The sequence below is a fragment of the Ursus americanus genome, chromosome X (assembly GCF_024610735.1).
Source record: "Ursus americanus isolate L20-20 chromosome X, mUrsAme1.1.p, whole genome shotgun sequence".
NCBI lineage: Eukaryota > Metazoa > Chordata > Mammalia > Carnivora > Ursidae > Ursus > Ursus americanus.
Genome location: NC_142164.1, coordinates 86,974,848 through 87,263,205, shown reverse-complemented (window position 1 = coordinate 87,263,205; position 288,358 = coordinate 86,974,848).

The window sequence follows — 288,358 nt, the reverse complement described above, 5'->3', positions numbered from 1 at the left end:
GTGACCAGCACGGGGTAGAGCAATCCTGGAAGGCTTCCGGGAGGAGCTGACATTTGAGCTGAGATCAGAAGGGAGCTAGCCATTTTGAAGAGCTGAGGGAACAGTAACGAGCATGCGCTTGCTGCGTTTAAAGACAAGAAGGCCAGTGTGGCTCAAGTGTAATGAACTAGTTGGGGGAAGGGTGGGAGGAGATCAGTGGGGAAAGTGGCCAAGGGGCAACCTGTATGGAAACTTGTAGAACAAGGGTATTACTCTTACTGCAGTGAAAATCTGAGTAAGGTTCTAAGCAGAGGAAGGACATGGTCTGTTTTAAATTTCTGTAAGATCTTCTATCTGCTGGGTGGAGAATGGATCGGGAAGGGACAGAACCAGAAACAAGGACATCATTTCCAGGGCTATTGCCATAATTTAGGTGGGAGAAGATAATGCCTCATGAGCCGGGAGATTGGCGGGGTGGGGGGGGATGTGGATAGATGTGAGATCTATGTTGGAAGCCGAGTAATAGGACTTGCTAGTGGCTTGTACATGGGGGTTGGTGAGGGAATGAAAGGAATTACGCATGGCCACTTGGTTTTAGGCTGAACTGACTGGCAGGAACGGGAGAGTTTTTTCTGATAATGGGAAGATGGGGGTGGGGAGAAGCACTCGGAATGGAGGGTGGTGGCTGGCAGTCAGAGGCTCTGATTTGGAAATGTTAGATCTGAGCTGCCCGGCAGACATCTACACCTTAAAAGTCTACTTTGAAGTAGGGGCTTTACAAAGGAGGCCTCTTAGGAATGCAACGGTTAAACACAGAAGCAAAAAGAGTAATTTTTAGCAAACCCTCGCTAACAGTCTCTACAATGCTGTGCCTCCTGCAGCCTCTCTTCTGAAGCAGACAGGGATAACTCTTCCACTGTAATCTCCCTGATCAAGAAAAGAATTGAGAACACATATGTTTAAGACCTTCAGTATGGGCTTCCCTAATCCCCTCTTCACCTTTTCGATTCAGTCCAAGTGCTTACATCGGCAGAAAAATCTAAGCAAATAGAGGCAACTTTGTAGAGAAGTGAATTGTGGAGAAGTCTGCTAGGATTACCAAGATTAATGGAAAAGAAAAGAACTGTCCTCAAATAAGCACACGATGAAATACCAGAATGATGCAGGAAAAAAACAAAAGAAAAAAATCCAAACCCTAGGGTTATATTTTTATTTTAATAAAGCGGAAATGTGTAGGCAGAAAAATATTTAAACTTTTTTTTTTTTTTACTTGGTGGAGCTGTTAAAAAGAATCTACAATCTTTTAAATTCTAAATTAAACCGAAAGGTCTTTAGGTGTCTCTGAATTGGGGATCTGAGTTTTATGCCGTTGATGTAAGTAAAGTTGTGAGTGTTAGAATCTGTCAGGTTTGGGACCTCACAGGCCCCCACAAGGTGTCTTGAGGTGGTGTTCAGGCAAAGTGAATTCGATACTGGTCTACCCATGATACGCTAGTCCTAGCATCTTAGAATTCTTGGAATTTTTCTGAGAATCTCTTGGTCTCTGGATACGTTGCTAAGAATTCTGTTATGGCACACTTCATTCAGGCAAATGGATGGCCTCTCTTTTCTCCCACCCTCTTTAGAGCCAGGCTCTGGAATGCACTCTTGTGTAGGGGCTGTCTGCTGGGTGACTCACTTGGGCTCTTAGCTTTCTCTTCCTCCTTCCTCTGGCAGGTGAAGGGCTGCAGAGTGGGTGAATGATCAGACTGGCAGGCACTTGACTTTGATGGGCAGGCCTACAGAGATCTTGAAAGTTTCTCTAGGGAGTCTCATCTCAATGAGACGTATACAGGTTTTATGTATAGGAGTGTTTTCCTTTTTCAATTTAAGAATTGTTAAGCTTATTTTTCATTTTTATTTGTTGGCTTCACTTGTTAAATTTTTATTTTAAAAACTCTAATAACTCGGTGGACACATTTATATGTGTTACACGCCGAAAGTGTTAGAGCCCACTGATGTATAGTTGACCCTTTAACAATGTGGGTTTGGACGGCATGGGTCTGCTTATACGCAGATATTTTTTTTTCAATAAATACAGTACTGTCCTGTAAATGTCCTTTCTCTCCCTTCCGAGTTTCTCAATAACGTTTTCTCTTTTGTAGCTTACTTTGTTCTGAGAATACAGTATATAAAGCATATGACATACAAAATGTGTTAATCGGCTGTTTATATTATTGATAAGGTTTCCGGTCAACGGTAGGCTCATAGTAGCGTTTTTTTTTTTTTTTAAATTGTGAGTGGTGACCCACTAATACGTCACGAAATGGATTTAGTGGTATTGACCACGATATTAAAGAGTAAAATAAGATTAATAGAACAAAAGTATCAGTGTGCTTTGTGCATAGGAAGGGCATGGTTTTATGGAACTTCATTTATAGATAGACCTAAATGGGTCACTATGTACTATTGTATTTTTTGTATTTGTGTATGTTGTATATACAAATTTGTGTATTTATATATATTGTGTGTATTTTTTACTCCAGGTTGTGGTTAAAAAGAAAGTTGGAGAAATACTGCCCTAGAAAATAGGGACAGAGAATATGGCGTCTGCGAAGAATGTCAGCTCCATAGTTATCAGCTGCCTGACTGTGGGTAAGTTTCATAACCCCTTTGGGCTTCGGATTCCTCGTCTGTAAAGTGAAGATAAAGCTACATCCTGCCTCAAAGGGTTATGTTTGTTGAGAGGATTAAAGCCTTGACTACAATGCCTAACGCACAGCCACTGTAAAAATAAATAGCAACTACCATGGTTATCTACGGAAATTGGTTATTAATTTCTTGTGGGTGTGTGTGGCGGGAGAGGTGTAATGAAAATGAAGCATGCGGGCCTGTTTCCAGTGTAGACAATAGGTATGGGCCTGTTGGGTTCTCCCCAATAGTCACTGTGGGTCTTCTCTCTGGAATGACGCCTGATACCTTATTTTGAAGCACTTGTTTGAAGATCAAGCCTCCCTCAAGGGCACACAACTGCTAAGATTTTCAGGGTAGCATAAATTGTACTTTGATCTCTATTGCCCTTTCCCAAAGGAGAAAGATTCGGAGTAGCGGATACAGCGATTGGCATGGGGTATGCTGGGCTGTGCCCCTCTTGCTCGGGGTGGGGAGTCTTCCATGGGTTGAAGTCAACCTTCTGGCTCTAAGAGTTCACGTCTCTCCTTCAGGTTGTTCTCCTAGTGTACTTGTCCGCGCTAGGCTGTCTTATGGGTGCTTAACATGACTATGAGTAGTTTATTTAGAGAATAAGTAAATAAATAAGTTTATTTAGTTTATTTATTCGCAAAGACATAATTTACATACCATAAGTTCACCCATTTGAAGTGTACAATTCAATGATTCTTGAATGAATGATTCAATGAATCTTGAATTTCTGGGGTGACTACCCATCACCACAATCCAGTTTTAGAACATTTCCATCATCCCCAAAAGATTCCTTTTGCCCATTTGTAAACTGTCCCATCCCCAGCCCCAGGCAACCATGAATCTATTCTTTGCTTCATAGATTCACCTTTTCTGGACATTTCATCAGAACGAAATCAGACAGTGTTTCAGCTTTTGGCTCTGGCTTCTTTCACTTAGCACATTTTTGAGGTTCAATCTCATGGGAGCATATATCAGTACTTCATTCTTTTTTATTGCCTGGTAGATTTCTTCATATAGATATACATTTGTTTCTCCATTCCCACCGATGGATATGTGATTGTTTCTACCTTTTGGCTGTTATGAACAATGGTGCTATGAGCGTTCACGTGAAGTCTTTGTATGGATGTATGTTTTTATTTCTCTTGGGAGGTAACTAGGAGTGGAATTGATGGGTCGTATGCTCAAGGTATGTTCACATTTTTTTTCATTTTTTAAACAATATTTATTGAGTACCTGTGACATACCCAGCACTAATGTAGGCTGTAATAGAATCATTCACTAATGCCTTCTGAGCTTATGGAGTACTCTGAATATGGATCCTCATTTTTCCCTTGGGTTCACATTTTTAAAGAATTTGCCAAACTGTCTTCCAAAGTAGTTGCAACATTTTACATTCACACCAGCAAAGTATAAGGGTTTAGTTTCTCTACATCATTGTCAACACTTATTACTGTCTGTTTTTTGACGATAGCTATTCCGGTGGGTGTGGAGTGGTATTTATGCTATGTTCACCACAAGTGCCTTTAGAAGAACAAAGTTTTACATTTTTATAAAGTGTAATTTATCAAGGTAGTTTTTTCACTCAAGCTCATAAAGATTTTCTCCTATATTTTCTTCTGGAAGCTTTATACTTTTAGCTCTTAAATTTAGGTCTATGATATATTGTGAGTTAATTTTGGTGGATAGTATGAGGGAAGTATGTAAATTAATCTTTGTTCATGTGGATATCCAATCCTCCCAGTGCCATCTATGGAGAAGATTTTTGTTTCTCTATCAAACTGCCTTAATACCTTTGTAAAGAATCAATTGACTGTCAAGGTAAACGTTTTATTTTTAGACTCTAAATTCTGTTCCATTAATCTAATCTATATGTCTATCCTCATGCCAGTATCACACTGTCTTCGTTACTGTCATTTTGTGGTGAGTTTTGAAATCAGAAGGTGTAAAGTCCTCTGACTTTGTTCTTCTTTTTCAAGATTATTTTGGCTATTCTGGGTCCCCTGCATTTTCATATAAGTTTTAGGATCAGCCCTCACAATTTCTACAAAAAAGGCAGCTGGGATTTTTGACGGGAGCTGCACTGGATGTGTAGTCCAATTTGGGGAGAATTGTCATGTTATTGAATTGAGTCTTCCGATCTGTGAATGTAGAATGCCTCTCCATTTATTCATCTTTTCTTTAATTTCTTGCCACAATGTTTTATAGTTATTAGTGTACAGATCACAGATTTCTCTTGTTTCATTGATTCCTAAGTATGTTCTTTTTAAATACTATTCTGTTTCTTAATTTCGTTTTCTAATTGTTCATTATTAGTCCCTGGAAATAAATCGATTATTGTATATTGATCTTGTATTATGCAATCTTGATCTCATTTATTAGTGCTAATAGTTTTTTAGCGGAGTCCTTGGTATTTTCTATATGTTTGATCATGTTATCTGAGAGTAGATAGTGACATCAGTGGAAATGGAACTCCAAGAAGTCTTCCCCTTCATAAAAGCAATGGAAAACGTGGCAAAAACTGGCAGAATCAACTTTCTCAGAACTCCGGAAACCAACCAAAAGCTTGCAGCAACCCAGGGAGTGTTTATTCAAGAAAAACAACGGAGAGGCACCTGGGTGGCTCAGTAGGTTAAGCGTCTACCTTTGGCTCAGTTCATGATCCTAGGGTCCTGGGACCGAGCCCTGCACTGGGCTCCCTGCTCAGCAGGGAGTCTGCTTCTCCCTCGCCCACTGCCCCTCCCCCTTGCTCATTCTCTCTCACTCAAATAAATAAAATATTTTAAAAAAGAAAGAAAGAAAAGCGACTGGATATCGGCAAGAGTTTTGTGGCATTTCGGCTTACCCTAGTTTCATCCACCAGTCTCCAAATCGTGACGGCCCATCTGGCAGTGGGGCTCATGGCCTGTCTTGCTCTGGTAGAAGTACCTGAGCCTCGGAACTGGGGGCTGGGGCATGGAACAGCCTTGGCCCAAAACACAGTAAACGCTCCCCATTCTTATTGAGACTCACAAGTTTTGTAGGGGAATAAATGCTTATCAGTTTGGTTTTTTTTTTTTTTTTTTTTTGCCTTTGGTCAATTTCCAGATTCTAGAAATTGTTGTTTTGGACAATTTTGTCCAGTTTTATTGTGGCTCTGGGGGAGGAGGACTTACCGAACTCCTCACTCTGGGATTCTGGAAGTCCTGTAATGGTCTTCTGCAGTTATGCTTGTCACAGACTCCACTCAGATTGGAAAGCTTCTCAGAACATAGCGGATTCCTATTCGGAGCAGTGTCTGTATGTCTTGGATGGGGCAGGGGTGGAGCAAGTTCCATCGAGATGGCTCTTTGATGTCTCATCAGCTTTCAGAAGGAGACTTAAGAGGGGATGGAGTATCCTTGTATTCAGAGAGACGATGAGCAATTAACGCCCCAGAAGTCAGCCACGCCACGTGGCAGTGAACATCAAGGCTGGTATGGATGGGACCTCCACACACCATTTGAGGAATAGTCTTCAGGATGGAGAATCTGGAAGTGAGGGGGGAGGGGAATGTCTTCCTTCATAAGACAGTAATTGTGGGAAATGAGAGGATGGAAAACCACTTTTGGAGGAAACTTCCCTGTTGAAAAAAATTCCTAAGGGATATGTTTCTCTTCCTCTTGACATATTTATATATCTGTAAGTTGTTCTGTGTCTGTGTGTCCATGGTTTGACTCAGTGGTCCCTGAGTCAAACACCCACGAAGCTAGACTTCCTTAGTTGGAGAGAGTGATGGCTCTTGTAGTGTTGGGGTGTCTCTGTGTGTCTGTGTGTGTGCCACAGGGAACCCCCTTCCCACACAAAGCTTCTTGGGGGTACCAGAGCTGCGATATGCAAATGAAGCTTTTTTTAAAAAGATTTTATTTATTTATTTTTGTGTGAGAGAGGTTGAGAGAGAGAGAGCGGCAATGAGCGGGGCTGGGGGTAGGGGGGTGGGGCGGGGAGAGGCAGAGGGAGCAGCAGACTCCCCACTGAGCAGGGAGCCTGACCCAGGGCTTGATCCCAGGACCCTTGGATCATGACCTGAGCCGAAGGCAGACGTTTAATGGACTGAACCACCCCGGCGGCCGTGCGAATGAAGCTTTTTGGTGTGTATTTTCAATTAATCAATGACTCTTGCATAGAATAAATGAAATTCGTTTTCTTCCTTACCGGTCTGAATTCATAGGTTATAATGTTAACAAAGGTTGGGTTTTTTTTTCTGGTGTTGCTTCTACTTTCGTGCACCACCTTTTGCTTCTTTTACTAATTGCCTGTGCAATAAGATGGTGTCTAAATCGGTCTGCAGGCATCATCTGAAATTTAAGAACAACCTTGAGGAGCAGTGATGCCCACACGTGTGTGTCTTGTGAATGAGGGCGAACATTTATGCAATTATGGTGCAGTAATGACGTGCCTACTGCAGAACAAATACCCCAGGGCAACGGCAACTCACAGAACCCCATTTTGAAAAAGTAGATCTGTTTTTATTTTCTCTTTCTCCCTTTTGGCTGGTGTTCTAAAGAGAGATGGGATTTTTGCAGCTTTGGGGAGCCCTCATCTATTTCGGGCAGTTATCAGATCTGAGAACTGGAGGAATTCATGAAGAGGGCTCCAACCCTCTTTTCTACAAAATAGCATAAAAGCAGCGAGTTTTCGGTTCTTAATGGCCCAGCTCTGTCCATGTTGTGAGCAAATGCCATACTAAAAGACAGAAATAAAGCTGAGAGACTAGCTTCAGAGGACAAATGGCAGGGGAGGTCCAAGCAGCTATAACTTAGTGCTTTAGTCATCTTTAATAGAAATGGAGTCTCTAGCCAAGCCTAATATATAATGTATCATAAAACATATGTCTGTCAGTCTCCCAGGTACGATAAATAGGGAAAACACAGACCTCAAAGGGAGGCTATGGCAAGTCTTGCGGAGGGGCTCAAATTACTTGGCTGGTGGTGGGGGTTGAAGGCTGTGGGGGAGGCATGATGTCATGTGTATTTTTAGTATTTCTAAGAAGTGACTGTCTCCAGCCCTGTTCCGGTGGGTCGTGGAAAGGGAGGGGCTGGATTTATAGATCCGCCTGGGACAACTGGGGTGGGTGCCTGTCTTCCAGATGATTGAGCTTTTGCTTTTTTTCTTTGGAGGGGAGGACGGCAGGGAAGAGATGGGCTGCACCTAGCTCCTGGCATTTCACAGAATGTCCACCCCCTTCGGATCTCGGTGTTGCTTCATTCTTTTCTGCTGGGGAATGGTGGCCCAGGGCTCCCTAGTAAGAATGGCTGTCTCTGTGCCCACACTCAAGAGCCTGAGTTACCCTCTCTCTCAGGGTGCCCTCAGCCACCATCTGAGGTTCCTGCTGTCCCAGAGGGTTCTGTCCTCGGCTAGACAATTGCGCTTGCAAGATTCTTGTCCTTTCCCATTACTGAGCCTACTTCTCTGAGGGCTAGTTCCACCTATGAGCTGAAAGTCCTCGGGTGTCACCTCTATGACTCTGTTTCCTAATCTGTCGAATGGGAAGCATAAGCTATCTCTTTGGTATGCCAATACAGGTCTGTTGACTTCAACTCTAAGGCATGATCTGTGGCTCACCTCGGGGTCCCTATACTCAAAATGTCATCTCTGCTTGTATTTCTCTAAACCATGCCCTGCCTTTCTCTAGAAAGCCCACTGAAATAGTTCCCTACATCAAGTCCTTTCAAAATACATCGACCTGCTCCATTCACTCCATTTATGCTAGGAATTCTCTATATTTCTGGAACTTTCTATCATTCTGCTTCTCCCGTGTCTCAGCGCACAGGTGAGCATGCAGTCCAGCATACATGTGTGCACACTCATACTCACATGCAGCACCACGGAGCATCCAGAGAGTGGCTCTTCATGTGATACATGATATGATTTGAAGTTGTACTGAGACCAGAGTCTTTGTCCTACATGCGAGGAAAGCAGCCCTTTATCCAACTTGAACACACTCATTCTTCTGAGTCACGATGGTTTTTCCATGCATGTTCTGCTAGGAACTACTAAATTATCCTTTCATATTCGGCAAGCACAGCCGCAGGTGAGTTAGCTGGAGACTGGAGGTGGGCAGCTGGCAGGGGGTGAATGAACACCCAGGTCCAACCTGATTCATGTGCCCATGTTTCTCCAGATCAGCCCCTTCTACGTGGCTGCATCTAGTTTCTCCATATTTGATATTATGAATAATTATGCAAATTCACACTTGCCCAGTTTCTCAATGATTTCAAACCCCCCTTCAGGGCCTGAGCCCCGCTGTGTCTTTTCGCTGTCTCTTCTAATATTGTCCATAGGGATCTTTCTTTGGTAGAATGACCCAGTGTAAGAAGTACATTTTATACCTCCACCCAGTGCATACATACATGTATACAAATATATAAGTGACGGAAACAAGGCTTTTCCAGAACTTTACTAATCGTCCCCATACGCAAGGTCAAACGTATTTTGATCTATTCTACTCTATCCCGTTTTATTTATTTATTTATTTATTTATTTATTAAAAGATTTTATTTATTTATTTGACAGAGAGAGAAAGACAGCCAGCAAGAGAGGGAACACAAGCAGGGGGAGTGGGAGAGGAAGAAGCAGGCTCATAGCGGAGGAGCCTGATGTGGGGCTCGATCCCATAATGCCGGGATCACGCCCTGAGCCGAAGGCAGACGCTTAACCACTATGCCACCCAGGCGCCCCATCTATCCCGTTTTAAAATGATCCTCTTGACCCACCATGGCAAAATCCTTTACTGAACCCATTTCCTCTTCTGGGGACACTGCTAGTCTACATTTTTAAGCTTGTTTGTGGTTTGATGTGGCCAAGGCACTGAGTTCTAGCTAATAAAATATGGTCAGGAATGATGTGTGCCTCTTTCAGGTCTGACCCATAAAAACCTTCCATGTGGGATCCACCAAGACTTTTCCCAGCCCACTGGCTTGATGCAGGCAAGTGTGGCAACCTTGGAAGCCACGTGTTCAAGATAGCGATGCCTCAGGATGGAGTGAGTCGGAGACCCAGCCCCTGAGTCTCTGGTTAGAACACCTAGCTTGAACTTTATGTGAGCGGTAAGTAAGCTTCTGTTGTTTTGAACCACTCTACATTTTGGGTTGGTTTATCATAGTAGCCCGCATTATCCGAACTAACATAGCCCCAGTAAACTCATCAGTTGACTCTGTTTTCACCAACTACATATATCAATTTTAAGTTTTCTCAGATACAGGGATGCCTGGGTGGCTTAGTCTGTTTAGCGTCTGCCTTTGGCTCAGGTCATGATCCCAGAGTCCTGGGCTCGTGCCCCGCATAGGGTTCCTTGCTCAGTGGGGAGTCTGCTTCTCCCTCTCCCTCTGCCTCTCTCTCTCTTTCTCTCTGACAAATAAATAAAATCTTCAAAAAAAAGTTTTCCAGGTAGAGACTTTCTATGGCACTCAACACCTCTTTGTTTCCCCTGAACCCACCAGACCCACAAAGCAGCATTTCATAATTGGAGAAACCAAGGGACAAGAAACTGATAAGCAGATTGTTGGATACAGTTGTCAGAATATATCTCTGACAAGTATTTGGGTCCACATTTGTAGGCCACTGGTACTTAACCTAATCGTCTTTTTGCTCACAGTAGAGCGTTTCTAAAAATGGCAACCGTAGGCTGGGATAGTGAGAGGTAACTTGATTAGCATGGGGATTTCTTACTGTAGGATCCGGAATTGGGCGAAATTTCCAGGCTGGGATGCAGAACCAGGAAAGGGATTTTGTGAGGGTTGGTTAAAGCACTGCCTGTCCTTCTTCTTACTTGCACTTTCTGAGACCTTTGGGGTTTTACAGCCCCTGATTATTGCTCTGCAACTCTGGATAAATTCATGGACCAAAATTAGCGTGAACAGGGGACAGGCATCCTGGCTAGACGCAAAGTCCTTCATCCCGCCTGGGAGAAAATAATCAAAAAAAAGAATCTACAGGCTTGTCATTCTTTGATTTCCTTCCTATAGCCCTTCAGCTTCCCTTTCCTGTCTCCTTTCCTAGAAGCCAAACTGAAAAAGCCTGGTATTGCAAACCCCCTTTGCTGGGCTTCGCACACAGTCCTGACTTGAGAAGAGCGGCTTATGTTTTCCACCTGTCACCTGCTTTCCCATCCTGCTATGACGGATACTAAAAATGCCCGATCTCTGTAAGCTCTAAAACTTCTTACGTGCAACCAGGGTGGGAGAACCACCTGGAAGCCTGCAGCCAGATTAGTGCTTCTCGAACTCTCGGTGCATGTCAGTCATCAAGAGATCTTGTTGAAAAGTACATTCTCTTCCACTAGCTCTGGGCTGGGCCTGAGGTTCTGCACATATAACATGCTCCCAGAGGATAACTTTGCTGCTGGTCCTTGGACCACACTTTGGGGAGCCAGGAACCAGGGGGCTTGGTCAGATTGCACTTGAGCATCGGACCCTGCAGGCTGTCATCCGGCAGAGTAAGGGGAGACAGGAGTCATTTTCCACGTCTCTCATATTTGTCAGGTGATCTAACTCTGTTCTGCAAGAGCAGACACCAGGAGGATTCACAACCATCTCCAGACAGGGTAGGACGCTTTTGAGAGACTCAGACTCATAATTGCGGGATAAAGTAATCCCCCGTTATCTGAGGGGTCTCAGTTCCATGACCTCCAGTCGATGCCTGAAACTCTGCCCTCCGCGTGTCCTCCATGGACAGTCCCCAACTTATGATGGTTTGACTTAAACGATTTCTTGACTTTCAGAGGGTGCGAAAATGATACGTATTCAGTAGACACCGTACTTTAAGTTTTGGTCCTTTTCCAGGCTAGTGGCATGTGGTATGATCCTCTCTCATGATGCCGGGTGGAGATAGCGAGCTGTAGCTCCCAGTCAGCCCCGCGATCACAAGGATAAATGACTGATACACTTACAACCCTTCTGCTTTTCATGTTCAGCAGAGTATTCGATAAATTACATGCGACACACAACACTTTATTATAAAATAGGCTTTGTGTTAGATGATTTTGCCCAACTGGAGGCTGATGTGGGTGTTCCGAGCAGGTGTAAGGTAGGCTGGGCTAAGCTGTGGTGTTTGGTGCGTTAAGCATATTAAGTGTATTTTTGACTTATATTTTCAATTCTTGATGGATTCATTGGGGGCACAACCCTATTGTAAATGGAGGAAGATCTGCACAGACACACCTGTGATAAAGCGAATTTATAAATTCGGCACAGACAGAGCCGGAACCAGCACCAGGCTCCCAGTACTTCCCTGCTCTTGGCAGAACAGCAAAGGCATCACTTTGGGCAGCTGTTTTTAAGTATTTCTCTCCCAAGACAATGATATCAGATGACAGCCACATGTGTGACACAGTGCCCTGGGCTTGCCCAGGGTTCTATGGGGGCTCGAACACCACCGGTTTTTCTCTCACAAGAAAAAGTATGAGTAGCGGTGTGACCTTGATGTCATTATGGGGGGTATGTGTGTGTCCATAGATCCTCTTTTTACTTAAGAAACTATTACACGTTGCTACTTAACCCTGTTACTAGAAAAAATGAATTTTCTCATGGCTCGCATCAAAAGTGACTTCAACGTATTAGCATGGCCCGGCATGGCTTGAGAAACAGGGATTTATGAAAGCAAAGCTCCAACGTGTTTTGGAAAAATCCTATACTGCCCTGATTGCATTTGTTTCTGTTTCTTTGCATCTTGCCCAGCTTTGTGCTGTAGAATCTCAAATTCTCTGTACTTGGCCTGACTGCACGAAGTGCTGGGACTTAGGGACTTCGGGACACCTCGAGCCATCCATAACCATTTGCAGCCCAGCAATCACAGCGCCGTGGTCACTAGGGACATGAGATGAGCTTCTAGTTCCTCACGGGGTGCCTGTCAAGCTTGTATCTCAACTCTCCAGTGGGGATGAGGATGCAGCTTTCAAACCCTCTGCATCCCATGGCTCGGTGGTTTCCCTCTGCTGAGATGATGCACATTTGGGCTCACGGTGATTTCAGGATCGCGGTGAGCACCCTTTTCTTGGGCATGGCCTTCCCTGCACTCTGCAACCTCATCCCGCTGGCCATGGCTGATGGGGAGGTAGAAACCCAACCGCGCTGGGGACAGGGGAAGCTCTCTCTCTCTTGGAAATTTGGACCTTGAAATAGAGACAGCGCTGGAAAGGTGTTAATACCGCGTACCCGTTCATCATAGCTTTTTAGCGAGAAACTTCGTTAACGCCTTCTCCCAAGGGCCCTCGGTCTACCTCATCCGGGTGGCTCACACTTCATTTGATTCTGTAAGATATGTTAGGAATTTTTCTATTACATTTCCCTCCACCTTTTGCTGTTAATTTTAGCTAAATTGGTTTCAGTTACTTTAAAGTGAGAACACTGCCACTTAATAGAGTCCTCCCCGACGTAATGAGGTAGATGGAGGCTGAACTGGTTGGGTGGGTGAAGAGGCTCTGGTTGCAGCCTTAGCTCTGCCACTCATTTGGTGTGAATAAGCCATGTCAATACGCTGAACCTCGATTTTCTCTCCCACAACTAAAGGTGGTAGACTAGAAGAGTCTTAAGGTCCTGAGGTAGTTTAAGAAGTTGAGCCACACCATGGGGGCCTTACTTGTGAGGAAGCCTAAGCCGCATCCAGGGGTCATGAGGAGGTGTTACACTTGAGTCTCAAGATCTCCCTTCCAACAGCCAGTATCGACTGTCAACCATGTGAGCGGCCATCTTGGATGTCCAGCCCAGGGGAGCCTTCAGATGACTGCAGCCCCAGCTGGCATCTGCCTGCAACCATGTGGCAGACACCAGATGAGAACTGTCCAGCCAAGCCCTTCCCCAATTCCTGACTCAAATTCCCCTTCGACATTACTGAATGCAACAGGGTTCCCTAAAGAGCCATCCAAGATCCCCTCCTCTTTCTCCTCTGGGTTTCTTTGTCTTTTCTCCTTGCTTCTCTCTGTGGCTCTGCAGCATTTTTCTCCCGCTTGGGTTGAATGGCTCTTTCTATGTCTCTGAGCACATGGGCCAAACATGGCACCCCCAAATGGTGTCCTCGGCCCAAAGTTTGTATCACCTAACATGTCCATCACCCCTAGCTAGTACTGAACCAGCTGAGACCCACTTCCAAGTTTTGGTCAAAGACCATAGCCCAGCTTGGATCCGAGTCTCCCCTAGCACACTGAGCTGGAAGAAGTCTTGGTCAATGAGGAAAGATTGCTAGCAGGTTATCTCTGAGCAGAGCCTTGCATGGAGAGGAGACAGTGGTCATCTCTCTTTCAGTAGAGGTGAGCTTTTGGGTGGAGGACACCCCAGGATGCAGATTCTATCTAATATCTGATTACATAAAGACCAGATTGGTCCTCAGTAACCATTCTGGAGACTCTTGGCAGCTATTGCTGGGAATGTCCTCCCCTTAGCTCCACTGTTTCAAAAGGAGATGAAAAGAATCAGTGACAGCTGGTGGTTTGTTTTTATTCTCTTAAGTCTTGGATGACTGTAGTTTTCTGCTAATTAGCCTCCAGGAAAGCCTTCCTTTACACGGCTTCCTGTGATGGACCGATGGGCATTTAAGCCTAGACATGGCGGCACCTCCACTGCAATTTTTCTTGCCCTGTTTTCCCAGAAGTTAAGGTCCCCTGTTGACTCAGTTGCTGCCATAAAGAAGAGAGTCTGGGACTTCTGAGAAAATCCTGCCCGCTCAAACCCCAGAGAGGGGCAGGCACTAGCCCGCCTTGAGCTCTTATTAAGTGTCAGGCACTGTGCTAGGAACACTTCTGATGCACTCCTCCGAGGATCTCATAGTGATGACGTGACACCCAGCAGAGACAAGTCCCATGTGGGGCGTGGATTTGTAGCCACATGACCTCTTATTTATATATCACCTTTTTTTTCTCCTGTCCATGAAATCATCACAGTTCCCCTTATTTCTTGGAGCACGAAGTGAAGGCATAGGGGTCTTGGATGCCTTTTTTTTTTTTTTTTTGAAGTAACACAGCACAACTGTATTAGAGAAGAACCCACCCCTAGAATCCTTTGGTACTTCTCAGCAGGGATGTTGTGCGTGTACGGGAGCTTTGCCCTGGGGAGGGGGGTATTCTCTCGCGAAGGCTGAGGGACCACGAGAAGAGGAACCTCAAATGAAACATTGAAACTTCTTCTGTTTGAACTTAAGTATGCTTCTCAAGAGCTTTCACGTTTTAGTGGCTTGGCTCTTGGAATGGAAGGATTCCTTCAACTGGCTTCAAACAGCAAATTGCATGGACACTCTCAGGTAGACTAAACATTGGTTAGTCTCTATCATGGAATTCCCAGTCACTTTAGAACCCGCTGGGATTGATCCCTAGTTTCCTACAATGGGGAGCCTGCCAGAAGAACGGTGGGCAGGAAGTACTGATGTTGGTATTGGATCCAAACACTGTAAATGGCTGGAAATTCTGTGGCCATAACACTAGACTGCTGAAATTTATTGACCACATCAATGACACAAGGCGCCTTACTTGGTTTTTTGCAGCGACCCTAAAATATAAGCAGTGTTACTCCAGCTTTAGGAAGAAGGGCAGTCTGGATTCAGAAGTTAAGTAACATGATGTGGAGGAGCATTAAAATGCAGAGCTTAAAGGATCTGGCTTCAAATCCTGGCATCTGGCTTCTTAGGTGTGGGATCTTAGCCTGAGGTTTCTCGTTTAATTGTATTAGTGCAAAAAGAATGGTGATGGTCGAAGCCATCTATGCCACTATGTTTGGGTGAGGATGATGTAAGATCTTGTGTTTGGCTCCTGCTCTGACTGCTCCATAGGGCTGAAGGCTCACAGGTGGCAGGCCTGGGACTTGCCCCCAGGGCTTTTGGACTCACCACTTGTAACATTCTACATTGTGGGGCATCTAAGTGGCTCAGTCAGTGGAGTGTCTGACTCCTGATTTCGGCTCAGGTCGTGATCTTGGGGTCATGATCTCGGGGTTGTGAGATTGAGCCCCGAGATGGCCTCCGCACTTAGCTGGGAGTCTGCTTCTCTCTCTCCCCCTCTGCCCCTCCCCCGCTTGCACTCTCTCTCTCTCAAATAAATAAATAAATCTTCAAAAAGAAACAACAACAACAAAAACAAACAAAAAAACACCCCAGAACAAACGAAGACCCTATTCTACACTGCCTTCCATAGGGGGATTTTGATTCCAAGATGAAGATAGACTAGGCTCAAGGGAAAAGTTTGGGGTTCAGAGTCAGCTAAGCTTGACTGATGGTTAACAGTCCCCCCCATACATCCACACATACCTATTTATTTGAGAAGATGTGTGTATAGATTTAAGGAGAATTCTATCAAGATAGAGCAAGAGAAATCGTACCATGATGTGGAATATATATTTATCGACAGATGTTAGTTCTGCTAGGCGATCCTTTTGTTCTTATTGTTTTTCTTCATAAATCAACTTCATTGAAGCATAATTTCCATATAATGAAATGCACCCATTTTAAGTTTGATGAGTTTTGACAAACGTATACATCTGTGAAACCACCACGATAATCAAACTATGAAGCATTCTCATCATCCCAGAAAGTTCTCTCGCGCTTCTTTGTGGCCAATTCCCCCCACTCCCAACCCTAAGGAACCACTGACCTGCTTTCTTTCTCTATGGAATCTGACTGTTCTAGAATTTCACGTAAATGAAGTCATATAGTTGCACTCCTTTGTTTCTGGTTTCTTTTGCTTAGCATAGCGTCAGAGATTCATCCGTGTTGTTTTGTGTATCAGTAGTTTATCCCTTTTTCTGGCCACGCAGTATATCCTCGTGTGCATACGCGTACATGCTTATCCACTCATCCTGACGGGCAATCATTCGGCAAAAGTTATGGCCATACAGGACCTCCCGAGCCCCGGGCAACTAGGACCTCTCCCTGGGCCCTGGACTTGAGAGGACCTTCCTTTGGACTTTCTCCTGACATGTCCTTCCCCATGAGGGGAAATGGCTTTGGGGCCAAGGACACATGACCACTTGGAACCTTGTCTAGGTACCCGGAACCAGACAATCCCCTGCTCAAATGGCCCTGAGTCCACTGCCAAGCCTGAGTGAGCCTTCCCCTGGATCCGTCCCCCTGTGGGTGGACAGTTGCTATAGACTAAATGTTTGTGTCCCCCCCCCCCCCAGTTCATATGTGGAAACTTAATCCTCAATGAATTTGGAGCTCAGGCTTTTGGGCAGTGATTAGGTCCTGAGAATGGAGCCCTCATGAAAGGGATTAGTGCCTCTAAAAGAGGCCTCAGTGAGCGCCCTGGTCCTTTCCTCCATGTGAGGATACTGAAAAGATGGCTGTCTGTGAACCAGGAAGCAGGCTTTCAACAGACACCAAATCTGTCAGCGCCTAGATCTTGGACTTCCCAGCCTTCAGAACTGTGAGAAAAAATTCATGTTGTTTATAAGCCACCCAGTCTATAGTATTCTGTTATAGCCAACCGAATGGACTAAGACAGCAGGGCTATACCCCCAAGCCTGAGGGTGGTAGCCGGCGGGTGTGGGGACAGCGCAGGGACCTTGGATGTGCAGGCTGAGCTGCCTGTGTTCATGCCTGCATGTCTCCTCAGGGGTGGAGAAGAAGGGGCCTGCTGCAGGCTGGGAGCCTTGATTTGTATTCATGCCCCAGTCCACAAGGGCTAGGGGTGGGCCTGTGGCCATAGAAGCAGGAGAAAAAGGAAGGAAGAGATTCTCAAGAAGTAAAAATGTAAAGAGACAGAAAACCAATGTTTGAGGTCACAGAGCAGAGGGTTGTAGAATTGGAAGTGATTTTAGATTTCATGTTCTCTCATTCTTTCATTTCACAGATGAGACAACTGAGGCCCAGAGAGGTAAAGTGAGCTTTCCAAGGTCACACAGCTAGTCAGAGGCAAAGCCAAGATAAGAAGTAAGATTTTCTAGTTCCTAGGCCAGAGTCTTTTAATATATACAAGAGCAGTGGTCTTCAAACACTTTTGTTTGAGTATCCCCTAAATTATTATTATTATTATTATTTTAATAATAATATTTTTTATTATATTATGTTAGTCACCATACAGTACATCCCTGGTTTTTGATGTAAAGTTCCACGATTCATTAGTTGCGTATAACACCCAGTGCACCATGCAATATGTGCCCTCCTTACTACCCATCACCAGTCTATCCCATTCCCCCACCCACCTCCCCTCTGAAGCCCTCGGTTTGTTAACCAAACATTTAAAGAGTTGCAAAGGATTTAATTTCCAGCATAGTGCAAATATTGTCATTTAAAAATCAAATTGTTATGTCACACTTGGAAGTGGAATCTAAATACCATAGCCATTTGCTGCTTATGAATATCCATTAAAAAAATACATGAACAAGCTCTTCCTTAATAGAGAGAAATTTCATATCATTCCTTTTTCTCTTTGAACTTGAATTTTCTTTCTCTTCTCCTCAAGAAACTGTCTTAATATACTTCATGCTTGAAAGATTTTTATTTCCCACTCTATTACATCCCCCCGCCCATGCATGCACAGAAATTACATGTCGCTTTTTCTGTGTCCTTTCGTTCATTTATTAAACAAATATTTGTTGAGTGCTCATTATGTGCCAGACATTGTTCTAGATGCTGTTCTAGCAAACAAAACACGAAAATCTCTGCTCTCGTGGAACTTACTTTATGGCAAGAAGAGAAACTGAGCAAGGCAAGGAGATATCTAATGTCAGGTGGGAGGCGGTGCTGGCATTTTTTACAGAGCGGTCTCCCCGAAAAGGTGACTTTTGCACAAGATCCGAAGGAAGGAAGTAAAGGCCCCAGCTATGTGAATATGAGTGAAGGAGCATGTTAGACAGAGGGAATAGCTGATGCAAATACCCTAAGGCTGGACCGTGCCTGTTACCTTCGGAGAAGGGCAAGAGGGCCAGCGTGGCCGGAGCCAGGAGATGGAAAAGTGGGAGCCCCTGGAGATGAGCTCTCCTCATTATGACAGGCTTTGATTTTCTTCCACAGTAAGATTATGTAGGGCCTTGTATGGTATTTTAAGGACTTTTCAGTTTGACTAACTTTGGAGGATTTTGAACAATGAAGTTATGTCATCTGACTTATTTTAACAAGACTCTTGGCTGCCATCTTGAAAATAGCCTGCCAGGGGGTATGGGCCAAAGCAGGGACAGCTGTTATGTAGGGTGCTGGGTATCTTTTATTTGCTCTTTAGATCTACTCTCCACTTTTCTCCACCCTGCGTTGCACCCTGGGAGGCTGACCCCTACGGATTACACCAGTGGGTTGTTTGCTCTCTGGCTTCTGGTAGGTTCAGCTAATGGGGACCAGTGGGAGATGAGAGGGAGAGAGGGGAATGAGATGGGGGCATTTATTCCATTTGTTCCACTGGTTCCCTCTATACTGAGTCGCTGCAGGTTGGCTGTGACCCTCTACCTAGGGCCTTAACTCCTGTCAGGTAGTAGTGTTCCCCCTATAGCTACCCTTTTGGGATTCTGGTAACTGTCCTCTTCTATTGCTCCTTTAGGGCTAGAGGTGGACAGGGCATCCCCTTCATGTGAGTCCTCAGTGCTTCATCAACCCTTAACCCTGGCCACACCTTTGCAAACAGCCCCTTAATTAAACTCTCTTTAGCCAGCCTCAGCGCGCCATCTATTTCCACTTGGGGCACTGGCTCTTTCAGTTATTTATCGCTGTGTCAAAAACCACCCTAAAACGTAATGGCTTAAAACAACTATAATCATTTATTTGCTCGTGATTTTATAATTAGGCAAGGCTTGGCAGGCATAGCTCATCTTCACCCCATGTGGCATCAGCTAGGGTAGCCGGGGCTAGAGGATTCACTTCCAAGATGGCTCACTCATATGGCTGGCAACTTGGTGCTAGCTGTTGTCTCGGCGCTCAGCTGGGGCTGTCGGCTGGGGGCTTTGATTCTCTTCCAAGTGGGCTGTTAGGGCTTCCACAGAGCATGGAGGCCGGGTTCCAAGAGACAGGAAGCAGAAGCTGCCAGTCCTCTTAAAGCCTAGGTCTGGAACTGGCAGAGCATCGCTTCTTCTATGTGCAATTGGCTAAAACAGTCAGAGGCCAACGCCAGATTCGAGGTGGTAGAAAGGAGCACAATGAATTTATGGCCATTTTTAACGCACCATGCCAATGGAGACAGGAGGCTGCTGCCATAATCCGAGAGAGAGAGACAATGATGACTTGAACCAGGGTAAAAGAGGCTGGACCCTGCTTATAGTTTGAAGAGAGCTGACAGAGTTTGCTGAGTGGATGTGAGGTGTGTGAGAAAGAGAAGAGTTGTGCTAATCTGTGTCTTCTGAGAAGTGGATGCCCAGATGGAATTAAACATGGAAGAATTGTATTTGTATTACTTCCGGTGTGAAAGGAAATTGGAAAGAAGCCAAGGAAAGCTGGGCCAGCCATCAGACCATGATGGAAGTCTGACCCTGGATGGAGGGAAGAGGGAGAGAAGGTTGGATGGAGGTCCAAGACCACCATGCAGTCTAAGTAAGGTTTGGCAAAGTCCTTGGAGAGTTTTTGAGCCAAAATTGGCCAACAAAGGAGTCTCGCGTCTCCCAGGAATGCATCTGACTCAGGATCCCTGCCACACTCCATGATTGGGGGGAGCAGTCTGTGGAGGGCGTGGCCTCAATGCAAATACAATCATGGATTCAAGCACAGCATGTGGGGCTCTCAATTACACTCCCTGTATAGGAGGTCTGTGAGGCACATTCTCATGGCTGCCTCAGAGGTCAAGGACAACCTAAGGTTTTGACCTGAGCAGTGAAAAGTGTAAGAGCGCCTTAACTTGGCTGTGGAAGAGCTGGTTTGAGGAAGAATATCAGAAGTATGATTTTGGACATGTTAAGTTTGAGATATCTATTACACACCCAGTAGAAGTATTAAATAGGCAACTGGATAAAGATGCCTAGATCTGGGGGGAGATGTTCATGTTATAGAGAATAAATTATGGTCGGGAAGACTCTAAGTGTTAATATCTCTTCTCAGTGAAGTTAGCATTACAATATGATTGGCATCAAATTGACCAAAATAGCATAAATAGATATCAAATTTTGATAAGTAAAATGTAAATTACTAAGCATAAAAGTGAAATTTTATTGGAAACACATCTCTCTCTCTCTCTCTCTCTCTTTTTAGAGGGAAAGTGCTTGCAAGTGTGTGAGCAAGAGGAGGGGGAGAGAGAATCCCAAGCAGGTTCCACACTCAGTGTAGAGCCTGACATGGGGCTCGATTCCCATGACCCTTAGATCATGACCTGAGCTGAAACCAGGAGTCGGACGCTCAGCTGACTGAGCCACCCTGGTGTCCTGGAAACACATCTCTTTCCAAGATATATCTGTGAATGAATATTACTTATTGACAGGAAAAGCCAGAGTTCACAATCAACTGTGTCCCCACTGAAGGGCCCAGAAACCTTGTTCAAAGAAATACGCAGATCAGGGTAGAAAGAATTTTATTTACAGTAACGCTGTTCGGTTGTCCTGTAGCAGTAAACTACACTCAAAAATCACTTCTGATTATGAGTTGACAACTCTAGTAGGTCTTCCTGCAGCTTTGGTGAAAGCAGACAATTGGACACCACCTGGATTGCAACAAGATTCGTTACTGAATCCTTAGAGTTATTTACTCTGTCAACAATAGCCCCAAATTTGAAATTGACCCTCTGTTTGATGCCTAAGACATTTTTACTGCCTGGGGCAGTGCATCTGTAGAAGGTTCTGGAAGGATGAGGGTTGAGCCTTTTTTCAGCAGAGTGTAGAAGGGCAGTTGCGAAAAGGGAGATAGAAAATGTGGGTCTGCGTTTCCTTAGGCAGATTTTAGTCTGAAAATCGAGTCCCTTGAAACCCTCTTGCATGCGGGAGGGAAAATCTTCTTCTCATATTTTACTTTGCACACTCTACGAAGTAGAGTGGTTGGGCAGGCCCTTGGATGAGGTGCCAGGGTTTATTTAGAAGGCAATTGGAGCGGCCCTCCAAGGCGTATCAACATAAGGATTCTTTGGGAAGCTGATCTGAGAAGTCCTGAATTGGTACAAGGAGAGATCTGTCCCTCAGCCTGGAGGAAAGAGATTCTGCTTTTTTGGTGTCTCTCTACTGCAGAATAACAACCCAGGCTTAGGCGAGGGCCAGAGTCAGGCGGGAGCACTGAAGAAAGCAAACTGATATTGGTGTTAAGGGGTGGCCCAATGTAGAAGATGGGGTCTTTTAAGAACCTGAGCAATGAATTAGGCCACTTCAAGCCAGTTTCAAAGAGTGAGGCTGGGTGTATGGGATGGGGATAAATCTGGGTTTGGAACCAGCCTTGAAAGGTTGTATGAGGAGAAAGGATAGTTAGGATGGGAGCTGGAGAAAATACTTAATCTCAAGAGCTCTGGCTCCTTAGGAGATCCCTTCCCATTTCCTTGGATGACATCAAGTCTCCCCACAGTGAAGGTGGCCGGGCACCTGCTGTGGGGCTGTCCAGTCCCATCCCCTTTTCTTGGTGTTGTGGAGGCATCATTGCATTCAAGTCAGAAGACCAAGGTTAGACCTGCAGCTATGCCCCACTGGCTGTGTGGTCTTTGGAAAACTCCATTCTGAGCCTCAGTTTCCTTGTCTCTAGAATGGGAACAAAAATATTTACTTCTGTTGCCTTAAAAATAATTTTAATGGCCCTTTTATTATTTTATTATTTAATGTCTTAAAAATCAAAGGTAAATATCTGTGAATGTGCTCTCTAAATCGAAATATTCTGTAAAATCGAATTGCATGAGCAACTCAATTCAGTATCAGTGTGTACTCCCTACGTGCCAGGCACTACCGGATGGGACAAGTTAGACACAGAGGACAGTGGGAGGGCAGAAACTGCCTAGGGCGAGAGCCAGGCACCGATAAAACTCCTAAGAAGGAAGAATGAGAGATGCCGGCTGCACGGGCAAAGCAATGTGGACCTACAGGGGGAAGTGGAACAAAGACATTGCAGGTTGATTAGCACCAGCAAGGTGCTACTGTGGAGGTATGGAAGTGTCTGGAACATGCAGAGGACTGTGAACATTTAGGTTAATTTAGGTTAGAAACTGTATTCCCTCACTACTTGAAATTTTGTGGCTATGAGCAATCATACACATATGTGCTTATAAATTTCTCCAATTATTTTCTGAATATAAATAATATGAGATCAATGAACCAAAAAGCTCTTTCTCAGCCTTTGAATTTATAATACTATATTATCCTCCAAAAAGTTGAGTCACCGTCTCCTGTAAGAGTATCAGCTTTACCACACTGTCCCCCTGAATTGACAATGACTTTTTATGCAAACATAACAAGATAACAATTTCTGATGATGGCGTTTGATCCATGATCCATGATTTGACTCCAAACCCTCTTGTGAATCTTGTTTCCATCTCAGAGGTGGTATCGCGTCATGGGTAGGGACGCAGCTCTAGAGAAGGCCTCTTCGGATTGAATCTTGGATCTACCGCTTCGTAGATGGGCTGAGCAATCCTGCAAAGGCGATTGAGCCTTTCCATGCTTTGGTTCCTTTATCTCTGTGGGGAGAGGTCCTATGAAAAATTTGGGGGTGTTCACGTTTGGTTTATCCAATTTTTCTATGATGATTATACCTTAGGTGTGTTATTTATAAAACTCTTATAAAATGTGACTGGTTTTTGTGATTAGTGTCTTTTGGAAGGTCAATGTCTGCCATTAGGATAATGAATCTGAGTAGTCAGAGGTGGGAGACCCGCAGAGTGGCCTGGACAGAGGAGTTCCAGGGTGGGAAGGCAAGATGGGAAGGGCTAAGATGCTGGTGGTGACAGTGAGAAGGGAGGGTGTCAAGATAAGAAAGAGTGGCGGATGAAATTGGTCAGGAGGTACAAATGTCCAGTTACAAGACAGATGAGGCCTGGGGAGTTAACGTACAACATGATCACTATAGTTAACAACACTGTGTTGTATACTTGGAAGTGGTTATGAGTATAAGTCTTAAAAGCTCTTATCACAAGAAAAAAGTTTGTAGCCATGTGAGGTGATGGCTGTTAGCTAAACTTATTGTGGTAATCATTTAGCAATATATACATATACCAAATCATGGTGGTGTATGCCTTAAGCCAGTACAATGTTATACGTCAATGATATCTCAATAAAAGTGGAAAAAATTTATACAATCTAGCTTAAGGGATGTATACTATTTATGTGTTAAATTTTAAAATTAAGTGGAATGTATGTTGGAAAGAAAATTTAATTGCCAAGGAAATGTTGAAAAAGAAAAACAAAGCTAGGGGCATCACATTTCCTGATTTCAAGCTATATCACAAAGCTGTGATCACCAAGACAGCATGGTACTGGCACAAAAACAGACACATAGATCAGTGGAACAGAACAGAGAGTCCAGATAAGGACCCTCAACTCTATGGTCAACTAATCTTCGACAAAGCAGGAAAAAATATCCAATGGAAAAAAGACAGTCTCTTCAATAAATGGTGCCGGGAAAATTGGACAGCTATATACAGAAGAATGAAACTGAACCATTCTTTTGCACCATGCACAAAGATAAATTCTAAATGGGTGAAAGACCTCGATGTGAGACAGAAATCCAACAAAATCCTAAAGGAGAGCATAGACAGTAACCTCTACGACATCAACCACAGCAACTTCTTTCAAGACACGCCTCCAAGGGAGGCATGGGGAAGGCAAGGGAAACAAAAGAGAAAATGAACTACTGGGACTTCATCAAGATAAAAAGCTTCTGCACAGCAAAGGAAACAATCAACAAAACAAAGAGGCAACCCACAGAATGGGAGAAGATATTTGCAAATGACACTACAGATAAAGGGCTGGTATCCAAGATCTACAAAGAACTTCTCAAACTCAATACACGAGAAACAAATAAACAAATCAAAAAATGGGCAGAAGATATGAACAGACACTTTTCCAATGAAGACATACAAATGGCTAACAGACACATGAAAAAATGTTCAAAATCATTAGCCATCAAGGAAATTCAAATCAAAACCACACTGAGATACCACCTTACGCCAGTTAGAATGGCAAAAATAGACAAGGCAAGAAACAACAATTGTTGGAGAGGATGTGGAGAAAGGGGATCCCTCCTACATTGTTGGTGGGAATGCAAGTTGGTACAGCCACTCTGGAAAACAGTGTGGAGGTCCCTTAAAAAGTTAAAAATTGAGCTACCCTATGATCCAGCCATTGCACTACTGGGTATTTACCCCAAAGATACAGACGTAGTGAACAGAAGGGCCATATGCACCCCAATGTTCATAGCAGCAACGTCCACAATAGCTAAATCGTGGAAGGAGCCGAGATGCCCTTCAACAGATGACTGGATTAAGAAGTTGTGGTCCATATATACAATGGAATATTACTCAGCTATCAGAAAGAACGAGTTCTCAACATTTGCTACAACATGGACGTCACTGGAGGAGATAATGCTAAGTGAAATAAGTCAAGCAGAGAAAGACAACTATCATATGATTTCTCTCATCTATGGAACATAAGAACTAGGATGATCAGTAGGGGAAGAAAGGGATAAAGAAAGAGGGGGTAATCAGAAGGGGGAATGAAACATGAGAGACTATGGACTATGAGAAACAAACTGAGGGCCTCAGAGGGGAGGGGGTGGGGGAATGGGATAGACCGGTGATGGGTAGTAAGGAGGGCACGTATTGCATGGTGCACTGGGTGTTATACGCAACTAATGAATCATCGAGCCTTACATCGGAAACCGGGGATGTACTGTATGGTGACTAACATAATATAATAAAAAATCATTAAAAAAAAAAAACCACATTGAGATACCACCTTATGCCAGTTAGAATGGCAAAAATTGACAAGGCAAGAAACAACAAATGTTGGAGAGGATGTGGAGAAGGGAACCCTCCTACACTGTTGGTAGGAATGCAAGCCGGTGCAGCCACTTTGGAAAACAGTATGGAGTTTCCTCAAAAAGTTAAAAATAGAGCTACCCTATGACCCAGCAATTGCACTACTGGGTATTTACCCCAAAGATACAGATATAGTGAAAAGAAGGGGTACATGCGCCTCAATGTTCATAGCAGCAATGTCCACAATAGCTAAATTGTGGAAGGAGCTGAGATGACCTTCAACAGATGAATGGATAAGGAAGATGTGGTCCATATATACGATGGAATATTACTCAGCCATAGGGAAAGATGAATACCCACCATTTGCATCGACATGGATGGAACTGGAGGAGATTATGCTAAGTGAAATAAGTCAAGCAGAGAAAGACAATTATCATATGGTTTCACTTATATGTGGAACATAAGGAATAGCATGGAGGACATTAGGAGAAGGAAGGGAAAAATGAAGGGGGGAAACAGAGGGGGAGATGAATCATGAGAGACTATAGACTCTGGAAAACAAACTGAGAGTTTCAGAGGGGAAGGGGGTGGAGGAACGGGTTAGCCTGGTGATGGGTAGTAAAGAGGGCACGTGTTGCACGGAGCACTGCGTGTTATACTGAGTGCTGAGATGAGAAATAATCTAATGAGAGAGCAGTCTGTTTGAGGGTAGGGTATACAGTATAAAAAATTAAATAAATAAATAAATAAATAAATAAATAAATAAATAAATAAAACAAAACAAAATAAAAGTATGCTCCACGCCCAGCTTGGAGCCCAATGTGGGGATTGAATGCACAACCCTGAGATCAAGACCTGAACTGAGATCAAGAGTCAGACGCCTAACGGACTGAGCCACCCAGGCTCCCTGAAAAAATTTTTTTCAAATGAGAGAGTGGAGAAGGCTAGTAGAGGAAGACCCAGTGGGGCCCCATGAGGGCTTAGACAGGGTGGCAGCGGGTGAGGTCAAGGTTCCCTTGCCAGTATGGTTGAGGCTGCCCTCTGCTCAGTTTCCTTTCCAAGTCTGGGGGATGCTGAACTCCCCCACAGCAACTCTGCCTGTGGGGGAAATGTTGGGCTTGTTCAGAATGCCAGGGAGTGCTGGCTTTTATTGCTAGTTCACCGCACCACTGGTTTTATCCCAGCTTTGAAAATGTTCTTTTAAGAGCAAACGGCATTTTGATGAGACCATCTCTTTCTTGTCCTTCCCCTCTCTTCTCCCCTCACTCTTCTTACCTCCTTTATTACTGTGTCACTGGGTATGTACCATGGGCGGAGCACAATGGCAGGTGCCATGGGGGCATATTAAAGAGACTACACAAACCTTGCTCTTCAAGGGGCACAGAAGGGCACCTCCAGTCCCTCATTGCTTCTTCTCCCAGAAGACTTTGCAAACCACAGCATGACAAAGGAAGGAGGGAAGGAGTCCGCTGGTTGTTGAGGACCTCCTGCCACATGCCAGGTAGGGGGCTTGTCTAGTGCTCTCAACAACTATAGCGGTAAGTATTAGCCTTTCATTTTATAGGTGGGAAAACCGTGGCTCAGAGTTTGGCAACTGGTGCAAGGCCATAAAGCTAGAGATTTGAAGACGAGTCTGTATGGCTGACATTTGGTCCCACTCAGCCTTCAGTATCTTTGCATTCATTGGCCAAGAGACCATGGAGACCCATGTTCGTCCCTCTCCTGCTGTTTTGAGGGCCTCACTTATAATTATTCGCAGAGGGAAGTGAGGGTTATGGAAATGAAGTGATGAACAGAGCAAAGGGCAAAGTTGTCTTTGGACTAGTGGAAATTTAGGAAGGGCTGAGAGCTTTCTCAAGTGACTTCTTCTGTCAGAGTCCTTAGAGCCATACTGGATTACCTGTGGCATGAGGAAAGCCAGACTGGTTCAGCAGGAAACCTAGTGTCCTAGCTTTCTGTGGAAAAACCTGGAAGCCATGTTGCTGCTGCAGCTGTGGCTTCTGACTCAGGGTTTTGGTGATAATGAGAAATGGGTTGATCGGAAGGTGTTGTAACTTAATGGAAGTCAGTGGGTTCTGGGCCCACTCGCTTTTATCCAAGGTGTGGCTTCTTTCAGGTGTCCCGTGATTAGCCCTCTTGAGAATAGTGGAAGCTTGGCTACTCCGCAGCAGCCTGAGCTGTCTCCCAGGACAGCCTGGGCGGCCCCAGTTGCTAGGAGTCCTGAGGTAGTAGCTGCCATGAGAACTGCTTCAGAGAGCCCTGGTCCTACCACCTGATACCCCAGGAAGTTGTGTTTCTTGTTGAGGGAGAGGAGAACATTCCCCTGGCTCTCAGCTCCCCACGGGCTGATAGAGACTTTTAAGGCCATACATCCCTTGGGTCTCTCCCAGAGGGGAGCTCCAGGAAGCTCTCCTGGCAGGGTGGGTAGCAGGCTTCCTCTGGGAGTCCGTAACATCACATCCACACCTTATGCCTGCTTTTATCTCATTAAGTCGAAATGATCTGCCACTGAGATTAAGGAGAGATCGTTAGAGGCAGGAGGGGAGACTGTCCCTAGCATCTAGCATGGCGCCTGGGGCACAAGAGATGCTCTGCCTGTTTGTGGGACTGAGACGACTGCCCTCAGGGACTCAAGTTCTTTCTAGCTCCCAGATCTGCCTGTGTCCTTATGGTTGCAAGATGGCTGATCCATTCCTACACCTCATCTCCACATTATAGGCAGTAAGAAGGAATCATGGAGAAAGAGGAAAGGACAACATTTTATAGGTAAGCAAGGCTTTCCCAGAAATGCCTGGTAGATCAGTATTATATGGCTATCTTTCAGCAGCAAGGGAGTCTGGGAAGGTGTATGTTCTCACCTGGGCTTCTTGTCCTCTTACACAAAACCAGGCTTCTTTTAGTCTGTGTGAGAGCTCATTAGTTTCCTAGGGCTGCCATAACAGAACACCACAAACTTGGTGGCTTAAACCACAGAAATCTATTGTCTTAGAGTTCTGGGGGTCAGTTCTGGGGATCAGTCTCCCCAACAACAGTTGCCAAGTCCAAGATCAAGGTGTTGGCAGGGTGGATTCTTTTTGAGAGCTGTGAGAGGAATCTGCTCAATGCTTCTCTTGTAGCTTCTGGTAGTTTGTTGGCAATCTTTGGATTCCTTGCCTTGTTCTTTGGCATCACTCTGACCTCTGCCTGCATCTTCACATGATGTCTTCCCTGTGTGCGTGTCTATGTCCAAATTTCCCGTTTTCATAAGAACACCAGTCATACTGGATTAGGCCCACTCTAATGACCCCATTTTAACTTGATCATCTGCAAAAACCCTACTTCTTTTTTTTTTTTAAAGATTTTATTTTATTTTATTCGACAGAGATAGAGACAGCCAGCGAGAGAGGGAACACAAGCAGGGGGAGTGGGAGAGGAAGAAGCAGGCTCCTAGTGGAGGAGCCTGATGTGGAGCTCGATCCCATAACGCTGGGATCACGCCCTGAGCCGAAGGCAGACGCCTAACCGCTGTGCCACCCAGGCGCCCCGCAAAAACCCTACTTCTAAATCAAGTCACATTCACAGGTACTGGGGGTTAGGATCTCAACATCCTTCTGGGGAACACAATTGAACCTATAATAGGCAGTTTTAAAATATGGCCTCCAAATTCTTCAACACTACTCCTGTCAAGAGGTGAGGTCTATGCTCCTCTCCTTGAATCTGATAGCTCATGATTGTCAATTCATAGAGTATGGTAGAAGTGACTTCAAAACTAGGTCATAGAAGGCCTTGCAGCCCCCCTGTTGGCTCTCTTGGGACACTCTAGAAGAAGCCAGCCACCATGGTAGAAGTCTGGCCATCCTGAGATTGCCATTCTGGAGAGGCTGCATGTGAGAGCTCCAGTCTTTGGTCCCAGCTGAGCTCCCAGCCAACAGCTGGCATCAATGAGTGCCCTATGCATGTGCCATCTTGGACATCCAGCCCATTCGAGCCTTCGGATGACTGCAAACTCAGCTGGCATCTGACTGCAACCACGTAAGAGACTCCAAACAAGAACTGCTGAGACAAGCCCTTCCTGGATTACTGACCCACAAAATCATGAACAAAGTCAAACTGTTGTTTTTTTAAGCCCCCAAAGTTGGTAAGTTGTTGCACAGTGGTAGAAAACTACAAAAATAAACAAGAAGAAAATGAATGTTGGTTAGCCGATAATAGCAGTGGGAGCTCTGAGACTCAGGGAGAATCATCATTGCCAGGAGGATGGCCTTTATGGAGCCATCAGAAGTTCTGTGTTTCCAGGTTTCCATGGAAAGTGGGTGACACTCCTTCATGCTGAGACACTTGGTTGAGACAAACCTACATTTGAGTGTCCCAAATGGTGGTATCATTGGAATGTTCAAGTAATCATTTTCTTGGGAGAATTTCTACCAGGGATTATCACCGTTAACTGTTGTAATGAAGCCGGTGACAGTCAACAGGCTGCTTTCCTGACCTGGGGGTGAGTCATCATTGGAGAACACAGTGCTTGCTTGTTTGACTTCTGTTTCACCAAGAAGTAGGTACCTCCCTTCCCCCATTTTATAGGCAAAGGCTCCATGGGTAGCGTGTTTCTGGTAGACCCCAAATTCTACAACCCCATTTTTAGTTTCCTAGTTTACTCTGGGGATCCCAGAGCCAGACTCTAGCTCTCAAATGATGGGTAAAAATAGGAGCTTGTCCTGTGATAGAATTTTCAGAACATGCTGAAGGTCATTCTGTGCTGACCAGCTCATCTATGGGCATGGACACCACCTCTGGCGTCCAAGTCCTACCGCGTTTCTGTCGACGTGGCTCTGTGTCTGTGTGCTTTCCCAGGTCTCAGAATTCATCATTTCTCTTTTATCTCTTATTCATACTGTGTCTTAGCTAAATCCTTGCTTTGCTTGACCTTTATTCTGTTTTTCTTGACTTCTTCATATTTAAGTTCATGCTTTGATCAATCTCCCCAACAGCAGTTGCCAAGCAACTTCCTTTTCCTTCTATAGGTTCCTCCTAAAATTCCATCTGTTTCATCAAGCTCTTTGCTCAGCCGATCTCAAGTTTTTGTTTGCACTGTGTTGAAATCATAGATTATAAACCAAAGGGATGCTCCATGAGCAGGATGCAGAGTGGTTAGGGCACAGGCTTTGGTGTCAGAGAAGCCTGGGTTCAAATTCTGGCTCTGCTCCATATTAATTGGGTGACACTGACTAAGTTATTTAACTTTCTCCACCTCCGTTTCCTCATCTGTGAAACGAGTGTCACAGATCACACTTTCTAAAGATGGCCGCAACAATTTCTCCCACCCCACATTCTTCTCTCAGCAGGTGGGTTCTACATCCCTTGCCCCTGAATCTGGATAGGTCTGTGACTCACTGGTAACCAACTGAATGCAGTGTAAATAATGCCACATGACTTCAGAGGGTAGATTGGAGAAGGTGAGGCAGCTTTTGCCTTGCTTGCTGGAACTCACACGGGAGCCACGAGCTGCCACGTCAGCTGCCTGGCTGCCTGGAACCCACCATGCTGTGAGGAAGCTGACATGAGCTCATTGAGAAACCATATTGAGAAGCTCTGAAAGAACCATCGATCCTCGCCATTTGTGAAATTCGCCTTGGTGAATCTCCTCTATTGTCAAAGTTTATGTGTAATCCCATATCAATACTTACAGCGCTTCCATGGTCACTTGGGGACATGTGCAGAGTGGCGAATAATTTGAGTCTCACAGTGCACGTTTGTTCCCAGCTGGGATCCAACAAGGTGATGCTCTGCTTTCCTGTTTCAGCTCTCATACTGTAAGCAAGTGTCATTTTGCGGTCTATTTAGTGCCAAGGGCTTTGTGTGTGTGTGTGTGGCATTTTTGTGCTTTTGGTTGGTGATTTGCTGTTTCAAACGGCCTTCAAGTGTAACGCTGAAGGGCTGTCTAGCGTTCCTAAGTGCAAGAGGGCTGCGCTGCGCCTTATGGAGAAAATACATGTGCGAGATAAGCGTCCATCAGGCATGAGTTACAGAGCTGTTGGCTGTGAGTTCAATGTTAATGAACCAACAATATATATCAAATAAGGTGTCCTTAAGCAGAAACACACATAAAACAAGGTTCCGTATTGATCAGTTGTTGAAAACATTGTGACCAAGAGGCTTGCAAGAACCTAACCCTGCATTTCCCTCAGGAGCAATGGTTCAGCTCTTGCTAATTTAGTGTTCACAGGGACTTTATAGAACATAACTGCCTCCAATAATGAGAATCGACTGTACGTGAACAGAGCGGATGCTCAGTCAACCCCCAGCTGTTCCAGCCTCCTACAGTTCCAGCTTCAATCAGTGTCTGACTACCGCTGCATGAAAAACCCCACACCAGACAGCCCAGGGGAGCCCCCCAAATTCCGGACCCTGAGAAACGCAGATACGATCATTTTGGTTTTAACCACCAACATCTTTGATATCTTATTATCATTTTATATTGAGAATACTTCTAATATTATTTGTTAATATTAAAAAATGTTGTTTTATGCCTCGGTGGTCACCAGAATAATGGGGTAAACAATGCCTTCTTCACACGGTCGGTGAGAGGAGTAAATGAGATGGTGCACCTCATGTCGAAGGGATTACATGTTTTTATTAAGTGCAGAGCGCTGTGCCACCGTTAATATTATGAGTCCTCTGCGTTAGCCTTTATTTTATAGAAACGCAGATTATTAGGTTGGAAAGGGACTTAAGATCACCCAGGCTAATCCCTGTATTTTCAGGTGTGAAATCAGAGGCCCAGAGAGGGGAAATTGTCTGCATCGCACAGAAAGTTGATGATGGCAGAGTATAAATGAGACGTAAGGTCCTATCCCAATGCTGAAGAGAAAACCCTTGTAACTGTTTCCTTGCATGTTTCAATTACAGACGTGCCTTCGTTATTGAAAAAGCAAAGCAGAATATGACTCAAGGATATGGAGGCTTTGAATTTTAACTCATCATTTTAGTCTTGGAATCAAAGGTGGGAAGATGTTTTATTATCGATCTTCACAAAAGAGGGCTGTTTGGAGGGGTGGGAGTTGTGCCCTGGGAGGTGCCTCCGTAGATGTCAATGTTATTATCGGTTTTTGATTGAGTACCTTAACGAGGGCTTGGTTCTTGCGTGGTGGCTTCTAGCATATAGTGACAGGCTCGGGCATCGGCTGTTGGGAGGGTAAGGGGGTGAGGGTGGTGATAGCGTCTGTAGCCATGGCCTTAAAAACTCTTGATTGAAGATCCTGTTGACAGTAGCCAGGCGGTGGTCTTAGTTCCTGCTATATGCCAGAAAACAAGACATTTCTAGGCTGGTCCAGAAGGCAATTTTTTGTTCTGTATTTTCTGGGTACTAAAGTGTCATCTTGGAAACCAGAAGCTCAGGGTCAGCAGAGGTGAGGGTTCATCCGTCCTTGCAAATTATTTACAAAAGGTCTGTCCTTTTAGCAGCCCTTTGGCCAATAAATGTATGCCTCACCTGTTGCATTTACTAATGAATTTTCTCTCCTTCTGTACATAACTGGCATAATCTATCATTTTTAGAAGAATATGCTAACAGACTATAATTTCGAAGTGATGGAATGCCATTTTGGGTGAACTTCAAAAGCACCAAAGCCAAATGCAGAATCAAACCAGTAACTTGCCCTATATTTTTTCGATCTCTAATGACTCCGATGGCCCTCCAAAGGACTTTAGGATGGCCCTCCGAGAGTTCCGGCATCTGCCTCCAGCCACACAGCCACGGGGCCCACCTAGAGAACAGTGGCTGCCTTTGCCCCTCTTCCTTGCCCTCTGCCAACAATTTTCTTTTCCTTCTGTGTCTTGGGTGTGGGGACCTCACCACTGTTGTATGCCAGAAATTCAATTTGCTCCCTAACAATGAATGGAAAGACAGATCACATCTCTTTCCTCTGATCCTTTATGTGATGATGTTATAGTTTAAATCTCAGAAAGAAAATCCCCTTGAAGAGACAAGATGAGCTCAGGTCTGTAAGCCACACCATAATAAATCCAGAGCGAAGGGCTTCCATCATTACAAGGTAATTAATAACTCAGCACATATTTATTTTGCAACTCCAAAAGAGGGAATGTATCCACCAGAGGACAAATTGGTTCCCTCAGGGGCCGCAGGCAAGCTCATGTCACTTGGGCTGACAATAGTTTTCCTCCAAGCGTTGGCTAGGGCAGAGGCTGCCCTGTCCCATTGGGTCCTGGGGGCAAGTAGATCCTGATTGTGTAGATAGGTGCAGCAGACACTCTTGACCTCATGGCACCCACCAGTGATTCCTCCACCCAAAGCCCTTGCCTGAATTTATGTCCAGTCTGCAAACTGTTGATTATAGTCTGATTCCCATGCAGATTTCTTCTATGGAGAGAACGCAGTAGTGCAAGTGTCCAGCCCCACCTGTGGACAGATATTTCGTTGCAAATCAGTAATCCGGCATTCCTATTTTACTATTAGTCTCACTGGCAAATGTCTGTCCTGGAGAGACAAAATCCACAGACTCTTCTTGGAGGGTTTGGGTCAGACAAATGGAGGTGAAGTCAAGAAATTTGTCAGGACCGAATTTTTGGGAGTTTGTATACACTGAAAAAAGACCCGGTGGTGTTAGACAGGAAGCTCAACAAATGCCTGACTAGCGTGTGTGTGTGTGCGTGCGTGTGTGTGTGTGTGTGTATGTGAGCGCACATGCATGAACCTGTGTGGGGGGGGGTGGGGACAGACATACGGGCCTATCTTTGTAAGCCCCGGCTCAGTTTTTCAAAGTATCCTGATCTATTGAATCAAAGTCTTCGGGTGTGGGGGCCCCAGGATCTATGTTTTCAACAAGCTTCCAGGTGATTCTGATGCTCACTCAAGTTTGAAAACCATTACTCTGGTCCATGTTATCTTTAGACAATTCTCTCTGCCTCCATATCAGTAGCAAAAATAATTAGTGAAAGAATGACACTAGGTGCCTAAATCTAGTTCAACACCTTGAACTTCCTCTCGTTTCTGTAGCCAAGAGAAACAGAGCTCCCCCAAGGAATGAACTTCCCATGAACTCACCCCCCCAATAATATTGGAGGACAACCAATAAATGTGAGGTTTGAAAAGGCATTCGAGTATTTTATTTTATTCTCAAAAATAGGATAATCGTGTTCTTAAATAATTGTAAATTAAATAAGCATTTACTTAGTACATACTGTATTCCAATCTGTCAAATCAGGTAGAATGCATGTCTAATGGCGGAGTCCAAGGTATCACAAAAGGAAAGAGGGAGGAAAATATTTGGGCGGACAGACCTTCTTGGGATTCCTAAAATTGTACCATGGAATAAACTATTCTTATTAATTTTAAGGACGGTTTCGCTCAAAGCTGAGGTTTGAAGGGATAGTATAAAGGTATTCAATAGAACCAAAGATCTGAAGCCGAGTATAATAGGTGATAAAAACTCCCATGTTCCAAAGAACATACACAAGAGTCATTAAAATTTAATGAAAGCCATCCAGAGACTATAACCCCAAGCAGCATACTTAAGATGAGACTAGAAATTCAAGAAGGGGATTTAAGAGAACGGCAGGTGCTTGGCTTTTCTCCAGCCCTCCTAGTGTTGCCTTGCGATGGAGCAGAGCACTGTGAAGCAGCTCTTGGGGGAAATTTACGTGCCTCCCTTGGAATTTAGGGGTGCTCAGGATCAAAGAGACTGATGCCTGCTTCTCACCTGGAGAAGTCTGAAGGGACAGGCTGGCTGAAGCTTCTGCAAGAGCAGTCCAAGGGTAAGGGGAGTGGGAAGGCGGTATGCCTACCATTTAGCAGACCAGGATGCAGTTCCCACTCCCCTTGCATCTGCAGCCCATAGAAGAGCTCGCACTTTGGCGGCCGCCATGACAGAGGCACGCTAAAACAGCACCGTTGACGTGGGACGTTGCCTCTTTCCTATAATCTCCTCTCTATCCCAGAGAAGCGAGCAGAAGCGTGCAAGAAGTGGGAGCATATCAGCCTGGGTGCAATGAGAGGAGTAGAGTTACTACAAATGATAGAGTGTAATAGATTTATTACAAGGATTAGACCTTGCTTCCTATGGAAGCCGATGGAGAAATCCACGCGAGACTGTTGGCTCTCTGTCTGGTACTGGGGCCAGTGACTGTATAGATCAGCCAGGCAGCTAGTCAGGAAGGGAAACTGGGTGTGAAGTGAGGAAGAGTGAGGCTGAACTGAAACACACAAGGACAAACTGGAACTCAGGGGCAGGGACGGCTTGTGGGAGAAGCTGGCACGGTCGGCTACAGAGCGGCCATGCCTGATTCAGGCCCTTGAGAGGCAGAAGATGGAGACCTAGTGGGGGCTGAAGGAGCTTTGGGCCTGGGTGCTGCCCACACCAACAAGGTGAACCCGCAATGGATGTGAGTTGCTGCAGGATCTGGCCCCCTACTCCCACTTTCAGAGCATAAGAATGACGGCCCTCTCATTTCCCTCTTGTGCAGATTTCTCTTGCACTCCACCCTAACCCAGACCGCTACGTGGAAAGGAATTCTGGGAAACACAGTGCCAGCCTAGCCAAGTGGCTGCACCATGGAAGACTGGAAAGAACTATTATGACTTCTTACCCAATATTTTGGTTCTCTGAGCCTGGTTGGTCAAGCCTGGGCCAGGGGGAGGGGAGAGAAGCTTTGGACTGGATATGGGATGAAGTATTGACCTAGATTGGGTTTTTAAATACCAAAATAGGGCTTGTTCTTAAATGGCCTAAAAGGCAGGAGATTTATCTAAGTTGTTTTCAAGAGGCAGGGAAACTGGTTTGATGTAACAAGGCTGAAGGCAGTAATGAAGAAAAATCCATCCAACCTGTTTATACTCAGTCAGGTTCAGCCTGTTTAATAAACCAGATCCATAGGCATTTAACTTGTGTGAGCTCAACTGTATGCATTGCTACATTCTTCCATGTTAGGCCGTCTGTTTATCTCATACAATTTAAAATACTTAAAATTTGATTGTATGTCTACTCTTTATTAAGTATTCTCCACCACTGTATATATGCCCATATAGAAATTTATATTACTATGTGGGACTGCAGTGTATATACAAAAATCACCTACACTGTTCATCGTGGACAATTGAAAGTGCTTTTTTAAAAAAAGGATGTTTTATTTATTCATTTGAGAGAGAGAGAGAGAGCACGAGCGGGTGGAGGGAGGGGGAGAGGGAGAGGGAGAAGCAGACTCCCCTCTGATCAGGGAGCCCGACTCAGGGTTCGATCCCAGGACCCCGGGGTCCTGACCTGAGCCGAAGGCAGACGCTTCACCGACTGAGCCCCCCAGATGCCCTCAGAGTGCTTTCCAAGGGTTATTTTCACAATATGGCATTTTTGCTTTACGTGTTGATTACAGAAGCTAACAATGTCTATAGAATGAAGGAATGGCTCTTCTGTACCCCAAAACTCATGAGCCAGGGAGGGTAGGCTGAAGCAAGCATTTGGTTTTAAAACTCATCGATGTGCTCAGTACCTCTAGTTCATCCAATCCCTTCTAGAGAAGGTTAGGTTTCCACATTTTCCCTCTCTAAAACAAAAATATGTTAGGGACGAAAGGAACCTAAATGGTCATCAGTCACCCTCATTCTAGAAAAGGGTGATGTAACGTGTCCAGCATCACATATGTTGAGGCAGGTCCAGAACCAGAACCCGGCACTCCCATATCAAAATCGACTTTCCCTTCCATCTGCCGCACTGCTGTTCATCTTGTGCGTATTTCTAGCAGGTGCCGGGAGCCTGACACAGTCAAGCCATCTAGGGACTGGTGGTCCCCACCGCTTAGAGCCAGGGTGCTGCCCTTGGTTCATCCTGGGGCAGACAGGGCTGCAGAACACATCTCCCGAATGACAAGAGCTTGTCTGTTTCAGAGCTGGTTTCTGCTTCGGTGCTGGATTCCCAGGGTGGATGGGATGTTTTGTCCTTCCGTTTGGCCCCTGGGCATGCACACTGCCCACTACCCTGCTGTAGGCCAGGCCCGGGGGCTGAGGCTGGTCTGATGACCCCTGCTAAGACCTGTGGCTGTGGGCAGATTGACCCTGACCCTGTAGACCCAGCCATGCGTGGTCTCTTTAAAACAGGGTTAGACAAGCATTCTGATCTCAACGGTTTGAGCTCACTCTTGGAATTAGCTTTCCCCAAGGCTCCCCTGGGAGTCCCTTCTCAGTGCTGGCCTCTGAAAAGGGTTGTAGTCCCTTCAGAGTTCATTGTGAACAGGGATGGTCGTGTTCATCCGCTCCCTGCCTGGCCCATCTGATTGCAGAGCAAATAGCATTTCTAATTCTCCTCGGTCCCTTTGGGACACCACATACTGAATCCTCATCTTCCCCCATCAGATGTTTGTCTTGATTTTGTAGCTTTTCCTTCTCCAGTTTCAAAGCAGGTAAAACGAAGCCTTCCCATGACATTTGGAAACTCTCCTGCTCAGCCCTTTTTTCTGTACCTCAACTGGCAGAGCGAGTGAGATCTCCTGATAGTTCCCAGTCTCTAAGCATCTTGGTTTTAGACAACCACGCAAAATCCAGCCCTCTATTCTGTTTGTTTACACCTGCTGTTCAGTGCTGCTCCCCCACCAGTCTTTCCCAGCCTGGAAGAATTCATTTGCATCCTGCACTTTCCCTAAAGACAACATAAAGCATAACAAAGCCCATACAAAGAGCAGCAATGCCTAGGAGTAGGGGGATTTCTTTTTCTACTTCAAATCAGTATTGCATCTTTCCTGTTAAGTTGTTTTTGGCAGCTGACCACATTGAAGTCTCTCAAATAATCTGTTAATTGTAACGAGCTGAAGGTCTCTCTCCGGGAACACACATCGGATTCAAGCCTTCTCTTTCCTGTGCAGCCCTGACACCGTGGTGATGATGCGGCTGGCATATAAATCTTCTCACTCACACTGGAGCAGGGAATGAACGCAGTGTGTGTGTGTGCCAGGCCACCAGGTACCTTGGGATAAAAGGAGGCAGCCACAGAGCCTGAAAAGGAGTCGATGCTGTGTTCCACCAGGGGTATTTCCCAAGTGTGTGTGTGGAGGAAAATACCCGAACTCTGGACACTTGCCCTCTTTGTGCGTTCTGGAATGTTCTCTTGAGGGCTTGGGAGGAGGCCAGGGATGGTGCTGAATCCATTTCAACGGATACATGTTTTTAAGATGTTTTCCTAAGGGTGTTGGGGGAATTTAGAAGATGGGGGGGGGTCACGTTTCAGCCTTTGATCATAACATTGTATCAACAAGGGCTCAGACATTAATTTAATAAAATAGTTGGAAACAAAAGTCTTTTCCTGCCTCCGGCTGGGCAAGTCCTAACAAAATGGTGATCAGGAAATGTCGGTCTTCAGAGGGCTTTGCCTTCTTTTTCTGGCCTAGGCCACTCTGGCCAAGGGTACTCGCCATGTGCCAAACCCTTGCGTGTGTGTTGGGGGAGGGAGGCTGGGTGCTGAGAAAACAGTACAGAACAAGACGGGCAGACACGTTAAGGAGATCTGAACACATGTAGGAAGTTAAAGGAAGAAAGATGTGACAACCCTAGCCTCTTCTGGAGTGGATCCTTTAGCATATATATTAAAATATGCACATATATATTAGGCCTTATATAGATTCTTGTCCAACCAGATTTTTTTTTTCACCATACAACGCCATTACAAGACCATATTCCCTATGCTGTGACTGATTCATTCCCTAACTGGAAGCCTGGACCTCCCACACCCCTCCACCCATTTTGCCCGATTCCCCCTCCTGCTCCCCTCCAGCACCCGCCATTTTGTTCTCTGCATGCATGGGTCTGTTTCTCATCCAGCGAGCTTCCACGTCCAGACGGCTGGGTATTATAAAGCACCGCTTGGTATTTCAGAGTTTCTGTCTTGAGGCGAGTGCCTCTCCAAGCGGGGTCCAACAGCAGCAGCATCACCAGAAACTTAGGAGAAATGCAGATGGTTAAGCCTCACCCCAGACTTACTAAGCTAGAAACTCTGGGCTGAGACCCAGCACTCTGTTTTCACCAGCCCTCCAGGGGACCCCAAGGCCCGCTGGAGCTTGAGAAGCACTCACTGCTTTAGGAGGACAAACTGCTTCTGGTTTGTCCTTTTCTTTCCTCCCAGTTGAGACCGACGTGGTCCCATAAAAATCAGATAGAACACTCCAGCTGAGAACACGGCGTAATTGTTGCCTGTGTTTACTTGCTAAGATTGCCCTGATCTCCTCCAGCACCGGATGGGGAAAGTGGGTGGCGGAGGAAAAATGCCAACCGTGGGCACGGTGACCTAAGAGAATTTTAATAACTCTAATGATGGTGAGCTTTTGTTCCATCAACAGCTCACCTTCTCCTTAGCTTTGGGGAGTTTCTTTCTTCATCAGAAAACAATTTGAGTTGCAAAGGGGCTTCATATTCGATTTCTGGTACAGATAAAAGGGACACGGAATGGATTGCCTTATGAGATGTAATGCTGTATTGGAGTGAATGTCAAGTTAATGATCTATTTTCTTTGAAATTAAGGTTATGGAAGATCTGGAATCAAAACGATGTAATGAGGCAGAGAGACAGCAAATTCCTTTTAGTGATTTACTTGGTAACTTGGAATAATTTCCGTGCTGTCAGGCTCATCTACTTCCCCTACTTTAACGACAGACCTGTACAGACTGCGTGTGGGATTGACGGTGGCTCACGGATCTGACATCCCTTAAACACGACATGGTTGGCGTCAAGAATTCCTATGTATAAGTGGGTAGATAAAAGCTGTCATACCGTGGAAAGAGGGGCTTGGATGACCTTCTGCCCAAAGAGAGAGAATTTGCCATTGGAGCCAATGGGTGAACACTGGAGCTATGCCAACTGTATGCCTAATTGGACCCATTAATCTCGGCTGATAAGTTAACAGTGTACAACCTTGCCCAGGTGACTGCAGTGAGGGAATCCATAAACATCTGTCGAGGACCAACTGGGTGTGGAAGACGCTGAAACGTTAGGGTGCAGGAAGAAAAGAGATGCATTCTTTGTTTCCAAGGAACTTAAACTCTGAACAAATGCACCTTTTGAAGAAAATCCTAACAGAATGACCAAGTGTGGGCATGGGCAGCATTGTTAAGATGTGAATTGGAGCGTGTCACTGTGCTACACAAAGCTCTTCTAAACTTCCTACGTCACACAGCATTAACACCCCATCCCGACTAGGCCTTCCATGTCCCAGTCCTCTGAGACCGTGCGGATGTCATCCTCCTCCTACTCTCCCCTCACTCACTTGCTGGTTGGGAACCCTGCCAAGCACGATCCCAACACCCTGCTTTTGGACTTCCTGTTCTCTCTGTCTAGAAATGCTTTCCCCCTCATGGCGGTCTTCCCCACATTCCACCACCCCCAGCACTTGTCACCATTTTTTTTTCTTACCATCCTTAGCATTGGTCACCATTTCACACACTCTGTACTTTTTTTGTCGATCTTACTGTCTCCCAAGAGAATGCAAAGTTTGGTGGGCAGGGTTCTTTGTTTTATTCAGACAATGAAAGAATGAATGAAGGCATTTGGATAGGCCAATGGAGAGAGGACAGTGTTAAGGGTACTTCCTATCACCTCTCCTTCTCTAGAGCACAGCAGCCGAAGACAGGAGTTGGGACCAATATTTACACTTGTGCTCTGCAAGCACGATCTTGCCTAAAGCCATTATATTTTGCTTCTTTAAAGTTCATGATCGAAATTCTCAGGCAAGCAAATAAATTAACCCCAAATGATGACCCAATTTGCATGTTATACTTTAAATTGTATTTCAAGATCAAGTAAATTCTGGGACATGCTCCTCGGCCCTAAAACGTGTACATTTCCTTTTGCTGTATTAAATGTCATTATCCCAGACTCATCCGTTCATTCTTTGAATCAATTAACACAATTTTTGATTTATTGAGTACGTACCATGTGCCAGATACTCCTTTCGCTGCTGCTCAGCTCAGAAATGAACAGAGAAGACAAAAACCTCTGCCCTCGTGCATCTTGTCTTCAAGTTGGGGGGCGGGGGGCAGATCATTGTCAATACAAACATATACTATGTTGGGAGGTGATGAGTACTATGGAGAAAAAAAAACGTTATGGAGAATGGAGAAGGGCTGTTATTTTCGATTGAGTGGTCAGGGAAGGTCTAATGATTAGGCAATTTGGGGCAGAGCCATGGCAGAGAGCTGAGTGAATGAGCTATGTGGCTATCTGAGGAAGAGCTTTCTATGCAGGGGGAATAGCCTTTGCAAAGGCTCTGAGGTGGGACCATGCCTGGCATGTTTGAGGAATAGTGAGGAGGCCAGTCAGGGTGGCTGAGGCAGAGTAAGCAGAGGAGGGGGTAGTTTGGGAGGAGATTGGAGGGCAGGCCATGGGAGATCTTAAAAGCTATTTGGGGGACTTTGGCTTCTCCTCTGAGTGAGGTGGGAGGCCATTGGAGCTGGAGGACTTTGAGCAGAGGGTTCCTATGAGCTGACTTGTGTTTGTAAAATGTCTTACCATCTGCTTGGAGAACGTACTGGGTTGGGGTGGGGGTGGATGGACACAGGGAGACCGTAGGAGGCTATTTGAGTATTTCTGGGGAGAGAGGATGGTAGCTCGGACCAGGGTGGTAGAAGTAGAAGCGTGGAGAAGTAGCTGAATCCCCATTTTTAAAAAGAGAGAACCGACAGGTTTTGCAGGTTAAGCAATTACATGTGCAGTGTGAGTGAATGAGGCGAATCAGGCACAACACCTAGGTCTTGACCTCAACCTTTGGAAGAGCGGAGTTGCGGTTGACTGGGAAGAAGACTGGGGAGGAGGTGGTTTCGAGTGGGCGTTGGACTCTGGAATGGAGTTTGGGCCATGGCAAGCTTAAGATGCTTATTGGCTATCCACATGGAGGACCGTAGTGGGCAGGGGGACGGAAAACACCAACATAACTAAGGGAGCCGGTGCATGGCAGAGAAACATCACTTTCTGGCTTAAGAGGGAAACTGGGCCATAACTCATCTTTTAGGCTGACCGTCTTGAACGTCCTTCTCCTCTAGAGCTGGGAGGGCCTTGGTGGTGTCTGTAAAGCTGTACTGCTTCAATTTTTTAAGAAGCCACGTTCTTATCACCTCCTGTATTAAGTTCATGACATTTCTTATTGGGTATCAGACCTACATGAATTTAAGTTAACTGTTTGTTTAGCACCCAGGGACAGTAGCTCATATGCTTCTGGCTTTTCCTTCTCTACCCATTGGTTATGTGTGTTTTCCTTTCTACATCATCAGTGAGAGTAATGAGATGATCGTCACAATTCGAGACATTTGAAAGCACTTGTTAATGTGGGATGCCAGAAGGGCCTTCCGACTCCTTGTGGGTGAGCGGGTGACAGGGTGGGAAACACCTGGAATGCAAGCTGACCACTGGTCACCATCTTGGCCTCGGCGGCAGGTGGGTGAGACGTGGGGGCACCAACACTTCTCACGCCCGCTTTGCACGCTTGTCATAGGTTGTCAAGCGGTAGGTTAGAGGTTAGAAAACGTACAAAGTAGTTAACAAAGCTCTAGGCATCAAGACTATTTTTAAAAAAGCAGCAACTAGCATCATGGGAGACAGAATAATGTCTCCCCAAAGATGTCCACATCCTCATCCCCAGAACCTGTGCGTATGTTACCTTTCGTGGGAAACCAAACTGCAGATATGATTCATAAGGCTTTTATGAGATGGGAGATTATCCTGGATTATCTAGGTGGGCCCAATGTAATCACATAAGGGACCGTATAAGAGGGGGACAGAAGAACCGGAGTCACAGAAGGAGGTATGAGCTTGGCGTCATGGGGCCACCAGCCAAGGAAGGCAAGTAGAGTCTAGAAGCAATAGGAAAATAACGCAACACTTAGTATTTATGACACCTGCGCTAAGCCTTTATAGTTATTATTTTACTTCCAAACATCACTCTGATTAGTTCTTGGTATAATCGTCCATTTTAAAGATGGTAAAACTGAGGCTCAGAGTAATTATGCTTAGTGAGACTAGCTGTAGTCACATACTAAGTAAATGACAAAGCCAGGTTTTGATCCAAGGTCCTTCTTATTCCTAAATTGGAGTTCCAAAATAATACATTATACCTTATGAATATGTAAATATATAATGTAATTAGAATGTGTATTATATAACATGTTCTATAATATATATTATACAATTATATAACATATATTATATATGTCATATATAATAACATATATATCATATCATATATATCATGTCACATATATGTATCACATATATGACAACATATATATCATATGATACATAATTATATAACATATTATATAATATATATTAAGTAACATAATATATAAGAATATACAATATGTATAATATAATATATATTATATATATAATTTAAAATATATACTATATATAATACCTACAAGAATATATATAAAATATATATTATAGTGTATATATTATATATGTAGTATATATGAGAGGTTGGCTTTAAACATCAGAAGCAGTAAACAGAATGGAGTTTTTTAAAGACGAAGGGCAAAATTTACTAAAACGAAGTCCCCTTGAGGTTAGGCAACCTCCATTTATCTGGCGGGTCCTGCGTCTAGCACCTGGTAGACACTTGAGAAGTATTTGTGGAATGGTCAAACCGGCAAGCCAGCATGCTAGTGGGACTGCACAGAATATACGCTTTATCTTTTATTTATGCAGTGGCTTCTAAATTTATCTAGCTGCATATTTGCAGTCAGGTGCGGGTGGGAAAGCCCCTGCAAGGTGCTCGACCCTTCCCACGGATATGCATCTCTTGGAGGAGCTGCTTTCGTCCAGAGTCACTTCCTGAACCACCATGCAGATGGAGGAGACCTGTGAGCCCGAATAATTAAAAAGACTCAGAATCATCAGAAATCGTTTCTCTGGGGCTTTTGCATGCCCATGAATTCCTTTATCTCCTCATCACATTTGTCCTAACATGGCTTTGCATGTCCTGAATGTATATCAGCCCACGTTTGCGGAAGTCACCAGGTAGAGGGTGGAGATGACAGGAGAACCCAGCTACTGATGGCCGGTCCACCAGCTAGAAGACCCACACGAGGATAACTAAGAGGGGGTGGACTGTTTTCAAGTTGCCTTGCCTTGCGTTGACTTGTGCAGGTATTTATGTGGGTTCTAGCCTTTCTGCAGACCAGCTCTAGCTATGCACAGGTCCCTTTGTACCTTGCACGCGAGAGCTCTGCCCCCTTCTTGGCTCTTGCTTGACATTTCTTGGCATTCTTGCCCATTCCTGCCTGTGGTTACGGGTTTGTCTTCGGTGGGAATTTCCTGGCGTTACAGGGCGACCCCAGGTAAGTTGGGGGCTCTTTCTCGAACAGGAACTGAATTAATTAAGTAATCAAACAATGCGTTTTAAGTGGGGAGTCTGAAGACACTATCAAAAGATTTCACACGTGGGTGGGGTTCCAAAATGATTAGTGTCCAGAGGCTGAGAGAGATTCCCAAGAGAGAAGAAGGGGTCTGTCTCAGGATGGGGTCCTCAGGAAGGCGACTCTGAGAGCCTGTTGAGGTCGGAACCCCAGGAAGCACCACGGGGGAGTGGAAGACGGGAGCGGGAAGGGAAGACAGACAATAACAGGAGTGCCTCCAAGCCTCTTCCCACGTGGGTGCCTGGAAATCTGAGAGACGCGGGGCGGGGGGGGGGGGGATACGCCTTAGTTTGATCCCACTGGCGGTGCAAAGGCAGCCGGGCTGTGTGCCCCCCCCCCCATTCCAGTCTGCCATTGGTTGAGCGTTGCCTTGGGGGACACTAACTGGCCAGCATTTCCAGCCTGCCAGTGCTCAGGGGAAACATGTTCTCTGAGCCAGAAAAAGCCCCCAGGCAGAGTCGCAGATGTTTGCAGCAAGAGGTTCTTGGCATGGATGGCGCGCAGCGATGTGCCGAGAAGCCATGGGCGGGACCGACAGCAGCTCGTACAACAGCAGCGTCCCGAGGGCCGTTTCAGACACGAAATGTCCTCCTTCACTATGCCTTTTAAGCTCGGTCCAGTTGGGTCCTCAAATGACCCAGCCCCCGTCAAGGGCTTTGCAGGCAGCGCCTTAGTCCGGCCGGACGACTATACCAGAAATACCATAGGCTGGACGGCTTATAAACAAATCCAAGATCAAGGCCAGGGAAGATCCGGTGTCTGGTGAGAGCCCGCTTCCTCGGAGATGGCCCCTTCTTGCTGTGTCCTTACGTGGTGGCTGGGACCAGGGAGCCCCTGTGGCATCTCTTTTATGGGGGCACTAATCCCATTCATGAAGGCTCCCTTCTTGACCTAATCACCTTTCCAAGGCCCCAGCTCCTCAGACCATCCCCTTGGGTATTAGCTTTTCAACAGATGAATTTTCGGGGGACACAAACATTCACTCCATCGCAAGCAGCAAGCACGCAGTACATCCGAGGGGCTGGATCAAATAAGCCAGAGCCCGGTGGCAGAGGTTGGAACCCTCACCCCAGGCATGCCCACCGCTCGTGCCTAAGAACTATTTCCTTTGGTCCGGGCGTGCACCTCCTCCAAACGCATCTTCTAGAATGTGCACTCTCTGAGAACAGAGACTTTTCCTGTTGCTGCCGCAGCTTAGCCCCTAGTTTGCAGGTAATATATTTCGGTAACATTTAGAAAAATTTACTGCACAGCTTGAACTACACACAAAAGCTAAATGTTAATGCAGTGTTTTACTAACTGTGCTAAAATCAGCTAGCCAGCTGGTGAATTACCCAGAGGCCCTTTACTGTTGAGACTCACATGGGGTTTTGCAGTCAGCCTGAAAGTCATTTATGTAAAACCGTGGTGGTGATTTCGGGCGGCTGCTGTTCAGCTTTATAGCTGGACTGGGCAGATTAGACCTTTACGTGGGGTTTTTCCTGAACCCCTGCCATGCCCCCTTTGTCTCAATCCCGCCAGGTGGATGAGCTTGCCATGGGGAGGGTCCCGGGCGCAGCAGAGCCACACCAGGGTGCCAGCCGGGAAGCGTTCCTGTTCAGTGGGTTCAGCAGCAGCATAAGGAGCCGCAGATGCAAAGGGAGAGTGAGAGGCCCAGCTCCGCCGCTCAGTCTGTCTGGCTGCCGGTTAGAAGGCAGAGCAGCGCCAGGGTCCTGCTGGTGTGTGGCCGCCAGCACCAGGGACTCAGACTCTCTGTCTGGGGGACTCACGCACTGCACTGGTCTCCGGGTTGGGGTTTCGGCCTCCCAGGTTATTTCCTGCCGCGGTCTGCCCCATGCTTATTTGAGCGAGCCATTTTATTCTCTCGGAGCTCTAGTTTGCTCTAGATAGGTGGTGAGTGTATTTTACTTTCTAGCCTATGTTGGGGCTTTGGATACACACGAACGCACATTCATTCATTCATTCAATATTCCTTGAGCGCCCGCTATTGTAGACGTTGGAAATGGAGCTTGCCACGGAAAGAGTTCTGGCTAATTCTTCCAGCGACGCCCTGATCCGGATGGGAGGCATGTGGAGGCTGTGCTTCTAGCAACTTCCCTAGTGTTCTAGCGACTTCACTAGTGATGGCTGGATCAGGGGAAGCCAGTTTGGTCCTGTTGCCAGGTGGTGGTCTGTTTCAAGACTGCAAACTCACCATCGCTTCCTTGAGGAACTGGGGAGTCTTTATCTCTGGGAAGGTGGTACCTTTACAGCTGCTATCCAGGTGGTTCTTGTTCCTTTGTGTTCTTTGTCCCACGTTAAGATCCGGAGTTTGATCTGTTCGTTGAAACGCTATTCTTACAATGACAAAGCTGACTTATAATCCAAATTATTCTGTCTAACATGCTCACTGACCTCATTTCAGGAGTTGCACCTTCTGGCTCATATTCCGTGCTGGCTTCCCGAGCTCTCTACCAATGGGAGTGAGTACGAGTGGACTGTAAACAGGAAGGAGATTGCAGTATGTATCCCGTGACGCTGAGTGGGTGTAAGCTTCATACAGTGAAAAGGAAGACAACACTCTATAGAACACGCTTCTTTGCATTTGGAAGCTACCTAATTTCATACTCACTTGTCTTAATAGCAGGCTGGCGATTCCATTCGGCTTCTACCTGCCTAGAGGGGAACAATGTAAACAACGCATTTCTTTCTAGTATTTGTGTCATCGGAATGAAACTTTTTCCCTGGCAGCTTAGCAGCGGGGAAACTGCTAGAGTTTGCCCATTGTTTGCTCCCCTCTCTCACACTTCTCCCTCTTTGATTTGGAAAGTTTGGCTTATTCAAACAACATAGCTGGAAGTAAAATCAGCCTTTGTGGGTGGTGGTTAGGGAAGGCTGAGGTGGGGGAAGAGAGGCAGAAAGAGGGGTTTAGGGTACAAGTGGAAATGCCTACTGTATCCCCGGGTGAGGGGCCAGTCGGACTGTACTGTGATGAGGGGCTAGATCCGAATCGGTTTATTGGAGGAGTCTTAGAGTAATAACGGGCTATTATTATTATTATTATTATTATTATTATTATTGAAACTCATGAAATTACCAGGAGAAGTCCACAGACATATCTAAAACAACCCAGGCCTGAGGAGGCGCTGAGAGAAGGTGCTATAATATCTGTCAGACGACTACGTGTGTGTGTGTGTGTGTGTGTGCGTGCATGTGTGTGTGTGCGTGTGTGTAAAACATGAGGTGGAGGAGGAATGAGAGCTGTTATTCTAATATTGGTAAAGTGGTTAGATGATCTGTAATCAATAAATATTAGAGAGGAACGTGACTGAGAACAAGAGGAAATGAAAGAAAATACTTTGGTATAAGTTAAGTACCTTTTCTTTTCTTTCTCGGTCCATTGCAATGCCATCTTTTACGGTGGGTCTAACTAGTCTTCCTGTGTCATATGAACCAGCCAGCCTCCCGGCATTTCTCAGGGAATCACTAGCCATCTCGAAAGAAATGAATTAATCCCTGCCGCAGCGCATCGTGGAGCGTCTTCTTGGACTTGTCCGAGGGAGAAATCTCCCAATTGCAAATCAATGCTTGTGGATCACAGAACCCAATTAAGGACTCCGAGTTGAAATCCGTCTCTTTCACGCATCTCTCTTCTCATCGAAAGGCCCTCGGCTATCTTGTCGTACCTCAGTTTTGCCTTCTCTAGAGACTGACTACTTCTCTCACAGAGAAGGAGCTCTGACGGGCAACTCACTATGTATTTCCCACTCGCCATGCAACATATGTTTAATCAGGCCATCCAAAACAGATCTTCCGAATCTGATGGAAATCCATTCAATCACTTCCATGTGATGCGGCCACAGTCAGAAACGTGATTTTATTTATTTAGATGGGAAACGTTGGGTTTTTACCCCATGCTTTGTGTCCGGGGCTTTCTAACAGTGGCTTATAGCTGAAACTGCAGGAGTGATGGGTATCTTGGGAGCCAGCCAGTGGTTCTCAGCGTTCAGAGCAACAAGATCTTTACTTTTTTTTTTAAAGGTTTTATTTACTTGAGAGACAGCAAGGGGGGGAGGGGCAGAGGCAGAGGGAGAAGCCAGCTCCCCGGGGAGCATGGAGCCCGACTTGGGGCTCAATCCCAGGACCTTGGGATCATGACCTGAGCCGAAGGCAGACGCTTCACCGACTGAGCCACCCGGGCACCCCGTTAATGCTGAGATCTTTTTAATACAGCCCTAAGGATCAGTTGTGAAGATGTTTCCAGAGGTCAAGAGCTCCTTGACGCTTCTACTGCAATTTGGGCAGCCATCAGTTTGTGTGTCCTGCAGCCAAGAACCCATCCTTTACATCCTGGCTGAGGGATGCAGAAGGGAGGAGGGTCAAATATTGTGTCAGATCGCTCTGAAGCATCTTTGAGTGAAAAGGTGGTTATGGTGTGTGGACAACTAGATTTCAGATGGGGTGGTTGTGAGGTGTGGAAGTGGACAACCACACCTGGTTCTCTTTCCTTTAGAAAGCATGGTGGGAAAATCCATTGAGGTACTAAAGAGGGCTTTGTCCTCTCGATATTTTTGCCTCTTGGATTCCAAGAAAGCTTGCTAGCCAGATCATTTCCCCTGTCTTGGGGAGATTTATGTCACAGGGCTAAGTACCCCACTGTGCTCCACTTCCCTTCCTGGCTTTTGTTTTCAAAAGCCACAGCATGGAGTATTAGGGATTGAGGAGAGAGTTGCATTTTCTTCCACTGCTGATTATGAAAAATTTCAAACATATGGCCAAATTGAAAGAATTTTACAGTGAATACCCATTACCCACCATCTCTATTTTACCACAAACATTCTATTATGCTTGCTTTATCACATTCATCCAGCCTTCTATCCACGTGGAGAGCTGTGGGGTTTTGAAACAGATACTACGAGAGCAGAAAGAAAAGACTGGAAGGAAAGGGTGATGGTTTTGGGTAATGGAGGCCCTGGCCTGTAAGTGTCTGAGGGGTGGAAAAACCCGAGAGGGGCATGGCTAGCTAGGAGGCGAGCAAGGGAAGGAGGTCCCCAGGCACTGAGGTGCTCAAGTAGGAGCACAGACATGGCGGATCTCCATTCTGGAAACTGTGGAGGCGCCGACGTTGGTGGCCGTGGGATTGGATTAAAGACCAGCGGGCCTTCCCTGACCTTGGACTTCTGCATCAAGTCCATGGGCGCATTTGAACAACTTTCAGGAACTCCCTCATGACTGAGACAGATTTTCTTCGGTCCTGTGGGAATGGGAGCTTGGTGTTAAATTCGATTATATTTCTGAAGAATATGTACTTTTATTTGCACACCTGGGTTTGTAGAGTCCAATTTCCTCCTGTTGTAAATCTACTTGTACACGGGAACGTTACCTGGGGCCAGGTTTTGAACGGCTATATGGTACAGGGGAGAGAAAGAGCCTTCAAAGTGTTTTCTCCATCGTTCTGGTGAGCGGTGCTTGGAACTTCTCAAGAAGAGAAAAGGAAGGGTCGTGGAGCACGTTGCCTGTTTCTGCTTGCTTAACTCACAGCTACAGTCACTTAAATTCTGTCTCCCGTTTAATGTTCCCTGTTAACCAGGGCAATTATTTTTTTTTCATTATCTACCTGCAACCTCCCACTTTAAGGGGGGGGGAGGTGGAATTCAAAGCGTAGCCGTGGGAGGGGTGCATCAAAGCAAGAAATGGTAACGAGCAACGATTAGTACCCAGAATTCCCCCGGATAAAAGATGTCAAATTAAACGTTTCTTCACAAAGAGTGGGAAATTACATCAATTTTCATTCTTTGGTCCTGCTCTCCTATTTAGGAAACAATTTTATTCAGAGGGACCGTCTCTTTAGAATAAAGCATTTTAGGCTCCATTTTGTCCAAAGCCCCCAATACATGTTTGACTGCAAGATGGGGTGGGGAGGCTGTATGGATCAATGAATCTTTTCACAACCAGGGACGTTATTTGAATCATATTGTTACAAAGCCAGCGGAGATAAAGTCTTCGGTGGCTCAGCTAAGCATCTCTGGTCTATGTTCTATAATAAATCACACGTTGGGGGGCCTGATGCTTTAGCTCAAGGCCCTGGATTTCAATCTGTGCTTGCTTCCCAGTTCCTTTCCCAGCCCCTGTTTTTCCATAAGTGGCTGTGTGGGGCTGCTCTGTTGTGTTTGAGCAGAGTTTTGAGGCGTGCTTTAGAAGATAAGGAAGAATCGGGCAAGAAGCTGCAGAGACCTCAAGATGAAACTCAACCCCCCCAATGACAGAAGCAGGGAGTCTGAAACAGGCTCATTGCCACCCTAGATGGGATCTTGTGCCGGCGGGGGTACGGGGGTACGGGGGCGGGCCCTCTAGCCATGGGGCACCCCCTGCCTTCTGGTCCTTGCGTTTTAGGATATAGCCATAAGCAGGAACTGTATGCTGCCTGACGAATACAAAAACGGGTTCAAGAGAGATTAGCCAGGCTTTGGTATTATAAAATAGATAAGATCACTAGAGAACTTAGTCTAGAAAGTGCCCCCTTTAAATTGCCCTTAGTCTGGCCTATGCCTTTTCGTTCACCATGAGTTGACAAGATGGTAGCACAGTGCCTGGCACATCACAATGCCTCCATAAATGTTTGAATGAATGAGTGAATGAATCAGTACTCAAACCAAGCCAAGACCTCCAAGACCTCTCTAGATACCCAACACTCCTCTCTGATTAGAAGCCTTATGTTTTCATCCCTTTTTTTGTTTGGCTAGACTGAAAAGAATGTCTAGAGAATTATGCTTTGTTCAGACCCTTTTTCTTTGGACTTGTCAGGCAAAAGTCAAGCTAACTTACCACATGTGTATTGGTCTGTACTTCACCAGCCAACTGGAATACGGCAAGGAGCTCCTTATAGTGCTTCAAGCCCAGGAAATTGTACTGATTTCTCTGGAACCCTGGGTAGAGGGCAGAAGGACTTCAAACAGCCAGAGACGCCTTGTCATGTGAGTTTTGGTTTAGTGCTACTCCAATGGTCAAGGAGTAGTGTGGCCAATGTATTGACGCTCAACGTAGGGCATGGTAGACAAGTGGAGAGTTGGAGTCGAGCGGAATAGAAGACCGTAGTATCTTAAAACATGTTTAATTGATATAAATGGTTATTGATTAAAAATAAATAAATGTGTTAGTTGTGTTGGGTATGGATTCCTAGAGGGGGCCAAGAAAGGGTCTGTTTCATTGACCACATAATCCATCATGGTGACTGAGCAGCTACCATGATAGTATACCCCCCATTGTGCCACATGTTTCTGTGTACAGAGAAGAATATGAGGCATACTTGGAACTTCAAGGAGACAACAGTGGCTTTTGTCTTCCTGATCAGAACCTTAAAGTGTCATTCGGTTGTCTGCAGTAGAGGAAGATAACATGGAAGAAGGTGGCCACGAGCTGTTGTAGAACCACTAGGACAGTAACTTCTGTCGACAGTTTAATGGGTATCCTTCAATCTTTTTCTGTGCTTAAAAACAAGCAAATGCCTTGTATACCGTAACAAATGCCCTTGACACTTAACGATTCTATACATGCTGGTTGGACTTCTAGCAGCAGGTGTGGGCCTGTATTTAAGGATTTTCTCCAACTATGGGAGTGTCTTCTGTCTGCACGTGAGAAAAGCTGGCAGCACTGGAGACTCAACACGCCCCAGAAGCAGCACCTCAACTGATAACCGATGATCATTGGCATTTAATCTCCCCACTTCCTCACCTCCCAGTTGGAGTAACTCTCAAGTGTGTTCTTCAGGGTCCCCCGTGGTCCCCAGAGTAATTAGGCTCCAGTTGCTCATGGTGTTAGCCTGCTTGATAACACATTTTCTTATTGGCTCTCTTCCCTTCCCTGTCTTACATCTTCGCTCTTCTGTTGATGTCTCCCGGGATCATCTCCTGAATAAACCTATTTGTACTTGTATCCTTATCTCAGGGTTTGCACACTAGAATACATATTACATATTCTATATAACGTATATCTAAAATAGGTGTTGAAGATCTCATGTCAGTACAAGCAGATTTATCTCATTATTTTTAGCATTTCACAGTACGGAGTATGGATACATCCTATTTTATTGACCATTTCTCTACTGATGGAAATTTATTTCTATTTTTCCTGGCTTTTCTTTTCTTTTCTTTCTTTTTTTTTTTTAATATTTTTATTTATTTATTTGACAGAGAGAGAGAGACAGCCAGCGAGAGAGGGAACACAAGCAGGGGGAGTGGGAGAGGAAGAAGCAGGCTCCCAGCGAAGAAGCCTGACGTGGAGCTCGATCCCAGAACTCCGGGATCATGCCCTGAGCTGAAGGCAGATGCTTAACGACTGAGCCACCCAGGCGCCCCTATTCCTGGCTTTTCCCTCCCTCCTTCACTAACAACAAACTCCTGTTAAGACTCAGTTTGCATCTTGTCTATTACAATGCTGGTACCAAAAAAAAAATAAATGCTTAAGAAATCCTTCTGAAAGGTTATGGTAATAAACTTTAGCATACTATGTGCCTGAGGATCAGGAATGGTTATGGGGATAATAGGATCATTTTCAGGGGGTGACTATGGTGTCTGCATAACTTATGCCTCTGAGTTCCATGGGAGGAGTCCTTCATTCATTAGGTGTCTGCGGGTCTCAAATTCAGGTTCTGAAGGGAAGTGAAAGGTCTACCATAATTATTTTGGGAATCTAAGGAAGACAAAGGGAGTGGGGTAGAGATTAAGAAACCTACAACCAGGGTGAGCATCTCACGTTTTGGAAGAGCCCATGGGTGTGAGGTTATGTAGGCTTTCCTCTCCTATCTTCATCTTTGAAAGAGTCTCTGTCTTTGAAAATTTTTGAATTTCAGGGCACTGGATTTGGAGCCAGGTTTTAGTTCTTGCTCCACTTCCAAACATATGAATTTTGGGGGGGACACCATTTAGCCCATAATGGGTTGTGATAGTAACTGCTTGGGGTGGGGAGGGTCAAGGCAGGAGGGAGGGTAGAAAGCCCAGAAGCTGGAGGACGGAAGACAAGGACTTGAGGTGTTCTCAAAGGATGGGACAAGGAGAGGAGGAGAGAGAAGATGGTAGACATGTAGAAGGAGTGAAGGTGAGGGGCGCCTGGGTGGCGCAGTCGCAAAGCGTCTGCCTTCGGCTCAGGGCATGATCCCGGCGTTCCGGGATCGAGTCCCACATAGGGCTCCTCTGCTGGGAACCTGCTTCTTCCTCTCCCACTCCCCCTGCTGTGTTCCCTCTCTCGCTGGCTGTCTCTCTGTCACATAAATAAATAAAATCTTTTTTAAAAAAAAAAGAAGGAGTCAAGGTGGAAATTGAATGATTAAAGGTCACAGGTGGCCGTGGAGGGCATGAACTCGGGGGACGGACACACAGTGGAAGCCAGTTCATCCAGTATTAGGGGAGTAGCAAAAGGAAGGTTGGAAAGGGAGCTGTAGCCTTTATTCTGGAAAGCCGTGAACGCAGGCTAAGTGGGAACACTGATGCTATGACTTCTGAGTCTCTTCCAGTTTGGTTATTGCTACCCTTCCCTCTTCTGTCTACCTGAACTAACCAGCTTGGGAAGATTTAAGAACCGAAGGCTCATTCTTGTTTTGAAGGCTGTTGGTTTGTGTTGAGCTTATTGAAGCTTATTGAAAATGATCGAGGCTCCAAAGTATTGGAAAAAAAGAGTTGGCCTATTTCTGATAACCTTGAAATATTAATTAGTCTCTGTGTGTTATTACTTCATGGGTCTATATTATTATACTAAGGGCATGGCAAGAGAGCAAAGAAAACCATAGTCTGTCTCAGCTTTCAAATAAAACTCAGTCTCTTTGGAAAAACATCTGGGACTAATGTGGATACTAAAACTGTTACCTCACACACACCAGCTTCGTTTGCTCTTTCATGAGGAAAATTTTCCCCTATGGTTGCCCAGATCCACACGTCTATTATTCAGGATCTGATGTAGCATGGGCACCATTTGTGGCCACATCCTCTGAAAACCACTTTAAGTGGGTTTCCAGAGTCTTTAAAATTAGGCTGCGCTCTGGCAGAACTTGCAAGCATAGGAGGGAAAAATGCAACAACTTAGCTTTTTGAAAATAGTTTTTTTTTTTTTTAAAGATTTTATTCATTTGACAGAGAGAGAGACAGCCAGCGAGAGAGGGAACACAGGCAGGGGGAGTGGGAGAGGAAGAAGCAGGCTCACAGCGGAAGAGCCTGATGTGGGGCTCGATCCCACAACGCCAGGATCACGCCCTGAGCCGAAGGCAGACGCTTAACCTCTGTGCCACCCAGGCGCCCCTGAAAATAGTTTTAATCTCAGCCCTTCTCTTCCTACTTTTACGCCCTTACAGATCTCAGGATATTAGTGGAGCTAATATTCTGAATTTGTATTTAAAAAAAAATAGACTCAAACTGACCATCTGATGTAAAGTCTCCGGCGACAAAAAGCCCGTCTTCTGTATTGTTCTGGTCTCCTAAAAGCACTTAGCTCTGTGTTTTCTCGGCAAACCAGTCTGTGGTGCTGATTGACTCTCCCCACAGGGTGACTGGACCGCTCCTTAATTATTTCAATTGTGACTCCTGGGACACCTCTGAGCAGTAGTGTGTTTCCCATCCAGTGGTGACAATAGAGCAAGTTGCTTCTAAATGGCTGTCAAGCACGTTGCCATGGCAATGGAGCCCCGCTGGTCATCTGGAATGGAAGTTCTTCAAGTTCTGCCAGTAGTGATTCTCAGAATTGGTGTGCTGCAGGAAGACTCATCTGGGTGCTCGTTAGAGAAATACTCACTCCCAGACCCCACCCGCAAGCATTCTGATTCAGGAAGTTTGGGGGTGACATGGTATTTATAACTGTCTCTCCAGGTGATGACCATTCAGGTGGCCCACAACCTCATTGTCAGAAAGACTGTGCACAGCACCCAGCTACGGCTCAAGCCGTGTCCCTTAGACAGGGATGATCTTCATCCTTGTTGGGTCAATGTCCAGGACCGCCCCCTCTTTCAGGTCGTTGAAACATCTGCATTCTGCCTGTTGCTGGATCATTATATGTGAGTGTCTGCCACGCATATGCTTTGTGTTTACTTTCTGCCTTTTCTGGGTAAGATTCCCCAGCTCCACAAGCAAGGTCAGCTGTTAGTAATTCTCCGCTTCAATTGGCAAATGACCTACCAAGGACATGCGATTGAAATTAGCATATGCATTCTGAGACATTTACAATTTCCTTCTGCCTAGGACTTCCTGGATAGCTTATTACGGTGTGTGTATGGGGAGGGGAGGTAAATGGAGGAGCTTATGAAACCCCTTTGAAAAGACCAGCACATCATCTGCATGAGAAAGCAGCTCTTGGGGACTGGATTAGAAGGGTACTCAGGAATTGGAGAGTTTTGAACCTTAGATTTGTTTTCGAGGGGTGAGGATCAAGCGTGTTGATTTATGGGAATGGAAAGAACGAATTCTTTGTTGAAAATAGTGATCAGTATCTTTGCAGTGCATGCCATCCACCCTGGTGTCTGGGTGCTTTATCTCTATTTGGTTACTTTGTAAACTTCTGGGGGGAAATAATTAGCTAACTACCAAGGAGGTGAAGCGAGCCGGTGTGTTAGCATTAACTTGGTGAGAAAGTGAAGCTTCTCAGCCCCTACCATTGCAGAAAGCCTAGCAGAGTCAGCTCAGATTTACCAATGAACTTGTTAACCTCTCGGCTTCTCAAAGGATATCCCAGATGACCCTTTCTTCCATTTAACAATTGCTAATAAATTCAACTGTATTTATTCAACATGCAAATATTGAAAGCACCAACCAACCACATCTTGGGCATTGTGCTAGGTGTTGCTTTCTGAAATAGAGATTAAAAAAAAACTTTTCTTGGAAGTGTTTGAACCCCACTTTCTTTTTTCTTTTCTTTTCTTTGCTTTTTTTAAAAAAAAAAAGATTTTATTTATTTATTTGACAGAAAGAGACAGCGAGAGAGAGAACACAAGCAAGGGGAGTGTGACAGGGAGAAGCAGGCTTCCTGCCAAACAGGGAGCCTGATATGGGGCTCGATCCCAGGACCCTGGGATCATGACCTGAGCTGAAGGCAGACGCTTAACGGCTGAGCCACCCAGGCGCCCCTGAACCCCACTTTCTTCCCCAAATGAGGTGGTTCAGACAAGACTTCACAGGGCATATACCAAATATGCTTACTTTGGAAACTAAAACCCACACAGGACAGCTCGGGGCCGGTACTTTGTAAGTTCCCGGTGAGGATAGAGAATCACTGATTCTATCTTCCATTTTATGAAGTGGAATGATCTTTTTAGAACCACAAAAACTCTCATTAAAGTGCTCTCCATCTTAAATCTCTCTTGCAGGCTGAAGACATTCAGATGCCTTTCCTTTCTCCCGTTTAGGCTGGGGTTTTTAATTTTTTCAAAACTTATCGTTTCCAAGCAAGTCAAGTTTGCTGTCAACGGAGGCAATTTTTGCACGGAAAACACATTGCTACTTGGAAATGCAACAGCCGCAAAACGCAAGCTGATAGTATGGAGAGGAGATGATAGCAGTGCGGGCTTTGGTGCCAGACTTAGGTTCAAATCTCATCTTGGCCACTTAGGAGTTGTTGGAAACTGGGCATGTTTCTTACTATCTGAGGCTCAGTTTCTCCCTCTGTGAGAGGGACTAGCTCCTTGAGGAGGAGGCTGAGCTGATTAAATGGGCCACTCAGTATAAAGCACCTGGACCATAAATGTCCATTTTCCTTTCTTCGCTTTCCTGCTACCCCAAATAAGAACACTTAAAGATGGAAATGCATTAAGGGCCGGCTGTGCATCCAAAGGAAAAGATGAGGGAGTTTTGGTCTTAAACGACCTTGATCTTTGGTTATTTGTGAGTTATCTCTTGGTTCTGAGAAGGTTTCAAATTAGGCTTCGAAAATGTATTGGCTCTGATAAGTAGAAGCAAAGCCGATCTCCTGGCTATTTTCTTCCATCAGTCTGTCCATCCGTCACCCAGCCCTCCCAACTCTTTCTTTGAAATAAAACACTGTGGAAACAAGGTTGTTGGCCAAATGCATTCTTTAAACTGTAATGGGTGACCACATGGTAATTGTTATTTAGGACTGAGTCTTAAGAATCACTAGGGAGCTTTTTTTTTTTTAAGACTTTATTTATTTATTTATTTATTTGACAGAGAGAGAGACAGCCAGCGAGAGAGGGAACACAAGCAGGGGGAGTGGGAGAGGAAGAAGCAGGCTCCCAGCAGAGCAGGGAGTCCAATGCGGGGCTTGATCCCAGAACCCCGGGATCATGTCCTGAGCGGAAGGCAGATGCTTAACGACTGAGCCACCCAGGCCCCCCAACTAGGGAGCTTTTTAAAACTCTACGCTCTGGCATAGACCTAGTAAATCTCAGCATCACAGACCTAGTAAATCCCATTCTCTGGGCATGGGGAGCTGGGATGGGAAAGGTCCCCAGGTGATCCCAGTAGTAACCATCTCTTTAGGGCGGTGTTTGCAAACTTAAGCGTGCGTCAGAATCACCTAGAGGGCTTGGCTCTTCCCATTCTCCACCTCATTCCCAGACTCAGATTCGGTAGATCCAGGGGGGTGGGGCCCCAGAATTTGCATTTATTACAAGGTGATGCTGATGCTGCAGATCTGGGGATCACCCTTGAGGACCACTGATGTAAAGCTTCCTTTATATTAATACAGTGGGAGCTCAGTTTCAACTTCAGCAGCTCTAAGCCCCAAGTCTAGGGAAGTAGATACAAATAAATGAAGAAATAAGCCCTTTTAAGTCAAGCTGAAAGAAAACAATTGTCAAAGGCCACAGATGGCAAGGTTAAGAAGTGAGAATGACTGTCTTCAATAATGTGGATATTTTCTTTTGTTATTTTAATGAGTCTGATTCCACCGGTTTGCAGAGATAGTGGACTTTGGACCTTACTAGTGAAGGTGGGCTGTGAACAAGACGTCGGCCACTTCTGGAAAGGTAGGCAACCTCTTGGGGACTCTATCCCTGACCTTCTGATGGGCTGTGGAGAGATTAGGCACTGAGTGTGACAGTAAAACCACAGGCCCAGATGCCTTCTTATGCTGGTAGTGTAGGATGAGGTGCCCCTCTGACCTGTGCATGGTTTGTTTTTTTTTAAGACTTTATTCTTATTTATTTATTTATTTATTTATTTATTTATTTGAGAGAGAGCACAAGAGAGAGCATGAACAGGGGGAGGGGCAGAGGCAGAGGGAGAAGCAGACTCCCCGCTGAGCAGGGAGCCCGATGTGACTCCATCCCAGGACCCCGGGATCACGATCCAAGCTGAGGACAGACGCTTAACCGACTGAGCCACCCAGGCACCCCAAGACTTTATCTTCTAGAACAGTTTTGGCTTTACAGCAAAACTGAAGGAAAGGTACAGAGACTTCCCATATACCTCTGTTTCCCCACAGGCATAACTTCCACCGTTAGCAACATCCCCCATCAGGGCGCTACATCTGTTACATTCGATGACCTGACGTTGACACACCATCACTCAGAGTCCAGCGTTTACCTTAGGGTGCCCTCTTGGTGCTGCACAGTCTGTGAATTCTGACAAACGCATAATGGCCTGTATCCACCATTTTAGGGTACGTGGGTTATACATACAGAGTATTCTGACCGCCCCCAAATCCCCGTGCTTTGCCTACTCATCCCTCCGTGGGGTTTTTAAGAGTAAAAATAAAAAACAATTTCAGAGCTCAGCAAACAAAAGCAACAGATTTTCTTTCCTGCTTCCAAAAAGAAAAAAAAATCAGAAACGAGGATAGGAAGCAATATTTTGAATTATGGGGAGCAAAAGAGGGAAACTGTATAGTTTTTATTTTTCGATGTTGTAGTCAGATCAAGCATCAGTCGGGTGGAAATGTGATTCCCAGGGTTGTCGTGTCCACAGAAGGGTTAGGCTTCTTTGTGTAAAATATTACCTTACTCCTTGGGAGAGATCTTCAAACAATTCCTCAAAATATGGATTTTTAATGGAGCTTGAAAGACAAAGCCATAATTTTCACAGAGACCACGGAGTTTTCAGAACACATTTAAAAAAGTGGATGCAATGTTGAGTGCCTTAAAAAGAAAAGTATAAAAGAATCTGGGGGCCGGTGGCTACTATCTCACAGGAAATATATGGAAGACGAGCAGAGTCCCAAAATTACATAGTTCGGTCAATTTGATTATGAGTGGGTGGATTATTTGGTTTGTTGATTATCTGCAACAAAATTCTAATCCCAGTATGCCTTCTTGGGCTTGCTTTGTCTGCAATTAGTTAGCATGTGCTTGGGGAATGCCAACACGCTCTAACATTAGCTCCAGGAAAATACAATCACCGAGGTAAATCTGCAGCCACCGCAAGAATGAATGTGTCCAAAAGCCAGATGCCACCAGGTTTTATTTTGGACGTGGTTTGGATTATTCAGGCTATAAAAATGCAGATAATCAGAAGGGGAGTGAACTCTTCCCTCCCAGCATGCGGGACTTCGTTTTGGTCCCCTTCCCATAGCCCTGCTTTCAACGGGCTCCCTTCCTGCTCAAAAACTGACCCGAGCCTCATCCTGGGCTGGGAGGTGGAGCGCTGGCTTTTCAGTGCAGGTGCAGGGCAAACACCAGGAACCGCACTGGGCTTCTCCCACGACACTGATTTGTAAATCGCTACTGGCAATTTTAGGTGAGGTCTCCAAATGCCCCTTATGGGTCACAGGCAAAGATTACTCTGTCCCCTAGGAAACTGCGTACAGTGAGCAAAAGGTAGGAATGGAGGGCTGTCCAGAGTTGACGTTTAGCTATACATAGAAATGCATTTTTCAGAGAAACCCCTGTAAATTTACATGGAAACTCCCCAGCAAAATAACTCAAACTTTCCCCAGGGCTCCTCCCTCCATCAGTTGGGATTACGTTCAGCTGCACGAGACAGAACACCCAAACTAAAAGAGCGGAAACAAATTGAGTAAAAAAATAAACATAAACATTCAAGGTCCGTTTCTCTCTTACGCAGAAGGCGGCTTTATGAAGTTATCACAGTCAGGGGCTCCTGCCAGCTTGAGGCTCAGCTAGACTCAACAGGTGGTGTTCACCAAGATGGCTGCCGAAGCTCCAGTCATCACGTTTATCTTTTAGCTGCCAGAAAAGCAGAAGGGTCAAGGAAGGGCATGTCCTTTCCCTATAAGGACCAATCTTGGAAGTTTCCCAGAACTCTTCAACTCACATCCCACTGGCCAGAAGACTTAGTCATGTGGACACATCAGTGAGTCTGAGAAGTGTTGTCTTTATTCTGGATGGCTCTGTGCCCAGCTTAAAGAAAAAATGGTGGATTCTGTTACTAAGAAAGAAAAGCAGAATGGATATCAAGAGATAATTCTCTGTCACACACTGCTTGTCTTTTATTAAGGGCAAAGCAAAGAGACCTCCAGCAGGGCTGGTCTTCTATTACAGGTCGTCCTTATGTTTCAGAGGAAGAGAAAACCTGTTCTCTTTCTTTGTCTGCCTCCGTATTCTCTCGAAGTCCCCCTCACCTCCCTGCCCGGCTTTCCCCGGGCCCTGACCTCAAGGAGCCGATGTGCCAGACCACTTTGGACGACTTATCAGGAAAAATTGTGCAAGTCTTTGAAATAGAAAAGAGGATTACTAAGTGTTTCGTCTAGTGTACCTTTCATGGTTTTCCCCACTGTTCACTGTTGTTGAGCTCTTTTTGTACAACTCTGTGCAAGTTGTTGACAACTGATAAGAATGCAAACTATTTTTTTCCCACAGGAACGCCAATTCGTTGTGTCTGGTGGAATGCAATTGGTTTTTGACTCATTTTGCACATATCTGTAATTTTATTTCAGGATTCCTTATCTGCCTATGTATGTGTGGTGCTTTGAATTCTTTTTGGAATAGGTTGTAAGATCTTACTGGTTCCCTTATTAACTAACGAGTTCAATCAAACCTTTGACAGGTGTTCATTTCGTAGGTGTAAGAGAGTCACAATCATACCTTCGTTTCAAAATTATCCTTTAAGAGATTCTTGGGCTTGGTTCTGTGCCTGGTGTTCTGGTATACTCTGATGTTCTTGGTCCTCTCTGCCTGCCCCCCCAAACCTATTCCCTGTGGGTCTTTCATGCACCCTGTCATATTAAAAAAAAAAAAACACCTTAAAAGGCAGCATCGTCAATAACATAGTAATGGCAACACCATTTACTGAGTGAGGATTAGCCAGATGCCACACACACCTTCTTCACCCCACCCTGGGGAAATGAGGATGATTATACCCATTTCACAGGTGTGAAAACTGAGGTCTGGGGCAGCTCAACACCTTTCCCAAATTCACACAGCTGCATAGTGGCAGAGACTGGATCTGAGCTCAGCTCCAACTCCAAGGCCAGTATCTATTTCCCAGTTCTGTGAGCTCCAACGTCAAAGGGCAGAAGTGACCACTGTTCGGTCCCTTTCAGGGATATTTACACGTGAGCGGAGAATCGTGAGACCCAATTTTTAACCCAAAGGGATGGCTTTCTACTAGTGGGATTTCAGACTTTGTTGGTGCTGAGATACTTCCTCGAGGACATTTCAATCACTCCATAAATTGTTCCCTGCCTATTGAGCTTCTGAGTGTAACTAGCTCTGCTGGGAGCGGTGACTGTTGGAGACTATCGAGTCTCAACTCTCTTAGCTCTGGGGCATACAAAAGTAGGAGGGGCTCTGTTGCTCACTATTCATCTCACAGATGAAGAAACCGAGGGCCAGAGAACCATCTCTGACTTTTGGTGAGGGGGGGATCTGCCTGCTAAAACAGTACGTGGCAGGGAAAGGATTTAGAGTGTGGGACGCAGTGATGAGGATGTGAGGGGAGACAGCCCAGGAAGTGGAAAGGGTCTGAGATGTGGATTGGAAACACTGAGGTTTCAGGGCTGATTCTGCTGTGTGATTGTGGATAAGTCATTTTGGCTCTTTTCTCCCAAGGGCTCTTACCTTGAAAATCAGGGATCTAAGGTTTCTGGGATCTTTGTAGCTTTAAAAATCTTTGACTCTGTGAAACAAACGCATTGCATTTGTTGATTACTGTTGACTCTAAGTCTTATCGCCTGTGAAGGAAAGACAAATATCTCTTTCGTTCCACCACCGTACTTGGAGTGTTCACATAATTACTTTCTTTGATCCTTTCAATAATTTCTGGAGGAGGTCAGGAGAGTGTTCCCATTTTAGAGATGAAAAACTGAGGTCAAGAGGTTTGGGAATCTACCCCAAAGGCCATGTTTGACTTCCAGGTCAATTCCTACAGGTGAATTTTTGGAGGGGTTACTCCTGAACGTGTTGGTGTGTCAGAGGATTGGGGGCTTTAAAAAAAAAAGATTGGGGGCTTTAAAAAAAAAAGATTTTATTTATTTATTTGCGAGAGAGTGAGAGAGCAAGCACGAGCAGGGGGAAGGGCGGAAGAAGAGGGAGAGGGAGAAGCAGACTTCCCACTGAGCAGGAAGATCAACATGGAGCTCTCAATCCCGGGACCCTGAGATCATGACCTGAGCCAAAGGCAGACGCTTCACTGACTGAGCCACCCAAGTGCCCCGGATTTGGGTCCTTTAAGAAAGTGCCAAGTCCTCAGTGCTATGATGACAACTGAGCATGCTTTCTACATGTGGTTTTGGTAACTTGCAAGTTTGAACATTTCAAGAAATGATTTGAAAGAATTCTCTAGCTAGAATGGTAAGAGTTGGTTTCATCTCGAAAACGGCATTAAGAATACCTGCCTTGCAAGTGTGTTGTGAAGATTAAATGAGATAATGCAGGTGAGACCCCCTAGGACCTGGCTGGGCATACGCGGGGCGCACCCAAAGATTAGCTGACATTACTCATAATACTATTGTGTTGGAAGTACTACTGTTCAGACGTCTGGAAAGATATTTGCTCATGATACCTATCAATGAGGCTTCCTTTGCCAATAGGCATTCAATTCCAGCACTCCGCATCAATACAATAGCCCTATGAGTATAACTCACTTATCTCTAATTTAAAATCAAATAAAATTCCTCCGGAGCAAAACAGTCACCTAATAGCATACATAATACAAACACAGTCATTGAGTTGGGGAAGAGGCACATCTGTCTCTTTAATTTAAGCTGTTGGATTTGATGGAGTGTTTTCAGCCTGCAGGACTTCACAGAACCATAGAGAGCTTTTTTTAAAAAACTACTTTTCTTTTTTAGCATAAAATGAATACATTCACAAAGTAAATATTTCAAACAGAATAGGACTTTAGAAAACAAAAATTGCTGTGTAGACTATTTTTTCCCCTCTAACCCACACCCCGACCTTCAGAAATAACCCTGTTAGTCCTTTCTGGAATCTTCCTAAAAATCTTTGGTGCACATCTAGGTGTACTCATCTCTACATCTTCTTTGGAAAAAAGCTCGCAAGACTGTGTTGTTCTGCACCTTGGTGTTTGGTTTTTTTTCTTAATGCATCGTGGAGATTATTCTCTAACTGTGCACCTTTACACTTTTTGTTCAAAAGAACATGACGCAGTATTCCAGGTGTTAATATATCATGACTTATTTAATGTGTCCCTTCCTGATGGTTACTTAGGTTATTTTCCTTTTTCCTTTTGCTACAAACCATGCCGCAGTGAACAGCCCTGTCATGCGTTTGCATAGTGCTGTGAGAATCACTAGGGCTGTGTGTGGGCTCAGCACTGGGCTGCCAATCATTATGAGATGCACTGGGTGCTAGAATTTCCCCAAAAGAACCAACTGTGACCAACACAATGTTTATACTTTGACCAAAAGCAGTGACTGCTGAAGAGAATGTGGACGATCGCTTCATTCCTCTTATTCACATGCAAATATTTATCAGGATCTTCCCCGAATGGATTGTCTCCCTAAGCCAGTATGGGTCACAATGTTATCGTAAAACAGAAGAAGGGATTTGAAAGGGCTCTTGTAAAGTCAAAAGTGCTGCACAGTTGACCAGTCCTATTCTGAGCAGCACTGTTTACTGGTTACTAGCATGTTCTATTGGGGTGGGGCTCACTGAGCCCCAAAGCCAAGTGCTCTGCTCCATCCCTCTCCGTCAACCTTCTCATCAATCATTTACTGAATAATATTCAATTTTTTCTTCACAGTGGGTCCAGCTCCTTCCAATCCCTTCTCTTCCCCACTGCTTTCTTTCAATATGCCATCCCATCTGGCAATAGGGAAGTCCTTACTATGTGCTAGGCACCGTTAGCAGTATAATACGTATACTTTAATATACTTTCTTATGTAATCCTTTTAACAGTCCTGCGAGGCACATAGCATACTCCCCCTTTTACAGGATGAGCATGGAGAAATTGAGGATCAGAGGGGTTAAGTGACATGCCCAAGGATTACACAGCCTGTATTTCGTGACCTGGGATTGAAACCTGGATATAATGAACCCCAAAGGCCATGTGTTTACCTCTGTATCAGCTGCTTGCTACCTGGTCTCTGTTAAGACTCACTTCTCCCCCTCCAGTTAATTTTGCTAGATTAGGCTCTGTAAAATGTCATTTAAAAACAATTTTCTACCCCAAAGCCTACAAAGACCTACTTCCCAAAACTCTGTTGATCTTCTCAATGAAATGAAAATGTTAACCTTTGAACTAAGAATCCTATTGAACGCTCCAGAAAAATTGTCTACATGTCTTTGCCCCCTATTATCGCAGGGGAAAGAGTTTATTCGGGGCAGTCATCCAGAGGAGATCTTTTGAGTCAGACTGACATGACCTTCCATTCTTACTCTACCACTTATTAACTGTGTGTGGATTTGGGCAAGTGAGCTAATCGTTCTCTCTTTTTAAAAAGATTTTATTTATTTATTAGAGAGAGAGAGAGAGAGCCGGAGGAGGAGCAGAGGGAGAGAGACAAACAGACTCCTCACTGAGTGTGGAGCCTGATGAGGGGCTGGATCTCTTGATCCTGAGATCATGACCTGAGCCGAAACCAAGAGCTGGATGCTTAACCGACTGCACCACCCAGGCACCCCCATTTAAACCTCCATTTCCTCATGCGCAAAATGAGGTAACCATACTTCTATTATCTAGAATCCTTACAACCACACTGGTTACATTAAGAGCCAGGGAGCTATTTTTATGACCTATATTCTATATCTAGCTCAGGACTCTGGACTTGGTGGGCGATCCATGACAGCTACTGGAATGAATGGATTGGATGGAAGATTTGTTAGGTGGAAAAAGCTGGGCCAGGGACCTGCTTGAGAACTGGGGGGTGATGTGTGTTTGTCTGCTGGAGGGACTGTGATGAGGAGGAAGATGTGGAAAAGAGGGTAGTCCCTGAGAAAACACTTTTTGAACAGAAAATCCATCGAGGATTGTCTGACCCCCAACAGAGAGGCAGGGAATTCTGAGCAAGAGGAGTTAATATCCATGGCTCTTCCTCTCCATTGGACAGTACTTGGGCTAATTTCTTTGTGTGTATCAGAGAAGTACAGTGAGACATAAGCTACATTCTGCAATCCCCATGACACAGAACGTACACGGCTAAATCTCAACATTACAGAATATTAGAGTTTGACATCCTCAGGAGGGACGATGTAATAAAGGTACGCTACTATTTAAAGGATTTTGATTGATGTTCACTGTGGTTTCTTTACATTCTCTGAAGGCCTTAATTTGCTTACCCCAGAAAGGTAGGGCCCATTAACATTAAGCACACACATTCATCGTAGTTTCAGATTGACCATCTAAAAGTCACCTGGCTGGGGATTTGATGCTTCATGAGAGCAGTGTGGGGGGAGGGAAACAAAACAAAAACAAAGCCAAAAAAACCTCTGGGAAATACAGTCCCACTAATGTGGAATTGAAGATTGTTCTTTGCATTATTATTTCACAGCTGGGTCAGTTCAGTATTTGCAAAAATTGAAGTTTCTCTACATTGCTTTTTTGGAATTTTGTCTGTGAGAGTGTATAAAATGGAGGGAGAGGCAGTGTGGCCTAGGGAAACAAAGTAAAGGAGCAAAACAATCAAAAGTAAGCATGATCATAAAATATATAAACACATTCAAATTTAAACGGTATTTTAGAAATAAGTAGATTTAAGCCTATGAGGAATAAAACAGATTTGTGCAGAAAAGCAAAACAAAAGTACAGGGATGGTGAAGAAATATATCTGTTCACGTAACACCCACTGGTGTAAATGTTTGCTTCTCGGTGTAATTTAGATACAAAAACATAATATGTTTTATTCAGTCTTGGACAAAACCAAATGGCATTAGGCATCTCCCCAAGGAAGGGCTTTAAGGGCATCAAAGGGGTTGTCCTAGGACCTACGTCCACAGGATACCAAGAAAGTCTCACCGTGTGTGTGTGTGTGTGCCTGAGTGTAGTATGACAGGCATATAGAACACTCCAGAAAGGTGATAGTGGAAACCTGGGTGGAGTCAAGGAAAGGAAGAAAAAAGGATGGGGGGTTGGCGTTGGTTATATATGCATCTGTAATCGATGCCTGGGTTTTTGAGAACATCTGAGGGTTCTGCAAATGTAGTGTTTCTCTCATTTAGAAATCATCGAACATTGGCAGTTTTGCATTTCCTCCACTCTGTTTATATGCAGTGGTTCTCAACCTTAGTCGCACCTTAGAGTCACGTGGGCAAGTTGCATAAAATAGGGTGCCTTACAACAGACCAGTTAAATCGGAAATTCTGGGAGGTAGAACCGGGGCAGTAATTTTTCTTTTTTAAGTTTCCCAAGTGATCCTGAAGCATGCTGAGGGGTAAGCATTGGCCCAGAAGTATTGCTTTAAGTGCGTGCTTGTAACTACAATTAGGATAGTAGCCAGCAGCCTACTTCTGGAATTTAAGGGTTCTTGGTGGCCATGAAGACCTGAGACGGTCTTTAGATAACAACTGTATATGGGTTTCAGTGATCCAGGTAGGAATCCTGGTTCTACCAACTTACCACAGGTGAGGCCTTGAGCAAGTGGCGTACTTCTCTGAGCCTCAGTTCTTGCACCTGTAAATTGGAAATAACACTCATTTCATGGTATCATTGAGAAGATTAATCAAGAGAACGTACATATTCACAAATTATCTGGTACAAGTCACCATTCGTCCAACACTTTCCACTTGTTCATTAGGCCCTGCCCCACACAAACCAATGAAGATGTGTCAGACATTTATCAAATCTGCAGACACAAAACTGGGAGCTGTAGCCGATACAAGAGATGTTAGAATCAAAATTCAAAAAGGCTTTTGACCGGCTGGAAGGATGGCCAACGCTTGCAAGATAAATGCAGGGACTTGAACTTAAAATTTAATAAAAAATATAGAGCCATGATTTATACCAGGACAGGATATGAGAGTAGTTCCTGTGCACAAGGTCTGGGAGTTTCACTGACAACGAATTTAATAAGAGGCAGCTGTAGAGTGTGACTGCTAAGAAAGCTGATGTGGTTGGAGGTTGAACGAAGAGAAATGTAGGATGCAGGTCTCAGGACTGAATCCGATTTTTAAAAGCTCATCATACCACAACATATATTGAAGACCTACTATGTGCCAGGCTCTGTTCTAGGCTGTGGGGATACGACCTCCTTGCCCCCTTGCAGCTTAATTCTATGAGGAGTAGGGGTATTAGATAGGTATAAGAACTATGGAAAAAATCAGCAGGGAAGGGGGAAAGGCAGTGTTGTAATTATAAAGGGTTATTTGCAATTTTAAATAGGGTGATGGGAGCTGGCTTGATTGACATTTGGATAAAGATTTGAGGGCAGTAAAGAATAAGATGGGGGGAAGAACACTGTAGGAGGAGGGAAACATGAGTGCAAAGATCTGGATGGAGGATGTGCTTATTCAAGAAAAATGAAAGAAACCCTAATTGGAATATTGTGTTCAATCCTGGGCCTAATCTATACTCTTTTTAGTTGAGTACAAAAGTAAAATATTTGGAAACAAAGCATATAAAAAATCCAAAAATATTTGAAGACAGTATAAATCACCCACTATTCAGGTATTCTTGACATTTTGGCATATTTCCTTCCAGCTTGTAAGTAGACCGACATGCAGAAGTAGCAGAAAATAACAAGGTTGAATTGAGATTTAATTTTTAGAGGCTCTTCAGAGCTCCATTTCTAGTTCCAGTGACCCTGTTTGGCACTCCTGGTGCGTGGCATTCAAATTGGGTCTCAGCATACTTTCAAATTACTACAGGTCAAATCTAGCCTTTGAGGTTGCTTTCAAATAGTTGAAATTGCAAATGTTTTTGCTACAGATCCTTTACATACAAAGGTGGATACCTTTTAAAGACTTTGCGACTTGGGCAGATGAGAAGTGTCTTCTGTGAGCTTTCATTACTATTGGCATTGAGCATTTTCCCCTATGTTTACTGACCATTTGGAACTCTTCTTCTGTGATTTTCCTGCTTGCCAGTAACCCGTTATAAAATGGGCCACCTCAACTAGAATGCTTCTACAAGATGCTGAGCTGAAAGGCGAAGACTCTATCTTTTCATTCTAGGTTGTAACCTTCAGTGGTAGGTTGTTCCCAAAAATGACTGCAACAATTCCACCCAGGCTATGTGCTCTTTTGTAATGTGACTTTGCCTCTCCTCCTACCAAGAGGTAGAGACGATTTTCCCTCCATTAAAATTTGGCGGGCCTTGTGACTTGCCAAAAGAACATGGCCGAAGCGAAGATGTGACTTCCTGGCGTAAGACTTACAGGGTTTCACAGCTTCTAATTTTGCCTTTTTGTAAGAGAGTTGCCACAAAATGAAACTCAGGCTGGGTGACTGAATGAGAGACCAAGTGGAGAGAGAGAAGCCATGTGGAAGAGAACCCAAGTGCCCATCCAACAGACAGCACCAAGCATTTATTTTTGAGTGGGACTTCAAAAATAGATGGTTGAGTGGCTCCATCTTCCAACCTCCAGGCCCTGTAGAGTCACATGGAACAATGATGGGCTGTCCTGTTGACCTGTCCAAATTCCTAACCCACAGACTAATGAGTAATAAAAATGGTGGTTATTTTTAGCCACCAAATTTTGGGGTATACAGTCATAGATAATTGACATATGACAAATGCGGGAACATGGAATTTTTACTGTTCCCCTTTGAAGTGCTCCCATTGGGAAGCAGGACTAGAACCTGTTCCAGGGTCGAAGTCACATGGAAGCATGCTCTTAGCTGGATACAAAAACTGACAATAAGTAGGCATCAACAGTGGAATGGGTTATTTTGCCAGGTAGTGAGCTAACTGTCCCTGAAGGTATTCCTAGAGAGCCTGGCCAACCATCGATCGGAGACATCCCTCGTGGGGACCTGTCAAGTCCCTTCAAGTCTTATGACTTCACTAGTGAATGAAGGGGAAGGGAAACTGGACGCTGGGATTTTTAGTTGAATATGATTGCTAAAGTTTACTCAGAGATGAGTTTTCAGTTCGTAGAATATCTTTATTTTCTGTCTTGGGTTCTTTTACTATAAATTTTTAATGAGGAGATCAAAATAAAGGTAATGATCAAGATATTAGGAAGGCTGGGGCGCCTGGGTGGCACAGCGGTTAAGCGTCTGCCTTCGGCTCAGGGCGTGATCCCGGCGATCCGGGATCGAGCCCCACATCAGGCTCTTCCGCTATGAGCCTGCTTCTTCCTCTCCCACTCCCTCTGCTTGTGTTCCCTCTCTTGCTGGCTGTCTCTATCTCTGTCGAATAAATAAATAAAATCTTAAAAAAAAAGATATTAGGAAGACTTAATTGTCACAAACATACGGTTTGGGGTAATACAACGGACCTAGTACGTTATCTCTTTTACATCTCTAGTTTCTTTCTTTCTTTTGAGAATCCAGTGGCAGGAGTTGAGCCCTTCGCCACCCTTTACCTCCACTTTTATATGGAAGACTCCTACGAACTTTGATTTTTTTAGAGAAAGACAAAACATTCTTGAATGATAATATTAATGGGTGTTTGGGTACGTAACAGTCTGGTGAACTATTCATCTACGTTCCAAATGAAAGACCAAATTTTGCTAGCCAGGAAATCATAAGTGCTTTTTCTGGTGCCTTTAGAATTTCCCTGCACTCGTCTTTCCCTTCCCTTCTCATTGCTACAGACCCTTCAGAATATGGAGGGAAGAAAATGCTTAAACAGAGATCCGTAAACAAGGTCTTCATAAGTCATAAGTCAGAGGCTCCCTGTGCCCATAATGGCATGTTAGAAGAAATCTATGACTGTGGTTGAAATAGACAGATGGAAACTATAAACTCTAAAGAGATTTCTTTGGCTCCTACAGTTCTGGGAGTTTGGTTTCTGTGACTCTGGGACACGAAAGGGAGAAAATAAATATCTCTCAATTCTAAGTAATAAAAGAATATCACCCATACTTTGAATTTCCAAGACAATGGCAGTAACATAAAATTTGGAACCTGTCCACAAGGTTAGAAGGAGGTATGAGGAAGCTACCAACTTGACAGTCTTAGTGCATACTGATGGGAAAGTGGGACATATAATTCGTTTCAGGCTGGGGGTAGGTGAAGAGTAACATCCCCATTAGACATATTTAGGTATGAACTCCATAATTTGGACAAGCTGGTTGGTGTTAAATGACCTTATATACCCAATCCAGGTATGGCTGGCCTGGCTCTCTTCAATACTTTTAGCTGTACAGGGCTGTTCTTCCCTTTAATAATAAAAAAAAAGCCCAAGCTTTTATGATACAAGTAACAGAATGATAAAATTTAACTTTGAGTGAGGCCATAGATGCAATGGCTATAAAATTCCAAACTAAAATATAAGACCAAAATGCAATTTGAAAATGAGACTGTTAAGTTTGGCTAAGAATGGATTCCTGGAAGGTCCACCCTCCTCGGTAGTGAATGGGAGATTATTAGAATAGGGGCTTCCTCCCTTAGTCAAGCCTAATGAAGGGCTCTTCTGCGGGATGACTCAGAGGGTTTGACATGTGTTTCATTCAGTTGGGGATATAGTGCCCGGAGCCTGACCTTCACTGGAGAAGGCTGGAGCTGCTCGCAGTGTCAGGATCAAGGTGGCTCTGCTATCCTATTGAGGGTTTAGTGGGGCAAGGGATGGGACAGGATGTCTATGCTAATATTAAAGGAAATTCCACTCTAGTTAGAAGCATGCATTTTCAACATTTATTACAACCATACTTGTGAAGGAAGAGGACCATATGGGCCAATTCAAAGAATTACTCTTGGTAGGGACATTTTATAGGAAAAGAGAATGGCTCAATATTAGTTTTTGGTACAAAATATGACAGACTGGTTTAAGATCACTAGACTCTTGACTTACAGCTGTCAGTCAACTTGGTAGCTAATGCATTTCCTAGAGCCAAGACTTAATCCCACTGAGTTTATTGGAAAATTGTTTAAGCATTTTTCAGGAAGGGGATTGTGAATTATATCCTAAAAAAAATTTATATTCTATAAAAAAATTTTAAAAATCCCAGATTAGGTTTGAAGGAATTTTTCTTTTACTTGCGTTTCTTAGTGACTAAGGAAGTAATCACAAGTGGCCATGGAGTTCAGAGATAGAGTTGCCTGAATGAAAAGACCTGGGTGAGGGGTGCCTGGGTGACTCAGTCGGTTAAGCATCCGACTCGTGATTTCAGCTCAGGTCACGATCTCAGAATCGTGAGATCAAACCTCGCATTGGGCTCTGTGCTGAGCAAGGAGCCTGCTTAGGATTTTCTCTCTCCTTCTCCCTCTGACCCTCCCCCTCAAGGTAAAATAAATAGATTTTTCTAAAAAAAGAAAAGAAGGGAAGGTTGCCTGGTAATTGAACTTTCTGAGGATGATGTGTAAGAAAGAGTCATTTTCGAATGTCTGCCAGGACCAAAGGGTGGATAGCGAGTTGTTTAAGTCAGATTTTCCTACCCCTAACTGGCACCGCCATCACTGTGGTATATAGTGTCCAAATATGGCTGCCAATAATTCCTCCCATCTCTGTACACGCTTCTGGCTCTTCTCACTAAGAGGTGGAGTCTGTCTTTTCTTCCTTTGAATCTGGGCTGGGACTGTGACTTGCTTTGACGAATAGATTGTGGCAGAATTGACTCCTAGCCTTTAAGAGGACTGGTAGCTTGGACTTAATTTTAGAACTCAGAAGCCAGGTAAGAAGTCTGACTATCTGAAGGCCATGGTGCTTTGAGGAAGCCCAAGCTCGCCATGCGGAGTGAGACACATCCCCGGCCAGGCCCCTGCTGTTGCAGCCATCCCAGCTAAGGTGCCATCTTGAATGTTCCAGCCTCAGCAAAAGCAGAACTGCCTAGCTGAACCCAGGCCAGAGGGGGAGGGGTGACGGGGGAAAGAGAGGTAACATGCAAGGTGAGGAAGTGGACCAGAAGTCAACCTCGCACACCTTCCCTTTGTAAGATTCTAATCTGAAGCCCCAGCTGGGAAAGCAAAAAGTTACAAGGCTAAACCAAGTGCAAGGTTTTGCCTCCTGTCGTAGACTGGACATTCTAATTTCACAATTGAGATTCTTTTGGGATGCAAAACGAACCTAGGACTGTCTTTTACCTGAGAGGGAGCAGAAAATTCACGGGCCTGCAGGCATTTTCATTCAGGGGCAGGGGAAGTCATTCCCACTGAAATACCATTAAGAGGGAAGTGTGAGGACAAGCTAACAGTAAAGTTGAACTTTCATTACTTCATGAACTACGCTTGATCAAAGTATACTGATGGCCCTGCACATGGCCAGAAGCCCAACAGCGCGCTTGTCAGGGAGAAGCTTACTTTTCCTGAGTCTAAGACACCGCTCCCGTTTCTTGACAGCCCTGGCCTCCTGACTATCATTCTGAGTTCTCTGGCTGTTGCCCTTTCCGTCCCTTCAATGTTGACCCCAAAGGAAAAGGTCTCTCTTCCCCCGATTTCCCTGAACCATCATCCACCCAAGGAAGACCTGTGTAGCACATTTTGAGGGTGTCAGCCACTCCAGTAAACGACTTGAAATGAACTCTCATAAACCCACATTGTTAGGACTCCTTGGCCAGTGGGAAATGCCCCGTGGCTGCTTCTTTCCTTGGGTGATCTCATCTCTCCTCTGTGGTATCCAGCCTCTGAACACTCACATTTCTTCAAATTTCTAAAGCAGAAGGGTTCAGTTCCTCTCGCCTACCTCAAACTACCTTCCAGCTTAACTGAACGGATCCCCAAACTTGTTAAGGCACCAAATACACACAGCCTTAGGCACACGATAATGGCCATCTAACATGTATTCCTGTTCCCCAGGCGCCAGGCCCACATGTTAAGTCCCATTTTTGTACTCCAGAATATGGCCATCGCAACAACCCCTTCGTCTCCTTTCATAGTGAAAGAAGCTGGGGGATCAAGAGCTTAAGCGAGGTGTTCAGGTCACGCAGTTGTGTAACTGAGTCAGGACTCGAATCCAGGGCTATCTGGTGCAGAGGCCAACAAATTAACTATGGCCTTAGCACCACCTTTAAAATGATAACTCTGTCTTTTAATGATGCCATCCTTAGGTAAGACTTCACTTCCCTGTAGTCATTGTTGAGAAACTATAGGCACATTATTCATTCCCTGTTTAGAGCCAGTACCACAAGGGGCATGGAGTTTTTCCCCTTATTTCATTTTTATGGGTATTTTCCCCCAATGTTGAGAGCTCATCATTTATTTTAATTTTTTAATTTGAATATAGTTGACACACAATATTACACTGGCTTCAGGTGTACGACACAGCGATTCATCAAGTCTATACATTATGCTGTGCTCTCCGCCAGTGTCGCTACCGTCTGTCACCATGCGAGGCTAGTACAATGCCATTGGCTATATTCCTTGTGCTGGATCTTTCCTCCTCAGGGCTTATTTATTGTTGTGTTTAATATAAAAATGTTCAGAGGCAGATGGTTGAAATTATGGTGATGTGGACTGGTATAAGATGGTGTTAGGAATTCGATACTTCGATGCTACCAGGATCTCTTGCTCATACTCCTGAGATGCCTGGAGAAATCATCCTCCCAGGAGAAAGACTGCCAAGGAACAGCAAAACAGTATTTTCTCGTGAGCTGTGGCTTTGTCTCCAAACCTTAACTCTGAACTCTGGTGAACTCCACCAGGCTTTGGGGAGCTAGCTAGGGGTCTAAAGGGTCTTCTTCCAAACTATAGTCTTACCCCTCAAGGGGTGAAGGGCATTCTGACTCCTTCATGCAGTACCAGAAGAAAGATGGAAAATTCTCTTTCCTTCATGTTCCTTTACAAATATGTGCTGAGTGCCATCAACCTGCTAGGCAGTGCGGAACATGTTGAGGACCAAACTCCATGCCTGTTGTCATGGAGTTTATAGCCTGGTGGAGAGACATTCAATAGCACAGTACACCATGATGAGAATAAATTATAACACATGCTCTGAAGAACAAGGACAGGTTGTGTTTTAGACTGGAGGTAGGAGGGAAGGTTGATGGGATGGCCACTCCGAGATCTTGGAGGCGAGCGGGAGCCAGCCAGGTGAAGATCACGATGATGTGTGTCCCAGGCAGAGGAGAAGAGAAGAGTGGAGGTCTGGAGTCAAGAAAGGGTTTGATATATTACAGACACCGGGCCTTAGCAGGGGAAATGGGGCAAGTGGCGTATCAAATGGTTGGGCTATGGGGCAGGGCCTTTGAGACTATGGTAAATATGAGGGTTATTCTGCGCTTTTGATAACCAGTCCCAGACCCAGACTCTTCCCTCATTTTATATGGTCCCTGTGGCCGCGGTGTGAGGACATCACACAAGGTAGGCCAATCAGAGGACACTTCTTGAGGATTGGAATCTTAAACAGAGCAACCAAGGACGGAGAACATTCAGGGCCGTTTTTCTGAGATGAAGAGGTTTTCTATAAATTCCTGAGATTCCGAGAGCCAATGAATCTCTTGCCCTTCCCAAGGCCTGCTTGTTCAGCTCTTCCTTCGATTCTGGTTGAAGTTAGTCAGGTTTGACTGCTGTGACTCGCAACTGAAGAGACCAAACAGGGTGAAATCCTCAATTATTAATAATCAAAGTAGATTAGGAAGCCAGCAATGTTGGCCTTTAGAGGTTAGCATGGGCCAGACAGGATGCAGTGTATTTTAAATAATCACTGTGGTCTCCTTGCTTCCTCTTTTGCCCCCTTCCCTCCTCTCCCATAACCTACTATGAGTGTCTTGGGTAGTCCGGGTGAGTGGTGGTGTGTGTTTGGCCTAGAGCAAGGGCAGAGAAGTCACAGAAAATGAGACACAGATGCGACCCCGCTTACCTCAATGCCCTGCCGTAGGCAGGAGAGAGAACTTGCTGGCCTGCTCTCCCTGCCCTGCTGCCCTCCCACCGGAGTTGATCTTGAGGCACCCCATCTTCTGAGTGGGGTACCAGGAGACCTCTTAAAACACAGTGATTCCACCAGCTAGAAACTATGGTCCATTGAGAGTCTTGCAATTCACCCAAGCACATCAGTACTCACCCTTGTGGGTAGAATGAAATAAAGGCCTTGATTTTGATACATCCTTCCAAGAGGAATGAAGTATGGAAGAGAGATGGAGGCCTTGCCTGTCTTTTGAAGTCAGCAGGGGGTTTCTAGAGAGTTGTGTCCACTCTTCTATTTGTCTGTGCCTGCTGGAAGGCAAATTTCTCCTATGATTCTAGGCTTCTCCAAGCTAGCTGGTCAAAATTTTAAGGCTCCCAGGGAAAGACTACAATAAATACCCATTACCAAAAGGAATCTGCGACTGAGGGTACAGAGGAATTTGTGGTGGAAGAAGAATTCGCCCCTTCAGCAACCCAATTCTGTGAGGGCTGAGTTCTCTGGGCTGAGGTAGGAGCTGTGGGCTTCATTGGTCAACTGGAGAATAGTCCTCATTGGCTTGGGCCACAGCCATGCGCAGAGGAACACATCTCATTCTCGTTGTTGTCCAGAATAGAAATTGGATAGACAGAGGATTTGAGTGGGTTGTTTGCCCAGGAGGATCCCCCTGCTGAGTGTGCCCCGCATTTCTTGATCAGCCCATATATGGTTGCCCTCAGGTCTTATCGGGCCCTGATCCAATTCCCTGTGGACAGAACAGGGACACAGAGCATAGTGCCCAGATGACGATGGTAAGTGGGGATGGAAAATTATGGTTCGGCTGCTTTTCTCTATAGGTGTCTAAAGGACCCATGAGTCCTCAGAGCCCAACTCTCAGAGTCCCTCTTGTCCTTCAGGGGGGCACCCGTTCCTGTCTTCTCTCTGTAATGCATTTCCAGTCAACTTCTTGGCTATGTAGCGACTCCCACTGTCCCATCCCATGCATTATAATCCCATTGTTTTAGTGCAGGACAGGGCCGTGGAAGCCATCTGGATCAGCTGCTCCATTTTGCAGACATGGAGACCAGGAGTATAGCTCAGGACTGCACATCATCCGTTGGGAGGCTGAGGTCACCTTATTTGTCAATAAAATAATTCCATAACCTACATATTTCAGGATGGAAGTGTAATGGCCAAGTCCCAAAGAGGAAAAATGTAATTGTTAAGGTCAATCTGAGATCTTTATATAAATGGAATCATACCATACAGATTGTTTCTGTGTCTGGCTTCTCTAACTACAAATGATGCTTCTGTGATTCACCCATGTTGTGGTGTGCATCGAAGGCACGTTTCTTTTCATTGCTGGGTAGTATTCCACTGTATGGACACAACTGGTTCATCCATTCGCTTGTTCATGTGCCTGTCGATTGGCTCTGGCTTTTGGCTATTTTGAATAAAGCCACCATGAACATTCTTGTACGAGTCTTTGGATGAACACATCTTTTTATTTCTTTTGGGTAAGTATCTAGGATTAGACTTGCTGGCTCAGGAGACTTAAATTTTAATACCAGCTCTGCCACTAATTTGTTGTTGCTTTAAGCAAATTATATACCTTCTCTGGGCTTCAGAGGCCTCATTTGTAAAAAGAAGGGGTTGGACTAGATGGGTCTTTGTGAACTGTGCTCCTTAAAGTCTCCAGATTCTGAATCCGTTGGTGGGGGGAGAGGGGAGTAAAGAGGGAAGGGCTGAGTCTCCCCTCTTACATCGCCTACATAGCCTGACTAAATGCTGAAATGTTGACCTTCCCCCTTGGCGTTTATTTGAAAAGGAAAGTGTTTCATGACTAAGAATGTTTAAAAATCATTGGCCTACATAATCTCTCAGATTCCTTTGACTCTAAAATTGTTGGAGTTGATGAAAGAATTTGCCTTCTTCCAAACTTCCATGAGTAATGTTCTGGGAACAACATCTAAGATCACAGAAGAGCCAGCTTGGGTGAAAATTACCTCTCTTTTCTCTCTCTCTATGGCAGAAGGTGAAACTAAACTGCAACTGAGCTGAAATACAAACTCAAAAGAACATTGCAGACTTCCAGTCCAGACAAGATGGTATATGCACATTTCTCCCTTCTCTTCCTGGCTAAGTGTGATTATAAACCCTGCAACTATAATTCAGAAGGCAACCAAAGGAGAAGTCTTAAATGTGGTAGGAGAATGGTAAACTGGTTTGGGACCCCGAATTAAAACGATAGCACAGCTTCAGGGCATTCTATGTCAGTCACCCCTACTCAACAGCAGATGACCAGGCCTGGGGTTTCCTGACCCCTAACCTAGCAACAGAAGACCACCCAGGCTTGTTTCTCTCCCAGATCAGATGGAAGTCCTGACAACACCAGGAAAGCCCAGAACCAATGGTAAGGGGGGGGGAACCATTGGGGAGCAGCAAGTGGCAGGGGGAAGGGCTCTCCTTCCTTGCCCAGCCTGAGACACCTCTCCTCTCCCAAGAGATACTGAGAGATACCTAAGCAGGCAGCACCAGCTAGAGAGATCCCAACACAAGTGGCCCAGTAGACCAGGAAACCTCTTTGTTCCCATGGGCCTATGACTCCCCTCCCCCCATCCAGAGACACCTGCCCGCCTGGCCTAGGGAAACCCCTCCCCACCCAGGAACCCATAAATTAAAAAAAAACAAACAAACAACAAAACAAAACTGGAAAATCTCTGCAGAAAAATAGACATTTTCAAAGAAGAGGATATACAGATGGTGAATAAACACATGAAAAGATGCTCATATCATTAGCCCTCAGGGAAATGCGGATGAAGCCCACACAGTTAGATATCACTACACACTTATCAGAATGGCTAAAATAAAAAATAGTGATGATACCAAATCATGGCAAGCATGTGGGGATCTAGATGCCTCATGCACTGCCGGTGGGAATGCAAAATGGTACAGTGATTCTGGAAAACAGTTTGGCAGTTTCTTTACCTTTTTTTTTTTAAAGATTTTATTTATTTATTTGACAAAGAGAAAGAGACAGAGCGTCCACAAGCAGAGGGAACGGCAGGGGGAGAGAGAGAAGAGAGAGAGAGGGAAGCCCCCGCCAACGTGGGGCTCGATCCCAGGACCTGGGATCATGACCTGAGTCGAAGGCAGATGCTTAACCAACTGAGCCACCCAGGCGCCCCAGTTTGGCAGTCTCTTAAAGAACTAAATATGCAACTACCATATGACCCAGGGATCGTACCCTCGGGCACTTATCCCAGAGACATGAAAATTAAGGTTCACCCAAAAATCTGCACATGAACGTTCATAGCAGCTTTCTATATAATAGCCCCATATTAGAAACCACCCAGATGTCTTCCGGCTGGCGAAGGGTTACGCAGTCTGTAGCATATATCCGTACCATGGAATTCCACTCAGCAGTCAGCATGAAAAAGGAACGAACTATGGCTACAACTCAACGACTCTCCAGAAAACGATGTTGCATGAAAAAAGCCAATCCCGGAAGGTTACACACTCTGTGATTCTCTGTGCATAGCATTCTTGAAATGACACTGTTTTAGAGAAAGGAGAACAGAGGAGTGGTTTCCAGGTGCCAGGAGTTAAGGACCTGGCTGTGGAAGGAGAGAGCATATATGGTGGAGGGGGCCAGAAGGAGGTGGGTGGGGTCATAAAAGGGCAGCAAGAGGGATCCTTGTGGTGAAGGAATGTTCCGTATCTCCACTGTGGTAGAGGTCACAGGAACCTATGTGTGGGATAAACTCATATTAAAACAAAACACATGCGCGCAGGCACACTCACACGCTAACGAGCACAAGCAAACGTGGGCAACTCGGAAGACGAGGGGTGGATTCTATCCATGTCACTCCCCTGGTTGTGGCATCAGGCTATAGCTTTGCAGTAGCCTCTCGTGGGGGACACTGGTAAAGGCTACAGGGCGTCTTCTCTGTATTACTTCCTAAAATTGCACTTGGCATCTAACAATGATCTCAATGAGAAGTTCAATTAACAGGCGAGGGCTTTTCAGAGACAAGGCAGTAGACGGTGAGGGAACACACACCTCCATTCCAGGAAGGACAGACTCGGGGGAGGCCGGCTCGCTCTTCATTTCCAGAGAGCACAGTGACTGTGGAGGTCTCCTTGCCAGGATGTGGGATGCGGGGCAGCCACGCTTTCTTGCTCCTGAAGACAGTCCTTCAGCACCTAATGCTCTTTATTCAAATTTGAAAAATGAGGCAACCTGCTTTGAGGGGGGAGGGGCTGCCAGTAAACGAGACTGTAATTAGTGAAGTATTTTCAGGAGCACTAGGGCTCTTACCCGTTAGTTATACCGGATCCAGGATGTTTTAATGGCCCCTTTATAACAAGTGCCTTGACAGACACTTTTGTCTTCACTTGATGTGTGGAAAAAAAAAAAAAAAAGTCCACAACCCAAAACACTACGGCTTAGAAGAAAAACCCCTTCTGAGAAAGGATGTTTTGAATATAACATCACATCGTTGATGGGATTTAATTATATACGAGCGCTTAAGCTTAGCACCTTGTAGCCAATTTTTACACTTGTGATTTTAGGTTTCTTTAATATATTTACTTATATTTAACTTATTTTTTTCTAAACACTGATTCTGCAGGGAGGTTCCCCCTCCAAGTCAAGGCTGGCTACAGGAGACACACAGAGATGATTGAACTTGCAGAGCTGTGGAGCGTTGCTGAGAAGGGGTGACAAAGCAATGTTTTGGGAATCCCTTGTGCTTGGCCCAGACCAACACACTCCTACCCAAGCTGCTGGGAGTACGGACTGTGGATGGCTCAGAGGTGTGCACCTCCCTGGAAACCTTCGGGGGACTTCAGGGGACTTCCTCACCCAAGGCGAGGCCACCTCCCAGGAGTGGCCTGGGGCTAATGACCAGCCGAGCCCCCTGCCTCAATCTGCGACAACTCTGAGGGCCCCTCCCAGATTCTGAGAGTCACTTAGGACTGGCTTAGGTTTCGGTTGCAACCACCTTGCCAGGTGGTTTGGCTTTCCTCATTTTCTTAGAGTTGTATCTCCTCAGAATTAGCTTCCAGGGAACCCAACCTGGGACAGGGTCTTTGGGTTCCCAGAAAGCAAGCCTGAGGAGAATTTGGGTTCAGGTATTTTACTAGGGAGGTGACCCTAGGTATCAGGAGTGAGGGAGCAAGAGAGAGAAACAGGAGAGGAAAACAAACCAGTGAGAGGTATGTCGTTGAGCTGGTCACTGCTGCGGACGCCTGGGGAATCAATGCCTCTGGAGATGTCTGAGGAACATGTAGAGTCTGGCTCCAGTTTGTCTCACCAGAAGCTGCGGCATTTTTCCATATACCTCAGCCCCCAATTAAAGGATTGTCCCTAGGGATACTCCTCTCCTGGACTTCTGGTTGTCCTGGGCACACACTGAGCCATTTCTCGGAGTTTCTGAGAGCACTTTACTACAGAAAATCAAAGAGGCCCAGGAGATATTTGAGGTGGGATACTTGGCAACTTGCAAGGATATGATCTGCTACAGTTGAGCCAAAATCAGAGGTGAGTGAGGGTCTGTGGTGGGGGGCACTCAAAGTGTCTGCTCCTCAGGAGAAAGAATACCGCCTCTTCCTCTGACAGGAGTCAGAGGAGCTCCTATTAGACAGGAGGAATTTCCAGGGTGAACTAGATCCTTTCACACTGAGAGTGTGTGTGTGGGGGGGGGGGCACAGAACTGGCAGTGGAAAGAAAGGAAGCAGAAAAGTCAAAAAGAGATCAGTGAAAAGGTCTCTTATTTACTTGCCTGCTGAGCTGGCTGAGCGGCCATTTTATTGACCTCACTTCCCTCTATGTTGAGTTCAAGGTACTGAGATGAAGTCCTAGAACGTCCAAACTGTAAGATGTGTTTACCTTCAGGAACTGAAAAGAGAGAAAATAAGATTGGTTTCTGGAAAAACAAACAACACAAAAGAATACACAAGAGAAAACCCATGAGAAAACGTCCGTGGCTGGTCTGTGTTCACCCTGACACTTCTGGGCCGGTGGATCTCAAAGCCTGGTCCCCAAACTAGCCGCTTCAGCATCACCTGAGGGACTGGTTCGAAACCGAAATTCTCTGGCCCCGCCCCACACCTACAGACTCAGGATCTTGGGGGGTGGGGCCCAGCCCTCTGCTCTAACGAGGTCCCCCAAGGATTCTGATGTGAGCGAGTCTCAGAACTACCTAATTCCAGATGGTTCGCTCATACCTGTGACTTCAGCAACCAAACCCAAGATCGAATTCCCAAGTTTTGCTCCAGGTAAGCCAGGTAGGTATAATCGGGGGCCAAATTTTAAAGATTCTTCAAACCACCTAGAAGGTAAATTTTCATCTCTTATATTCTGCAGTGTGCTGCTGCCTACGTCTGGCCTCCCCACCCAACACTGGTCCTCTGCAATGAGCCCAGCACTCTTGCAGATGCTGAGGATAGAGCAGTGAGGGAAACAGACAACAGCTCTGGTCCTCAGGGAGCTTGACTTCAGGTGTGTGTGTGTGTGTGTGGTGCCAAAGGGGGGCGGACCAGAAAATCGTCAGTAAGCAGGAAATACATTACATGGTACATTACAAGGTAGTAAGTGCTATAGAGAAAAATAAAGCAAGGGAGGTGTGGGGGGGGCTTGAGATTCTAAATAGGGGGCTCAGGGAGGCTTCACTGAAGTGACATCGGAATCAAGTTTGGAAGGAGGTGAGGGAGTGAACAGTGCAGGTAATTAGGAGAATGAAAGTCCCAGGCAGAGTCCCAGCAGGATCAAACGCAGGGCCCGAGGTGGGAGTATGCCTCGGGCGCTGAGCATCTGCTCTAAACCTGCGTGTGGAGAAAATGCTATGTGACTGGGGAGCTCTCTTTGTAACTCTCTGCAATCGAGAGGCAAAATCCTAGCTAATTTTGCAAGTGGCAGAATTTGCATCTGCGTTCCAAGTGATGGCGGTAGCGATTATGGGGCCCATTTTGTTGATAATGTATATTTCTAAGTTTGTCTAGACCTGTATCTGTATATACGTCTCTTGTCACGTGATGTCTTCAGGACAACACTTTCCTTCTCGGTTGTGTCAGGATCTCAGGGTGGATCATGTCAGCCGAGCTAACAAATCAGGCAGGCCCTTACATCCAGGCAAATAGCCGGGGCTGGAGAGCCGGGCTGGTCATAAGGACAGGAGGTCTTCAAGTGTTTATGAAAGGGGCCTGCTGATATGCAGCTTTGGACTTTCCCGTGTCAGCACTAAATGCCTCGATGCAGGTTAAACAAAAACCACCTCTGCTTGGAAGTAGCAGCGCTCAGCACCCTCTTTCATAACCAGTTTGCCAGAAACGATGCTTTATTCAGTGCATTCAGCAGAGGGGCCCCTTTTCTCATCAGTCCAGGGAAGACTTTGGAAGGCAGGCTTGGGTCTCGCCGTCTCGGGTTAGGCTTATTCTTTCCCTACATTTCCAGACACCCCCTTGGACTGTGATCCCCTGGCCACGGGTTTGCAGGAAACCTGGGAAATGTAATTACAGTGGAGTTGGCACCTACTGAATTCTGGGTGTTCCTTCCATACAGTCAGCAATGAAGAGTTCCACGCTGGACGGGGCCCCCGACCGCGGGCCATTCAAGAAAGCCCTGTGTGGGGAGGTTTCAGAGCAGACCTGGCTTAAAAACCAAGGGAGGATTAGACCAGCCATCTTCAGCCTTCTCAGATATGAGAAGGCTTTTTTAAAAAGTCGAAATATTTGGGGCGCCTGGGTGGCTCAGTTGGTTAAACTTCTGGCTCAGGTCAGGATTGCAGAGCCGTGGGATCGAGCCCCGCGTGGGGCTTGTGCTCAGTGGGGAGTCTGCTTGTCCCTCTCCCTCTCCTCTTCCCCCTGCTCGTGCTCTTGCTCTCTAAAAAAAAAAAAAAAAGAAATACATAAAAATTCCAAAAATCTGAATTTTTAGGGAAACTACTGCTCTGGTTATTCTTCTATGACCCATTGCCTAAGAAAATACACAACAGATATGATCATTCAAAAACATTACTTAGTTTACTTATTTAGGCTTTGAATTTTACTCACCACAATGGCGTCTACAAAGGATTTGGAAAGAAAGCAATAGCCCACATATGTGTGAGATATGTTTTTTTTCTTAACCAGTCCTCAGGCGAATCAATGGTTTTCACCCAACTCCCCGCTCCCTCCCACACAGTGCCCACCGCCTAGCTGTTGGGAATTTCGGAATAGAAATTTCCACCTCGTAGCCCTGCAGGTCCGCCTTCAATGACACAGTTAGTCGAATGTCTACACTGGCATTCTGGAGGAGGTGGAAGGATCAGGTAGGAAAAAGATCTTTGAAACCGGACCCTGTCCATCTCTGGTGATAGGGAGAGAGCGTGACCCATCTGCGGTCATTGGGCAAGTTTTTTGGCCTGGCGTCACCATGCTGGCTCCCACCGCATTGCTAGAAAGAGTCCCTGAGCTTTGCTCAGAAGGACTTCCTGCTGTTTTCTCTTCACAGTGGGGATTTAGTCAAGTCTCCAGGTCACTCCATTCCAGTGTCATCATTGATAAGCTCTCCCATGAGGATCTCCTCTTGCCTGTGTCACCCATACATGGAGGGCCCCTCCCCCTCTTCAAGAACAAAAGCTCAGTGTGGATTTAATTCTGAAAGTACCAGGAATTGGAATAGAGAGGCCTCACTGACCCTGGAACTCATGTTGTTGGGAAGACTTGATTTGATTTTATTTTTTAAATGGAATCATTTGCAAACTTGAATATCAAACCAAGAAATTCACTCTTTCTAAAAATGCGAGTGAAATGAGTTTGGATTAGCTCCAGTTGCTTCCCCTACTCCAATGATGAGTGTGGGTGTTTTATATATCCTGCCATGTGTAGGACTCACACAGACCTTTTAAAGTTAATTAAAAAGCCTTCCATGGGCTGCCAGATTTGGGCAGCAGTGCTCCTCTGTAACCTTTTGTATCAGATTAAAAACCTCTGACAATCAGGGATGTTGCCAAATTTCAAATGAACTGTTCCGAGTAAATTCCATCAGCGGGGCAATTCAGTTAGCTTTACAGTGACTCCTGTTTCTGGTTCAGCGAGAGTGGGGGGATTGAGAGGGACCGAACCCCTTCTTTCGAAAACCTGCCTATTTGTCTTGCTCTTTTCAGGAGCAGCCCCCCTTCCCCGCCCCAACACCCACAATGTTTCCAACCATAGGAGAGTGCTGCCCGACGTGCCATGGGTGTGTTTTTGACAAAAAGCATCCCTATTCTATGCAGGAGGGTAACCCTACACACCACATTCGTAATGTACAGCAGCAGAGCAAACCTTCCGAGCATTTCTGCAGAAAACGGGTTCATTTTGTTTCACACAGTGCTTTCCAGATACACTTGACCCTACTGCCTATTTTTCCCTAATAACCTTTAACAGCTTCCCAAAGAGCTTGCAACATCTCACAAAGGACTGGATTGAGGACTCTGGGAAAACGAACCCTCTGACTCATAAGTCTTGTAAAAGGCGTGGTTTCCTGGATAAGTACCAAGGATACATCCCCAGCCGAGCCTTCCAGGAGATACTGGGCTGGGGAGGGATGGTTGGTGAACAGCAGTTTTGAGTTTCCCTGGTTTCTTGCAGGAGACTTGATGTGGCTCATGGTAATAGAACATTCTGTTGCTTCTGAAAGAGATTTCGTCGGGTTATATAGGACTAAGCCCCTCATGCTCCCAAGATAGTTCACCCTAAAACACCCCCACGTATATATGGTTGCAAAAATTGTCTTTAGCAAAGCATGTCACCGTCACCTGTCATCTGGCTATAATTCGACACCGCTGATGCCATCTTGCTCCTTTGCGCATGGTGTGTATAGGAATGAGCGGGCGTCGCGCATGTGCAATGGCAGCACAACTGCATAAGGAAGACCAGTCCGTGCGTGCACCTGCTTAGATCCTTACGAGGTTTAAGTGGCCTTCGGTGCAGCAGGCCTAGCGAGAGTGTATCCTCGAACGAGTGCTCTATGGAGAACATTTTGACCTGTTGTTACTGGCTCCCAAACTCTCCAACTGTCTGGGTCGGTAGAGTTTGGAGAACACTGAACACCACTGGAGTTCTTTAATTAGGGCGGAGTCAGGGTCCCGGCAGGGGACAAGTGGCATTCTCGGGGGGGGGGGGGGGGTTAACTCGAAGAGCGTTTAATGGAGAGCTTATTGATGCAGGCGCTATTGTAGGTAAAGGAAATGATAATTATAAATAATTAACTATAGGCATGCTTAGGCCAGCTCTAGAGAACAGAGAGAACCTTGTGGAGATTTTAACTATGTACTACCTTTTACCCTCCTCCGACTCCATCTTCCTATTGGGCAAGAGGAACAACAAAAGGGGAAAAAGATTTCACAAGAATAGCCCAAGGGTTATAGATAAATTGTGCTAGGAGTCTCCACACATTGGGGCCCTATATTTAATTGTCAGGTTAGAAGCAAGTAACGTGTTACTAATATTTCAAGTGTAAGTGTTTGGAGAACTATTTACTTCTAAATTTGAAAAAGCTTAAGGGCATTCCTTGTATTCTGATATCCTTCCTGAGTGAGAGACAGGATGAATGAGGGCAGCGAGTTCAGGCAAGGAGTGAGTGCCGCGCCCACGTGATCAGAACTCTGTATGGGTACAGCCTCGCACATTTTTTAAATCAAATAACAACAGTGAAGCCCGGATTCTTAGCTATAGAAAAATGTGGATTTTGATATAAATACCAAAGCAGTCTAAAAGGAGTTTAATCAACTTTATTCATACAAATTTATATATTTCTAGGTCAAGTGCTGGTCGTTAATCAATTTCTGAGAAAGTGGATGTGAGTCTTGACATTTTACAGATTGAATAGGACCTACACTTCAGAAGAGCTTAATTAAAGTACTCGCAGATTCATTTGTCACGTTGAGACCGTTGCTCCTTCCCCATCTCTTTTTAGGGTATATTATCCTCTCCTTTTTTCCCTTGGAATCATCTGTTAACCTCCCGTGTACCCTCCTCCCCATTTATTAAAAATCGTAGTCCCCATGTCTCAGGTTTCAGCCTTATCACTCTGGAAGTGAATTAAATGTCCCGTGGAGGACCCTGCCTAACCCCCTAGCCGCTCAGTTCTTTGACCTCTTCATGTTCAATGGCTTTCTCTCCCACCCTCTATCAGCCACTCAATTCCACGGTCACAGTGGACACCATCATCAATGAAAACCGCACCATCACCACGTGTACTCCTTGAACATCTGTCTCACTCTGTTCACAACTCCCGACCTTTCCAGCTTATTGCTCAAATACACTCACATGACAGTTCCTCAAGTCCCTCACTCCCCCTATATACCACCCTCCTCCCGATCTCACTTCCCTCTTTATCCAGTACCGATTTAGGTGGAGCTCGTTGTTAAAATCATTCCCTTGTAAATATCCTTTTTTTTTTTTTAAGATTTTATTTATTTATTTGACAGAGAGAGAGAGAGACAGCCAGCGAAAGAGGGAACACAAGCAGGGGGAGTGGGAGAGGAAGAAGCAGGCTCCCAGCGGAGGAGCCCAATGTGGGGCTCGATCCCATAACGCCGGGATCACACCCTGAGCCGAAGGCAGACGCTTAACCGCTGTGCCACCCAGGCGCCCCCCTTGTAAATATTCTTAACCACTATTTCCCCTTTCCTTCAGCCGGTGTCACCTGGCAAAAACTATTTCCTGGGTGAACCCGATCATTTGTCACCTCCGTAAGGGTGAGTTGTGAAATTCACCATCACTGGAGGAAATCCTCAACTGATGAAATTATCACGATAAGCTTATGAACACCAGTCCCAACCAGCCCTCCCACACAGCCCAGCGAGCCTCATCCTCCACCTTCCGAAATCACTACTTTGCACCTTTTCTATCTTCCTCAACGTCTGACCATCTCTTCCACTCCCACTCTCCTCTCATTCTTAGTAGATAACTACTTCACACTTCATGTAGAACATATGAACACCATTGGAAGGGAACTCCCTTAACCTCTGGCCACTGAATTTCTCAAAATCCACTTGCATCTTAACTCATGGCTCATTGTTCTTCCTTTGACAAGGGGCAAAGTGCCCCTCCTTGTATCAAAGGTCAAACCCTCCGCCGTCCTCTGGATTCCATTATTCCTGCTTTCTGGGGGAACCTCATTTCATTCATTTTCTTTGCTCCCTCATGTCCTTACTCATCACTTTCACTGCTGGATTCTTCCTAAACTTTGAACTTGAATTAGGCAATGCTCTCCAAGCACATACAGACACAAAGACAGACCCACCCCCACCCCCAGGCATCCTATCCCTGTCTGGCTCTCACTCTATTTCTTTACTTTTCTTTCTTTCTTTTTTCTTTAAACTAAGCTTCCTAAAATGGTGGCCTACACTCACTGACTCTGTTTCATTATTTCATATTTGTTGTTGTTGTTGTTGTTGTTGTTGTTGTTGTAGATACTACCAGGGATCATGAGTATCTGGTTCTCTTTTTCCTTGGCACATGGAAAGCTTCATCTTCTGTCTTCTTCGAGGTATGAGACCATGTGAGCAGTCTAGCCAATGGATCTCCAAAGTTTAAGAGTGAGTACACAAGTCTCCATGCTTTCGTCCCCTGCACAACTACTGAGACAGGTGCATACTATAGATGGTCCAACTTTAGGATGATGACACCTCCGTCACTCCAGGTAATCAAGTGACTACAGCAGAAATCCCTGCTGATCTGCACAGTACATATTACACAAGCAAGAAATAAAGTCTTATGTGTTAAACCAGTGAAATTTTGGAGCTTATTTTTACAACAGCAAAACCTACCTTATAGTGACTAGTTCACTCGTCAATCCACCCCCTCTGGCACTTTGCCTGATGACCAGCTACAAAAACTGCTTTTGATCAGATTGCCAGTGTCTTCTATGTTGCTAAACCCAATGAATACTTTTCAGTCCTCTCTTCAGTGACTTTTCAGTAGCATGCAGTATAATCTATCATCTTCCTTCTTGAAATAATCTACACCCTTGGCTTTGAGGGCACCAGATTCTCCTTGGCTGCTCTTTCTTGGTCACTTTTCCTGACTTCTTTATTTCTTTCTCTTTATATTTTGGAGATCCTCAAAACTCAGCCTTACAAGTTTCAGCCATACTGGCCTTCTCTCAGTTCTTTCGGAGAAATCTCTCATGATCTTTGCACTTGTATATGCTTTAGCCAGGAGAAAAGAAGAGAATGGAACAATCTAGGCAGATGGAAGGAGGGAGAAGAGCAAGCCAGACAAATTCCTACTTATACTTTCGATTTCAACTGAACTGCCAGTTCCTCAGAGAGTATGTCTGTCACCTTTCCAGACGAGGTTAGGTCCCCCTAATTATTCTCTCTCATAGTACTCTGTATGTTTCCTTCATAGCATTTACCATCTATGATTATATCTATAATTAAGCAATTATCTGCCTTTTTCATTAATACATAAGCTTCTTAAGACAAAGGTTGTTTCTATTTTGTCTATTATTGAATTTTTAGTGCCTATTACAGTGCTTGGCTCATAGTAGGTGATCAGTAAATTTTTGTTGAATGGATGCACAACTGGTATTTCTCAGCTTTGCTGTTATACTTTTATGAAATATAGTCCATTTTTTAAAAATCATAGGGAGCAAGAGTATGGTCACATGGTCAGAAATTTCAGTTTAATCCTGGAAATCATATTTACCTTCAAATTCTAAGGACTGCGTATCTTTCTAGGGGGCATGGCTCATGTTCAGCCTAAATAGTTCTTCTTGAAATTGAACCACTCTTATGGAAGAGGTTCTTAATAATTCAGATACATTGTGAGGTGTGCCTTTCAAAGAAAACTGTAGAGATTTAAAGTATAATTCAATGCATAAAAGTGTATGAATCTCTTCTGAAATTGCATTTTTTATATCTACCTAGTATGTCCATAATTTTTAAAGTCTGCCAAACTACACTGAACTCAATGGAATCCATACAAAATAAATGAAGTCTTAATGTCAATTTGCTCACTCGGTTTGAATGTGAAAACTTGTACTTCTTTGATTAAACAGCCAAATCAGTCTCCCTCTCACCCCTGTAGAACATTTTGATAAGAAAAAGACTTAATCTGTGAAATTAGTTTGGATGGCTGGATTATATGTATTTGTTGAAGAGATTTGCTGAGTAGCATATTTTCACTTATCTGTCAAATAACTTTTCAATAAGGAGGCCTACATGAATAAATTAACAATTTTTGATAAGTTCCTCTATCTTGTATGCAGTGAACGTTATTTGCAAATTTAATAGCATAAATTCCCCTTACAAATATTGTAGGGGAAGTCATACACAACTGCCTCCTATTTCCACTCAAAAGGAAAAAGACATAAATCTCTAACCATGTGATCATCTCAGTAAATGCAGAAAAAGCATTTGACAAAATCCAACATCCATCGATATTAAAAATTTGCAACAACTCATAAATGGAAGGAAACTTCCTCAGCCAGGTAAAGAGGGTGAATGAACACCCTACAGCTAACATCACACTTAGTGGTTCAAGATCGAGTGCTTTCCCCTAAAGATTGAGAACCAGGCAAGTACTTCTTCTCTTACTACTCCTATTCAACATGAACGTGAAGTCTTAGTGCAATAAAGCAAGAAAAAGAAATAAAAGCCCTTGAGGTTGAAAAGGTAGAAGTAAAACTGTCCTAATGAGCACATGGCATGATTTGATATGTAGAAAATGCTAAGATATGTACAAAAGTTACTGCTATAACTAACAGCTTTAGCAAGCTCACAGGACACACTGTCAATATACAGAAATTAACTGTAAAAGGTGAAAGATTTATATGATCTGAAGAGAAACCAGAATAAACTCAATACATGAGAAACAAATAATCAAATCAAAAAATGAGCAGAAGATATGATCACTTTTCCAATGAAGACATACAAATGGCTAACAGACACATGAAAAAATGTTCAACATCATTAGCCATCAGGGAAATTCAAATCAAAACCACATTGAGATACCACCTTACGCCAGGTAGAATGGCAAAAATGGACAAAGCAAGAAACAACAAATGTTGGAGAGGATGTGGAGAAAGGGGAACCCTCTCACACTGTTGGTGGGAATGCAAGTTGGTACAGCCACTTTGGAAAACAGTGTGGGGGTCCCTCAAAAAGTTAAAAATAGAGGTACCCTATGATCCAGGTACTACTGGGTATTTACCCCAAAGATACAGATGTAGTGAAGAGAAGGGCCATATGCACCCCAATGTTCATAGCAACATTGTCCACAATAGCTACATTGTGGAAGGAGCCGAGATACCCTTCAACAGATGACTGGATAAAGAAGATGTGGTCCATATATACAATGGAATATTACTCAGCCATCAGAAAGACCGATTACCCAACATTTGCAGCAACATGGATGGGACTGGAGGAGATAATGCTAAGTGAAATAAGTCAAGCAGAGAAAGACAATTATCATATGGTTTCACTCATTTATGGAACATAAGAAATAGCAGGGAGATCGGTAGGAGAAGGAAGGGAAGAATGAAGGGGGCGGGTAAACAGAAGGGGGAATGAACCACTAGTGACTATGAACTCTGGGAAACAAACTGAGGGCTTCAGAGGGGAGGGGGGTGGGGGATTGGGAGAGGCTGGTGGTAGGTATTAAGGAGGGCACATATTGCATGGAACACTGGGTGTTGTACGCAAATAATGAATCATGGAACATTACATCAAAAACTAAGGATGTACTGTATGGTGACTAACATAACATAATAAAAAATTATTATTAAAAAAATAATAATAAAGTAAAAATAGAAAAAGGAAAAGGATTGTGGAAGTGTGTCAGGCTATTTGTTAATAAAAATATTTGTATATTTTTCTGTAAAAAAAAAAGAAATTAACTGTATTTCTATTTACAAGCAATGAACATCCCAAAAAATAAAATTATGAAAACAATCCCCTTTCCAGTAGCCTAAAAAAAGGAAAATACTTAGAAATAAATTTAATAAAGGAGCAGGAATTCTACACAGAAAACTACAAAACATTGCTGATAGAAATGAAAGAGGATCTTAATAAATAGAGAGACATTGTGTGTCTGTGGATTGGAAGACTCAATACTATTAAGAGGGCAGTTCTCCCCAAACTGACCTATAAACTCAAGGCAATCCATCCCCAAATTGCAGCTTGCTATTTTTTGCAGATATGGACAAGCTGATCCTAAAATTTATATGGAAATGCAAGGGACTCAGAATAGCCAAAATAGTCTTGAGAAAGAAGAACAAAGTTGGAGAATTTATACTTCATGATGTCAAAACTTAGTGCAAAGCCAATCAAGACAGGGAGGTACTAGAACAAGGACAGAATTATGGATCAAAGGAATGGTACACATGCAAAAGAATGAACTTAGACCCTTACCTCACATCATACACAAAAGTGAACTCAAAATGGATTGTGAACCTACATGTTAGAGGAAAAACTATAAAAGTCTTAAAAGAAAACAGGAGTAAATCTTTACGACCTTAGGATCAGACTTCTTCAAAGTAAAAATGTTTATACTTCAAAAGACATCATGAAGTGGTGCCTGGGTGGCTCAGTCAGTTAAGCATCTCACACTTGGTTTCAGCTCAGCTCATGATCTCAGGGTCGTGGGATCGAGCCCTGCACCAGCTCCTGGCTCAGTGTGGAGTCTGCTTGAGATTCTCTCTCCCTCTCTCTCTGCCCTTCCCCTGCCTGCGCGTGTGCACATGCTCTCTCTCTCAAATAAATAAATAAAATCTTAAAAAAAGACATCGTTAAGAAAATGAAAAGAGAACGGATAGACTGGGGAAATATTTTCAAACCGTATATCTAATACAGGAATTTTATCTAGAATATATTAAGTACTCTTGCAACTCAATAATACAAAATCAAATCTACTTTAAAAAAAAACCAATCTAGGGGCGCCTGGGTGGCTCAGTCAGTTAAGCATCTGCCTTCAGCTCAGGTCATGATCTCAAGGTCCTGGGATCGAGCCCTGCGTCGGGCTCCCTGCTCAGTGGGGAGTCTGCTTCTCTCTCTCTCTCTCCCTCTGCCCCTCCCCACTGTTCATTCTCGCTCTCTCTCAAATAAATAAATAAATAAATAAATAAATAAATAAAACCTTAAAAAAACCCACAATCTAAAAGTGAGCAATGGATATGAGTAGACATTTTCCCAAAGAAGTTATACAAATAGCCAATGAGCATATGAAAAACTGCTCAACATGATTTGACGTCACGGTAACACCGCAATTGTCCATCATCTGATGAATGGATAAGCAAAGTGTGGTATATCCATACAATAGAACACTACGGAGCAATAAAAAGGGACAAAGTACCAATACATGCTCCCTCTTGACAACTTCAAAAACATTATGCTAAATGAAAGAAGCCAGATGTAAAAGATCACATACTGTATGATTCTATTTATGTGAAATGTCCCGAAGAAGCAAATCCGTAGAGACAAAAAGCAGATTAGTGGTTGCCAGTGGGATGGGGAATTGGGAATGACTGCTAATTGGTCTGGGGTTTCTTTGGGGATCATGGAAAATTCCCGAATTAGATCGTGGTGATGACTGCCCAACTCTTTGAATTTACCAAAAACTGTTGAATTGTACACTAAAAGTGAGTGAATTTTATGTTACTTAAATTCAACTTCAGTAAAAGCATTTAAGAAACAAAGATAACATTGTAACAATGCCTTCATTACCACTGCCGTTTCTGTGGCAAGTGAAGTCTGTTTTCCCTATTAGATCAAACTTTTAAAATGCTTTACTTGTTGAATGTTAGTCCCTTGTTTATGTGAGCAAACTGATCAGGGAATGGAGTTCTCTTTCTTTCTTTGTTGGTTATTTTTTTTCCATTAAAAACTCAGGAGGAATCTTTTCCAGGGTCCCCTGGATTGCATTTGTTATATGATGGTTAAACCCTCAGGCTCTGGGACTTGAGGATCCTGCCTTTATCATTTAGCGGTGTTAATTTGTGACACAATCACTTAAACTTCTCAAATTCTCTTTCATCTTTGAAGTGGAGATAACAATAGAAATGACTTCATGTTTATTGAGAAGGATTAAGTAAGCTTTTTGCAATGTCTGGTCCAGAGTAAGCGCGCAAAGTAAATGCAATCTACTCTATGAGCGGAGCGCTGGACACCCTGATAGAGACCAATAAGCCACTTCCTAATTACAAGACTTGCTCAAGTTTGTATAAGGCTGAGCCAGAACGAAGATCTTCTGGCTCTTTGTTCTATTTCAGATTTCAACATTTAGAGTGGCTGCCCTAACTGTTCGGGCCCCATACGCCCAACCTGGTGTTGATTTTGCGTTTCCTGGACTGCTTGTTTGGATAGCCATCTCGGGGCCAGCTATTTAGGCTGGGTGCCCCTCAGAGTGACTTCCTGCCTGTGGGAACGGTTCCAAATCCTCGGAAACTCTGGGGAGAGCCAGAGCGGCTTTGAGGATGGTCTCAGACTTCTGGCGTATATGTAACAGGAAGAGCTTTTGCTTTCTTTTGGAAGCGTCTGTCAAATTGTACTTTCTAGCTCGCCATGATGGGAGTCTTCAAAGCTTCAAAATCAGACAGGAACTGCGGCTAAGGAGAAATTTATAGCCTGGATATAACATGAAGTGGATATCAAAGGGGGCCAAGTGCCCTCTAAAAATAACAAAATCAGAGGACAGGGAGTAATGGTCTTAGAAGTGGTACCTCTGAGAGACATTGACAACAGAATCCAGCTCATAGTTAAATTAGCAGTTTGTAGAGTAAAAAGATCCTGTTCCAGCTACCCAGACTCTCAGCACGTCATAAATTAATGTGAACCAGACTCCAAGTCAAAAGTACACACTGACATCGCAAAGGAGAATTTCTGCTATTTGCACCTCTTCGAAAAAGAGTTGTTTCGAAAAAGCCCTGGACCAAAGTGTTAAGTTGCCTGCTCCGGTCTCGCCAATGTCTTCATTGTTTTTCCTGTGTGCTTCTCCCCACCTCTCCACCTTTTGCTTTGGTGATTTCTACCTGGCTCCCCCACGTGACAAAATAAGAAGGAGAGAAGCGAGTGACTGTGGTGTACACTGCACACTGATTTTCCTCCATCCAAATCTTTCCTTGTCTATTTTAAGGAAAACGTTTCTTCCACAATCCTCCCCATCACCACCCTTTTGATTCTACTTTGAAGTAGCAGCTGATCTTGCTGGAAGAGCGTTTGTCTTTTATGACCCCAAGTGCAGAGAGTTGAATTTATCTCTCTTCCCCGTTCAGGGCATATGCTCAGGTTATTCCTCATTTGCTACCCTGAACTCTTCTCCCAGCCACTCCCCCAGCCCCTGCTAATGGAGAACGTCCACTCTTCTCTGCCTTGGGATGTCAACCACTGCAAACTCCATCACCCAAGCTCCTTTGCTGCGTGGTTCCTCGTTAGGTTTGCCCGATGAGAGGCACTGGCGGGAGAATGGGGGTGGGGCGGGAGAGGTTGGGGTATTTCCCCCCCATACACTTGCTCCCTAGAGCAGTGTCTGGCAACGGTTGCCTCTCTCCTCACCGCAGCACCTTTTGGACAGTTCCTAGGTTCCAGCTCCCCTGGGGATCCCTTAACACTATGTCCTTCCCTTACCCCTTCTGCTCTAGGGATGTTAATGGCTTTCTGCTATTGCTTTCTGGGGTAGGCAGAATTATGGTCTCCCAAATATGTCCACATCCTAATCCCTGGAACCTGGGAGTGTGTTACCTTACATAGTAAGCAGAATTTTACAGATGCAATTGAAGTGACCCTGAGATGAGAGATTATCCTAGATTATCTGGGTGCACCCGATCTAATTACATGGGTCCTTGAAGGCAGCTATGGTCAGAAAGAGGGGAGACAATGGAAGCAGGGTCAGAGAGAGATTAGATGCTGCTGGCTTTAAAGACGGAGAAAGGGGGTCATGAGCCAGGGAATGTGGACAACTTCTAGAAGCTGGAAAAGGCAAGAAAACAAATTCTTCTTCGATGCCTCCAGAAGGAATGTTGGCCTGCTAACACCTTGATTTTAGCCTGTTGAGATTCCATGCCAGTCTTCTGACCTACAAAATCATAAGGTAACAAATTTATGTTGTTTTAAGCCACTAAATCTGTGGCAATTTGTTATACAGCAGCAATAGAAAACCAATACACCTTCCCATCTTTTTTTTTTATTGAAGAATAATTGACATACAATATTATATTAGGTTCAGGTATACAACATAGTGATTTCACAATTATATACGTTACAAAATGCTCACCACAATAAGTCTAGTTACCATCTGTCACCATACAACATTATTACAATATTATTGACTACCTTCCCTATGCTGTACTTTTCACCCCCGGGACTTATTTATTTTATAACAGAAGTTTGTGTCACCTAACCCCTTCCTTTATTTTGCTCACCCCCCTTTCCCCTCCCCTCTGGCAACCACTCGTTTAGGTTTTCTGTATTTATGAGTCTGTTTCTATTTTTTGTTTGATTGTTCATTTGCTTTGTTTTTTAGATTCCACATGCAAATGAAATCATACGGTATTTGTCTTTCTGTGAGGGACTTATTTCACTTAGCACAGTACCCTCTAAGCCCATCCAGGTGGTTGCAAATGGCAAGATTTCATTCTTTGTTTTTTACCTTCACCCTCCCCATGCCACGGTAAGTAGTCCCTTTATTAACCCCCCTTCAGTTAAAACATTTGGAGTGAAATCTGTGTTTGGCCCTTATAAATGTGCGCCCTTGTCTTTCTCTTCTTTCCCTCCCTCCTTCTGCCATTCGTCCTCCATGGGTAGGCTCGTTCTCTTCTCTCATCATCTCAAATGTTTAACAGGTCTTTATATATGGAACTAACCTAAAAGATACATGTGAATGTATACACTTAAATTGACATAAGCTATCTTCTACTATACCTCACATTTTTTTCTTAGTTTTTACTTTTCCTCCAATGCTTTATTTTTCAGAATGATTCGTGTGGTTTTCTACCATCTAGTTTCTTTTGATTGCTGCATCCTTGAAACATGAGAAGCAGTCATCAAAGGAATCAAGTGAAATCAGGAGGGGCCGGGAGGACCCTAGGAAGAGAGCAAGGTCTCCTACCTTAGAGGGTGGGATGAGAGCAGAAAGCAGGGAAGTCGGAAGTGGAAGGAGGTAGAAAGATGTGGAAGGCGAGGAGATGTGGCTGGAGAGATGCCGTCGGGAATCTTTTACTATAAATTTGTAAAATGAGCGTGAGAGAGACAATTTGTCAGTAACAAGTAGCTTACTGGCATTTCCATTTGGTCCAGTGTCCCTAAATTTCTGTGTGTTTTATCAGCTTACCTCAGATATTTTTCTCTGATTCCAGGAAGCAAAGCAAAGCACAGTGTGTCTCTGCCAGGTCTTAAATTTTGGTGCTAACCACGACCTTGTTTACTCTCCTGACACCTGAATATTCATCTCCTTTGTTTAAATTTACTGCCTCTTCAATTTGGAACTATATGTAGATCTAATTCATGCAAATGACTTCTTGTTTGACCCATGATGGTATTTCTTTCTAAATAATTATAGTTTCTTCTTAGTGGAAATAGCTTTTTTTTTTTTTGCTTTTATTCCTGATTATAAAAGCAATTCGTGGTTATTATACAAGAGCATTATTACAATACAGAAAACTATTATTATAATAGAGAAAAGAATGAAGATATAAATGTTACTTATTATCCTATCATCTGATTTTAACAGTTTTGGTATGTGTTATTTAAGCCTTTCTTTCTCATTAATAATAGCCATTCAGTAAATATTTATTATGCAATCTACTGTGTTAGGTGCTGGGACACAATGGAGAGGAAAATAGACACAATTGCTGCCCTCTGGACCTAGTAATCTAGTGCGAGAGAATTATATTTAATTATATGATTATTTAATGTCTGCAACAGTTGGGAAGTTTTTGCAGATGCATCAGCCGGCTATTGCCACAGCAATGCTCCATCATAGGTCACCCCAAAACTCAATGGCATGCGGCAATAAGCACTTATTCTTATGATCACAGTTCTGCAGGTCAACTAGAGGGGCGGTGCTTTAGATGGTGGGTCCGTAAACTGGCAGAAGCAACTCTGCCTTAGGGTGTGGATTACGCTTAGATCCACTTTCTATATATCGAGTCTAGTGCCAGGCTGAAAGGGAAAGCAGCTGCCTGGGAGATGCTTTTCTCATGGTGGATCACCGGAGAGAGCAAGAGAACCAACCAGGGGCGCCTGGGTGGCGCAGTCGTTGGGCGTCTGCCTTCGGCTCAGGGCGTGATCCCGGCGTTCTGGGATCGAGCCCCACATCAGGCTCTTCCGCTGTGAGCCTGCTTCTTCCTCTCCCACTCCCCCTTGCTTGTGTTCCCTCTCTCGCTGGCTGTCTCTCTCTCTGTCAAATAAATAAATAAAATCTTAAAAAAAAAAAAAAAAGAGAACCAACCAAACCACGGAGGTCCCCTTTGAGCCTTTGCTTTCATCAGGTCTGCTAACATCCCATTGGCCAAAACGAGTCACATGAACAAACCCGAAGTCAAGGGGCAAGGGAGATCACCCCTCCTACCATGAGGACACCGGGAGCGTGTGGATGTCTACGACAGAGGAATGAGGGATTGGGATCCGTAGTTCAGCCTACCACATGACCCACAACCAGAAGTGTTACTTAGATTTTCTTCTCACGGTCACAAAGTGGCCGGAATGTTCTTAAGCATCTTATCCTGTTATGATGTCATCCAAAGGCAGGAAGATATGAGTCCTATCTTGTTCTTTCTCAGAAGGCCCACTTCCCATCTCTGCATCCTTGTACTTCTCATTAGAGAGGGTTGCTTCCCATGCCCATTCTGGATCCAGTCACTGGTGGGAGGAATAGAATCGCTGTGATTGACCCATACTCAAACCATTAGCACCCTGGGGCTGAGGAATGGCTTCTGAAACACAGATGCTCAATGTCTGAACAAAAGAAGGGTTACATTAACATGAATGATGAGGTTAAATGGCAGTTAGGAAGACAGCTAACAGCCTCTGCTTTAGTATCTTCTGAAGATTGGCATAAGGGTTCCAAATGATGAGAGACTACAACAGGAGAGCTTTGGTTTGGAGAGGGAAGACAGGGAGATGAGTATTAAGCTGAAATTTGAAAGATGAGTAAGAGTTACCTGTGCAAAAAGGACAGGTAAGAACCTTTCAGATGGAAAAGCATACTTGAAAGTTTTGTAGTAGAGTGAGCTTGGGGGTATGACAGTCTTAAGAAACGTTGAGTGTGGTAGAAAGCATGATGGGAAACAAGGCTGTAGGGGATAAGAACCATACTGTTCAGGGCTTCACAGATCAAGTTAAAGCTTTTATTCTTTATGCTAAGAACAATGGAAAGCCACGGAAGAGTTTTAAGCAAGGGACTGATATAATCAGAATTGAGTTTAAAGGGAGGTCATTACAGTGTGGAGACAAACGGAAGAGTTGCAGGAATGGATGTAAGGAGATCAGTTGGGAATTTATTACATAGTTCAGCTGAAAGTAGATAACAGCTTGACTAGAATGATAGTAGTAGAGATAAAAAGATGTGACTAAATTTGAGAAATATTGAGGAGGCAGAGTTCATACAATTTAATGATGAATTACATCTGGGGATCGTGACAAGTGAAGGTCTCAAAGACTATTCTTAGATTTCAGGATTATATAGCTCGATCAATGTTGGTACCATTCACTGAGACAGGGACTACAAGAAGAGGTCCAGATTTGAGTAGGAAAACCACAAGTACAGATGGTGACCTTTTAAGATAATGAAACAGAAATGTTGGCTTTATGGGTTTGAGATATTATGAGTTATCTGCACTTAAATGGTAATCGATGCCAAAGACATTAATAAGGGAGAATAGGAAGTGGGAGGGAAAAAGGGTCTAGGAATAAGCTTTGAGGAATCCCAGCATTTAATGGGCTTGAGATGACAAAGGAAACTGAGAAGGACCAATCAGAGAGGTCAAAGAAAAACCCAAATGTAAAAAGAAGACCAGAAGCCAAGAGAACAAAGTAGTTCAATAAAGAGGGAGTGGTGAAGAGAACTGAACAAGTTAAGTGGGATTCGGTAACACTGAGGTCATAGCTCATAAGTAAATTAGCAACCACTGTTTTGGTGAAATGATGAAGGTGGATGGATTGGAGTGGATTGAGGAGTAGGAGTTGAGAAAATGGAGATGTTGGGTAGAAGAAACCTTTCTCAAGAGTTTGAATTTGAAGGGGGCAGAATATTGAAGTGGGAAGTGCAGTTAAGGGAAGGTTAACACAAAAGTGAGGAAGAGAACTCAGAGCTGATGGGACGGATCCAGTAGAGAGGTTTTATATCCAAGAGAGAGATGGTATAAGAAAGATTAAGACTCTTCAGAAAACAGGAAGTAATGGGATCTACGTATGTATCTTTATGTATTCACGTAGTTAAAGCCTTTATATATCTTTTTTTACATGAAGTATTAAAACAATATATGTTTGGTTACAAGGAATAAAATGCTCCACCAACAGAGTATTAAACAATAGAGACATTTAATTGATGTGCATAATGCAAAGCTTGGAAGTTGGCAGTTCTGCAGTTGTTTCAGTGGCTCACTCTCTCACCAAACACCTGGCCTAGGTTCGCTCTATCTTTTCTATTCTGCCTCTTCCGTGTGTCCGTGATATAGCTTTTCATGGTCTCCAGGTGGCTGCCGCAGCTCTAAATATCTCATCCTCATACAACAGCATCCCAAGCAGAAAAGATGTGAGTAACTGAATTGCTTTCTGTATCTGCCACTCTTTTTATTAGGAAGAAATCTTAGCCGGAAGCCATCAACAGACTTCCTCTATATCTCATTGGCCAGAACTGGGTTACATGACTACCTCTAGACCAATTGCTAGCAAAGGGAAATGAGATTTCCCTGATTGGTATAGATCCTTCCTTTTTCATCCCTGGGACTGGGCACTTTGCCACCCAAAAACATCAGGCCTGGCAAGAGAGGATGTGCACTAAATCTGAACTGACATCGCCAAGAGTGGCTACCGTCAAGGATGTTTGCCTCGGTAGCTATATTAATTGGTTCACATTTGTGTGTGTATGTGTAATTAAAAAATTAGTTCATAATATTAAAAATTTGCATAATATTGAAAGATGTAATAAAGTTAAAATAAAATAATGTGCAATCCCATTAACCCCAAAATAAGCAACTAAAATTAACATTTTAGCATAGAACCTTAGAGAATTTTTCTATGCTTAAAAAAAGTTCTTTTCCTCTCTCAAAATTGGAATCATACTCTGTGTATGACATAATCTGCTTTTTTTTCACATGAAGCATATTTTTTGAAATGAGATGTTGAAAACTATAAACTAGATCTTCCTAAAGTGTGCGTTTCTTTTATGTTTATGGTTGTTCCATATATGAGCATGGTCATTTCTTCATATCCTTGAAACGGTTGGTGTATCAATCCTTGAAATCTGATAGTACCATAAGATAAAAGTGATAGATCAATATAATTTATACTTTTTTGTTTTAGGTGAGAAAAACATTCCATGAATACATTTGCCATTTGAATTTTTTGTTCTTTTCTTTTGCTCATTTTTCCTGATTAATTTGTGTGAATCCCTGTATATACTTAAGGCCATCGATTCTTTGACATATATGTTTCAGGTTTGGTTTTTTTTTTTTCTTCAGTTCATTGGATTTGGGGGCATATGCAGAAATATTTAATTTTTAGATACATTCATCATGTCTTTCTCTTATGGCTTCTGAGGCAGGATAGCATAGATTTTAATATCTGGGTCTTGGAGTCAGACGGACCTGGACTTGAATCCTGGCTCTTTCCATGATCTGACTGCAAATGAGGAAATGAAGGGGGGGGTAAACCAAAGGGGGAATGAAGCATGAAAGACTATGGACTCTGAGAAACAAACTGAGGGCCTCAGAGGGGAGGGGGATGGGGGAATGGGATAGACTGGTGATGGGTAGTAAGGAGGGCACGTATTGCATGGTGCACTGGGTATTATACGCAACTAATGAATCATCGAACTTTACATCAGAAACCAGGGATGTACTGTATGGTGACTAACATAATATAATAAAAAAAATTATTATTAAAAAAAACAAAAAAAAACCATGATGAGAACACTGAAGCAGTTTCACATAAATGAAAATTTGAATTTGAGTAATATAAATTCAAAGACTATTTTGGGGTATTTTGAAGTCTTATAGAAATATAATCTACTGGAACTTTATTTCTTTTAAGTAGAGGCTTTATTAATGGTTGAAAGTTATTTTCTGGAGTTATTTGTCCTTTATGCAGCCATTCCACCTTTCTCTATTTTCAGTGAGTCAAATGAGTTTTTGACTATGGAAGAAATCAAATAGATATTTTTCATATTCATGTTTGGTCTGAAAGTGTTAATTAAAAGATAACCTTAAAAGGGCATCTGGCTGGCTCAGTCGGTAGAACACATGACTTTGATGTCGGGGTGGTGAGTTTGAGCCCCACGTTGGGTGTAGAGATGACTTAAAAACAAAATCTTTAAAAAAAAGATGAATTTTGAAGATTTCATGAAATCATGAAGAAACCCTAAAGCCCCTTTCAGTGTTCTCCTGCCATTTCAGTTAATATTCGAAGAGATGGCCATGTTCCCAAGGTAGATGACCACAAACCGAGTTATTGATCTTGTCACGGACGACGAAGAGCTTTCTACACATACTTAATTCTAAAGTGATGACTTGTGATGTGATGGTATCAGGAGTCACTGCTTTGAGAATGCTGACTGTAGAATGAGTCTGGATTCTGCTGGATAAAGCTGGGCTTCATGGCGACACAGACAGGCTGGGAGGGTCCCAGAATTCCGTGCTCCTTAGACGGGAAGCGTGGAGTGGGGGTAAGAGCAGGGTTCCCGACGGCCCGCGTGCGCATTCCAGCTGTGCTGCTTAGTAGCCCTGTGACCTTAGGCAAGTTACCTAACTTCTCTCTACCTTGGTTTCTTTGTTTGTACAATCAGGATCAGAGTCGTACCTAGCCCCCCAAAGGTATTGTGAAGAGGCCGTGACTTAACAGCTTTAAAGCACTTAGAACATTCCCTGACATAGTGAGCAGTCAGTAAATATTATTATTATGCTCCTGACCTCCTCTATGCAATTTCTATCTTGCCCTGTGGCATTTACCTTTAAACTATAATGTTGAATACAGCTATAGAAATACCTGGGATTTGTTGACTGTCTTTCGGGAGAGGAAACCCCAGAATCTCTTAAGGTTTCAGGCTCCAGTCTGAGGAAAGAAGCAGGATGCAGATGGAAGGGAAGGAAAGTGGAGAGCATTTGCTATGCATCAAAATGTCAATGCCAGGACCTCTCTCTCTCTCTAATGAAGAAAGGCACTCTTTCATTTAGTATACTAAATACAATCTATTTCAGGCATTCGCAAGATAGCATTAAAATCCATTTATAATAGCCACAGGCTATTGTGTTATGCAGGTATCTGTTGGCATATTTCTCTGTATAACTGAATAATGAAGCACTCAATCAATTTGCAGACTTGCAGGACAGTGTTTTTAGGGATTAGCTTAATGTTTCATCAGTGTTTGTTATGAAAAGATTGCCCCTCTGTCTCATAGCAGAAAACTCTCCTGTGATAGCTGGACGAGGTACCAGCTTATCAGGAAATCCAGGTAATTTTCTTTACCTTTCTTACTTCCCCTTTCCATGAGAATCTCTTCCATTTCTTTCGTGCTAGCTGGGGCAGAGAGGGGCAGGAAGTTATCATTAAGCATGGAATTACGATGTCTGGTCTCAGTGATGGTCTCTCAGAATTAAATACCAGCCCTTGGGGCGCCTGGGTGGTGCAGTCGTTAAGCGTCTGCCTTCGGCTCAGGGCGTGATCCCGGCGTTATGGGATCGAGCCCCACATCAGGCTCCTCCGCTATGAGCCTGCTTCTTCCTCTCCCACTCCCCCTGCTTGTGTTCCCTCTCTCGCTGGCTGTCTCTCTCTCTGTCAAATAAATAAATAAAATCTTTAAAAAAAATAAAATAAATAGCAGCCCTTTAACTAGAGAAGTAGCTACAGCACCAGCCCCAAGAACACTGAGCACTGACACTGTTCCTGTTTTGAAGATGTTTTTTGGTAACACAGTGAAGTTAAAATCTGAAAAGTAATGCGGAGTACTTGCTAGTAACCGCAGTATTGAAGTAAGAGGGAAAAATTCAACAGCAGGCTTCCTTTCTTAGGGAAAATGCCAATTTCTTGGCGACCTGAAAAATAATCCTCAGATTTAATAAAGTACAACATTTTTTTGCTCAACTCATTATGCTTCAGGTAAAATTCTTTTTAAGACTCTGGTTATACAGTGCTTTTAGAATGATTGAAAATAATAACATCCTAGATTCGTGTAGATCCACCTGGTGTCTATTAGCACACGCCACTTGAGGGAATGTAGCCTTATTGGCAAAGGCAGCACTGAATGTTCCAGGGCCCAATTGTGGGTTGAGTGGCACTATGTTCATCTTCATTCCAAGGCAATATGACCTTTTTTACTCAGATGTCAGGGGAAAGAAGTGGGCTTCTGTCTGTGTTTTGGCTAGTCCTTCAAGTGGCCCCTTCAGCATATGGCCTCTTCCTGAATGGAGAATGAATCCTACGCCAACACGGTTGTGAGGGTAAAATGGACCGATGCATGTGTGGGGCTGTTGTTTGCTGTCACACATGCTAACTTGTCTTATTCACATTTTTCTTTTATTGTGGTAAAAATAGACATTCCATAAAATTTTACCATTTTAACCATTTTTATGTGTGTAGTTCGGTGGTGTTGACTACATTCACAGTTTTTTTTTCTTAAAAGATTTTATTTCTTTTATTTTAGAGAGAGAGAGAGAGAAGACATGTGCATGCACGAGTCGGGGGGGAGGGGCAGAGGGAGAGGGAGAGAATCTCAAGCAGACTCCACGGTGAGCATGGAGCCCAACTCAGGGCTTGATCTCATGATCCTGAGATCACGACCTGAGCCAAAACCAAGAGTCAAATGCTTAACTGACTGAGCCACCCAGACGCCCCAACTACACTGACACTGTTGAGCAATCATCACCACTACCCATCTCAAGAACTCTTTCATCTTCCTAAACAGAAATCCGTACCCATTGAACAATAACTCCCCATTCTTGCCTCTATCCAGCCCCTGGCAACCACCCTTTGACTTTCAGTCTCTATGAATTTGCCTATTTTAGGAAACTCATATAATAGGATCATACCATATTTGTCCTTTAGTGTGTAGTTTCTTTGAGTATAATATTTTCAAGGTTCATCCATGTTGTAACATGTATTAGAATTCCTTTCCTTTTTAAGGCTGAATAATATTCCATTGTATGGGCATATTGTATTTTGCTTATCCATTCACCTGTTCATGGATATCTGGGTTACATTCTTAAAAGGTTGCATACAGATGACCAGAAAACTTACATTGGGTCCTCCAGAGTAAAGCCCTCAATCTTGGTATATTGTATTTGCTTATAATTCTTCTTTCTCTCCCCACCATTGTCATGGTCCACTATGAATGGAGTACATTTCACCACCCCATCGATGTTGGGCTTTACCATGTTACTTGCTTTGGCCAAGGAAATATGTGCAGAAGTTTCAGTATGCCTTTCTGAACCGAGGCCTCAAGTGATATTGCATGTTTCTCTTGGCCATCTTGGGCTTCTGCCATTGCTATAAAAAAAAATACAAAACATGACCTATAAAACCACTGATCCCTTAAGCAGGAAACACATGGAACAGACCTGAACCAACTCACAGCCTGGAGCTAAGGCCAGGGAATCCCAGCAAATTCCAACACAACTACAGATAATCCACAGACCTGTGAGTCAGAAGTATATGATTATTCTTTTAAGTCACCGAGTTTGGGATTCTTACATAGATTTATTTCAGCAATAGGTGACTAATTCAGGTCTTGGTGAGAGATGGGGGAAGCTTCTCTCCCATAACTCCAGGGCTTGCTGTAGGTTGTGGGTGGGTAGAATTCTCTCCAGGAAAATTTCTTCCTGGTCCTGACCCAGCACAGGACAACCTGGCTCTTCTCTGCCCTCAGAGGCAAATGTGACACTTTGGGATGAGATGGCTACTGGAATCCCAAGTTCTTTCCTTGTTGTTTTGATAAATGGAGTCCTGTGTGGGGTTTTCTCAATTACAGAGGCTCTGGTGGACATGGTTAGCAGCCTATTTAGATTTCGGGGCAGACCTTTTTATTGGCTTCTACTCTTCCAAGGGTCCTACTCCTCTCCTTATCTTGAGCTGAATATTCATCATATGGGAGGCCCTTTTCAGCTTTCTTCTGGATTCTCCATCCTTCAGCTCATAATCTTTAAGCTTATCTTTTCTTTAAGGTGACATTGCCTTTAAGGCCACTGTTAAGAGGTCTTCCCAGATAGATGTTGGTGGACCAAAGCCACCCAAAGTATCAACCAGGAGGCTATTGCTCCTTGACCGCAGCTGACACTGGGCCGTGTCATGATTCCCAATTATGGATTGAATATGGGGGGACCAAACTCACTGCTTGGAAAATGTTTCAGATGAAATAAACATAGGTAATTCAAAATATGCACTCTGTAGGCTATTGCTTATTTGTTAGTATTACTTTGGGAAAAAATGAGTTGCTAATACTATTACTTTAAAAATTGTCACACACTTTCCTCATTCTTGCCCCAAGGCCTTTTCCTTCCTCCTCTTGCCATCTCTGCTCACTTTTCTAGTCTCATTGTCATGCAAATGTATTGTTCCTGAAATATTGGCCACTGTAGACATGAATTATGAATTGATTTGAGCAGTTGATAGTATGGTCTTGAAAACAGTTCTATATGTTGATAAAAACAGACACTGCTTATAACTAAAGAGTTCAGGGGTAAGGTTTGAGTTTCATCATAAACAAAACTTCCTTTGGATTTTTGCCTAAAAATTTTGATTGGCTCCCTTTAAATAAAGTAAAAGACTATATTTTAGCACTTATGCTAAAAATAATTACTATAGGGGCGCCTGGGTGGCTCAGTTGTTAAGCGTCTGTCTTCGGCCTAGGGCCTGATCCCAGGGTCCTGGGATCGAGCCCTGCATCGGGCTCCCTGCTCCGCTGGGGGCCTGCATCTTCCTCTCCCACTCCCCCTGCTGTGTTCCCTCTCTCACTGGCTATCTCTCTCTCTGTCAAATAAATAAATAAAATCTTTTAAAAAATCACTATAATATTGTCTAAAAGAGTTGAAAATATGCATACTTTTCCATAGGAGTTGGGAAACCCATCCCTGGAAGTTTTGATTTATCCTGGGTTCTGACAAATTTATCTGATAACCTGAGGTTAGCTGACATTATGTTTTTAGAGTTTGCCTGTCTGGGTTGTGTTAAGGGTAAAATAAGTTCAACATTAGTATCCATTTTTCTTGAGACAAGGGAGAGAAAAGAAAGTGACATCACCTTTTGGTGACATCATGCAAAAATCAACTTTCATTTTGAATTGGTTCTTGAAAAAGCCTGCTTTCACTTAGAAGAATCTTAGAAAAAAAACTATGAGTAACATTGTATAAAAAGCAAGTTGAGAAATTCAGGACCAGAATATGGTGTTACTCAATGTGAAAATGTGGTTTGTTTAGCGGACTCTGCTGTTTAGGACACACGCACACACACACGCACACACACGCACACACGCACACATACCACTGAGCTGCAAAGTGTGTGTTACTTTTAGTATTTTGCAGCTTCTGACAGTTGAGGCCTTAATTTTGCTGGAACTTCCGAGGGCTTAGTTTGGGGTAAATAATAATCATTTAGCGCATTAATCTTACATTCTCAAAAAATGCCATTTTGTCTCCTCGGGACAAGACTGTCAAATCAAATTTACTCATGGACCAATTTCCCCTCATGAAAATCCTGGTGGGCTGAACTAATATTTCACCAAAAAAAAAAAAAATACGCCAACTGAAGTAAAGCTGTTTACAACGAGGTTGTGTCATTGAATGATGACCTTCCGCAGGCTAAAGCTGGCCCACAGGCTCAATGTTTGACATTTATACGCTAGAATATTTCAGTTTTACTTCTCTTAATAATCAAGGTAACAGTGTTTCTAGGCTCTTAGGAGTGAAGGGATTTTTGAGAGCCCGTTTATTGATGATGTAGGACTGAATCCTTTTCTCTGCAGTGGGACCTTTTGTACGTATGTGATACAGATGACAATACGGATCCTGTTTGACAACACTTTTGGAGAAATGGCAAAAGGAAATAAGTTTAAAGTGGAGGTTAAGAAATTTAAGTTAGATACAAAGAAGTTGCTGATCAAACAAGCAAAACACACGAGAAATAGCTACCAGTGTTGGCTTGCAAATCTCTCTCTCTCTTGTCGTGGTTGCGTTTTTGTGGATACAGTTTGTTAATGCCTATTACATAATCATAATTGCTGCATTTTCTTTTTCTTTTTATTCAGATTATGTCAATTCATGGTGATGTAGACTGAAGAGGGTATAATGGTGAATAAAAACTTAACCTGAGTGAATGCAACTTAATCCAATGATTGGGTTTGGCCCTTAGTCTTGCCAGACGTGGTTCTAACACCAGGGAGTTGATTGAAAATAAACAAATCACAAGAGACTAATGTGTAAATGGAATGCCAATGTATTACATTCTGGTGGGAAATCTTCTCTGGTGAGCAGAATGATCCTATTCTCCACCCAAGGTACTCACCACCTAGAATCTGAACCAAATGTCATCTTGACATCCACCCTCTCCTTTTCCATTCCTAAATAGAACTCGTTTATCCAGGTGTCATTCACTCCCACATATAGTCCCTATGCCTCAGGGGGAGCTGGTTGAGACCAGAATCTTGGGGTTCTGATTAGTCTAATCTTGTTACTTCTGCCCTAGTTTGCAGAGAGTCTGGCCCAAATCAATTTGGTACAATGAGAAACAAAAAGAACTTTCCAGAAAGTTTTTGGAAATGCAACTGTCTTGTTAGGAAGCATAGCTACAGGAAGCCAGCCTCCTACTGGATTTAAATGAGTAGATATTTAGCCCCTCTAGGGGGGTACCCTAGAACCATGAGGGAATGGGCCTTTAGAATGAAGTTGACAGTGTTGGTGTCAAAATGAAAAGATGGAAGTAATCTGTCTCCTTGATGAGCTTCTTGGTCAGTTGACTCTAAAGCCTCTTCCACAGTTGGAATTGAGTTTTGGTTACCAATATACTTTATTATTTTTACAGATAGTTTGGGTTGAGTTTTCAATTTTATGCAGCTTAAAAACCCTAACCATTACAAGGTTTGTTACCCAAAGTGGGCTCCATCAGGTAGCACATTGTAAGCTATGGAATTGGCAGAGTAGAGGAGGTAAGTCAGAAGGAAGCTTGGGTTTTCTATCATTGACATGCCAGCGTGAAACCTGTGTCATTTTCCAATTAAATAATGTACTTTCCAGAGCTGGAGCATGAAAGGAATTGGTAGAAAAATTTCAGGGTATTGATGACTTCTTGCATCTTCCCATAAGATCTTGTAAGAATTAAATAAGACTCTATGCTCATCTCAGATGTTGCCGTTGGAAGAAAATGGGGTTTCTTCTAGAGAGAAGCACTGTGGGATGTTAGATTGGTTGACTCAAGAATTCCCTTCACTACCAGAATAAGGATCCAACCCATAGTTGGAGCAACTGCCAAGAAATGCCAGCTTATTCCAGCAGAGCCATAGGCAACCCACAGACTGGGAGCAAGAAATAAGCGCGTGCAGTTTTATTGCACTTGGGGCTTGTGTGTTACACAGAGCTATTGTAGCACTAACTGACTTACAGAGAGGGATGGGAGACAGAGGAGAGGAAACTGTTTCTAAGAATCTGAAAAAGTTACAGATTACCCCCACCTTACATTTTTTTAAAAGATTTTATTGATTTATTTGACAGAGAGAGAGGCAGCGAGAGAGGGAACACAAGCAGAGGGAGTGGGAGATGGAGAAGCAGGCTTCCCGCTGACCAGGGAGCCCGATGCGGGGCTTGATCCCAGAATGCTGGGATCCTGACCTGAGCCGAAGGCAGACGCTTAACGACTGAGCCACCCAGGCGCTCCCCCCCCCACTCCCAGCTTACTTTGAAGAACAGGTGCAGCCCAAATGTTTTGGGGCCGTGGTGAGAGGAAGTAAGGTTTAGTTTTAGGGAGCATTTTCCCTTTTGATGAGAAGCAGGGGATATGACTGCCTTGGAGTCCCCTGTCAAGTTCTCTAGCTATCCATTTGGCTGACCAAGCCATGAAATGGAATACAGAGGAAGGAGGAGAGGAAAAAAATGGGAGGGAGGCCTCTGAGCTGTCTCTCTCTTTGCTCACGGTGCCAACAACCAGAACAAGGAGGGGTTGTCTTTAGAAATGACATATGGCTAGGTAGGTTTTGAAAAATTAAAAATGGAAAAGGATTTCTGGTGTCTCCAGCTTATTAAGGCATACAAACAAGAACCAATTTGTAGAGATGTGGGCAGTCGCAGAATGGATAGCGGAGGCTAATTAGGTATGTTCGCTCAAGGCAACTCGTTAAAAGCACCGACTACAGTACTGAAACTGCTATAATTTCCACTGTCTCCCACCATTACCACTTATCAGCTTCAGAGGGAAAGTCAGTCTCTTCTTCAAAAAGGCCCACTCCTGAAGCGTATTGTTCCCTTTTCTTGCTTTGTAGAGACACACCGGGGTCATTCCATTGCTTTTGGATGGGCTGCATAGCAATACCTCTCTTTAGCACTGAGGCAGGAGATTAAAGATGGACGTCACGCTTCTGTTCCTGACACTTCTCGGCCCTCGTCCTTCTTCTAGTCAACAACAAACCATTACAGGTGAGGTAAGACACCATGTGCTCGTCCTCTGCGTGCATTTGAAATGGAGATGCAGCAAGTTCCTCTCTTCACTCTGCTTTGACAATGGGGAAGGGAAGGCGGCTTTGATCTTCGAAAATTGTGACTGTAAATAATGCCTATTCAAATATTGGCTCAAGATGAAAACAGTGATTGCTTTTGAGTTGTTTTTAGAATCTTTCATTTCCAAAGCCCCCTTTTCTGCCTTCGGCTGTGTTAGATGCTGACTGAGTTCAAATTTCCACATTATATCTACGTGTCTGAAGTGTATTTGACGCACAGAGGCTGGGTAAATCTTTTACGTTTTAGGTTTTTTTCTTACCATGAAAGTAGTGCATGCTTATTTTAAAAGGGTAAACAAGGAAAAATTATAGCCAATATAATGAAAAGTACAGCATAGGGAAGGTAGTCAATAATATTGTAATAATGTTGTATGGTGACAGATGGTAACTAGACTTATTTTCTTTTTTTGAATAAGCTATCATCCTGTGAACGGGATGGTGTGCAGTTCAGTGTGTCTGTTGTGCGCATGGTGAGATCTATTATTTTTGCTATGGGTGCTTTGTTTAAAGAGCTTTCTGTAGCCCAGTATTTTTACTCTGGCTTCACAGTGCGTGGGGACATGCTCTCCGGCGTGTGTGAACGAGGATCTTGCATTTGCTTCTCTTGCCAGAGAGAATGACGAGTCTCATTCTGCAGTTTCAGGTTTGACTCCAAGATTGATACGTCTTCAGCCATAAACTTAAATGCTAGGTCGTCAGGCTTCCAACACGTATTAATCCCATGCCACGTGCAGAACACGATGCTTTTGGTGGCCGTAGAAAGACACAGCCCTCAAGGGACCAGCAGTTCATGAAACAGTTGCTAAGGACGGAGTGGGTTATGGTGGTATCTGGCACTGGCTGCTTTTGGGGTGAGGCGAGCAGAGGAGAGTGGCCAAAGCCTAAGGTTCGTCCTCAGAGCAAGAAACGGCTACACTCACAGGCACAGAGGCTGAAACAGTCTTTACGGATGTAAGGGATGGCAAGCAGCTTTGCTTGGCAACAGCAGAAGGGCCACGCAGGGAAGAACAGCCTGGAGGCTGATTGGTTTGGAGGGCCGGGACACAGGGCAGACAACCCCGAATTCGACAACACAGATGGCAAGGGTCCCCAGTAGGTTTCCCAGCAGGGGGGTGCCATGAAGACGCGGACGTTCAAAGGCAGGTTATTTTATTGCCAGGGTATATCTGCTGCTCCCATTAGCCAGTGTGATCACCTAAGAACAGGCTTCTAGGCTTCTTTTTTTTTTTTTTAAGATTTTTAAAATTTATTTATTTAACAGAGAGACAGCCAGCGAGAGAGGGAACACAGCAGGGGGAGTGGGAGAGGAAGAAGCAGGCTCCCAGCGGAGGAGCCCGATGTGGGACTCGATCCCTTAACGCCGGGATCACGCCCTGAGCCGAAGGCAGACGCTTAATGACTGCGCTACCCAGGCGCCCCATCTAGGCTTCTGCTCTGCCGGAGTCTGGCCATTGAAGCTGTGCGCAGCCTGTGCACCCAGTATCACATCCCGTCCCACTGGGAAGGTCCAAGGTGGACCAATTGCGGCCCCTTGAAATAATTCATTCCCACCGCTGTCCGCATACAGCAGCAAAAAGAGCAACGTATTGGCATTATGGATAATTTTCGGAGACTGCCAACAGAAAGCATTAAACTAACTGGATTGTAGGAGAGGACAAGGAGGGATTATTTTCCAACTACAAACCCAACTTGAGAGGGAGCACTTGTCTTAATTTATTCTCTAAAGCTAGCACAAATTTTTACCATACACAATGCATGCTTCTGCTCCCATACATTGCTGGTGGGATGCAATGAGAATTTGGTCATGTCTAACAAAATTACATATGCATTTGCTCTTTGAATTATTAATCCCGCTTCTACGAATCTGCCCCAAAGATATAATGGCAAAAACTATAGGAAGACATATGCCAGGTAATTCGTCACAATACATAGCAGCCAAAGATTGGAAACGACCTTCATTCCATCAAAGGGAGATTGAAAAGTTGTCATACATCTACACAGAGGAGTACTACGTCGCTATAAAAAGGAACGAGTTCTCTCTCTCTATTGCTAGGACTGGTGTCCAGCACATATTTTTATGTGAAAAATGCAAAGTGGAGAAAAGTGCATACGTTTATTAAAGAAAGGGGGTTATGAATATATAAATATTCATATATAATACGTATATTAACTTTTATTAAAAAGAAGGATAAGGGGCGCCTGGGTGGTGCAGTCGTTAAGCGTCTGCCTTCGGCTCAGGGCGTGATCCCGCTGTTCTGGGATCGAGCCCCACATCAGGCTCCTCCACTAGGAGCCTGCTTCTTCCTCTCCCACTCCCCCTGCTTGTGTTCCCTCTCTCGCTGGCTGTCTCTCTCTGTCAAATAAATAAAATCTTAAAAAAAAAAGCTTAAAAAAAAAAAAGAAGGATAAGCATGCAGCTAAAAATTTTAAGAAAGATGTTACTGATGCGGAAGGAGTCAGGAAAGAAGGAAACCAGATGAAAGGGAACGGATAGAAGTGGGAATTCTCTGAACATACCTTGTTCTGTAGATTTGAAGTTGGAAACAGGTAATTATTTTATGTAATTATAATACAAAATTAAATTTAAAAAGCAATCTCGGACAATAAAAAAAAAAAGCGAAGCATCGGAAACAGACTGTGTACCAAGTTTCTGGATAACCATACAGAAAGGAACTGTTCTGCGTGATTTCAATTAACCATAATAATTTGACTTGATCTTCTTAGAGGGTATATGTTAAGGACAGAAAGAACTGTAAAATTTCTCAGCCATGTTGATGTTGTAATTTTGATGTTGTTGTGTGAGTGTGGGATAAAGCAAATGAGTATTTATGTTGGTGGTGTTTGGAATCCGTATTTTCGGGATGGAAAAAAGGAGCTACAGATATAATGTAGCTTTTTACTTAATCCTTGTATGTTTGAATTTGAAGTGGAGAGATTAGTATAAACTCGTGGTCCATTTTCCATTGAAAGCACCGGGGCTCCTTGGGAAAAGAGCTGATACCAGAACCAGGGCAGAAAATGTACAAGATAAGGATATGTCCTGTTATACTAGGAATCAAGGAAACTTCCAATGACCCTTGTGGGCTTCCTAAAAGGACACAAAAGCCACTTGAAGAGGAGCAATTTGATCATCAATAAAAATTACAACTGCGGTAGATCGAAACATTTATATATGTTTAATCCATGTGCTCTTTCTGATTTAAAAAAAATTAAGCTCACTGGTCACGTTTGGATCTCTTTTGGATATATCAGAGAAACAACAGATATTTTGAAAACCAGAGCATAATGGGAGAAAAATCTTGCTTTTGTCTTATCTTCTCTACATGAAAGGCACATCGTGATAATCAAATAATTGGCAAGGGCAGGTTCCTCCTTAGAGAAGCATATGAGGTAGTAACGAAGGAGGAATGATAGAATTATAAGACTACTATTTTGCAACCTCTAAGGAAATGCGGACAGTGATGATTAATGACTACTAACGCAAAAAGAGAGAACACCTGCAGCGGACTGGGTGCTTTATTTCTTGGTAAGTCTTGCTGGGTGTTAGCACACACACTGCCCATTTGTCATCTTTCACTAAGCAAAACTTTTCTGTACAGATGGCACACAAGTCTACTCTCTTATCCCTGACTTTCCTGGGACCTTTATCCCCATCAGAAATCTTTTCCTTGACTGCCTTACTCTCATCTTAAAGAGAGTCTACCGATGCCCTTATTTCTTCTGAAGCGCTTCTCTCTTGCAAAGCCTAGCACTCGATGACCTCAGTCCCAGGAAATATTCTTTGTGTTTGCCTTTCTTTGCCTGTGAGCACAGGTCATCTGGGGGAACTGTTTACAGTTGCAGATACCACCAGCCACGACTGAAAAGGAAGAAGAAGAAAACTCTCTTTCCTTGGAACTACGTGGAGGTATAGATATTTTAAACTCTGGAAGAAAGGAAAACAGGGCCTCACTGAAACCTCTTACCTTCCTCGTGGGAGTGGTTTCTACTTCTCATTCTTATTTCAGGATGGCTGCTGAATTGATTTCAATTGTGTCCAATTGAAGTATAATTTTATGGTAAGTCGTGTCTGACTTATTTTTAGAATGTTATTAAATGGATGAGTACAAGTCACCGAAGCTTCCTTGGGAGGTAGACCGTTTTGAATTCAATGTGATAATCTGTGCAATTAATAGATAAATCTGTGCCGCCCTCCACACAGAGATTAATTGAACTAATTTCGATAACCTTATTCTTCAGACTCCTTTGTTATGTGCGAGCACATTAATAATAGACACTAATAATGCCTTGGATTTGTAAAGCATTGCCGTATTCAAACCATCTACATTGATGTTATCTCATTTTAGAAGGTGGGCAAAGCAAATATTTGAGAAATTAAGAAATTTTGATCCAAAGATATCAGAAGACTTACCAAAGCTAAGAGCAGAACCCAGAGTCAAGAAATGCTCTCTCTACATCTCCCTCCCCACTTCTACCCCCACAAAAAAAAAGCAGTGTGTAGGCTTGAACTCTACTTCTTAATCAGCTTTTGGTTTTATTGGGGTTTTTTATTATTTTATTTATTTATTTATTTATTTATTTATTTATTTATTTATTTATTTATTTTAGTCTGAGAATACTCCCATTTATTATCTCACAGTTTTTGTGGAGTTTGGACACAGCTTAGTTGAATATTCTGCTCGGGTACAATAGGTGTCAAATGGAGCTGTGACCTCATCTGATGCTTGGGAACCCGTTACAAGCTCATCCCGCTTATGGACAGTTCCTCGCAGCTGTAGAATTCCTAGAAGCTTTCTTCTTTGAGTCCAGTAAGAAACTACTTCTCTAGTGGTGATGCTTCTCCTCCTCCGTCTTCTATGAACTCCCTTAATTACATCAGGCCCACCCCCAAATCATCTCCCTTTTTACTAATACAAAATCAACTGACTGGTAATTTAATTACAGGAGTGAAATCCCACACCCAAAGGGAGGAAGCTATGGAGGGCATGGGGACGAGCTATTTAGGGCTGATCGTGGGGCCATCTTAGAACTCTGCCAACCACGATGTGCACGCTGAAAACTTCAAAAACCCTGCTGTGAGAAATTTAGAAAGAACTAAATAAATGGAGAGATATCCTATGTTCATACGTTGGAAGGCTCAATATCGGTAAGGTATCAATTCTTTCCAAATTGATTTATAGATTCAGTGGGATCCAAATTCAAATCCTAGGGGATTTTTTTGTAGTTGTTGATAAGACGGTTCTAAAATTCAAATAGAAATGTAGAGGTCCTAGAATAGCCAAAACAGCTTTGAAAAAGATCAAAGTCCGAGTGCTAACACTACGGAATTTCAAGACTTAACGTAAGACTACAGTTATGAAGTCAATGTGGTATTGATATCAAGATTGACAAATGGATCACTGGAACAGAATAGTGATTCAGGAAATGAACCTCCACAGGTATAGACAACTACTTTTTATCCTTACCTGCATTAATCCCTTTTCTAATGCTCTTCTTTTCTTTATGCAATGTTTCTGACCTATATAATTTTCCTTCCTTCCAAAGAATTCTGTAACATTCCTTGCAAGGGTTTCATTGATTTTTCTCTATTGTTCTTCTGCTTTGAGTTTCACTGATTTCTGATCTTAAATGTATTATTTCCTCCTTCTGTTGCTTTGGATTTGATTCTCTTTCTTGTTTCTTAAGCTTGAAGCTTGGATCATTAATTTGAGACCCCTCTCCTTATAAGCATTTTAATGTTGTAAATTGCCTTGTAAACATGCTTCAGCTGCATGCCACACATTTTGATATATCATCTTTGATTTTCTTTCAATTCAAAATGTTCTCTACCCAGGAGTTATTTTGAAGTGTGTCACTTATGAGGTTATTTACTTCTAGTTCAATTCCATTTTGGTCAGGTAACATACTTCGCACAGTTTCACTTGATTATATTTTGTTAAGCTTGGTTTTTCTTTTTCTTTTTTTTTTAAAGATTTTATTTATTTATTTGACAGAGATAGAGACAACCAGCGAGAGAGGGAACACAAGCAGGGGGAGTGGGAGAGGAAGAAGCAGGCTCACAGCGGAGGAGCCTGTTGTGGGGCTCGATCCCAGAACGCCGGGATCACGCCCTGAGCCGAAGGCAGACGCTTAACCGCTCTGCCACCCAGGTGCCCCAAGCTTGGTTTTTCTAATCCAAGATGTGGCCTACGTTGATGACTGTTCCATGTGCTCTTGAAAATAATGTGTATTTTACTGTTGTTGGGTGAAGCGTCCTATAAATGTCAATTAGGTCATGTCGAATGATAGTACTGTTCAGGTCTCCTATAGCTGTATAAGCCAGCTCGGGCTGGTGTAACAAAATATCACGGACCGAGGGGCTTAAACAACAGAAATTTATTTCTCAGAGTTCTGGAGGCTGGGAAGTCCAAAATCAAGAGGCCAGCTGATTCAGTTCCTGGTGAGTAAGGGCTGCAGGGCTCTCTTCCTGGCTTGTAGGTATCCCCCTTCTCATTGTGTGTTCACATGGCCATTCCTTAGTGTATGTGGAGAGAGACAGAGAAGTTATAGGGCTATCGATGGTGTTAGGACTCCATCTTCATGGACTCATTTGACCTTAATTATCCCCTGGAAGCTCTCTCTCCAACCATAGTCACGTTGGGAATTAGGGCTTCAACATACAGATTTTGGGGGTATACAATTCGGGCCCTAGCAACATCTTCGCTAATTTTCTAATGATTCTATCCATTACCAAGAGAGAAATGTTGAAACCTCTGGCTATAACCGTAAATTTGTTTATTTCCCCTCTCTGATCTGTTTTTGCTTCATGCACCTGAAATTGTTTTAATACCGCATTCGTTTTTAGGACTTTCATGTCTCATTGGTGAACTGACTATCTTGTAATAAGGTATTGTCCCTTTTGACCCTTGGGAATTGTCCTTGTTCTGAGGTCTTTTTTTTTTTAAATTAATATAATTACTTCAACTTTCTTTTGATTCGTTTGCACAGTATATCTGGTACTTAGTTAGTTCCTTCTGTCCTTATTCCTCTGTTTCCCCTTCCCTGCCTGCCTTCTTTTGCATTATTTGAGTTCCCTTAGTATTCTATTTTAATTTATGTGTTTTATGGTTACATATGTTTGTATTAATTTTTATGGTTGTTCTAGGGTATAGAACCATTCAACTTAGAGCTAATATCTCACTTCTTCAAGTAGAATGCTGAAGCCTTACGGACACATATGTCTCCTTAGCCTTCTTTTTTATGTTGTAGTTGTCATATGAATTACATCTACCCACGTTGAAAACTCTACCAGACGTTGTAATTTTTGCTTTTATGCTCGTATACACTTAAAAGAATATATGAAAAGAAAAATAATATCTTATAATTACCTTGATATTTACGAGTGCTGTTGTTCCTCCTTATTTCTGCAGTTCTAAGCTTTACCCACGTATCATTTCGCTTCTGAAGAACTTCCTTTAACATTTCTTTTAGAGCAGTTCTGCTGGCAATGAATTCTCTTTGTTTTCTTTCTTCCGAGCCTCTTTATTTTGCCTTCATTTTGAAGGATATGTGTGCTTTGTATGGAATTCTGGATTGACGTGCTTTTCTTTCAATATTTAAAAATGTTCCACTGTCTTAGAGTCTTAGTGTTTCTGATGAGAAATCTGTGGTAATTCAAATCATCTTTGTCCTACATGCAATGCATCATTTTTTTTTTTTCTGGCTGCTTTCAAGATTTTTTTCTTTGTTTTTGGTTTTCAGAAGTTTCATTATTGTGTCTCTGGTTTGATAGTCTCTGTATTTTTTTAAAATCCTGTTTAGGGTTTGATGAACTTCTTGATACTGTAAGTTTATATATTTTTATCTATTTTTTTAACATTTTAGGAAATTATTTCTGCAGTTTTTTTCTGCACCAATTTCTTTATTATCTTCTTCCAAGACTCACTGACACAGATGTTAGATCTTTTGATACTGTCCCATAGGTTCCTGAGTCTCTGCTCACTTTTTAAAATCTTTTTCTTTCTGTTCTTTAGATTGGATAGTTTCTATTGACTTATCTTCAAGTTCTCTGTCTTCTTCTTCATTTGTCTCTATTCTGTTATTGTGCGCCATCCCTGAATTTTTTAAGACACTGTATCTTCTGTCCTAAAGTTTCCATATCTCTGTTGTCAACTTCTGTTTTTCCATTCACATTAAATATGTTTAACCTTTTCATCAGGGAGCATAGTTACAAATAGCTCCCTTAAAGTCTTTGATAATTTCAACATCTGAGTCATCATGGGGTTTGCTTTCATTGGTTGCCATCTTCCTTGGAAATGGGCCATATCTTCCTACCTATTTGTATATTGAGTAACTTTGGAAAATATCCTGGATATGTTGATATTATGTGTTGAAACTCTGAATCTTTTTAGACTCATCTGGAAAACGTTGATTGTGTGTGTGTGTGTGTGTGTGTGTGTGTGTGTGTGTGTGTGTGTATTTTGTGTGAGTTAATACACAGAGTTAAGAAATCATCTCCTCCAGCTCCCTTTTCTCTGGGATTTTTCTGCCTCACCCTACTTTCCTCATCACCTTGCAGAGATTGTTTTTCATGATCCTATAGCTAGAAAGATGGTGTTTCTCTTGGCGGTTTTATTGCCTGCACAGCCATTGCCATAACTCCTAACCAGTGTCTGTATTTGGATCAAAGCCAAGAGAGAAAAGAGGGAGACAACCTTGGGAAACCCCCTCCATCTATGAGTCACTTCATCGATTCCTCTTCCCAATCTGCCTGCTTTAGTTTACTTTTCAGAATCCTCAGAGAGTTGCTTTTTGTATTATACCTAGAATTTTTAGTTACAGTTACAACCAATAAGCTTATTCCGTCTTGGCCAGCACTGAAAGTTTCTCTCACTTCACTTTTAGGAAAAACTGCGAGCTTCATATTTGCTATATAGTCTCTCGCCAGATTCTAGGCCAAATACAAGCCCTTTTTAAACAAGTCATAATAGCCCTGTGTCCACTAGGAGGCAGCACTAACAAGCCCTGCTTGCCCCAGGCCTCTGCAAGCCTCAAGAACATGGATGTATTCTTGGCAGCCTGTGCCTTCAGATTTCCACAAAGAGAAACAGGAGGGCCTCAAGCTCCCCACCTGCACTCTCCTCCATTCTTACTTTTTCCTTGTGGATTCTGGGTGGCTGGGGTGTTTGCTAATTGCAAGTTAGCCCGTTCTAGGTCTGCCACCAGTGCTGTTGCCTTGTCCCCCTGCAGTAACATCTGTAACGGTTACCATTCCCAGGGCTGGCTCAACTGGCCACAGTTGCTTGAGTGGAAGAAACCTTCTGTCCCTGGTAGTGTTTACAATGTGATCAGTAGACTCCCAAAGTTGACTCTTTCAATATTTTCAAAGCCTTTTCTCTACACGTTAGTTTGGAAACTAGTTTCCGCTCCTCAGATTATTTCTGGCTCTTCAATTTCTCAGCACTTAGTAGGGTCGCTTTCTTGTCCCTCTTGTAGTTGGGTCAGGTCACATGATTAATTTTGGCTTAGAAACTGAGTTGTAAGTGATAAGTACCACTTCCAGCCTGGAACATTAAATTGCCAACGTGACACCTCCTAGAGTTCTGTTTTCCTGCATCAGAGTGATTGGTAACAGTCCAGGTTGTATCTCGTCTATCCGTCTAGATGTCAGAGTGAGAGCCACATGGGACAGAGCCACTGAACATCTACCATGGCCATGTAGCATGAGTGAGCGTGAGTGAGGACTAGACTTTTGTTGTTTTAAGCCACTGTGATTTGGGGGTTATTTGTTAATGAACCTTTACCTAACCTAGCCTCACTGATACAGAAGCTGTATGAGAGTAACTACCTACCATCATGCTAGAAAGCATTCCTTCTTACCCACTTCAAATAAGGGTCTCAGGGAAGAGACTTGTTATCTTGACTTGGTCCTAGCTAATCGTGAGTTCTCTTGTCTATCCAGGCATTCCTTTTAGAACCTGAAGCTGTCTCTGTCTTGCTGGAGTTTAAACCTTGGTTTCCAGGACCTGACTGCCAGTCTTAACATTTATACCCAGCGTTCATTCCGTGAGACCAAGTGAGTCTTCGTGCCACCAGAACAAGTGGCAGCCTGCCATTGAGATCTGGAATTCAAGAGCTGGGCTATCATTGACACTCCCCTCTCTCTTCCATTCTACGCTGAAGTTGTTTACTTCTTTTCCCTTCCTTTACTTTAGATATTTTTAAATATTTGTTCTTATTTTTGTTCTATTCTTCTTTATCTCCCTTTTATAACTTCCCACACTGAAGACATCTGGTTACTTATTGTTATGTTCCTATGCCCTTCTTTTACTTAGTGGATTACCTTTTTCCTTATTTAGATTACTCTTGGTATTCACTTCAGGACCCTTCAACAGTTTCATTAAAGTTAATTCCATGGCCTGTGACCTTTGTCTAATTCCTGCATCCCAGGCCTAAAGAACCAATATATTAAATCTCCTGGAATAAGAATATATATATATATAGAGAGAGTATGCTACATAGTCCTAACCGATAACCCTTATATAGCACTTATTATATACTACTTATTATGTACGTACTTTCCTAACCTCATTAGGATCTATTAATTCATTCACAGCCCACGAAAGCTCCATATACATACATGCGTATTATAATTTCTATTTTACAGATGAGGTAACAGGCCCAGAGTGATATGACTTGCTCAAGTCACACAGCTTATAAGTGACAGAGCCAGAATTAGAAACCAGGCTATCTGACTCCAGAGTCTGTGTTTTTGCCATTAAATTCACTTGCTTCTGTACATACACGAAGGGTTTTAAACCATGAGTCAGTAAATCACGATCCTCAGGCCATTTATGATTTACCGCGTGTTTATGTAAATAAAGTTTTATTGGAACACAGTCCTGTCTGTGTGTTTAATATCATCTCTGACAGCTTGCAAGTGATAAGGGCAGAGTTGAGTATTTGTGACAGAGATTGCATGACCCACAAAGCCTGAAATATTTACTATCTGACCTCTATTTTAGAGGATGAATAGGGATGTTCCCGACAAAGTGTTCCTGGCAAAGGGAATGACATGCAAGGAAGCATGGGGCATCAATTGCAGAGTTTTTCTGCACCTGCATCATAAATTTTTTAAGAGAAGAGACTCTATCTTCTCATCATGGTGAGAACACCACAAGTGCTCAATAAATTCTTGTTGAAAATATTTATCCAGTTTACTCATATTGTTACAACACTCATAAATGTATTAATGACTGCTCTACTTATTTTTTATGTTTCCTGGCATTACTGAGTATGGCCCTATGGGGCAGGAACATGAGAGGGTAATGAGTAGTCCAATGAACTGAGTATATTATGAATTCACATTACAGTAATTTAAATTACATTTATTCATCAAAGTATTTGTTGATAGGTTGTATAATTTGTGCTCAAATGTGGTTTGTAATAGGAAATTATCCTAGTGAATCTGATGAAATACCAAAGTAAAATATTTGCCTGTGAATTTCTGCTGGGAGTGATAAGGGAGCTAGAACATGTATACATGTGCACACACACACACACACACACACACACACTCAAGAAACCTCACCCTCCCCAACAAACACCCACAAACACATTTTAATAATTAGTGTTTCATTTAAGCCCTTTTCAAAAATGAATGCTTTACTAAAAATAATTTAAAACAGAAACAAGATCAAATGGCTCTGCTGTAATATCTTTCTCACCTTGGAACTGAGGCAGATCATTAGAAAGACTCACATTGCTTATTCGGCTCTCACAGTTGTTTATTATTTGCTGCAGGAGAAAGGAATGGTTTGTGTCATAATAACTTCACAAGGTTTTGACACTTAGTAAAAGGGGAAACTGTTGCCTGGAAGAATTTTTTAATACAGAAGGAAATGATTGCGGGTAATAAAAATTTTTGAAATTTCATGTATACGTTAGATTGAATTTTATAGGTAGAAAAGTGTTTGATCTCTGCTTGATAGATCATGCTTTTTTTCTTTATGTGATGAATAAAATAGTGCTTTCCTTTCTACCTACTTCTACTGAATACCTGAGAGAAATGATTCATTACATAAACTCTTACGGTAATAAAATTTAAATAGATAATCCCATAGTTCTTTAATTATTATCTATTTAGAACACTCTTATTTAGACACTAGAATATCTTATTTATATAATATGTAAAACTTATCATATAATATGCATGAATATACTAATAAATTAATATGCATGAATAGGAAAACAACTTACTAATTGAAAAAAAATTGTTTTTAATATCCTAAGGATGTGGTAGCTTCTTTTTTTGTGTTTCAACACTACTGGATCATTCCTCCCAATGGTGTCATCTAATAATCTGAGATTTCTTGCACAAGCACTTTCATAATTTTCAGAAGTATATGATACCTCAAACTATATTTTACTTGTCCATACAGGTAATACTTGACAAAAATTTAAATGCAGCATCTGTAAGAAACACTATGATCGGGGCGCCTGGGATCGAGCCCCGCATCAGACTCCTTCCTCAGAGGGGAGTCTGGTTCTCCCTTTCTCTCGCCCAAGTAAATAAATAAAATCTTAAAAAAAAAAAAAAAAAGAAACACTATGATCTGTCCCCCAGGTACTGAATTCTGGTTTACTAACTGTAGCTTAATTAATTTAATATGCTAGATTTTTCTATGTTTTAAGCTTGACATTTCTTTTAGGTTAATATAAAACAATTTAATGGGATGTATAGTTTTCTTTTTGGTAGAAAATAGAAGCTGAAGAACCTAAAATTGTGTGAAAGTTTTTTAGGGAACAATTTACACAATCACTTATTACTTTACCAGTCGACATGAATATCTTAAGCACCTACTATTTGCCCTGGCATTGTGATAGGCCTGGGATTAAAGAGATAGAAGACACAGGCCCTATCCTCAAGGAGCTTACCGTCTACTTAAAAGACAGGTAGTTACCTGTACAGTGATAACAAAACATGATAAACATTATCAAAGAGGTAATTATTGTGGGGCTTCAGACTAGGAGGTCTACTCTACGATTAAGGTATAATATATAAGATAGAATTGAACCACTAATAAAACATCAAATACTTGGAAATTAGGAAACTTCTTCCTAAGTAATTCATGAGTCAAAGGAAAAATAAAATAAACATTTTAAAATTAAAATATTAAATTGGAATAAAAATAAGAAATTAGAAAAAAATTATTCAAGAAGGATTGAGGATTAATGAATCATGTATCCAACTCAACAAGTTTTTAGTAAGAACAGCAGTATAAGCCCAGAGAAAATACAAGTAAGGGAATAAAAGTGATGAGAATAAAACTTTTTAAAATAGAAAACAAAGACACAAGAGTGAGCATTATCAACCAGTAGTTGGTTCTTTGAAGAGACTGGTCTAATAGAGAAGTCTGGCAATACTGGCTAAGAAAAAAGAAGACACAAGTAAGTTAACTGTAAGAATGAAATAAAGGGCAGATCCACGAATAATGCAGACTGAAATATAAAAGAGTATTATGAAAAACTTAATGCCAATGATTTTGAAAACTTAGAGGTGAAAATTTCTAAGAAAATATCTTACCAAGACTAATTCAATACAAAATTTAAAAACCTGATTGAGAACATAAAATTAAAGGAATTGTATCAGTAAGTGAAAATCTACCTTTACTCCATGCACAAAAATATTCAACCAAAATTATTTATGAGTAATTTCTACAAAATACTCAAAGACCTTATCTTATACAAATAGATCTAGGATATAAAAAAAGAAGGAACAGAATCCACATTTTTTTCCATGAGATTAATTTAACCAAGCTAAAAAACACAACTTGGCCAAGTTAGCTTCATGAAATGATGGAATGGAAGGAGAGCTCAACATTAGCAGCTCTATTAATGTATTAGGTTGAGCAATATGAAATTGCCCTTTTTAAAAAATTATGTTCAGTTGTAGTGTCCAATGATTCATTAGTTGCATATAACACCCAATGCTCACCACAACCCATGCCCTCCTTAGTACAAATCACGTAGCTACCCCATACCCCCACCCCCTTCCCCTCTGAAACCCTCAGGCTGTTTTCTGGAGTCCATAGTCTCTCATGGTTCGTCTCCCTCACTGATTTCTGCCCCTTCACTTTTCCCTCCCTTCCCCTATGGTCCTCCATGCTATTCCTTATGTTCCACATATGAGTGAAACCATACGATAATTGTCTTTCTCTGCTTGACTTATTTCATTTAACATAGTCCCCTCCAGTTCCATCCATGTCAATGCAAATGGTGGGTATTCATCCTTTCTGGTGGCTGAGTAATATTCCATTGTATATATGGACCACATCTTCTTTATCCATTTGTCTGTTGAGGGGCATCTTGGCTCCTTCCACAGTTTGGTTATTGTGCCCTTTTTTTTTTTAAGATTTTATTTATTTATCTGAGAGTGAGAGAGATAGAGCCTGAGTGGGGGTGGGGAGATGGGGGGTAGCAAGGAGAGGCAGAGGGAGAAGGAGAAGCAGACTCCCCACTCAGAAGGGAGTCCAATGCGGGGCTTGATCCCAGGACCCTGGGATCATGACCTGAGCTGAAGGCAGACGCTCAACCAACTGAGCCACCCAGGTGCCCCTGAAATTGCCTTTATCATCATTATGAAATAGTCATATATCAGCAATTTCATATGACTTGACCTAACAATTCCCCACACTAGTAGACTAAAGAAGAAAGACAACTTGATAATCTCAGCAGATAAAGATAAAAGTCTTATGCTGAACATCAAACTTGGCGGTGAAGCGTCATAAGCGTTTCCTTCGAAATCAAGAGAAAGACAAACAGCCATCACTACTTCTCTTGGGCATTGTACTAATATGTATGGATTGGATAAAATAAACAAAAGACACAAATTGCACAATGTATATTTTTTCTATATAAATAACCCAAGAGCATCTACAAATTATACAAAGACTACTTCAACCATGTGGCTTGAAACGAGATAGACCATCATGCAAAAACTGAGTTTTTACAAACCAAAACTAAACAACCTACAAAACAGCGATGACAAACATAAAATACCTAGGGGAAAAGAACTAACAAAAATATGTCATTTTTTGGGAGAAAATTACAAAACCTTTAATGAAAGCAATTAAGATGACCAAAATAAATTGAGAGCTATAGCTAATACTACTTGGTATTTTTAAGATATTTATTATTTTCAAGATATTTGATAAATTCAATGTCGTTCATTTTTTTAAGTAATCTTTACACCTAACGTGGGGCTCAAACTTACCACCCTGAGATGAAGAGCCAGATGCTCTATCTACTGAGCAAGCCAAGTGCCCCAAATTCAATGCCATTCAAGTAGGATGGAGATTTTTTTTTTAATTTTAAAGATTTTTATTTTTTTATTTTAGAAAGAGAAAGAGAATGAGCAGGGGGAGAGGCCGGGGGAGAGAGAGAATCTCAAGCAGACCCCCTGCTGAGCACGGAGCCCCATGTGGGGCTTAATCCCAGAACCCTGAGCTCATGATCTGAGCCAAAATCAAGAGTCGGACATTTAACGGGCTGAGTTACCCAGGTGCCGCAAGTAGAATGAAGAATTTTCATGGAAATTTACAATGTAGTTGTCAAATTTATATAGAATTAAAAAAAAAAAGAGGCCAAGAATAGTCAAGATGATGTTAAGAAGAAATAGTTGGAGGACTTGTTTTATCAGATAACATGATTTATTAAAAGTGAAAGTAATTAAGATAACATGGTATTGTCTTGGAAATTTACACATAGACCAGTGAAACAAACTGACAAGTGCAGAAATAGCTTCCCTGCATACAGGGACTTGATACATGACAGAAGTGACAGCAGAGGTCAGTGGCACTGTATTCGTTTCCTAGGGCTCCTGTAAAAAATCACCACAAACTCGGTGGCTTAAAAAAACAGAAGATTAATCTCACAGTTCTGGAGACCAGCAGTTTGAAATTGAGGTGTCGGGCAGAGCTGTGCTCCCTCTGAAGTCTCTAAGGGAGAATCTTTCCTTGCTTCTTCCGGCTTCTGGTGGCCCCAGGTCTTTGGTTTGTGGTAGCCTTCATCTTCACATGGACTACCCCTTGTGTGTCTGTATCTTCTTCTCTTCTTGTAAGAACACCTGTCATTGGATTTAGGGTCCACCAGCTCAATCTAGAATGATCTTATCTTCAGATTCTTCACTTAATTACATCTGCAAAGATCCTTTTGCAAAATAAGGTCACATTCACAGATACCAGAGGTTAAGACTTGGATATATTTTTTTGGGGGGGGGCTCAGTTTAACCCACTACAGGGGGTAAAGGAGAGACAGTTCAATAAATGTTGCTAAGGTAATTGGTGTTCATGTAGAAAAAAAAATTGTATTCCTAAATCACACCATATCCAAACCAAAACTCCATGTGGCTAAACACCCAAATGTGAAAAGGCAATTTTTAAATTTGGAAGAGAACAGAGGCCCGTGGGTGGCTCAGTCGGTTTAGTGTCTGCCTTTGACTCCGGTCATGATCCTGGGGTCCTGGGATCGAGCCCCGCATTGGGCTCCCTGCTCGGTGGGGAGCCTGCTTCTCCCTCTCCCTCTGCCTGCTGCTCTGCCTACTTGTGCTCTCTCTCTCTCTGTCAAATAAATAAATAAAATCTTTAAAAAAAAAAAAAGATAAAGTTGTAAGAAAATATATAGAATTTTCTTATGATCTGTGTAGGAAATAAATTTTCAAACAAGGTCCTCAAAATAAAGGCATAATGGGGAAGAATTGGTAAATTCTACTACATCGAAATTTAAAACTTCTATATATCAAAGCTACCATAAATAATAAAAACACAAGTCGTATTAGTAGACTATATTTTCTTTTTTTTTTTTTTAAAGATTTTATTTATTTATTTAGCAGAGCGAGAGACAGCCAGCGAGAGAGGGAACACAAGCAGGGGGAGTGGGAGAGGAAGAAGCAGGCTCCCAGCGGAGGAGCCTGATGTGGGACTCGATCCCAGAACGCCAGGATCACGCCCTGGGCCGAAGGCAGACGCTTAACGACTGCGCCACCCAGGCGCCCCAGTAGACTATATTTTCAATGCACATAACTGATAACCTGTAAAAACAAAACGGAAACAAAACAAAATTTAAAAAACAATAAAAATAGGGAAAGGTAGGAACAGGCAGTTCAAAGAAGAGGATTGCTTGATTTATTGGCATAAAGCTGTTGATAAAAGTTTCTAATAATCCTTCCAATTTCATTGGTGTTGGTTGTGACCTCTCCATTTTCATTCATAATTTTATTAATCTGGGTCCTTTCTCTATTCTTTTGGATAAGTCTTGCCAGTGGTCTGTCAATTTTATTTATTCTTTCAAAGAACCAGCTTCTAGTTCTGTTATCTGCTCTACTGTACTCCTGGTTTCTAATTCATTGATTTCTGCTCTAATCTTGATCAACTGCTTTCTCGTGCATGGATTAGGCCTGTTCCTCTGTTGCTGTTCCAGCTTCTTGAAGTGAGAATATAAAAACTGTATTTTAGATTTTTCTATTCTTTTGAGTGAGGCTTGGATGGCTATGTATTTCCCCCTTAGGACTGCCTTTGCAGTATCCCATAGGTTTTGGACCGTTGTGTTTTCATTCTCGTTGGTCTCCATGCTAAGTGAAATGAGTCAAGCAGAGAAAGACAATTATCATATGGTTTCACTCATCTATGGAACATAAGAACTAGGAAGATCGGTAGGAGAAGAAAGGGATAAAGAAAGGGGGGGTAATCAGAAGGGGGAATGAAGCATGGGAGACTATGGACTCTGAGAAACAAACTGAGGGCTTCAGAGGGGAGGGGGGTGGGGGAATGGGATAGGCTGGTGATGGGTAGTAAGGAGGGCACGTATTGCATGGTGCACTGGGTGTTATACGCAACTAATGAATCATTGAACTTTACATCAGAAACCAGGGATGTACTGTATGGTGACTAACATAATATAATAAAAAAAAACAAAAACAAAAACAAAGAAGAGGAAACCAAAGGGCCAATAAACCTACACAAAGATGTTGCAATTCACTACTAATGTGAGAAATGAAATTCCAAGGAGAAATAAGATTCCATTTTACAAATATTGGGCTTGTAAGAGTTGAGAAGCCTGAGATTACCAACACTTGGTAGTGTGGATTGGTAAAACTACTTTGCAGAGCAAATTGGCACTGTCCAGTACACTTGAAAGTGCATCTACTTAGAGCCCAGAAATTCCCCTGGAGACATGTACATTGCAGCTTTGGGTCATTAGCAAGAGGTTGAATAATTTGTAGTATATTCCAGCGATGTAATACTCTCCAACAGTTGAAACAAATGAGTTCGTGGTATCTATGTCAACCTGGATGAATCGTTTAAATACGTTAAGAAAAAAAGCAAATTTCAGGAACATGGATGCAGGGTGATACCATGTATATGAAGTTTTAGAAAATCAATAGTATATATTGGGTAGTGATACCAACATTCGTAGCAGAAGTATGAAGATCTCATGAGATTCCTAATCAAACTCTGGAGAGTGGTTCTTCCGGTGGGGGTGGCAGAGAGAGGGAGACTTAATAAGGAAAGGTGACCTATAGGGTGTGAATTTTATTTGCTATGTTTTAATTAGGCTAGCTCGTGAATATATGAGTATTCATTATATTGTTTTCTAGACTTACGTATTTGTGAAATCTTTCCAAATCCTTCATTACCTCAAAAGAGCAAGGTAAAGGATGATTGAGTTGTTATAAGAAGAAAATTGTTCTAATGATCTGGAGTCTTCTCAGATTGAAAATATGAGGAAGCTGTAACTCATATTATAGCAAGATGGGATTTAGATAGAAGGAAGAATGAGTGAATAAGAAACATGGGGAGTCTTAGGCCTGGGGCTCCATTTTGATTCCGCCATCAATTAACTCTGGTACCATGGACAAAACTTTTAACTCCTCCGAACCTTTGGATTGGATTGGATCCAACCATTGTTGGATCGGATCACGGTTTTGATCCAATATAGGTAAAATGCATTATGTTGGCAAAATTTACCAAAACATGGCCATGTGAACTTACAAATGAGAAAGCCGCACTGGAGTAGGTAGGCAAAAGCCAGAGCTTTGTCGATTAAAGTTCCAGAAGACTATGTTTCTTTGAAGTTAAGGCTGTGGTGGGGAAGAAGTCCAGAAGTCGGATAACTTTGGGGCTATCTAGTGAAAATGCACATACCCCAGAATCCAGCAATTCCTCTGGAGACATGAACAAAAATGTTTACTGCAGCTTTGAGAGAAACTAAAGAGGAAATAGGAATATGGCAAAGCTACTCTGCTAGTGCAGACATTAAATGATCCAAGGCTGGACAAGAGAAGTTGAGGATTTTGTGGGTGACGTTTCTCATCTTGCCAATCATGTTACATCTCAAGTAACATTTGTACGGACACTTTGCAAACTGTATAAAACAAGATGTTATAGAATAAGCATTGACTGCAAACTCCTTTGAAGGGTAGGGCTGGGAGGTAGGCCGGGTGGCAGGCTGATTCCTAAGGATCCTCAAAGAGTGACATTCATCATTGCAGACCAGAGGCTGCTTCCGGGTCAGTGGGAAATTCTTCTAATCATTAAATGTGTAAAAGTGAACCTGAGGATTCTTATCAATGCCTAATCATAAATGGAAAGTTTTCTTCTTGAAAAAGATTTCCTCTGAATCTAAGAGACAATCCTCAAAGCAAATAAATGAGAATAAATGATATCATTAAAGGACAAGCTAAAACTTTTAAAAACTCTTAATAATGAAAAAGTTTTGAACAGTCTTTAGAGGGAACTGAATTATCTTTCTTTTGTCTCTACTGAAATGATACTACAAAATAATTATCACATGAAAAAGCAATCAAAGTGTATGTATCAAAAAATGTGGGAAAAGGTATTACAGAGGTGGTGGGTCAGGATTTCAACTGATAAAAACGTATTGATTTTTTTTGGATTTTGTTTTACTTATGCTATTTTTCAGCTTTTTAAAATATGTACTTTAGTGTGATTTTCTCATTCTAAATAAATATATACCTTCTGCTGTAAATTTTTATTCCTAATTTCGTATTCTCTTCCTGAAAGGTGGTCCCCTAAATTACATAAGCTTTCAGATGCCACAAAACCCAAGTTTGAGAGATCATAAAATTCCAAATATCAATTTACCATGGATCGTAACTGTGTCAGGAATTATGATACTTGAAGTCCATATGCCTAACCTGTTAGATGCCATGTGTCCAACTTACTAGAATCACAATTATTATCTGAAAATGAGTACAATCCATTACAAGAATCAGAGTAGTTGAAATTCATATCACTTGGTAAAGAATCTATACTGGTAGAGCTGAGTAGACATAGTCATTATAAAAACGATAATATATCTAACATTTGTTGAGCACACGCTATGTGCCAAGCTCATAGTTTACCCTCTGCATCTATTCTCAGTTAATCTTCACATTAACTTTATTAAAGTAGTTGTCATCGGGGTGCCTGGGTGGCTCGGTCATTAAGCGACTGCCTTCAGCTCAGGTCATGATCCCAGGGTCCTGGGATCCGGCTCCGCATTGGGCTCCCTGCTCAGCGGGGAGTCTGTTTCTCCCTCTGCCCTTCCCCCCTGCTTGTGCTCTCTTTCTCACACTTTCTCTCTCTCTCTCAGATACATAAATAAAATCTTAAAAAAATAAAGTAGTTGTCACGTAAATAAGAGCAGACGCCCAGACAACACACGTGTTAAATCCTGCTGGATCAAGGATTGTTGGGAAAATCTCGTGGAGCCAGGATCCGTCACAAGTGCGCCGGTCCTCTCTTGCTTATTGATTCTAGGGACGTGCATGGCGATCTAACAGAGCCAAACATTCAATTCCAGGGAAGGTGTTCTGACTCTTGGCTGTCGGGCTTTTAGGCTTCGTGGTTAAGTGTAAAGGCTTGGTAATGTGTCAGCTTGGCTAGGTTACACCACCTTTCCCAGAATTCCTTTCTTGTATATTTCCAGTTAAAGTGGGCCACAAAGGAGATTCTGGAGAGACTTGTAGGCCTGGAAGGGAAGCAGCCGCCATTTTGTAGCATACACATGTTGTTGCTGATCTGCTTACTTACCTCGCCCGCAGGAAACATCAGCTGGGCTAGGTGTGTTTTTAGTTCTTTGGCAAAGGGTCTTGCTTTCTCCATGATAACCTGGTGTCAAAGGCAACAAGAATAGATATGAATTTAAGTCCATCCTTGTCAGTTTCTATCTTGTGCTCATGGGGTTCCAGGCTGATTATGTTCCTTCTTTCCTGACTGCCTGCCCTTCAAGATTCAGCATCATGGAGACAGTCTTATAAAGATTGTTTAACCAATTCCCATGATCGTGTAAGCACATCTTCTTTAACAAATTCATATCTCTATGCCTCTATCTATCTATCTATCTATCTGTCTCCTACTTGTTTTGCTTTTCTGGTCAAATTCTGACTGATACAGTTGAAACTGCACCCCCCCCCACTTTCGACATGGCAAAGTAGTGCTAAGAATCACCACTTCAGTATTGTTGGTTAGAGAAGAATTTGTCCTTCACCCTACAATTGAACTGGGTTGATTGTGCTCATTACTCGGTCCTAGCTGGTTTTCATGGAGCTTTGGTAAATGCTAACTTCTTTTCTGAGAAGCCAATTTTCAGGGAATTAGTCTTAGACAAATGTGGCAAATTATACTTTCCAAAGACGGCTGTACTATAATGTATCACATTCCACATACTCTTCTAACTATGCAAAATTGCTACTCCTCCATTTAGAGACGGGGCCTGTGTTCCCTCCCCGTGAACCTAGGGAAAAGTTTGTAATTTCCTTTCCTAACAGAATGCAGCAGAAATGATACTGTGTGACTTCCAAGGCTAGATTATAAAAGACAATATGATTTCCATCTGGTTCTCTCTGTCACAGTCTCAGGACATTTGCTCATGGAGCCCAGCCACCATTCTATAAGGAAGTCTAGACTAGCCCATGCAGGGAGACCATATGGAGCAACCCATGTGGAGAGGAGCTTAAGTCCTCAACTGATGTCCAGCATTATCCACCAGACACATGACTGAGGGAGGCTTTAGAAATTTCCAGCCTGTGACTTTTGAGTCTTCCAGCTGAGGTCTCGGGCATTACAGTATAGAATGGAACAGAGATGAACTGTCTCCACAAAACCTTCCCCAAATTCAATATTCGTGAGCAGAAAAAATATTGTTGTTTTTTTCAGCACTGAATTTTGGAGTACCTTGTGATTTGGCATTTGTAAGTGGAAAAGAGAAGTTAGCCTTATGTAATAGTTATCTGTGGCTACGTAACAAATCACTCCAAAATTTAGTGATTTAAAAGCATAAATATCTAGTAATTCCTGCAGTTTCTGAGGGTCGAGAATTTAGGAGTTGCAGAGCTTGGTGGCTCTGGCTCAAGGTTTCCCCTGACGCTGCAGTCAAGGTGTTGGTCAGGGCTGTAATCGTTTGAAGGTTTGACTAGGCTAAAGGATCATCTTCCAAGATGGGTACTCTCACATGGTTATTGGCAGGAATCCTTGGTTCCTTGCTGGATGCTGGCAATAGCCCTCAGTTCCTTGCCATGTGGACCTCTCATAGAGCTGCCTGAGTGTCCTCATGATGTGACAGTTGCTTTCTCCTGGAGCGGGTGATTCAAGAGAGAGAGAGAGCAAGAATGAAGTGAAAATGCCTTTTATGATCAAGTCTGAGAAGTTGCACACTGGCATTTCTACCACATGCTATCTGTTACAGCCCACACTCAAAAGGAGGACAATTCGGCTCCACCCTTTGAAGGGGCACTGTCAAAAATTGTGTAGATGTATTAGAAAACCACTACACCCTGACCTCAACGGCAGCCTCTATGTCTACTTCTCCCATTCTGTCAACATCCCATCCGCTCAACGAAATGGGGCTGTGAGGCTACTTACGCCATCTTCCTAGGAAACGCTGGAAAATAGTTTGGAAGGGGAGCAGATTATGTCACCTGATGCAGTTAGGGAAAGGCCATTTGTAAAATGAATCCAGGGGGGACGCGTTGTCTAATCTGGAAAGTGTAATAAGGCTGGCATCTGCAGCGGCCGTACAGAGAAGGTTGAGAAAATATTTACCAGAATTTGCATATTGTTCTCCAGTCTTTTCCAATGACTGAGGAACCTGGGTGATTCTGGAAGAAGAAATTAGCTCCCCTGCACTGTTGCTCGGCCTTGGATCCTGGAATCCATAGTTGATCATTTCAGTGGTAGGGATTGGGTGTTTGAACTCAGTGGCGATTGCAAGAGGCTGGGAGATACCAGCAAAGTCGTGTGTTAGAAGAAACTTGAATGGCCTCTGTTCTCAACTTCCCAACATCTCCACTAGATCTGTGACCGAACAGAAGAGCCATTAACAGATTGAATTAAAAGAACACTTCTTTGAGAGCAGGACTATGTGGGTGACCATTCTCCTGGGGTGCAAGATGGTTAACGGGCACGTCCTCCAAGTCTCCTTCAATGACTGGTGTTTCGACAGAGATTGCCTTGAATACCTGGAATTAAAAAAGACTGAGAATAAAAGAATCCCACTCTCCAGCTTTCCCTTCCAGGTTTTCAGTGTGTCTAATGTTTGCTTCAACTGTAATTTTTGGCCCCAGGATGTGGTGGGTTCATTTCCCTTTTGATGTTTTCAAGGAATACCCTCTGTGCAGCCTCTTGGAAGCCTAAGAAGGTACTGAGCTAGGCTAAACAAAAGCAAGCATCTTATGTCAGTCACAGGTCAGAACAACAGCTCTTTGAAGACAAAGTCTGCTGTCTTCCCCTGTAATAAGGGCCCAGGGTTCTATACTGGGAATGTGGGCTGTGTCTTCAAGACCCACGAAGCCAGGTAGTATGTGGGGCAAGGGCAAGTGAAAACACTGCAAAGCTCTCCTAACCATTTTAAAATTGCTTTTTCTTGGTTCAGCATTTGCTTGGTTGTCGTAAACCTTTGACTATTTTCCAGAATTCCTACGATGTTAATTCTGACCGTTTTTGCTCATCTTTTAGGTCTTTCTGTGGAGGGGCAAGCCCTTGGAGCTAGTTGCTCTTCCATTATTGCTGGCATTACCCCTTCACAATTTGGTTTTGATTCAGCTATTTTTTTAAAAGATTTATTTATTTATTTATTTGTGAGAGAGCGAGAGAGAGCGCGCATGTGCTTAGGGGGAGGGGCAGAGGAAGAGAATCTCCAGCAGAGTCTGCACTGAGCGGGGAGCCCAAAGTGGGGCTCCATCTCAACGACCCTGAGAGGATGACCTGAGCTGAAACCGCGTTAGATGCTTAACCGACTGAGCCAGTCAGGCGCCCCTCAGGCATTTTATTATTATTATTATTAAACACTTGCTATTCACCAGCCTGTGTGTTTAATTTTTACCCTTATTTAGCCCTCACAGTAATTGTATGAGGACAGCACCACTATCTCCATTTCGCAAAAGAAATATAGACTCAGAATTGTCTAAGGTGATACAGCCAGGGACAGATACAATGAGCTTGAACTCAGATCTGTTTGATTTCTAACCTTAGGCTTTTATTTTTATTTATTTTTAAGATTTTATTTACTTATTAGAGAGGGAGAGAGCACATGAGCAGGGGGAAGGGGCAGAGGGACAGAGAGAAGCAGACTGGCCACGAGCAGGGAGCCTGATGCAGGGCTTGATCCCAGCACCCTGGGATCATGACCTGAGCTGAAGGCAGTCGCTAAACGGACTGAGCCACCCAGGTGCCCCTAACCTTAGGCTTTTAGCCACTAGGTTAAAACAATATGTTAAGATAGGCAGGCAGACATAATCAAAGGTGTTGGCTGATGTAATTCTAAAGACAATTTTATGCTCAGGGATTAATTGTAATTTGTTACAATTGTAATTTGTTACAATGAAAGGCTGTTTTCATTTTTGATTATTCACACTTTGCATCTGAATGGCGTAACTGTGTGTGAAGGGTCTCAACAGAAGTGAGAGAAAGAAAAATATTTCCTAGATGATACACCAATAGGCATGCAAAGTGGACGAACAGGCTTCGATAACTGTCTACAATAATTAGTAGTCTCTTTCTTTTTATGTATGTGTTTGAGAGAGAAAGAGAGCATGCGAGTGGGAGGAGGAGCAGAGGGAGAGGGAAAAGCAGACTCCAGGCTGAGCATGGAGCCCGACGAGGGGCCCGATCTCAAGACCCTGAGATCATGACCTGAGCCAAAATCAAGAGCCAGACGCTCAACCAACTGAGCCCCGCAGGGGCCCCAGGGGCCCCATCTCTTTTGTTTTAGATCTAAGCTAGAAGGATGGCCAAAGGCAACGGAAAAGGGGCTAAGGGACCATGCTTGGATACTTGACACATAATTATCTTCTTCTTGTTCCTAATTCTTCAGATGGAGAATTATTAAGGAAATTCATGATTCCCTGAGCTCAAATTCTGCCTGTGTTATTGACCATCTCTATGACCTTGGGCGAAGTATTTAATCTGTCTGTGCTTCAGTTTCCTTACCACGAGGTGTGGGGATCATAATGGTACACACGTCGTAGTGTGCTTGAAGATTAGATGAGCTGGTAAGGTGAAAAACATTAAGAACTGTACCTGACACAGAGTAACCATGTAAAAAGACTGGTTATTATCATTATTATAAAACTAAGTAGAAAAAAAAAAAAACATTTTTCCCATCAAGATTTTAATGGTCAGGGGGCGCCTGGGTGGCTCAGTCGTTAAGCGTCTGCCTTCGGCTCAGGGCGTGATCCTGGCGTTCTGGGATCGAGTCCCACATCAGGCTCCTCCGCTGGGAGCCTGCCTGTTCCTCTCCCACTCCCCCTGCTGTGTTCCCTCTCTCGCTGGCTGTCTCTGTCAAATAAATAAATAAAATCTTAAAAAAAAAAGATTTTAATGGTCATACTTCATTATCACCTCCTTTTGCCCACTTACTTACCCTGGCGGATCCTGATGGGGCACGTGTTACGTCGGAAGCTTCTCTTGTTTTGCATTTGACCTTGTTAGGGTGACCATAAATCAAAGGGGGAAAAAGAAAATTTAATGTGTTTCCTATCAGGCCTCTTCCTGACAACTTCTTCAATTCTCCTTGATCTCCAAAAGGATGAAAATGTACAGACAGGCAATTTTTTTGTAACTGAAATTGTACAGACAGCCCTTCCACTTGTACCTAAAGTTCCATTTTTATTTAGCATTTATTTTCCTCTTTCTAATTTTAAGTTACAAAAAATCCTAGATAACATTAATCTCAACACACTTTTATTAATGGTGTTACCTCTGGTACGCCAAGATGATGAAGTTGAAATATAAATAGAAGGAAGATTTTTTTTTTAAGATTCCTCTTTGAAAGTGATTTTGTGATCCCATGGACATGAAAATCTATATTATTTTTCTGCCATGAAACATATTAAGAATGATCTTGATGAGAGCAACACGGTCCCATTGAGCCACCTAAGAATTCCTTGTGTGCTGACTGATTCCAAGTCTTTGGTGATTTTTCTGGGAACCATCTGGAAATAAAACACAACACTGAGACTTGCACTATAGTAAGAATTTTAAAGCAAATCGACACAAAAGGAAGACAATAGGCAGATAGATGCAATAACACTTTGCATTGCTATCTTTACTATTTTTTCGGTTTTTGAAAGGATTGTGTTTATTGCCAAAATAATCCCAAACACTACAATCCCATTAGTTATTAAGAACCAATTAGGTGGGAAGTTGTCAATTCGTAAACTAATTTGGCCTTCTAAAAGGAAAAATAAACCTAATTATTTTAAGGGGCCACAAGCCTCTCTTACACTCCTAAATATAATTGTGCCACAACAAACATAGATAACAATGTCCAAAGTACAACTTTAAGATAAGACTAAACAAGAACTTTTAAGCCCTAAGGAAAATATTTATGAACAGTCTAAAACAGAAATAATGGTAATTTATAAGGTAGATTGGGAAATGAGATTCAAAGGAATATTATGTTCAAACACTATATTATAGTTAGAGTGTCCCTGAAGCTTATAAACAAAAAAAAAATATGAAATTAGAAAGCCAGTTCTCAGTAGTTGAAAGATGTGGTAATTATCCTGGTTGTGGTTAAGGGTACAGGTAATTCATTTTAAGAAACACACCACTGTATTTCCCTTCCGAAAATCTCAGAGAAAAGCAATTTCAATAAGATGGAAAACACCAACCTGAAAAAAGTGGTTCTTTCGCCTTTTTTCATCACCTCATAGACCAAATAAGAAAGACAGTAAAACCGATGGCCCCAATCGTAAAGAAATGTCTTGGCCAAGAAAAATGAGTCGTGCCAAAGTTATTTCAGAAACAAATGCTAAAATTGATGGGTATTTTTCTTAATTCTTTTTTGTTGGAGAATGGAGAGCCTATATTGCTCAGATTTAAAAACAAAAGCAAAAAACAGGGAACTCAGGAATCACAACCGGAAACAGTCCTAGGAGGTCTGATAGAATCAGCGTGGGTCATTGAAGACAGACGACCTGGCATCGGCTACTGGGGAGATCTGTGTTCTGTGTGTCCTTCTGTCTCAGAGAGGGAGAGATGCCATCTGCTCAACGGTGGGGAGGCCTACAGCTTTCTTAACTCTGGCTTGCTGCTCTGTGTTGGGAGTCATGGCTACGAGATTCGATACTCCTATTAAGAGTTTCAGAAGTAATGGGCATTTAGGTGGTGCAGTCCATTAAGCGCCTGACTCTTGGTTTCGGCTCAGGTAACGATCTTAGGGTTGTAAGATCGAGCTCGGTGTCGGGTTCTGCACGCAGTGTGGAGTCGGCTTGAGATTCTCCCTCTCCCTTGGCCCCTCCCCCTCATGAACTGTCTCTCCTCCCCCCAAATAAATAAATAAATCTTTAAAAAAAAAAAGAATTTCAGAAGAAGCTTCCCATAATGTTAGACTCAGAGGGAGAAAAAAAATTACCAACGGGTGGTGAAAAATCTGGTCCTTTTTTGAAGACGTCATAAATTCAGGAGATGAGAGATGCCGCCTTAATATGACCTTACATTGATCCATTGGCAGGAGGAGCACATGTTGACGAAGGCCACCCAAAAAGCTGACTGTGGGGGATCAGCCCTCCACTGCATGCTCAAGGTTGTCAGGCTAACCTCTGCAGCTTCTCCCTCCTTCTGGGTTTTTCAGGGGCAGACACTGAGACAAAGTTTGGGGTACCCCATGTTTACAAATATACACCAATATCTGGGAAAGGAAAGGAGGAGGAAGTGGGATAGGGCAGAGGAGGAAGTCAGAGTTCAAGGCAGACCAAACAAAGGCTCAGTCAACCCGGTGGGAGCTCCAGAGTGAATTTTGCTCCTCAGAGTTGTCAAGTCTCTGGCCTTTCTACCCTACCTAGCGTGACCTTGGGCGTGACCCCTGGCACGAACTCTGGCAGAGTGGATCTCTGCAACTCCGGGAAGATCCTGGAGGAGCTGATAGTTGGGGCAAGTCCTTCCCAGGCAGGGGTTCTGGGTTGCCCCTCTCCATGTCTACCACACCCATACTCCAGCCATACCTGAATTTGCCAATTCCTCGAAAACTCACGGAGTGTTTTCCTGCCTCTTCCCTTTGTGTCTGCTGTCCGTGTTCTTTTTTTTTTTTTTTAAGATTTTATTTATTTATTCATGAGACACAGACTGAGAGAGAGAGAGGGGGGCAGAGGCAGAGGCAGAGGCAGAAGGAGAAGCAGGCTTCCCGCTGGGCAGGGAACCCGACACGGGACTCGATCCCAGAACCTAGGGATCACGACCTGAGCCCAAGGCAGACACTTAACCAACCGAGCCACCCAGGCGTCCTGCTGTCCCTGTTATTGCAACACTCCCCCCTCCCCTTTATACACCTAGTCACTTCTCATAGCATGTCTCATTGTTTGTAATTTGTACTGTTTAGGGGACTAGATTATTTGACTAATTATTCTGCATAATTATTTATGTATTGCTTATCTCCCCTATCATATATAAGCTCCACGACAACAGGATTGTGTATAGTTTATCTTCAGAGAACAGTGGAGTGCCTAGCATACAGTAAATACTCCATAACCATTTGGTGAATGAATAAATGAATGTACTATTGGAAAGGCATCCTGGAGGCCCTGAGGTCCTACTGAGAGAAGTATCAGGAGGTGGGAGAAAGGTACTGGTGAAAAGTTGGGACCACAGGCAACTAGCACATAGAGCTGGCTCTTCAACAATAAAGACTATGTTCTGGGACGCCTGGGTGGCTCAGTCGGTTAAGCGTCTGCCTTCAGCTCAGGCCATGATCCCAGGCTCCTTGCTCAGCGGGGAGCCTGCTTCTCCCTCTGCCTGCTGCTCCCCCTGCTTACATGCTCTCTCTCTGTTCCTCACACTCTCTCTCTGACAAATAAATAAATAAAATCTTGTTAAAAAAATAAAGCATATGTTTTCCATTCAGGAATTAAAAATGCAAATCATTCTACTCTTAAAAAAATTACCATTTTCCTAATATCATTGAACTGAACACATATTTGGGAGCTGGTAAGCCATTCTTTTTTTTTTTTTAAAGATTTTATTCATTTACTTGACAGAGAGAGAGACAGCCAGTGAGAGAGGGAACACAAGCAGGGGGAGTGGGAGAGGAAGAAGCAGGCTTCCCGCTGACCAGGGAGCCCGATGCAGGGCTTGATCCCAGGATTCTGGGATCAAGACCTGAGCTGAAGGCAGACGCTTAACGACTGAGCCACCCAGGCGCCCCTGGTAAGCCATTCTTATGGCAAAACATCCTGGTCAGAATTCCTCCCTGGCACTACCCCTCATGGGAAGTTTTGTCCCAATGTATGACCTTGTGACTATCAAAAAACTTGACAATTCTCCTTTCAGGAGCTTCTATAGACAAGAGGTCTAAGGCTCATAGTCTGACTAGCTCTGAAATGAACCAGATTTAGGTGCTTACATCGCTGTGCTACCCCACAGGGACAGAAGGATCTTAGACCTGTTACCAAGACCCCACAATTACAAGGCCCAGCATGGCAGTTTATTAAGCCCTGTCCCATGGATACACAGAGTAAAAACAAGTATGGTTACTATCAGCCCAATCTGTACTGGGTGTGGTAGAGTTTCCATGTGGGATTTCTTTCCTGACATCATCCGAGAAACACGTAGTTTCCAAATCTGGAATCCTCAGCAAAATCAGCCGAGAAATCAGGTAAGTGAAAACATGTATTATAATATAATTCCCCTGCAAGAATTCGAGTTTAGCAATCAACAAAGAGATGTCACTGTTCTGAAGGAATCCACTGTCATCAAACGGAAAGAGAGAGCAGGAAACCCTGACACGCTGGGTGGGAGGTTTCGGTTGACATTTTCAGGGCAGAACCACATAGAAAAGTGATCATGATCTCTTCAGTCCTCCTGTAGCCATTGTCACTTAATAAATGTGTGTTTGTGGCCCTATCGGCTGCCAGTGGTGAGTCATGCTTGCAAGTAAGATAAATATTAGTCAGTTTATATGCACAGCATACTTGAAGCAAATCCTATGAGTTGCAGCTCAAGAAATATCTTCTGGGAGCAAAATCAGTCCTTAACGTGGCAATTTTAACATGTGATTTTATGTAGTACTGTTAACCCTGCTGAGAGATACAAATGTTATTTGAATACTACCCAATAATGTTAGCTGGCATTTCTCAGCTTGAGTATCTCCTATTGGCTGCAGTTCTTTGTAACTATTACAAAACTTAATATTTCTTTTTGATTAAATATATTTTTTTCAGATATCAGCAATAATGAGTGAAGAGTACGAGGAATATAGGAAGTATTTTAAACAGCTCCCTTTGGGTTAGATTTTTGGCCTATGGGCCAAATTCCACCCACTGTCTGTTTTTGTAGATAAAGTTTTATTGAAACACAGTTTTGTCGATCACGCATTTACGTATTGTCAATGGCTATTTCCATGTTACAATTGCAGACTTGGGCAATTGTAACTCAGAATGCACGGCTCACAAAGCCTAAAATATTCACTACCTTTGTAGAAAATACTTGCTGACCTCTGGGTTAGGCCGGTGGAGGCATCTCTCCTGGCCCATCGCTTCCACCTGGAGGCTCCTCCAAGGTTCCAGCTTTCTTGAGCTGGAGGTCTAAGGACGATGATGGGTTCTCGCTAGTGCTAGTCTCTGGGTGACTCAGTGTCCCTTATTTGTTTCTTAATTCTCACAATTTTGTGAGTAGACCTTCATAATAGTCTTTTCATTCGAACCACCTGGGGTGAATTTTTCCTGCCTGGGTCTGACTAATGCAACATGACAACATGCCTCCCCTTGGCCATGTATTTGAACAGACCTCACTTGCAAGGGACACAAGTTTACACTGAGCCGGTGTCTGCTGCCCTACCTTGGGTAAGTGGTTCACCTGTTGGCCGATGAAGCCCAATAGTCTTTGCTGTTGACTTAGTGTCCCCAGCCTGGGCTTTGCCTTTAAGAATAGCTTATCCCTTTCCACTGCTGAACCATCCTTGAAGTCCCAGGGTGCTTGGAGACTGAGTTTTACACAAATTATACAAGAAGCCAGTAAATCTCCTTATCCCCTTTTCTAGGAAAATATGATGAGTTTAGGAAATCTCCATGAGTTAAGCTCGTTTTAATTTCTCTGCTGGTGTCCAGATCCATTTCTTCTGAAAGGGAGTTGAACTAGTTTCTTCTTTCAAGTTCATACTATCAGAACTACAAGCGAGTCTCTGTCTAGATTTGTAGGGCTTTGGTTGGGATGGGATGCTATGACATCAACTCTAAATTTGGCTTTTTATAGTTTTTATTTAATGAGGTGACACACAAATTTCCTGTCTCACTACACAAGTACTCTGTGCTTGCTGGCATTTCTTTTTCTGGAAATTATTGAAGAAACTTTTTTTTTTTTTTTGCAATGTTGACTATAACCCAGGTTGCTCCAAAGTTTTCCCAAGAATAAAAATATAATTTTCACAGTTTCAATTAGACTTGCCATCTGAGGTATTAACTACAGAACATACATTTGATCAAGGGAGGTTTTGGAAGGGCTAATATTTCACAATGAGAAATCCCAAAGTATAAACATCATATATTGTGCTTTTGACTTCAATAATTTTGTTTCCCATCTTTCTCTTGCCTCTTTTTTGGATTATTTAGTTTCTTATATGATAGTTAAATTAAACCCTGCACTCCCATTCAAGGAGTGTTATATAAAAATTTTAGGAATGTAAACACTATATCTACAATATTGGTAGTTGTTAAATTGTTACTTATGAGGGCACCTGGGTGGCTCAGTCAGTGAAGCGTCTGCCTTCAGCTCAGGTCATGATCCCAGGGTCCTGGAATCAAGTCCCGCATCAGGCCACCCGCTCAGCGGGGAGTCTGCTTCTCTCTCTGTCCCTCCCTGCTGCTCATGTGTGCTGTCTCTCAATCTCTCTCTCTTGCTCACAAAAATAAATAAAAAAATCTTTAAAAAATTGTTACTTATGAGGACAACACTGTGAGGATAATAAGTACTAGACAAACTTAATAACTAACACTTCCTTAGCTCTTTAGTTTACAAAACGTTTTTTCGTGCATCGTCTTATTTATCCTCACAATAACCCGTAAGGCAGATACTATTTATTCTTACTTCCCGAATGAGGAAACTGAGGCTAATTTATTTGCTCAATGTAATACACCTGGCAAGTTTTCTTATCATTAGTGGGCTCAAGACTAGTGTGGAATTGTGGGGTTTATTGATGGGACCTCCAACTGGAAGAATGGAAGTTTGGCAAACTGAACCAGCCGCAGAGACTAGGTCCAGCAAGAACACCGGGGCAGGCTGATCCCAGAAACTGACAGGAAGAGCAAGTTGGGTCATGCTTTAGGCAATCATTGGCGTCAGGCAGAGGCTACTCTAGCAGGTGAATCATAGCAGCGGGCATAGACACCGAGTTATTCTGGAATGTTCAGAGAAAATTCCAGGTAGAAGCTCAGTGCCATGAACTGGGCCAACAAGGAGGGCAAGGAAGTGCCTATCAGTGCTGTTAATTCTGGGTTTCACCCATAGGGATGGCGAGACTCCTGTTATATATCCTGCCACCCTTCCACTGACTGACTTTCTCGATGGGCACTTTTAGTGGCAAGGACAGGGATAATGAGGGTAAGAGACATTAAGCAGAGGCAGAGCCTGGAGGGGATAATTCTTAATCCTTTTCCCTCAGAGCCTATGTACTCTCCACTTTACCTCACTACCTGTCATGGATGCGACAGGGCAGAAAATGAAGAAGTAAAGAGACGAAAGTCAGGTGACCGATTGGTGAATAAAAAGATGGGCTTCATCAGGAAAGGCTTCAAGGGGCAAGCGAGGTTTTAGCTTATTCTCAAAGGAAACACAACATAGGGCCTGTTCTCTGTTGTGACCCTTAAGACGGGTAAACAATAATATTGGTTGTACTATATGGCCCAGTCATGTATTTTATCTTTTTCAGGGAAGTCAGTTTGCTCAACTTTCTGCCAGTCTGTCTGCTCTTATAAATATCTATTCTTAGTTCCAAAGACCGACTGAAGCAAATGATCCTGTCCCACATTTTCCATGGATATAAACTCTTCAGAGCTGCACTCTTCAATATGGTAGCCATCAGCTATGTGGTGCTATTGAGTACTTGAAAAGATGTCCCATAAGTATAAAATAGATACTGGGTTTTGAAGACTTAGTATGAAAAAAATGTACTATTTCATTAATAATTTTCATATCTATTACATGTTGAAATAATATTATTTTGGATATAACGGATGAAAAACAAATATTATTAAAATGAATCCTGCCTCTTTCCTTTTCTTTTTCTAGTACGACTACAGGAACAATGGCAATTTGCAATATGTAGCTAACGTTGTTTTTCCATTGGATGGCGTTTCTGTAGGGAGAAGCACCAGGTTCCTAAAGGGTTGCTGTCTTTCAACCTTTGCCAGATGATTTTCTTCCCTCTGGGCCAGTTCTAGCAAGTCAAATAATGCAGATTCCATAATTGGAAGGAAGGCTGCAAGTCATTTGGAAATTAGGTGATGAAAATGCAATAGGCTCATAACTCCTGCATGACAATTTGCTTTTCTGAGTCTTTCTTATTCCAAATGGAATAGTCCCTGCTCTGTTCTCTCCTCTAGCTAATTTACATCTTATTTTCTTTCTGTCGGAAGTGTCATTTCCTGTGATTGATGAAACCATCTTGGCTAAGTGCTAAAACAAGACCACCATGTTATTCAAACCAGATTCACTACAAATATTTTCCTCCTCTGGACTGGGAAGAATTCACATAGTTGCTGGGAAACCCTTTTTAAAAACTGCAATGTTTGGTTACTTTCAGAAATTGTAGTCAAGATTACAAGAACAAAAAATATCATCATCCTTTACAAATATGAAAAAATTTGAGATGCTATCTGGCAGAACAATTTCTCTTTAAATCTAGGTCATGTCTATACATGGCCTCTGAACTTGTCATTTTTTGACTCGGGTTTTAGGGTTATCTTAACGATGGGTTTCTACACAATTAATTATACTGACTATGCAATAGATTCAATTCACTTGAGTTGATTCAGGTCTTAGAGATTGTTTTAACAAGTCTGTAGCCTTTATTTTATGAACACTTCCAATCAGTAACAGCGATGTTAGAACTTTCTAATTATTATTACTTGAAAAAAAGGAAAACGTGTCAAACAAAAGGAACCAGACCTTTTCTCTTTAAGGGGCCGCTGGGACCAACTATATGTTGACCTATACTCCTGTGATGCCCTTTTCTTGCTTTGCTTGAGTTTCTTTTTTTTTTTTTTAAGATTTTATTTATTTATTCGACAGAGATAGAGACAGCCAGCGAGAGAGGGAACACAAGCAGGGGGAATGGGAGAGGAAGAAGCAGGCTCATAGCGGAGGAGCCTGATGTGGGGCTCGATCCCAGATCGCCGGGATCACGCCCTGAGCCGAAGGCAGACGCTTAACCGCTGTGCCACCCAGGCGCCCCTGCTTGAGTTTCTTTTTAAATTACATTTATTGAATTTATTAAAATCTCAGACTTGTTTATTATTTTGCATTACTATTTTAAGCTACATATAGAATTCACTATTGAGTTTTAACACGTGCGTAGAGTTTTGTAACCACCATTAATAGGATATAGAACAATCCAGCACTCCCCCAAATTCCCACCTGCTACCTCTTTGCAGTCAAACACTTGTCCTACCTCTGACCCCTGGCAACCCCACTGATGGGTTCTCTGTCCCTATAATTTTTGCCTTTTAAAGAATGCCATATTAATGGAATCGTATAGTATATAACCTTTTGAGACTGGTGTCTTTTAATCAGCACAATGTATTTGAGATTCATTCATGTCGTTGCAGCTACTGATAGCTCGTTCCTTTTCATTGCTCACTACAACACAGTGTTTATCTAGTCACAGAATCAGGCACGTTTGGGTCGTTTCCAGATTTTCACAACTACGAAGGATGCTGCCACGAACGTTCATGTACAGGTGTTTGTGTGAATGTAAGTTTCATTTCTGTAGGGCAAATACCTAGGAGTGGGACTTCTGGGTCCTATATAAGTGTGTGTTCAAATTCATAGGAAATCGCCAAACGGCTTTCCAGAGTGGCTGTGCCATTTTGCATTCCAACCAGCAACATCTGAGAATTTCAGTTGCTTTGCCGCCTCACTGGCTCTAGTTAATATCAGTATTTTTTTTTATTTTAGCCACTCTAATAGGGGTATAATTGTAGCCCATTGTAGTTTAAATCTGCCTATCCTTAATGATTAAGAATGTTGAGCATCTTTTCATGTGTTTATTGGCTATCCATACATCTTTGGTACCTACTGAAATCTTTTGCCCAGTTTTTAAAATTGGTTTATCTCAGGGATGCCTGGGTGGCTCAGCCGTTTAGGCGTCAGCCTTCAGCTCAGGTCATTCATGATCTCCGGGTCCTGGGATCGAGCCCTGCATTGGGATTCCTGCTCAGTAGGGAGTCTGCTTCTCTCTCTCTCTCTCTCCCTCTGCCCCACCCCACTGCTCGTTCTTTCTTTCTCTGCCTCTCAAATAAATAAATAAAATCTTTTAAAAAAATAAAAATAAAATTGGTTTATCTCAGATTTTTGAGATATGTTTTGTCTTTGTGAGTCAAATATTTCTCTCAGTGTGTGGCTTGTCTTTTCATTTACTCTGTCCACAGAGAAAAAAATTTAAATTTGGGAGATGTCTACTTTTCCAATTTTTTTTCTGTCCCGTGACTTTGTTATGCTTGCTTATTACTTCTAGGAAATTTTTTGTAGATTTTTAAAAATTTCATACATAGATAATCCTGTCATATGCAAAAAAATATCCTCCTTTCCAATCTATGTACCCTTATTTCTTATTCTTATTTCACTACCTAGGACTTCTAGTAGGATGTTGAATATGAGTGGTGAGAGAGGACATCCTTGTCTTGTTTCTATCTTGGGAAAAATTGTCCATATTGAAGCATAGTGTCAAGTGGGATTGTAGCTGTAGATATTTTGTAGATGTTCTTTACCAAGCTGAAAATGTTCCTTTCTATTTCCTAGTTTGCTGAGAGTTTTTATCAGAAATGGGTGCTAGGAGATTGCCTGGGTGGCTCAGTTGGTTAAGGGTCCAACTCTTGATTTTGGTTCAGGTCACGATCTCAGGGTTGTGAGATCGAGCCCCATGTGGGCTCCTGGGTCAGCAGGAAGTCTGCTTGAGATTCTCCCCCCTCCCCCTTCTCTCTCTCTCTCTCTCAAAAAAATAATCTTAAAAAATGGGTGCTGGGGATTTATCAAACGTTTTCTTCTGCATATATTGATATACTCATGATTTTTCCTTCTTTAGCCTGCTGATGTGATAGATTATATTGATTGATTTTTGAATGTTGAACCAGCCTTGCATACCTGGAATAAATCCCATTTGGTCATGGTGTATAATTTTTTAATACATTGTTGGATTTAATGCTAATATGAATGCTAATAATGTTGAGGATTGTTGCATCTATGTTCATGAGAGATACTTGTCTATAGCTTTCCTTTCTTGTAAGGTCTTTATCTGATTGCGGTATTAAGTTAAATCTGGCCTCATAGATGAATTAGGAAGTATTCCCTCTGCTTCCATTTTTCTGAAAGATATTGTGGAGAATTGTTATTATTCTTTCTTTAAAGATTTGGGAGAATTCACCCATGAAATTATCTGGCCTGATGCTTTCTTTTAGATGGTTATTAATTGTTGATTTAGTTTTTTAATAGGGCTATTCAGCATACCTACTTCTCCTTTTGTGAGTTTTGCTAATTTGCATCTTTCAAGGACTTGGTCTAAGTTATCAAATATGTGGGCACAAGCAGGGGGAGGGGCAGGCAGAGGGAGGGGCAGGCTTCCTACTGAGCAAGAAGCCTGATGTGGGACTCGATCCCAGGACCCCGGGATTATGCCCTGAGCTTTAGGTTATTTGTCTTTTTTTTTTTTTCATTTCTTAATTTGGAAGCTTAAGTTATTAATCCAAGACCGTTCTTTTTTTCTGTTTTTAAACTTTTTTTTAATTTGAGTATAGTTGACACACAATGTTCCATTAGTTTCAGGTATATGACATAGTGATTTAACTTCTCTATACATGATGTAAGACCTTTCTTTTCTAATATAAGCATTTAATGCTATAAAATTTTCTCTAAGCACTACTTTGGGTACATCTCACATATTATACTTCGTTTCTATTTTTATTCTGTTCAAAATATTTTCTAATATTTTTTGAAGCTTCCTCTTTGAACCATGGATTAGGTACTAGTGTATTGTTTCATTTCCAAATGTTTAGAGATGCCCAGATATCCTTCCGTTATCAATTTCGTTTTAATCATGTTATGGTCAGAGAGCATATTTTGAGTAACTTTAATTCTACGTTTAACAAAATTTGTTGTATGGCTTAGCATATGGTTTAATTTAGTAAATGTCTCCATGAACACTTGAAAAGAGTATATATTCTCTTTTTGTTGGGTGGAAGGTTGTAGAAATGTCAATTAGATCCAGTTAGTTGATGATGTTGCTTATCCTTTTTAATATCTTTGCTGATTTTAGGGCTATCAATTGCTTAGAGAGGAATGTTGAAAAGCACAGATATCATTGTGAATTTGTTTCTCCTTTCAGGTCTGTCAGTTTTTGCTTCGTTTATTTTGAAGCTCTGTTGGTGGTTGCATACACATTCAGAGTTTTTATGTCTTCTTGATGAAACATTATATAGTGTTCCTCTTTGTCCCTGGTTATTTTCCTTGTTCTGAAGTCTATTTTGTCTAATATTAACATGCCCACTCCAGCTTTTTTCCTTTTTATTAGCATTTGCATGTTTTATCCTTTTCTATCCTTTCAGTTTTAACCTACTTGTATCATCGTGTTTCACATGAGTTTCTTATAGACAACATATAGTTGTGTCTGTGTGTGTGTGTTGTTTTTAAATCCAATCTAAATATTACTATCTTTTAATTGGTTTGTTTAAGCCATTTACATTTAATGTAATTACTGATACGGTTGTATTTTGCTGTAGCATGTTATTATTAGTTTCTGCTTTTCTCTTATGTGTTTCTTTCTTCCCCCTTCTCTTATGTGGGGAAACATTCTTCTGTTTTCCCTTACTTCTCTTCTTTGAATTATTCAAATACTTTTTAGAATTCCATTTAAATATTTCTGCTAGGTTTTTGACTATATCTCTTTGAATTGTTTTTTTTTCAGTAATTGCTGTAGGAAATACCATATATACACCCAACTTTACACAATCTAATTAACATTAATATCGTACCATGTCACAAAAAATAAAGAAAACTTGTGAGTATATAGTAGTTTAGTCTTTCCCCTTTGGAAAGTTTTCATATGTATTACGTCTATCTGCACTGAAAATTTCATCAAACAACATTATGATTTTTGCTTCTGATAAATATTGTATTGTTACACTAAGTTAAAAACAAAAAAATGACCCATTTTATTTAGGCAGATATTTACCATTTTTGTTGCTATTCAGTCATTACTGATGTTCCAGGTTTCCTTTAGTCAGTATTTCCTTTCTACTTGAAGAATTTCTTCAAAGCAAGTCTATTAGTGATGAATTCTCTTAGATTTTTTTGAGAACATCTTTATTTTCCCTTTATTCCTGAAGGATATTTTCACAGGATATAGTATTCTGGGTTGACAGGCAGGTCTTTCCTTTTAGCACTTTAAAAATATTGTTCCACTCTTTTGGTCTCCATGGTTTCTGATGGAAAAAAATCTGTACTCATTTGAATCTTTGTTCTCTACATGTAATATGTTGTTTTTCTGTGGATGCTTTGCTGGTTTCATCTTAATCTTTGATTTCCAGCAGTTTGTTTATGATGCGTATAGGCATGGTTTTCTTTCAGTTTATTCTCGTTGGGGTTCACTGAGCTTCTTAGATTTAGAAAGTTTCCGTTCCACAAAACTTGGAGAGTTTCAGTCATTATTTATTCAAACTTTTTTTCTCCTCTCCTTTTGAAAATTTCATGATATGAATGTTAGACCTTTTGATAGTGTTCCATAGGCCTCAGAGTCTCTGGTTTGGTTTTTTTTTTTTAATCTCAATTTTTCAGATTGCATTATTTCTCGTGATGTATCATCAAATTTACTAATTCTCTCCTCTGTTATCGCCATTCTATTAAGCCCTTTCAATTTTTAAATTTCTGTTATTGTAGCTTTCAGTTTTAGGATGCCGTTTGGTTCATTTTTATAGATTCTGTTTCTCAGTTAAGCACTTATATCTTTGCATTTCTTTCAAAATTGTTCACCCTTACTTCTTATAGCACGATCATAATAGCTGCTCTAAAATCTCGTCCGGTAATTACAACATTTGGTTATCTCAAGGTTGGCATCTGTTGATTGCCTTTTCCCTTGACAATTATTCAAATTTGTCTGAATCTTTGTAGGTTGAGGAATTTTGGATTTTATTTGGGCATTGTGAATACTATATATCATGAGACTCTGATTCCTATAAAAATCTTCCAGAGAATGTTATTTTTAAAATTTGGTTTCAGCAGGCATTCAATGCGGGGCCATCCAGACTGCAAGTCCTAAACCAGCTTCTGCGGTTCAGTTCCAGCGTCACTCCAGTTTCCCAAGCCATCGCATTGCTCTTCCAGTTTGTACTGGTTTGCCCATCTTTGCTGTGTTCATTACTGCTGGTTTCACACACATGAACAGTTGGGGACTGAGGTAGTACTTCATAAAGAGATTTAAAAATCCCTATCGATAACTTCATCATCTCCATAGTTCTCTCTGATTCCCAGGGTGGTTTTTTTCCTCCCTAGTAATTTGGCTAGAAAACCAGAGCTTTAATGTCCCCACATTTTCATGCACTCCTTGTGACCGGCCTTAACTTAGGGCAAAGCAGTGAAAGAAGAGAGCCTGTGGGGCTACCACTGCTGCTTCCATTGCCACCACTTTTGTTCAGTGTAGTGCAGGGAAAATTAAAAAAAGGGGGGGTCCTCTCACTCCACAGGAGCTATACCAGTGGAGGAAGAGGCTGCCATTTTTTTTGCTGGCACTCAAAATAGCTTGGGACATTCTCCATCTTGCTGGGACCAGGGGACTCTTATTTTGTTGCTCATGTTGTCGAGTCAAGAAAGGTTTGTTCCCCACACCCGCTTCTCTGGCTAGCGAAAGTGACTGGATCTGACTTTATCTGTGCCTTTTAGTTGTTTTGGTTTGGGGTTGTCACAGAGCTGAAGCCAGGATGTAGAAGACAGGAGCAACTCATTGCTGGGTTGTCCTTTGAGTATGGAATTCTCTATCTATCCACCTACTCTTACTCTTTTATAGTCTTCTGATAGCTTCTTCATGTATTTTATGCAGTGTTCTTAGTTATAATCTGTTGGGGAGATAGGATAGAATGTATTTACTCCATTTTTACTAGACCCAAACTCACCTGCTTTGCTTTTACAAGCATATGATAGTTATAGTATGAAAAGAAAAATATTTGGTTGGGGGAGTGGGTTTTTTTTCCAAATTTTTATTTAAATTCTAATTAGTTAACATACAGTGCAATCTTGGTTTCAGGAGTAGAATTCAGTGATTCATCACAACAAGGGCCCTCCTTACTCCCCATCACCCATCTAACCCATCCCCACCCTCTTCCCTCCATCAACCCTCAGTTTCTTCTCTATCACTCAGAGTCTCTTATGGTTTGCTTCCTTCTGTCTTTTTTCCTCCTTTCCCATATGTTCATCTGTTTTGTTTCCTAAATTCCACACATGAGTGAAATTATATGGTATTTTTCTTTCTCTGACTTATTTTGCTTAGCGTAATACACTCTAGCTCCATCCATGTCATTGCAAATGGCAAGATTTCATTCTTTTGATGGCTGAGTAATGTTCCTGTGTGTGTGTGTGTGTGTGTGTGTGTGTGTGTGTGTACCACATCTTCTTCATCCATTCATCAGTTGGTGGACACTTGGGCTCTTTCCATAGTTCGGTTATTGTTGATAATGCTGCTATAAGCATCAGGGTGCATGTACTCTTCAAATCTGTAGTTTTGTATCCTTTGGGTAAATACCTTAGTGCAATTGCTGGGTCATAAGGTAGCTCTATTTTTCACTTTTTGAGGAATTTCCATACTGTGTTCCAGAGTGACTGTACCAGTTCCATTCCCACCAACAGTGTGTGTGTGGGGGGGGGGGCGGTATTTTTAAACATGAAGACTCCCAGGCCCTAGCCCTAGACATAGTAAATCTGGGAGTAGACTGAGAATCTAGACTTATGGAATACCCTCAGGAGATTCTGATGAAACAGTCAAGTTATAAACCTACTGTTTCTCATCTGATCTGTAGACGTGAATGTTGAGGCTTCAATTGTACTTTGTCCACAACCCAGTTCATCTCTTATTACTTGTTTTTCACCCTGTGTGTCACATTTTGTGCTAATAGGGAATACTTTATTACTGCATTAGGGGCCAAGCTTATTAGTGCAACATTGCATGTTTAAACCACAGGGTAATAGAAAAGGAAAAAATGAGTAGAAATGGCTACTTGTGACAGTTGGGTCTGATTTCTTATAAATATTTCCCACAGGGAAAAGCTTCATAGACAATGAGCAGAGAAAAAGAAGCAGAAAAAAAAAGTCTATGGAAATTCACAGAATTGAAAATTTGGGGAAGACTGCCCCCTGAGCTATTTGGCTAAGAGAACCCAAGTTGAAGGAACAGATCCGAGTCCTAGACAGACAAGGAGCTAGAAGAGAAATTTTCAGGTTTGGGCTGAGGCTCTAAGGGAAAGATGAGGAAGAAAGACTGGTAAACCAAAGCCTAAACGTAACCTAAGAATTGAGGCTAGGACAGGACTGGCTGAACTACTTGTGAAATTACTTACAAAATAAAGGAAGAACATGATTAACAAGCTGTATCGATCTAGTTTAATTTAATGGGACTCTGTACTTGTTTGTTCCCATGTATATGTCATCTCGTACACCTTAGATGGCTGTGCCGACTGTATACCACACAATTCCACAAGACACCTACTCACGTACGCATCCTCCCGGATTTATGTGCAGTGCTGTGTGGTAGCCTTTCTTATAACCCTCAGATTGTTTTGCTAAGCAGGAAAATGGTAACCTCTTCTAGATGACTGAGTGTGTACTGTGCTTAAAAGTCAGTTTGGGGGAGGGGAGGCTAGTAGCAGAAAGTAAACTGGAAAGGCCTTAGTGTAAATTGATTCTAAGATATATTGGGATCCAGGGGCACCTGGGTGGCTCAGTCCATTTAGTGTCTGACTCTTGATTTCAGTTCAGGTCATGATCTCAGGGTTGTGGGGTGGAGCCCTGAGTTGGGCTCTGTGCTCAGTGTAGAGCCTGCTCGTCCCTCTCTCTCTGCTCCTCCTCCTGCGCTCTCTCTCTCTCTCTCTAATAAATAAATAAAATCTAAAAAAAAAAAAGATATATTGGGATCCAGAAATGGTGAGGACTCCTAAGCTAGAATCATTACGTCATCATTACTATAAACAACTTCCTTTCTTCGACATCTCCTCCATCACCTCCCAGAACAGGTTCCCAAGGGAGACATTTGGCCAGAGGACAAGGCCCGACAAACATACACTCTTTGTTACTATCTTTCCAACATAACTCCCGGTGAGCCAAATTGAGTGACGTGGGAGATCGTTTTCTTTCTAGGTCTAAATCCCTAAAACCATTTTTTCCCCTTATCCTTCTGTGCTAAGCCCCAAATCTTTCCAATCTTACCATGGTAGTTGCCTATTCTTATGGAAAGTAGACTCAAAGCAAGAAAGACAGAAGGTGTATTGGAAATTGGGGCTGCTGTGGAGTGGTATAAAAAATCTTATATAAGTCTTGTTTCTCAAAATGCAATTCTCTGTAAGTATTAGGGTCACCTTGGGATTTTGCCAAAAAGAAATAGATATAGATATATAATTCTTAGCAGGTAGTATCTTTATATGTCATGTTGCTTCCTGATACTGCAAGGGTGTATTCCTGAGGGACTGTCTCTGTCTTACAAAAGAATTTTAAAGGATGTTTTGATTTTGTCAAAAGAAACATTTGCAAGTCACTTGGGGGAACCCCGAAAGTTAATTTATAAATTATCAAATAGTCTGCTATTTACTCTTTGGCCCAGAAATTCCACTCCTAGGTCATCTACCCAAGAGAGATACAAGCGTATGTTCACACACACACAGAATTGTGAAAATGTTCATAGCAGACTTACTACCCCCAAAACTTGAAACAACTCAAATGTCCAACTTTAACAGAGTAGAGAAAAAAATTGTGGTATATTCATACAATGAAATACTTGTCAGCAAAAAAAAAAAAAAAAAAAAAAAGGACATTAGGCTGAGCATAATGTTTGTGCGTGAAAGATCCCTGACACAAAGAAGTAATAACAGCATATACTGCATGATTTTGTTACGAAGTTCTAGAATAGGCCAAAGTAATCCGTGGTGTGAAAACAAGCAGACTAATCATTGTCTCTGGGTTGGGGTGTCAATTGGCTGGAAATGAACATGGGGGAACTTCCTGAGGTTATGAACACGTTCTGTGCCTACATCGGGAATGGGGCTTACCTGGGCATAACTATTTGTCCAAATTACAGTGAAAATTGTTGCTTCCCAACGTACACAGCTTTTATCCCTATAAAGAACTGTATGTAAATAATAATTGAGTGGGGCAGAGAGAGAAGTATGCCATGAAATTAGAATGGCCAGATGAGATTCATCATACTAGTCTGTTTACTGGACATTTTCCATAATACAAAATTTTAAAAAACTCTTCTGGAGGTCTTGGAATCTGATCCGATTTTAAGATGTATTGGGATCCAGGGGCACCTGCTGTCTGTGTGATTTTTTTTTTGTTGGGTCACTTAAAATATTGATTTTTTTCAATACAAATTCAAGGGGAAAAGAATATCTTTAATTCATAAATTCCGAAGTCATTGGTGCTTTCAAGGTTATAAGCTCCATCCATGCTGTGTTTGTATACACACTAGCTTTCAGTGTTTATTAGTTACGTGCTTTCATAAAATTGATATTAAGAACCAAATAAATGAATGCTTGAAAGACTTGGAGGACATTGTCAAAGTTTCCATGAGGATTTTGGGGGACCGTGCCATTCGTGCTCTTAATGATAGCCAGACTATTTAAAACTATGCTTTGCAACTCGTCATGACTATTATGGCAATCACTCAGAGAGAGAGTTAGACAATGATGGTTATCAGCTTGGATCAGGATACAATGTCTTCAGGGTCACCTCACAGTGTCTGCCCGTAGTAGACAATCAAACACTTGTTGACTGAACAGCTCCTCGGCAAGAGGAATGTGGCTACCATAGGTTTCCGTGTAGTCAATAAACTCCATCTTCCTTTGACCTTATAAGAAGATGTTCTCAATTAAACATGTGTAGCCTACACCCACGCTGCCATCCACGGCCCTGGGCTGTGGTACTTCCACAAGCCATTCGTTGAGCATTGGGTGAAATATATGGGCAAACCTTTGCCAGCTGTGTGAATTATTCGACCATTGTTAGGTCAGTTTCTTCATCTGTAGAATGGGAATAAGACTAGGACTTACTTCAGAGGCATCTTGTAAGAATTAAATGAATCGGTATCTGTAAAGTACTTAGAAGAGTGCTTAAAACATAATACTATGAAAAAGATGATGATGATGATGATGGTTTGCTATGACTAATACCGATGTGCACCCTTTGTTTCGGCTGAGAGCTCTTACTGTTTGAATTAAGTCCCATGTTCCCTTCTAGCATCCAGGTTTTTTTTTTTACTTTTCTCTTGCTCAAGAAAAGGGGGAAAAAAACACCCTTCAAATCCCCACTGTATAGTATAATTCAGTATATGTGAGTTAAAAGGGGGGGGGCTTTTTTGGTCTAACATGGTGATAACTAGTGCACGTAACATTGTATTTATCAATAAATGCACTAAGGTTCAAATAACGGGCTTCCATGTAACATGTAGAAATACAGTGTGTCCGTTTCCTGGGGCTGCTGTAACAAATGACCACCAACTTGGTGGCTTAAAACAACAGAGATGTATTCTTTCACATTTCTGGAGGCCAGAAGTTCAAAATCAGTTTTACTGGTCTGAAATCAAGGTGCTGGCAGGACCACGCTTTCTGGAGGTTCTGGGGAAGAATTCATTTCTTGCCTCTTCCAGCTTCTAGTGGCTGCCAGCCTTCCTGGGCTTGTGACCTCCTCACTTCACTCTCTGCCCTTTGCAGTTACATTGTTTCTCCTTTTCCATGTCAATTTCCATGTGTCAAATTTCCCTCTGGCTCCCTCTTCTAAGGATACTTGAGGATAATTGGGAATAATCTCCCCATCTCAAGATCTATAATTTAATCGCTGCAAAGTCTTTGCCATATAGGGTGACATTCACAGGTTCTGGGGATTGGTATGTGAACCTAGCTTTTGAGACCATTATTTAGCCTGCCACACAGCTAAATTAAATTTAAGATTAACTGTAATATATACATCCCACTTGCCTTTTCCTCATTTATAGAGCTCACCACACTAAGATATTTACCATGTAAATATCAAGCGAGTGGACATTGTCGGTGAAGAATGAAATGTCATTATTCAAGAAAATGATGTTAATAATTCTACAATATGCTTCTGAAACGGATCAGCTCGATCAGTTATAACCATTTGTAAATATTGGAAAGAATTGCATGAGCATCTGGCTACCTCTGGGAATAATTTGGCCATTAAAAAAGACAGCAAAACAATGAACCAATAGAAAAACTTACCAAGTGTTTACAAAAAGAAACATTGTTTATACCGGTTACCCACTTGCTCTCCGGTTTAAATTCAAGCCCTGCAGAAATATGTTAGACAAGTGCATTTAGCATGCCCGGTTTATGAAACTGTCTTTTGTCAGTTTGATGCTAACTTCAAGGGGAGAAATAAACAATAAAGTCCGGAATTAGTGTTGCAAATTGCAGTTGCTGGAAGCAGGGAAGGACAGTGAAAAACCTCAACTAGAAATGACACTTAAAAACAAATCCTTGAGTGACTTCCAGGCTGCCTAATATCGTTTTCCCCAAGCACAGAGCATTTGTTGGCTCTCATCTGAAATAGATGGTTTTGTCTTGCTGGCGCTTGCACATATGTACATTTGTTTATTCTCTGAAGGTGATTCTTCATCATAAGGTATTGGAAACAGATTCTCTAGGGAAAACATCTGTTTGGCTATAATGCTAGCATCTGCCAAGTTAGGTGTGCTGAGAAAAAAGAACTTTATCTTGGTGGTTCAGGGACCTCAGATCCACAAGCTAACATAATATCAAAGACAGACAAGCTGCATCTTTCCGCCGCTGCTCCTGCACGTGGCCATGCACAGAACACGTAGTGAGATGATATTCACTCAACCTGGGGTCCATTCTGGAGGCAGACACCATTCGGTCCGGGGAGCAAAAGGGCCTCAGACCAAACTCAACACCAGCTCTGCCTTAGCATTCCCTTAGAACTTACCCTGTTGCTTCTGGTGGACTTGGTATTTATGGATCCAAGGTCTTGGGCGTGGTGCGACATGAGAGAGAGAGAGAGAGAGAGAGAGAGAGAGAGAGAGAGAGAGTAGTGGATAGGAACGTGAACCCTGGAGCCGGATTGCCATGGTTCGGGTGCTTGGCTCGGCCACTAACTGTGTTACTTGAGAAAGTTCCTTAACCTCTCTGAGCCTCTATTTCCTTATGTGTAAAACAGAGATAATTATTTCAGAGTTGGATTTAAATAGATAAGGGGTATAAAAGCACCATATGCAATCTGGAAATACGTGCTCTTAGAACTCTTTAGAATGAATAGCAAAATCATTGCTACTGACCTAGTGAAACCTAGGTGATACCTAACCCTTTGATAAAAGTCCTCTTGGGAGACAGCTCTGAGTCTGCAAAGGACTTTAACCCACATTGATCCTGACTTTCCCTCAACTCTCTTTACTCCAACAAAATCTATGAGCTTCCCTCACCGTTAGCCTCTGCTTCCTGCCATGGGGATGGTGAGCAACTTGAGTCCTTTCTGGAAATTTCAGAGGATTTGTAAGGCCTGAGCTGAGGGAGCTTCCGCTCCCACTCCATTCCCATTCCACAAATGTTTTCTGAGTGTTTCCGGAAGACAAGGCATTTTGGTGCCCAGTGGGATTTTGGTGTTGGCAAAAGCAATTTTTGGTTCTAAAATCTGTTTACTGCCCCATTTCTCTTGATCAACCCTGACCTGATTCTGCATTTTGCACTTAACTCCGTGCTCACAGCTTCTTTTGCTCCTTCTTCTCCATTGTTCCTAGATCCCCATTGTTGTCATTCCTGAAGGCCATCGGGAGGTGCCAACAGAAACGTAAAAGTCGAAATGAGATTTCTGTTCGAGAATGAAAGTCTAAAGGACCTATGCAATACATCAGAAGGGGGAATTCATTGCTTAAAACTGTGAGTTTTCTGTGACTCTTGGCATTTGTATTTCTCATGGTAAATGGGTGAACCAGCATTTGGTTGGGTCCACCATTTTGGTTCCATGAGCTCGATGAGTATAAAGATGCATCTCAGACTGGGGGCCAAGAGCAATGTCCACACAAATCAGGTTCTTGGGTCTGCCACCGGCGGCCTAGGTCTTGTTCGATGACACTGTTGCCCAGTGCTTATGACCCTTGACCAAAAAAGAACGTCTTGCCTGGATTGACACATCACTTTCTTAACTAATTTCCTATTTTCCCACATCTTGGGCTGTCCCTTCTAGTCCATCCTGAACCTAACTGCAAAGGCTTCTCCCTGCCAGACTGCATTTTATCACATCACTTAGGAAAGTACAATGGCTGCTTATGGCTTTCTGAAAGAATTTAAGGAGTCATGTAACAGATTCCCACCAAAGAATGTTTTGTCCCATCCTGAATGCCAACCTACCAGAAATGTGACCACCAGAGGGGCTCCTGGGTGGCTCAGACGGGTAAGCATTCAACTGTTGGTTTTGGCTCAGGTCATGAACTTAGGATCCTGGGATGGAGCCCTATGTTGGGCTCCATGCTCAGTGGGGAATCTGCTTGAGATTCTTTCCTCCTCCCTCTCCCTCCCTTCTGCTCCTCCCCCTGCTCACGTGCTCTCTCTCTCTCAAATAAGTAAATAAAATCTTAAAAAAAAAAAATCTGTGACCTCCAGAACGTTATTCCTTTAAGTTGAAGGCCCAGAATTTTGAAACATTATTTCTATTGTTTTCTCAACTCCATTGTTTTGTGTTTTTTTTTTTTTAAATGAGAAGACAGACATTCTTGTTTTTTGTTTCTTTGTATATAAATGTGCTTTTCTCCTGTGGCTACTTGAAAAATTTTCTCTTTGTTCTTGTTTTTCAGCATTTAGACTATGGTGTGCCTATGTTCTTGCTTCTTTTGTTTGTTTGTTTGTTTTTAAGATTTTATTTGTTTATTTGACAGACAGAGAGACAGCCAGGGAGAGAGGGAACACAGGCAGGGGGAGTGGGAGAGGAAGAATCAGGCTCCCAGCAGAGGAGCCTGATGTGGGGCTCGATCCCAGGACTGTGGGATCACGCCCTGAGCTGAAGGCAGACGCTTAATGACTGAGCCACCCAGGCCCCCCTGTTCTTGCTTCTTTTGTATTTACACTGCATGGGGGGGGGGGGTCACAGTTTCCTGAATATGTGGGTTGTTGATTTTTATTAAATGTGGAAAAATTTGGTCAATATTTCTTCAAATAATTTTTACATACCATTATCTCTCTTGCCTCCATCTGAGGGTCCAATTACACTTATGTTAGGCTGCTTGATACCATCCCACATGTCACTGTGATTCATTTCATTCTTTTTTCAGATTTTGTTCAGTCTGTGCTTCAGTTTGGGTGATTTTTTTTTGTCCTGTCCTCAGTTTTTTTATTCTTTCTTCTGTTTGATCCAATCTATTATCACACCCATTAGGTAAAATTTTTATTGTTGATGTTGTATTGTTTTAGCTCTAGAATTGTTTTTATTTAATTTTATATATTTATTTGAGAGAGAGAGAGAGCACAAGCCTGGGGGAGGGACAGCAGGAGAGGGAGAAACAGACTCCCGGCTGAGCAGGGACCAGAGTTCTAGAATTGTTATTTGAATTTTTTTTCACAGTTTAAGAATCTCTCCTGAAACCTCATATTCCTCTACTATTTGCTCATTTTTTTCCCTGTAAATTCTTAACAAATTTATCATAGTAATTTAAAAATCCTTGTCTGTGGTATATGTACGCAATGGAATATTACTCGGGCATCAGAAAAGATGAATACTTACCATTTACATCAGCGTGGATGGAACTGGAGGGTATTATGCTGAGTGAAATGAGTCAATCAGAGAAGGACAATTACCATATGGTTTCATTCATATGTGGAGTAGGAGAAACAGTGCAGAGGATCATAGGGGAAGGGAGGGAAAACTGAATGGGGAGTCATCAGAGGGAGAAAAACCATAAGAGGCTCTTAACTCTAGGAAACAAATTGAAGGTTGCTGGAGGGGAGGTGGTGGGGGGAAGGGGTAAATGGGTGATAGGCATTAAGGAGGGCACGTCATGTGATAAACACTGGGTGTTATACGCAACTGATGAATTACTGAACTCTACATCTGAAACTAACGATGTTAGTAACGATGTATGTTGGCTAATTGAATGTGAATTTAAAAAATCCTTGTCTATTAATTACAACATCTGGATCATCTATGGGTCTGTTTATGTTGACTTATATTCTTCCAGATATTCCTGTTTGGGTTTTTTTCCTCACACATCTAGTAATTTTTGATTGTACACTGCACAGTATAGACATTCTGGGATTCTCTTATGTTCCTCTAAAGAGTGTTGAGTTTTGTTGTGATAGATTTTGATTTGATTGTGGTTTTTTTGGAGGCTTGGTTTTATGCGTCATGAAAGCTGCCATATCTTGGTTTTGTCTTTTGTGCTCGGATAAAGCCCTAAATCTCGGCCTGTGGTATATATTACAAAGATGTGACATGGATGGAATTACAATGGGAAGTCTGAGGTGTTTACCAGGCCCTTCTAACCTGAGACTACCCAAACTCCAAACTCTTTCTCCTCTCCAGTGGACAGTTGTTAAAACTGCTGTTCAGATCTCAGCCTTCCGGCTACTATTTCTCTCCTAGGCTCCTCGGAGTCTTATCCCATGTGTTACACTTCAGAAGTCAGTCACGGATTTGAGGAAGGTTTGCCTGCACATTTTGTGATTTCCCTCTCTCAGCTCTCTCTTTTCTGGGATTTCCCCCTCCTCAACACCCGGTCACTCCTCCAGGTCTAAATTCTGTCCGCTAAGTCTTCAGGTCCATAAAACTTAAGATTTCCGCAGTGGCCATATCCAGCCGATTTGTGAGGACTGAGGAATACCCTTAAAAATGACAGAGAAAAAGACATATAAATGTGACTCTCAGCTAATGTGATTCCTGCTTCCTGGGCCAAATTTCCTCTAGTTTCTTCCTGCTTCTGGTTACTATCCAGCGCCTCCAAATGGCCATTTTATATGCTGTTCGGAGTTTATAGTTGCCATCGGCAGAAGGGTGAGTCCAGAATCAGCTCCCCTGCCATTATTAGAAGTCCTAAGCTCCCTCTTTGTCATTGTAAACTATCCCTATAGTGGTTAATGCATGAAACTCATTGCCTATGAGGACGTTTTCTAGGACAGCAGCTGGGGTTCTCTTTGATTGCTTGACCATGGCCACCGGTCCCCAGTGACCCTGCCTGTCTCATCTGCCCACCTATGGCAGCTATTTCGGCACAACAGGAACCTGGGAGTGATGTTTTTAAAGTGATGTGAATTATTATAGTAACTGACCGACCACTATGAGGTTAACTGGGTAAGTATCAAAAATATACAATGTGCTCACGGAACTCTTTGGGAGGCCGGTGTAACAATTTGGAACAAATGCTTTGGTGTCAGATATCCTAGGGTTGATTTTGAGCAACTCGCTGAACTTTGGTGAGCCTCCATTCTCTCGTGGTAAAATAGAGATATTATCTCCCAGGGTCATTGTGAGAATGAGATAAACTGATCCATGTAAGTGTAGGTAGAGATGTATATATCAGTATAGATGGAGATACAGAGATAAACTGACACATATGCACACACTTACAGTGCCCGGCATAACGTAAGTGTTCATTAAGTCATCACTAAAAATTTGAAAAGTCAAGAAATCATCTTTTCTATCGCCCCAAATTCAGGATGAATTTTTCCTGGCTCACTGTTTCTCAGAATGTGATCAGCAAACTCCCTGCATCACAATTATCTGAGGTTGATTGTTAATAAAGCAGATTTCCTGGCTCCCACCTCAGAACGACTAAACCCAAACTGGCATGGGTGGGGTCGAAGACTGTGGATTTCTAATCAGTCCCCAAGTAATTCCTGCACTCATGAAGTTATAAACTACCGGATAATTCAGAGGCAAACAGACATTTTTGTGTGTGGGGGGGGGGGAATGGAGGGTCTGTAAGACTTTGAACTCCTGCCTCACCTTCCAGAAGTCTAGATTTTATTGCCGTTTTGGCACTGATGTCTATAAGCTTATTATTTTAGACGGAGGCCGAAAAGTTTGAGTCATCTTTAAGTGTCTGGCTGGAGGGCGATTGCAGAATGATTAAGCCAAAAGAGGTTATAATTCATCCTTCAAATTCATGGTTAAAGGCATTCTGCTGTTTAGCTTCTCACCTGTGAAGTATTCCACAGCTCTTAAATCATCTTTTACTAGGTGGGAATCCCAGCTTCTTAGAAGAATAGATATTGTTTTAAATCTTTCATTTCTCTTGCTTTCAACAAACATGTTAAAAACAATTAAATGTTGGATTGCAATGTTCATTTCCTTTTTATTGTGGAACCATGGCGGGGTTTTGTAATCTACTTAATATTGCATCTGAACTTAACATCACATAGGGTAATTATAAGGCTCTTGGATACAGTGTGATCATGGTTTTTAAAATTTGAGAGGTTTTTTTTTTTTTTTTGAAAAGAAACAGAAGTTCCTATTTTTAGTGAACAAAGGAGACTGAATGTCATCAAAGTCAGAGGGAAGAGAGACAAGGATAAAGACTCACAAGGATGAGTCATAGGTATCTAGTTTATTGCCTAACACTCAATAGGTACTCCCTAGAGATTTATTGCATGAGCGAATGAGTGAATGCATGTGAAGGGTTTATATTTGGAATTGATGGAATCCCACTTTTTTTTCAAGATTTTATTTATTTATTTGACAGAGAGAGACAGCCAGTGAGAGAGGGAACACAAGCAGGGGGAGTGGGAGAGGAAGAAGCAGGCTCCCAGGGGAGGAGCCCGATGCGGGGCTTAATCTCAGGACCCTGGGATCACGCCCTGAGCCGAAGACAGATGCTTAACGACTGAGCCACCCAGGCACCCCTGAAATCCCACTTTTAAGTGGGTGAACGAGTACATCCTGTCTTCTGAGCCTCCTTCCTTCACAGTTTCTCCACTTTCAACCAAATGTGCTGGGATGGAAAGACAAGTGCCAATTGCAGAAGTAGCTGAGTGGCTGCCAGGCTGGGACAGAGTTGGGGATGATCTATCAGTGCGCCCTGCCTGTGGCTCCCTCCATGGGCATGCTTGTCCCTTTCCCATCCCTTACCCCACAACCCACTTCTCAGAATTGTCTGTGATTTTTTTTCTAGCTTACTCGTCTGTATTACCTCCCAGAGTGCTGCTCAACTCAGGATCCTTCCCTACTGCCCTCCAAAGGAACGTGTCTGAAAATCTTACCAGATAAGCGATGAGCAGAATCTATAACCAGGAAACAAACCCTTCTGATCTGGAAAAAATAAACCCAACACCGGGCAAAACCCGACAGACACTTGCTCCTGAACAGCAGCGGTGGTGATGTTGGATTTGCTTACTCGCTGTTTCGCCTGCTGGGGGAATTGTTTTAATTTTGCAGTCTGTGGACGAAACACACTCTAATATGCAAGGCACAGGCCCCAATTAATGTTTCACCCATTGCGTGCAGCCTGACAGTCCTCCGGACTTGTTGCAATCATAAGTGTGAAACTCTGGGGGGTTCAGTTAAATTATTTTGTGACACACAGCCTAATTTTTTCATTCCGCAATCTTACCTCCTCTTGCAAGACTGAGGGCCCTGTCTTTATGCAGTGACTGTCTGTATAGACCCATATAAATAGTAAACCATGTTTTGTTCACAAAAAGGTTTGTTGTAAGTGGAAGGGACATCCCGTCTCTGTTGTGGTTGCTGCTTTTTAAAGATCAATTTATGTCTGAGAAATAACCAGTGAATGCACAGTTCCGTAGAAGGCAAGTATTCACACTATGAAAAGTGTGTAGAGGAAGGGGCAGCAACGTTGGCAGTTCACACAGCATGCTACAAACTGAGAGCGGATCTTTGCTGAATGATCTGGGTTGGTGGGTCAGGCACAGAACAGGCTGAAGGGGATTGTTAAAAATTCCTAGATTGCAGCAGGCACCTTCGAGGTCCTGCTCATATCCTCTCACTCATACCACCTGTAGTGGGTTGAATCGTGGCCTCCCGAAAGATATGCCCATGTCCTAACCTCCAAAATGTGCAAGTGTGATCTTGTTTGGAAAAAAAAAAAAAGGAGTCTTTGCAGATGTAATTAAGTGAAGGAGCTTAAGATGACATCATCTTGGATTGAGGGTGGGCCCTAAATCCAAAGACAAGTATCCCTAGAAGAGAAGAGGAAAAGACACAGAGACACGGAAGAGGTAGTGTTGTGAAAACAGAAGAAGAACCTGGCGTGATGTAGCCACAAGCCAGGGAATGCCTGGAGCCTCCAGAAGCTGGAAGAGGCAAGCAAGGATCCTCCCCAAAGCCTTCAGCAGGAGTATAGTCCATTGACACCTTGATTTTGGACTTCTGATCTCCAGACTGTGAAAGAACCCATTTCTGTTGTGGGTAGGCCCCCAGTTTGTGGTCCTTGGTTATGACGGCTCAGGAAGACAGATACAGCATCTTAGCGTGTGCTGGCCGGCCAGACTTCCACCTGCCAGCACCTGTATTTCTTTACCCAAAGCCTTCCTCTGCTGCCAAAACCTAGTCTGACCACTTGAGCAGGCTAGGCCAGTTGCCCTGGGGAATGATGCCCCTGACTCAGCAGCTCCCCTCTAAGGACTGATGGGAGTTGGTGTATGAAGTCAACTTGGCTAGGGCGGCCCTGAGGCATGTAACCTCTCCCGGCTCCTAGAATTCGGCTCCAGCTCCGCACAGTGGTAACAAGTGTGACAAACTCCATACTGACTTCCTTCCTTTCCCCAGCTTCAATTGTGCACTCTCATACCAGTTTTTGCTGGTATCATCTCCTAAATACACTACTTCTACTTAAATGTTTGTCTCAGGGTCTGCTTCTGATGCGGAGAGGGGTGAGAGCCCAAAGTAAACCATAAATATAAAGGAAATAACACATCTTCCCCGTAGCTTAGAGAAGGTACCATCTCAGTGATGTGATGCCTTGGACACTTTCCTGGGCTGTTCTATGAAAGTTGTCTGATTCTAACACTTTATTTGTACCAACAGAAACCTGCTCTCATTAAAAATGATCTCTCAGGGGCGCCTGGGTGGCACAGCGGTTAAGCGTCTGCCTTCGGCTCAGGGCGTGATCCCGGCGTTACGGGATCGAGCCCCACATCAGGCTCCTCTGCTATGAGCCTGCTTCTTCCTCTCCCACTCTCCCTGCTTGTGTTCCCTCTCTCGCTGGCTGTCTCTATCTCTGTCAAATAAATAAATAAAAATAAAAAATCTTTAAAAAAATAAAAAATTAAAAAAAAAATAAAAATGATCTCTCAAGATACATATCTACCCACAACCTCCTTTTGAGAAGGATTTGAGGTAGCATTTGAATTGTGATATTTAATATATCATGTCATATTCCTTTATTCTCTCCACTACAAACCTGGCACATAATTGGTGCTCAATAAATATTTGTTAAATGAATGATTTACTTAAGATATACATATTTGGATAGAATATCTCAGAAAGCCTACCATACTTTTATAAAAATTATTTTAGAGAATAGTATGGAAATGAGTAAAACATTTGTTTTTCCTTTCAAGTGAAAATCTCTGATTGATTTCTAGACCACTGTTCAAGGTAAAATTTACTTTAATCTAGTTAATAGCCATAAGTAGTTTATCATATTTCAACTTGCAACTGTTCATCGGCCTATGTTTTATGTGTACAAATGATTAATAATGTCCCTGACCTCAAGGTTGGGGTCAGTTAGTGAATGGTGAGCGGCCATTTTTATTTTATGCAAACCTGCTCTTCCCTCTGTTAACAATCAGCAGCTCTTTTTCAGAGTTTTCAAAATTCCTTATCCTCAATTGTCTGAATCTAAATTAGTTACTCCTTCCATACACTGTTTTTTGTGAAAATTGAAAAAAAAATATGACTTAATGATAAGTAAAATACTATAATTAATTTTCCAGATATTCTACTGTGACTTTCACATTATTTGTATTTATTTGGCATGTCCTCTCCTTCTTGGCTCCCAAAGGCTCTTCCTTTGCTTTCATTTAAACAAACGAACCAAAAATTCCCAAGCGGAGAAAAAGGTGACTATTTTCTCATAATAATTTTCACTGAGTGCAAAGCCTGTCTTCATATTTAAAAAGGTTTGCTTGTTTGATGTTTGTCTGAAATGGTTAAGTAAACCTTCTCCAAATATTTGGTAAAAAAGTTTTTGAAGCCACTGACTTCATTGCTCTTGATTATATCTCTTCTCAAAACACTGAGGAGACAGACTGAAGGTCAAGTAAACAAGTTTGTAAACAAAAAGGTCATAAGCGCTACGGGATTTTATTTTATTTTCAAATTTTTACTGAATTTCTAGTTAGTTAACATATAGTGTAATATGGGTTTCAGGAGTAGAAATTGGTGATTCATCATTTGCATATAAGGATTTTAGAAATAAAAGCTTTTTAGTTAGACCCGGTGCAAAGTGTTTTAATTTCAAAATTATCTGGAAATAACTGCACAGTCCACCCACTGTAAAAAAAAAAAGTATTATATTTGACCTTTTAAAAAGCTACTGCTCAGACTGGTGACATTTTTTCCCCTAAGAAAATACAGAAAATAATGACTGGTTTCCAGTTTGTTGGGAAAAAAAAAAAAAAAAGGACAACCAACAGTGGAAAAGTCTGGTGAAGTCATAGAACCAAAAAATGACTATTTCCCTCCTTCCAAAAGCAGCAGCCTCCCTGTAAATTCTTATTACTCATTTCTTAACAAAACACTTTGCGGGTCCTTGCATTCAATCAAGAAATCTTTATTGGAGGTTTGTAGATTTTCAGAATGAAGCAGATAATTTTTCTTGCTTCCATTTATTAATTTATTATCAAAACACCATTCACTGGTAAAATATGAGCACATTTTATATTAATATAACCAGACAGTGTATTAACTTTAATCTTTAATAAAAATTTACAGAGTGGGACAGAAATATGATAATGTTTCAATAACCCTGTCTTATTATCTGTGTTCACAGTGAACCCGACGCTTTTATCCCTGTTTTCCGTCGTAGGAAACAAAGTCATTTTTATCAAAAGGAGGTCATTTGCTGACATGGGGATTTGCATGCGATTTTAAACACAGTTGGAAAGTGCAAAGTCTGGGGACAAATATCCTATAAGAAAGAAATTAAACTGAGGTATTTTGTATCGAAGTGCAGAATCCAGGCATTAAGAAACGGATTGATCCAAGGATAAAAAACTAAGTTGAGATTCCATCATTGTGTTAGTCTTTGAGGGAGGGGAAAAAGATCTCATCTAGATTTTATCATAAATGCTGGTGCAAATAAGTTTTCAGTTGAGGTGGTGAATTGAATTTAAAGCAGCGCAAAGGACTTCATTAACAATATGTTATTACCTTACTCAGCAATCTGTCCAGACATCCCACAAATAAAGGGGGGGGGCTTGGAGTTTCTTCGGAAGCAGCTACTTCACGTGATTTCCCTTTTTCATTTCTGGGCTAATCTGCCATCGGTGTGCTTCTCCCAAGGACTTGGCTGTGATTTCTCCTTGGGTTTTCAGATGGCTTCTTTTTACATCTGTGATGTCATTTCGGGTGTAGGGATATAAAGATTCTCCCCAGTTATCCTTTGCAAAAGTGAAGACTTAGCCTCAGTGATGATCTCATCATTCATAGACTTGCATGAGATGGTGTCCTCACACAGATGTGCCTCGTCGAGTTGTTTATGCTCACTCAGTAGGATCCCGAGCGCTGTTTGCATTTCCTGAGTGGGCACTGGGCGCTGCTGGTGTGTGTGTGTGTGTGTGTGTGTGTGTGCACGCGTGTGCACGCGAAGGGCAGTGTCTGGTGTGTCAGGGTGGTAAGCAAACGCCAGTTCAGAAAGCTCGGGGATTCTCAGGCCTCGACTGTAGGTTTTAGGATCTAAAAGTCTTATGTAGCCATCTAGCGCAGCAGTCGAGATATCAGGAATATAAACTACTCTTCGCGCTGGGTCAACTCACCAGGAGCTATGGGCTCATCTGGCCTCTCCCCTAGCCAAAATGTAAAGTCAGGGCTCCTGGGCACCATCCCAGAGTCACCAGCACAAGGGGAATCAGTGACAAATCCCTGTTAGCCACGTATCCTGGCCTGCGTTAGCTGGATTGCAACACTTTGGCGAAGAAATTTACAAAGGGAGAAAGTCCAAGCTTCTCCCACAGAAGGAAACTGGACCACCTTCCTGGGGGGTGGGGGGGTGGATGCCACAGGGAACTGAACGGACAGGTCACCCTTTTCCACCCGACTGGATTGTTGCTGAAGCCACATGTGGAGCAAGCTTCTTGTCAGCACTCCACCCAAAACACCATGCTTTGTGTTAGGGGGATATCAAGAGCAGGTGAGCCGGGACTCACTGTCACCCAGGTCTGAACGGAGTGTTTTCAGGCATTCTGTCACTGTTTGTCACTCCTCAGGATGTTCGTGAAGAAGGGAAACACTGCACAGGAGAGTTAGACACTCTTGTACGGGGAGGAGGCTTTAGCAGATTACAGCGAAAAGCCATCCGTCCTTGTCAGCAGCTTGTAGAAAGAATGGCGCAATGGAGACAGCCGCGTTCGATTGTCACCAGCTTTGCTTCTCTGCCTTCTGCCATTTCTGAGGCTCACAAACGTTTAAGCAGACTTACAGACGCACTTCATGTGCTTAGAACGGCTGCCTGCCCGGGGAAGTGTTGGTTAAAATTAAAAAAAAAAAAAAAAAAAAAAAGCCAAGCACAATGGAGGCTGTTCTCAGGGCTTCTGTGGTCAAGCAAATCCGTTTATAAAGAGTGATTGGTTTTAGAGGTTATGTGAGACACTGTCATTCAAGACATTTCCAGACACAAACTAAATGATGGCTTAACAATTCAAACACACATGAATCTTTCCCCCCCTACAGATTTCGGCTTTGTGATACTAGAGACATCAATACTTGTGTTTGGGGAGAGATATTCTGTCTACAGTGCTAATGATTTATGGCAACTCTATAATCCCACCAAGCCTGCCCACTGTCTTCTGCATTCCTTGGGGAGCTGGGCCCCCCACGTAGGATTACAAAGAGCAGAAATGATATCAATTTGTCGGACTGTGCCCATTGCAACTCTCCAGGACAAGACTCCAAATTACATTTATCCCTCAGATCAGCTGAGATGAACTCCTTCTACCTTATCAAAGCCTACTTATGCTATCAAAGTCTAATTTTCAGAAAAGTTAAAAACACGACACATATACATATGGTATGAACACATGTTGGAGATTTATTAACCCATTAATGAGAGAACTGGTAACATGGTAAAAGCCGGTTGAAAGACCATTTCTGAGGGACTGAGTATTTAGAGGCACTTAAAAGGGATATTAAAATAAATTACTATCAGATACAAAACAGGTTTATATCCTCCAGGACAATGAAAAACCATAACCTTCGCGATTTCCTTTTCAACTGGGTGGACATTATTTGCATTGTCCCTGGGAAAGATCTGTAAGTTAACATGTAACTTCACAGGATGTGGGCCAGTAATTAAGAGTTAACAGCAAGGTCAAACAAAGGCGCATTCTTATAGAGAAGTAAACAACCTTTCGGAAGCTTGTTCCAATCTGGCATTGAAAGGATTTTATTACCAAGGTTTAGATTTTTTTTTTCTTAATACCTTGTGTTACATCGATAAGCTCAATCTAGATTTCACTTTCTCCTGCCTCCCTTCCCACCCCTGCCGCAGTGTGAGGTAAGGCCTTCTGGTCCTGCAAAAACATTCACTTTCCTCGGCCAGTTGGAATTTCAGACACTCACCAGGAAGAGAAGAGATCATCTTTTTTTATTATTATTATTCTTATGTATTTTATTTTATCCCCCCACATCTTTCCGGTCAAGTTTAACTTTAATTTTTTGACCAACGATAGATCTACTCTGCTGGGCGCCCTGGCTGCTACTGCTGCCTCCCTGGCCGTCGCAGTATCGATTGTTGCTGTTCCATTAATGATGGGGCACCTGCGGCCTCTTACAGGTACCCTGGAACCTTCGGCCCTGTTGTCAAGTGCGGGCTGGTTTCAGAATCTGTACTGTGCTGATAAACGTTTAACTGGCTCTCAGAAAAATAAAAAAGGAAAGCCCTGAGTTGTAACATTTGGCAGTTTTCATGGTATAAATACTGCCACCATGGCCAATTTCAAGCTGCCAACATGATGTCAACCAGCTAAGCCTGCACAAGCCAGCTCTAGTGGCAGGAGGGGGGCCGCTCACCATCGGGATAAAAACCGCTCAAGAATCCCACAGCTGTGTTCCTGCAGCCATTCCTGGGGTTTTCGGAAGGCAATTCTCGGCCTTATATATATATTTTTAAGGTTTTATTTACTTATTTGTCAGAGAGAGAGGGAGAGAACACAAGCTTGGGGGAGTGCTGGTAGGCAGAGGGAGAAGCAGACTCCCCGCTGAGCAGGGAGCCCAACTCGGGACTCGATCCCAGGACACACGGGATCATGACTTGAGCCGAAGGCAGACGCTGAGTCGACTGAGCCATCCAGGTGTCCCAACTCTCAAGGCCTTTTTTTCTTACAGCTTTCTGTGTTCCTCTCAACCACCCAGTAGGAAAGCCTCAGCCATTGGAGGGAAGAGGCAGTTTCTGGGAGCCGCAGAGCGATCCGATGGCCAGCCTTGCCCAGCCTGGCCAACACTGGGCTCACTGCTGGTCTTGAGAATGGAAAGCTACAAGAAAAAAAAAAGCAAAAAACAAAAACCTGCTTAGAGCTGTTTTACTAAAATCCTGGGAAACACTCAGCCTCAGGATCACTACTGTGAGATTGGCGAATAGTTGGAACTTGTTTGAACTGCTATAAACTGTAGGTGTTTAAATGTGTCCACGCCAAATATAAATGTACTCAGTGTTCTGCCTTAAGTCGAAGTAACCTGTTCCAGCATTTATGCTCTGCTATTATGTCTAATAATCAAGCTCTTGCCAGTTCTGAAAGGCAGAATAACCAACGGAGTTTTGCTCCATTGTTGTGGCTAAAATTGACCAGCCCGAGGGGTGCTTGTCCACCTCGTCTCCCATGAGGAATTGTTCGCTCACAATCGTGTTTCACCACCTCACCTGGAGCATTTTATTTTCTTGGACCTCCTCCTGAACCTTTATGTGCTGGTTGAGTGCTGTGATCAGAGCTGTACACAATGTCCCAGCTGGGGACACACTGCATTTGGTACAAAGATAGGAATCATTTCTCATTAAGTGGATAGACTCCTCCAGAGGTCCTCCAGCACTTTGCTAGTTTCTCGTGTTTGCAGAGGCGCGCCAGATCGGCGTCTTCAGGAGCTCAACCAGGTATCTGCATGTTTTGAGAAATTTCCACGTGTTACACCCCTCCCGTGGCCAGAGACCTGGCTATGGCTCCTGCTAGCCTATTCAGGGCGTTGGTCCAAAATAATGATGCTCCTTTCTCTAAGTGGAAGTAGCTCTGTGCCAAGGCCCAAGACCTGTTGAACAGAACGTGAGCTGAATTTCAGCCCTCATGCCTAGGTTCCCTTTCCTACCCGGAGCAATGCTGCATATCCATCCTAGTCCACTGCCCCTAAGCCGGACCTTTAGTCCCTTCAAAACAGAATGTTTTGTTAGATCCCCTTCTGAACGAGAAATGCTGTAAAGGCAGGTCATTTTTTATTTTTATTTTTTTTAAGATTTTATTTATTTATTTATTTGTCAGAGCGAGAGAGAGCACACAAGCAGGGGGAGCGGCAGGCAGAGGGAGAAGCAGGGTCCCCCTTCAACAGGGAGCCCGATGCGGGGTTCGATCCCAGGACTGCGGGATCATGAGCTGAGCCGAAGGCAGACGCTCAACCAACAGAGCCCCCCCGGGCGTCCCAAGGCAGGGCCCTGAGACAAGAAGCAGGCTGAACATTAGCCCCGGGAGGCTGGGATGCCCCCTCCCTGCCCCCAGCCCAGACCTCCATACCTGGCATGCGGTCTTCAAACTTTTTAACTTTTGGCATCCCTCCTAAAATAAAAACGATTTCAGTAAAAGCAATGCAGCCTCTAGGACATTTTGAAGTTGACATGGAAAATTTTGAATCTTAAACCTGAATACTGCAAAGGATGTCATTTGTGGTGTATTATAAGTAACTAACATTTAAAAAGAAAACTCTGACATCCCTCTTTTGAATACGTCTTAGTTTGTTCGGACTGCTCTAAGAAAACACCAGAGGCTGAGTGGCTTATACACAACAGAAATTTATTTCTCGTGGTTTTGGAGGCTGACAAGTCCAAAATCCACGATCAAGGCACTGGCAGATTAGCTGTCTGGTAAAAGCCCACTTCCTGGTTCACAGGCGACCACCTTTTTGCTAGGTCCTCACATGACAGAAGCCAGGAGGGAGCTCTCTGGGGTCTCTTTTATTAGGCCACTGATCCCATTCCGGAGCATTCTGCTCTCATGAGCTAATCACTTCCCAAAGGCTAGGCCTCCAAACGCCATCACCCTGGGGATTGGATTTCAACAGGGGGTGGGGGTGGGTGGAGCTGGGAGAACATTCAGTCTAGAGCAGAATTATCCAACGGAATGTAACCATCACAGCGATTTGATACCCGCCATCCCCCTTTAAAAAAATACACAAACAAGCTCTTCTTTAACCGACAGAAATTTGACCCCTTTCCTTTATCTCGTTTGAGCTCCTGGTTCCATTCTGCTTCCCTTGCAGGATTTTATTCTAATGTAATATATTTTTGTGTCTGAAAGAATTTTATTAACCACTGTATTATGCTCTCTACAATAAAATATATATAAATTAACATGATTATCAGTTTTATTTCCTATGATTACAAGGTTCTCAGTGTTTAAAAACGTCTTCTGGATTGAGTCATTGCTATAAAAATTAGTTGTTCCCAACTGATTAAAATAATATAAACATACTACCAATTTTGATAATCATTAAACATAAAATGTAAAATTTTACCGAAAATACATTTCCTAATACAGCAAATGGGGATCTTCAAAACAATATTTCATGTATTTATGGATGACTATTTTTTATTGCCAGAATGAAATAGGGCTTAGCATGAGTTTATTCTTATTTTTTTAAAAAAATAATGTCAGCCATAAATAAGATGAAAGGAAGGGGTTTGTTACAGCAATTTAACTCAGTTGTTTGAACTCCTTCCAAGTTATATAGCAAAGAATCACATGGAAACCTATTTTCAAAAATAATCTTCAGTGATCGATCAGCTGACAACTCAATAATCTGATAAAAGCTGGAACCACTTGACTGGCAAAAGTTTTGTGACCTAATCTTAAGAATCCTTCATTTTTTTTTTTTTTTAACGCCAACCCCAGGTATATTGAATTGTACCTTTGGCATTTTGGAGATTTTCATACCCAAGCACAATGCACTAGAGTCATACTCAGGAAGGGAGAGGTACCCCTTTCTTCTACAAAGCAAGAGATTGGCCACTGTGAGAAAAAGGAGGTCAAGAGGGGACGTAACTTCAATCACAAGCCTGTTCCCGGACAGATCACACTTGGAAAAAAATCGAGATCTGACACGGGGCCCATTAAATTCCCACTGTGTCCACATCATGGAAAGTTTCCATGTGCTTCCAAGGTATGTACCAGTTTGAAGACCCTTGTACCTGCTACTTACGGTCACGAGATTTGGCGAATGAAGGTACAGGACCCCCAGTTACATTTGCTTCCATATAAAGAACAAATACTCAAGTAGTAGAAATATGTCCCATGAACTATGACATTGCAACATTTGGGGCATATATACACTACAAAGTATTCATTGTTGATCTAAATTTGAATTTAACTGGAAGTCCCCTATTTTCTTTAGTCACCCTAGTTACCATTCTAGTGCAAATTGCTATTACAGCTCTTGGGAGGTGATCTCTTGCATGCAGACAATGAAACCTCTCAAAGGCGAGTTCAAGTCTTACTCATCTTGTAGTTTTTTGTTTCATCAGCATCTAGCGAACTAGTAAACATCAGCAAGTACTTGTTCAATGTTTGAACAAAAGAATAGTTGGCATATAATAGGTGCTCCACACTTTATTGAATGGAAAACAACAGAGCTATGGGATGATGGATTTCTGGATGGCCCTTTCAATAACTTTTGGTACCCTCCATGTGAATAACTAACTGTTCCTGACCTTGCAACTTCCCCAGCCTCCTGTTTCTACATCTTGATTGCATGAATTCTCATGCCCAGATACTTACTTCTTTAATCCTACATACCTAGCTGGGCATAGCAGTCATGTTACTCAGTTTCCATGCCCCTACATATGGAAGAACCTTCCAACAGCTTCCCACCCCACTCTGAATAAAATCCATATGCCTTCTGACAGTTTACAAGGCTAGCAATGTGTTAGCCCCTTCGGTCTCTGTGATCTGAGCTCCTACTACTCTCCCCATCCTTAGTTCTGCACTAACCACACTGATTCTTACCTCAGGGCTTTGCATTTGCAGTTCTTTCTGCCTCAGATGTTTTCTTCAAGATCTATGCATGTCTGATTTACACATCTCATTCGGGGCTTTTCGCAACTGCTGCTTCCTCAGGGAAACCTTTGTTCCACCCCGGCTGGAATAGCTCTCCTCCTCCCTGCACCTTGAAGGCTGCCCTGGCTCTTCCGGTTGTGACTAGACACTGGGCTTTCTGCTACAAATACTGGAGAGAAAAAAAATATCCTCAAATGCTTCCATGCCTGAGCTTGCCAGCCCAAACAGCAGGGGGCTCAGGGGCAAGGTCTCTCCCTCACTTCCATCTTTCAAATCTCCTGTGAGTGCATCGGATTAGTAGAGCCTTCATGGCAGCCAAAACTCTTAGTCGCAGGGGAGTCTGGGAAATGTAGTTTTTAGCTTTCCAGTTGTTGATTTCAGCAAGATACGAAAGAGGGAGGGTGGAAAGAATGTCATATCCACCATATCCACCACAACTAGGTAGCCATTACATACAATGTCTGAAAGAATATTTATAAGTGAAAAAGTTTGGAAAACAGTTAAGAGAAGATACTATTTTTGTTTTAAAAATCAATATGGTGCCTATGTATATATAAACTGGAAGAATACATACCAAAGTTAATGGTATTTCTGAGCAGCAGCTAGAATATGTTGATGGAGTAAGTTCTTGAGTAGGATGGAGGTGGAGATGGGGTTCAAACACGTAATGAGATCAGGCTGGGGGCAGAGGGCCATCTTCTCCTAAGAGGCTGGAGAGAAGATAAGGCCAAATGTACAAAGACAAGTAGTAGATGGGGAAGGAAACAGTGAGGTGGTTCTTAATTGTTGGCTCATTTTTGCTGTGAAGTGGAGACAAGGCCATCAGTGAGAATGAAGGTGTTACAGGATTTGTGTCCCCTTAGTGCTCACGGTTCTTGGTCACGCCACTTCGAAGAACGAAGAGGTAGACCAGACAGAGAGTGGTGGGCAGCAAAACAAAGTTTATTGAGCAAGAGTACAAAGCCCCCGGAGAGGGAGGGGGGCCCCGAGAGGGTTGCCCTCAGAGTTTCTAAGTTTAGGGGGTTTTATGAGCTCTTTTGCGGAACTATCTTAAGCAATCAGGGTGTGCTGAGTCGTGCCAATCAGGGCTTTGGTCACATGTCTGTCTACCTATTAGGTTAATGTCCATGTGCTGATGGTCTTTATTTTTGGCTGACATCTGGGGGCTTCTGTCCTAACTGCCCTCTTGTCTGTGACTTTGACAAATGCTTTGTGGTTAATTGCCTTATTTTAAGATGTTTTGCAGAAGTCATTTCTGCAAGGGCTGCAAAGCAGAATGTTAGTGCGGTCCCGTCCAAGCTGCAAAACAGGATGTCCATGTGGTTTTATTTCAGCTGTCCTGACTCCATATTTCCTTGCTGGGGACCCTGGTCCTGACTACCTACCTGTCCAAAGAACTCCTAACAAAGGGAGAAGCTATGAGGTTGGAGATGCGGGATTAATGGTGAAAGTTCCAGGCTACAGATACGGGAAATGGCAGAGACAGCTGCTTGGGCTCAGACACAGTTGTTTCTGGTGGGCGATGAGGGCCTAGCTGATGTAAGTAACTAGGCTGTGTTGCTGAGCTCATTTCCCTGGCAGGACTCAACAGCCCCAGAGGCTGGTTGTGGTTAAGGGGTGTCACAGTCTTCAGCCTACCCGACATTGTTTGAATAAGGTAAAGCTTCCTATCAATAATCATTGACTTTGACCACATCAGACACGACTAGGCATCAATAAAGTTTGTTTTATTTTCCATTAGGGAGGCAGATATACAGTAAGCAGTAAGAGTTTGGGCTCTCAAATACAAACCCAGGCTGCAATCCTTACGAGAGTTGCGTGCTTTCTCTATGACTTAGCTTTCTCATCTCTATAGCGCAGGGCTGTATTTCACGGAGTTGTTGTGAAATTTAAACAAAATAACACAAAGTGTTAAAAACAATGCCACAAGGTAAGCCTCAACACATCGTGTTTGCGTTTGCTGTTACGATTAGCTGTTAATACGGGGGAAAGGGTGTGAAACAAAATGTGGTTTAATTTATTACCTATTTCCATTTGCCCATTAGTCTTGACCTCAGGCCTGCTTGTTAAACTGACACGGTTGAGAATTAAGGCCCTTTAATTAATCAAATATTCTGATTAAGAGATCATGGGCGTGTATTGATTCGCAATTTCCAAAGCAATGCTGCACAATAAAATAATATGCAGACCATGAATTTTTTTTTCATTGTACGTAATCTGCTCTTTGATGCATTAGGAGAGTCTAAGGACCTGTTATACGCGGTCTGTCCCAGGAAGCAGATTATGAGATGGAAATTAACATGCGGGAAGTTTATGAGGGAGAGCCCTTGGGATTAACACGGGGGCAAGAAGGGGAAGGAAGCAGGAATGACCAGGGGAGGGAGTCAATCTGTAATGCAGCCTCTAGTGAGACAGCCCATCTCCTGGGGGAGTTCTGAGTCTTGGATGGCCCCTCAGCATTGTCTTGAATTGAAGCGAGGGGATCCAGCCTTCGAATTGGTGTATTTACCAAATAGCTGATTCAGGTTACCTCTGAAAGGAAGCACGACCGTGGGCGAAGTCATTTGCTTTAGCACAAGCAATCCTCGGAGAAGGATGATGGCGGAGGGCCGCCTTCCAATGGCACTACCAATGGCTGGGGGAATAGTCTTTCCTTCCTTCTGAAGGGGAATCTGGGTGCCACATCAGACCCTCCACCCCCTGAGCACCGTTATTTGAATGTGTCCATTACCCGAATACGGTAGACCTACAATTTCATTGAAAGCACACTTTGGTCAGTGAACTGTCAGGTGAAAGAGGTCCCACGGTGCTTTGACTTCCCAGGGACACAGAATTCAAATGGTCTCCGTATTGCCTGTGAAGCGATGTCATCCTTCTACCGTGGAGATGTTCAGAGAACTGTTCTCTCTCTTTCTCTCTCTCTTCCTGTAAACCATCTCTCGCAGTCTTGCTTTGTCTGTCTCCTCTGTTCGGTGTTCTTTAATACTACACTTCCTTGTAACAGAAGGGAATGTAAACCAGAGCCACAGGGGATTTGACCTCCTTGGGTTGTTTTTTACAGATGCCGAGGATTAGCTGAAACAGGCACTCCTGAGGGGAAGGATCACCTGAAGGACACGGTACATCCCAGAGGAGGGAGGTCAGTGTTCCGGCCGAGATGATAGTCACAGCGGCTGGCATCACACAGCAGCGGTGCCCTGGGGACAGTGGGGTGAGCATTGGCCATTGGGCCTCTGTTTGGGAATAATGAAACAGTGGCCGTCTTTGTAATGAAACTATAGTGTTTCGTTGTGCCCACTGTGCCCGCCGGGGCTGTGGATTCACCGTGGAGCTGGCCCTAACTTACACCTTCCTTCACCTTCATATTAACTTGTTCTGCCTGGGACTTCAATTTTTCCAAGCTATTGAAAAGCTCTTGCCAAGGCTGCTTGTTAGGAAGGGCAGGAGGAGGAAGGCAAGCCACAGTTATTGCTTCTACCTCTGTTTCAGTCCTGATGGTAGTGTAGGAGGTAATTACTCCTGGAAAACATTTACGGTAAAGTAGAAACAGAGAAAATCTCAGAGACCTTATCTGTAATGAATAGAAAATGGTGGCTGTAAATAGTGGTGTTCGAATGAAGGGTTCTAGCATTGTTCCCCTCCCCCTCCCACCCCGCCCCCACCCCAACCCCAGTAGGGATTTCTTACTTTCTCCTTTGGCACACAGGTATTGAGAAGGGAGAAGTGGCTGGTAAGATGCACTCCCTTTTCACAGAGGGGGAAAATGCTAGTTACGGTGGAGTGTGGGTTGTGGTAACGCGGGGTGCCAAGTCGGTTAGACAACAACTATTTGTTGAGTGTCTATGGCAGCACGCAATCCACTGAGGAAGGGGGCTTGCTGTTTACGTGCCGCCAGCCCTGTTCCTTGACTTCACTACTCCAGTGCACACAGGTCCCGCTTACCATTGTTGGCGTGTGTGTTTTGTCGCCCGAGATCTTTCTCTGGCTGTCACAGCCCACTAGCCTGCGTCCCGGGCATCCCAGAAGTCCTGGGAATGAATGCTCCGCATGGGCAGCCCTCAGTCATGATTGACAGGAGCAGGTGTATAAACAGCCTGCCCCCATCCCCCTCTACCCTAGCTCCTGTAGGTACCCCCTGGATTAAGCTTAGTGTAGCTTGCTTGATAATGGACCTTCTATTGGCTGCCTTGTTTTTTCTCCGTCTCACTTCCCCACTCCTCTCTGGGTGTTTCCAGAGATCATCTCCTAAAGCAACCACTTGCTCTCTGGCCCTTAGCTCAAGGTCTACTGGGGAGAACCCACACTAAGACCCAGTCCGTTGGGGAAGGCGGACATATTGTCAAGCGTGAAGAGTGCCACAAGAGGTACAAGAGGCTTCAAGTTACAATCCTTCTGCTTAATTTTCTGTGTGACATTCAGAGTCCTCTGTCGTGAAGAGGAGACGTCGGTAAAGGAGCACCTATTTTGCTCTTTACAGTACAGGGAAGAGGTTGCACCGTTTTATTGAAAAAGGAGGAATACGACTACAAATCCAGCCATGAGCACGATGCCTCTGCCCTCCGTGTTGAGAAGGTTGGGATTGCGTCCGGTGCGCCCTGGAGGGTCTGGCTGGGTTTGGGGCTACGGGGCTCTGCTGGGCAGCCAGGAGGAGCGACACGCGCGTCACGTTGTCAACACCTTTGCAGTAGATTCTGTACCCTTAAGCACGTGTTTGAGAAGTTGATACATAATGCTCTTTGTTAGCCTTTAAAACTAAAAGCAAAAAGATCAAAAGTAATAGGATTGGGGCTAAGGAAAAAAAAATCCTTTTCGGGGCAGTTACTGACCATTACAAAGTGGCTTCCCTGTGTTAATAGTGACAAGCCACCAGCCTCCAAGTTATTTATTACAGGGTAACAGCTGCAAGTCTATGAGTATGGATGTATTCTGTAAAACCCCTTAAGCCTTCTTTCAAATACTGATTTTATTAGCATCCGTGATTGTCTCTGTTGAGTCGTTCGGCATATAGTGAGCTACACTGTTTATCTTTAGTCAGGGCTCAGAAAATGTTACTTAAGCAATGCCAAGGAAAACCATTTTGTTTGGGGCACGCTGGCTCAAATCCCTGTCCTCTCAGTTAAGCTGCTACTTCCCTAGTGTGGAAACAAGGCAGTGCAGAACAGAAATGAGAAGTGGGATGTGAACCCCCACTTTCCGTCCCTATTCTCCCTCGCCACCCTCTCTGGCCCCGGTGGAGCTCCTTGCCTCGGGGAAACAGGAGAGAGGTGCTAATAGCATCTGGGGTAAATTGCGTTCCAAATCTTGCTCTCAAGGGCTTGGCTGCCAGTCAATTCGGCCACCATGGACTGGTGTTTCATTTCCTTCTCTCCGGCTGGAGGAGAGTGGTATCCCGGGACTCTACCAGGCAGGGAGGGCCCTAAAAGAAAAAGATGGGGTTTGAGCTTCGAATCGAATGCTTGCCAAGGCACAGGAAATGGATTGTGTCCTCCCCACTGGAAGGATCTCCTCTGCGGTCACCTCCCCTTTTATCCAAATATATGGCAGGTGCCAAGACGCACACTTACGAGCCCACACCCACAGCCCCTTAGAGTCACTTTCGAGAAGACCCTTTCTTCTGAGTAACAGCAGAAAGTTGTTATTGTTTACCTGCAGGGAGAATAATAGACATCTTGATGTGACAGATTTTGCATAATGGGGAACCCTGGCAAACAGAGTCTGCTGATTTCACAGCAAATAATTTGATTTCTGAAATTGTTCCTTAAAAAACCCTTTTCTTTCTTTTCTTTCTTTCTTTCTTTCTTTCTTTCTTTCTTTCTTTCTTTCTTTCTTTCTTTCTTTTTCTTTTTAATGAGGATTCCACCTGCTGCACAGGGAGGAGTGAAGGAAAGGTGCCAGGAAGTGAAAGCCTGGTGAGGGAAATTCGAGATGGCTGAGTCTTCTTAAGAAGCCGCAGCTAACACTGGGCACAAAGGCTGGCATTGGCAGGGGGCCAGCCTGAGTAAAAGGAGCTGCCTGTCCTCCTCGCCAACTCCAGTGGGCAGAGCTAGCAGAGGGGAAGCTGCAAAAAAGGGCGGTTGAGGAGGATACAAGTGAATAGAAAGGAGACTATTAATTCAGAGTCTTGGGAAATAATTTGTGCTTTTACGCGGCGGCTGTTAATGTTAAGGGAACCAAAGGGGAAAGAAAGGATAGAACCACAAGTCTTCTTCTAGAAGAGTCACCCATAAAGAACACAGACCTTTCTCTGTTGCTTCGTCATTAAGCTTTATTTGTTCCCCACATAATTCGCCCCGGGTCTTGCTCCTCTACGGAGATCTGGTGCATTAAGCTATGCCGATGTGCTATTGAGGATCGGACACTCGTTGTGTTTCTCTGCACAGGTAAAATATGTGTATTTAAAAGGCGGGGTCTAAACTTGAAGAAATCATTTATCATGGGGGCATGGTAAACACAATTAGGTCAAAGCCAAGTTTTGTCACCCCGTTCTTGTCTCAGATCCATTTGTTGGGAGCTCCAAAAACATTCTCCCTCCGAATTTCTGTTGAATTGTTCATCATATTCCTTGAATGTGTGGAATGCAAAACGTAAAATATCATTATAGAAAAATGTGAAGAAATAACAAAGGCAGGTTACAAGACTGAGTGGCAGGATACATGAGCTTAGCAACACCCTCACTCCAACCAGCCCCACGTTTGGCTGAAGGCGTCCTCAGAAGCTGCAGGTCTTACTGTTGTGTGTGGTCGGAACTGAACAGCCACAGAAGCCTCCACCTCGAAAGGATTCAGTCAATGTTGGCCTCTTGCCAGAATTTTCCATGCTACAGTGGCTTGTCCTAGAGTCTCTTTATGCCTGTGACACCTTGACAGGCAACCACCCAACTCATAATTTATACTCTGGGGTACCAGGCGAGGTACAAACCCCACCAAATTCCAGGCTATAATGAACAGATTTATTCCAATGTGCTTTAAGGTAGACGAGCGCCGTTCGATCAAACTTTCTGTGATGGTGGAAAGGTTCTATATCTGCGCTGTCCGACACATAGCCACCAGCCACATGTTACTGAGCACCTGAAATGTGGCTAGTTTGATTGGGGAAATGGATTTTAAATTTTATCTAATTTGAACTCATGTACATTTCAACAGCCACATGTGGCCAGTGGCTATCGCGTTAGACGCAGTACAGAAGCAAACCCTGGAAAACGATAGCATGCAATAATTAGCAATATTTATCTTTAGCATCAAAGAGAAGCCTGGTCATCCATTTAAATAGCTGGTTTTCTCGGTGGCCATGTCTGTCCGTGAGTGTGAGTGGGTGCCATGTTACTCGATGTGTCTTTGGGGAACGTGTCAATTTGGTGTTAAGGGTAGAGAGTTCCCCTGTCCTCTCCTTCAGCCTCCGGATCAGACTAACACGTAGCGCTGTTTTCTCCTCCAGACAAGAGGCATTGCCTCCTAAGGCTAGATCCGTTCTTTCAGTAAGAGCGAGAAGCTGGAGTCTTTCCAAGGAATAAAAGCTTTCCTTGAAGACAAGACATTCTGCCTAGGAATGACAGCATTAGTGGTTTGAATACATTAAAGGCCGGATCACTCTATGCCCACTCCAGGCGGATCATATATATACATATATTTAATTCCTTGCCCTTGGTCAACCAACATAAGGGAATTGGGACTAAAATCCCATGTGAGCCTCCTTGGAATTTAAAGCCCACTTTGCTAAGACAGGATTAAGCAAGATAAAGGAAAAAGCAAGAAAATGAACACAAACACAATTAGACTAGACCAGCCCCCGAGTCAAGTCGTGTGTAATTTCCAATACACAAAGATTTAATTATGCCATCATGACCAAAATCTCTTATTAAGTGCCCATTTATATGTGATGCTGGACCGGGAAGATATACAGAAAAAGTCAGCGTCGGTCTCAGCCCACTAGACAGACAATAATGAAACAGAAAGATATTCGGGATGGGAATTAAATACATTAATGAATATTTACATTCGGTGCAAATGTAGCCCCCACAGTGCAGGCTTGAAACTCAAAAGACTGAAGAACAAAGCTCTGGACTGTTCTCCCTTGGATGCAGAAGGTGGGGGAGGAGGAGGGTGGAGGCTGTTTGGATCTCTTGTTCTCTTTGCGGTGTGCGGGAACATGCTGTTTGTCCTTTGGGAAAGGTGTGTGTGTGTGTGTGTGAGTGTGGCAGGGAGTGGGTTCAGAATTTATGCAACCTAGAAGCTGTTCTCGTCCTGCTCCAAACCAGAGAGGCACAGCGAACCACCACCTCTCCCTGTAGCATGCATGAATATAGGTCACAGAAGGTGAGTGGATGAGAGAGAGAGAGAGAGGGAGGGAGGGAGAGGGAGAGAGAGAATGAATGAGAACTCCAGCAAGTGAGACAGCAGTGGAACTCCATTTACCACCCATTACCAGGAGTCCCTCTAGACTGGGGGTGAAGCAGAGATTTTCTCACCCCAGGCAGTGGGGGTGAGAGGGGTAAACAAGACTTAAGGCAAACCCACGTGAGAAGCGCAGAGCCAGGAATCCAGAAACCAGGAAGATGGGAGAATGAACATAAGGAGGAAAAAGAGGAGAAATTGGGGGCAATTTCTTAGAATAGTCACTGTTGTTCGAAGGTGGTTTTTAGACTGTCACATGCTGCCGTGGCTCGGCTAACTTCAAAAAGTTTGACAGCTGGGACACCTGGGTGGCTCAGTCGGTTAGGCATCTGCCTTCGGCTCAAGTCATGATCCCAGGGTCCTGGGATCGAGTCCCGAGTAGGGTTCCCTGCTCAACGAGGAGCCTACTTCTCTCTCTACCTGTCGCTCCCCCTGCACGTGCGCTCTCTCTCTCTCTCTGACAAAGAAATAAATAAAGTCTTAAAAAAAAAGGAAAAGCTTGATGGGTCAGTGATGTAATGACAACCAGTGGCTTCATAGCTTATAAATGGGAAGTTCCAGCATTGCACGAACCTGTGTAGTAGCCAGTTAGGAACCTAGAGCTTTAGGATAATCCTTATTCAAACCAACGTGGCTTCCTTGAGAGATTAGGGGAAAAGTGCGAGGATTCTCTAAGTGCCATGGCTCTGATACAAAGAACTGGCAGAAGTGGGAAAGGGGATGTGATGAACTGGCATTTTCAAACACCAAGCTGGCCTCTTGCATAGAAGAGTGATCATATTAATTGTAAGAACTTGGCGGGTCTGTTTGCAGTTCAGTCTCCACTCTTGGTATACAGTGGACAGGTGCCTTACTCATGTTGCTCTGTTATTCCTGTTCTGAAATAGCTGATCTTATCTCTCACCTCATGTGATGTAGAAACTCTCCTTAGAGCACGCTGAAGTAAGGTGAATCTGAGAGCATGCACCAGCTACCGGTCACCCCAAATTCCTCTCTCTGTCTGCCTGAGGCTTCTGCTCTGCTCTCAGTGGCTCTGGAGACTGTTCTGCCATATGGGAAGGGAGGAGATAGCTCAGGCTGGTTATTATGGTTACAGCTGTTATTTATTGCTAACATGTATTGGCTTCTTACTATGTACTGGAACTATACGTATATTCTTTCTTTTTCTAAGATTCATTTATTTATTTGAGAGAGAGTATGTGCGTGCACATGTAGGGGGAGGAGCAGAGGGAGAGAGATTGAGAGAGAGAGAGAGAGAGAGAGAGAGAGAGAATTTCAAGCAGACTCCCCGCTGAACATGGAGTCCAACACAGGCTCCATCCCAGGACCCTGAGATCATGACCTGAGCTGAAACCAAGAGTCAGACACTCAACCGACTGAGCCACCTAGGTGCCCCCTGTGTATTCTTTCATTTAATTTTTACAGTAACTTCAGAAGGGAAATACTATTATCCACATTTTTAAAAGATTTTTAAAAATTTATTTATTTGAGATAGAGAGAGAGAGAGAAAGAGAGAGAGCATGAGAAGGTGGGGAGGAGGGGCAAGGGGGAGGGAGAAGCAGACTCCCAGCTGAGCAGGGAGCTTGATGTGGGGCTCCATCCCAGGACCCTGAGATCAGGACCTGAGCCGAATGCAGACACTTAACTGACTGAGCCACTCAGGTGCCCCTATTACCCACATTTTACAAGTATGGAAACTGAGGCTTAGAGGGTGTAGTGGGTTGAATAGTGTCCCCGCACCCCAAAATCCACATCTGCCCAGGACTTCAGAATAGGACTTCATTTGGGAATGAGGTCTTTGCAGATGTGATTAGTTAAGGTGAGGTCCTGTAAGAGTAGGGTGGGTCCCTAATTCGATGATGGTTGTCACTGTAAGAAGAGGAAAGAGCATATGGTGATATAGAGAGAACTCATGTGAAGACGGTGACAAGGATTGGAGTAATCCAGCAACCATAGCCAGAAGCCAGGAAAGAGACACGGGACTGATTTCTTCCTCAGAGCCTCCAGAAGGAACCCACCTCACAGATGACTTGCTTGAGGGCCTCTGGCCTCCTGAACTACGAGAGCAGACACTTCTGTCATTTTAAGTCAGTCATTTCTTACGGCAGCTCTAGGAAGTGAATACAGAGGTGCTAAGTCACTTGTCTACGATCATATTGTTAGTAAAGATCACGTTGTTGAGGCCATGACTTGAAACAAGGTCTTTCTGATTCCAAAGCCACAATATTTAACACATATGCTCTCTTTTTTCTCTGTGGTACAACATCAAAACATTTCCATACTACCCAGAAATTGTCCACTTTGTGCTGTACCGAGAAAGTGTTAAGCATTCTCCTTGGCCCTGAGAACCTGGGTTTTGTTACTTGACAATTTTATGCCCACTTTATGTGAATTACACCACTTTCTTTGGTCAAAAGCATAGGTATAAGATACAGGTAAATAGAGATAGAGAGAGAGAAAGAGAATTCAGTGTTAGGAAGGTTTTCTGTCCTATTTACCTTTGTTTCCCAGGTACATGGTATGGCGTTCTCCGTATGCAACAAAAGTTTGATAAGGTCTTAATTAATTAGAAAAGAAAGAATGGAAATCTTCTCTTGAGGGCCTTGTAATCTTATCCCAAGGATTAAGTAAATCTCGAATCCCAAGTCTGTGCATCTAGTTAAATAAAGTGAGGAAAGCTTAGAAACTATTTTTTTTTTCTAGGTAGCAGTTAAGAGCCTGAGCTTTTCAATCACTGGTCCTGGATTCACTCCCACCTCCACCACTTCTTAGCTGTGTGTCATTAGGCAAGTTGATTTACGTCTCTGAGACTCCTTGTCCTTATTTTCAAAATGATGGTAATAATAGCCACTGCCTAGAGTTTCATGAGTATTAAATGAGTTCATGAGTGGAAAACACTGGACTCCGAACGTCGCTCACACAAAGTGATGAGGAATGGTGGCTCTCGAAGTCGTAGAGGCACATCTATCTACAGCATGCACCTTACTAGGATTTTAATGACATCATCACATGAATATATATAAAGGAACATCTATTTTAATTGCTACTAAAGTTGGATTCAGTTATTTTCAATGAGCTTTTGGGTTTTTTTCATCTAGTCCTCTGTTAACAAATCCCTCCTGGTCGCACTATGTAGCACTAATTCAGACAGAAAGCTCCAGAATGGCAATTGCTGCTAAGATCTCGCTGCCCTGAGTGAGCAGCAGGGGTAGGCCAACCCCCCCTCCGCCAGAAGCTGGTTGCCTTCATTAACTACCTGGACCCCCATGGGTGTTCCGCACTCTGTGGTATCACAACGCCCACACATAGCAGATGCCATTTCAACGTGTCCATGCCTTTACCCGAATTCTTATTAATACCAGTCTCTCAGAAAAATGTTGGTTGGAAATTGCTAGCAATTACATATCTAAAAATTTCTTGGTAGGGGAGAGCTGGGTAATATCACTTCATTGGAAGATACGAGTGATCTGGCTGTGACTGCATTTGCAGACAGCCTGGCATCTCATCCATTTCTGGGTTTTCTAGACGAAGCAAAGGGCTCAAGTTGTGATACTTCAAATGAAAACTCCTTGGTCAGCCAGTTATTCTGATGCAGGCCCGGATAAATCTCCAGAGCTCTGTTTCCCTTCCTGCGAAATAACATTCTTCTTCCTCACCTCTCATTTCTCTTGCTGAGTGGATAAAGTGATATCTTTATGACCCTTAGAGGCAATGCATGATTTAGAATGGCTAAGTAAAGAGAGCCATAAACAATGGTTGGGACGCAGAGCCCTCACCACCTCCTAATTTATTCTCTCTCCATCTGACTTCCGACTGGAAAGGAAAAGTTGCTGTTTATTCGCAAGAACAATAGTTTTATGGCTCAGCTTTATCAAGCTAGGTTTTGAGTCTGTTTAACATAAATTTCTCTGAGTTAAATCTCAATGGCATCGAAATTTGCTAAGGCAAGAGTAGAAATGAAATAAAGGTTGGACAGGCCGAATATTTGGTCAGATCATCTCTGGCCAGCTGGGCAGAATATACCCCAAGGAAGGTGGGTAGGCCCTCTCCCCTGGTCCTCAGACTCTGGTAAATGGGGCTGTGTGGACTCTGCAATGTCTTTATATTATGAGATGTTTCCTACTTCAGACTTCTCCTCCTTCTTGCCAGATACTCATACATGTCTAGTCTACTGTCTTGGTTTGGATCATCCCTAACCACTCCCCAAAGTGGACCCTGAGATGGGGATTTGGGGACAGCTTCTTTGGGAGGGGGTTCCAGGAAACACTGTGAGGGAGAGAGAGGAAGTGAGACGAAGAGTTGGGGGGGAATGCCAATAAAGGAGGCATAAGTGAGCAAGTTACCTCTGTGGGCAGCTGGGGCAAATTTCCACTGAGAAGCTTCTAAAAGACCATGGAAGTCACCTCAGAATTAAGCAGCAAGAAATGGGGGTATTTATCCACCAACTTCCGTGTCTCTTTGGTTAATGGCTGCTCCCAGGGGCATTAATTCCTTGACACTTCCGGCCTGTCCAGAAGTTGGGCTGAGCATTGTCTTGCAGCCAGAGAAAGCCCGTAGGCAGAGTCACAGGTGCTTGCTGTAGAAAAGGTCCTGGGGGTGTGCAGTGACACTCAGGAAACCGTCCACTGAAGCAGCAGGTGACTTCCTGGGTATGTCACAGGAATACGGATGGGGAACCAACAGCAGTTTTAACACTTCATATTCTGCCTCCTTCATCTCTGCTCCATCCTATCTCCAACCCCAACCCCCAGTCTGCTCTCCTTGCCTCTTGAATTTCATCCCAGTCAGCTCAGCCCCATCAAGCAACGACCACTGCTATTGTCCCACACCGCCCCCGACTCGCACGCTTACATTCCTTGCTTGGCCTCTGGAAGCATTTTTTGTGTGTGTGAGATCCCTGAAATAATTGAAGCGTGGGCAAGGCTGATAATGGATAGGGTCTGGGAAAGTGAGAAGTAATTGCCATGACTGTGGGTAAGAGTGGCCAAAGCTGAAACTAGGAGAGGAGATTGGGGCCGAATCATGAGACTTTGGAAACCTTGCCAAGGACGAGTTGGCTCCAACGCCTTAGAGTGGTCAACTGGATATCAGGGGCAGGCCGATTCAACATTTTGGACAGAGACAAAGAAACTGCTGCGAGCTCTCCATGGGGAACCTTCCAGTTGAGAAGTTTCTCGAACACAGGACTCATCTGCTGTCTAGCCCATAACACCAACAGCGTTTAGATACTGTGCATTTAATGGACATTTTAGTTCCTGCCTTTCCTTATTTGTTTTCATCATTGAAATAACAAGCTTTGAAAATATCATCGATGTCAGAGACATATGCCTTGACCTTCACCACTGGTTCCCGGCAACCCACAGGGAAAGCAGACAATACAGCGAGCAAGGGCTCATCCCAAGCAGGATTTTAATTTATCCTTTCTGGAACACAGACTGAAATGGACGCCATAAATGGTACGAGCAGGTGTGATTACTACTTAGTGAGTTGAACCACATAAATCTTCTTACTGGTCAAGCAAAAAAAAAAAAAAAATAAGTCACTACCGAGAACTTTTAAGATAATAAGCCATGAGAAACAAGAATGTAATGAAATATACTTTCCACACGAATTCCCCAGTACTACTTTTGTCTTCCCCGTGATTGAGCAGGAGAGTGGTTTTTAGGAGGCTGCTTTGTTCACTTTTAAAATAAATGTTTATTGAGCACCTACTGTGCACAAAAGATTACCCTGGGCCTTGGGCAAACAGCAGCAGCACCAGGCCAAGAAGAAAAAAGGGACAGATGGCACTACAAGGGAAAAGGTGAGAACACACTCTTGCTTCTCCCTTCCTTTGTCTTGGGCTTGGATCTTTTTCTCCATCCATTGGAAAGGATATACTGGGAACTTGACAGCTTGTGATTTTCCTCCTAATCCCCTTGTTATTTCTGTGGCAAAGAAGTTCTTAGAACTTGTGCTGAGTGGAGAGTGGTGGGAGCGTCCTCGCCAGTAACATTCCCTTAAGGCCTGGCGGGGCCGGGGCGGGTCGGGGGGGTAGCTGAATGAGAAAATACCACTTTAGTGCAGGAAGCATTTGAATTGATTTTGGTGCTCCCCCACCTCCTTCAGTAACACGCCATTCTCTAGAGCGCAGGCTTTCGGGAAAGTCAACGGCAGAGAACACCTTCAGGAACAAGCCCTTGCTCCCCCAGCAGCTGGTAGTCTTTGGGAGATTGTCTGCCCTGAAGAAAACTGCCTGGCCCAAGATTTTGCCTCCTTCCAGGGTGGTCTGCATCCAATGACTGACGGACCAGGGCACAGATAAGAAAGCGCAACCCCCCTGTCCTAACTTGAGACGATGCTGAAGGCCATCCCGACGTCATAGATCCCTGGTGGGGGGTGACGGCACCTCTGGTGGCCCTGCAGCCCAGCCCAGCTTCTGCTTGCTCTATCTTCTTTTGACCCCCTTTTCACAGGGAGGAACCCCCGCCCCCCAACGCTCTTAATAAGTGTCTTAGCATGCTAATCTCCATCTCAGAGTTTGCTTTCCAGAAACCCAGACTGTGACATTAACCCTCCAGCTCTGAAGTAGCTGGGAGTGGAACAAGAGAAACTACTCTCATTGTCATGAGCCTCTTACATAAAAGGCCAGGGGACCGTGTAAAGCAAAACAGGCACAGAGATCGGTGAGCAAAGTGTTCTTTGTTCCCGTGGGTGCTTGGTGAACACCTGTGGTACGTGCGTGAGTGGGTGTGAGGCTGTGCGCGTGTATGTTGGTAATGTTTGCCTCTCCGCAGTGGAGTGACAGTTGGCTGACAGAGCTGGAGGTAGGCACGGGCATGAACATACCACTTTGCTGGAGCATGGTCTGGAGCTGTTTGCAAGCAGAGAGACTCCAAAAGCCTGATGGCTAAGTGGATGCTGCGTGTGCCTTTCTGGCTGGTGTGTTTGTTGGTTTTGAGCATTGTGCGTGGATTCTGATGTCTTTGGCAGATGGCATCTGGAAATACCTATCAAACCTCTGGCTTATTTGAGAAGATGAAGGGTTCCTCAATGGAATGGAGGGAAGAATAGAAGGGCAAGAAATGCTTCTAAAAATATTAAAGGACAAGGGGATGTAGGAGAAGTCTAACTAACGCAATAATGTGGGCAGGCACCTGCTATGTTAGTAACGGCTCCAAAGCCAGCATCAAAGAGCGCCTGAGGGAGTTTGGGCACAAGGGCGGAGCACGTGGGACAGGGAATGAGAACATGCTGCCGCAAAAGTGGAGGCCACCTCTGATTTATTCATCTCTCCATCACTAATGCTTAGCACAGGGTCTGGGACGCAGTTGGTGCTCATTACGTGTTTAGAGCACGCATGAAATGAACAAACGCACTGCGGTGGTAGGTGAGTGTAAGCCTATAAGGGCTGCAGGGCAGGAAAAGAACATAGAGTTGGGGGGATTTAGGAAGACTTCATGGCTTTTGAGATGGGCATAGGTGGGAGTGCAATATTTGGCAGGGAACAGAATAGTAGGCTAGGTGGAAGAAGGTGTAGGGTTAGGTAGAGAAGCTGGACTTTCAGGGTAGAAAAGGAGAAAGGTCTGTAGGAGGACACGTTCTGAGCTGGTGACCAAGGAAAAAGAAAAGTCTAAAGATAAGGTGGGACCAGTTAAGAGGGGACCTTGAGGGCTCCATCTGGCTTTGATCTGCTGATCAGTGAAAGAACCATCCAGGGCTCTTAAAGAGAGGACACAGAGTGGTATTTTACAAACGTAGGCATCTTTATCTTGCTTCACAGGATTTGTGTTTTCTAGTCACCATCAGTCTCACCACTTTCAGCTAATATTTAATACTCAAGTACATATATAAAAAACAAGAGTCAAACTCCCTGTTAAATTTGATGACCTGACCACATGCCTGTACTTCCTCCACCTCCCAACACCAAAATGACAGAAATGGAATCAAAACGTGTAAACTCATGGCAATGAAGAGAATGATAGAGAGGGCTGGGAGCAGGCGAGATAGTTCAAAACATTCCTGGCAGGCAGAAAATACACGCAAGGGTTCACACTAACGAAGCAGGTGAAGGATGCCGTCTAGCCCACAGCATGCATGGAGGGGCTACAGTGCTGGGGGCCCCAGCCTGTCCTGCAGAACTACAGACATAATGGACGGTGATCGGGGGAGACATGGAAGGTTCATTGGCAGTCCGAATATGAAACAGAAAATGCACCCATCCGTCTCGATCGTAGCACGTGTATCATGTCTACCACTCAAGCAAAAAACAGGAGACTTCTCAAAATAAATTGAAGGTCCCCAGAGAAACACTTTCTCCAGTCTGGCATTTAAGAGCCACACAGTATAATGGCAGAAGTGACAGGTCAACAATATCCAAATATGCAGGACTCCCATCCTTTATCCCCTCCCCCCACCTCTAGCGGCCATGTAAGGAAAAACTCCAATATGAAAAGAGATTTAGATAAACAAATAGGAAAAAAAAAGCAATTGCAGAGGCGAGAGATAATTGGAGGAAGGAAAGAGAGTTTAAAATCCAGAAGGAGTAAATATTGTATTAATGAAACAAGTATAGGATACTATGAAAAGGGGAAAATCTGAGAACAAGAAAGTATACTTAGAAATGGAAAATATGGGGCTCCTGGGTGGCACAGCAGTTAAGCATCTGCCTTCGGCTCAGGGCGTGATCCCGGCGTTATAGGATCGAGCCCCACATCAGGCTCCTCTGCTAGGAGCCTGCTTCTTCCTCTCCCACTCCCCCTGCTTGTGTTCCCTCTCTCGCTGGCTGTCTCTATCTTTGTCAAATAAATAAATAAAATCTTTAAAAAAAAAAGAAATGGAAAATATTATTGCTGAAATAAAATACGTGGAAAAGAATTAGAAAATGAGGTAAAGGAAAATCAAAAAGTTGAATTTAGGGGTGCCTGAGTGGCTCAGTTAGTTAAGCATCTGCCTTTGGCTCAGGTCATGATCTCAGGGTCCTGGGATAGAGCCATGCAACAGGCCTGCTTCTCCCTCTCCCTCTGCCTGCTGCTCCCCCTGCTTGTACTCTCTCTGTCAAATAAATAAATGAAATCTTTTTTTAAAAAGTTGAATTTAAAAGACAAAAAGATGGTGTGGCTGTCAGAGTTCTACCAGAGGAAGAAAACTTTATATACATACATGTATTGGCTTCTGCGAAGCCACGTCTGAAGTCATGAGGAAGGGCAGGCCAGAACTCTTAGATAGGAGCTGACCATCCACAGGTAGAATGTCTTCTTTCTCAGGGAAACCCAGTTCTGTTCTTATGGCCTTTCAACTGATTACACCTGGCCCACCCACATTGTGGAGGATCTGCTCCTTTACTTAGAGTCAACTGATATTAATGTTAACCACATCAACAAAATACCTTCACAGCAACACCCAGGTTAGCATTCGATTGAATAACTGAGTGCTGTAGCTTAGGCAAGTTGTTACAAAAAAATCGACCGTCACAATGTAAGTGATGAAGTGCTGAATTATACTCCAGAAACCAATATTGCCCTGAACGTTAACTAAGGAAAATTTAAATTAAAAAAATGTAAATCCTAACACGAAAAAATTTGACCATCACAGATGGAAACCACTACAACAACAAAAAAAGAAGATCCATTCAGGAGGTCCAATATCTGACTGATTAAGAGTTTCAGAAAGAGAAGATGGAGAAAAAGAGAGGGGAAGTTATCACACCAACAGTGTGAAAAGTAAAACTGATTCCCAAACTGCAGATCCGGGGAACGAGTACCCACATTGAAAATGCCCACTGTGTGTCCAGCATAAGGAATATACAGACAAACAAGCAAACAGAACACCGATCGAAAGAAATCACCAAGGATAAATTTAAATTCGAAAAAATTTTCAGAGAGTAAAAAAACACTCCCTACAAGAGATAAGAATCATATTGGTATTAAATTTTTCATTGTCGATACCAGATGCCAAAGGATATGGTGCATTGCCTTCTAAGGTGAGAGAGATAGTAATTTTCATGATGAAACTTTTCACCCAGTCAGACTCAGTCTACCCTCAAACATGATGGTAAAGTAAAGACACTCTCATCTATGGAACATAAGAACTAGGAAGATCGGTAGGAGAAGAAAGGGATAAAGAAAGGGGGGGGTAAACAGAAGGGGGAATGAAGCATGAGAGACTATGGACTCTGAGAAACAAACTGAGGGCCTCAGAGGGGAAGGGGGTGGGGGAATGGGCTAGGCTGGTGATGGGTAGTAAGGAGGGCACACATTGCATGGTGCACTGGGTGTTATACACAAGTAATGAATCATCGAGCTTTACATCGGAAACCAGGGATGTACTGTATGGTGACTAACATAATATAATAAAAAATATTATTATAATAAAAATAAATAAATAAATAAATAATCAACTTAGTAAAAAAAAAAAAAGACACTTTCAGAAATTTCAGAAAACTTGTCTTCCACACATCTTATCTTAGGTGTTCCTTGAGGATATATTGTGGCAAAGTAAGGGTGCAGCCAAGAAAAGAGTGGGATCCAGGAAATGGTGACACCCCAGGAGAACAGGAAAGGGACATCCCAGGATGCCAGCTATGCGCCATCCCCCGAATGCCCCCCCCCCCCGGGGGAGCAACCCTACCAGATGGTGCAGGAGGATGGAGAACTGAGGGAGGGAGGTTTTCTTCAAACACGCACACATACATGTATACACATGACACTACACAACACAGCAAGACACCTGACAGGCTGGAGAGTTTCATCATTTGTCTGGGAGAGACATGTTTCAAAGGCGATAGGGAAAGACTATTATTAGTATTATTTGGTTTCGTCTTCAAAGCTCATACACACTGGGGCCCCTGGGTGGCTCAGGCAGTCAAGTGTCAGACACTTGATTTCAGCTCAGGTCATGATCTCAGGGCTGTGAGATCGAGCTCCGTGTTGGGTTCCACACGGGGCACAGAATCTGCTTGAGATTCTCTCTCCCTCTCCATCTCCCCCTCCCCCTGCCTGAGTGCACGTGCACTCTCTCTCTCAAATAAATAAATAAATAAATAAATAAATAAATAAATAAATTTAAAAAGAAAGCTTATACATGTTACACCACAGATGAACCATGAAGATATGCCAAGTGAAAGAAGCAGGTCACCAAGGGCCACATAGTGTAAGATTTCATTTACATGAAGTGTCCAGAATAGGCAAATCCGTGGAGAGAGAAAGTGGATTCGTGGTGGCCAGGGGCAGAGTGTGGTGCAGTGGGGTGGGGGGTGGGGGGCGGGAGGGAAATGGGAGTGATGGCTAAGGGGTGCATGGTTTGTTTGGGGGGTGAAAACGTGTTCCAAAACTGTGATGGCAGAATCACAATTAGATGAATTCACTAAAAGCCATTGGATTGTATACCTCAGAAGAGTGACTTGTGCGAAAGTTACATCTCAATAAAACTGTTAAGGAAATAAAAGGCCCATGAAGACTAACCGGAAGCTCCTCAAGGGAAAAACATGTCGCTCTCTTGCCAGCCTGGCGTGATATTCACAAAGGGCGCTCTACCATACACAGGCCATCTTCCATTCTTCTCTGAGTTTCTATCAGCCACTTTCCTAGGCTGCTCACAGAAGCTCTGCCCTGGACTGAACTCACCCATCTCAGACCCAGCTTTCTTCCCAGTTGGACTTTGGTGCCTTGTCCCGTCAGACTGGCTCCACAGTCCTCACCCTCATTTCCACCAGTCCCAATACCACTTACCTTCCTCCTGCCTCAGTCTACCAGGCAATTTCTAGCACATCATGAAATTAACCTCCCTCAAACCCATGCAGATAAATCCCATTTACAAAATAACAACCTCCATCCTCAACATGGGTGAGGCTGGGAGACCACCTGTCAGAGCTGCTTGGGGAGACGGGTTCCCCCACTGGGGGGAGATTGGATTCAAATGACCAGTGCGCCTCAAAACTTAATGCACACACTAATCAACAGAATCAGCTGGGGATCTTGTTAAAACGCAGATGCTGACTCAGCAGCTCTGGGTCGTACGTGCCCAACAAGCTCCGGGCGGTGCTCCAGCTGCTGGTCCAGGGACCCCACTTGGAGGATCAAGGAGATAGACCATCTCCGAGGTCCATTTCATCTCTGACTTTTCATCTTCTACCTGACCAAACTGATAGGAATCCCAGCTATATCTCATCTGGCACTATTAATGTAGCTCGTAAACACGAGCTCTCTCTGGAGGTCCTGGAAGTGTAAGTTACAACTTAACAGAAAGGAAAATGGCTTTTCTTTTAGGCAGGATAACCTTACTAGCATGAAGAAGCCTATGGACCAAATAAGGGACATAAAATATGATTAAAATACTATAGAATCTTCCCTGTCCCATGGAAATTGATTAATTTCTGGGGAATGTTTCTATCTGCCTTATATTTAAGAGTTATTTGTGAACGAATGGTATATGACTCATTTTTAGAATCTGGCAGACTGGGCCAGAGTCACACTCTAGAAGTTCAAGAGAGTAAAACCTATAGATTTCCAGGTTGCACTAATTACGATCATCCCTGTTTTACTTGTTGTTGTTTTTTTACAGATTTGTTTATTTTGGGGGGAGAGAGAGTGTGCAAGTGCAAGTAGGGGGAGGAGCAGAGGGAGAGAATCTCAAGCAGACCCCCTGCTGAGTGTGGAGCCCGATGAGGGGCTCCAGCTCTCAACCCATGAGATCATGACCTGAGCCGAAATCAAGACTCGGATGGTTAACTGGCTGAGCCACCCAGGGGCCTCCAATCATCACTGTTATTATTAATTTTATTATTATTATTTTAAATCAGATTAATTAGTAAAAATAATGGAAAAATTCAATTTGTGCAGAAAATTGCGTGTAATAAAAAGCAATCAGTTGTGATATTACCCCTTCCCAATTGCATCTACTTTTAAATGACCTTGCCCCCTTTTATTGTAGCTACCTCCACATCGCTGAAGACTATATATATTTTACTATTTCTTGATTTATCAATGGTATACCTTATATATTGACTCCCTGCTACAGGAAATGAGAATTGCACTCACCCGAGTGTTTCTTCTCTCCTCGGCCAACCAATAAATTCCTCTCTCTCTTTTGGTTCCGCTACTAGTTACCTCTGTGGCTTTAAGTAATGTATTTTAATTTCTCTTTTATCAACTAGAGAAGAAGTCAATATCCTTGACTCTTCACTTTTTAAGATCTTAGTGATGCTACCCTTCTGCCACTCCTTCTCCGATGCCCACCTCCTGACTTTGGTCACCATAGACTTATTCACATGTACTCTTGCCTTTGAAGGTTGACAACAACTGCAAATACAAAATTCGAATAAACAAAGCCTTGCTTTTTCTACGGGTTGGTTCTACAAGTGGAAAATCAAAAATGTTTACATTATCATGGCTACGTACATATTATTCACTGTTGGCAAAGGAGTATATACCATGACATCTTCTTTCTGCACAGCTATTTCTTGAAACTTCTAATTGCTTTTATACTGCACTAACAAATTAGGCCCTCAACTTATGGAGATGTTCTTAGTTGAAGAGTGCTTGCTTTATCAGTTAAAATGTCAGAAACTTCCCAGCTCTTTTTTTCTTACCTTAATATGTTTTGGGGGCCTGTTTTAATTTCGTTCAGGCCCTGACTCATCCTTGCCTCTGGTTCTTAATGAAGGCTGAGCTCAGGTTGCTCCAGGAAACAGGGTAAGAAGGAACATCTGTTCTTCAAAGTTTGCTCTAAAGTAAAAGACCAACCAATCTTCGATTGTTATTCAAAGGCTGAAAGGTCAAGATTCCCTTCCTTTACATCGGTATTTTTTTTAGTTGAAGTATAATTGACATACAATATCTTATTAGTTTCAGGTGTACATCATAGTTGATACTTTGGTACGTGGTAAAGTAATCCTCATGATAAGCCTAGTTGCCATCTGTCACCATACAAAGTTATTACGGTATTATTGACTAATATTCCGGATGTTGTACTTTTTTCAAAGTGCAGGTTATTACTCAATAGTGGGTCATGAAATCAATTTACTGGGTCACAGCTAACAGTTTCAAAAAGTGAAGTAGAATAGAATAGGCAGACTTCATCACCCATAGTAAAGTTTAAGTGTTATTTAAATAATATGTGTGTGTAGATATTTGTATGCGTGTTCTGGTTGCATGTGAAATACAGATTATACTTATTTTAGTGTTGGTTGCTATTGAAAAAGCTTGAAAGCTTCTATCTTGCATGCTGAACTGATCTCCCTTTAGACTAATTTCTAGTCTGGAACTTGCCCTCCTTAACTCTTGGTGGTTTAAGGAGTTGGGACCTTACCTTCAGTGTGTCTAATGGAGCTCCAGGCTCCGTTCCCTTTTCTCTGAGATGTATCTTCCCAGATGGGTTCCTGAGACCTGTTAGGTCTCAAGTTCCTCTTGGATTTTTAGATCCCCAGCTCCAACGGGACTCCTGGTGGGAAACTGTTGGTCTCCGTCAGCACTATGCCTGGGGGTATTAACAACTAGAGCAGACCATTTCTTTTTTTTTCTTTTTTTAAGATTTTCTTTATTTATTCATGAGAGACAGAGAGAGAGAGGGAGCCAGAGGCAGAGGGAGAAGCAGGCTCCCCGCAGAGCAGGGAGCCCGATGCGGGGCTTGATCCCACGACTCTGGGACCACAACCTGAGCTGAAAGCAGCTGCTTAACCGACTGAGCCACCCAGGTGCCCAAGCAGACCATTTCTTGACAAAATCATCTTCAGGAATAACCATGAAATAAAATGAATAATAATACTAGCTAGAAAAGAAATGTAGACAGGGAACATTTCCTTTGATTAAATGTTGGCTATCTTACGCCAACAAAAAATTAAATAGTAATATAAATTTACAGTACAAAAAGAACCAAAGGTACCAGATTAATACTTTTAAATGATATTGTTGTCATTTTTTGAAAAATAACAAACAACAACAAAAAAGGGAAAACACAGTGAAGAAATGCTTCTAAGGGGTGACCAGCACCAGGTTCAGAGACCGCATCCATGGAATGACAGAATTAAACTAAGTTGATTTTTGTTCTTTGTCTTTACAATCCTTTGGTTCTCAGGGCGCCTGGCTGCCTCAGTGGGTGGAGCATACGACTCTTGATCTCGGGGTTGTGGGTTTGAGCCCCACATTGGGTGTAGAGACGACTTACAAATTAAAAAACAATCTTTACAGTCATTTGGTTCTCGTTGTTTATTTTGAGTCTCTTGCTTAATTGTGGGGGTGTGCGGTACCGTGGGGGCTGGAGACGGCAACTGCCTTCAAAGTGAGTCAAAGAGATTTGGGACTGAATTTTCTCTGAAAATGAACCTGTGAAGCTTGGTCTGCGCGTGTCAGGGCTGGCTTCTCTCAATTCGCTTCCTTGTAGCATACTGTGTTGATTGAAGCATAACCACTGAAAAATGCCACGGTGACGTTTACCTATATATTACAGTATTAAAACGTAAAAGTAACAGCAGCACCAAAAGATTTTTTTGGAAAAGGCTTATTTTACCACTGACTTGTTGAGAAGGGCCGTTGCATGGTGAAAACGAAGCAGACCCAGTAGCTGGTGTTATTATTGTTTTAAAATTATCCACACACAATGCACCCCCTTATTGCCTGCACCTAGGACTGACCATTCCCACTACTCCTCCCGTGGTCCCCCCAATTTCAAGAAGAAAAGTTATGCCGTTCTTTCACAAGGTTTTTTGCTAATTTGCTTATGGCCCTTGAATAACATTAGGGAAATAAATGTGTGAAACACAACCCAGTGATTCTTGTTCACACCTAGGTCCTCGTTTTCTTTTGCTGGGCTCTAAGCCAGGGAACAGGTTTATGGACTTTTCCTGGCTCTGAAGGAGCACTCCCAGTGTGTGTGTGTGTGTGTGTGTGTGTGTGTGTGTGTGTGTGTGTGTTGAACAGGTTGCGGGAGAAGGAGGGTAGGCATTGGGTGGAATGAGAGAAACACAAGACAAAAGGCTTGGCTACAGAGTGCACAGAGCGTACACAGATATGCTAAGTGGAAGAAAAGCCTCGAGCACACCCTAATACTCCTAAGATAAATTAAAGTATAATCGAAATCTTGTTGTTGTTTTGCCAATGTTTGGTAGTCCCCTCTTATCTGTGGGGAGATGTGTTCCAAGATCCCCGGTGGATGCCTGAAACTGTGGATAGAACTATATATATCATGTTTTTTCCTAAACACACACACACACACACACACACACACACACACACACCTGTGATAAAGCTTAATTTATAAATGAGACACAGTAAGAGATCAACAACAGCAATAATAAAATAGAACAATTATAACAATATATTGTAATAAACGTCACACGAATGTGGTCTCTCTTAAAATATCTCACTGTACCATACTCACCCTTCTTCTTGTGATGACGGGAGATGATAAAATGCCTATGTGATGACATATAGCAACGTGAATGTCGCAGGCATTGTGAAGGAGCATTAGGCTACTATCGACATTTTGATGGTTTCTCAGAAGGATCATCCACTTCCCAACGCCCATCTACCGCGGGTAGCTGAAACCGCGAATAAGGGAAGACTGCCATATGTGCAAGTTCCCATGGCCGTCCCCAGGGGCTGTCTCTCTGCGTCCCACACCCATCCGCAGTTGTTTTTCTCTCAGTTACAGAAAGCAACTCAAATTAAACTGTCCTTGGAATCTCTACCTAGAGCCACAATTCCATTTAGTTTGCCCTTGCTTTATTTTGCTTCACCTTTCAAGTATGAGAGCATCTGAGACTGACTCACTCTGCCTCCAGCATGATAAATGTGCCTACCTTCTTCACTTGCTTACCTCTCTCAACAACCATGGTTTCCTAGCCTTGTATGCACGTGGCTTACCATGACTTACCAGACTAATCCCCGCCCCCAGCCTCACCTGGCATTCAGAGCCCAATGGAGGGATTTCTTCCAGAGGGAACACGATGCTGAAAATGGAGGCACAGCTTAATACCAATGAAATCTTTTGAAACAGTAACTCCCTGACTTCAAGCAGCCATCCCATCTTCTTTGGAGCTCACTGTTCTCCAGATAGTATCAACGGAGGCTTCTTGATTTCTCCTCTTGTTTTATACACACTTGTGGCCCGAAATGTGCCCCTGGGCCTCCTTCTGTCCTTAGGGCCAGCCCCGGCCTGTGCTTCCCCTTCAGCTTCAACTAGCGACGGAGGTCCTAACCCCGTTACTTTCTTACTGGCCGTGTGATTTGCGTAGCTTGCTGCAATGCCAATACCCACTTGGGGGTCCTATGCAGCCAACGGACTCTAAGCCACGTGAGGACAGAGTCTGTGCATCTTGAACAATCTTGTGCCCACCACGGCGTGCGGCATATTACCTTGAGTATAATGTATACAGAATAAACTTGCTTTGCGAATGAAAACGTTAAAAATAGGAGGTACGAGAGACTTAGAAAACGTACTCTCATGTTCATTTAAGTACGTGTGTGTAAGCGAAGTTAGCATTTAAAAATCTTCTGTGATTTTGTCACTATAAAGCAAAGACTTTCAAAACAGCAAGAAACAGACAAACACTCCAATAGATCATTTGGGAAGTATGCGAACATTTTTTTCGTATGTTTACTGATTATTTCTTTTTCTTCTTTTAGAATGTCTGTCGACTATCAAGAGCAGTCAAAGACATACAAATGAAAACAACAGCAAGAAACCACTTGCTGACCTACCTAAGTGGCAAAGGTTTTTCAAAACGGGGTAATACCCCTTTCTGTTGGGAAAGGTTCCACATGGAGTCTCATATGCCACTGAGATACCGTAAGGGCAGAGAAACTTTGTGAGTGGCAGTTTTCATCAAGAGACTTTAAATGTACATATTCGACGACTTCTTTGGAAAGACTGTTTCACAGTATCTACTGAAACTCAACATATGCTATCTTTCATGATCTAGCAATTCCATTCCTAGGTACATATCCAACAGAAATGTGTACATATGTTCACCAAAAGACGTGTACTAGAATGTTCATAGCTGCACTGTTCGTAAGAGCCCTAAATCGAAAAGTACTCAAATGCCCATCAACGGTACCATGGGTAGTAAGCGGTGGCGTATTCCCACAATGGAATACCACCCAGCCATGAAAATGAAGAAATGATGGCTACACCCAACGGCGCAGATGAAATGTACCAACGACATCCGGTTGAGGGACAGGGGGCCAGATAAAAAAGAATACATACCATATGAATGATTCTTTTTATATGATGTTAAAAAAAAAACCTGGCAACACTCATTTATTGTGTTAAAAGTATAGTGGTCAACTTTGGGGTGTTTAGAAACGGGGAGGGTGGCTTCTGGGGTGCTGGTAATATATTTTGGATCTGAGTATTGGTTCTATCGGTGGGCTCATTGGATAAAAATTCATCATGCAACCCACATAGGACTTGTGAACTTTAATAAAACTAAAGTCTGCATACTCTTTCACCTCGCCAGTTCACAACTAGTGTTTTATCCTGCTGAAATAATTATAGCTGTTCACAAAGAATTTATATGCAAGGCTTTTCCTTCAAAGTGTTACTTTTAACAGTGAGAAATTGGAAATTATGGAAATGTCAAATGATAGTAAAATGGTCAAATATATTATGGAAGAATATTTGCAGCCCTGAAAAGTCATGTTTATGATGAATACATAATGACATGGGAAAATGTGATTTCGTGTAAAGTGATAAAGAGTGGGATGTTCAACTGTGTGCAGAGAATGATCATAATTTCATTAAGGAACACATCCATATTCAACGTCAACACCAGTTACTTTGGAGTGATAGGTCTTTCAGGTGGTCTTCTTTTCTTCATATACTTTCGTTAATTTAGATTCTAAGTTGTATGCCATGATTACATTATTGCTTTGTAATCAGAAAATGTATTTAAAAGTTTAATAGATCCGTGATCCAAAGAGGATTCTACCATCCTCGGTCCATGCTTTTTCAAAGTCTATGAAAGCAGAAAAGCCAAACAGGCAAGGTCCTTTTTTGTTGCCTTGGCACTCAAGCCAATTTTCTCTCTCCAGGCCTAAGGACTCCAACCGAAGGATTTGAAGCCCATGGAAGAGCTCACAGATTCTAGAGGGAGTTAAAGAGGTGAGTGAATGAACCTCATTTCTGAGTAGCAAGTGTGGACCGGTGATGGAAGACAGAAACTGCTGGAGGCAGGAAGCCAGGGGAGAGGAATATGGTATTTGTTCCTTTCCCAGGCTCACAGGGACTTCGGCTCTCAGTGGGCCTGGAGGAAACACTGTTGGAATGGCTGCTTGTTCTCTTCCGTCCTTGAAGCTCCAAAGTTGGGAGAGTGACAGTGGAGGACAAACGTTGGGTGATATTTTCTGTTTGTGAGGCTGAATGACAAATTACCTTGGTCCCGCGTTGGGGAAGATGGTCTGATTTGAATCGCATTCTTGAAGCCAATCGGAGGCAAAGGAGGATGGCATTTCTTAGACCTGGGCACTGAGACTTTATCAGTTGGTCTATATCACAAGCCCAATGTTCTACTTGTCCAACTGTAATATAGTCAGTTCATCTTAGATATGATATATCCCAAGGCACCTTGAAAATCAGAGTACAGAAGTTTATGGTAATTCACAAGGGAGCACGCCATACTTAATAGTTGGTGGTATGGGCAAAGGGAGGCTGCAGGCAACTACTTGCAGAATGTCCAGGCCATTTGTCTAAGTCACAGTCCCTTTGCCAAATGCAAGGTCTCAGCCCAAAGTGTCAGAAACTGTCAAAAGTATTCCTGTTCGAATGCTCAACATCTGAGATTTTGTTCCTTGCAAACAGTATAACCTTAAATACCATTTGAAAGATGTAGCTAAATTTTAAAACTAAAATATCTTACATTATATTAAAATATAATTTAATATAATATAAATATATATAAATTCACAAAGCAGATGGTAAAGATGAAAGAGGAAGGGGGAAAAAATGCCCTCCCTGCTGCCAGGGACATCAGTCTGCCTGGAGGTTCTATGTTTCCACTGTGGCGAGGATATAGAAGGTTCTCGAGGCCTGATGCCATCTAACCGTATGCCTTCCCACCAGCTGCTCTGATGCCTCATGAAGATGGAAGCCGTGTAGTTTTGGTTGCTACTATATTCCTCACATGGACACAGTTGGTATGCGCTTTGTGGCTTGTATTAGTTTCCTATAACTGCTGTAACAAATTGTTACAACCTTGGTGTCTTAAAAGAGCAGAAATTGATTTACTCAGAGTTCTGGAGGCCAGAAGTCTGAAATTGGTATCTGGGGCCAAAGTCAACGTGTGCGTGAAATCAGGACTACACTCCTTCCAGGGAGAATCCACCATCTTTAAATCCCCGTCAGCTCCATCCTTACATGCCTTCTCCTCTGTGTATAGAGTCAAATCTCCCTCTGGCTCTCTCTTATGCGGAGACTTGTGATTGCATTTACAGCCCACCTGGGTGGTGTCCCCATCTCAAGTTCTTTAACTACACTTGTAAAGACCCTTTTACCAAACAAAGTAACATTTACAGGTTCCAGGGGTTGTGGCCTGTTATCTTTGGGTGTCATCATTCAGGCTACTACAGCGCTTAATAAATATTTGTTGAGCCAACGTTGGTTCTACCAATACGACTCTTCAATCCATCTAGAAATTTCATTTCTCACTGCAGATTAAATTTGCACTCTGAATTTACACATCAATCCCTAATGAGCTTTGTCCACTGGAGGCAGCATCCCGCATGGAGTCATCTCGAAGAACCTGGGAAATCTGGCTTTGCTGAGGAACACGCTGGGCTGTGGAGAGATCACGAAAGCACCTTATGAGCACCAACAGCATTCTGAATTTTACTGAAGATAGCTTTCCTCAAGCAAAGATCTCCTAAACCAAAAAGTCTACTTTCGATAGGTTTGTATTGAAAATAAGCAATCTGATAACATGCTTTACAGAAACTTTGCTGTAGGCTTGACATCACTCAAAAACGAATTTTAATTGAATTTGAAAAGTCATGGCAAAATAAAAATGAAAATACATATATGTATTTTTCTTTCCTTCAGGGGTTAGCATGAAGTACATCTTTATGTTTGTTGGTAAGATCAAACTCCCCGGGTCCAGCCCTGCTCTTTGTCTATGAAAGCAATCTGTGGGGTGGAATATTGCTGGGCTTTAGGTCCTTCTGCTTTCAAACGTGAAGGAGGTAACTGGGCTGTTTTGGCTCCGCAAGTCTCCCCTTCCTGCCCTGGTCTTCCTCTACACCTTTCATTCCCCCTGATGCGGGGTGGGGACTAGACTGTGCCACTCACCAATCTGGGCTCTTCTTCCTCGGTGGGTGGTAAAAGCGAGCCCACTGGGTGAGTGGCATTCCTTATTACCACCACTCACACTTGGATTTCATCGAGGGCCTTCCTTCGAGGACTCTGAAGCACTTACACCGGTTGGCTTGTCACGCTGTCTATAATCTTTGGACGTGGCAGAGACAGTGAACATTTATAAGAGACAGAGATGATGCCGGCCCTACCCTTAAGTTGACTTAAGCTTATTAGGTCTGTATCTGACAGTCTGTCAACCGGAACTCTCCATTAATCAGCAGATCTGAACATCAGAGTAGGCTGAGATAAAAGTCCATGGTATTCATGTAACCTGAAGTCACTTAAGAATGCCGAAGGGTTTTTAGAATCAGCTGAGAAAATTTGTGTTGTAGCATTGTGGCTTTAACAGTCAGTATTAATTTATAATAGTTAAAAATCTTTGAGAATTTGTAACCCTCGAATGCCGTCTCCTATTGCTTGATTAACGAGAGGGCCAAAGGACTGAAGTTCACTGAGTCAGGATCTCTTGGGTGGGACTAAAGCCTATCATCTATCTATCATCTGTCTGTCTGTCTATCTTTCTTCCTATCTGTCTATCATCTATGCCTCTTTCTACATCTCTCTACATGGCATATTTATGAAAATATGTATATGGTATATTCATATTAACTTGCTATTAAGGAATTTTGCAAGGATACACAAAAGTAGAACACAGAGTATGCTCCACCCAACTTCAACATTTCTCAGCACTTGGTTGTATTAGTTTCAACTCTTCTCTCCTCTTTTTGTTTCCTGGAGTATTTTTGATACAAAAATCAGACTTTGGATAGTCCATTTCAAAAAAATATATGTCAGTATTTATCTCCTGTTTTAAGAAAACATGACCAAAATCTTATCATCACACCCATAAAGTTAATAATAATTCTTAATTATCTGACATCTCATTTTCCCTAGTTGTCTCGAAAAGTGTCTTCTACGGTATATAAAATCAGAATTCAGACAAGGGTCACACATTGTATCTGGATGATATGTTTCTGAAATCTCTTCTGTGGTAGTTCTTCTCTATTTCGTAGCACATGCTACCTGCACACTTTTCTCCACCTTGCGGTATATTGAAATATTCCTTTCCTTTTTATACCTGCATAGGACTCTGCTGGGGGGGTGTGCCATATCTTAGTCAGTCTTTCTTCTGGCAATGAAATTGGTGTTGTTTCTAGTCATTGGCTATTACTGATAATATTTTTTTAAAGATTTTTTATTTATTTGACAGAGAGAGAGAGACAGACAGCGAGAGAGGGAACACAGGCAGGGGGAGTGGGAGAGGAAGAAGCAGGCTCCCAGCGGAGGAGCCTGATGTGCGGCTCGATCCCAGTACGCCGGGATCACGCCCTGAGCCGAAGGCAGACGCTTCACGACTGAGCCACCCAGGCGCCCCCCGGGTAATATGTTTTTGTCAGTGTATGTTTGGTATAGGCTCCTAGAAGGTGGGATTCCTGGGTCAATTATTGCAATTTTGATTTTGCTTTATCATCAGGAGATTCTGGTACTTTGATGATATATTTTGCCTTTATCTCAACTTTCGTACAGTTTTATGGGGAATGATGCCAATTGGTAACTTACTGCTTTGCTTGTCAGCAGCTTTCCTTCTGCCCACTGTGACTTCTTTCACTGGGATAGATGACTAGTTTCAAAGTCTTGAGGTCTTTGTTCTTCATGGCTGCCAGGTTCTGAAGACACAGAGAAAATGCCGACTGACTTACGATGCAGTTTGTTGGCATTGTTAAATCACATGTGTTCTCCATTTGGTTAGAAAATTCCTAAATATTCCTAAAAAAAAATTTTATGCCTAAAAATTGGTATTTAATACTTCAAAATCCACAAATGATGGCCCTGTGGGACCCCTATCCACGACCACCCTCATTCCAATGTTATCACAATTAAGATAATTACTCTCAGGAAATTTGCAAGAACAACTGTTATTCTGCCTCAATGTTCCTGATTGAGGCTGATTGATTCAGCAAATTTAGGGGAAAAAAGAAGATATTCTACTATATATTTTGTTTTTTTCATTTTTTAAAAAAGATTCATTTATTTATTTGAGAGTGTGCATGCAGAGGGGGCATGGCAGGGGGAGAGGGAGACAGAATCTCAAGCAGACTCCCCGCTGAGCATGGAGCCTGGAATGGGGCTTGATCCCATGACCCTAGGATCATAACCCAAGCTGAAACCAAGAGTCAGACACTTAACCGACTGTGCCACCGAGGCACCTCTCTACTGTATATTTTAGAAATTAGACTCATTATTGATAGTGAAACACATTCAAGCCTAAAACAGGCTGGGGGAACTTGACATGTAAGAAAATAAAAATATAAGAAGAATGACAACTCTTAAAATATTCAAAGCGAAAAGGAACAAGTTATTATGGATAAGGGACAGTCCAAACATTCAAGAACACCAATATGCGTATTAAGATCTTCCTGTTAATTTATCTAAGCTGTTCCTGTAATTTTTTCTGAGACTGGGCTAGCCTGGGCCAAATCACAGCAAAATGGGCTCAACAGGCAAGCAGGCAGGTGCCAACAATGGCCGTCTCCACCTCCTGAGACAAAGCATTTGTGGTGATTCCTTTCAAGCAAATGCTGGTGACTTGGGCATATGGGGGAGAAATGTTCTGTTGTACATTGATTTAAGCCAGAAAATGGTATACCATTTCCTTTCCACTCTCATCCTTTCTAGAAGTCCCATTGAGATGTTGGTTAGAAACTGAAAATAGTCTATGAACCACGTGTCAGTGAAATATGACATTGAGATCAGGGAGACCAGAGTTTAACCTCAACCTCTCAGTCGCTGTTGGACTTATGCTTATGTGTGGTGGAAGGCTTACGATGAAGGCTCAGTGTTGTGTGTTGCCTTGCTATCTGGTAAAGCTGGAAGAGCTTTGGATGGCCTAACCACAGACTCCCTCCTGACTCTGCTCAGGTGGATAAGGTCCCCTAGGCAAACATACCACAGGGACCACCCACAGTTCTTGCTTATCTCTGAGGAGTGGAATTCAGTTCCCTGCCAGCCCAAGATATTATGCAAACAAGTCAATCACATTGTTCTGTGGGAACCAGGTGGTATCCCACCCTCTTGATACGCCAAAGCCTGCCTCCTATAGCACTGTGTTCTCAGATGCAACCCCCATGTGGCCCCGCACGGCATGGTGCCCTCTTCCTCTGTGGTATGAATATATGTGACCAGTGGACTGTTGTCGATCTCCTCTGTGTAGCGTCGGGTGGCATGTGCTAAGCCATCCCCATTACCCTAGGGTGGGAATCCTTCCCTCACCAAAAGGTGGACAGGAAGCTATTAAAACAATATCTCCTTGGGTATTAGGACAAATAAATGGAATTAAGTTAAATACTTGGGGAAAAGATCTGTGTTACTTCTCAGGTATGTTGAAGTACTGAAGGAGGGAGAAAGAAGGGTTTCTGCCCTCAAGGCATGCAACGCCTAATGGATCGGAGGTATCCCGTAGCACTGTAATCCTTGCCGGACTTGTGGAAGCGAAGGTGTAGAGGTAAATGCTGGGTTCTCTGCGAGCCAAGAGCAGGCATACAACTTAGTTGTATGTTCATCACTTCTTCTGTAAAATGGAGATGATAATACCTGCCTCTTAAAGTTGTTTGGAACATTTAAATAAACAGTTTCTGGCATGTAGTAAGGGCTTAACAAACAGCACATCGAGGTGAATTTGAAGGACTAATAGTCATTACTAGATGAAAAAAGGCACTTTTCAAAAGATTTATTTATTTTAGAGAGAGAGAATGGGGTGGGAGGGGCAGCAGGAAAGGGAGAGAGAGAGAATCTTAAGCAGGCTCCACACTGAGCGCGGAGCCCGACATGGGGGCTTGATCTCATGACCCTGAGATCATGAGCCGAAACCAAGAATCGGACCCTTAGCAGACTGCACCACGCAGGTGCTCCTGAAAAGAAGGATTTTACAAATGCAGAAGCCCCCCGTTCGTGGCCAGGGATTGCCTTTTTTCCCCCAAAGGATATCTTTTCTAGGGGAAAACAGCCAAGTAAGATGAACAGAACGATGCCGCTTCTACTGTTACCACTGCCACGGACGTCCCCGAGGAATCCTATGAAAACACACGGACATCAATCATTTTGCCAGCCCTGTCATATTTCTTAGGCAGCCAGGACTGGTTGATTCCATGGATTTTGTTTGTTGCCTTTTTTTTCCTTTGGTTTTAAAAAAGGCTTCCTGTAGTCATTGCATCGTTTTGTTAATGATGAAAAATACAGGCAGTGTTCAGGATGCAGTGTGATAAATACCACTCCTGTCTTATGACACCTCCGCAAAGATGACCCATGCGCACTGGATCTTGTAATAGAGCTCTCTTATTATGAGCTTACATTTAATTGGCAATTACTTGCCACCCTTCGTTCTTTATTCCCACTTCTTAGATGAAAGGGCAGCATGACCGAGCAGAGAGTGACCCATTCAGGTGTCACCAGACAGGGTCTTTTGTCTCAATTCCACCCCTACCAAATTGCAGCACCTACAGAATGTCTCTTAACTTCTTTGGTTTCTTCTTCCGTGGAATGAAGTGAAGATCCCTTGTAACTAACAGGTTGGGAACGGGAGGGTCAGAGTTAGGGCTTTGGAGTCTGACGGATTTGGCTTTCAATTTAATTTGTCACTCATTAGCTCAGGGACCTAGGTAAGAGCTCCTCCAGGGTCAATTTCCTCATCTCTTGTAAATCGTATTACCCTTATTTTACTAAAGGTTGCTAGAAAGGTTAAATAAGGTAACCAATCCATCAGCAATCCTATTGGGTCTACCTTCAAAATAATTCCAGAACCTAATGACATTTTATTACCTCAAAGCTACCATCACCTCTTGTTGGATTATTCCAGTGGCATCCTTAATAGTCTCCGTAGCTTCCGTCTTGTTTTTCTCACCCCCAACAGTCTGTTTTCCACGCAGCAGTCAGAGCGATCCTTCTGAAATATGTGAATTCATGGCCTTCTTCTGTTTGAAAATTGCCCAGTGGTTTCCAATCTTACTCAGTGTGCAAGCTCAAACCTTCCTGTGGCTGACGAGGCTGCGTGTGCTGAGGCCTCCCCCTGCTTCCTCTCCTGTGGTTCTCTCTCATCACTTCACTCATGCCACGCTGGCCGGCTTCATGTTCCCTAAATACTTCTTCAGATACCCTATGGGGGGACTACTTCACTTCCTTTGGGTATCTTTTCAAATGTTATCAGAGAGCCTCTTCCATTTCTTGGCGGGCGGGGGGGCATTGTTTTTATAAAGGTGTAGTGGATGTGCCAGGGCTCAAACCCAGGGCCTTAGACAGGCAAATCTGTCCATCTTCTTTAAAACAGCATTCCCCAGGGGCGCCTGGGTGGCACAGCGGTTAAGCGTCTGCCTTCGGCTCAGGGCGTGATCCCGGCGTTCTGGGATCGAGCCCCACATCAGGCTCCTCCACTATGAGCCTGCTTCTTCCTCTCCCACTCCCCCTGCTTGTGTTCCCTCTCTCGCTGGCTGTCTCTATCTCTGTCAAATAAATAAATTAAAAAATATATATTTTTTAAAAAAAAACAGCATTCCCCAAACTCTATCCCATGACTCTCTATCACCCTTACCCACTTTTATTTTTACTTTCTAGCACTTACCATCTTTTTCTGTCTCTCACTGACTAGAATGGAAATTTCACGAAGGCAGGGACTTTGCTTTGTTCCCTGAGGTGGCCTCATCCCCTAGAATAATACCTGACACATAGCAGGCACTCCACAATTATTTGTTGATCAAATTAACAAGTATATAAGTTTTTAGGCACTCAACAAATGTCACTTCCCAATGCCTCTCTTAGAAACATAATACTTAGCATCCTTTAGTCATATTATTTAATTAAAATGCAGTGTTAGACAGGCCCTGGTTTCAGCTCTGACATGTAAAGAGCTTGGAAGTCCTCGCTCCTATCGTTATGAAAAGAAAAATCTAGACAAACTGAAAACCAACAACTTTTCTCGGTCCCACTAGAGAACTGAGTTTCCTGGGCAAGCCATCATCACGCTGAAATCTGTACAGACAGGTGCGTCCAGATAGTCACAACTGAGATCTGTTAACCTGGCACAGAAGCCTCTGGAGATGTAAACTGTTCAGGAACATTTAGATGGTAATTTTGATGAATTGCTGGAAGCTTGAGTGTGGACTAGCAAGACAGTAAGAAAATCCTGGGGCTGCAGTGTTAAAAGGCCCCCCAGTTTTATGGAATTTACCTCCAGGATCCCACTAGATTCTCCTGGTGAAGACTGGAGAAATATCCCCCTCTTGGTTCTGGCAAGGGGAGAGGAAGGGTAAACATTGTGAAATATTTTCAGGGTCTTCTCCATAACAAAGACCCACCCTCCAGGGGAAGAGATATGTCCTGAGCCTCATCTCCTCTGGCAAGGAACATTCCTGCCACATCACCAGGCCCCTCTAGTCCTTCTGGTTCACCTAGTTTGGGGGGGGGAGACCATAGTCAACCAGGGTCAGAGCTTCAAGGAATAGATTGTGAATGCTTCAGCCAGTAAAGGAGGAAGGGGCAGTGAAAAAACAGCTATGCCACTGGAGAGATACATGTGAAGGTTATAGATCTGAGACACAGGACCACTATCACAGTGAGCTCTAGGCAAAGGATTAGATAACTTACCTCCCACATACTTACCACCACACCAACAAGCCTCCAGTATGATAATGGTGAATTATAGCTGAAAGAGGGGCAAGATAGACTTACTCTGAGAAGGAATACTTTGGGAAGTGTCCTTGTTTTTGTCCTTGGAAAGGACACTAGAGGATTTTGAAGTCTCTGGCACATATTAACATTAGTTAATGTAGCCAGATTGTAGCCAGATTAACATTAGTCCTCACACCGAGACTTCTTTACCTCAATTACCATTACACCATGTCTGGTGTTCAACAACAAATTACAAGGCATACCTAAGGGCCAGATAAAACACAGTCTGAAGAAATAAAGCGATCTTCAGAACCAGACTCAGATATGACACAGTTGTCAGGATTATTAGACAGGGAATTTAAAGTAACAATGATTAATATGTAAGGACTTTAATGGGAAAAGTAAGTAACAAAAAAGAACAGATGGGTAATGTTAAGTATGGATAGGCAAACTCTAGAAAGAACCAGAAAGAAATGCTAACAATAAAAAGCATTATAACAGAAATAAGGAATATCGTTGATGGACTCATTGGTAGATCTGACATGGCAGAGGAAAGTTTCAATGAGGTTGAAAATAGGTTAATAGAAGCTTCTCAAATGGAAACGCAAAGAGAGTAAAGAATGGGGGAAAAACAGAAAAGATTTTTAGGACAATGTTAAAAAGTGTAACATACATGTAATTGCAATACCAGGAGAAGAGACGGGAGTAGAACAATTTGAAGTAATAATGTCTGAGAACTTTCCAAAACTAACGACAGACGGCAAAACCACAGATCAAGGAAACTCAGAAAGCATCATCAGGAAAAATATCAACCCCTCAAGCAAAAACCAAACCGAAAAACAAACCCATACCTAAGACATATCATATTCAAACTGCAGAAAAACAAAAACAAAGAGAGAATCTTTTAAAAAGCCAGAAATATTGATATGGGAGGAGTGGGAACTCTTTACCTAAACAGAAACTAGGATAAGAATTACCGTGGCCTTCTCATCAGAAACCTTGCAAGCAAGAAGAGAGTGGAGTGAAATATTTAAAGCGTTGAAGGTAAAAACAATCACCGATCCCGAACTCTGTATCCAAAGAAATTATCTTTCAAATGTGAAGAAGAAATAAAAACTTCCCCAGACAAACCAAAACTGAGAGAATTCATTGCCAGCTAACTTGCCGCACAAGGAATGTTAAAAGGAGTTCTTCAGGCAGAGGGACAATGATACAGGTCAGAAACTTGGATGGACATAAAGAAAGGAAGAGCAATGGAAAATAAGTAACTGAACTTACAACAAAATCTTTCACTTTTATTCTTAATTGATTTAAAAGATAACCAAAGTAGTAATAATGACAATGTATGGAGCGATCATAACACATGAATAAATGACATGAAATCTGAAGTGAAATGAACGAATAACAGAAATGTTACCAAAATGGGAGGAAAGAATTGGAAATACTCTGGCTTCGGGTACTTGTACCACTCTTAAAGCTAGTTCTTTATAAAGATCAATGACACTCATGAAACTGTAGCCATACTCTAACCAAGAAAAACAATAGAGGGGCGCCTGGGTGGCACAGCGGTTAAGCGTCAGGGCATGATCCCGGTGTTATGGGATCGAGCCCCACATCAGGCTCCTCCGCTATGAGCCTGCTTCTTCCTCTCCCACTCCCCCTGCTTGTGTTCCCTCTCTCACTGGCTGTCTCTATCTCTGTCAAATAAATAAATAAAATCTTAAAAAAAAAAAAAAAGAAAAACAATAGAGAAGGCACAAATTGCCAATATCAGAAATGAAAGAGGGACTCATTATTGATCTGATCTCATGGACATCAGAAGGATAATAAAGAGATACTACAGTCTATGCCCACACATTTCTTCATTTATATGAAATGGACCAATTCCTTAAAAGACACAAACTACCAAAACTCACAGAAGAAGAAATAAGTAATCTAAATAGCCCTATACCTATTAAAGATACTGAACCAACAAATAATAACCTTCGAAAAGAAAGCACCAGGCCCAGATTATTTTACTGGTGAATTCTACTGAATTCGTTTACCTACTAGAATTCATTCTACCAGGCTAGCATTGCCCTCATACTAAAACCAGATAAAGACATTACAGGAAATAAGAACTACAGACTGATATCTTTCATGAACAGACATGCAAAAATCCTCAACAAAATACTAGCAATTTTAATCCATCAATGTGTAAAAAGAATCACATACCATAGCCAAGCAGGATTTATTCTTGTTACGCGAAGCTCATTCAACATTTGAAAATCAGTTAATGTATCCATCATATTAACAGACTAAAGAAGAAAAACCATATGATTTTACCAAGTGATGCAAGAAAATGATACCAATTATCTACAATCTCTTCCAGAAAATAGAAGTGGAGGGAGCACTTCCTAATGCATTCTGAGGCTCGCATTGCCCTAATACCAAAACCAGATAAAGACACTACAAGAAAGAAAAACAACAGACTGATATCTCTCATGAACAAAAATGCAAAAATGCTCAACAAAATCCTAGCGATGTGAATCCATCAATGTATAAAAAGAATGATGCACCAGAGCCAAGTAGGATTTACTCCAGTTATGTAAGGCTGATTCAACATTTGAAAATCAGTTAATGCAATCCGTCGTATCAACAGACTAAAGAAGAAAAATCATATAATTTTATCAATTGATGCAGGACAAGAATTTAACATGATAAAAAACCTTCTGCAAACTAGAAATAGAGGGGACTTTTCTCAACTTGATAATGAACATTTACCAAAAAATCTACAGCTAAAAGCATAACCGATGGTAAGGGGACTTCTCCCCTAAGAGCAAGAACAATGCAAGGATGTCTTCTCTCACCACTCCAGTATCGTATTGGAAGATCTAGTTAGTGCAATAAAACAGGATGAAGAAATAAAAGGTATATGGATTGGAAAAGAATAAATAAAACTGTCTTTCTTTGCAGATGACATGATTACATAAAAGATCCCAAAGAATCTACAAATAACCTCCTAGAAATAATGTTGAGGCTGTAGGGCACGAAGTTGATATACAAAAGTGAATTGTTCTCCTATATACCAGCATTGTACTAGTGAAATACTATTGACATTACCAGCCTCCAAAATGAAATACTAAAGTACAAATATAATTAAATATGTATAATATCTACATGAAAAAAACCTATAAAACTCTGTTGAAAGAAATAAAAAATCTAAGTAATTGGAGCAATATTTCGTGTTCATGGATTGAAAGTCTCAATATTGTTAAAATGTCGGTTCTTCCCAATTCAATCTATAGATTCAGTGAAATCCCAAGCACATCCCAGCAAGTTATTTTAGAGAAATCAAAAACTGGTTCTAAAGTTTATATATGGAAAGGCAAAAAAAAGACCTAGAACAGTCAACACAGTACTGAAGAAGAACAAAGTTGGAAGACTCAACACTACTTGATTTCAAGACTTACTATAAAGCTAAAGTTATCAAGATAGGGTGGTATTGGCCACAAGACAGACATATACATCAATGGAACAGAACAGAGAGCACAGAACTGGTTCTACACAAAAATGGTCAACTGATCTTTGACAAAGGAACAAAGGGAATTCAACACAGAAAGAAAAATCTTTTCGACAAATAGTGCTAGAACAACTGGAACATCCACAGGCAAAAAGAATGAACCTCCACTCAAAGCTTACACTTTTCACAAAAATTTACTCAAAATGAATTGGACCATAACCTAGTATAATCATAGAATATATAACCATAATCTAGGTGACGGTGGGTTTGGTAACGTGTTTTTAGATAATGCCAAAACATGATCCATAAAAGAAAGAAATTGATCAATTTGACTTTATTAAAATAAAAACCTTCTACACTCCAAAAGTACCTGTTAAGAGAATAAAAAGACAAACCACAGACTGGGAGAAAATATTTGCAAAATATATATCTGATAAAGGACTTGTGTCCAAAATATACAAAGGACTCTTAAAACTTAAAAAGAAAACAAACAACCTAATTTAAAAATGGGTGAAAGATTTAAACAGAGACCTTACCAAAGAATATATAGCTGAACAAAGGAGATGGAAAGCTACTTGCTATCATTGGTCCTTAGGGCAATACAAATTAAACCAGCAATATGATACTACAACAGAACTATTAGAAAGGTTAAATCCAAACTCTGACAAAACCGCTTGCTGCTTGGGGTGTCTGGGTGGCTCAGTCAGTTAAGCATCTGCCTTCAGCTCAGGTCATGATATCAGGGTCCTGGGATTGAGCCCTGCATGGAACCCTACAATGGGCTCTCTACTCAGCGGCAAGTCTGCTTCTCTCTCTCCCTCTGTGATCTCTCTCGCTTTTGCTCTCTCTCAAACAAATAAATAAAATCTTAAAAAAAAATATCTGACTGCTGGCTAGGATGTAGAAGAGAACTGCAAGAACTCTCATTCATGGCTGGTGGGAATACCCAAGCTCTAGGTCCAACATGGGGCTTGAACTCATGACTCTGAGATCAAGAGTCTCATGCCAGGTGTCCCGGTACAGCCATTTTTGAGGACAGTTTCACAGTGTCTCACAAAGCTAAGCATAGTCTTGCCATATAATCCAGCAACTGTGTTCTTAGGTATTTACCCAAATGAGCTGAAAATTATGCCCACATAAAAGCCTGCATGTGAATGTTTATAGCTGCTTTATTTATGCATAATCATCAAAAACTAGAAGCAAACAAGATGACCTTTAATAGGTAAAGGAATAAACTGTGGGACATCACATAATGTAATATTATTTAGCAATAAAAAAGAATGAGCTATCAAACCATGCAAAGACGTGGATGAATCTTAAATGCACATCTCTTAAAGAAGCCATTCTGCAAGGTTACATTCTGGATGATTCCATTTATATGACATTCTGGAAAAGGCAAAACTCTAGAGACAGTTAAATAGGTTAGTAGTTGCCCAAGTTTTGGTGGGAGTACAGTGGTGGGGTTGGGGGAAAGTTGAATAGGAGAAGCACAGGGGAATTTTTTAGAACAGTGGAACTATTCTGGATGAGACTATATAAGGGCAGATAAATGATATTATGCATTTATTAAAACCCATAGAACTGCAACCCAAAGAGTGAACCTTGATGTATGCAAGTTTTTAAAAAGTCATTTAGGGGATCAGCAAATCCCAGGACAGAATGCAGAACATGACCAAAAAAATCTAAGGATTACAAACATATTGAACAGCATAACCAAAGAGGGTGGGGAGGAATGTACTAAGCTAATGAATAGAGTCTATAAGACTAAAGAGAAAAGGAAGTACTTATAAGCACTAGAGTTGATAAAGTTGCTTCCCATTGGGATATTGGTTAACAATTCTGAAACCGCTATACACATACACTGAGATTAAACAATTAAGTTAATAGATGGTAGATGGTGGGAGCTAGGTTTCTCACTGCTGAAGTGAAAAAGCTATGGAGAAGCAAGGAGAAGAAACTAGAATAATCCATGTGGTAATGGATTGGAGTTGGTCTGTAGAATTATTCTCCAGTAAAAGGAACCAGAGCTCCTCGAGAAATGGCTGATTCTAGGCCTGGGATAAGAAATACACAGATGATCTTGGAGAACCTTTAATGCTAGAAAATGAAGAAGTGTTCGAGAAGGTCCACAATGATGGTGATATGTCAAAGAGACCCAGGAACCAACTGAAAGAGCTCTGTGATGGCTAAAACTATAATGATTTGAGGAACAAAATAAAGTAGTATTGGATTATAAGCCAAAGTATAAAATAAATATCTATGAGTCCATACTGGCATAAGTCAATGGTTGAATAAATACATGGGGGGAAATAGACAAATATCTCATGCAGAATCTATTTCAAATAATTTATGTAGATACTCTGCCCTCCGATAGGCCTAATTCCCCCTTCTCTAAGTATGGCTGCATGTAGTGACTTCCTTCCAAAGAGTTCACTGATGGAAAGAGGGGAGGAAGAGAGTAAGTAGAGTAGGGAAACCTGACAAAGACTATCTCAGCAACGTGGTCAAGGTCAACATCAACAGCGGAAGTCATATCGATAGTTGATATCACACCCTGAGTATGATATGACCTTGGTGCTTTGTCTCTTGTGGTCTTCTTCCCCCAAATTTATAAGCCCTGTCTAATCAGGAGGAAAACATCAGAGAAATTCCAATTGAGGGACATTCTACCAAATATCTGACCAGTACTCTTCAATACTGTCCAGGTCTTCAAAACCAAAGTCTGGGAAATTGTTGCAGCCAACAGGAACCCAAGGAGACACAAAGACTACATGGAATTTGGTATCCTGAATGGGATCTTGGAACAGAAAAGAGATATTAGGTGGAAACTAAGGAAATCTGCAGGAAGTATGGACTTTCATAAATAATAAGGTACAATATTGGTACATAATAATGTAATAATAGGGAAATAATAGGGAAAACTGGATGTGGGGTATACGGGAAGTCTCTGTCCCATTTTTGCAATTTTTCTCTAAGTTCAATACTATTCTAAAATTTTAAAAGTTTATTTAAAATTGCAATGTTGATAGAGAGTATTCAATTTTTGGAGGTATGAGACCTTTGTTTTTGAGCACAAAGGAGCAAGAAATCTCTTGCTAGGGCAGAGAATTGGAAATTCAATACACTGGTATTATTCACTAAAGCCCAGATTTTATCAGCAAAGTCTTCTCATTTTGTTCCTCTTCCTTTATTAGCATTTGCAACACTCTCAATTTAGCATCGTTTGCAATGTCATTACCATACTGGTTATTTCCTCTTCCAGATCATTAAGTTAAAATAGACCAACTCTGATACCACACCCTGTGGCAGTTCTGAGACCTTGTCCTCAAACGGCTGCAGAGCTATGAAGTTAGAACCAGCTAAATAATAATTATCTGCAAATGGCAATTTCCTAACTTAATTGGTTGAATTTCATTCTGCAGGTGGTGATATTAAAGCAAACACTTTCCTGCTGTCCAAACAGACACCGCTGTGGTTCTGAATTCTGATGGAAAGGTAACCAAGTGAGCTTGTGGTGTGTTACCTGTCATTCCGCAGGGCTAATTGTTGATATCCCAGAAAGCTGTTATCAGATCAGTATTTCCACGATCCTCCTTTATCAGTTTGTACTGTTTTCCTGTACGTGGAGTGAGTTTGGTTTAGATTCCCCATAGTAGAAAGGAAACTAGGTGTCTGTCATCCATTACTTTCCTCCTCTGGAGTCACTAGCCATAGAGAAAAGTACATGTATGGGAGATATGCATCTCAATTCATTTTCACCAGGCGAACACATTCTTGTAACCAGGATCTAGGTTAAGAAACAGAACATTGCCAGCACCCCAGAAACCCTCTTGTGCCACCATCCAGGCTTCATCCTCCACCACTTCCCAACCTCAAAGAGTAATCAGTAACCTGGTTTTAAAACCATGGATTCATTATGATCGTTTTTTGCATGTTTTCTTTTCAAAGATTTTATTTATTTATTTGACAGAGAGGCAGCGAGCGAGAGAGAACACAAGTGGGGGGAGTGGGAGAGGGAGAAGCAGGCTTCCCACTGAGTGGGGAGCCCGATGCGGGGCTCGATCCCAGGACCCTGGGATCATGACCTGAGCCAAAGGCAGATGCTTAACGACTGAGCCCCCCAGGCGGCCCTTGCCTGTTTTAGATAAGTAAATTGAGTCATACATTATGTGTTCTTTTGGGCCTGACTTCTTTTTCGCAGCATTATGTCTGTGATAATCATCCATTTGTTATGTGTAGTTGCAGATAATTCCTTCTCCTCGCTCTATAGCCTTCCACTGAGTAAAATATATTTCAATGTATTCAACTGCTGATGTGGACTTGGGTGCTTTCTGGTTGGGGTTTTTAAGAAGAGTGCTGCTATTTAGCTTTCTAGTTAGTCACATGATGACAGCGGGAATGCATTACGGTTGGCTGTTGTTTGGTTACGGTAGATGCATGAGGCAGTGAAGTATAAAGTACTTGGAGCTTAAATTCAGATGAATCTGGTTTGAAATTTCAGCTTGACGGGGCGCCTGGGTGGCTCAGTTGGTGAAGCATCTACCTTCAGCTCAGGTCATGATCCCAGGGTCCTGGGACCGAGCCCCACATCAGGCTCCCTGTTCAGCAGGCAGCCTGCTTCTCCCTCTGCCTACTGCTCCCCTTGCTTAGTGCTTGCTCTCTCCGTCTCTCTCTCTCTCTCTCTTTCTCTCTGTGTTAAATAAATAATATCTTTAAAAAAAATAAATTTCAGTTTGACCACTTACTAGAAACTTGGGAAGTTACTTAACCTCTCTGAGCTCACTTTAAAAAATGTGCCAGATTGGGGTCCCTGGGTGGCTCAGTCAGTTAAGGGTCCGGCTGTTTATTTTGGCTCAGGTCCTGATCTCAGGGTTGTGAGATCCAGCCCCCTATTGGGCTCCACGCTGGGTATGGAGCCTGCTTAAGATTCTCTCTCTCCCTCTCCCTCTGCCCCTTCTCCCTCTATAAAAAAAAAAATCTGTCAGATGGGGATTCAAATAGTCCCTGCCTCATAGGGCTATTGTTCAGATCAAAAGAAATAATATATGACCAAAATGCAATGCAGTGCTTGTCATAGACCAAGTACTCAATAAATGTCAGCCATTGTTATTTGTAAATTTCATTTATTGAAAAATCACTCAACATTGTTTAAGCTTCACACCGAGGTGAAATAAACAGATTATTTACAGATTTTTTAAAAATTGTAAGAGCCTGAAAAAACTTGTACAGACTGTATAAATACTACTTAGACCTGTGCACTCAGCCACGCCCCAACTATTGTTCCTCATTCTCTCAAATTCTGAACACACAAAGATATGCCCGCAGCTAAGCCTTTTCCAACCCACAGGCACCCACGAAAGCTGAACATAAAATAAGGGAAATAAGTCTTCATTTCTGTCACAGCTTCCTTGTGGAAAGAATCGAAAGGATATTTGATACCTGGGACTCACTGCCAAATTTGTATCCATTTGGAGCCCTTCATCTCTTCGAGATTATTCAGACCAGATCTTTATTATTAAAAATATATTTCACAGTATTGTACAAATACTGTGTTGAAATAAAATGTCACACACAAGAGATAGCTCTGTCTTCTTTGTGTAAAAAGGAACTTTTTCCCTTTCAATAAAAATAATTCATGCTCTCTGTAAAAATATGGAAAAACTACAGAGAAGCATCAAGACAAAAGTGAAGAATATTTGTAAGCTTCTTGCCCAGAGATTTCCGGGTATTTCTTGCCATCGAAAATAAATAAATAAATAAATAAATGTCCAATTACAAAAACGTGGAAAAAATTTTAAAACATAGAAAAGCAAAATGAAACAGCAGGTAAGAAATCCCTTGTGATGTTACCGTTCTGAGATACCTCTGTTTCTATCAGAAGTTGCTATTTTGTTACTGTTTTTGTCCCCTTCTTATCCCTCTCTTCTTTTCTTCCTTCTTTCTCAAAATAATAATATCGTGTTATAATACTCTTCTATAGTCTTTTTTTTACATGTTTCAGTAAATATTCATCTAGAGCCTGATTTCTATTTTTATTTGTATTTTTTTAAAGCCTGATGTTTAATGACTATGTAGCATTCCATCTTATGAATCATTTGCTTAACAATCCCCTGGCATTGAGTATTTAGTTCACGTTTTTTCATTATTATCAAGAAGCTTATGAAAAGGTTCACTATATATGTATCTTTTTGCGTCTCTAATTATTTCCTTATGATGATTTTCTAGAAGCAGAGTTACTGATTCAAAGCCTATGCACATTAAACAATGTTTGATAACGTTTGCCAAATCGCCTTTCTAGAAGTTTTACCATTTAATTTTACTTTCTGAGAGAGAGAGAGCAAGAGAGAGCTAGGGGGGTGGGCAGGAAGGGGCAAAGAGAGAGGGAAAGAGGGAATCTTAAGCAGGCACCACGAGGAGCACAACACAGGGCTTGATCTCACCACCCTGAGATCATGGCCTGAGCTGAAACCAAGAGTCTGAGGTTTAACTGACTGAGCCACCCAGGTGCCCCTGGAAGTTTTACCGTTTTAACTGCTACCATTAATTTTTGGGAAAGGCATTTCACCATGCTTTTGGCAGTATTGAGCATTATGATTTTAATTTTTACAAATGTATTAGGGAAAAACTATTTCAGTGTTTTTATTTTTCTTTGACAGTGGGGTTGGATATTTTTTCAACTATTTTCCATTTTAATTTCTTCTATGAATTAGTTTTTTTAATATCCTTTGACCATATTTGTTTTTCTCATTGGGTTGCTAGCTTTTTATATGTTCAGTGATTTTTATAGACTTTTTATATTTTTAATATGTTAAGTGATTAATCTTTGTTTTTCTTATTTATTCGTAATACATTTCCTAGTTCATCATATGACATTTGTGGTGTCCTTGGGCATACAGAAATTCAAAAATTTTAAGCCAAGAACCAAATCTTTTTTTTTATTTTTTATTTTTATGTTTTTTTAAGATTTTATTTATTTATTTGACAGAGACAGTCAGCGAGAGAGGGAACACAAGCAGGGGGAGTGGGAGAGGAAGAAGCAGGCTCATAGCGGAGGAGCCTGATGTGGGGCTCGATCCCATAACGCCGGGATCACGCCCTGAGCCGAAGGCAGACGCTTAACCGCTGTGCCACCCAGGCGCCCCCCAAATCTTTTTTTTTTAAATGTAATCATGTTATTAGCTGTTCACAGTAGATGTCTTACATTGTATTTATATGTAGCAATCCCTTGTCAGTCAGAAATTAATAAAATTGTAATTTATAGTTAGTTTAGCCTTTTTTAAAAATAATTTTGTTCTTAACATCTGACTCCTTGACTCATCTAGAATTTACTCGACGTTATAAGATTATATTATGAAATAGGGCCCTAACTTGATTTTCTCCAACTAGTTAATTTTCCAAACCTCTTCTGTCAAATAAACATCTAATTCCTATTTTTTTGTGATTCCTGCTTTGTCACCTTTGAAATTAAAATACATAAAAAAGTATGTTTCTTGGTTATCTGTTTGTTCCCACTGATCTTTTATTTATGCGATAAATCTCTATTACGTATCTCTATCTACTGTCTCCTAGACCCTGTGACAGGCACTGGAATGTATAAGCTCTGTAAGTGCAAGTCTTCTTATCACTTCCTATGTTTTCCCCGCTTGCTTCTTAACATCCAGTTAATTTGAAAGCCTTTGGACTGTAGGAAACAAATCTTTTCCCACTCATTCCTCCATGACATTTTTGCCAGGGCCCGATGGATTATAGAGCCTTGATTGATTGGGAAAAAATCAATCAAAAATATGTTCTGCTCCTTCCATTCCACCTTGATTTAGCAAAGGCAGAAAGTTTCTTTTCTCAAGATGTAGCTATGGTAAGTGAGAACATTAAACCTACAGTTTAAACCTACAGAAAACCTGGGCTTGCATTGTGATTATATACTAACTTCACGGCTTTAGAAAACTGTCTTCGTTTCTTGGACCTCCAGCTTCCTCATCTATAAAATGGGATTAATTGCCCTTGTCTTACGGGACTCTTTGAGGATGAAATGAGAATAGGTATTATAAGTCTTCAAAAATTGTAAAATGGGGGCACCTGGGTGGCTCAGTTGGTTAATCATTTGACTTCGGCTCAGGTCTCCTGGTCTCAGGGTACTGGGATCGAGCCCCACGTCAGGCTCCCTATTGAGCGGGGAGTCTGCTCGTCCCTCTCCCCACTCATGTGCTCTTTCTCTCTCTCTAAAATAAATAAAATCTTTAAAAAAATTGTAAAATGTCATGAAAAAATAAATTATTACTGTGATTTTCAGTCAAACTGATATAAAAATAACCCGAAAGCAGGGCTCGTGTCATGCTGCCTTCGTGATCCCTTGTCTATGAACACTTTATTTAGTACTTATGCTCATAAGGGAGCCCTCAGTAAACACATCAATACATTTCCCTGCTCAGGTAGATGCTGTCTAATGTGACCTGATGGAAACAGCCCCTGCTCAAAAAATCCAAGCAAATAACTCATTATTTGCTATGGATTTCAGTTGCCTTTAGAAGCTTATAGGAGCCTCCTGCTATCCCGAAGTTTGGGGAGCGTTTTAAATATTGTTTAAAAGAATAGAGAGTATCTATAAGATGATACATTAAGCCTTTGACATTTAGCAGGGATGCCTCCCTAAACCCTCGCAAATCTCCAAATTTGCAAATACTACGATAGTGTATGCTTTCTATCATTGAATACACTGAAATGTGACTAAAATATTTGTGATCGTATTTTTAGTGATTGTGTATGTCTCCTGACCCCTTGGTCTTGAGTCAAACTGCTTGAACTTTGTTTTCCCTTAAGAGGTGGTCTTTCCTGTTAGCTCCTTGACCTGCCCTCAAACAGACCCCCGTAGACTTCCTGAATTGTCCGAAAGCTGAACCCACGATGAGCAGAGCTTATGCCCAAACTGACAGCCCTGCTCAAACTTGAATCTTTTTTACCAGGAGAACAATTCAAAGACTGCAAAGTGGGTGAGGCCAAACGAATAGTCAGAAGGTTGAGGAGACTTGAAAGCTCCAGCTGAAAAAAATGGGTAGATGGAGTTCATTGGGCCTGTCAGGTTTTCATTTCATTTTACAGATGAGCAAAACTAAGACTCAGGGGTTTTTGAATAACTTGCCCAAGGTCAAAGAGCTTAAAGAGTCAGGATTGCAAGCCCTGTCAGAATTTGTATTTCATATGCTTAACTACCTTGTTCTACGGGAATGCCAAAAAATCTTTTGGATATCATTTTTTTCCTGGTAGGTGCTCAATAAATGTCCGGATAAACCAGGGATTGTGGGGAACAATTTGTGCTTGTTATGTAATTGGAAGGTGAATTTTATTCTGCTTCAAATATTTCTGTGAACAATGGGGAGGCTTAAGCAGCTGGTAAGCAATTAGGGGTCTGGACAGCTGAGCTCCACACTGAGCAAGACAGGCTGGTGAGTGGCTGTTAGGGCGGGGCCTGGGTGCTCCGGGCCAGCACTATCTTGGCCACTTGGTGATCCCGGGATTCTGATCCCTGCAGCCCCACAGCACCTTCACTACCATGCTTAATTAATTCCTACATCTGTCAGCAGACACCCAGGCACCTCCAATCCTCATGCTGATAGCATTTTCTCTAAAGAGAAATCTGGAATGAGGAGGGCCCCCTTGGAGCCCTATCTAAGAAGGTTTAATTTTATTACTGTAGTGTGAGAAGGTTCTTTTTTGTGCCTCTTCTCACCACCTGCTTGGCCTGTTAAAGATACAAAATGTGCCTTTCCATTATGATACCCCTTTCCTACCCCCTGCCCGACTGTCATCTGTCAGGAAGGCCTCTCCTCTCTTCCCTCATTCCTTTAATGAGAGTAAAGGTAGGTCCATCTTCCCATTAATCCCAGCCCTCCTCTGGGACCAAAAACAAAACAAAACAAAAAACCCCCACCTTCTCAATATTTCCCTTCGTTTGAATTTGGAGCCACAGACCTCTTCCAAACATTGCAGGGATTATCTATTTCCCATCAGGACTCATAGTTTTTATTACTGTACGCTAAGAAAAAAAATCCTATTTGGTCAAAGCTAAAGCCAAAGGTGAAAATCACCATCATAAAATGAACTTCTAGGTCATAAGGCTAAATCTGAAAATGTACCCAAATATTCATTATTAAAAATCCAATATTCAACTTTTACAAGATTGACCTTGTAGATTAGAGGTAATATTGTCTCAGGTACTGTGAGCTGCTTGCTTGATTGGGTGATCGCTATAATGTGCATTATATTTCCTATACCAAATGATTGCTCGCTTTCAAATGAGGTTGGGGGATAAGCAAGGTATTTTGAGGCTTGTTCTGTTCATATAAGATTCTGATGGCAGAAGGCTGCCAGCAGATGGTTAAACCAGCCTTCCTTTCTACTAGCAACCAACTAAGGCTAATGAGGTTGCTTTTCATCTGTTGGACTTGAACTTTGGTCAAGGTGAGGGACTAACTGAAGCAATCCCCATCCGCCCCAACCCTGCCCAGGAAGCTCAGTGAGTTGCTCGAGAAGGATGCTTTTTTAAATGTTCAGAAACTGTCTTCTATGTTATCTTGTTCAATAGTATAAATGATAGCACTGAAAACAATCTCTCAAGAGATAGGCTTAGGATATAGTTTAATCTCTGTCGTTGGGACTTGTATTATTTCTGAATTTAAGTGTTTGTAAGACGCTTGTTGGTTCAGAAAGGAATTAATGTTCTTCTTAAACTTATCAACTAATACTCCGTTAATCTGGTATAAACTGTCAATCTAAATCTCTACTTATTGAACTATTTGAAGGTTCTTAATAATTGTTTTGGAATGTAAAATTAATAGCTTTCACATCATCAACTATAGTAGTGTTTAACTTTTGCAAAGATCAATATGTGTTTATGCTTAAACGGTTTGAAAAAAATCTCAATATGTGAAACACATGAGGTTTTTTTACTCCAAGTTATATCCAGAATGCCTACCTCCAAGTTACATCTGGAATTTGAATGCTAACTCTCTGATAATAACAATAAGAAAGAATTCTGTGTCTTGTTCATTTCACAAACGTTATGTTGACCAAAGAGGAGGGTGACCTACATTAGAATGTGATCTTTCTGCACGAATAGAAGGATGTCAGTAATGATATAGGTGTTTAGGCTTTCTTGGCCTTCCAAGGGCCAAGACAGATGCAGATTTTGTCTTTATACTGAGTCCAGAGCCTACTGTTGGCTTCATCCTTCCGTTCCAGCTTAGATGGCTTCAGGACCAAGTTCAAACCAGCCTTCCTTTAAAAGGTCATCTCTTCACTTGACTTTGATGCTCTCCCTCGCTACGGTTCTACCACTTCCCTTGTTTTGCGGCCACACCTCTCACAAAGGTCTTCCCCGTTTCCTTCTATTTCTATGCTACTCCCTCTCTTGTTCATTCATCAAAGGTTCTCTGAGCTTGTACAGTGTACAGGCAGTGTGCTTGCTCCTGGAGACACAGCTGAGAACTAAGCATTCCCTTCTCTCAAGCAGTTGCTACCCTAGGGCGTGGAAAGATGGGTAAATCGGGGATTACTGTCTATAGTGTGTGATTAAATGCTATGTGGCAGGAGACCACAGGGTGTTGAGGGAACTCGTAGGGATGTGGCACCTCGCCCAGCCTAGAAGGGCAGAGGAAACTGCCTGGGGATGCCCCGTGAACTAATCCCTAGAAGCCGACTGAAAAAGAGCTGGGGGAAAACCAGACCAAACCAAAAACAAGCATGAGTTCCGTTCTTGTCTCCCTTGCTCACCCCAGGTGGTATTTTGAAAGACCGTTAAATGGCCTTCTTATAGAGTCCAATGGTCCTTTTTTTTTTTCTTTTAATGGCATCTGAGACTTTTGACCATGCTTATTTTCCCTTCACTTTCTTGACACGCTGATCGTCCTGGCTATTATGGTCTCACCTGCTCCTGCTTTTCCCTATCCTTGCTGATGTCTCTTTCCTTCCTTCCTTCCTTCCTTCCTTCCTTCCTTCCTTCCTTCCTTCCTTCCTTCCCTCCTTCTTCTTTTCTTTCTTTTCTTTCTTTCTTTCTTTCTTTCTTTCTTTCTTTCTTTCTTTCTTTCTTTCTTTCATCTCTCTTTCTCCTTCCTCCATTTGTGTGTGCAACTCACTGAAAGCTCAGCCCAGGATCCTTGGCATTTTCTTCTCCCTCTGGGAGAGTTCATTAATCCTCAAAGTCTCTACACCTCTAGTCTAACTCGCCCTTTATTAAAATCCGCAGCACACCTCAAGCTACATACATACTCATCCCATTCTCTGTCTTCATATCTACTTTAGTCCTATCACAGTCCTCTTCCTGCTGCAAACCCACCATTCAGGAGAGCAGAGACACCAGGCATTATTAATACCTCCGTTAGAATTTCTCTTCTCCTTCTAGCAATGGTGCCAATGGTTGCATTTTAAGTCTCATCTCAAATTGTAGAATATAGATTTTGTCCCTTGTTACGGGAATCTTAACCCCATTACACTGAAGGAGATCAGAATATGCCACCTCAAAATATACCACGTTGGTGTAAGGATTATTTCGAACTGAAGGCAACTGAGAAATAGCAGATGTGGGAAAAGTTCTCTACCCTCCCCTTTCTGCCTAAAGGCGAAGTATAAATTTCCCTTTGTGAAGATGTCCCTCCTCCCCACTCCCATACCAGCAAGAGGAAAATCACCAGAGACGCTCTTGTCACCCCAGAGACAGCATGAGATTGAATCTGAGTAACAAATCTCGCTGAAGTAACCTATATCTTTTATTAGTTTTTCCCATATATTTATTACCCACAATTTACCACCTCTAGAGGCCCAAACTGCTTTTCTTTGCCTTGTCACTTCTCAACAAATTTATCACTGTTTGTTAAAGCGGTATATAAGCTCTCATGCATACCCACTTGGGATTCACTTCCTTTTCCGTGAGACCCCCATGTACGTATAAATATAATATTAACATCAAATCAAGTTGTGTGCCTTTTTTCTTGTTAATCAGTTTTTTCTCAGTTTATTTGGCCCAGAAACTGAGCCTAAGAGGGTAGAAGGAAAAGTTTTTTCTTCCCATACAAGTTATATGGAGTAATAAAAAAATTTTTTTTTGTTAGAGGCTGCATGTAATTCCTGACTCTTAAAATCATCACTGAGGATACATATGGAAAGAAGTTAATGATATAGTATTATTAAGGGTGGGGGAATGGAGTAACTGGGTGATGGACATTCAGGAAGGCCTGTGATATAATGAGCATGGGGTGTTCTATAAGACTGATGAATCACCCCATTCTATCTCTGGAACTAATAACACACTCTATGTTAATTAATTGAATTTAAGTAAATTTTAAAAAAATTAAAAAAACAAAAAAATGAAGAAGGTTACAAAAAGACAGGTGAAATGTTTTCTCATTTTGGGGAAATATATATGGTGTATATTGTGTATGTGTGTAGTGTTGACAGTATGTGTATTAACTATTTATTACCACTTAACAAATTACTTCAAAACTCAGTGGCTTAAAACCACAAACGTTTATTATCTCAGGGTTTCTGTGTGTCTGGAATTTGGGGCTGGCTTGGCTGGGTGGTTGCAGCACGGGGTAGCTCTTGTCTTTGGAGTCAGAATGTTGGCTGGGGCTGTCATCTCTGAAGACTTCACTGGAGCTGGAGGATCTCCTTCCAAGATGGCTCACTCGTGTGGCTGTTGGCAGGAGGCTTCAGTTCTTCACCATATGTGCCCCTCCATTGTGCTGCTTGAATGTCCCCATATGGCAACTGGGTCCCCTAGAGAGAGTGATGAGACAAAGAGAAAGGGAGGGAGGCAAGGAGGGTGGGAAGGAGAGGGAGAGGCAGGGAGACAGACAGTTTTAGAAATCCCATACCACCACATCTGCCACATTTGAATAGTCAGAAGTGAGTCATGAAGTCTGACCCACTCCCAGCGGGAATGGAATTAGGCTCCACCTTTTGAGGGAAAGCATGTCAAAGACTTCTTGGACATATTGTATTTATTTTTTTTAAAGATTTTATTTATTTATTCAACAGAGATAGAGACAGCCAGCGAGAGAAGGAACACAAGCAGGGGGAGTGGGAGAGGAAGAAGCAGGCTCATAGCGGAGGAGCCTGATGTGGGGCTCGATCCCATAACGCCGGGATCACGCCCTGAGCCGAAGGCAGACGCTTAACTGCTGTGCCATCCAGGCGCCCCCTGCTTGGACATATTTTAAAACTACCCCAGCTTGTGGGAAAATACCTGTAAGAATAAATGCACCATTTTTAACAATGATTATCTCTGGGTGGTGGGATTATGAGCTATTCGTTTGTCTGTATCTTCAAATTTTTAAAAAAGAGTTTATATATATATTTATTTAGAGAGAGTGCACGTGAGCTCCTCAGCTCTGCTGAGCATGGAGCCCCACGTGGGGCTCGATTCCACGACTCTGAGATCACGACCTGAGTGGCAATCAAGAGTTGGATGCTTAACCAACTGAGCCACCTAGGTGCCCCTTATGTAGTTTATATGAACATGACTATATCAAAATAATACACATCTTTAAGTAGACTACCCAAAAATGTTACATAATGCTGGTGTTGTGGAATGCTGAACACATTTCTTGAGATGTTCTCAATAAATTCACTTAAAATGATTTGGCCAGAAACGGTTCCATGACGCAGAACTTCTAAAGTACCTATCACCTTATTCTCAGTTTATAAAACTGAGGCAGAGAGAGATTAATTGAGGTTCACTAACTGCTCAAGGTCATAGAGTAAGTGTGTGGTATAAATGGGATTTGAACCTGGGCAGCCTGGTTCTACAGCCCAAGCTCTTCAACTAAATGAAACATCCACAGTACATCTTGGACTGCATGTAGTCATGCTGTAGATCGTACAAACGATATGATCAGAGAAACGAAGGAGCCAGAACTGATGTAGGCAGGGGAAGCTTCACAGAAGAGGTGAACAGTGAGCTGTGTCTTGAAGAAGAAGTGGGATCTGGGGGATCTAGGGATGCCATTCCGAATGAGGGGAGCACCCTGGCCAAGGTCCAGAAAAAGGTTGGAGCCTGGCCTTTCCAAGGATGTCCCACTGAGAAGAGAGGTTCTGGTAAGTGGATGGATTTCTGGTGAGTTGTGTGAGTTACGGCAAAATGGAGTGAGGTAGTGGTAGGGGAGGGAGGCCAGGTTCAGAGGAGCCTTGGCTGCAGGGACGAGGGCTTACCTTTCATTGATTTTTTAAATTTTTTTTTAAAGATTTCTTATTTATTTATTTGACAGAGAGAGAGACAGCCAGCGAGAGAGGGAACACAGGCAGGGGGAGTGGGAGAGGAAGAAGCAGGCTCATAACAGAGGAGCCTGATGTGGGGCTCGATCCCAGGACTCTGGGATCACGCCCTGAGCCAAAGGCAGACGCCTAACGACTGAGCCACCCAGGTGCCCCAAGGGCTTACGTTTAATTTATGTTCACACACAGACTTGGAGATATTGGTCCTTTGCCACCAGGAAGGAACTTAGACATTTTCTGGTCTGTACCTTTTACTTTAAAAATAGGAACCTAAAGCCTGTAGAAGAAAATGATTTGCTCCCTTCCCAAATTTATTTTACTTACTTACTGTGTTAGAAATTGTTGGAATGCTAGGGCATTTTTTTTCCCTTCAAAATTCTTAATTACTCTATTTTTATAGTTAATCTTTTTTCTAGTAAAAATAATGAAGAATCCCTTTTCTAAAATGGGCCACTGCAGGCTATGGCTTATTCTGTACTAATGAACTTATATGCAGTCTGTGTTCTAGACTAGGGTACAGCCATTAAAGAAGACCCATTTCCAAAATCACCCAGGGCACTGCCTGTTGATATGGGAGATTTACTTATTTGTTTGTTTATTTGTTTATTTAGTACATGTTCTGGACACAAAGCCCTCTTCAAACCTGATATGTAAAGCTGTCCCCAAAGGATTTAACAGTTTATGGCCCATGGAAACTTGGAAATCACTGAAGTTAGATTTGCTCAGCAGACATTGGTACCTTATTAACTCTCAAAAATAATTTCCAGGATGGAAAATATTAAGATATTCAAATAACAAAAATACCCTATTTGCTTTCTGTTCTCTTTATCGAAGTTTATGTTGAAACGAAGCACCGAAAGAGCCGAGATCAATTCTCCATGGTACTTAGTACCCTTTTCACACCACAGGCTCTTAGATGATGTCATGTTAATTACCTAGAAAGGCTGGTTGAAACAATTTTTTTTTCCTTTGATGACTAATGATAACTGGTGAGTTCTACCCTGCTCCCCATGTTTTTCCAGCAGGGAGTTTTTGCCATAAATTAGATATGGATTCCAACTCCTGGAACATTTCGAGTCCCCTCATTCGGACTAAAGATCAAAGTATTTCAGAGTATGCACACATGGCCCCAGGAACTAAACAGGACATCTTTATCTTGCTGGGTAATTCCCAGGGTATCAACACTGCCTTACCCATGGGCTCCAGGAATTACGAGGAGTGAATGATAGCTTGTCCTTTGCCCTTCCTGTCTCCTTCCTCCCACCCTTGTTCCTTTCTTTCCTTCCTAGCAACAAGGTGAGAGAAACAATATAGAATTTTTGCGGGAGCAGGGGCACTCCAAAACCAATCCAGGAAAAGAACTGTATATGTGACATTATCGAAAAGGTCAGGCCATTAGCAGGGTGATTAATGTACCCAATGGTGCCTCTCATTGGGGGTCAAGTCTCCTTAGTAGCTAATGTGGGCAAAATGATCTTCAAGCATCCATTAAGGCTCTCAGATAAATGCCCAAGGGAATTCAATAGCTACCTCTATGTGGGCTCACTGTTCTCCCATGACCTGGGCCTTCTTACCCCGCCACCATGCTAGCCTTCCCTTGGTGGACTCATTGGGCTCGGGTCTACATCCAAGGCACTGTTCAGATTTTCACTCTTCTCACTCTTCCTGCCCCTTTGGGGACCTCTTATTTGTACACTCCCATGGTTAGCTCTTCACCTTGCTGAACTTCCTTTCCTGCACCCCAAATCATTCAATCAACCTTAATTGTCTCCATTTTTTTTCTTATAATAATATTTTTATTATATTATGTTAGTCACCATACAGTACCTCCCCGGTTTTTGATGTAAAGTTCTATGATTCATTAGTTGTGTATAACACCCTGTGCACCATGCAATACGTGCCCTCCTTACTACCCATCACCAGCCTATCCCATTCCCCCACCCCCCTCCCCTCTGAAGCCCTCAGTCTGTTTCTCAGAGTCCATAGTCTCTCATGCTTCATTCCCCCTTCTGATTACCCCCCCTTTCTTTATCCCTTTCTTCTCCTACCGATCATCCTAGTTCTTATGTTCCATAAATGAGTGAAACCATATGATAACTGTCTTTCTCTGCTTGACTTATTTCACTTAGCATTATCTCCTCCAGTGCCGTCCATGTTGCAGCAAATGTTGAGAACTCGTTCTTTCTGATAGCTGAGTAATATTCCATTGTATATATGGACCACAACTTCTTAATCCAGTCATCTGTTGAAGGGCATCTCGGCTCCTTCCACAATTTAGCTATTGTGGACAATGCTGCTATGAACATTGGGGTGCATATGGCCCTTCTCTTCACTACGTCTATATCTTTGGGGTAAATACCCAGTAGTGCACTTAATTGTCTCCATTTTGTGTTACTTCTTCTCAGGCTTTTTATCGAGTGCCATTTCATCTGCATTTTTTTCTGCCTCTTTGACTTTTCTTTGGTCTTAATTTTTATTCTTTAAAACTTGACTATGGCATTTTATAAAAGAAAATTGCCCCCACTAATGGAGATGAGGTTGTGGGTAGATAAGACACACATTTAGCAAATGTTTCCCAGAGACAGCATACATGATTTCCATCTTCATGTGTATTTATTTGTGAGTTTTTCAATCCATGTCTATTTTGGAGTGAAATTGTGCTACATCTGTTATATTAGGGGGAAAAACCACTGCAGTTCAATGTCTGGTTATTCCATTATGATTTCTGCCACATATTACTCCGATTTCTGTTGAGACAATGCTGCATTAAAAAAACAGCTCCCCAAATCTCAATCTTTTGCAACATCAAGCATTTTTTTTTCTCACTCTTGGGTCGATAGGTTGGCTGGGGGAGCAGCAAGTGGGTGCCTGTGATTGAAATGCAGGAAACAGTTGGCAGAAGATGAGTTACCACGGGAAGGCAGGTGGCACGTTTAGAAGGGCTTCGTGCGACAAGCCCACAATGGGGAATCCCAGAGCGTTTAAAGTAAAGAGGTGGCATGATTATATCCTAGAGCATAGATAACACTGATGCTGTGTGGAGGATGGGCTGGAGCTGGAGTTGCCTAGAGTCAGGTGCCCACCTGGAAGGCGGTGATGGGAATTGAACCAGGAGCTGGTGAGCCCGTGAAATAGAACCTTGGCGGGATGAGCCGAGCACATACAGTAGAGCCATAGAGTAGCTCTGTACAGCACTAGAGCACAATGAGTAGAGATTAGTTTCGGGAGGTAAAAATTAGCAGTCTAGTTGATGTAGGGAGTGAGGGAGAGGAGAGGCTAGGATGAAACGAAGATTCAGAGGTCATCTGGGAAGAAAGTAATGCCGCCCTGGAGAGTGGAGGAACACAGAAAAAGCACAGAGGAAAATGAGACCCCTGGTCTCCTGCACCAACCTCTTCAGGCTGTAACAGGACGGACACACGAATGGGCTTCCTTAGCCACAGAATCAGTGTCGAATGGGGGTGACGATAACGTTGACAATCACCATCGATGCAGTGAGCCCAGCACCGTCTCCTTCCATGCACTGCTTATCTCATTTGGTCTTCACAACAATCCTATGGAGCAGGTCCTTTCCCCTTCTCATTTAATAGATGAGGAACTTGCCAGGCAGAGGTTGTGAGCTTCCAAAGGCACACAGCTGGTAAGGGTAGAGTAGAAATGTGATTCCGTGTATGTATGTCTCCTTTAATTTTTTTAAAGATTTTATTTATTTATTTGAGAGAGAGCATATGTGAGAGAGAGCACGAGCAGGGTCAGGAGCAAAGGGAGAAGCAGACTCCCTGCTGAGCAGGGAGCCCGATATGGGACTTGATCCCAGGATCCCAGGATCACGACCTGAGCCAAAGGCAGATGCTTAACTGACTGAGCCACCCAGGCGCCCCTGTATGTCCCCTTTAACATCCACTTCGGTGAGGTGGCTGTTACCCCAAGGCTGGGCTGAAGTTCAGGTGGGGCTGGCTGGCCTATGCCCAGAGGGATGATTTCTCACTTGCCCGGAGTCCTCCTCGAATCGTCTGAATCATAGAAGTCAGTGCCTTTATTATACACAATCACTGACTGAGTGATTGCTGTGGCTTCATGACGACCATCTTTCTCACTAAGAAAGTTAACCCCTTTCACAAGTAGCATATTTTCACTTCACAAAGATCTTTCATGTGCATCTTCTCTTTGTTCCTTTACAAAAATGTTGCATAGAATATAGAACAGATATTGTGATCGCTAAGGATCAGCAAACTTTTTCCTTGAAGAGTCTGATGGTATATATTTTAAGCCTCGTGAGCCATACCGTGTCTGTTTCCACTACTCAACTCTGCCCTTAGAGCATGAAAACAGCCTCAGACGATTCGTAAATGAACAAGCATGGCTGCCTTCCAATAAAACATTATTTACAAAATTAGGCAACCAGCTATATTTGATCTGTGAGCCATAGTGTGCCAGCTCTTACCCTACATGAATATGCTTCCATTCAAAGTGGTTAAATGCGGTGCCTGGCTGGCTCAGTCAGTAGAGCATGCAACTCTTGATCTCGGGTTTGAGAGTTCGAGCCCCACATTGGGTATAGAGATGACTTAGTAACAACAAAAAAATGAAAACACACAAACAAAACAACCCCACAAAGTGGTTAAATGATCCTCCCAATTTCATACAGCTTGTAGAAGGAGGAATGGAATGGAGGTCTCCTGCTGGCTTTGTTCATTCAGTGAATGTCTGAGTCCCTGTTATGTGTCAAGCACTGTTCTAAGTCGTGGGAACAAAGAAGGTCCCTATTTCCATGCAGCTTACATGTTTTGGGGAGACGGATGATGGACAAGTAAATGAGCAAAGGAGATAACTTCAGAAAGTGAGGAGTACCATGAAGAAAAAAAAGCTGTGCTAACTAGAGGATGACTTCAGCTATGGGAATCAGAGAAAACCTCTCTGAAACAGAAAAATTTGAGCTGAAATCTGGAGGAAGGGAATAAGTCAATTACACAGAGATTTGGAAAAGATGATTCCAGGCAGATGGAATAGCTAGTGGGGAAAAAACAGTGTGGCTGGACCAAAGTGAACAAGGGGGAGGATAAGACCTGAGAAATAGACAGGGGGAATATAAGGGTCAGAATTATAAGCCATGACAAAGAATTTGAATTGTATTCTAAGTGAAATGGGAAGCCAGTGCTTTTTTGACTATGACATGCTGTTCTTAAATCGTTTTGTGTCTCTTCTGCTCCCTAAGCACATGGCAGATGCTCTCAGAGCATATTCATTGATTGATGGGTTCTGTCACTTAGGTTCCCTCAAGGCATGAAAGACCCATCGACATGCTGGGATCATTGAAGACCCTTGTGAGGGGACACATTTCATAGATCCTCTTTTAAATAGATCCCTTTGTTCTCTCCTGGGGTAGTGCTGGGCACCATCCAGACCATCTGCTCTGGCTCAGGCTCCCTGGCCATAGGCTCTGCCACCATTTGCCAAAACACTCCAAAAGCCAGCCGTGAGATGTCTGACATCACAGCTACTTTGTCAGGATGAGCCATCATGGCGGATCAAGTTTTGTGGCGGTCTTGTTCTAAGTGTGCAACGGAGCAGCTGTGGATAAGTTCTCTGCCTCCATTTTCTCATCTGTAACCTCAAGCTGGTGAAATAAAACTATGTGAAAGGTCTGAGCCAGAGAATGTTCAGTGTGGCAGTTCTCTTTTCTTCCCAAATGTTCTTGTGTTTAGCGATTCCTAGCCAAGTCCCATCAAAAAGGAGTGATTCACTTAGCAGCTTCGTTTTATTAGAATTTTTAAAGTACTAAAAAAATGGCAGCAAGCCTTAAAGTAATTGGAACTGTACTGAAGCTGTGTGGCCATCTCTGGTGTGATAGACTTCAGAGAGGATCATCGCGGTAGAGCCCGTGATACTCCCCACCTAGATCCCCCCCTTCACTGAAGGATGGTTTGCTGCCAGCAGTCAGACTTCAAAGTCAGCCCTTCAGAGACTGTCTCAGCCTGCAGCGCCATCCCTCCAACGCCACACCCCCTTCCCATGTGGCCCACTTCCAGTCGCTGATTGATGAGGGAGTACGACAATTTGACTATCTTGGCCCAACTTGGGAGAACTCTGAAGGCTCTCACCTCCGTGAGGAAGTTGGCTGAGATGGAGGGCCTGCATTTGCTACTCCATTTCTCCCTCTATTCCATTCTGCTGCTTTTTCCTTCTCCCCACTGCTGTCGATCCCAAGATCCCTCCCTAAAAACCATTGCGGACGTCAAACTCCATGTCGTCCTGCTTTCCAGAAAATCCAACTTAGAACCATCGTGTGTAGGTGTTTGGCCTTCTTAGCATTGCTGTGACCATCTATGAGTGAATCCGTCGCGCGTGTAAAGTATTGTTAACACTTTATGTCCTGTATCCATCTGAAAGGGTACACGACCCATGCATTGTTGACAAAAGCTTTCTTCTACAAAGTTGAAAAAAACGGCACAGAGAAGTAAGACCTTCACTCACGTACCTGGAACATATAATTTCTCCAATTAAAGGAATTTTAAAGGATCCTTGATTACTAAATGCTCATTAATGAGGCATGAATGCCATGAGATCTATCAAGCGAGAGATTAATCACAGTTAGCTAATGAGGTTATGTATCATAACAATATGCAAAGGAAGAAGGAAATGCTGGCATTTGAGGAGTTAAGTCAGGGTCAGAAAAATTAAGAAATTTGGAGAAGTAGAAGAACGGTGGTAAACTATATTTATTTTAATCCCAGACCTCCTGAGAGTTTGCAAATGATTTTAAATACGCGTGCATGGCGGTGTGTGCCCTTAGCAGAGAGTGTCCTTGGGCAAATGAGTCTTAGAGAGGTTAAATGAGGGTTGTTGTGGTGATTAAGTGAAAAAATGGATGGACGGTACTTGGTAAGTGCTCAATAAATGTTAGCTGCCGCTGCTGTTGTTACTCAAAGTGGCATCTGGCTAACAGTCCCCAGGGAAGCCTCTCTCAACATCTAACAAAAACCACTAATGAAGGCCTAGGGGGAAAAACAAAGCTCCCAACATGGAAAATAAGACTGATAGGTAATATAACACCAGAACGCCGAAGAAACTGGAACTAATTTCAGGACGAGGAGCTGGGTTGGAACGCAAAGACAGCTTCATAAAAAGTAGAACAATATTCCGCGCTTCAGTCATTAGAGATCCACCCAGAGATTCAGGATTTGAACCAGCCAAAAACCTGGGCACCTTTCTTTCTTTTCTTTTGGGTGTGGGAAGGAGCAGTACAAACACAGAACATAAGGTGACCGTGCATTATTTACGGGAGGCCGTTGTAGGAAGAACCCAGGTAACAGTGCATGCTGGGAATTGTAGTTTTTTTCAAGTAACACATCAGTTCAGAGAATTAGATGGGGGTGGGGGAGGAAGAAGACACCCCCTCACGTGGTGCAAAGGTGCACAAAATGAAGTTTTGTTAATAATTGCACATCAGCCTGTCATTTTCTGGTAAATAGGAGAAGGGTATTCTACCCCCAGCAGGAGACAGGGTATGGGACCAAGGACTAAGATGAACAAAGAGGAAAGTAACAACAAGACCTGTGAACGGTACTTCAGAACAAGGAGAAAGAGATTTATCTAGAAGACTCAGAAGAATAACAGATTTCTGATAATCATCTACCAGTGAATCCAGAGGAAAACTTCAAGACACTACCTGACATTCACAACAGAGCACCGGAAGACACGGTCCTCATGAAATAGCAGTAGAATGGAAGGATAGCACATTATTAAAAATCTGATTATAAAATCAAATAAAAACATCAGAAATCATTCCTAAATGAGAAGACACATGATTATTTAAAAAGATGGTGGATCTAAAATTCTTTATTATGTTATTAATAAAAACCGAGGTTGATGGGGCTGGGTGGTGAGGGTGAAGAACAGAATATTGTATTATACCCTTTGTCTCAAACGAGGGAGACTCAAATGCTATTTCATTCCTCATTTGTCCAGATTAGATAGACTGTAAACTTGTTGATAAAAAATAAGTTCTAAAAAACCGCTGGCGGAATGAAAGTCAGTTATTGTCAAGGAATGGAAAACAAAGGAAACCAGAAGGAAGAATTAAAAATATTAAGGTAGAAAGTAAGATGACAGAAGCCAAATTAGTAATAACGATAAACGTCAGTAGGTTAAACTGGTAGCTTTCAAAATTTCAAGCCCTTGAATCTTATTTCCAAATGAAATCATCCCAAATTACGAAGCTATACTTTTTTTTTAGTTGCATCTGTTGAGTATGAGGTCAATTAGCGTGACCAAAGATAATGAGAAAGTAGACTTCACTGTGTGTAGACCACTATCTCGGACTGTCAGTTTATCTGACAATTAATCTACAGATTACTGCAATTCCAATCAAAATATAATGCAATTTTTATCAGAACTTGACAAAATGAGTCTAAAGAATATTCCGGAAAAGAAGAAAAAAAATCAACAACAAATACTGAAACTATACAAGATATCAAAATGTACTAAAAATCTCTAATGATTAAAAAATGTGACGCTAGCCCCAGAATAGTAATAGCATTTTAAAAATCCAAGTATGTGTGTGGGTGTCTATAGTTTTTTACGCTAGAAAAGCTTGCAACTCAATTCAGTTGGGAAAGTATGGATTATTCAATAAATGATTTGGGGCCAGATGGCTAGCCCATTTGAGAAAAAAATTAAATCAACAAATTAATTGTAAATATTAAAACCGGAAATTTAAGATGCAAAGACATGCAAATAAGAATAGATTATAGACTAGAATAGAATATAGAATAATATATCATTGAAGTGGAGAGCCACTTTCAAAGCGTGGCACTTAGAGCTTAATGTCAAGGTGAACATACTACTGCCCACTCATGGCCAAATTTAGAATAAAGACACACGCATTCATTGAGGCGTCCTCTATGGCCACTTAGGCTCTGCAAAGACGGAGTTGGAACAGAGACCGTTAGGCTGGCAAAGCCTAAAATATTTCCTCTCTGGCCCTTTACTGCAAACGTTTTCTCACCCCTGGCATAGATCATAAAATAATTTTACGTGGTCAGATCTTAAAAAATTAAAACTCTGGCATGGAAAATAACATCATAAGCAATCAAGAACTGGGAAGAACATTTGCAATGTCTATGATAGATCTATAAATAGCTTTTCTGAACAATAGGAAAAGTTGTACAGTAGTGGAAAAATGGGCAAAAGACAGAAACAGGCAGTGCACAGCACAGATAAACAAATAGCCAACAAACAAGTGGAAAATGTCAGCTGTCACTAGTATCTTTTTAAATGTGTCATTTAAAAAATATCACAAATAGCGATTAAGCAACCCAAAAGAGGGAGCAGACTTAGTGTGGGCCAAAATGCAGAAAGACAGACTCTCTTGGGCTATTGGTGGGTGTGTAGACTGAAGGGAAATTCATAGCCTAGAGGAAAAGCTTTGCACGTATATATGTTTTGATAAAGTGTCTCCGCTACTAGGATTTACCGAAAGGGAATAATTACAAAGTGGTACAAAAGTTCAGTTCTAGGGCTGTCGGGTGCTGGATTATATCGGATGGGAAAGCATTGGCAGCAAGTCCAAACATAAAAGGTTACGGCATTGCTTGAGTTAATGATCATCAAGCCATAGGTTCAAATATTCTAAGCTATTACAAGTTATGTTATACACTTTTTAAAGCACAAATGTTCAGAACATATTCTTGAGAATAAAAGATAGGTTAAAAAACATCAAATACATTGTAATTGCATTTTTGAAATGAAATTCACGTACAAATCTCTAGCAAACATCGGTTAATATTAGTTATAGCTGCCTTGTGGGATAACAGATGATTTTTATTTTCTCCTCTTTGCTTATTCATAGTAAGTGTTTTATTGAACTGTCTCATCTCTGTGGGATACAGAGAGGAAATGGTTTTATTTTGCGCCATTCCCAGCCGTCACTCCCACAACCGTGCCATCTGAAAAGTCCCTCCCCTCCTGGGTCACAGACCCCTTAAGGACATTTGGGGATGATTCCTTGACTTTGTTTTTGGATGCTATTAAAACTCTGTCCATCTCATTTACCCTTCCGAGATTTTTCTCTTTCCCCAGGGCCTGTCAGGTTTTTGGCTCAAGAGGCCCAGAGTGAGCGCGGTGTGTGGCTGGCCGTCTTCTCTGTTCTCCGGGGATGTCCCTCCTCTGCCCCTCATTTTTCTTGCCACTCCTCTGTTGTGTTGTCGGGGAAGGAGGAGGGATTAGGGGGAAAGGGCAAATGGCTTAGCTGGGCTCCCTCGCAATCTGCTGTCAGTGGCTGCTACTTCTTCCGACAGGTGCCCGCTGCCTGCTGTGTGACGGGGTCTAAACACCTGCTCTCACTCAGGGCAGTGAGATGTTTACCATCTGACTCTCGTTTGATCCCTTTCAAACCCCACCTCCTCACCAGCCCTGCTCAACCACCAGCCTCCCGCTGCTGACAACCCCCCCTCGGGTGGGGGCACCTGCAAACTCGCTCAAGTTTGGCTCCCTCCAAGCCCTTCACGTGACCCTTGTGAAACGTGGCCATTAATGCCAAACATGGGCCGTGCCATCCTCTGCATGGTCAGCCCTGCTGTCTCCTCTGCTGCCCTTCCCCCTTGCTCAGAAGGGCCCCAGGGAAAGATCCGCAAGTCCTCTCCCCAACTGGATTTTAAGACAACACTTGGTGCCAGTCTCCACTTCTTCCGGGGCCCCACCGAGTCTCTACTGGCCATTCCCTTGGAGCCTCTTCCCTTGCTTGACTATGGTTGTTTTGTTCAGCTTTGGTTGCTGGGAAGACTTTGGCTTATTTGGGAGAGGGGAGGGAACAGAAGGGAAGAGAAGTCTACAGACCTCCTGGCTTCTCCAATGGCCTAGGACTCCAGCAATGCCTTCCTTTCTCCTCTCTCGGGCCCCTCTTATGACCTGGGGAGAAGGTAATTTTTTAAGTCCTGGTGGAGTTGTTTCCTTGGAATATTATAGGAAGTTCTTTGTGAGGAAGGCACTGATGAATCATGTTATAAGATGTGACAATGTGGGCAGCTGGAATGACTTGCTTTACGAGATATCAAACATATTCTAAAACCACGGCATCGTTATGACCAGAAATACCGAATGATCAACCCAAGAGAACAGATAGCCCTCAAGCAGATCCTTACATATGGCAAGGGTTGACCTACTCCACAAAAGTGCAGAGAAAATTATTTGGGGAAAAAATATCATGTTACATTCTCATCTTATATCATACACGGAAATAAGTTTCAGACGGATTTAGAGCTAAAAATAGAACCAGAAAATCTCTAGAAGAGCATTTATCATGGTGAGCATTGAGTAATGTATAGAATCATAGAATCACTCTGTTGTGTACCTGAAACCAATATAACATTCTATGTCAACTATAATTTAAAAAGAAAAGAAACCCTAGAAGATAAAATTAGGTAGCATTAGAACTGATCTCGAATTGAAGAAAATATTTCTAAGCCTAAAAGCATTGGAAGAAAACACAAAGGAGAAATGACTACTCGCTTTGGGTTAAATAAACAAGCACGCAAATATTTTTTAAAGATGTATTTATTTATTTGAGAGAGCGTACACATGAGTGCAAGTGGGAGGGGCGCTGGGAGAGAAGTTCAAGTAGACTCCCTGCTGACAGGGAGCCCCTCCCTCGGCTTGATCTCCTGACCCATAAGATCAGGACCTGAGGTGAAACCAAGAGTCCGAAACCAAGAATCTGAAGCTTAACCAACTAAGCCAGCCAGGCGCCCCAACATGCAAACATTTTATAGGTATGCTGAAAACTCCATTAAAAGAGACAAGTGAGAGTTTTGAGTACATTCTGGTATAATCGGACAGGCAGAAGGTTAGTATGTTTAATACATAAATATACTACTAATCAGTAACCAAAGCATTAGTGTCTCCATGGAAAAATGGGCCAACACACAAACGGAGAAGAAAAATGCACTCATGCCCCCAAATTCTATCAGAAACATATCTGACTTCCTTAGCAATAGAGAACGCAAACCCAAGTAACAAGATAACTTTTCACCTATGAAATAGCAAGAGGTTTTAAAAATGTACAAAGACGTTGACAGTACAGTGAGCTGATCATTTTTAGCCACAGCTGATGAGAGAATGAATTGACCTAACCTTTCAGGAAAACAATTGCAAATAATGTAAGAAGAGCCTTAAGACTGCTGGTTCTCTTCTGCTCAGCTGTTTCACTCCTAGGAACCTATCTCAAGGGACCGTCTGGATGCACAAACCAACTGATGCACAAGAATATTAATCATATACTTTTTTGGGTATAAATCGTCAAAAATTGGAAATAAGCCATTATCCTATTATTAGGTCGCCAGGTAAGTAAATGACAATTTCTTCATTGGACAGTTTTAGCATCTGTGGGATATCCCAAATATTCCATGTGTTGGGGAATTTTAATTGATATGGCAAAGTGCTTATGTGAAAAAAGCTGAATACAAACTATTTATAGCATGACTGATTTTTTTTTTTTACTCTCACAAACATGGCTCTGATCACTTTAGTTCTCATGCCTGTTAGGTTGTGCTTTTTTTTCCAGACACACAGAAAGAACCCCCTTCCCAAGGGAGGAGAGTTTCAGCCCAAAGAGGAAGCGAGGAATTCAGTTATACATTTCAGTTATGGCGATCATTCGTGCCGTCCTCCTTCGCCTTTGTCAATGCGTTTGTTGCCAAAGGTTTTGTAAAATTACAGTGGATTTGAATACTCAATTTCGATTTCCTTAATTATATTTTTAAATAATATGTATTTCTCTTTATATTGTTTACATTTTAAAAACAGCTTAATGGAGGTATAATTGACATACAACAAATTGCATGTATTAAAGTATGCAATTTGATACATTTTGACATATGTATATGCCTGTAAAATCATCACCACAATCAAGATAATGAACACAGCACAATTGGAATTTGATTATAAAAACATATGGCCTAGCGAGAACTACTCTACAATGCTCAGATTATTTATATTTAGAAAATTTTATTTTACTCTCTTTGGATGTATTTTCAAAATTTTCTGCAATCTGCTTGTGTTCATTTTTATGAGCAGAAAAACCCTGAGGAAAAGTCAGTGACAGTGACTGAGAGTGGGTGGCAGAGTGGTAGGTCAGGAGATGGTGCCTTCTGGAAACCAAAGAAAGAGAAATTCGAAGTTAAGGAAGGCTCAAGAGTTTTAAATGCCGTATATCGGATCATACGTAATATAGGTAACAATACATGAAGACTCTACCAAGAAAGGTCCAGAGCTGTTTTGGGAAAACTGACAGCAGAGATGTTAAAGAGTGGGTTAAGGATTACATGGGCTCGGCAGAGTGGCAGAGGGGCGGGGCGGAACCCGGGTCACAAGATAAACCTTGACCATGAGGAGAGACACCTCTTTCCCTGAGGTCAGAAGTAATGAAGCTAGAGCAAGGGGAAGGGTGTTAGACAAAATTCCGCATGGGAGGGTGGAGCCTGTGGTGCAAGAGGCAAGGTTGTGTCCTACCAATAATGTGACTTAGATGGCATGGTGGAGAATACTGGTGAATTTTGTCAATGGCAACTAAAAAGCAACAGGTGTAAATAATGCATACCTGCGTTGGAGAGCTACCTGGGGGTCAAAGACCATGGCTGAAATGGTTCTTATTTCCTTCTTTGTTTTTTTTAAGATTTATTTACTTATTTGAGAGAGAGAGAAAGAATGTGCGCATGTGCGCAAGTGAAAGGGCAGAGGGGCAGAGGGAGAGAATCGTGAAGCAGAGTCCCCACCTGATTCGGGGCTCGAACCCATGAGATCATGACCTGAGCTGAGACCAAGAGTCTGATGCTTAACTGACTGAGCCACCCAAGACCCCACCTATGTCCTTGTTTTGAATAATTTTACTGCTAGACTCGAGGCAGAAGGGCAAAAGTGAGTTGTCGGATTAATGCTGCTCAGGGGGCTGACAAAGAAGGGGGAGGTGGGTAAACAAGGAAACGAAGAATTAAGGATATAAGTTAGCTAAGGGATGCTTTATTATTGGGAAAGCAATCATTAGCTTTTCCTAATATAATTTAGGAATGCCTGGTATTTAAAAAAAGCAGAGGTTATACATTTTTAAAATTAAAGGTTACTATTTTTGGTACATGGCTGATTTTGGTCATATTCCAAGTTAGACTGATTCTTCACCCAATATTATTTAGTTCACATTTTCTTTAATACTCATGCTAACCCATTCCATTGTTACAACGTGGCAATTACAATAGCTCTTGTCTTTCAGATCAAATGTCAGAAGCAGTGTCTGCACATGGGTAAGCATTCAACAAATGTATCGAATAGATGAACAGACATTCTTGTGTATCTATAGCCATACAGAAAGCAGTGCATCATTGAACAATGGCTTTGAGATTCTTTCAAACAGACCTAATAAGTAAAGATTGGTGACGTCAGCTGTAATAGATATTGGGAAGAAAACTAATTCGTAAGTATTCCAAGCGGGGTCTCCAAAGTGGAAAAACAGCCCACCCAGTCAAATCAATGGCAAATCTGGTATTGTCCTCAGTTCTACGCAGATCAGATGACAGCTGCAAATGGGTGTTATCTAGTGAAAATTTCCCACCATGTTATACTTGCTCGCTTCAGGCATCGCCATGTTTATTAACACACTAAATAAATTGCCATTTCCTTAACTTGCTCTTGGAATGTTCTAGAGTTTCTGAGAGTCATTACTTTTCAGAAAGCACATGAAATTATAGAACTTGTTTATCAGCACTAGGTATTTCCTTGGAGGGTTGAGCTTTAGGGATAGCATATATTTATTTCCAGCAATCACGAAAGCTAAAGGAAATTGTCAAGGACTAATACTAAACAGCCTGAATATATTTGGGCAACCCTAGATCTAGCATTCACTGAAGATCATTTTTGGCAGTTTTTGTGTGCTTCCTATCTCCGCTGTCCTTATTTAAGCCCTCCTCATCATCGAAGAGTCACTGTCTTGAGTTTATATTCTGAAAGTTGCCAGCCTGTTGTCGATTTATCCAGTATTTCTGTGTCTGAGTTTTAGTTCTAAGTTTCATCTTTTTTTCCAGGAGGCACTTCATACAGTGGCTGGGCGAGGTGACCTTCAAACTCCGTTGCTATAGTGATATCTCACTGAAGGCACTAGACCTTTGCAGGCCTCAGTCTTCCTCTGTAAGACAGTAATAATATCTCTGGTTTTATCCTACAGAACTTTTCAGAGACTCATAAGATCTTTATGGACAAGCACTTTTTAAATTTATTTTATTTTATTATTATTTTTTAAAGATTTTATTTACTTGTTTGTCAGAGAGAGAGTGTGAGGAACAGAGAGAGAGCATATAAGCAGGGGGAGCAGCAGGCAGAGGGAGAAGTAGACTCCCCACTGAGCAAGGAGCCCAATGTAGGAGTCGATCCCAGGACCCTGGGATCATGACCCGAGCCAAAGGCAGACGCTTAACGACTGAGTCACCCAGGCGCCCCATTTATGGACAAGTCCTTTGAAAAGAATTCAGGACTTTAAAAAAAAGTGGGGGGGGGGGTGGCGCCTGGGTGGCTCAGCTGTTAAGCGTCTGCCTTGGGCTCAGGTCATGATCCCAGGGTCCTGAGATCCAGCCCTGCATCGGGCTCCCTGCTCAGTGGGGAGTCTACTTCTCCCTGTCACACTCCTCTTGCTTGTGTTCCCTCTCTTGCTGTCTCTCTCTGTCAAATAAATAAATAAAATCTTTAAAAGAAAAGAAAAGAAAAGGAAAGGAAAGAAGAGAAGAGAAGAGAAGAGAAGAGAAGAGAAGAGAAGAGAAGAGAAGAGAACTCAGGACAAAGTAAATATGGGAGACTTTTCTTCTTAGAAGAACTCAACCCAATGTCAACAAAGGTTCTTTCTTCTGGATTATTGGTATTGCCATTTTGTTATCATTTCTTTCTCTCAGTGTTTTGCTGAAGATTCTGGTTAAACCATGCTTCTATCACTGCTTAGAATCCACTCACTCTGCACCATTTCTTTTTAGTCTCTTCTAGGTGGTAATTTCCATTCCCCTGTCCTGGGCCATAAACACTTAGGGCAAAATGGCACCCGAGACTCCAGAGATAACATTTAAGAGTCTTTTGAAACTTTGATAGTTGGAACTCATTAGTCTCCTGCTGAAGGGGCAAAGCCGTCTTGAGTTTACTGGAGAATAGATTTTATGTTCAGTTTGATTTCATTCCTGATAACTTAATTGTTATACTGATTTGTTTATAATATTGAAATTACCTCTCAGCTCAGTCAGTAATGATTTATTTTGATATTACAAAAAGTCATTAAAGGTAAGATAATACTCCTTCTTCTATTACTTTGCTGCTTTCCCAAAGATAATTGCCTTAGGATTTATAGTTCTCCTATTCCTAAAATAAGAACATTTGCCCACACAAAACTATTTGCTTAGCTCTAAGAAAATATTATCTATATAGAATTTTTTTTTCTGAAAAAAAAATATACTTGAATGCTGAGCACTTTCACTCTGGACTTAATCTCTACTGCAAACTACAAGGGTTGTCAGTGTGAAGATAAGGAGTGGGTATAGGAGAAGGAGTATTAGCATTTAATGCTTTGGCGTGGAATGATGGGTGTAGTTGGAATTGTTCGTGCTTTGCATGAGGACTTGCGTGTGTTTCTTTTCTTTTGTAAAGGCTGCTGATAGGGCTTTTACACAGATACACAGGGTTACCAAATTACCCAGATACTGTCAAGGCCCCATCCGTCACTCCTCAGCCTTAACTATTTCATTGCCTGCCAACCTAAGTTTAAATGCCAGAAATTGCATCTGAGAGCTTTCTCGGACTACTTGAGTCCATTCTGGGGTGTGTGTTCTACCATATTTCCCAGAGTGCCCAGTGGGATTGAGCCTACATTGTCCCCAGTGGCCACTTCATGATAATGCCCCTTCCATTGGCTTCCTTTCCTTTCCTATCTTACTTCCCCATTCCCTTTCTGGTATTTTCTGGGATCACTTCCCAAAAACCTACTTGCACTGAAATCCTTGACTCAGAGTCTGCATCTGGGGGAATCCAAAGTAGGGCAGTTGGGAATCTGGATTCTCTGTCCACACAAGTATATTTCAGGAGGGAGGATGACAGCTGAATCAGTAAAGGGATCATGGGAGGGTGGTGAGTGACCTTGTCAATTCAGATCAGACAACTGTTCCAGAGGGCTGTGATGGCATCAGGGAGAAGGCTTTCTGCCCTTAAGTAAAGGGGCAGGGGGACAGATAACTGAGTTCATGTGACTGAGGGGGAGTGTTGGCCGGGCAGGACCTGACCTTGAAGTTGGCGGTGCCACGTGAAGGCGTGGGAACGAGAGCTCTCCCCTCCCCCACCCTACGGTCCCACCACTCCATAGCAGAAGGGCTAGGACTTGGTTTCCGATTTCCATGTTATCTCTCCCCAACTGTGTGATTTAAAAAACAAATATGGAGAGACTATTATGGTGGGAATGAGAAACCCGTAGGTAGTTAGTATTCCCAGTGAAGGGGCAGCAAGCAGCGCTCTAAGAGGAGCAAGATGTTGTTTGACATTTAAAAATAGACCTAACTCTACCAATTAGTCTGTTCTGCCCGTGGTAACCTTATTCAGTGTTATGGTGGTAATCGCTTCTGGAAAGCTCGGACATATTTTATAATTGAACTGCCAGGTTCACACTTAGCTATAATTCATTCACAGATAAGTGTGTCTTGTTAACCAAATTATGTTGACTCCCTTGGAAAGCTGGTGTGAGGACTTCCCTGTCTGCTGTCTTCATGTGGTTTTCCAGTCTCATGACAGACCATTAGCATGATGAAAGATTGATTATTGTCTTGGGTACCAAACTGTAATTTGGCCCCATTTTCATTTTTCTTTTTCATCAGCTGCAGAATCATATGCATTTATCAAAATGGGTGTCATCTGTTGTGAAATTCATGAAGTTAGATTGCACACTTGTCAAACTTTTTTTTTTTCTTCCTGGCATTGACAAAAACATCAACATCTAGCTTTCCTCAAGCTCCTTAGAAATAGAGATGTCCAGGTGAAAGAATGGTGGAATCAAAAGAAAAGACTAGGGGTTCCAACGGCTCACTCATTCCACCAATATTTTCAGAAGGCATTCGGTGGACACGGCAACGTGCCAGACCTGGGCTGAAGTCAGTGAGGAGCTGGAGGAACAGGAGACTGGCTCATTCATTCAAAAATGGTTTAGAGCCTGCCGTGCTTGGCGCTGTACGAAGCCCTGGGAAAACAGCAGTAACAAAATAGGCAAAGCCCCTTCCCTCATAGAGCTTATACTCTAAAGAGTTTATATGAGATAAAAGAAAGGGACTATTTAGTCCTTATCCTCCAAGCTCTTACAATCTACGTGGAAAGATAAAGGACAGGCATTCAGTTAAAATTCTAGAACGGTGCAAAAAACGAGGCAACTGAATAAAGGGTGCGTTTCAGACATGGGAAATTAACGCCAGCACAGTAAAAGAATGACCCAACGGTGCCCCTGCCAGAGACTTGCCAGGACACCTCAAGGAGGTCACTTAAATGCCTCTGTGTCCCAGAACTCCGTGCCCCAGGGGCAGTTTTACTGCTGATGAGTGCCTTTGACCATCCATCTAGAAGGCCCATCGCGATGAGTAATCTGGAAACAAGGCAATCCCTGAATTCAGCTTAAAAAATCTCCAGCAAATACCATCCTAAATAGTGATGCCTGTATTCCTTTAAAACTTACTAAGGAGGTAAGAAGGCCTGTTTTCACTGGATTTAACATGGTATTAGAGGTTGTAAGCAAGGCAACGAATGAGGAAGAGGAATAATGGCTTTAAGAATCTAAAGGAAGAAGTTAAATTGTCATTATTTTCAGAAACCTAATTGCTTACATCGAAAATTCAAGAGACTCAACAAGCTGTTAGAACTAATAAGAAATTTCAACGAGGTTAGTGGATAAAAATAAGATTTAAAAAAACAACAATGTCCCAATACATCAGCCACAACCAATTAGAAAATGTAATTTTAAGAATCCTACTCACAAGAGCAACGAACCTTACTGATGAATAAATCTAATAAAAAATACATACAACTTAATGGAGAAAACCAGGTGGAGAGCACTACATGTTATGTCAATGAAAATCCCAACAATTTTGTATGTGCATATGTGCGTGCACACACACGTGTGTGTATAAGATGATCTTAATATTTAAAGAGGATGGCAAAAAGCTAAAAACACCAAGACAATTCTGGAAAAAAATAAAATAAAAGCAAAATAGAAGAACTTGCCCTACCGGATATATATATATATATTGCAAAATTGCGTTAAGACGGTACAGTGTTGGCGTAGGGATGGAAAAGTCTACCGTTTCTCATAGGAAACTACCACTCTTTCTGGGTGAATGTGCTCGTGTGTGTGTGGGTCAGTGTATGTGTGTCCTCCTCTAAAATGGGACTCTTCCTGTCTCAGTTGTGGTTGAAGCATGAAGACAATGAATCCTGTACTTGAAAGGTGCTCGTGTAGGCATTTCAGAGTCAACATAGGAGAATTGTTTATGGAGCTTTTAAACCCTCCCTTTCGTAGAGGATGGAGATAGGAGTGGAGGCTCGGAGGAGGATCTACGAAGAAAACTTCTTTGGTAGGTGCGGGCTGTTCTCACTCCTAATCCCGTCTAAGGCAGGAGAGTTGAGTATCCTCCCTGCCCCACAAGTCCAAGAAGAGGAGTTGTCTGTGAGAGGTTGGTGCATGGTTCCCACAGTTGGTGGGGCTCGGTGAACTGGCTTTTGCCACCTTCCAGGAAGTCTGGAGGGTCTGTGAGGAGTCCCTGACCTGCTTTGATGGCGGAGCAAGGTTGTGGGCGCGCCTGCGTGGAGATTGGCCTCCAGTAGAGCGTGCAGGGGCCAAGGATGCAAAAGTGGTTCTGTGGATGAGCTGGAACCACATGCAGAAGAGGGAACCAGCCTGGAGCTTTATATGACTCTGTGTTCGAGAACCACCAGGGGAGGCAAAGGGGTGACAAAAGAGAGTGGTCCATATGGAGTGGGCAGCAGAGAGACAAGTGCCAGGAGGAAGCCAGCCAATCAGAGGAAGGGCTCAGCATTTGCTGGCTCAAATAAATCCCTCAGGGGGAAGCCTCTGTCAGACCTAAGGAAGTCAGCTTGAAACACCTGCGGACCCAGTGAGTGTGAGGACATCTTTCACTTCCTCTTCTCTGCCCCTGCCAGAATCAGAAAAGCGGGGAGGAAGGCCAGGGGTAGGGTGTTGGAGGCATTGGGTAGAGAGTGAAAGTAAAAGGATTATGCAGTGTTCCTAGAATGGTCTTACCATCTGCATGCAAAGGCCCCAGCTGGGTGGGAAATTTAACTTTAAATCAAGTTTGGAGTTTTGATGTTTGTATAGGACTGTACTTTCATATATACAAAATAGGCATTTTTGGAAAACCTCTCATGCTGCAAAATCCCACTCCAAATAACTGCCTTATGGGGAAAATGTCTTTGGGGCAGACCACTGAAAACATGTAAATTTCTAACTAGACTACTAACAAAAACCGTAACAATCCTACTAAGAAAATACTGAAAATTCAGTCTCCATTGATATTTATACCCAGCCCTCACAATTGACTGATCCTTCCCTGCTCTTGGACAGAGACTCATGCTTTTGCCAGTAAGGTGTAAGGTATTGGGGGTATTGAATTCTGATGGCAACAGTCTCATCAAAACTAAAACTCAGATGCAGGGTGTAGACATTTTTAAATTAAGGTCCTTCCTTCCCCCCACTTCCTTTCTCTCCCTCCCTCCCTTTCTTCCTTCTTTCTTTCCTTCCTGGAAACATAGGAAGAGATGTCTTTGCAGCTTCTCTAGTTTAACATAATAAAAATTGTGGTGGTTTTTGAATCCACTAAACTAGCCACTGCTTCCACAGCCAAAAAAAAGGCACTCTGGATGAATTTTTTACCTTTATTCATAAGGTCCTCGTAATGGACTGAATGCTTATGTTCCCCCAAGATTCGTATGTTCAAATCCTAACCCTCGCTTTTGTGATGGTATTAGGGGATGGGACCTTTGGGAGATGATTAGATCATGAGGCTGGATCCCTCAAGAGGGGATTAGTACCCTTATAAAAGGGATGCCAGGGAGCTCTGTCGCCTTCTCTTTCCACCATGTGAAGATATTATATAAGTCTGCAGTCCAGGGGCGCCTGGGTGGCTCAGTCGTTAAGCGTCTGCCTTCGGCCCAGGGCCTGATCCCAGGGTCCTGGGATCGAGCCCCACATCGGGGTCCCTGCTCCACTGTGAGCCTGCTTCTTCCTCTCCCACTCCCCCTGCTTGTGTTCCCTTTCTCGCCAGCTGTGTCTCTGTCTGTCAAATAAATAAATAAAATCTTTTAAAAAAAAGTCTGCAGTCCACCATCTTCAGATATGTAAGTCTGGAGATACATAAGTCTCTTTCCACCATACATAAGTCTACAATCCAAAAGAGGATTCTCACCTGAACCCGACCATGCTGGCACCCCGATCTTGGACTTCCGGCCTCCAAAACTGTGAGGACTAAATTTCTGTTGCTTAGAAACCACTCCGTCTGTGGTCATTTGTTCTAGCAACTTGAACTGCCTAAGACTAGGGCTTTCTCTTTAATTATGAGAGAGCTCGCCTCTGATCTTTTTCAAGTCATTAGCATGCAAGGAAAAATCACATATGCAGCCATACAACTTCCATATAATACTGATGAGTTTCCCCTATTTGCCTATCATATTTCAGCTAAATGGCGTAAAGCAACACAATTCCTAATATAGTGCACACATATAAAAATATGTCAACAACAAGATATTAAAATGAGAGATGGTTTCCATTCTGACCCAGACCCTAAAAATAGTAGGGGATGTGAAGAGCTAGACCCCCTAAGTACCTGTAGCCTATAAAAAAGTTTGAAGGAGCTGAGAGAGTTGAAGAATAAAGAGACTCTTCTTTAGAGAACGTTGTTGGGCACTGTGAGCACCCCGTCACCGTGGGAAAGGGATAGAGACCTTGTCCATCACCTCAAGTCTTTTTTGAGAAGACCGTCACTGAAACCACTTCTAGATTTTAGTGTATGTCCTCTGGAGTTGGGGAGGCAGTAGAGACTGGTACATGCTACACTTCTGAGGAATCGAAAGTTCCAGGGTTTGGCCGAAGCAACCAGTGGCTGTGGCTTCGAGTAAGTGACACCTGTTGATGACACATCACAGATCTGAGTTTCTGATGGACCAAATATGGGTCAGAGAGTAGGTGAGCCTGAAATTACTTAAAGAGACTTTGCCCAAGAAGGCATCTAGAAAGGTCATGGGAGAAGGCATATGGGGAGGAAGAATCCCAAGAAACAGTGAATCAATGGTAGATTCACAAAAGGCCAGGTGGAGAAGGCATCCCCCATGTCAGGAACCAGCAGGTGAAACACCCTCTGGGATGGGTGTGGAGTTCTCCAAAGAACTCATGGAGCATCCCGCAGGAGAGGTAAGAGTAAAAATTCACCGCACCTAGAGGAAACCAATACTCGCTTATAATGCTACCAGTCAAGGCCTTTTTGGTTTCTCTTATTCCTCCTAGTCACTCCCCACGATTTGATTCTAGAGTGGTCAGAAACAGTGGTTAGCAAGCTGGGGACAGAGGGGTAGATGGTCTAAAGTAGAGAAAAAGCAAACCCTGTGTCTTTCTCAATGCAGGTTTTCCACCTGGATCATGTCTCAGCTGGGTGAGGGGAGAGGCTATGACTTTGACGAGAGTTTCAAGTTGTTGCATATTATTCCAGAGCGGAATTACTGAAGTGAAGTTGTTTTGCGAATTGAAGAGGGCTTTTCAATCTATCTGAGAGTGAAAAGAAAAGTTATGGGTCCTGCCATAGTTTTCCTGTAAGAAGCAAGGGAAGAGAAGTCTATGGGTTGAGGAAGGCTACTGGTAACTGGGTATCTGCCATGGTATTTTTCACTGTGTGTGTGTGTGTGTGTGTGTGTGTGTGTGTGTTTGAAGAAGCTCAAAATTAAAAATCCAGCCAAGGAAAATAAAAAGATCAAGTGGCTTCTAATTGATTGGCTTTATATAAGGTCTTGCCCAAGGCAAAGAATCTCAGTGTCAAATTTTGGAAAATTCTAAGAAGTTATTTAACTGAAATTATTATCAGCACATTGATCTGTCCCCCCTCATTTCTACAGTGTCACTTGCTTGGCTTAGCTGACGGGTTATCTCACCAGCGATCCTTTGCCCTTTGCCTGGCCCTCCATCAACTACTGAGCTGTCAGGCCCGAGGCTCCATGGTCTGTGGCTGATGTCTGATGTCTGTGTCTATGTCTGATTTGTGTGCTGTTTCTCTTATGTTTTCTTTTCTTCTCTTCGTCTCTGTGGGTTTTTGTCTGGTGCAGCTATATATGTGTGGAAACATAAAAACCACTAACTAAACTATAAAATTAATAAGTACTTCCAAGTATCAGCTAAAACATCTAATATTGGTTGGGATAACTATATCCAGGAAATTATATTATGTAAAATTTTAAAAATTCAATTCTACACCAAAAATGTACTAGATGCTTGAAAAAGAGAACTATAGATTTATTTTATTTTATTTTATTTATTTATTTGTCAGAGAGAGAGAGAGTGAACGAGAGAGAGCATAAGCAGGGGGAGTGGCAGGCAGAGAGAGAAGCAGACACCCCCCACCCCCCCACCCCCACTCAGCAAGGAGCCCGATGCAGGACTTGATCTCAGGATCCCAGGATCATGACCCGAGCTGAAGGCAGATGCCCAAGCATCCCAAAATATAGATTTCTTTAACACTGACCACTAACTATAGGTAGCCATATCCATGGCAGTAAAGAATCAAGAGGAGGAGGTGACCAGAGGGAAAAAGAGATGGATAATAAGAAAAAGAAGGTATCATGGTGCCTGGGTGGCCAAGTGGGTTAGGCCTCTGACTCTTGGTTTCTGCTCAGGTTGTGACTCAGGGTCATGGGACTGAGCCCTGCATCAGGCTCTGAACTCAGTGGGGAGTCTGCTGGAGACACACTCTCTCTCTCCCTCTACCCCTCCCCCTCCCTAAAATAAAGAAATGAATCTTTTTTTTTTTTCTTAAAAGAAGGTATCAGTTAAGCAAGCTGATTTATAGAAGGGTCTTTGTTGAAGCCTCTCTTTTCCTTCTGCCTTCATCTCAGCCTGTGCCTCCAACAGGACACCTCTTTCCCTGGTAACCAAGTCTCCTGGGTCCGTTGCGTACTTGTTTAATATGTGTCTTGACTGTACTAGGTTCCACTGCCTGTGAATTTCTGGTTTTCCGTAGCAAGATTTCCAGCCTGTAAAAGCAGGGTGATTGAGCGAAGTGCAGCCCCATGTTTCTGAGAGATCTACAGAGGCAAAGCCAAGTCTTGGGGAACACTCTGTTATTACTGAACTATGTAATCTTCTGTGGTCCCATGGAATCCTAAGGAAATCAAACCTTGTGACTTCGTCAGTGATCGTAAATCTAAAAAACACCTAGGATCCAGGATGAGTAACTGCTGGCACTGTTTTGATAGGGCACGATGGATTTAAATAACTTCTGAGGTTAATCTCTTTTCCTTGATTTAGGTGAAATGATTTCTTATTGGTCAAGGGTCCACGTTTCTAACACATGTCAAATAATGGAACAGGTATCAAGGTTCTCATCCACTTGTTTCCAAAGTCCAGGCTTAAGTAACATGTCCATCAAGTTCAGAATAAGGGACACAGTTAGCCAGGGAAGTTAAGGCTGTGACATCTTTGTGATTTGGTAGGTAGTGTCATGCTACAAAAGGAGCAGACTCCCTGTTACTCAACATGAGATTGGAACCTTAGCAATGATTCTATCCTGCCATGACCTTGGGCAAGTTTCTTTTTTTTTAATGTTTTTTTATTATATTATGTTAGTCACCATACAGTACATCCCTGGTTTCCAATGTAAAGTTCGATGACTCATTAGTTGCGTATAACACCCAGTGAGCCATGCAACACGTGCCCTCCTCACTACCCATCACCAGTCGATCCCATTCCCCCACCCCCCTCCCCTCTGAAGCCCTCAGTTTGTTTCCCAGAGTCCATAGTCTCTCATGCTTCATTCCCCCTTCTGATTACCCCCTCTTTCTTTATCCCTTTCTTCCCCTACCGATCTTCCTAGTTCTTATGTTCCATAGATGAGAGAAACCATATGATAATTGTCTTTCTCTGCTTGACTTATTTCACTTAGCATTATCTCCTCCAGTGCCGTCCATGTTGCAGCAAATGTTGAGAACTCGTTCTTTCTGATAGCTGAGTAATATTCCATTGTATATATGGACCACAACTTCTTAATCCAATCATCTGTTGAAGGGCATCTCGGTTCCTTCCACGATTTGGCTATTGTGGACAATGCTGCTATGAACATTGGGGTGCATATGGCCCTTCTCTTCACTACGTCTGTATCTTTGGGGTAAATATCCAGTAGTGCAATGGCTGGGTCATAGGGTAGCTCAATTTTTAACTTTTTAAGGGACCTCCACACTGTTTTCCAGAGTGGCTGTACCAACTTGCATTCCCACCAACAATGTAGGAGGGATTCCCTTTCTCCACATCCTCTCCAGCAATTGTTGTTTCTTGATTGGGCAAGTTTCTTAACCTCCCTGAGTTTCCACAGCTGTATAAAGGGAGTGATGATTTATACATTGTGAAGTGGTGAGAATCAAATGGAATTATGTATGCAAAATACCTGATACAATGCCTGGAACAGTAGTGAACAGTCAAATGATACCTTGCTACCCCATTTTTGAACCTCATGTTACTTTTCAGCATTGAGCTGACTGGGACAAGTATTAGGTGGCCGAGTTGCTTCTATCTGGAACATTGCCTGTGTTTGTGGCAGATGGGAAAGAGAACATGGTAAAGAATTTGCTGGCCTTTAAAGTCTCTACCCAAGGGGTGCCTGGGTGGCTCAGTGGGTTAAGGTCTGCCTTCGGCTCAAGTCATGATCCCAGGGTCCTGGGATCGAGCCCCACATGGGGTTCCCTGCTTATCGAGGAGCCTGCTTCTCCCTCCCCCTCTGCCTGTGCTCTTTTTCTCTCTCTGTCAAATAAATAAAATCTTTTTTAAAAAATAAAGTCTCTACACAGAACCAATACTTCTGCTCATTCATTGGCCAATGCGAGTGACTTGGCCACACATAGATTCAACAGGATGGAGAATTATAATCATTCCATATGAATGAGCAACAAATATTGGTGGAGAATCGTGGTTGACCACAGGGTTGATCTAGCTGAGCGCTTATTTCCCTGAACTGTCCAGAAGAACATGGAGAGATAACGAGCATCTAATTACGAGATTATCCATTCACTGAAAAACTGTTTATGTAATCCTATTTACTTATCCTTTAAGTCTCAAGGCAGAGGATGTTTCTGCCTTAGTCTTCCTGGACTTTTCTGGCTGCGTAATAAACTCTTTCCACCGTGGTAAGCCCTTTTTCTTCTAAGAGCATGTATTGTAATGGTAAGGTACGATTTCATAATACTTCCTTTCTCGAGGGTTCTTACCTTCAGGGAGTTTACAATCTGTGTCTTATTCATCCTTAGGACTCTCAAGGTGCCTAGTTTAGTGTCATACAATTGATTTAAAGAAATTGATTTAAATATTTGTATTTACTGTATTTATGTATGTATTTCGATCCATTGAAGAGCCGAGATGAGAAGTGAGCGGTACGCGTTGGGGGCGGGGGGAGAAAGTGGGAAGTCCTGGGTGGTGAACATGGCAAACTCCTGGAATGTCAGCTGAGACTCCTGAGAACCACTCTTGCCGGGTTCAGAAAAGACAGAGGCTGTTAGAGAAAATTAAAGCCATCGGAGAATGATATCAGCAAGTTTATAATTAGCAGTTACTGCAGAAAGGAGAAACATTCATCCCATTCTGACAACAAAGATCGCATAATTGCACCGCGAGTGTTTGTCCATACCCTTCCCAGGATGTGTTAAGCATTTACAAACAGAAACAAATAGCTTTATAGCGCTGGTTGGAAGCAGCAAGGAAAATGGGCCTTCTTGGGGCTGTCCCGGGTCCACGGGCATCGTGTGGTACGGTGGGGTTGCCGTGTGGGTGCGTTGCCCATATCATCCTGTTCCTTTTCTTTACCAACAATCTTTAGTCCTAAGTCAGGGCAACCAAGAGTGATCCATTCTTTCTTAGCGACTAGAGATACGTGGGGAGTCACTTGTGTTTTTTTTTTAATTTGACTACTATTTATCGAGAGTCTACTATCTGCCAGGCAACTGTGAGAGTTCGAGTCCGTTTGGTCCCTCAGGCAATCCTGGAGTCTTGTTCTCAACATGTCTTTATATGTGCTGTTCTCTCTGCCTGAAATATTCTACTCTCTGCCCCGAATAACCACTACTTACCCCTCCTGTTTTGGTTTTTGACATCCCCTCATTTGAGAAGAATTTCCAGGCCTCCCGACCAAATTTTAGTTTCCCCTTCTATGCGTTTTCATCACAATATAAACTTCCCTCATCTCAGCACCAATGCTACTGTGCTTCCTTGTGGAACTGTCTGAAGCTTCTGTTGGCCTATATACTCTGGGAGGACCAGGCCTATTTCTAGCTCATTGCTGTATCCCCTGACTCATTGGAATGGCTGAAGAAAGTGGATTAATGTGTCATTATATTTTTATGGCCAACCTATGATTATATTGTTACAATATATTACCATGTCAGTGCCCTGTAACAGTGCTGAATGTCTGTGTACCTTTGAGGGATTTAGCCATTTGTAGCTAGCTGTAATTTGTAAAGAGTTATCTCCAGAATTTCTATGGGCTGCTTTGTCAGAGCCATCTGAGTAAAGTGCTCTCTTTTTCAGTGAGATGAACAAAGCCAGGAATCAAGACCCCTGTGCTAGGTTTGGCTCTGTAACTATCGTGCTGTGTGCTCTTGGAAAATAACTTCACCTCTCTGAACTGTTGTCCTCATATGTCAAAAAAAAAAAAAAAAGAGCGTGGAATAAAAGATGTTGTGTGTTTGACATTCTGTGACTAACATTCTGTGGTGATTTTAAAACATAACCCAAACGTTCTTTGACTATCCTTCCATTGAGTGGTAGGGTCTCGGCTCCCTCCTCTTCAATATGGGCTCTGTGACTGATTATTCAATGAAATATAGCAGAAAGGATGCTATGCCGGTTTCCAGGCCCAGACTGAGAAATTGACAGCTTCTACTTCCTGCCTCTTGGGGTGTTCACCCTTGAAATCCAGCTAGGAGTCTATAAGGAGGCCTACACATCAAATGGAGAGGCCCACCATGGAAAGACACTGAGCTCCCTGGTCCCCAACCCCAGCTAAGCTGACAGCCGGCCCCAAGTTACCAGCCATGTGAGTAGCCATTTTGAAAGTGAATCCTCCAGCCTCCACTTGAGCTGGCCCAGCCACTGCCGCATACAGCAGAGAAGAGCCGCCCCTGCCCAGACCTTCTGAAATTGCAGATTCAAGAGCAAAACCAATGATTATTGTTGTTTTAAGCCACGAGGCTTTGGAGCGGTTTGTTACACGGCAACAGATAACTGATACACCTCTCATTCCTTCACAGTGTCTCAGACCTTTCATCCGTTAGAATATTCTGCTACAGGTAAAATTAGCTCCAGACCTTTGACAAATTAATGCTTACTCCAAATTTATAACAGGAACAACAGCAGCAAGGAGACTGTGCCATTAAGTGAATCAAATGTTGGTTGAGTAGTGCTCCTTCTGGGCTGTTCAGCAGAGGTTAACAGAGAAAGCTTTGGTTAAATTACCTGACGTATGTGACAAACGGGCCAACCACTCTTTATTGGAATGTTAGTTCTGTGATCGATGATGACTCTTTGCAGGGCTTTCTGGAGATGATTGCCAATTATGGGTGAATCCCCAAACCCTAATGAAAACTTTCTTTTTATTTCTTTTCTGTAAAGTGATGTTCTCTACAGTGGCACTGAAGTGTCCATTTACTTCTGTGTCCCCTCAGTGACCTGGGGCTTGGAACCCTGACTGTGTCTTTAAAATGGCCTCTGAGGGGCACCTGGGTGGCACAGCGGTTAAGCGTCTGCCTTCAGCTCAGGGCGTGATCCCAGCGTTCTGGGATCGAGCCCCACATCAGGCTCCTCTGCTGGGAGCCTGCTTCTTCCTCTCCCACTCCCCCTGCTTGTGTTCCCTCTCTCACTGGCTGTCTCTGTCAAATAAATAAATAAAATCTTAAAAATAAAATAAAATAAAATAATAAAATAAAATAAAATGGCCTCTGAAACTAATAATACCCGCTCTGTTAATTAATTGAATTTAAATAAAATTTTAAAAATACATCTAAAAAATGACATCATGTTGTATGTGAAACAAGATTTTTACACCCCAAATAAACAAATCTTTAGCTAGAACAGTCCAGGATTTATAGTGAAGAGAGGCTCTTCTTTCTTAGTAGTTAAGGAGTTAGTAGTCAGTGGGAAATGAGGATTGATGGCTACCATTGTGATGCCTGCGAATGGTGGCTTCTGGACTAGGTACCAGGACTCAACTTTTGGGATGGTCCCCCTTCTAAATGAGGGCAGTGGCCCTATTCCCTTAGGGCATACTAATTATGAGCAACAACCATGGAGCCAAATAATCTGGGTGAAAGCCCACCTCACTGGCTACACGACCTTCGACAAATCACTAGGCCTTTCTATGTATGCCTCAATTCGCCCATCAAGGTGATAGTAGTAGCGACCGCTTCATAGGATTTTTTTTAAGGTCAAATGAGTTAATGTGTATAGAGAACTGAGAACAATGCCTGCAACCATAGAAAGTTCTATATAAATGTTGGGTATTATTGTTACTGTTAATATCGCTTTTGGTAACTAAGTTTTATTTCCTTATTACCTTATAGCTAAGAACCTTACCTAGAATCAAATCCTTTATGTGCAGACGCCAGACAGAGCCTGCCATAAACCAGGAGGCCATTTATTAATTTAAAAAATCTTAGGGTGCCTGGGTGGCTCAGTCGGTTAAGTGTCTGCCTTCAGCTCAGGTCATGATCTCAGGGTCCTGGGATCGAGCCCTGCATTGGGCTCCTGGCTCAGTGGAGAGTCTGCTTGTCTCCCTCTCCCTCTACTGCTCCCCACTGCTTGTGTATGTGCTCTCTCTCCCTCTCTGTCAAATAAATAAATAAAATCTTTAAAAAAATAAAAAATCTTGTGCATAGCATTGGAACAGGGAGCATATTTGGGCCTCATTTTTCCTCTCTTATTCCTAGGGCTCTGACCCCCATAGCATTCCTCTTCCCAGTTCTGCCCCCTCCCCAGGAGTTGCCCACTCCCATCCCAGTTCCTCCAGTCACTTTTCACACCATCATTTCATCAACACGATTCAGCTGGATTTGGATTTTGAGGCCTGGTGGGTGTTTGTCTGTTTTCCCTAACACTCGAGTTCAAGTCTATGCCTTAGACGGAGTTCCCTGGCAATTGTGAGACAGGGTTGTGTGTGAAGGTTTGTTGGGGAGTGCTCTAGGAGGATATACCCCTGAGGAAGTGAGGGGAACAGGACTGGACATAGGCCTCAGCTGATCCTACACGGAGTGCTGGAGCTGGGAAGGGCCTCCAGAGTTGTCCCAGATTGAGATCGACGAGGTCAGGCCTTTGCATTTCCAAGTCAGACCCTGAGGCTGAACTCGCTGGAGGGGTGCACATTTGGGCAAAGCTGCTTCCTGCAGCCAAAGGCACCTCCCACTATGGGACACAGCTGGGTCTGCAGTGGATAGTCCCAGCAGCTGGGGATGGGAGCACCAGCTCTGACAAGAGGACCTGGATGGAGCACCTCAGAATCCACTGAGTGGAGACAACTTGTTTCAAGAATGATACATTTTTAGTGAAAAGCACTTCGACGTCTACTAACAAGAGGCAAACAACTTGGGCAAATTACTCTCTGGGCCTCATTTTCTCCTGTACATTGGCGATGAGATGGTTCATAAGGGCTAACAGAGTTCTACTACTGTGTCTTTCCCATAGGAGACAATCGATTCTAGTTCTTGTCCTACCTCAGTTTCATGAAGCAGGACAGTTCCATGAAACCAAGACGCTCAGGTCCAGAATTCTAGCTCCTATGTCTTCAAATGACACTGGGGGCCTGTACTTCGGCTCTTAATCAGGGCTGGCTCCGAGGACAGGAAAGGAATGTCACATAAACACCTCCAATGAGCCAGGCTTCCTGTCAGTTCATTTAACCATGACCATGACGCCGAAGGGCAGGCATTAACATCCTCATCGCACACAACAGAAAAGTGAGGCTGGGAGAGGTGAAGTGGCTTGCTCAAGGTTCCACGGCTAATAAGGGGCAGAGACAGGGGTCTCATCCAGGTTCACGCACCACTTTTATCCTATTGCTGCCCTAGCCCCGGCACGGGCACCCTTCACTTTAAAGCTCAGGCTTCCAGAATGTAGTTGGGAACAGGATATTAAAATTTTAAGGGGGATTAATATTTTAAAAATATTGATGTAATATTCTATTCTGCCTTCCTGAGCATGCAATCTTACCCTAGTTGACCCAGGATACTGAACTTTCTAGAAATTTTTTTGAAGTTGTGTGTGTGTGTGTGTGCACCTGCATGCACGTGCACACAATAGAAATGTTAAAGAAGGGGTATGGAGAAACCATGATCATGTTCACAAAATATTGTGCAGCCGGACAACAGCCTCATAAATTCGGCTGTGGTCTTTGGAAAGGATTTGTTCAATTTTTAGGGCAGACCCTTCTGTCTCATTTCCCTTTTGCATTGTCGCATAGCCAGCCCCAGGGCCCCAGAGTAGAACAGAAACATGCCGAGTCCATGCAGCAAAGCCATGAGTCTTGCTGCTCAGCACTAAGAGGAGAATGAGACCCAGGGGAAGGAAGAGACCGCCAAGCCCCTTTCCCTCCGGAAGGAAGTGGCAAGGAGAAAGAGCAAGAAAGAAATGGGAGAACGTAGCAGCTGTGAGTCCCTGGTTCTTTTCTCTCTCGCTCCAGTGAGGAGACGGCGAGGTGGTTTAGAGAAATTAGGGTAATACCAAGAATAAACGAGGCCCAGCACGGCAGGATGAGGGATCCTTCAGCTGAGTCTTGGGGTGGACAGCTGGCCGAGCAGAAGGGATGGAGCACTTGGCAGAGAACCAGGGACCAGTCAGTAACCTGTGAGGGCGGAGGTGAGGCCAAGTCACCACTGAGTTTGAAGAAGCGGGGGGGGGGGGGCGGTTAGCAGCCTGGGGTTATACCACCCACAGCCCTCGATGAATGGTGCATGTGGGACAGTCAAAGGGGAACGGAGGTGTTCCCCTTGGAGGCAGAGGCCACCGTGCCTGAGGACCTCGAGCCTTTCCTATCATCATGATGACCCGTCTGTTCCTTTCCGCCATCGAACCATAAGGCATTAGGGATTCTCCTTCACATCCCGCCCCAACGCAAAATCCATCTCCACCCTCTTCCACATTGCTCTGCACAAAAGGAGGCTGACTTTCATAGATGGGGCTCCCTTGCCCTCGAGCTTCTGGATGCCTTTTGCCAATGGAAGGCACCCTCCCTCCGGAGGCCAGAGTGTGGATGGAAAGAGAGAGAGGGGTTATTTGTCTCTTGCTCGCTCCTATCTGGCGGTGGGTTGCCCCCTACAGAAGGTCCAAAGGACAACCCTCTCCCACATCTATAGGTCTCATTCTAGGACTGTAGCACCTCTCCCTCTTTTTACCCTTTTAGACTTAGGGGTGTCAACACCCTCCTGCTGTGAGCCTTCCACGCTTCCCCATCCCTCCTTGGCTTCTTTAACCCCTGTTGACACCTTTGAAAACAGCCCCCTACTTCAACAAATCCCTTTTGTGTGTGGTTTCCTGTGGGGAAGAATCCTTTCTGTCCTGGTTTGCCCCCAGATAGTCCCAAGCTATCCCAGTTGTTCCAGTGCAATGAGTGCAGCATTCCCCTTTTACTCTCAAAAGATCCTTGTTTGGCTAGTGTCCTACTGCTGGCACCGTACTGCTGCTCGATCTTCCGGGGGGGAGGGGAGCGGCAGGACGAGGCGCTGGTGAATAGGGTTCCATTTGAACCAGACTGGGTCCTTAACGAATTGGCTCTCCTGCTCACTCATAGGGGTGTGTCAGATTTGTTACAGACACAATCAAAGAAGCTAGATTTCCTCTACACTTGCAGGTTGTAGCGTGAATGATGTTTTCAAGTCCCGTTGCTCAATTGTCACTCCTGGGGGACAAGACTCTACTTTCTGCATCTTTGCCATCTCTGCTCTGTCTCGTGCCCTGCCTGGCCTGTGGTTCATAAACACTGTCTGAATGAACAATAAGGGGATGGAGTCCCCATGTTCAATCAGTGTGACAACTCCTTCACACACAGACGTAACCACGGCACCAGTTCTCACAGGGGCTGCGAAGACTTCACACAGGGAGCTGGGGTTAAAGGGAAAGGGATTGGCCGAGTGATTGCGCGCGCATGCGCGCACGGTCGGCGTATATGGTTGCGTGTATGTCTGTGTGTGTGTGTGTGTGTGCATGGTTGCACGCGTGTTGATGGGTGGTTGTATGTGTGCAGTTGTGAGTGCAGGATTGGACGTGAGATCACAATCTAAATAGGAATTCGCAGTGAAGAGTCCTTTCTGTTAAGAGGATGAGCATGAAGTTTAGCAGCGCAGGACGCATTGCATATTTTAAAATGCCCCCGCTTTGCCCTTCTCGCTGCACACGACGGGGCTGGCCACCGCATCGCCTGGGTCTGGGCGGTCTCGCTTCTGTTTGATGTAGCAAGCATTCGCTGAGCACACACGTGTGCTGGGCCTTGAGCTAACAGGTGTCTCCTTGGGGGCGGACCTTTAGGTACGGCGGTCCCAGCCCTGAGCGCCCCTGGGGCTGGCTGGTGTCCCTGCATCTCAGGTTCTGACTCGCTGCCTTTACCTCCTGCCCACCTCAGAGTCTCTTTGGATGAATAAGCAGAAAGATCCCAGTAGAACTCCTTGGTCCTGCGGAAAGCCGGGCCCATGGTCCTCAGGAGCCCCAGCACTGCCTAGGGCAACTTCTCAGAAACTCAGCTTGCTCACAACCCCCTAATTTCCTTCCGGGTGGTTTCCTACTTTCTCTCGGGCCGTGGTGTTTGTTCATTGGTGAGACGTGGATGGTGGTCGGAGGCGGGCACTGGGACGGGAAGCCTTCTGCATCCTTGGTCCGGGTCTCCTCCCAGGAAAAGCCCTGAGCCGGGTCTGGGTGATTGCGCAGTCTCGATCCTGAAAGTGACACTCGCCTTTGCGTCCCTCGGGAGGCTCCCTGGGTGCTCTTTGACTCTGAGCATCACCTGTCTGGGCTCCTTCTCCCTGCCACGTATGGGTCCCGTTCACATTGAAAAGCCTCTGCCCTCAGGTCAGAGTTTCCTTTGGGGTCCCCTTTCTGCTGCAGTGATGGGTGCTAACCTTCCCCGCTCTTCTGTGGGCTCCTTGTTACCTTTTCTCTGGTCGTGGCCACCAGTGACCCTCAAATCCTTGACAGTCCCCCTGAGTTCTGACTCTAGCCCCTTGCGGCCAGCCCCACTTGCTTCTTATACCCTGAAAGGACAACAGATTCCCCAACGAAAGAGATGTGTCACAGGCTTCACACGTGGCTGCACACTTTTTGGTCCCCCTCCCTTGGAGCGGTGGAGCCCAAATTCCCCTCCCCTTGAACACGGGCTGGAAGTAGTGATTTGCTTCTAACAAATAAAACAGAACGACTCTCCGTGTCTCCCGGGAGCCTCACTTCTAGAACCCAACCCAGGCCCCAGGGACAGGCCCCAGGTGGATATACTGGCGGATAGCCAGCATCGCTCCCCAGACATGGGGAAGAAGCCTTTGTCACAACTCCCCAACCACTATCGGACTGCAAGCACATAGGAGAACCTCCAGGGATAAACAAGCTAGCTGAGCCCAGTCAACCCCCAGGCCCATGAGAAATAGCAACAAATGATTGTTGCTGTTTTAGTGCCATTATGTTTGGGGTGGTTCATTAGGCGGCTATAGACAACCCCAAGCAGAAGCAAGAAGAACTTGGAGAAAGTTCACAGAGAGCCAGAGGGTGTTGTAAAGGTCATACATAGAGCACAGTAACACGCTGGGGGAGTCTGAGCTTTTTCGTCAACCAAAGGAAAGATCAAGGGGAAATTTTAAAGTGTCTTTAAAAACATAGCAAAGGAGCTAAAACCTTCTGATTTCCAGGGAGGACAGCATAAGAGGAAATCAGATTAAATTGCAGTGTGATGAATTTGGGGTTGATGTAAGCAGCGCTGTTTGAGTGGTGGTGAAAAGCCACGGAAGCTCATATTTTAACAAATCATGTATAGTCTTTATTGCCCTCCCATCTGGTTAGGTGCCTGCCCTCCCTTCGTGTGCCCTGTGGTCTTTAAGAAACTATTAATACAAAAGGTGATTAATGCATATTGAAGATGAAATGTATTAATATCTTCAGATATACATTATTTGGAAATTTAAACATCAGAAAAGGAAGAAATCATGCCCAAAACACATTTCCTTAGAATGATATCATCTTTCTAAACAGTACAATTTAAAAAAAAAAAAACACTGAACACCTCTGGGTTAATTGGTTTGAAGCTACGTGATATAATTTGCCAAAAATCTCACCTAGAATTGGATGAACTTGAAGGATGGCGCCTCTCGGCAGCCTCATTAGACACACGACTATTTTTGCAGTTCCAGAATTTTCAACTTTCCTCAACCTGGAAGGTTGGCCCAGTCTCGCATCTCGTCTTCTCTGCCTGTCAGTGACTTATCGCTCAGGAACGACCACTCCCTGCCCAAAATAAAATATCATGTAGCTTAATCACCGTTTAGATAGCTCATGAGTCTGCAAGTTGGCTACCTCGGATCACTTCCTAGGATGTATCTGAAATTCTAATCTCAAACTGGTGTAGACAGTGTGGAGACGTGTCGAGTCGTGCAAAATGTGAGCTGCCCTGTAGCTAACAGGAGTATGGCAGCTCAGGCGGGAACAGAGACTCAGGAACCCTTGACTAGACCCCCACCCCCACCCCCACCCCCATCCCCATCCACTCTGGAAATATACTTTCATTCCTTTTTTCCATCCCTTCCACACTTATACACCCACTGCCGCTCTTTGGGCAGGGCAGAAAGCTAGGTTTACAGAAAGCATCCAGAAGTATCTTGCAGGAACAAGAGCAGCCCTCCCTCTGCGTCTTAAACACAATCACAAAAGCCGAACTCAGAATTTTTTTTCCTCCTGCCTCTGCTGCAATTTTTGATGCTGGAGGGCATTTATTCAGCTTTTATTATTTTCTTGTTAAAGAATATTTAATCTTACTGGTGGGTGGGTGTGGGTGGTGATCACATCAGAGGGAAGAAAAAGAAATCCAAGCGTGTTTCTGAGAAAAAAAAATATGTATTAACCGTTATATGGTAGGGCATTCTTTATGGTTAATATGCAGCTCCGGAAAGAACAGAATAGAACAGCGTTGAAACTATACAAAAAAGCAAAATCAACTCTGTGTAGATGGACCCTGTGTTAACAAACTCAGAGCTGTATTCTCTAGGAAACCAGATTCCTTTGCTGGGGATGACTTTCAGAATTAACCTATTGTTCATTACTTGCGTATAACACCCAGTGCACCATACAATACGTGCCCTCCTTAATACCCATCACCAGCCTATCATAACATAATTAAAAAGTTATTATAAAAATAAATAAATAAATAAATACCCCCCTCAAAAAAAAAGAAAAGAAAAAAAAAAAGAATTAACCTATTGTTTGCAAAGTGCCCTGGTGCTGGAAAGTAATACGGGCAAAGCAACGGGTCAGTCCTCTTGACTACGGTGTTGAAGGCTCAATACAGACAGCCTGAGAGAGCTAAGGGAGGGCATTCGAACGCTTAGAGTATCAGTAACAAGGCCAGAATCTGGGGGAAACATCTAAATGGCATTGCCATTAATCAAATCACAGTTCAGGGAAATCCTATCGATCTAAACCTATCATACCGTTTATTATAGTGGAAGGACCCTTTTAGTTTGCCCCAGGAAACGCTACTCGGTGATGCGTTATTTATTCGTTGCCTTCCGTTCTCTGATCTGTACAACGGGAAATAGTAATCATACGTCCTTTGTGAGGCCATTGGGAGGATTGCATGAGGGAAGATGTGTAAAGTTCTTAGCCAAGGGGCCTGGTCCCTAACACCAGCTAACGTTCAGAATAGTTTTTAACATTATTTTTTTAAATTTTTATTTATTTATTTGATAGAGAGCGAGCACGCATGAGCAGGGAGAGCAGCAGAGGGAGAGGGAGAAGCAGACTCCCCACAGCAGGGAGCCCGATGACGTGGGGCTCGATCCCAGGACCCCAGGATCGTGACCCGAGCCAAAGGCAGACGCTTAACTGACTGAGCCACCCAGGCGTCCCAGCATTACTGCTCGAAGGCAGTACAGTGGAGGCAAGAACATGGGTTTTAAAACGGGATAGAGCTGGATTTTAATCTCAGGTTGTTATTTTTTAAATGTGAGTGGCAATGTAGCCTTGGGCATATCACTATAAAATCGGGGGAATATGACTTATATGGTTGCTGTGAGGCTTACATAAACTTACTTACAAAGGGAATTGAGTGCAATGTCTGGCACATGGAAATTGGTGAATGAATGATCACTGTGATTACTGCGTGGAAATTTCGTAGTCCCTAGAGGGATACATTTGGCCAATGCCATACCTGACGCTATTCAAGCACGAACTGCTGCACTTCAGGATTCGCAGGAATTATGGGTTGAGTCCATGTAGGTCCTCCTAGAAGATAGGGGGATGCAAAGGAGACTTAACTGGGAGAGAAACTATGAAGGATAATGGGGAGAGGGGCAGGAGTAGGAGGGGAGAGCCTTCAGACCACCATGCAAGTCTGACCCTTGAGAAAAGAGAGGGAAGGAAGGAGGCTCGGGTGGGAAGTGGCCTCAGACACAGTGCAGCTCTGAGAAAGTCTCTGCCAGGCCGATGGGGAGCCCCAGAGGAAAGACAGCCCATCGTAGAGTCCTACGCCAGGCAGAGTGGCCCAGATCTGGGGGCCCCGTCGTGCTCAGTCATTGGGTGGGAACGGCCTGGGCAAAATGGGGCCTCAGCAGGAATGCTGCTGCAGATCCCAAGGGGAAGATGCAGCAGCTGGGGGCTGTCAGTGATCTGTGCTCCCCCAAGCAAGGTCTCTTGAAGGGAGCTCTGAATAGTATACCTCCATGAGCACCACGAGTGACCATGTTAAGTTTCATCCCCGTCAGAATCATCTTTGCTCATATTAGTTAGTTCCTGGTCTGGGTCAAGCTCTCAAAATAGACCCTCTATACATGTGGAGTTGAATAGAATTTTCTAAGAAAAGAAATACTGCCAAGAGTAGTTCCAAAGAATAATTGAGGCACTTGATCAAACAAATATGATATTTGCTGAAAAATAGATTCATTGAAAAATCAACTTAACAGTTTCCATTTGGAAAAGAGCAAAGCAGGTGTCAATTTGTCCTCTTTGATTCCTCAAAGGAAGCTAGGCCATGAGTCTCCTTTAGCTGCATTTAACTGAAAAAAAAAAAAAGGTATGTTAAGTGACATCTTTCAGTTATGAAGTTTCAATAATTCATTCTGGTCTCTCTTCCTGTCTAATTGCATTACTCAGATTTATTTAAATTTTTTGTTTTAGAGGGATCTCAGGACTATAATAGTAGAAGTAGATTGAGGGATCTAGCAAATTTACTTTTGGCTTTAATTTCCTCTGCTATGAAACCATTGCTTCTTCCGTGTTTCGTCTTTATCTTCCCTTTCATTTGTGATATCGGAGAGAAAAAAATCGTCCTCTATCCTCTTAGGTTCGGTGTTTGGGGATTGTGAATTAAACCGTCAAGAGACAGAGTAACAAAAGTAAAGGCAGATTTAATCATGTACATAGGGGAGTTCACAAAGAAATTTGAGTCAAAGGGGCAATGAGAATTTGGGGCTTATCTATGTCTTAATAGGGGAAAGGGAAATGATGAACACTTACGGGAAAACAAATTACTTTTTGGAAAGATAAGTGACCCCTCAGGAGAGAAAGATATGATAGTTTTGTGACAATGTTCAGGTGTGTTGTGGAGACTTAGGTCCAGTGATGAGTCAGTTTTTCCCAGTTGCTTCTGGGAAGGGAATATATGACAACTGAATTCTTTTGAGTTCTTTTGGAAGGCTCTGCTTTTAGGCAGATAAGAAATTTCAGGAACTCAAATGCCTTCCACTCAAAATAATTTTTATGGCATATTTTGGACTCTCTGTGAGGTGAATACTGAAATATTGGTTTGTCACATAATTTGAGGGTCCAGATCAAAGGTGGTAGGGAAGACCCAGTAATAATGCTCACACTGTCTCAATAGTTCAGTGTTTCTTCGTTATTTAATGGTGGTGGAAAACAGAAGCTAAATGACATTCACTGACGGCATAGGTCAAGGAACCAACTCTTTGGAAAGTAAAAAAAAAAAAAAAAAAAAAGACAACCCTTCCAATTAGAACTTTACCATGCTAACGGAGAGGCATTGGAGTTGAGGGCAGGGGAGAAGGGAAGAAAAAAGGGATGGAAAACACCAGACTGGAGCCTCAGTCTCAGCCAAGCAAGAGCTGGTTTGTAGCCGAATCCGCTCACGGCCTAAGAAAAGCCAACGGGTATTAGATATGTGAAACCAATGAAAGCATCACATCCCCAAGGAATCAACAGTGCTAATAAATCAGCAGCGGGCCTGGATAAATTAAACCTTGGCAGTGCAGGCAGAGGCCATGCCCTCAGTTGCTATGACCCCGTCTACCTTTTCTACCCCAGCTGAAAATGAGATGAGGGTGAAAACGAACATTGGTGTTTATGCAGCTGGTATCCTGTTGGAATCATTTGAAAGTTTTTGATTAAAAACAACATGGGGTTTTGTTGTTCCTTTCTTTTCTTTCTTTTTTTTTTTTAAGTAGGCTCCACACCCAGCGTGGAGCCCAACGCGGGGCTTGAACTCATGACCCTGAGATCAAGACCTGAGCTAAAATCAAGAGTCAGATGCTTAACCGACAGAGCCACCCAGGTGCCCCTTGTCGTTGTTTTCGATGTTTGAAAGTCAGGGATCTCTGAGAGGCAAAGGCAACAGGCAAATAAATTTGTTGACGTGACTTTGACTTTGACAAGAGTGGCACGGGACTAACTAGTTGCCTCCAACTTGTGTTAAGAGTGTACTCGAAGTTCACCAGAGGTGGGCAGCTACTTGACACTTTTGACTGAAGAACATGCCTATACCCTCTGGGAATTGAACCTCTTTGAACAAGTGGCCTTACATTCAACGCTATTTGTTATGTCACTGTAGTGACAAAAAAAAAAAAAACTGTAAATAATCTGAATACACACGATTGTGGAAATTGTTGACTGGATTATGCCACGCCCATATCTGCAACTATTAAAAATGAATTAGATCAATACCTATTGACCTGGAGAGATACCCATGAAGAAAAAAACAGCTCGCTATTAAAAAATATTCAAGAATCATACGTGAGAGACTTTAAAACTTCTTTTGCTTATGATATGAACTATATATAAATCCATCTTATTGATAATGAATAACAAATTTATTAAATTACAGTTCTTTGCTTTAGCTGGTGAATAGATGAATCCCTTACCTGGAGCTTGGTCCGCTTTTCTGTGCTTCAACATGGCTAAAATAATCCTGAAAAGATGAGGGTTATAATATTAGAAATACCACTTTCTTAAAGTTAAAGGAGTAAGAGAATTTAGGGAGGTGAAGGGCAAAGGGATAAATGGGCTAAACTCTTTGGTTAGGGTTAGGTCCTTTATTTATTTTTTTATTTTTTAAAAGATGTTATTTATTTATTTGAGAGAGAGCACAAGCAGGCAGAGTGGCAGAAGAAAAGGGAGAAGCAGGCTCCCTGCTGAGCAGAGAGCCCGATGTGGGGCTCGATCCCATGACCCTGGGGTCATGACTGAGCCAAAGGCAGACGCTTCACCGACTGAGCCACCCAGGCGCCGCAAGGTTAGGTCCTTTAAAAGAATTTTCTGTCGAGAGAAGGAAAGACTAGAGGCTACCCACTACTATTTGAGTATACATAGAGATGGAGAAAAAAAAAGTGGTCAATGTGAAAGGCCTAGAATCGCATATGCAACCTCATTTCTGCATAGAGCATTGCAGTTTTAAAGACATTTTTACATCCAGTTCCTCACTTGTCAGAGAGCTGGATATATGCCTGCCATTTCACAGGAAAAAAAATAAAAATAGAACTTAGATTAGTTCTGCCTAAATTCTGCCTCTGAGTGCTAGCTAAATTGGATAATTGATAAAATCTGTATGTGGAGTCAGTCAAGAGAAAATTAAGGTTTTCTTCCTTGGAGTTTAGAACTGAGATAGTCTTCAGTGGAAATAAATGCATGAAGTGCGCTATGGGTGATGCTCTCACATTCCTGCATCTTACACAGGCTCTGGCAGATGTGGGGCGCGGAATGAGAATGGAGTAGAAGGGACACCATCTGGGGTGTGATGCAGGGTAAGTGGGAACAGCAGAGAACCTGGAGTAAGGAGGTCACAGAAGAACTGAGGTGATCTGGGGTACAGAACTTCCTCTTCCGGTAATGGTGGACCAGTTAATTAAGACAACTGAAGAAGAAGAAGCTGGGATCTTTCTCTCTTCTCTCTCTCTCTCTCTCTCTCGCTCATCTATCTATATCTATAAAACACACATATAAACCCCAATATATTAAAAAAATATTCTAGAAAGTACTAGGTCAGATAGCTAAAACCAGAGTGTGGAATTACTGGGCCATTATACAAGAAGAAAGAAGATAGATACTCAAAGAGCAAACCAGAGTTTGGGGCCACTTTCCTCCTGGGGCATTTGCCAGCTCCTTCCCAGGTGACTGAGAACCTAATATGCTTGAGGCTTAGCAGCCTTGAATGATGCTTTTGAGAGCTTTACAAGGATATAGGTACAGAGTTTGGCATTGAGGACTCTGTGGTCTTGGGACCATAAGAGTGCTATATCCGAGGAGAGAGGGTACACACTTGTTCCAATCCTGGAGTGGAGTAAAGTGATCTTGGATTGCCTATATCCCCAGACCCTGGCAGAAGCAAACGGAACCCCACTCTGGAGGAGGCTAACACGATCCTGTGCCTCATATTCTTTCTATAAATACTTGTAAATACGATACATGGCGAGCAAAAATTAACCAGATGCATAAGGAGACAAGCCCAAATGCCTTGGAATGGCATCTCGAAAAGGTTGAAAGAAAACCACCACCATCCGGGAATTCTTTTTTTTTTTTTTAATTTTGTTTACTTGAGAGAGAGAGAGCACTTGCACACGAGTGGGAGGGGGAGAGGTAGAGGGAGAAGCAGACTTCCCGCTGAGCAGAGAGCCTGACCAGAGGCTCGATCCCAGGACCCCAGGATCATGACCTGAGCCGAAGGCAGACACTTAACTGACTGAGCCACCCATGTGCCCCAAAAGTTGGTACTTCCACTCAAATAAAATCAATAAAAAGATCTCAAAAATCGCTGTACCTCCACAGATATAAAATACATTAAGAAGCTATTATGTACAACTTTATGCCAAAAATTTTTAAAAATTTAGATCCAAGAGACAAATTTAGAGAAAGATACAACATTGTAAGCCTGACACGGAATAAGCAGAGAACCTGAAGAACACATTTTTTTTTTTTTTTTTTTAAAGATTTTATTTATTTATTTGACAGAGATAGAGACAGCCAGCGAGAGAGGGAACACAAGCAGGGGGAGTGGGAGAGGAAGAAGCAGGCTCATAGCGGAGGAGCCTGATGTGGGACTCGATCCCAGAACGCCGGGATCACGCCCTGAGCCAAAGGCAGACGCTTAACCGCTGTGCCACCCAGGCGCCCCTGAAGAACACATTTTAAAAAATGGGATTTATAAGTTTTTCTACAAGGAAAATTCCCGAATGACTTCATGAGTAAAGTCTACCAAACACTTAAGGAAAAAAAAACAATGCCAATCTGTCAAAAATTCATCTAAAATATAGAAAAAAAAATGAAACATTATCTAACTCGTTTTATGAGAACAGCGGAACCATCGATACTAAAAATTTAACAAGGACGTGACAAGACGTAATACTTCAGGTCAGTATCACTGGAGAACGTCCATGTACTATCCCAACAATCTAATAGTCATTAAAATTACCAATATATGAAAATATATTTTCAAGCTGGGTTTATTCCAGAAAGTCAAGGTCGGTTTAAAAATAAGACGCGAAGCCATGTATTTCACCATAATAACAAGATTAAGGACAAAAATCATATGATTGTTTCCATAGAGGCTAAAACAAATTTCATAACGTTCTCTATGTATCCATGGAGGGAAAAGCTCCACTGAGCAAATTAGTAATAAAAGGAAACTCTCTTAAACTGATGAAGTTATCTACAAAAAAACACCTACACCAAAACTCTACTTCATCATAAATTGCTGAAAGCGTTCACTGTGTGATGAGACAAGACAAGGTTGTCCGCCATCACTACTCGCATTCATCATTGTGCCTCAATGTTCCATCAAAGACCTGGAACCGACATAGAGACTAGAAATAACTGAACTTTACAAGTTTCCTGGGCTCTACGCTTTTTTGGGCAGGGTGTGGCTAGGATTATTTTGTTCTTGTTTTGATGTATCTTTTTATTACCCTTTTGTGTCTCCTGAAGTTGGCTTTATGCGAGTAAAATAGAGCATCTGGGGGAATACAGAAAACTATGGTTAATGGCAATTTGAGTTGACCTCTAGGGGAGGATACATGGGGGATCAGCCTCTCTTTAATCTAATGGGGCTTTCTGAGGCCTCGTAAAAACCCGGATTTTTGCCCTCTCCCCGGGCAAGCTTGCTGGAATATCTTCTTTTGATTTCACTGTGGTTGAGAACGAGGGCGGGTATGGAAAGAATACTATTTTGGAAGACATTTTCTCTGGGGCTAGTTTTTAGTTGGGATGAAATCACCAGGGTACCGACACGTGTTGGGGTAGCTGGGACTGACTGATCAGTTTTGTGTCCCACCTTCTCTTAAAGAAAATAACATGCCTCCAGCTCTTTCACACATGGGAAGGTGTCTAAGCCTGGTAAGCTTAGCTTCAACAATTGGGATGATAATCAAACAATTTATTTTAAAACTTGCGATGAGCAGGTAACTTAAGGCAGCAGGGACGATCATGTAAGAATGAATGAAGGTCTGTGCGTGATAGACTGACAGGACATGCCGATACAAAGGAAGTGATAGATGAAATCTACAACAGACATCAGTGCAACTTTGATATTATATTAGAATCATATTCTGCTCCAAAAGATAAGAAGATTCATCTGCTCTTCTTAGGTATCTACTGGGAGGGTAATAGGAAGTAAAAGGTCATTGCAGTAGCCAATGTGTACATGAAAATTATAAAACAAATTCTGATTTGCCAAAGTCGGCATGACTATACATGGGAATGTGTGTGTAGGTCCTGAGGTGAATCGAGGGTGCTTCCATGGATGGCGTTAGTGTTGTCTCCTTCTTAGTCTGACTTAAGTGGTCACAGTTAACCATGACAAGTTCTTTCCACTGATGTGGCTATTGGCAAGCTGGAGGTATGCAATGTCAAAACAACAAAGCACTTTTAAGGCTTAGCCAAAGTGGGTGATTGCCTCACATCACCAGTTAGAAATAGATACTGAAGGGTCTTTCATATACTGAAGTGCTGATCTTTGAATTCATCTTACCTTTCACAGACACATGAAGAGTGCTGAAGCTCATTGCTCCTTGGTAGACGATGAAAGATCAGCCACACACCACGGAAAAGATGGGAGCCATACCCATATGTTGAGCATTACTAGGAACTATGGAGTGCTTCAAAATAGGAGAGGTATTCATGCATCAAGGTTATTATTTATAGATGTTTATCTCCTTTGAGGCAGCCAACTAAACCCAAATCTTCTTAAGATTTGATTTTGCAATGGGATTTTAGGATTCTAGAATGGTCACTGCTCCTCATTTCCCCTTGCCCCCAGTCTGTGTGTGAAGTTCAGATCGTGTACCACATAAGGGGGCATCATTCATGTTGTGGACATATACAGAACGGACCTATACGAGATCCCTGCAGATAAGTGTAGACATTCCAGGACTCTCAGCTGAGTCCTGGGGCAGCCAGAGAGAGCCCTCACCCCATAAACCTTTACATGCCCACTTATGCCCACACACACACCCCCACAAAGCCTGCACGCTCACATTTACTTGATCGTGCCTCCTCTTGACTGTGCTTGGAGTGTCCGGACTCAGTCAGGAAGCAGTCCCCCTTATTCTGAACTTGTCACAGTCACCTCATCTTGGGATGGAGTACGTGCATTCCTCCCAGCTTATGTGCAGGGTGGGGTGTTAAGTGCACAGTAATGTAGAGTGGGTGGGTGCCTACGTGCAAGCCACTGCTGCCCTCAGGCTCTGGAAAGATCTTCAGATTCAAATGGGGCGCTTTGTTCAATATTGAGTGGGATGCCTGGGTCTAGCCAAAAACTTACAAAGTAGTTTAACTTATAAAGTCACTGGATGCTATTGCTTTAAGCCTAGCGATCGCGTTCCACTGTTTTCTTCCTTGTCTCCCCCTCCTGGCCCTCCTGTCCTTTATACATAGGCACTTCTAGGGTCACTGTGGTAGCCTGAAAAAATGGCCCCCGCTCCAAGATAGATGCGCTTCCTAACCCCAAGGACCTGTGAATATTATATGGCAAAAGATGTGATTTACAATCTTGAGATGTGGAGTTTAGCTTGCCTTATCCTGGAGGGCCTTGAATGCAATCACAAGCATTCTTTTAAAAGAGAAGCAGAGGGAGTTTCGAGACAGGTAGGGTCACCTAAGGTGCCTGCAGGGATCAATGGCTGGTTGTGTGTGATTGCTGAGACTGACCATTAATACATGTGTTATTTTTCTACGGTTGGATAACAAACTACCAGAGGCTTAGAGGCTTACGCCCGCACACGTTTATTATCTCAGTTTCCGTGGGTCAGGAGTCTGGGCATGGCTTAGCTGGGCCCTCTGCCAGGCTGTAAGCCAGGTGTTGGCCAGAGCTGGGTTCTTATCTGGAGGCTCTACTGCCAATGGATCTGCTTCCAAGCTCCTGTGGTATTGGCAGGATTCATTTCCTAATGGCTCTAAGACCGAGGGCTCTAGCTTCGTGCTGCCCGTTGACTGGAGACCACTCATCGCTTCTAGAAGCTTTCCACAGTTCCTTGCCATGTGTCTTTCTCCACATTCTCTCTCCGCACATGGCAGCTCGCTTCTCCAAAGTGAACAATGGAGAAAGATAGCAGGTTTTCTAGCAAGACAGAGTCTTATATAATGTAATGCAATTACAGGAGTGACATCCCGTTACCTTTGCTGTATTCTGCTCGTTAGAAGCAAGTCACAGGCCCTGCCCACACTCCAGAAGCAGAGGGAACCATACAAACGTATGAACTCCAGGAGACTGGGGATCATGGAGCCATCTTAATGTCTGCCTGCTACAATATACTCATTTATGAAGAAATTATCAAGGAAGAAGAAACTTTTCTCTAATTCACACAAAGGTCTCGCACAGGTTAGTAGAGGCATTTTTTTCCCCATCTCACCCCTCTTTTTTGTTTTGGCCAAAGTGGTGTTAAAATGATAAGCCAAGGGCCAGAAGTGTATTTTATCAGATGACAGAACGTGACTAGCATCTGAGAGAATGTAATCGTGGTGTAGTTTTACAGGAGTTCCTTCCATTTTGATAACATTTGCTAGAATGTGCCTGCTCTTGGAAAAGAGAAATCTCAAATAAATCACCACAACTGAAAACATCTCCTCTTGGCTCAAGTTCTTTTTTTTTTTTTTTATCTGACAAAATATCTCCCACACAGGTCCTATAGAGTTGTGTATTCACCTTAGTGAATTTAGATTACAATCACTTTCTAATGAGGTTACTCATTAGTGTTGATGCAGTTTCTCTAGATTCTTCTAATTAGCAAGTATTATGAGCTATAGTGTGTTGGATAGGCAATTCTCAAAAATAATTTTATCCTTCTTCAAAACCCTCTTCATTTCCATTGGCCCAGGCGGGGCTGAAGTCTGAGTTACTGCTCACCTTGACTGTTACCACAGATTCCTGGCTTCTTATTCTTGTCTACACCTCTCTGATTTGTTTCTCCTTGGCCTAAAGTTTTGTTGTAATGCTTTGTTCCCTTTATCTTAAATTCTGTGCCCTTTTGCTTGTCCTCAAGTCCCTGCATGGTTCCCCTGCCAGCTAATCTAGCCTCATGGTCCATGTCTTCACACTCTTCCCCAATAATCAGGGAAGCCATATTGGATGGAAAGCACATGCTCTTATATGCCATGGGCCTTTGTACATTCTGTTCCTTCAGCCTGAAATACAACCTCAACTCATTTCTTCAGTGCTTTTTGTTTTGGTTATGTATTTATTAACTTATATTATGAAACACTTCAACCATAAAGAGAAATATAGAGAGTAACATAATAAACAAGCATATCCCCACCATCTGTTTTAAAGATATTGATAGCTTGCCATATTTACCTCAGATGCATATTTTTTTTTCAATTTTTAAGATGAACATTTTCAAACATAGGGAAAGTCAAAACACTAGTTCAATGAATACCCATATATTTGGTACTGAGATCCAACAATTGTTAATATTTTGCCATATTATTCTCTCTTTCTCATTTCTTCTATTGCCATCTCTTTCCCTACACACACATGCATGAAACACTTCACAAAGTTGCAGGCATCATTCGTGACGCTTCATCCCTGAGTACTTCCACATACATCTCCTAATACTAAGGTGTTCTCCTATATAACCTTCGTATAATTATTTCGTCTAGGAAAATCAATAGTTCCCTTACCTCAGTGTAGTACTCTGTCCATATAAAAATGGCAATTTTCCCCAAAAAGGTCTTTTATAACCTTTTTTTCTACATAGGATCCAATCAAGTTTCACTCTTTACACTTTGGTTAGGTTTCCAAAAACTCTTACATTCTAGAACAGTCATCCATACAATTTGTTCTTAGGATATTGAGTTTTTAAAGTGATCAGAATGGTTGACTAGTGGTATATCTCATAATCTGGATTTCTCAGAATTTTTCCTCATGTTTTTATTTACCATCTACCTTTATTAACATGTGTCTCCCAAAACCCGACAGTTTTCCTCTTGCCCATTACCCTTTTGCCTAATGGTTGGGACGTACATTGATGCCTGAATTAGTGATATCATTTGTGGTTATAGAATGATAATTTTCTAATTCTGTCAATTATTCTACATTTATTAGTTGCCATTCTGCTGTAAAGAAGAGCATTCACTGATCAACTGGAAATAAATTTCAGCTCCTCATCTAGGGTGATTACTTCATTCTTCCCCTTTAATTAGCAATTTTCAGAGTAAATCATCTCCGTTGATGGCAAACGAGTTAATTTTTCCCCCTTTTTCTTATTTTGAGCATTATTATAGGCTATTTTGATATGAATTTTCCCAGTAACAGACCCTGAGACAGGTAGTTATTTGAGAGGTGACTTCAGAAACACAGGTAGGAGGGCAGGGCAATGAGACAGGGAAGAGAAGGAAGACAATCAGGGAGTGCTGCTTACCCATTTCTCCCTAGAATGAACTGGTGCGGGATCCTGCTGCAGAACTCAGAGACCAGTGGAGTACATGTGTCCTAGAGTCATCTCACTTGAGAGGTATGTATTCACAACTTTTGCCAGTCATTCTTTGAAGACTGCTCATGGGGAGCGTTAATTCCTGGCATTACCAGCCAAAAGGGCTTCAACACCCAGAAAAAGCCCTCAGGCAAAGAGATAGAAGTGCTGGTAGCTGAAGTTTACTGACTAGGGGGTATCACTTACAGTCATTAGTTTGGGGTTTTTTTAATTTAAAAAATTATGTTATTTATTTATTTGAGAGAGAGAGAGAGAAAGGAAGAGTGAGCAGGAAGGAGAGGGTGAGAGACTCTGAAGCAGATTCTGAACCGAGTGCAGAGCCCGGCGTGGGGCTCGATCCCATGACCATGAGATCACGACCTGAGCAGAAACCAAGAGTTGGGCGCTTAACCGACTGAGCCACCCAGGCGCCCCAGTCATTAGTTTTGATGTTCAAAGTCCCGGAATTGATCAGTGGGAACTCTTTGAATCCTGCTTGCCCTGTATCCTTTTAGCACACTCCTATCCGGCATGGGATGAATCAGACGAACCTTAAAATGTCCCTGGGCCAGACCTGACATTAACCATTTCTTCCAGGAGCTCTGATTCATTTTAGGGGGAAGACCAAGATCTGAGAGCTAAAAGTGCCCATTGCTACTGGATGTGATCGCTTCTTGGCCCTTTTCATGGCCTACTTCACAAGTTCACATTGAAATTTTCAATTCGAATTTAACGCAGAATTTTTACTTAATATCTTTGATCTTACCTCTGTTTCTTTTCTCTCATGGAAAATATGGTTTCTAATAACATTAACTTAAGGTGTCAAAAGTACTATACCAATATTACTATTAACCGAAGAAAGATTTGCATTATTTCCTTGCATTTCTTTTTGTTGTTACTATATGTCAACAAGGACGTACAATCAGAGCACTGTGTTCGTTTCACAATCACTTGCAAGAATTTTCTCTCTCTTTTTTTTTTCTTGTTTAACCATTGTGACATATAGTTAGGATCACTTTCTCCTACTTGTTTTTCATTTTAGGGTTTTCCTGAATTCTGTTTTTGAACACAGAACATTTACACAATTCACGCATCCAAACACATGCAAAGTACTCAGAGAAATCTGCCTTTTTTAGTTTCCTGGTTTATTTTCCAGCCCTCATTTTTGTATATGTATTTTTATTTCCCTTTCTTTCTCAGCCATATGACAGTCTACTATATATACTGTTTTACACCTTGCATTTTTCTCTTACCAGTTTATCCCGGGGATTATTCCACTTCAACTCATGGAGATCTTCCTCGTTATCCTCCAAGTTGTGTAACACTCCATTTTGTGGCTGTAACATAGTTTTATCATACAGCCACTATTGAAGGATATTTGGGTCAATTCCAACGTACGCACACACATACGTACCCTCACGCGTGCATATGTGTTTATGGAGGGGCAAGGTATGACTTTAGCGTAGATTCTCTGATGTGGGATTGCTTGGTCAAAAAGTAACTCTGTAAAAAAAAAAAGTAATTCTATAATTTGGTAATTTTATGTAACATTTCCATATTCTTTTTAATAGTAGTGCATTTTATTCTCCCACTTTATTGTCCCTGACCTCACAAGTAAAGTTTGTTGTTGCTAATGCATTTGTTTATTCCAGTTATACTCTCAAGCTGTTTACAGAGATAATGTCACATTTTTCTTTCCATAATTCTCTTACCTCCCAAAGTTTCCTTTCATCTAATTGCTTTGGCGAATACTTGCAGTGCAATGTTAAGAGTAGTGGAAATAGAGGAATCCTTGCACTGCTTCTAACCATAGTGGGAAGGCCTCCAATGATTCCCTATTAAGATGCTGGTTTTATTTAATTTTATTTTATCATAAGGAAGGATCAGTTCCTATTTTATTAAATGTTTTTATAGGAGTGGGTTTTGACTGTTGTCAACACTGTTAACATCTAAGTGGATAACATAATTTTAAAGATATATTAACATGCAGCATTACATTAATGGATTTTTTTAAAATACTGAAACTTCCTTGCATTCATGGAAAAACTATTTGTTCAATATATATGTTATAATATGTTATATGTAATATGTATAATATATAACATGTATTTAATATTCTATATTAATTTATTATTATATATTAATAATATCAGAATATAGAATTAGAATATATTTAATATTTTATAGGATTCTATGTTTTTTAAAAAAAGATTGTATTTATTTATTTGTCAGAGAGAGATAGAGAGCACAAGCAGGGAGAGCAGCAGGCAGAGAGAGAAGCACGGTCCCCACTAAACAAGGAGGAGGATGCAGGACTCTATCCCAGGACCCTGGGATCATGACCTGAGGTGAAGGCAGACACTTAACTGACTTAGCCACCCAGGTGTCCCTATGTCCTAATGTTCTATCTAGGATTTTTGTATCAGAGAGATTGGTATCAGCATCAGGTATCAATGTTATATTCATCTCAAAATCAGAACTTAAACATTTTTCTAAGTTCTGGAACTTTTCTAAAGTCTAAAACCATTTAAGTAACATTGGGAATATCTGACTTTTGAAGATTTGTGGAAATTCCTTGTGAAACCACTTGGTCCACTGATCTTTAGAGAAAAGTTCTATAATAATTTTCTTTATTACATCTATGAAAACTGATCTTTTCAAACTTGATGTCTCTACTGGCATCAGTTTGAATGAATTATGCTTTTTAAGAAAATTACCTATTTTATGTAGGTTTTCAAATGTATACAAATGTATTTATTTGTATAGAAATATACAAGGTAATCTCTTAAGATACTTTATAATTTTGTTGGTCTCAATGGTTATTGTCATCATATTTGATGTACGTGTACTTTCTGCCCTGTTGCTCTTGATTAGGTTAACTACTCGTGGCTTTATTTTATATTTTATTGTTCTAGTTCTACTCATTTTCTCAGTTCTAACTTATGATTATCTGGTTTTATATTTATAATTTCCTTCCTTCTGATTTCTTTGGCTTTATTTTCATATTCATTTTCTAATTTCTGTTTTCCTTATTTTTTGAATTTATTGTTAAATTCACTTGTTTTCTAAGTTTTGTTTTTACTGCTATAAATATTTAAGGCTATGAGTTTTACTCTTAATGTTGGAGTTGAACCTCCTAATACATCATTTTCATTGTTCTGTCCCCCCCCCCCGCCGTGGCAGATCTATTTAGCACATAAGACTTCTGATTAATAGGAACAAAGAGAACAGTTGAGACATACATTACCAGGAATTAGAGCCTATCATCAGCCTAGGCAAGGTAGAAAGAAAAAGAAGATCTTAAAAGCGCCTGGATGACTCATTCAGTTAAGCCACTGACTCTTGATTTCAGCTCAGGTCATGATCTTGGGGTCCTGGGATTGAGCCCCATGTTGGGCTCCACGCTCAGCGGGGATTCTGCTTGAGATTCTCTCTCTCCCTCTGCCCCTCTACCCCCCTGTGCTCGCTCTCTTCCTCTCTCAAATAAATAAATACATCTTTAAAAAAAAAAAAGTAAAAGTGTTCTTTTATCCCTTACCTTTGAGATCTCCTCTCTCTTCCCACTTTGCCCAGGTGAATGATGATGGCTAGCTTCCAGGAACGTACGTCTCAACTATTTCCCTTGTAAGTGTTAATCGGAAGTCTTATGTACTAACGAAGTTGTGATAAGATTTTGAGCAAAGACATACAAGGAGCTGTGGGGTCTTCTTTTAATATGGGGGATCTGGGTGTCCCTGCAGTACCAGATGTTTTATGTCTTGTAATGTACTTTTGGTCTATTTTCCTCATGTGGTAGACTGTTCATTTTTGAGGATGCAGATTTGCTTGGTTGGTTGATTGACTGATTAATAATTATTTATTTAGCTTTCTTTTTGCATTCTCAGCTCCTAGCAAACGTGCCTAGGGGGGTGTTTTTCCGATTGTGGTCTGAGGACCGCTGAGATCAGAATCACCTACAGAAAGGAGAACAGAGGCTGTTCAAATTCAAAGTGCCAGGCTCCACACCAGGTACACTGAATCAAACTCTCTAGGGAGTAAGGCCAGGAATTCTGCCTTTGAAATAAAATCACCAGGGAATTCTTTTATGGTTTACCAATTCCTGGCCTAGAATTTAGATCACTCAATAAACATTTGTTGAATTAAATTAAATCTGCTTACTTAAATGACAAATGGGGGAAATGAAGCCTGTTGCAAACGTTTGATTCCTGCAGGTTTGCTGGGACTTTTAAAATGATTGGAGAATCCTGGAAACATCCTATCCCCCTGCGTGGTGGAAATTCGAATAGGTAACTTTTATAACAAATTAATTTAAAATTACGGAAGGAGGCAATGGGCAATCACCTACAGAGAAATGCCATTACTAAATGTTCGGGCCAGCCATCATTAGTTAATACTCTGAACATCACATAACTAGTCCTTGGTTTTTCATTTTGTTCCTTGTTGTGGAAAAGAAAATCCTTAGTTCCTGAAATCAGTTGGAATCTCTTATCTGTTGGTGTTAGAGAAATTCAGTCCTAGCAAGTCCCAGCCTGAGCTCACCAAAATTGATAAGCCAGGGTTGACATTTTTATTGCGGGGTGCAGCGACAGCCTGTTTCCATGGAAACAGACGCCAGCTTGCTGAAAACAGAGGTAAGAACTTTAGCATTAATTACTATTTCAATTTGAATTCAATTGATTTCTGGGTAAATCTGAAGACATCTTGGCAGTATTATTGTGAGTGCTGTAGGCATGGCCCGCACTATATTAAAACAGCTTAACGAATATAACAAGGTACTGTGGCTTATAAAAGAGATCCAGAGCTCAGTCGCCGCAGTAAGTGTAAGAAAAGCATCTACCGAAGCCTTAATTTTTGCACTGTAGACATGAATACGTGACTTGCTCTTAATGAATCTAAATTGCCCTTGACAAAGCAAAATCATTATGGAATTGGTCTTTGTGTCCCTCCCACAAGCACTAATGGAAGAGAATACAAAAAGAGGCAAAGAAAAAGAGAAGCCTCATTTTGGAGAGCTCTGTTTGACTCTATGAGGTTTGAGGCTGACAGTGTTGGGATTCCTTAAATTATATCTCCTACCTTCAGGATCACTTAATTTCACTCCTTGGTTTCCCCAGCGTGTGTGTGTGTGTGTGTGTGTGTGTGTGTGTGTGTGTGTGTATACACTGAAATGTCAGAGATCACTTATCAATTTTGGCTCACTCAGGCTGGGACTTGCTAGCTGAATTTCTCTAATACCAACAGATGTGAGATTCTAGCTTCTAGAATAGTCGTGGCCTCTCCCCTATGTATATTCAAGAGTTCCTACTTTGAAAGTAAACGTCCTTGGAAGGGGTTTATGTGTTACAACATTATCTGGCCCAGAAAGTAGTAGGTTGGGATTAGCTATAAATTGACTCAGAGCTAGACGTGGTTACAGAATAAATAATTGGTAAGAGGTCAGGATGAGCGGCCCAAAGGAGAGAAAAGAGGAAGAGCAGAGTTTACCGAAAGCAAATTTTGCCCATTGAACTATTTGAGGCTCAACTCAGACTATAAAATAATGTATGTATTTTTAAAAAACTAAAAAACCAAGATGGAGACAATGTTGGCCATCAGCATTCTATCAACTGGGACTTTGAAAAAGGTATGTGAAAGGTGTGCATTTCTTGGTCACGGTTCCAAAGCAGAGGATCTTGACAAAGCCAAAAGCCAAGGTTGCAAGATAGGAAGCATTCAGGAGTGAGAATTCTAGAGCAGGCATACCTGAAATAGCAGGACGTTGTTAAGGCCGCACCTTGATTCCCTCTCTTCCGTATACTGATTCTCTGAGCCCAATCTCCAGCTCCTGTGTGCTCGAAACAGCTAACTTCCGCGACCCTCTTGCCATTATTATCCTTTGGGTTAATGGAGCTGTTTCCCTTGCATAGAGAGCCAAAAAGGCCCGCAAGTTCATATACCATGCCAATACCTTCTTGTTGTGGGACCATGAAAGCCTAGATCCCTTTTCTTGGGGTGCAACAAATGTCGGGGTGTACTTAACAATCCAGAGTTGACTGCAGAATCAGGCTGAGGCTGGGACTTTGGCTGAAGTCCTATCTTTGCTTGACTTTTGCCCCTTCTTCCCCTGTGTTGTAGCCAGCCTCCAAAATGGCCCCCAATGACCCTTACTGGCATTCACGCCCTTGCGTGGTCCTCTCCCTCTTCTGAATAGGGCCAACCTGTATAACCATTAGAATACTGTGGAAATGATAGTGTGTGACTGACTGACTCCCAAGGCTAAGCCATAAAAGCCATTGTATTTTCCACCTTGCTCTCTCTCAGGTTGTCCTTAGAAAAGCCATTTGTCATTTGAGGCAGACACTCAGATAACTCTACAAAGAGGTCTGTGTGACAAGGAACTTGGCCCTCTCACCAATAGCCGGCACAAACTTGCCATTCATGTGGTTGAGTCATTCTGGAAGTGAATCGTCCAGCCCTAGCCCAGCCTTCATATGCATATAGACCCGGCAGACACCTTGACTGCATTTTATCAGGGATCTTGAGCCGTGGGAACCCCCAGCTAAGCTGCTCCCAATTCCTGCCCCTCGGAAAACATATGTGACAATTAATGTTAGCTGTTATGTTAAGCCACTAAATTTTTGAGGTACCTTTTTCTGTAGCAATAGAAAACCGATGCATCCTGCTTCCTCCCACTTTCTTAACTGATTTTTTCCCGGTACTGTTTGCTTAATAAGTAACTTGCACCTAATCTCATCTCAGCATCTGCTTCTGGTGAGCCCGACCTAAGACATTGGGATTCAAATTCCGGCTCTGCCATCTATGAGCAGTGTGACCTTGGGCAAGTCACAGATCTCTTTCGCGCCCCAGTAACCTATGGATCATGACAGCGCTGACCTCTCAGAGTCCCGTGAGGATCGGAGGACTCAGTGCTTATAAAGTGCATAGCAGAGTGCCTGGCACTTCGTGAAGGCTCCATAATGTCAGTCCTTATTATGAGAGTAGGAGGGGGTGGCACTTGTCAGCCATGAGGTCCAACCAAATGGAATCTTTTTCCTAGCCTGCATGACCCCGATCATCCGTCTTGCTGGCTTTTGACCGTAGTGACCAGGAGACTGTGGATGCTTCCGCCCAACTTGAGGAAAAACAATTCATGGCACGTGCGCTCCCTGTGGTAGGTCAATAGTGTCATCTTTATAAATGATACTCAGACCATCGCATTATTGCGATAAGATCTGCCATTTTGCCTTAAGTAAACAAACCTGGCTGCCTGATCCATCACTGGCCCTGCCACACAGAGAGCGCGGAGCAGAAACAGCTCTTTCCCCAGCTGAGTGACAATGTTTTTCTGGTGGGATCTGAAGACCAGACACCACCCTCCTCCCATAGCTTTTTAAATCCAGGAAAAAGCACAGCCAGCAATACCCCAATTAAGACTCTTTATGAAGGGAGATTCTTTCCTTCTAGTATGCCTGACTCAAAAAATTCCTCATGTAATATTAACACGTACATCCGAACAGATAGTAGGCAATTGTAATAGACTGGAGAAAAAGAGGAACATATTCCAACAGCGAAGATATAATGAAGAAAAATCAGAATTCTGTGAGCAGAGCGGGGAGCGTAAGATGAAGAGATTCTGGACTTCAGACTCCAGCTAAGTAGCGAACGAGAAAGAATTCTGCATTAATGAGGGGTCTAAGGGAAGAGCCGGATGGACTGGCTGCACACACAGGGGGCTCCGACAGAGCTCTGGGTGCCATTCGTGTTTCGACCGTGGCTGAGAAAAACGCCTTCCGCAGCCCCAGTGAGATCTGAGAGAACGTTTCCTCCCGGATTTTGTTTTAACCTCCACAGTCTACGTTGTAATTACCAGCTGTGAAGACTTGTTGATTATTTATCGTGAGACAAAGCACTTGGAGAATTGAAAGATGCGTGGTGGGAGAGAGGGCCAAGTACCACAAAGAGTTTGGAGACTCGACAGTATGTGGGTCCAGAACGGTTTGCTCTATTTCCAGGATTCTCTGAGGCATACTCCCTAAAACAGGCACTGCGGGTTATGTTGGTTCTTCAGAGCCTTTCTCGGGATGCCTGTGGAATTTGCGATTAAGCCAACACATGAAACTGTCAACTGAAGCCAAGAGAGATACTCCTTTTGGCTCAGGAATAGTTCTGTTTAACACATGTTGGCGAAGCCTGCCAAAAGTCCTAGGAATGATGCGCTGGAATTTAAAGAAGGAACCTTCGATTGAGAGCAAAAGTCACACAGAGAGCTTTCCTGAAGGTCCTTAGTCGGCTCAAGGGCTGGTCTTTCATGGTACAGGGAGAGGGAACTCCTGAGCAGCTCTGACCTTTTATCCATCATGATGGAATGACTGTGGCTGTGTGCATCATTGACTTTCAAACTACTTGTTAAGCTCTTGTTTATGCAATACTCCCTCTAGCAGTTTGCACAGAGTGGCTTACCTGGGCACTCTCACGCACTGTTGGTAGGAGGAAAAATGACTATAGGCTTTTGGTAGACGATTTAGGAATATGTATCAGAATTTAAAGCGCAGGGTGTCCTTTAGGGTCTTGGCACGAAACAGATGGCGCCTCCAAACTGCGTGTTGAGAGCATACGGTAAAGGTCTAGAGAAACCAACAAGGAATACCTGTGGCTGGCCAGAGCAGGCAACCGTTGTCACCCTAGGACTGAGGGGCAAAAAGAGAGAGTGGTTGACAGAACTTGGAGCTGTCTGGAAGGCCATGCCTCCAGGAGCTGGGGCCCTTGGTAGAAGAATGCAGCCATGTTTTGGTAGAAGTTTTGCTGGCAGTTTTGAGAGAAACACACACCTCAAACTCACTCCCCTCCCTTCTTGCGATCTCTTGTCCACATCTTGCGGTAGCAAAACTCAACTAGAAGCCAAAACTCGACCAAGGAAGGCCATGGTTACAGTCCATTCAGGTCTGTCTCCTTGGACAAGGAACAGGGTGCTCGAAGGACGGAGAACGGGTCTTCAGGACAAACAAAAGATCTAGCACGTACACATACCTTTTGATTCTTATTTTTACAGTACTTTCCAAAGAAATATTCCAACAGGCTTTCACAAATAATCCGTATAGCATTTCTTCCTAATAGAGAAAAAGTGGAAAGGACCTAAATTTCCATTACTAGGAGAAAGGTTTAAAAAAGGCATATTCATATTATGGAATACTAAGCTGCTATTAGGAAAAATAAGAGAATCCATGTGAGCTGGTACGGAAACATGTCCAAGATGTAGAGTCACAGAAAAAAAATGCAAACCTAGCAAACAAACAAAAACCCAAGGTGCTGATCAAAATGTAG